General features: G+C 46.0%; 2 protein-coding genes across 3 annotated transcripts; one reads left to right on the plus strand and one right to left on the minus strand.

The window, feature by feature from the left end:
* The first annotated feature begins 19,025 nt into the window (after positions 1-19,025).
* On the plus strand, positions 19,026-19,788 carry POMC (proopiomelanocortin). Its single transcript, XM_066589146.1, has one exon. It carries the CDS (start codon positions 19,044-19,046, stop codon positions 19,632-19,634), a length of 591 nt encoding a protein of 196 aa, XP_066445243.1. The 5' UTR covers positions 19,026-19,043; the 3' UTR covers positions 19,635-19,788.
* Positions 19,789-48,155: 28,367 nt separating this feature from the next.
* Positions 48,156-185,898, minus strand: EFR3B (EFR3 homolog B). Of its 2 annotated transcripts, XR_010791111.1 has the most exons (24): positions 185,859-185,898; positions 117,052-117,128; positions 108,320-108,447; positions 98,244-98,394; positions 95,048-95,169; positions 91,786-91,935; positions 85,975-86,109; positions 85,610-85,688; positions 83,948-84,083; positions 83,541-83,702; positions 75,704-75,815; positions 74,035-74,086; positions 71,981-72,153; positions 69,610-69,685; positions 68,563-68,724; positions 67,245-67,376; positions 65,455-65,522; positions 59,092-59,219; positions 57,529-57,620; positions 53,823-53,871; positions 53,063-53,169; positions 52,431-52,480; positions 49,120-50,336; positions 48,156-49,089 (listed from the first exon to the last, which is right to left on the minus strand). XR_010791111.1 is itself a non-coding variant. In XM_066594749.1 (23 exons), exons 1-23 carry the CDS (start codon positions 185,863-185,865, stop codon positions 50,231-50,233), a joined length of 2,454 nt encoding a protein of 817 aa, XP_066450846.1. In that variant the 5' UTR covers positions 185,866-185,898; the 3' UTR covers positions 48,156-50,230. The 2 variants fall into 2 exon arrangements, 1 of the variants encoding a protein (XP_066450846.1); XM_066594749.1 differs by having other exon boundaries at positions 48,156-50,336.
* Between the last annotated feature and the right edge of the window lie 82,902 nt (positions 185,899-268,800).

A 268,800-nucleotide genomic window follows, 5' to 3' on the forward strand; every position in this document is an offset into this window, starting at 1 on the left:
TACAAGAATATAACTACTAGAATACTGCCTCCTATGTACAAGAATATAACTACTATAATTCTGCCCCTTATGTGCAAGAATATAACTACTATAATACTCCCTCCTACGTACAAGAATATAGATACTATAATACTGCCCCCTATGTACAAGAATATAACTACTATAATACTGCCCCTATGTACAAAAATATAACTACTATAATACTGCCCCCTATGTACAGGAATATAACTACTATAACATTGCTCCCTATGTACAAGAATATAAGTACTATTAATACTGCACCCTATGTACAAGAATATAACTACTATAATACTGCACCCTATGTACAAGAATATAAGTATTATAATACTGCCCCCTATGTGCAAGAATATAACTATTATAATATTGACCCTATGTACTGGAATATAACTACTATAATACTGCCCCCTATGTACAAGAATATAACTACTATAATACTGCCCCCTATGTACAGGAATATAACTACTATAACATTGCTCCCTATGTACAAGAATATAAGTACTATTAATACTGCACCCTATGTACAAGAATATAACTACTATAATACTGCACCCTATGTACAAGAATATAAGTATTATAATACTGCCCCCTATGTACAAGAATATAACTACTATAATACTGCACCCTATGTACAAGAATATAACTACTATAATACTGCACCCTATGTACAAAAATATAACTACTATAATACTGACCCCTATGTACAAGAATATAACTACTATAATACTGCACCCTATGTACAAGAATATAACTACTATAATACTGCTCCCTATGTACAAGAATATAACTACTATAATACTGCCCCCTATGTACAAGAATATAACTACTATAATACTGCCCCCTATGTATAAGAATATAACTACTATAATACTGTCCCTATGTACAAGAATATAACTACTATAATACTGACCCCTATGTACAAGAATATAACTACTATAATACTGCACCCTATGTACAAGAATATAACTACTGTAATACTGCACCCTATGTACAAGAATATAACTACTATAATACTGCACCCTATGTACAAGAATACAACTACTATAATACTGCTCCCTATGTACAAGAATATAACTCCTATAATACTGCCTCCCATGTACTAAAATATAACTACTATAATATTGCCTCCTGCGTACAAGAATATAACTACTCTAATACTGCCCCCTATGTCCAAGAATATAAATACTATAATACTGCCTCCCATGTACTAAAATATAACTACTATAATACTGCCTCCTATGTACAAGAATATTACTACTATAATACTGCTCCCTATGTACAAGAATATAACTACTATAATACTGCCTCCTATGTACAAGACTATAACTATTATTATACTGCCCCCTATGTACAAGAATATAACTACTATAATACAGCTCCTATATATAAGAATATAACTACTATAATACTACTATGTACAAGAATGTAACTACGATAATACTGCCTCCTATGTACAAGAATATAACTACTATAATACTGCTCCTATGTACAAGAATATAACTATTATAATACTGCTCCTATGTACAAGAATATAACTACTATAATACCGCCCCCTATGTACAAGAATATAACTACTATAATACTGCCCCTATGTACAAGAATATAACTACTATAATACCGCCCCCTATGTACAAGAATATAACTACTATAATACTGCCCCCTATGTTCAAGAATATAACTACTATAATACTGCACCTTATGTACAAGTATATAACTATTATAATACTGCCCCCTATGTACAAGAATATAACTACTATAATACTGCACCCTATGTATAAGAATATTACTACTGTAATACTGCTCCCTATGTACAAGAATATAACTATTATAATACTGCCCTCTATGTACAAGAATATAACTACTAGAATACTGCCTCCTATGTACAAGAATATAACTACTATAATTCTGCCCCTTATGTGCAAGAATATAACTACTATAATACTCCCTCCTACGTACAAGAATATAGATACTATAATACTGCCCCCTATGTACAAGAATATAACTACTATAATACTGCCCCTATGTACAAAAATATAACTACTATAATACTGCCCCCTATGTTCAAGAATATAACTATTATAATATTGACCCTATGTACTGGAATATAACTACTATAATACTGCCCCCTATGTACAAGAATATAACTACTATAATACTGCCCCCTATGTACAGGAATATAACTACTATAACATTGCTCCCTATGTACAAGAATATAAGTACTATTAATACTGCACCCTATGTACAAGAATATAACTACTATAATACTGCACACTATGTACAAGAATATAAGTATTATAATACTGCCCCCTATGTACAAGAATATAACTACTATAATACTGCACCCTATGTACAAGAATATAACTACTATAATACTGCACCCTATGTACAAAAATATAACTACTATAATACTGACCCCTATGTACAAAAATATAACTACTATAATACTGCACCCTATGTACAAGAATATAACTACTATAATACTGCTCCCTATGTACAAGAATATAACTACTATAATACTGCCCCCTATGTACAAGAATATAACTACTATAATACTGCCCCCTATGTATAAGAATATAACTACTATAATACTGTCCCTATGTACAAGAATATAACTACTATAATACTGACCCCTATGTACAAGAATATAACTACTATAATACTGCACCCTATGTACAAGAATATAACTACTGTAATACTGCACCCTATGTACAAGAATATAACTACTATATTACTGCACCCTATGTACAAGAATACAACTACTATAATACTGCTCCCTATGTACAAGAATATAACTCCTATAATACTGCCTCCCATGTACTAAAATATAACTACTATAATACTGCCTCCTGCGTACAAGAATATAACTACTCTAATACTGCCCCCTATGTCCAAGAATATAAATACTATAATACTGCCTCCCATGTACTAAAATATAACTACTATAATACTGCCTCCTATGTACAAGAATATTACTACTATAATACTGCTCCCTATGTACAAGAATATAACTACTATAATACTGCCTCCTATGTACAAGACTATAACTATTATTATACTGCCCCCTATGTACAAGAATATAACTACTATAATACAGCTCCTATATATAAGAATATAACTACTATAATACTACTATGTACAAGAATGTAACTACGATAATACTGCCTCCTATGCACAAGAATATAACTACTATAATACTGCTCCTATGTACAAGAATATAACTATTATAATACTGCTCCTATGTACAAGAATATAACTACTATAATACCGCCCCCATGTACAAGAATATAACTACTATAATACTGCCCCTATGTACAAGAATATAACTACTATAATACCGCCCCCTATGTACAAGAATAGAACTACTATAATACTGCTCCCTATGTACAAGAATATAACTACTATAATACTGCTCCTATGTACAAGAATATAACTACTATAATACTGCCTCCTATGTAGAAGAATATAACTACTATAATACTGCCCCCTATGTACAAGAATATAACTACTATAATACTGCCCCTATGTACAAGAATATAACTACTATAATACTGCCTCCTATGTACAAGAATATAACTACTATAATACTGCCCCCTATGTACAAGAATATAACTACTATAATACTGCCCCTATGTACAAGAATATAACTACTATAATACTGCCCCCTATGTACAAGAATATAACTACTATAATACTGCCCCCTATGTACAAGAATATAACTACTATAATACTGCCCCCTATGTACAAGAATATAACTACTGTAATAGTGCTCCTATGTACAAGAATATAACTACTATAATACTGCCCCCTATGTACAAGAATATAACTACTATAATACTGCCTCCTATGTACAAGAATATAACTACTATAATACTGCCCCCTATGTACACGAATATAACTACTATAATACTGCTCCTATGTACAAGAATATAACTACTATAATACTGCTCCTATGTACAAGAATATAACTACTATAATACTGCCCCCTATGTACAAGAATATAACTACTATAATACTGCTCCTATGTACAAGAATATAACTATTATAATACTGCTCCTATGTACAAGAATATAACTACTATAATACTGCCCCTATGTACAAGAATATAACTACTATAATACTGCCCCCTATGTACAAGAATATAACTGCTATAATACTGCCCCCTATGTACAAGAATATAACTACTATAATACTGCCCCCTATGTACAAGAATATAACTATTATAATACTGCCCCCTATGTACAAGAATATAACTACTATAATACTGCCCCCTAGGTCCAAGAATAGAACTGCTATAATAATGTCCCCTAAAGTGCTATCCCTGTTTCTATGGATACCCAGTTGGTATATTTAGTCATGAACCGTTTGCCTTACCCTTCTTCCCTGAATGCTAATGATGATGGTTTGGCTCTTGACATCTATCTTTTTCTTCACGTATGAATTTCAGTCCCAGAAACCCAATAATAACAGAGTGTTTCTATATATTTTCGCTCTAGTGCAGTTAATATAATCTGCTCTCCACTCATTATGCTCTTAATAGTCTAATACTACTAATTACTGGGACATTCTGAGGACATCGGTAAATAGTGTTTATCATTCCAACATGTCTAGGACATGGTGATCTCTCTTATGTGTCTTCTGTAATCTTTCGGCACAGATCCGGCACAGAGGCATGTATGAGCCGTCTTTCAGTCTGATCCCCGATGCTATACTGCAGGATAGGTCCAGTGGGAAGAAGCAGACAAGAAAGTGCGCACCAAAGGTTCCAGGGACTGCAGTAACCACCACAGCACTCAGTTCTCAAGCAATGTATGACCAAGATGGCAGCCGCAAAGGAGACCACAATGCCCCAAAGGGTCTAACCAGCGCAGCTCATGACCCTCTGATCTATGAGAGACTCTTCTCCTTCCGAACCTCTCAGGCCACGTAAAATAACATGTTCTCCATTCACCACTGAGACCTCTGATATCAGTCCAACTCACTCTATCTTTAGCACCTCTCCAATGCATGGCTGTCTCCAACTCTGCACTCCGGTACTAGTCCTAGAATGCTTATGAGGAATTTCTATTTCTGGACTGTTCCATTGAAAACTGTGGCTTTCACAGGTAGGGCATTGTAAATGCCCTTCCTGTCTGGACTGAAGCTCCTCCGGGGTCACGTGATCAGGGATCGGGTGCCCCTAATGTGAGGTATAAATGCACACGAGCTAGGAACTACAGCCATGCCTCTCTCTGTTTAAGGATTAGGGTCTTGGGCTCTCCAGAGACAGAAATGTAGCTGCTCTCTGCCCTGACTACACAATCAAGGATAAGGGATCCTGTGCTTAGAGCTTGGAACCCCCGCTATGACCCAGATTGGAGAATTGCTCAATAAGAGTAGTTCCCGTCGTAGCAAACTTTGTGCCAGCCTGTTTTTACTGGACAGCCATTCTGTAATCCTACATTTCTAGAAATACATTATGTTGACAGAATTATTGAGACACACATAGAAAGTGATGAAATTTAATTTTATTCACATTTTTCAGTCCGGTGTTGGGCTACCTTTGGCCTCAGTGACTGTAGTAGCCCTTCTATGCGGTTTTCCACCAAATTCTGATAGATGTATGGAGGAATTTGACTCCATTCCTCAAGGAGAGCTTCAGATAGTGATGCAGGGATGATGGATATGTTGGGCGAACGGATAGTTTGTTTGTCCCAAAGATGTTCGATGGGATTGAGATCCAGACTTTGGGCCAGCCAATAAAGTTTGCAGATGCTCGGCTAGTCAAACCAAGCCTCAACACTGCATGCTGTAGGACATGGTGCTTGGTCATGTTAGTAGAGACACAGAGCTGTACCCAATACTGTCATAGGGTAGGTGATGCCACATTGTCCAGAATGTCTCTGTACCCATTGATATTGAAGATGGACTTCACTATAACCAATGGCCCTAGTCCTTCCCAGCAGCACCACCCCACACCATAACAGAACCTCCTACAAACCTCACTGTTGGGATGATGCAGTCATGTAGAAACCGCTTTCCAGACAACTGCTACATGCAAGTGTGACCATCTGATCGGAAGATGGTGTACGGTGATGTACCTGTCTACAATGCTGGCTTCCATTCACTTACAGCCCAGCGCTTCAAGCTGTGATGTTGTGTGCAGCCACTTATCCATGGTAACCCTTCACATGCCATTCTCTAAGGATGGGTCTGGTGCTAATGGCTGTTCCAATGTCCTGTGAGACCTCCTGAGCGAGTGTTTTCATAGATAATGTGTGTGATGCCTTCACAGCTTGTGCAACGGTTCGTTGTTCATGTCTGTCAGTTTATGAGGTCCCCCTGAATGTGGCCGCACCGCACACACGGGATGGTTTCCATTTCCAAATAACATTGCCACAAGTGGAGTGGACTTTGTAAGGACCAAAAGCACTGTGATGTCCCGTACTGATTGGTTCCTCAGATGATATCCCACCACCAGACCCCATTGTAAGCTCTACCCCTTTTGGCATCTGATGCTTTCTGTACAAGGATATGATGCGTGATCCTCTCCTTTATACCTAATGCTCACACATCCGATTTTCATATCATCCTCACCTGACATAACAGGATTGGTGGGTGGGGGGCCAATACTTTTGTCAACATAGTGTACTTGGACCGTCGCTACTTTATCCAGCAAAATCAGCTGATTGCTGGAGGTGCCGAAAACAGGACCTGGGGTGGTCAGCTGTTCAACCTGAAGCCCACATTCAGGGAGGGGTTGTAGATGTTGGCACAACCCTCTTTAAAATGGGTATTTAAAAATGGCTTTCATATGTTAGAGAACCCTTTGAAATCACCTATTGACTGATGAGGTCACTGGGTCATGCAACCAAACGTAAATGGACATAAGATTGGAGACCATCTTCGGAGTCTGGAGTCTAATATTCTATCCCATGAAATCATCAGGTACATAGTTCACAGCTGTTGGACCAAAAGAGGGGCCATGACTGACTAGTTTTGGAAAGTAGAGGAACAAGTAGAAATCACTACTGAGCTCAGGAGACTTGCTAGATTGGTTACATAATCTTCATTCCTCCTCTAGACATCAAGAAATGACTCTTCAGGTTTCTGATGGACGCGATTGTATCTCATATTGCTACCTGGTAATAGTTCAATAAAGGAATCATTCTAGGATCAATATGAAATGAAAATGGAAATTTCAGGGACCTAAATGCTGAAAACAAGTAAGTTCTCCACTGTTGTAGAACCTGACAGGTTTGCCCTTTGCTTCTGCATGTTAATTATATAGACTGGAAAACTGGAACAAGTGACAAATAGGTTAAAAGTCAAGATAAAGAACGTAAAATAGCAAAATGATGAAAAGTCCGTTCAGAGATTTTAATCAATGAACACAACGCTGGGGGGGGGGCTGTTCACTCTCCATTGAAGGTGCCACAGTCATCGGGATGAGTCATCAGTTTTTTGTCTGCTTTCGCGTCCATTATTATTTTCCATAATCCAATGTACCTGAAAATCCAAAAGGAGAATCTTGTTTCTCCAGAGTATCTCGTCTTCTGTTTGGGTGCCTCAAGTTATATTGTCATCCCCTTCTTCTTTTCCCTCCAGCTCTTCTGAATGTAAATGTTTTGCTCATGGTTTCCTCATAATATACCCTGGATAGGAAAATCCTTGCCATTTTTGCTTCAAGTAGAATGTCTGGGTTGATTTGGTCAATATCGAAGAACAAGGTTCTGAACCATTAGGACTTTGCTTTTTCTTATCCCTTCATCTTGTATAGTCCCTTGTATGCCCTATTAGCAAAGGTGTAGCTATAGGAAGTCACTGTGGTCCAAAATGCGATCAGACCTTTAAGACAAAGCATCCCAGAGGCTCCCCTCACCACGCTAAGGTTGACTGCACTGTTACTTCTTTTATAACTTTCCTACCTCCTTCTTGTGACATCTGTAAGCTTATGGTGTATCTTGATGAACTCTCCTCCTTGGCCCTGTATCCTGCTATCTGATGTTCTGACTAACCATAGTAGAGGAAACCAAGACACACGACATGTGGATGAAGTAGGCAACTCTTGAAACAAGTAATAGTGCAGCCAGAGAGGATCGTGGGTCGGCAGGAATGGGATACCATTTCCTTTTTTGAGTGCATGAATGAGGCACAATAACTTTATGAAGAGCATAAAGGCGGTACTGTTCCTTGTGGGGGTACTAAGTGGGCATTATTATTTTTTGTAGCACACAAAAAAGCACTATTACCTAAACAGGCAGCATTATTACTTTGTGGGGGACACAAGGTGGGCACTATTTCCTTGTGGGGCATTATTAGTTTGTGGGGGCATAAATGAGGCACTATTATTTTGTGGGGCTCTAATGAGGCATAATTTATGAAGGGTACAAAAGTGGCAATATTACCTTGTATGAGCACTAAGTGGGCACTATTACCTTGTGGGGTACCAATAATTTTTGACGGGCACTATTACCTTGTAGGGTTACAAATAAGGCACTGTCACCATGTGAGCACTATGAGTGAATTATGTGTGTGGACACAAAGGGGGCACTATTACCTTATGGGGCACTAAGGTGGCACTATTACTTTGTGGGAGGTACTATTACTGTTATAAAATTGTATAACTATATTATATACAATATTCAAGTTGCCATCTTATGAGAAGATATTTTTATGTTCATCACAGTTATAAATAATTTCCTGGTGATAGGATCCCCTATAAATGTCCAAACTCATTACAGGAAATCCTGTTATCAGAACATTGAATACTAACCTGAAACTGGACAAACAACCATAGACTTCATATGACCCTGGTGACTCATTCTGTTCTCCAGAGTCAGATAAGTACGCTCCGTGCCCCTTTAACTGACAGATCTTGGGTCAAAAATGAAAATCAATTTGTCATCTCAAAAGCCAAAATGGAGAATTCTGGAGGAACATTTTGTATTAAGAGCCTTGAGGGTTGAAGCCTTCTCTGCCTCCAAATTGGCCATCGTACTTATTTTCTGTCCTTGCCATGTTTGTTATTGGAAGGGGGGAGTAAAATAATTGAGCTCTGTTGGGTGATCTATATGGAAAATCAAGTGATTTGTAAGTATTCAGCTATAAGTGTATAATCTCATAAAGTGGACAATTACTCAGACAAATGCTAAGATAAGAAACCCTTTCAACCACATGAAATACCGACATTAATATTACAGGAAACGTTCTAGCATTCTCTAATCTTAGTGGTAAATTGAATGCTCCATAGCAGGTCCCTTGGGGTCAGTGGTACACTCAACATCATGAGCTTAGCAGTAAATCGAGCATCCAACACTGGGTTTTGAGTGGTCTGTGGGGAATCAACACCCTGGTAGTCAGTGGTACATTTAATACCCTTGTTGGGAAAGTTAACATTAGCACTGGGTCCCTGTTGGTCAGTGGTGCACCGGGCACCAGCTGGCTTTTGGTACAATCAACACCTTGAGTAAATCAAGCTTTCATCACTGAAAGCCTGGTGATCAGTGGAACAGTCAACATCATGAGATTGGTGAACATTCGGCACCGGGTTTCACCGACAGTCAGAGGAATAATTTCCTTCTGTACAGTCTAGTGTGTGGGTTGGTAGCCCCAAGGTTCCAGGTGAGCATTTGAATTAGTTGATGTGATTTTTTGGGAAGTGAGAAAATTAGATTCCGTACGTACAATTTGGACGCTAATTCTTTTGCGCTTAGAATTGAATAATCGAGTTGGGACCCATTAACTTTTCCTATTTTTGACATAATCAATGCTCGTGCCAAATTTCAAGTTTCTATGACATTGGGAAGTGAGAAAGTTAGATTCCGTACGTAAAATTTGCACGCTAATTCTTTGGCGCTTAGTATTGAATAATTGAGTTGGGACTGATTACCTTTTCCTATTTATGACATAATCAATGCTCATGCCAAATTTCATGTTTCTACGACATTGGAAAGTGAGAGAATTAGATTCCGTACGTAAAATTTGGATGCTAATTCTTTTGCGCATAGAATTGAATAATGGAGTTGGGACCCATTAGCGTTTCCTATTTATGACATATTCAATGCCCGTGCCAAATTTCAAGTTTCTATGTGAGAAAATTACATTCCGTACGCAAAATTTGGACGCTAATTCTTTTGCGCATAGAATTGAATAATCGAGTTGGGACCCATTAGCTTTTCCTATTTATGACATAAACAATGCTCGTGCCAAATTTCACGTTTCTATGACACCGGAAAGTGAGAAAATTACATTCCGTACGTAAAATTTGGACGCTAATTCTTTTGCGCATAGAATTGAATACAGGAGTTGGGACCCATTAGCGTTTCCTATTTATGACATAATCAATGCTCATGCCAAATTTCACGTTTCTATGACATTGGGAAGCAAGAAAATTAGATTCCGTACGTAAAATTTGGACGCTAATTCTTTGGCGCTTAGAATTGAATAATCGAGTTGGGATTCATTAGCTTTTCCTATTTATGACATAATCAATGCTCGTGCCAAATTTCATGTTTCTACAACATTGGGAAGTGAGAGAATTAGTGGCAATGATGGAAATCGAACGATCTACAGGGGGGGGTCGTAACCGTCGACGACGCACGCACGTGCGCCATTTATCGTAGCATAAATGTACTATGCCTATAATCTTCCCAGGAGTGTACTCAACAACTTCCCAAAGTTTCATGGCGATCGGATGAATGGTGTAGTAGCGCATAAAGGACAAACAGACAGACACACAGACAGACACACAGACAGACAGACATTCAATTTTATATATATAGATTTATTATTTTTTGATGAGACAACTAGGAAAATGGGCGTGGCGTTAAAACATTTGCGACTATTTATTTTTTTTAATATTTAATTTTTAAAAAAGTTAAACTTTTTTTTACATTTTTTAATCCCTAGAGGGGACTTGAACTTGTGATTGTTTGACTGTATCCTGAAAGGAAGTCTAGCAAGACATGTTGCAGGCTTGCCTTGATAGGCATTCATTGACGGTATCCCTGGGGCCTTCAGTAGGTCCCAGACTTCCATAACAACTGAACCGCCCTACAACCTGATCGCACTGCAGGGGGGCCATTCAGTGCCCCCAAATGTTGATTGGGGCATTCAAATGCTGCTATCGGTATTGACATTGGCACTTAAAGGTTTAACAGCCACGATCAGAGGGTGTCGGCCCTCAAAGATGGCAGACAGTGTTTCTCTAGCAGGCTTGACTCTAAAGACTGCTCCATACACAGATGCTTAGCGTGTGCCATACATGTATAGTACATATTGGGAAGGGGATAATGAACACTAGCTCTAGTTGTGGCGCTAGGCAGGGGATTTGGAGCTCTGTATTATAAAAATGGAGCATATTTGGTGCAGAATGATATTAGATATTAACACTTGCATGCCACAATCTTACCCGACCTTTTAATTTAAGGGTCGGACTGACGTAAGAAGATGAAATAAACATGTGATGAAACATTGAATTGACACCTGCTCTGGGAGTGACTCATACAGTCTAAAATCCATACCTAGATTAAGGGGTGACAACCGATTGGTTCAACCTAATTGGAAACCGGTCATTGGGGTGGTCATATGTCATCTGCTATTTGACACTTAATTCCCACTGAAAAGGCGCTAATTCTCCGTTAACCAGAACGATGGAAATTGGAAAAAAAAATGCCATGGAAAAGGCAAAAGGCTAATCCTCGCGTTTCAGGGGGATATCAAATACATAGAAGCTGCTAATTATTTGTTGGGTTCTTCTATGCAACTTTATACCTTGACTGATTCCCTCCAGAAAACGTCACTTGTTAATGAGTCCACCTCTAGACTGGGAGGTATAAAAAGACCTGTTGTAGTGGCAGCTCAGCCAGAAGAAGCAAGAAGTACCAAGAGGTTGGACAAAAACACGGAAGCAGCAACAGGTAAGAAAGCAAACAACATCTGCTCTGTCTGGGTCTGAGGTATTGACTTCCCTGCGTATTGCATGAGTCGGATTTAGCTTTCCCCATTATATTGTATCTAAGCTTCTTATTTACTCTATGACATCATATTATATTGCATTATATCATGACCTTCTGTTCTTATATCATCAGTAGATTACATCCTGGTTGTATATGTATATTCTGTTACATTATACAATTATTATCTTCTGCTATATTATATTATGTTATATTACGTTTAGGTGATTTTAATTGTAAACGCAAAACAAAAATAAAGAAAATATATTATTATTATTTAGGGATTTTTAACTTTTGTTTGTTTTTTGGTTTATTTTTCTTTAAACTTTGGAGTGCTTCTATCGTAAAAAAAAAAAAACAGATCTTTGGGTAATTTACATTTAAAGGAACTTACATATTTGTTATTCTATATTCTGTTAGGCTCTGATGCTACTTTTTAAAATTTTTAATTCATATTACTATTTGATCTTTTTCTTGTTTCTTTTTTTATTTTGGTTACAGGATGCTTTTATATTATTATACTTTTGCACAGTGAACTTTAGAATAAAATAGACATATTTCTGAGTTTAAAAAAAAATATATATATAGTGTATATGGCTGCACTTGGGGAACAGATAGAGAGATAGATATGGGAGAGATATATATGAGATAGATAGATATTAGATAGATAGAAAGATAGCTAGATATGAGATAGATAGATAGATAGATAGATAGATAGATAGATAGGGGATAGATAGATAGATGTGAGATAGATAGATAGATAGGTAGATAGATAGATAGATAGATAGATAGATAGATAGATAGATAGATAGATAGATAGATAGATAGATAGACAGATATGGGATAGATTGATAGTTAGATAGATGATAGATAAAATATAGCTATAGATATAGATAGAAATATATAGGACAGATAGATAGATAGATAGATAGATAGATAGATAGATAGATAGATAGATAGATAGATAGATAGAGACAGATAGATATGAGATAGATAGATAGATATGAGATAGATATGAGATAGATAGATAGCTAGATACATAGATAGATGTGAGATAGATAGGTAGATAGATAAATAGATAGACATGAGATACATGGATAGACAGATATGAGATAGATATGAGATGGATAGATAGATAGATAGATAGATAGATAGATAGATAGATAGATAGATAGATAGATATGAGATAGATAGATAGATAGATAGATAGATAGAATTTAGCTATAGACAGATAGATAGATAGATAGATATGAGCTACATGGATAGATAGATATGAGATACATAGATAGATATGAGATAGATAGATAAGTATGAGATAGATATGAGATACATAGATAGATATGAGATAGATAGATAAATATGAGATAGATATGAGACAGATGGATAGATAGAAATGAGACAGATAGATAAAGAGATAGATATGAGATACATGGATAGATAGATAGATAGATATGAGATAGATAGATAGATAGATAGATAGATAGATAGATAGATAGATATGAGATAGATAGATAGATAGATAGATAGATAGATATGAGATAGATAGATAGATATGAGATAGACAGATAGATAGAGAGATAGATATGAGATAGATATGAGACAGATAGATAGAGAGACAGATAGATATGAGATACATGGATAGATAGATAGATAGATAGATATGAGACAGATAGATATGGGATAGATAGATAGATAGATAGATAGATACATAGATATGAGACAGATAGATAGATAGATATGAGATAGATAGATTAATAGATAGATATGAAATAGCTATAGATAGATATGAGATAGATAGATTGATTTGAAGACAGACAGATTACTAGATATGAGATAGATAAATAGATAGATAGATGATTGATAGATAGATATATATGAGACAGATAGATAGAGAGAAAGACAAATAGATAGATATAGATAGATATGAGATAGATATGAGACAGATAGATAGAAAGACAGATAGATATGAGATACATAGATAGATAGATAGATAGATATGAGATAGATAGATATTAGATATATATTGGATAGATAGATAGATATTAGATATAGATAGATAGATAGATATGAGATACATGGATAGATAGATATGAGACAGATAGATAGAGAGAAAGACACATAGATAGATATAGATAGATATGAGATAGATATGAGACAGATAGATAGAAAGACAGATAGATATGAGATACATGGATAGATAGATAGATAGATAGATAGATAGATAGATAGATAGATAGATAGATAGATATGAGATAGATAGATAGATAGATAGATAGATAGATAGATAGGAGATAGATAGATAGATAGATATGAGATACATGGATACATAGATAGATAGAGAGATAGAGAGATATGAGATACATAGATAGATATGATATAGATAGATAGATATGATATAGATAGATAGATAGATATGATATGACATAAATAGATAGATAGATAGATAGATAGATAGATAGATAGATAGATAGATATGATATGATATAAATAGATAGTGCATTATAACATAGTATGGTTTGAAATAGACCTTTGCCCACCAAGCTCAGTGAGGGGATGGGAGAGGCTGCAGAAGAAGGCGTAAGGATAAATTTTAGAACTATATTATTTTTAGATATAAAGGCAAGATGAATACTTAGTTCCTAAAGTCTGCATGTAACACACTGATTTTAATGTGGATTTCCCCTCGTTATATTAAGAGTTGAAATCTGCACTTAAAATTCTCAGCATAAGGGTGTATTCACACGAGCGTGTGCTGTACAGAGGTGCACACAAAACCGCGCACCCATGTGCACAAACATGCGTGAATGCAGGTCCATGCCTCATTGAACGCAATAGGATGCCGGCAACCTCTGCAGTGATTTTCAGTAAAGGGCTTGAAATATAAGCCCTCCCCTGAAAAACAGCCATGGTTTGCGCAAAAAATAAATTAAGAAAAAAAATTATATATATATATATATATATACACACTCACCTCTCCGCTGCTGTTGTGTAAATATACTGTAGGGAGTCCCCTTGCACTAAACACTGTGACAGCTGTGGCAGAGGATTTCTTCATCCCTGCGGGATTAAATTCTTTGAATGGCCAAGCATTGCCTGCGATTGGCTGAGTGCTGTGGCCAATCACAGGCTGCACTCTGCTGTCCTTCAATGAATGGCTGAGTGCTGCCTGTGATTGGCTGAGTGCTCAGCCAATCAGATACAGCCCTTTCAACCCCTTTAAATCGCCATCTGCTGAAACAGAGTCAGAGCAGTGCAGGGAGAAGACAGGCTGGATGCGCCTGAGCCCCGGCAGCTGAGCAGAGGTGAGTATATATTTTTTTAAATTTTTAACACATTCTAGGAATTATTTTCAGGAAAGAGCTTATATTTAAAGGCCTTCCCTGAAAATCCCTGCAGGGCTTGCCGACAGCCCATTGCTTTCAATGGGACTGCAGAAGCGCCGGTCCCATTGAAAGCAATGGGAGAACATCACGATCCTCTGCCACAGCTGTGGCAGGGGATTCTTTACAGTGCTGTCACAGTGTTCAGTGTCAAGGGTCTCCCCGCCGGGAATATTTACACGCACCATGCACACAGGTCCTATATTTTACAGGTATGTGCATTTGCACACCTATAAAACACAGACATGTGAACACACCATAGGGAACCAATGGTTCTAATAGACGCGCGGTTTTGTGCGCACAATTGTGAATTCACGCGCTCGTCTGAGTTCACCCTAAATCCTCAATGAAATCTGCACAACAAAACCTGCATTTTCCATGTGGATTCTGACAAGGAGGTCGGTGCCGAAATCTACAGTTGATTTGCATCGAAATCTCACAAAAGTGTTCCATGCCGATTTTGGTACAAATTTTGACTCAGATTTCACCCCATCATTGGAAAGGGTAAAATCTGCGCTGACAGACCTCAGTATAAATCCATTCAAAATCCCAACCAAAATCCTCAATAGATTTGCATCAAAATTACTAAAATCTGCATGAATTTTGGTGAAGATCCATATCCGCCCCAACTCCAATGTGTGCGAAGGTAGCCTAAAAGTTAATAAGTATTTGACCATAAAAAAAATTCGGAATGAAATAAAAGCATCAAATCGTATGATTGTTGAGGGATATTAATGCAGTTCTCGAACTAAAAGCTACTCAGTAGTCACTCCCCGTCTCAGTAGTCACTGCCCGTCAATGCCGTCTACTGTAGGTATGAACTTTTGGTGTGGGTAGACTTTTGACTTTCTCACTGTCATCCCTCTACTTCTCATCAGTGGACCCCACAGCAGAATTAAAATTGGCCACATACAAAACAGGTCATACACATTAGAGTGGTAGGTTGAACGGATATCACACACGATATATTGGCTGGCTGGCTTACATCAGTAGGACGGGACAGTTATCTAAGGTACATGTGGCTGGGTCAATTGGGAGGAATATGTGTAAGCAGAATAGGTTTTTGGGGACCAGATATCTAAAGTGCAGGGCAGCTTTATGGTATAAGGGAGTTACCACCCAGGACAGAAGGGTCTGGTGTTTGTTTTTCCCTCCACACCCTTTCCATGACCCTTGATCCAATTGCTCAAGGGTCATTGAGGTTCCTCTGGATAGGGGAATCTTTCACAGGTTCTCATCATCCAAAAGCAAAAGGAATGGGCGGAACAAGGGTTGGGCATAGGTCACCGCCTTTCTCACCAAAAAATATCCTTATGTCCTCTGTATCAGTAAGCTGATTAATTGCACTGAAACTATGTAATGCTTCATTTCTCCTGTAGAGGCGCTGCAGGAAAATTGAACCCCACAGGTTCCAGCTGATTAAATGGGGTCTTGGCAGTGCAATCAGCTTGTTTGGATCCATTTGACCAGGAGGTTTGTCCAAAGTGGAGATCCTCGTTAAGGAGGTTTTACTTGTGAATGAATCTTATATAGGAAGTAAAACATAAGCAACAGGAGTTATTTTTCTAACTTCTTTTGTAAGATTGAAATGTTCCAAACATGGCTACTTGTCCTGCATATAAAGACCTTTGTCTCATGATTGACTTGTGCTGATCCCAGTCCAACCTGCTGGTCTAGTCCTTCACTTGTCCCAGGCATTTACTGAGCTTAGTAAAATTTAACTTTTTGTTATCATTCACAATATGACCATCTTTAGGCAGGGTTCACACAAGGCGGATTCCCGTCGGAAATCTTGCGGTTTGGCCGCAGCAAAAACCGCGAGATTTCCGCCGTGAGAACCGCCGCGGCGGCTTTGAAGCGGCCCGGCCGCTTGCTTTTCCGTTGCGGCCGGCGTTCCCATAGAGGAGAGCGCGGCCGCGACGTAAATAAACAAAAAAACAAAAGTTAACAGACATGCTGCTTCTTTTGAAACCGCGGCTGCGGCAGCCACAGCCGCGGTTTCAAGCGGATTTACCGCAACGGATTAGCCGTCCCGTGTGGACGAGGTTTCTGAGAAACCTCGTCCACATGGCTGGCTAATCCCGAGATTAGCAGCTGCGGGTGGTTTTGCCGCGGGCGGATCTGCTGCGGCAAAACCACGGCAAATTCGCCCTGTGTGAACCCAGCCTTATGTTTCACAGATTTTCTCCATCTTCAACTTAAAGAGTGTTGTATCAAGACTCAAAGCTAGCCCCTAATAGAGGTAACTGTATGATCAGTGTGGATCCGACCCCTGGAATCCCCACCAATCCCAAGCATCGGCATCCCAACAGTTATGGCACCATTCATTTTAATGACAACACTGGAAATTGCTGAGAACTTGAAATTGGCAATTTCCAGCACTGTTATTGATATGAATGAAGTGGTGCCACACCTATATGACCTCCTCTCCTTTATGTGGGAACCTGAGGACCCTGTGCTCAGGATTGCTGTGGATCCCAGCAGTCGGACATGCTCGATCTTAAAGTTATCCCCTATCGTGTAAGTAGGGAATAACTTTAAATCTTGGTACAACCCCTTTAATTCAAGAAACCATGAGAGATTAGGGCCTTCCAACATAAAAGTCTGGAAAGAGCTATGGTCTACAAAAGTGGATCTAAGTTGAACAAAAGTTGAACTTTAGACCCTAACACCATCTTGATAGTTATTCAAACCCTAGATATTACTTTACCGTGTTTTATGTCCCATCAAAACCATGGTTCTTATCTAAAACTCAACCACAATGACCCCATAATCAACCTTCTTTCTAATCGTAATTCTATGATAGTGACCTCATTGACTATAAGCCACCTACTCTGTAACTCCCAACCCAACACGTTAGTTGAGTATTCAAAAAGAGCTCCCTTCTACCCAAGGGTTCTGATACAAGATAATCTTATATTTGACCAAGTAAGCACTTATATCATTGTCATAGAGGTTCCAATTTCTATTTAATGGAATAACCATGAGAAGATCAGAAGTCGTGATCTGTTTTATGTAAGGAAATCTAAAGTTTTCATTTCTTGACTTTGCTTTTAGGTTTTGAGAGGTCATGAAAGATCTCATTATTTGCTCTTCATAGGTAGCAGTTTTTAATTGTGCCGTGTTTTACATTGCTTCATTCCAGCAATCCTGCCTGATAATGTTGCGGCCAGGCTGGAGCCGTATCCTGACAATACTTGGGATGTTTATATTTTATGTCGGTGAGGTCCAGAGTCAGTGCTGGGAGAGCAATAAATGTACAGATCTGAACAGTGAGGAAGGAATACTGGTAAGAACCATCTACAGACCATGGTCCAAAGAATCATCGTAATCTACTGATATATATCCCATCATCTATCATCCATCATTACCTATATAAATCCCCTCAATCAGAGACAAACCAAGACGTGGGCAAATAAGCCAACTCCACTGGACACACATGGGGCATAGGGGGCAAATTTGATTATGTTTTTGGCTCCTTCAAGACTTTCAACTATCTTTACCGGAAGGGGGTGGTCAAACACATTTATAGTATTCCAACATGGAGATCACTAAGATGTTTGAACCTTCATCTCAACTTTATAGTCACACTCAGAGGTTCCATCAGTTTTCCTATAATCATGTTAATGCTCTTTGTTTTCAACAGGAATGTATTAAAGCCTGTAAGATGGACTTGTCTGCAGAGTCACCAGTGTTTCCCGGGAATGGGCACATGCAACCACTCTCTGAAAACGTCAGGAAGTACGTCATGAGTCATTTCCGCTGGGATAGGTTTGGCAGACGGAATAGTACTGGTAGTGATAGCAACAATGCAGGTTACAAACGGGAAGATATAGCCAACTATCCCATATTTAACTTGTTTCCCACTAGTGACAACGAAAACGCACAAGATGTCAATTTGGAAGAAGCTTTGGACAGGCAAGACAACAAGCGGGCATATTCGATGGAACACTTCCGATGGGGCAAACCAGTTGGTAAGAAAAGGCGACCTGTCAAGGTTTTCCAAAGTGATGTTGATAATGCTGAGGAAGAGTCATCAGAAAACTACCCAGAGGACAGAAGAGAGGTGTCTGTAGAGTTTGACTACCCTGATATCAACTCTGAAGAAGACATGGATGACAGCGAGATGATGGAGCACCCAGTTAAAAGAAACCGGAAGTATAAAATGCATCATTTTCGATGGGAAGGTCCACCCAAAGACAAAAGATATGGAGGATTCATGACCCCCGAGCGCAGTCAGACACCCCTAATGACTCTATTTAGAAATGCCATTATTAAAAATGCCCACAAAAAAGGTCAATAGGATCGAAGAGTTTCCACATAAAACGTCCTTCAGGTGAAACCAGCATGTCTTTTCTAGGGTCCAATATCCACCCTATGATCAACTTCTATGAGTCTATTTTGTAGTTAGCCGCATATCCCACCCCTTTAATTTATGTTCTGTCACTTTTTGTTTTTTAATGTTCTGCACAAAGTTAGCAAAGTCTGAGATGAGAGACCTGCAGCAGCATTGTACATAAGGAAATGGTACAGCAGATATTTCTATCGGTGAATCTCTAGTTTACCGTTTGCTAAATTATTTTCATATCTGACCAAAATGTACAATAATGTAAATGAATGGGAGAATAAACATTTACAATCTTACTGGCTACCAGTCTATTCTTTCTGTTCCTCATCACATTATACCTCTACCTCTTAAAGTGACCAATAGAGATGAGCGAGCCTACTCGGCCACGCCCCTTTTTTGCCCGAGTGCCATGATTTTCGAGTACTTCCGTACTCGGGCAAAAAGATTCGGGGGGCGCCGTGGGTGAGTGGGGGGTTGCAGCAAGGAGTGGGGGGGGAGAGGGAGAGAGAGAGGGCTCCCCCCTGTTCCCCGCTGCTCGCCCAACACCAGCCCTGAGCAACGTGTATAATGCTCCCTAAGAGGAATAGGATCCCTGTTTAATACTCTCAGAGACAGGGTATACAGCTTTAATGGCTCTTAGACTGCATTATACACCAGTTTTAAGGGTTTTGGTGAACTTGTAGTTCGGTTCTAACTAATTTGGACCAAAGCAAACTTTTTGCAAGTTTACTAATCCCTACTTCCAGTGCTAAAACATGTGTGACAATATTTTTGTGCACATAACTAGGCATTTTCTCTAACCGGGAAGACAAATTTCCCCCAATGTTGTCAAATTTAAAGAGGTTGCCTAGTTGAAAACTATTGATGACCTATCCACAGGATAGGCCACTAGTAGTAGATTGGTGGAGGTCCACCGTCCAAGACCTCCTCTGATCAGCTGTTCACCATGCTGGTGTGCTTATGCACTGAACGGATTTCTGCAGGAAGCAGACAGCTCTATTTCAACTGCAGTGGACAGGCTTGGTATTCCATGCAAAGTTCAAATTCACTTCAATTGCAATATTATCTGTAGTATTAAGCCTGTCCACTGCAGTGGGAATGGAGCTGTCTGCTTCCTAAAAAAATAAGCTTAATCCACAAGCACACAGGACTGGTGAGCAGCTGGTAGGTGGGGTCCCAGGCAGCAGACCATTGAAGATCTACCATTGATGGCCTATCCTGTGGATAGTTCATTGATAGTTTCCAACTGGACAACCCTTTAATGTAGATTTAACCAGTTACACCTCACAGTCTTTACCTGTGTATCGCTCTGGAGGAGTCCATTTTCTCTGACCCTCCTTCTCCTCTTCCAGTGATAAGCATGTTTGACAATAATTCTGGGTGAAGAAGGATGGTTAGCAACTTCTTCTCGAAGGGCAACTTCTCCCAGTCCTCGCTCTTTAGTGTAGACTTGATTGGCTACACTTCACAATCTTTACCGAAGCCCCAACCTTTCAACCAATCCATATCCAAATTAAAGTCATCTATATATCCCCTTGAGGAGCCCATTTTCCCTCATCCACCATCCCCTTGCTCTGCTAAAGCATGTGTTACAATAATTTTGTGAAAAGGAGAAAAGACTCAAATGTGATGTGAAATGAGCCAAACAAACACGTCCAGAGATGAACAAATTCTTAAAACACAGTAGTAAGAGCACCTAGAAATATACTACTGGCCCCTAAGCTATTGGGTTATCTTATGTATATACCTTGCTAACATGAGATAGGTATGAGATTATAAGGGGTTCATTTATTTGCACTCAATCAACCTGCCCCTCATCTTCTAAGCTGGCTTCAGATTAAGGATAGATTGCTTCAGAGGCGTAACTTGAAGCTCCCGGGCCCCAATGCAAAACCTGGAACGGGGCCCCCAACTATAATGCTTTATTCATAGTACTGGGCTTCCTATATGGAGAAGAGAGGCCTTATGGGCCCCTTAAGACTCCTGGGTCGGGGTGCAACTGCATCCTCTATAGTTACGCCCCTGGATTGCTTCAACAAGGCTACACACTGAGACACACAACTTGCTGCCTTGTACAACTGAGCTATGGGCCGTACGCTACAGTCAATGCTTTCCAGCAGTCAGAGAGGCAACAGAAAGGCTCTTATAGGTATAAGGAAAAAAAAGAAGGGGAAGTTATACAAAGTTTATGCAAGCAAAAAAATGCTTGGACACTTTTCTATAAGTCGTTAGAGTCTCTTCTACTTCCTTAGGGGGCAAGAAGTAACATGGGTTGCACTTAAGCCTGAGATCTAACCTTCGAAATGTGAACACTTCTCATCGTCTAAGTCCTTAAGGTACCTTTACACGGGGCAATTATTGAAAACAGCAAATTCAGGCTATAGATGTCCCATGTATAAGCAACCAACGACAGAGAAATTGCTGACTTGTCATCAAGGGCTGGCTAGAACATTTTAGCCTGAGGGGCAAACACCCAGCACTGGCACATAGGTAGCAGCCCACCCCAATGGTGGAAATATGCGGTGCAGCTGGCCACAGCCAGCAAAACCATGGCCACATACATTATTGGCAAAATTGTCAATGGGTGCCACTATATTGACATATCTCCAGCGTGTTCAGTACTGTAATGTAGGTGAAGCATCTTTGGATGTCTGTTGGGGGGACCCCGATTCACAGAGCTGCAGGAGGAGGTGAATCCTTTGTCACAGTCTCTCTAGCTGTAGTCCCTGCAGTTTTGTTTTCTCAGTGACGTCGGTTCTGGCACATTATGGAGCTGCCTCCTTTCTTTTACCGCTGTCCCTCTCTAACAAAAACAGATTCTCCAGGACACGTCTCACATCGCTCCCCAAGCCGACCCCTCACTCCTTTGTCCGCTCTCTCCCCCAGCAATACAGTCTCTCTTAGGGCTCAGTACTACTGGAATTGCTCTCCAGCTTGCAGCTCTCTATGATCTCAAGTTCTCCAGATTTCCCCCCTGACCTCTGCAGCCAATGGGAAGTCACATATAACACTCCAAAGAGGAATACACAAACTGCAGTAATGTATGACACCAGCAGAGGTCACCCTTATACCATCCAGATTACATAACTATAAGAACCATAACAGAGCTTATTACAGCACAAACCCGAACCTGGGCTCCCTCCTTACAAAAAGTTACCATTAGTCTTTAGATCTAACCCTTAGTCCCTGGGTCTGATTTCCAGAGCTGCCATTAGGTCATGAGATTAGGTTTTCCATGAATGGACAACAAGATGATAAAAAGGAGGAGGGTTATGATTATTAGCTGATTGTCCTTTACTTTACCCTCCATGATTCTTTAGTCGGAAGGAGGAGATGTCCATTTGTTCATCTTTTGAAGTTCATGCAGACCAAACTTAGGAGCTAGAGGTGACTATATTTTGCTTCAAGATCACTCCCAGGCTCCAACTCCATAACACTGGTTTTGTTGTGTTACTAATTGTTATGGATTGGGAATGTGGACCCACCGGGCTAACCATCCAGCCTGGCTTTTGGACTGGACTGGGTGACTGGTAGCTAATCACAGCAGAAGTAGTACCTACAGATGAGTAACAGGCCCTGTGGTAAGCAGGCAGATGGAAGGGGCCCTGCCTACAAGCAGGGTAATCGCCCTGAAAAGGACGGCCGCATGCTGGAACCTTGGGACTGACTAGCCCTGACCGAGAACAGGGATGAGGTACTGAAACACAGAAATGAAGACACTGCACAGAACTAACTTACTACAGAGATGAGAATGAAGCACAGACAAAAAGGAAATGGACACACATTCAGAGCACAAGGCAAAGGTACAAGCGGAATAAGCAAATAAAGGTCAAAATAGACTTGAACAGTCAACAGACAGAAGACCTAGCAGTGGAGTGACACAGAGGAAAACACACCACTGCTAGGTATGTTGTCTGTTGACTGTTCAAGTCTATTTTGACCTTTATCTGCTTATCCCATTTGTTCCTTTGCCTTTGCATTATTGTCAGAATGCTCACCCTGCTTACAGGCAGGGCTTTTCTCCTAGCCCATTTCAGTTTAGGATGAGCCCCCCATCTCCCATAGCCTGTCAGAAGACATCAGTCTTTACCTATACTTGCTATTCCTTGTACCTCTCCTGCTCACGGATCGGACGGACTCGCAGCATCGTGCTCCAACACCTCTGTCCACCAGGATCAGCAGCTAACCTCACCATTCCAGGATGATGGCCCAGAAGGTAAATTAGCACAGTGGGTCCACACCCGTCAGCTGTAACACTAATCTTGGTGTGGTACGGAAATATCTATTTTCATCTCCCCAACCCTGTGAATTCAATGAACGCAATTTGGCATTGTTGAAAGGAAACAACACTTTCTGAGTTTCTGCATTGGGTTGAGTTAAGAGCCTGGGCATCTCGGGATAAAATAACAATAAATAAAGCTCATTATTTGTACAGATCCAACTTATTCCACAGCGCTTTCAGGTAATTTATTTACTACCTACTAAGTCATTTTACTGACCTCAGAAGGATGAACGGCTGAGTCAACCTTAAGCCGGCTACCTGAGACATGCAGGGATGGAATTCCCAACCTTAGGACTCGCATTTCTGCTGCCTTAGCACTCTGCACCACATGAGGTTCTGTGGATCCAGGCGATGACAGATGGAGACAAAGGCAACATATTCTTTTTCTATAAAAATATAACCTTACTGAACTTAGTTGAAGCCCCTTTGGCAGTGAGTTCAGCCTCCACTCTTCTTGGGTATGACGCAACAAGGTTTGCACACCTGGATTTGGGTGTTTTCTGCCATTCATCTCTGCAGATCCTCTCAGGTTGTCAAGTTAGATGGGGGCCGTCTGTGGACAGCCATTCTTAGGTCCCTGCAGAGATGTTCGATGGGGTTCAAGTCAGGGCTTTGGCTGGACCACTCAAGGACATTCACAGAGTTGTCCCTAAGCCACACTGTGTTGTCTTGGCTGTGTGCTTAGGGTCAGTATCTTGTTGGAAGTTAAACCTTCTGTCCAGTCTGAGGTTCCTTGTGCTCTGGGTCAGGCTTTCATTAAGGATATCTCTGTACTTCATTCCATTCAGCTTTCCATCAGCCCTAACCATTCTCCCTCTCCCACAGCATGATGCTGCCACCACCAGGCCTCACTGTATGGATGGTATTGGGCAGGTGATGAGCAGCGCCTGGTTTCCTCCAGACGTATCACTTAGAATTGATGCAAAAAAATGACATCTTGGGTTTATCAGACCAGACTTTACATACTTTTTGGTAACTCCTGGTGACTCTCATGTGTCTCACTGAGGAGAGGCTTCTTTCTGGCGCTTTAAGCCTCCTGCTTCTGCAATCAATTAGAGGCAGGAAGGGTTATTAGCTGTTAGTGACAGCTGATAACCCGGAGGAGAAGGCAGGAGGGGTTTTTAACTCTTCCTGCCCTTTTCTTCACCGAGTACACAGCACTGTACTAGAAAGTGAAAGTACAGTGTAACTTTCACTACGGGAGCCTGGGGGGTCATGTGACTGCCAGGGTTACCTGCAACAGCAGAGCTGGAGGGTCATACTAGACCCTGGCCAGCTTTGCCAGTGACTAATGTCACAACAGGGGTTGCTTTCCCCTGTAACTGGGGCTCCTATGGATGCGGCTCCTATGGATGCCCCAGCTACAGTGGGAAAGTGTCAAATTTTAAAAAAAATGTCACCCAGAGATCTTATGTGACGTCATGCGGGACACAGATAGTAAGAACATGATTACATACATCAGTAAAACAAAATAACAGAATAAAACAACAATATTTACATAAAAAAGAAAACACAAAACAGACGCCAACCAAAAACGTCGCTATAAGCGCCCTATAAACCAAAACCATACATACTATATATCAAAATGTCTGAAACAAATAGAGGAACCCATTCCCATACTTTATTTTAGTGTAAATAGACCAAAAAGAAAATAACTCTAAATGTTAAAAAAAATCATTTATTTAGCATTTTACCCCCAATAAAACAAAAAAATGGGGAAAAAAAGTCAGTAAAAAAAGATATTTAAAGAATCGCCCTATATGTCATGGGTAAAAAAAAAAGCTGTAAAAATAATTTTGGTAGCTAAAGGAAACAAAATAGGGCAGTAAAACCGCCACATGGGTAAAATCCCTAAAAAGTGTCTGGTCCTTAAGGCAAAAAGCAGCCTGGTCCTTAAGGGGTTAATATTATCAAGAAATTTTAAAAAAAATTAGATTGTTTTCTAAAACCTCATTTAGGCCATTAGGTGTCAGAGTTTGCAGACGAAAGAGCCAGAACATCTCCTTGCGGCGGAGGTCGGTTATAGAATTGAAGGGCACAAGATCAAGAGGGGTTACCTTTAATCTGATAGTTACAGTTGTGTTCTTCACCCAAATGCCTGGATACACAATGATGCAGAAGCTTCTTTTTTTATATGAAGCCTACGCCCATTAATGCGAGTTTGTTTTCAGTCCTGCCGACCCATCTTTTTCCACATGGACATTCAGTGAGATATATGACCCTCTCTGCGTCACATGTGATACGTTGTTGTATGTAAACAAAACCCTTCAGAACATCCCAGCCCCTCCAACCCCACAAATTATAATAAATTACAAATACTAAGAATGGGTCAAAACAATACAGCCTACAACTGTGGGAAGAAGAAATGTATCTGCTGCCCGTTCATCACGCATGAAAGATACAAAGTAGAACAGAGAGGCGAAATTATTTACCTGCAACAACGTATCACATGTGAAAAAGAGAGGGTCATATATCTCACTGAATGTCCATGTGGGAACAGATACATAGGCAGCAGGGGCATAACTAAAGGCTCAGGGGCCCTGATGCAAAAGGTGAGCTGGGGCCCCCCCTCTATCTGTATCTGTACCCGTACCCATACCTAAACCATGCTGCACAGAGGCATAACTTCTCCCAATGCAAAACCTGTAACAGGGCCCCCCCCAGCTATAATGCTTTATTCATAGTACTAGGCTCCCTATATGGAGAAGAGAGGCTTTATGGGCCCCCTAAGGCTCCTGGGCCCGGGTGCAACCGCATCCCCCTGCATCCTCTATAGTTACACCCCTGATAGGCAGGACTAAAAGCAAAGTCTGGACTCGCATTAGTAGGCATAGGCCTAATATAAAATAGAAGCTTCTGCAACATTGTGTATCTAGGTGTTTTGGTGAAGAACACAACTGTAACTATCCAGAATTAAAGGTAACCCCTCTTACTTCTATAACTTTAATGTATTATTCAATGTACCTCTGTAACGTATATCCTCTACGCCCGATAAGTAGCCCCCCCATGCAAGGGCGTAACTATAGAGGATGCGGTTGCACCCGGGGCCAAGGAGCCTTAGGGGGCCCATAAGGCCTCTCTTCTCCATATAGGAAGCCCAGTACTATGAATAAAGCATTATAGTTGGGGGCCCTGTTACAGGTTTTGCATTGGGGCCCAGGAGCTTCAAGTTACGCCTCTGCCCCCATGTATATAGCTTTATTGTCATTTTTTATATTTTATTTACACTTCTCTCTATTCTTAACCTTTATTTACACATAGATGATTCTTTAGTAATTCTTTATTGATTCTTATCATTAATAATCTGTAGTCTGGAGGCTTCCATCTATTTATTAGTTTGAACTATTAATTGATTTTATTAACGAGTATCCATTGCTGTCTGTGCTCTGTGCTCACAATGATGCTAGTTATAATACAGATAGGAATCTTGGCAGATGGTATAATAGGTGCTCCTTGTTCTTCCGTTTGAATCTACAAACTGTTCTAATGACATAGTGGGATAAGGTGTATTCAGAATATGGAGCGCAGCGTGCGTCCCGTTGGACAAGTACTCACATGGGGATTCCCCTCCCCACTGAGGACGTCAGGCAGAGACACACGGCGTCCTCTGCTGGTAGATACATGAATAGGTTAGTATATATATACTTGTGTTGTGCACTGGGACTCTTTATGTTAAAGCTTGAAAAAGACATATTGCGTTTTGCTGAAACGCGTTGCTTTTAGGATTACTTATCATAAAATGGTTACAGAACCCAGAGGTACTTTTTAAATGGAACGATACTCATTTCCACAAGAGCGAGGAGTCTTTTACTTTCTTTTCCTGCGGCCTTCCAATAGGTGGCGCTGCAGATGTATTGTCCCATCTTCCTAATCTTAAAGGAACAGTAAACCTGGAAATGAAGAGTAAAAGTAAAGGGAAAAGACTCAGATTGCTCCATTTTCAGTGTATCCGGCTTTGCCAAACTTCCGTAGCCTGCTCTTTTACTACAGACAGAGTGGGGAAGGGCTCCTGCTGCAGCCAGTTGCCTTACAGTAGGATTTGATCTGCAGTTTAGGAGAAGATGTAGGGATAGATGGCTGCTGTAATACAGCATGCATGGATTTTTCCTCTCTGTGGGACAGTATGGGCTGATAGCTGACGATGAGTGCCACATTAAGGATCCATCATAAGATGATCTGTAATACAGCGATGTGCATGAGGCGTTATCCTAGACCTTTAGGGCTCATGCACACGGTAGAGCCCAGTCTTTAGAACTTGCACATCAGTGCCTGGACGCTGCACAGCAACATCGGGCACCACATGTACAGAGATAATTCTCCCCTGAAGGCAGTCATATGGAATCCAACAAAAACAAAACCTCTTAATGCTTCCATCTGAAATCGTAGGCATTGAGAGGTATTGTAGAAGCCCCTATGTGCCTCTATGGAAGCTCTACTATGACTCTGTGCCAACCTGTGATATGGCCATGTACTGTATATGAGCCCTTATACTACACTATATCCTTATTCTTAACCATTCTTGAGTCCCACTGTGGCATATTAAACTGAAAGTACCAGGGTGGTGTCATCAATGCTGGCGGACCATGTCGCTCCTATAGGGCTTGTGGGCAGGGCAGCCAATGGTTGAATTGTTCTGTCCCCATTCTACAATGACTCGCTGGATGCCCTTACCCCACAGTACTACTAGATGCCATGCTGCTTCATGCGGCATACAGCCCAGCCTCCCATTTCTGACACTTTACTGTATTAAGAGGAGGAATAATTGGGCCATGTACTGCGTTGAGCCATGTGGCTCTGGCAGTGCTGTCAGTTGGTCAGTTCAGCTGCTTTTGGCTGGAGACGAGAAAGGCAGCACAGTGGAGGGCACTATAATTTTAAGGGGTCAAAGAGGGGAACACTATAACTTTGATGGGGCTAAAGAGGGGGGTATTATAACTTGAGACGTGGAGGGGACACTATAACTTTGAAGGGAACAGAAGGGGGCACTATAGGTTTGAGGGGTGAAGAGGGGGCACTAATAATTTGTGGAGTCACAGAGGGAGAACTAGAACTATGAGTATACTTAAAGGGGGCACACTATTACTGTTACGGCACTCTGCCCCCCAGAGCGCCAGGTGGGGTGCCCTGATCTTCCTGCACCCCACTGTCCCTGCCTACTTGCCTCGGTCCTGGCTAACCCCAGGCGGACAACTGGGCGGCGGTCCCTGCGCTGGCTAGGGACCTGGCGACTACCTAGATGGAACTACTAACAGGGGACAGAGTGCCGACAGAAGAGGCAGGTGGAACAAACCAACAAAACTTACAAGCAGAGTAAGTCTGGAGATGGAGCTCACAGGTAAACAGACAGGCTACTGACGAGCAACTAGCACAGACTGGGACAGACCTGACTAGAGGCTAGCAGAACCAATAACTGGCAGTGAGCTCAGGTCACTGCCAGTCTTTTAACTAAAAGCCTCCGCCCAGGGGCGGAGAGTGGGAGGAGCCGACTCCCACTGTTGCATAAGGAAGGTGGAGGAGAGCGGGCGGCACCCTACGGGCGGACACGCCCACGCCGCTGCACGCTGGCTGCTCCACGCCGCTGCACGCTGGCTGCTCCACGCCGCCGGGAGAGCCCCGACAGCAGAGCTCTGGGACGCCGGAGCCGACATCGGAGCGCCGCGCGCCGGCCGTGGGAACCAGCACCGCCCTGCATGGTAACATTACCCCCCCTCTGACGGGGGACCTCCGGGCCCCCGGAAACTCGACCAGGCTTATACGGAAAACGACGGTGGAACCGCCGTACCAACACGGGAGCGTGAACATCACGTGCGGCCACCCAGGAGTGATCTTCTGGTCGAAACCCCTTCCAGGCCACCAAATATTGTAGGGTTCCTCGACACCGACGAGAATCCAGTATCTCCTGGACCTCGTATTCAACTTCATCCCGGACCAGGGTGGGCGGAGGGGGACCGGAGGTGGGCATCACCGAAGGGACAAAAGGTTTCAATAGCGACTTATGGAATACCCTGTGAACCCTCCATGTGGGTGGCAGCCCCAGCTCATAGGCGAGAGGGTTCACCACACGTGTGATGGCAAACGGCCCTACGTAACGTGGCGCCAGCTTCAAGGACGGAACCCGCAATTTGAGATTTTTAGAAGACAGGTATACCTTCTGTCCCACCCTGTAAGGTTCAGACACAGACAGACTCTTCCCACTACGCAACTGCATACGGGCCCCCGCTGCCTCCAAGTTCCTCTGTACCTCTTTCCATACCCCCTGAAGCGTATCTGTGGCGACATCCGCTGCAGGACAGACCGACGGGGTAGGGACTGCTGTAAGGAATCGAGGATGCTGACCGTATACACAAAAAAATGGAGACACCCCAGTGGAAGAACAAAGGCGGTTGTTTAGTGCGAACTCTGCCAAGGGCAGGAACTCTGCCCACTGATGAGCCTTTTCGCTAGCAAACAACCGTAAATATTGCACTAAATCTTGGTTCTTCCGCTCAGTCTGACCATTAGTCTGCGGGTGGAACGCTGAAGAGAAGGAAAGCGACGTTCCCAGGTTTCTGCAGAAGGCACGCCAAAACTGTGACACAAACTGAACCCCGCGATCAGATACAATATTTTGGGGAACCCCATGTAGGCGAATTATTTCCTTTACAAAAATCGTGGCGAATTCTTTTGCCGAGGGTAGCTTTTTTAACGCCACAAAATGTGCCTTCTTGGAGAACCGGTCGACCACCACTAAGATAGTGGCGCACTTCTGGGATTCTGGAAGGTCAGTGATGAAATCTACTGATAGGTGCGACCATGGGGTGGAAGGAACCGGTAGCGGTCTCAGAGGACCCTCCGGAGGACGCCGCCGACTCTTATTGCGAGCACAGACCGAGCAACCCCTCACAAAGTTGCGGATCTCCTGAGACATGCCTGGCCACCAGAAGTGTCTGGAACAAAGCTCCAGGGTCCCCTGGAACCCTGGATGCCCGGCGAGAACCGACGAGTGAGACTCATCCATGACTCTAGGGCGTAGGGTCTCAGGCACAAACCATCTGCCCTCCGGCACCCCCGAAGGAGCGTCCTGCTGAGCATCCTGTAGTTGAGGGATGAAGTTAGACTCCACAACTGCCACCACCACGCCGGGGGCTAAGATATTCTCGGGAGTCATGGTCTCACTATCCGGTACCCCGAAACTCCGTGACAGGGCGTCCGCCTTCACGTTCTTCTCTCCTGGGATATATGTCACGACGAAATTAAACCTGGCGAAGAACAGCGCCCACCTGGCTTGACGAGCTGTGAGTCTTTTAGCATTGGCGAGATATACCAGATTCTTGTGATCAGTATATACGGTAATTGGGTGTCTAGCACCCTCAAGATGGTGTCGCCACTCTTCCAGGGCCCATTTGATAGCCAATAGTTCGCGGTTACCCACGTCGTAGTTGCGCTCTGCTGAATTGAACTTCCGTGAAAAGAACGCACATGGGCTATACCCAGACCTCCCACTGACTTCCTGCGACAATACTGCTCCTGTCCCCACTTCAGACGCGTCTACCTCAATAAAAAAGGGTAGTTGTGCGTCCGGCTGTATTAGCACCGGGGCAGTCGTGAATGCCTTTTTTAGACGGCTAAAGGCCTCAAGGGCTGCAGGCGACCACTTACCCAAGTTGGCCCCCTTCTTAGTCAGGTCGGTCAGAGGTTGAGCAATAACTGAGTAATTCCTAATGAATTTGCGGTAAAAATTTGCAAAACCTAAGAACCGCTGAAGAGCCTTGAGGTTGTCGGGTCTGACCCATTGGGAGATTGCTGCTACTTTATCAGACTCCATCTGAATCTCTGTGGGTGAGATTACATAACCAAGGAAGGATATTTGTTTAGAACCAAACGTACATTTCTCTAACTTGACGAAAAGTTGATACTCGCGCAAACGGGTCAGGACCAACCTCAGGTGCCGCACATGTGAGTCCCAGTCAGGCGAGTACACCAGAATGTCGTCAAGATAGATGACCAGAAATACCCCCAGAAAGTCGTGGAAGACCGCGTTCATAAAACCCTGAAACACAGCGGGGGCATTACAAAGTCCAAAAGGCATGACCAGACATTCAAAATGTCCTAACGGGGTGTTGAACGCGGTCTTCCATTCATCTCCCTCTCTAATGCGAATTAAATTGTAAGCCCCCCGCAAGTCCAGTTTGGAGAACCAGTGGGCCCCTACCACCTGATTCAACAAGTCAGGAATTAGGGGCAAGGAGCACTGGTTCTTCACAGTGATTTTATTCAGGGCCCGATAATCCACACAAGGCCTTAGTGTCCCGTCCTTCTTCTCTACAAAGAAGAGACCCGCCCCGGCAGGGGACCTGGACGGCCGGATATGCCGGTTGGCCAGAGCCTCCGAGACATAGGACTTGAGGGCTTCATGCTCACGGCCTGACAAATTGAAAATGGCTCCCTTAGGGATGGGGCTGTCGGGAATCAGATCAATACCACAGTCCCACTCCCTATGAGGAGGCAGAGCCTTAGACAGTTTTTTGGAGAATACATCCTGAAAGTCTGACAAATACTCCGGAATGAGCACCGTATCTGCGGAGCACACAGCTATGGTAGACAGGTGGTCATGACAGGATGATCCCCAATGAGTCAATTCCCGGGTGGACCAATCAAATTGGGGATTGTGCAGTGCCAACCAGGGCATACCAAGCACCACATCAACCGACATTTTCTCCATAACCAGGAAGGACAGTTCTTCCGAGTGGAGGATCCCCACCGTGAACTGTAATCTTGGGGTCCTCCATCGTACCAGGCCTGTAGAGAGGGGGGTAGCATCAATACTGGTAAAATGAATTGGCGTCTTCAGCGCCACAAATTCCGCCATCAGAGTACGGACAAAACACAGACTTATCAAGTTGGCGGCTGCTCCAGAATCAATAAACGCCCGCCCTGATCGGGAAAAATCCCGGAATTTAACATGACACGGTACCAAAAGTTTAGGAAGTACCTGAAGTCCTAGGCGATCCTCCCTGCAATCGCCTAGGACTCGGAGTTTTCCGCCGGTTCCGGCTGCGAGCGTTGAGCCCTCAGTGGGCAGGTTATCACCCGGTGTCCAGCTTTCCCGCAGTAGAGGCAGAGACGGTGCAACAAACGGATCCGGCGTCGCTCTTTGGGGTCCAGCGGATCCACCTCCATCGGCTCGGACACAGGGACTGGTAAGGAGGAAGAGGGACCGGGATAACCGACCTCCCTGACTCTACGGGTTTGCCTGTCCTGCTTCCTAGACCTGAGCCTCCTGTCTGCCTTCACTGCTAGCTCCATAGCCTCCCTTAAGGACCCGGGAACGGGATGGGAAATTAACAGGTCTTTAACTGCGTCCGAGAGGCCCTGCAGAAAAACGTCTTTCAGCGCGCTATCGTTCCATGCCGTATCCCCCGCATAGCGTCTGAAGTTGGAGCAATAATCCTCCACACAAGCCGACCCCTGCCGCAGCGCCAACAACCGCGAAACCGCCAACCCCACTCGGTCCGGTTCATCGAAGATACCCCCGAGTTCCTGAAAAAAGGAGTCCACAGACTGCAGGCAGGGGGAACCCTCGGGGATGGAAAAGGCCCATGTCTGGGCAGAGCCCCGCAGCAGGGACATTATCAGCCCGACCCTCTGAGCCTCTGACCCGGAAGAACGGGGACGCATCCGAAAAAACAGGCGGCACGCCTGTCGGAAAACAAAAAACTTGTTCCTCTCCCCAGAAAACGCCTCGGGAAGAGGGCACTTGGGTTCGGGGCTGGTTGCGGCGTCCGATCCCTGCAACACCCCCCGCTGCTCCTGGGCCACCATGCGGGCAGATAAATCCTGGATCACAGGCACCAGGGCCTGCAGCTGGTTTGTGAGGGAACTGATCGCCTCCATGACAAACGGTTTTTAAGGGCCAGTTATTATGTTACGGCACTCTGCCCCCCAGAGCGCCAGGTGGGGTGCCCTGATCTTCCCGCACCCCACTGTCCCTGCCTACTTGCCTCGGTCCTGGCTAACCCCAGGCGGACAACTGGGCGGCGGTCCCTGCGCTGGCTAGGGACCTGGCGACTACCTAGATGGAACTACTAACAGGGGACAGAGTGCCGACAGAAGAGGCAGGTGGAACAAACCAACAAAACTTACAAGCAGAGTAAGTCTGGAGATGGAGCTCACAGGTAAACAGACAGGCTACTGACGAGCAACTAGCACAGACTGGGACAGACCTGACTAGAGGCTAGCAGAACCAATAACTGGCAGTGAGCTCAGGTCACTGCCAGTCTTTTAACTAGAAGCCTCCGCCCAGGGGCGGAGAGTGGGAGAAGCCGACTCCCACTGTTGCATAAGGAAGGTGGAGGAGAGCGGGCGGCACCCTACGGGCGGACACGCCCACGCCGCTGCACGCTGGCTGCTCCACGCCGCTGCACGCTGGCTGCTCCACGCCGCCGGGAGAGCCCCGACAGCAGAGCTCTGGGACGCCGGAGCCGACATCGGAGCGCCGCGCGCCGGCCGTGGGAACCAGCGCCGCCCTGCATGGTAACAATTACTTTGTGGGGCTACAGAGGGGGCACTATGGGACAGTAAAGAGAATGGCACTGGGGGTAGCAGCAGAATGAGGAAGAGTGCAGAGACAAATAATTATGGCTAAAAGAATTCTTCATGGCGGTCTGCCAGATAGAGAAAAAAAGACAAAAAATAGACATCAGCAATCAGAGAAGGCGTCACCTGTAATCAGTATCACTGTGTAGGGCTGCTATTAAATGTGACTGTATAGTTTAGAGGTATACTAGAGCTGAGCTGCTGTGTCGGAGCCCATCGCATTCTAAAAGTTGTTTATAGATATACTGTCTCCTATATATATCATTTTTTAGGGTGGGGGGGGGGGGGGGGGGGCAGGCGCAATTGTGACTCTTGCTATCCAGCCCACCGCTAATCCACCGCCACTTAGTTGTGGCTATTCATGACATCGTCGGGGGATGCAATTTCTCAGAAATTGATACAAATTGTTTGAGTTGTACTTGGAGGGGTCTGTAATTGCTCATAAAAAGAATTCGGGCTGAGCGTTACGGCGGAGATAAATACTTCCATCCTCTTACTCCGCGAGTGCCTCCGGCTCAAGTACAAGATGACAGCAAGAAAACCAGATACGTCATGATTGCAGAGAACGATGTAATGAGGGGAGTCTGGGAATTCTGGATGTAAGAGTGTCCTCCAACATTCTGCACAGTCCTCCAGCGAGAGGATATTTGGGCGGCGCTATCAGAGCTCCATACTTGTGTTTTTCAGGTTATTTATGGATCTGTTCATAAAACACTCCAAAAAGTTTACTCAAAGAGGAGAATTAGAAGATTAAAGGGGTTTTCTGGGACTAAAAAAAACAAATTAGCCACTGGGAACGGTGGTAGGAGGGCATATGCATGTAGAACAGCGGCCGCAGCGCACATCAGAGAGCACATGGGCTCCAGTCATGTGTGGGCTGGTCGGCATGGACAGTGCGCACTGCATGTCCCATTCTTGTCTTTTTTCGGACATGTTTTTCATAAAAACCATTGATCCGTGTGCAAAACCGCCAGTGTATATAGTTTCAAAGGCAATAACGGATCCATATGCTATTCGCGGAATAGACGGACAGCACGAAAATTCACCAGTCTGAATGAGGCCTAACAGAAATAAGTCATGCTCAGCTCCTTAAATGAGCCCATTTTCAGTACGGGCGCCCCAGTCTGCCCTGCTCTGATCCCGGAAGTAGCCGCAGCGCCATTCATTATGCAGGTGACTGCTCAGCCAATTACAGGCGTTAGGGGTGATTGTACCATGTAAGGCATTTGACTGTTGAAGCCTGTGATTGGTTGAATGATCATGGGCACAATGAATGACACATGACTGCTGCAGTTTCTTCCGGAATTGGAGTCGCGACTCCTATACTGAAAGGGGAGACACTTAAGGAGGTAAGTATACAATGTTTTCTTATTTTACGCCATTTCCTGCCCCAAATATTTTTTTCAGTCACTCAATATCCTTTTTTTGGTGGCCATTCCCATATCGCACATATAATAAGCAGTGAATAGAACCCATTAATTTCAAAGGGTTCTTTCACACTTGCGTATGCTTTTCATGTGATGTTCAAAAAATACGTAGCATTTTCCATTTTGGCGCCTTGCAATGGGCCATTGAAGTGAACGGCCTGCGCAAATACACAGGAGACCTGCATATTCAATGTGTATTTGCTCAGCAAATCAATGGGATATTCTGCATTCTTTTTTGCATGTGCAAATACTCAGTGTATGTACATGGACAAAAAAACAGCCGGAGCGGGCGACATACAGATGTGATTGTCGGTCATATTTACGCATACTCCCATGTGAGCGAGCCCTAAGCTTGGGCTGCCCCCAACAGAAATTGGTTATGTGGCCACGAAGGAAGTGCTAGCTGATTACAGCCATAGGCTCACTCACACGGGCGGTGAGCCCCATGGTTGGCACTGCTTGTTGCACACATTTTTCACGTGCGTAATATGTAATGCTAATAGCCCATTGATTTCTATTGGGCCATGCACATAAAAACGTACCATGTCCTATTTTGGTGTGTAATACGCATTTATATAGACTATGGGTGATTTTATCTACTCAGCGATACTGTTGCAGCAGTGCTAAGATCGCTGCCGGATTGACTAAGTCCAGTGCGGGTTTTAGACATGTTTCTGCACCTTCTAGCTCAGTAGGTTTGACACAATGTAGTCATATCTGTGGGTATTTAGCCGGGTATTTACCTGGGCTGATACTGAGCTAAGGTGCTGTGAATTACCAGTTGATCGCTGTCTGAGCTGGTAGTAAGTGGCTCCCGTGGACAGCGTGGTCTCCACTGTGACATGAACAGAAGACGGCTCCATGTGTTGCAGCTTCACCACCAGGTAAGTGTGGCGTTTCATTTGAGTTTCCTTTTGGGGTATGCCTTGTCCTTTATTTTGTTGGCCAAGTAGGGTTACTTAAGGTCCCAGGAACAAGTGCAGGCCCGCATCTATCGAAGCGATCAGTCTGCCGTGCTAGGCAGGGCCCTCTCCCTCATTGTCACGTAATTAAGGAAAGACTTCCCGTTTATTTTGCATTGTTTATTTCAGTTGCTGCACTTTGGGCTATTATTGAGCATAATTGCAGGTGCTGGTGCAGCACGTCATTTGCAGATGTAACAGATACCAAGACAGACACTGGAATTATACCCAGGTACGTGTTTATGCCATTTGGGGGTGTTCTGTGGCCTGCACTTATATGAGTTTAGATGCCAAGCTCCAGCGGAGCAGTTTCCCATTGGCGCCTGCGGCACTATGCAGCCAAGCGGGTTATGATTCACTATGGTGAAATTCCGCCCATAGAGGTATGGCTGCAGCTTCTGAAGAGCCCACATGATAGCTAAGCACTCTTTTTCTATGGTGCCACCTCTCTGGGCAGAAGCTTGCGGCTCAGATATAGCACCGAGTGCTGCTCCCCGCCAGAGTTTACTTGACATAAGACAGCACCCAGTCCATATGTGCTCGCGTCGGTCTGCACTACAAGCCTCTTGGTGAAGTCTGGTGCCTGCAGAGCCGAAGAGTGGGACAGAGAAGCCAATGGGGCTGCAAAGGAACATTCACAATTTGTGGTCCAGTACACTATCTAAGGCAATTTTTCTTGGTCAGGTCAGTGAGAAGCTTGGTTTTGGGGGTAGGCCATGGCAGGATGGCATCCACCTTCTCGGGCTCTGGCTTTAGCATTCCCCCTCCTACTCGGTGCCCTAGGTACTGCATCTTGTGCATGCCAATCTGGCACTTTCTAGGCTTCATGGTCAGCCCTGGATCTGCCTGAGCACCCCTGCTAGGTGATCTAAGTGTTCCTCTTAAGTGGGACTGAAGATTCCAATATCATCCAAGTATACAATCGTACACTCTCCAAGCCCCTCAAGCAGCTGATCCACCAAGCATTGAGTGATGAAAGCAGACCTCTCCTGTGCTTCTGTGGTCACGGGTATCTGCCCATACCCGTGACTCAGATCCATAATGGTAATGTACTAGGCCCTGGCCAGCTTGTCCAATAACTCATCAATGCAGGGCATCAGATAAGCATTGGACACCGTGGTGGCGTTCGACCTCCTGTAGTCGACACAGAACTGGGTTGTTCGGTCCTTCTTTGGTACCAGGACTACAGGGGAGGCCCATGCACTCTGGGATTTCTGGATGATGCCCAGATGCAACATCTCCTCAATCTCCCAATTCATATTCACCTGCACCTCCAGGGAAACTCGGTAGGCAGGCTGCCTAACATGGGGTGGTTTCCAGTGTTCGTTCACATGGTGAATGGTCAAATGGGTCCTCCCTAGTTTACCAGTGAAGGTGGGTAGAAAGGGGAGCAGGAGCTCCTGCAGTTGGGACTTCTGGTCCCTAGAGAGATGCGGGTTGAAATCTGTGCCCTCAATGGATCCGCCTGCCTGAGCTGTGGCTAGCAGATCAACTTGGATCTCTGCTTCACCTCCTTCAGAAACGCTGCACGAGGGCAAGGCACATGCCCCCAGTTAATGATGAGCCTTCATCATATTTACATGGAAGACACTATGCTTCTTCCAAGCGTGACCAATAGTGAACACGTAGTTCACCTCATTAAGTCGCTGGTGTACGAGTTTTGTGCCTTTCCAAGCAGCCTGGAGCTTTTTTTTAGGTTAGTGTGACTAAGACCCACACCTTCTGGCCCACCTCCTAAGCTCTTTCTCTAGCGTTCCAATTGTACCACTGTTTTTGGCTGGCTTGGGCCTGCTCCATGTTCTCGTACACCAGCTGGGTTAAGAAATGCATTTTGTCACAGAGCTGCGTGACATAGTCAATGACTGACACTTCAGAGGTGACCAGTTCTCCTTCCCAGGATTCTCTTACCAGAGCCAGGGGTCCCTGTACCCACCTTCCATACAAGAGCTCAAAGGGGGAGAACCCTGTTGAGGCCTGAGGTACCTCTCTGTTAGCAAATAGCAGGCTTAGGAGATATTGTTGGGACTCAATCAACATCTTGAGCATTTGTTTCAGGGTGCCATTGAACTACCGTAGTCACACAGACCATTAGGCTGTGGTTCATGCGGGATGGCTACCAGATATTGCACCTGCATCTTCTTACAGAGGCACTGCATTAGGCTGGGCATAAACTGGGGCCCCTGATCGATAAGCATCACCCTGGGAAATCCTACACGAGAGAATATGGCTTTCAGGGTGTCTTCCACCTTCTCAGTCCACATGGAAGACAGGGCCATGGCCTCAAGGTACCGCATGGCATAGTCAACTATAGTCAGGATGTAGAGTTTCTCAGAGCTGTTGGGAATAGCCAGAGGCTCAATGACGTCCACATCAACACTTTGGAAAGGCTCCCCAATAATTGGCAAAGAAACCGAGGAGGCCTTTGGGGTGGGCCACAATTTCCTTATCCTTTGTAACGTCATACATAACCGGCCACGGTTGGCTATGTCAGTCCCCATCTTAGGCCAGTAGAAGTGGTGGGCTAGCCGGTCTTTGGTTATAGCAACCCCCGAGTGTCAGCGGAATGTCATGGGAGACTCGGAGCAACTCTCCCTAAACTACAAGTTGTGTTTCTCTCAGCCAGTCCTGCTGGGGTTTACATAGGATGGTTTCCCCCCGTATAGCCTCCCTTGGTCCCAGAAGACACTCTCCTTGTCAGACTTGGAGGAAGTCTTCATCCCTTAATGCCCCCAGGCTGTCATCTGTATGTACAGCAGCCTGAAATTGCTGGCTAGATGCAGCCAGAAGGAATCTTAAGGCTAGGTCCCTGCTGGGATTTTCCAGGGCAGGGTCTGGGCTATCATCAGTACCACTTGCCCCCCTAGATGAGGGGGGAAAGTGTCCGGAAGGCATAGGGGTCCCTGCGTTCTGGGCCCTCTGGCTGTGAGCAACAGCAAGTATGCCAGCTGGATTCTGGGGAGATACCACCTTTCCCCATTCAGTCGGGCCTACTTCTGGTTCAGTGTTGCTTACCAGTCGGACTTCACCTGTCGCATCACACCATGCAATGGTATATACAGGCTCTGGTACAGCTCACATTGCTACCATATCTTGCACCACTGTCCATACTTCTTACCAGAGGTATAGGGGGATCCTCAGTGACATCACATATGGGTGTGACATCACTGAGTTTTGCTGTGTCACAGGATACCTCAACATCATAACGCTGCACCAGTTCAGTGAGCTCAAGAGTAGCGCACACTACATTCTTGTTATTCTCATTACACCCCTCTAGAGCATCACTGACCTCTGCAGGGTCTCCCCGCACCCCAATCCAAGTAGACCCAGGCTATGGGCATAATGGGGATGTCACCCCCACTCCTTTAATGATCTGAGTTTTCCTAGGGATGATATCTTTGGGGAAAATGAGTTCAGGGCGGATGAGAGTCATGCAGCCCCACAATCATAGTCTTTCCCACAGTGACTGTTTGCAGGTTGTCCATGTCCTTTCTACCATCCCAAGCTACTAGTAGAATACCTGCGGTAGGCCCAAGGGGCTTGAAGAAGGGAGCCTTCTTCCTGTCAGGGCAGGTGATGCTGACATGGGCCACTATGGGTATCCATACTTGGCCTAGAGGTGGGAGAGGAAGCAGACCCTCCTGAGGATCTAGGGACAAGGTGGAGGGTTTGGTCAGCTTACCCCCTCTCCAGCTCATTCTGGATTTCCGCAGATTCGCATGTGATGCTACAAAATCACACGACCTTGTAGCATCTGCTACTGTCAAAGTTGCATCGCATCGCATGCAAACCGTGCGATGCGATGCAACAGAGAGGAAGGCTCCATAGGGAAACATGGGCTACAAAACCTCGCGTGTCGCGGGCATATCGCCGGACCCGCGAGGGTTGTGTGTCGTTTTGTAGCATGCTACAAAACATCTCATGTGTGAAGGAACCAATAGGAAACCATGGGCTTCTCATACATGCGATTTGTAGCATCGTAGCAAAGCTACAAAATCGTGTGACTTTGTCGCCCGTGTGAAGGAGGCCTTTATCTTCTGCAGCCTCTCTTGGTTAAGCTGTTTCTAAAGTGAATTCTTTGTGCCCGAGAACATTATAGAGAACAATTTTTTCCGCGCCAAGAAAAGACCAAGCGATGGAAATATCACAAGAAGGGAGAAGAAGGAAGCGGCAGCAAAAGACAAAGGAGACTGAGGATAAATAGTCTCCATAGGAGAAAAACACCAGGAAGATGGAAGACAATCAGCGGACATGAATAATCTAACCATGGCGAGAATGGCGCAGCGTCTGTCTCACCCAACATTGTTTATTACGTATACACTATATCAAGCCGCAGGTGACAAGAGTAACATTTATAGTGAAAAGGGCACGAAGAGGCAAAACCATTAATAAGAAAACAAAACATTGCAGAAAACCAAGGGTCCGCGTCTTCAGGATGTAATCCGACTCACAGAAGGGCGTCCGGAAATAGGAATAAAGTGCGCAGACGAACGTCAAAGACAACGAAGAATAACGTAACAGCTTTATCAAATGTGTATACTGAGATAATGCAAAAGGGTTTATTTCTATAGAGTTGTTTGGTCGGGATAGATAAATGAGACAGAGATAGAGAGAGAGAAAGAAATAGATGAGATATATATATAGAGAGAGAAATAAATAGATATGAGACAGATAGATAGAGAAATAGATGATTAATATATATATATATATTAGAGAGAGAGAGAGACAGAAATTGATGATTATATATATATAGAGAGAGAGAGAGATATAGAGATATATATATATATACACTACCGTTCAAAAGTTTGGGGTCACCCAAACAATTTTGTGTTTTCCATGAAAAGTCACACTTATTCACCACCATGCGTTGTGAAATGAATAGAAAATAGAGCCAAGACATTGACAAGGTTAGAAATAATGATTTGTATTTGAAATAACATTGTTTTTACATCAAACTTTGCTTTCGTCAAAGAATCCTCCTTTTGCAGCAATTACAGCATTGCACACCTTTGACATTCTAGCTGTTAATTTGTTGAGGTAAGCTTGTGAAATTGCACCCCACGCTTCTAGAAGCATCTCCCACAAGTTGGATTGGTTGGATGGGCACTTCTGGCGTACCATACGGTCAAGCTGCTCCCACAACAGCTCAATGGGGTTCAGATCTGGTGACTGCGCTGGCCACTCCATTACCGATAGAATACCAGCTGCCTGCTTCTGCTGTAAATAGTTCTTGCACAATTTGGAGGTGTGTTTAGGGTCATTGTCCTGTTGTAGGATGAAATTGGTTCCAATCAAGCGCTGTCCACTGGGTATGGCATGGCGTTGCAAAATGGAGTGATAGCCTTCCTTATTCAGAATCCCTTTTACCCTGTACAAATCTCCCACCTTACCAGCACCAAAGCAACCCCAGACCATCACATTACCTCCACCATGCTTAACAGATGGCGTCAGGCATTCTTCCAGCATCTTTTCATTTGTTCTGCGTCTCACAAACGTTCTTCTTTGTGATCCAAACACCTCAAACTTGGATTCATCCGTCCACAACACTTTTTTCCAGTCTTCCTCTGTCCAATGTCTGTGTTCTTTTGCCCATCTTAATCTTTTTCTTTTATTGGCCAGTCTCAGATATGGCTTTTTCTTTGCCACTCTGCCCTGAAGCCCAAAATCCCACAGCTGCCTCTTCACTGTAGATGTTGACACTGGTGTTTTGCGGGTACTATTTAATGAAGATGCCAGTTGGGTACCTGTGAGGCGTCTGTTTCTCAAACTAGAGACTCTAATGTGCTTATCTTCTTGCTTAGTTGTGCAACGCGGCCTCCCACTTCTTTTTCTACTCTGGTTAGAGCCTGTTTGTGCTGTCCTCTGAAGGGAGTAGTACACACCGTTGTAGGAAATCTTCAATTTCTTAGCAATTTCTCGCATGGAATAGCCTTCATTTCTAAGAACAAGAATAGACTGTCGAGTTTCAGATGAAAGTTCTCTTTTTCTGGCCATTTTGAGCGTTTAATTGACCCCACAAATGTGATGCTCCAGAAACTCAATCTGCTCACAGAAAGGTCAGTTTTGTAGCTTCTGTAACGAGCTAGACTGTTTTCAGATGTGTGAACATGATTGCACAAGGGTTTTCTAATCATCAATTAGCCTTCTGAGCCAATGAGCAAACACATTGTACCATTAGAACACTGGAGTGATAGTTGCTGGAAATGGGCCTCTATTCACCTTTGTAGATTTTGCACAAAAAACCAGGCATTTGCAGCTAGAATAGTCATTTACCACATTAGCAATGTATAGAGTGCATTTGTTTAAAGTTAGGACTAGTTTAAAGTTATCTTCATTGAAAAGTACAGTGCTTTTCCTTCAAAATTAAGGACATTTTAATGTGACCCCAAACTTTTGAACGGTAGTGTATATATATATATATATATATATATATATATATATATATAGAGAGAGAGAGAGAGAGAGAGAGAGAGAGAGAGAGAGAGAGAGAGAGAGAGAGAGAGAGAGAGAGAGAGAAATAAATAGATATGAGACAGATAGATAGATAAGTGATCGGTAGATAGATAGAGATAGATATAGAAGATAGATTAGATAGATACATAGATAAATGATCGGTAGATAGATGGATGATCGATACATAAATAGGAGTAAGGTATGAGAGAAAGATAGATAGATGGATAGATAGAGATAAGATAGATGGATATTAGATAGATAGATGTGAGACAGATTGATACGTAGATAGATAAATAGATATGTAGATAGATAAATGAGATAGATAGATAGAAAGATATGAGAGAGAGAGATAGATAGGTGATAGATATGAAAGATAGATATGAGATACATAGATAGAAAGATATAAGAGAGATAGGTAATAGATAGATGTGAGATAGATATGAGATAGATAGATAGATATGATAGATATGAGATAGATAGATGGATGGATAGATAGATAAATAGATATGTAGATAGATAAATGAGATAGATAGATAGAAAGATATGAGAGAGAGAGATAGATAGGTGATAGATATGAAAGATAGATATGAGATAGATAGATAGAAAGATATAAGAGAGATAGGTAATAGATAGATGTGAGATAGATATGAGATAGATAGATATGAGATAGATAGATGGATGGATAGATAGATATGAGGTAGATAGATATGTGATAGATATGAGATAGATAGATATGTGATAGATATGAGATAGATAGAGATGCGATAGATAGAAATGAGGTAGATAGATATGCGATAGATATGAGATAGATGGATGGATAGATAGATATGAGGTCGATAGATAGATATGAGATAGATAGATATGAGATAGATAGATATGCGATAGATAGATATGAGATAGATAGATATGAGATAGATATGAGATAGATATGAGGTAGATAGATATGCGATAGATGGATAAATAGATAGATATGAGATAGATAGATATGTGATAGATATGAGCTAGATACATATGTGATAGATATGAGATAGATAATAATAATAATAATCTTTATTTGTATAGCGCCAACATATTCCGCAGCGCTTCGATAGATAGATATGAGGTAGATAGATATGCAATAGATATGAGATAGATATGCGATAGATATGAGATAGATAGATATTGAGATAGATATGAGGTAGATAGATATGCGATAGATAGATAGATATGAGGCAGATAGATAGATATGAGATAGATAATAATATAATAATCTTTATTTGTATAGCGCCAACATATTCCGCAGCGCTTAGATAGATAGATATGAGGTAGATAGATATGCGATAGATATGAGATAGACAGATATGCGATAGATGAGATAGATAGATAGATATTGAGATAGATAGATAGATGAGGTAGATAGATATGCGATAGATAGATAGATAGATATGAGGTAGATAGATATGCAATAGATAAATAGATAGATATGAGATAGATAGATATATAGATATGAGATAGATAGATATGAGGTAGATAGACAGGATATAAATATATAGATATGAGATAGATATGAGGTAGATAGATATGCGATAGATAGCTAGAAAGATAGATAGATATATAGATATGAGATAGATAGATATGAGATAGATATGAGGTAGATAGATAGATAGATAGGAGATAGATATATAGATATGAGATAGATATGAGGTAGATAGATATGTGATAGATATGCGATAGATAGATATGCGATAGATAGATATGAGATAGATAGATAGATATGAGATAGATAGATATGCGATAGATGATAGATAGATATAAGCTGACTTCCTTTCAGCACAAGGTTTTTTTCCCAGTTAGATGAAACGACAGTCGTCCACACAACCGCACGAGCTGTGCCGTCACCGCTAGGTTGCTGATGCTCATGGAGAGCATTTAGGCAGGCAGATCCCCGCTGGCTTCACTCTCAGTGCTTCATTCTATGTGAAACGCTGAGTGTTTACACTTAGAGAGAAGTCAACGATGGTTTTCATGCTTTTTGAAATCCAGTGCTCAGTGCCCGATGGCTGCGTACTTCAACAAGACAGTTATCGCACAAATTTGTTCATTCTGTGTAAATGGCCCTTTTGTCAGAGCACATTAGCATCATCCGCACCCAGTGTGACGATCTCATGGATTAGTCGTTTGTAGTAATCATGCAGTTGCCGTTAGGTTCTACTTAAAGGGGTTTACCAAGATTACAAGTTATCCACTATCCCGTGTAACTTGCTGATCAGTGGGGGTCTCACCACTGAGGCCAATCTTGAGAAGGGTCCCATGTCCCTTGTCCTCCTCACTGTGGGCTTACTGGACCTCTCACAGTGAGGAGAAGACTGAATGGAGTGCTGGTCGTGCACGCTGGTCGAGACTGCAGAGATAGCCGAGCAGCAAGCCTCGGGGGCTTCCATCGGCCCCATTGAAATGCACGTCCGGCACCTTCATGCTGACATCACTGCGTTTGGAGAAGCGACTCTGCAGTGACAGGCAGAGGATGACACGGAACCCCTGTTCTTGAGATCAGCAGGGGTCTCAGCGGTGAGATAGGATGTAAGTTGAAATTTTTGTACAACCCCTTTACTTACACTAAAGGTGACCATATGCATTTAATTATCAGATGAAGCTTTCCAATTTTGGGAGTACCAGCTGCCCAATTAATGTCATGTTGGTATTCTGACATCTCTGGCAGCTGCTTATCTGCCGTAAGAAGAAAGGATTGGGCATGTTGAAATCAGCATGCCTGATCCTTTCTCTCCTGACAACAGATGTCGGAGATTAGAAGGATCTGCCAGTTCAATAGCACATAATCTATATGGTTAGAGACAAAGATGTGTCGATCATCTACAATCGGGATCTAGATAAAGATTCTGCACAAGCCCACATTTTCCTTAGAAGCCCAACACAAAACTTTATTGATCACAAGATACAAACAATGTACAGTGGTCATGAGTCAGCCTACACGTCATCTACAAATGGAGCAGCAGTTATTAACAATGACCGATATCTACAAGGTAAAACACATGGGTGACACCCGGGGCGGGGGGGAAGGGGTCCACAACGGATGAGGCCGGACAATTATCACGTAGGTGGTGACACATCCTTGCGGCAGGCACATTTTATCTTGTGTCATGTGGCTTTAGACACTACAGGGTAGATACATTTAACAGCTGCCATGAACACCCTGAAAAAATTAAAGGGGAACTTAAAGAGACAGCACCCCCTTTTTCAACATAACTGTGACTGTGCTAGCTACTCTGTGATCTGGGGACTTTAGTCCTTTATTGTGCCACGTAGATGCAAGGTGCAAGTTGCATGCTAACAGCCAAGGGTAGTCTGGCATCCACGAAAAGTAGTGGGTAGTGTTGCGATAATGAGGACCTGCGGAGGTGCCGGGCCACATCCATAATGAGTGGCCATCGTTCAAATCAAATGGCAGTGGCCATCCTGCGCAAATAGTGTAGCGGTGCCTGGCGGTCTATGCTAAAAATGTAGCGCACCAGCCTTCAACTGTATGGCAGAGAGTAGCCCCTCAAAGTAGTACAAGTGAAAGCTGGAAGTTACTTTGGCATAACCCAATTTAGTGGAACCTGTGGTGTATCTGGAGGTTCCAGGCTCCAGTGTTAGGGCTGCTCTGGAACGGTAGGTAGAGGGGCCATAGCTATGTCCACATATACTGTATAGTATATATGCTTTTTAGACATTAAAGGGGAGAGGCAAACTGAAATACCTGAGAGCCAAGAAGGGACAAGCAGACTCACAATCACTACTACCCATCTCCTACCATAGTAGTTCATTTCTGGTCTACAATGGCGACACATCTAGTAAAAGTGACTTCAAGGGGACATCCACCCAGCTTCTATGGAATATCCACCCAACATCAAAGGGATGTCCACCCAACTTCAAAGGAATTTCTAGCCAACTTCAATAGGATGTCCAACCAACTTCAAAAGGGATGTCCACTCAACTTCAAGGAGATGTCCACCCAACTTTAACGCTAAGCTTCAAGTGGATGTCCACATAGCTTCAAGTGGATGTCAACCCAGCTTCAAGGGGATGTACACATAGCTTAAAAGGGATGTCAACTTAGCTGAAGACATCTTGAGGTTATTGAGCAATAGTCCTCTAAATCACAACAAGTTCCTTAACATGGGTATAAAGGGGATTGTAATCTCTTCATTCTATCACCATGTGTTGTTTTCTTCTGATGTCAGTCAGTTTAGCCTAACCTTTTCTCCCAAACACCTAACATCCAGCATTCATGTTTTAGAAGCTATCATTGAGTCACAGAGTCACTCAGGCATCAGAGAAATGCGCGGCCTCCATTTGCTCCTTACAGATTAATGTCTGCTCTATGGTCGCCTAGGAAAGAAAAGCTAAAAACAATCAGGTATGTCACAGACAACCTACCTAATATGGGAGCTACTGATGATTGCTGCTCAGCCTCCCAAGACTGCCAGCAAACTTCCATACGCTCAACAGGGCATAAAAGTAGGGCTTGTCTGATGGAACGTATGATGTTAATAGGATTTCAAGTCCTATGGGGCCATTGTAACAGCACAGCGAAGAGACAGTTGCCTTTCCCAGTACTTAAATAGGGACACCGGATCCATTACTTGGAGTTGGCAGCTTTATACATACATATGTATTTATTGAGTTACATCCTGTATTATACTCCAGAGCTGCACTCACTATTCTGCTGGTGGAGTCACTGTGTACATACATTACTTATCCTGTACTGATCCTGAGTTACATCCTGTATTATACTCCAGAGCTGCACTCACTAGTCTGACTCCAGTAGCAAAATAGTGAGTACAGCTCTGGAGTATAATACCGGATGTAACTCAGGATCAGTACAGGATAAGTAATGTATGTACACAGTGACTCTACCAGCAGAAGAGTGAGTGCAGCTCTGGAGTATAATACAAGATGTGACTCAGGATCAGTACAGGATAAGTGACTCCACCAGCAGAATAGTGAGTGCAGCTCTGGAGTATAATACAGGATGTAACCAGGATCAGTACAGGATAAGTAATGTATTTACACAGTGACTCCACCAGCAGATTAGTGAGTGGAGATCTGGAGTATAATACAGGATGTAACTCAGGATCAGTATAGGATAAGTAATGTATGTACACAGTGACTCCACCAGCAGAATAGTGAGTGCAGCTCTGGAGTATAATACAGGATGTAACTCAGGATCAGTACAGGATAAGTAATGTATGTACACAGTGACTCTACCAGCAGAATAGTGAGTGCAGCTCTGGAGTATAATACAGGATGTAACTCAGGATCAGAACAGGATAAGTAATGTATGTACACAGTAACTCCACCAGCAGAATAGTGAGTGCAGCTCTGGAGTATAATACAGGATAAGGAACTATACAAATATTTATAAAGTGGCTATGAATATGTAATACATATATTGTAATGTGACAACTACCTAGCCAGTCCTCCCACTTTCTGAAATGTATCATACATATAGCTGTTCAGGAAAGGCTTTTAGAAGATCCCCCAATGGGCACAGGTCTGACACAATAATGAGCCCCAAAGGTTCAGCAGAAGAGAAACCCATTTGGAGGGGACTTTGAATCTAATTACTTTCTACTAGGGTCAACGTCTTATGGCATGATTCAGAGTAAGGTCAACTAATCTATCACTTGGTGCAATGATAACAAGAAAGGGAACGTTGGGCTCTTAATCATCTCCTTTGGTGGGCCCAAGAAGCTGAAGTCCACCACTGGGTTAAGACCAAGAAGCTGAAGTCCACCACTGGGTGAAGACCAAGAAGCTGAAGTCCACCACTGGGTGAAGACCAAGAAGCTGAAGTCCACCACTGGGTGAAGACCAAGAAGCTGAAGTCCACCACTGGGTGAAGACCAAGAAGCTGAAGTCCACCACTGGGTGAAGACCAAGAAGCTGAAGTCCACCACTGGGTGAAGACCATAGTAATTTCTGAACTCATTTTCTGTTGACGATGGTCATGGTGGAAATGTACTGTACATTAGCTATGGGGCCTTACTTTCTTCCCTATATCTACGTTTGTCAACCTTGGGCAAGATGGACCTCCAATTCTCGACCCCCCTCCCAATTTGTTTCTCATAAGAACCCCAATAAATTTCACTAATCATTTAATAGCGGCAACATAATGTTAGGAGGTGGGCATAATGACAACTTCAAAACTTTCTGACTCCGTATCTCCAAGGCCAGTAGAGCCTTCCATCTATTAGACTCTGCTGCCATGAACATGCCGCCAAGGTTCCCGGTAAACCTTCCCACTCATCGCCGTCTTTTAAGCTCCAGAATCCTGGATGAAGACGCACCTCTGGTTTATGCTAATAAAACAACAAACTAAAGCAACTCCAAAAAGCTGGAAGTCTCAATCTCACAGAGACGTTCTTCAGACTCCACAATCCATGCGGTCTACCGAGCCTTGGTTCAGCTGAGCACCCAGCTTGCTTAGACACGTCCTATGGTGGTACTTCCATACATACATAGGGAATAGGACATGACTCACTAGCCTTCATGCAGGACCATGATGAGGGTGGTGGAGCACTGCTTTGGGCTAATGGTTTGGAGGAATATTTAAGGGATTTCTCATGATGATAAACTTAAATCGCTCTGGCTGTACAGGAAGTCATACAGGAACGATGCAGCATAACGCATGGAGAGGACATCCACGGGGTTTAGTGCAAACAGAACATTATATCCGGGCATGATCTTGCACAAGGTGCGGCTGGAAGAAGAGGGTAACCCCGGTGCAGGGTCTCAGTACTACAGGTCTCTCGGAGAGAGAGGAATATGCTGTAGAGCGGGACACGTCGCAGGTGGCGATTGGTCGGTGGGAGATCAGTAGACGCACAGATCAGGAAATTTCATCTCATACACGGGGATGGAGTGGTTCTGGGACTGGCCGTATGCAGCCGTGATGGTGCCAGAGGGACTCGGTGGAGGACTAAAAAAAGAGAAAGAGCAGGAAATATGTCAAATATTGTGGTAACTACAAAAGTTTTAAAGGAAGGGGCTTTAAAGGCCCAGTCTGGTCAAAACACATTTGTCCATCCCAGCCCCCCTCACCTGTTTGTCTGTCACACTTTGGAAGTCCCCTCTATGTATTCCAGTTACTTCCCTGCAGTGCAGCCCCCTGTCAGAACCTTATCAGACAGCATCCTAATGATGCATCAGCCCAGTTTTATTTGAGAATGCAGGGAGGGACAATTTAATTATTATTAAATCATTATCTTCCACATTCACCTAAATAAGTTACAGCCCACTAATATACAGTCCGAAGGATGAGCTGTGATCTCCTCTATTATGCCTGCGTGACAGGAGCTGTGTTATCATCAGCAGTAACTGTGAAAGTAGTGCCTGTGTCCACCTCTAAGCAGTTCCAGTGTCAGATCCATGTAAAAGCATCCCACAGACTGAGAAACTGACTAGAAAACAAGTCCTTAACCCCAAGAAGATCTAAGCTGCTCAAAACGGAGATCACATGACCATCTGAGCAGAAGGAGGCTGGGAGATTTAGACAGACAGTGATAACTAAGCAAGATAACACTAGCTCACTTATATACTATGGGGGAAATAATGAATGAAAAAAAATCACTGAAATGGCCCTTTAAGAATAAGGGAAGGCACAAAAAGGGCTGGAAGGGGATCCGAGGCTGTTGGGGTGAAGCTTTTGGTGTATCAATAGTGATTCCAAATGATACTTTATAGAAAAAAATGGGGACTTGATGGATAAAGTTACTTTAGTGGTCAGAGTATTTGGTTGCGCCTAGACATGACCCAACCAACAGCTCCTCTATGTGTCTGGACTGATCTGCCTCCCTGACTGTTTTTCCCGTTCTGGCATTGCAGTGAAAACTAGAGGGAAAGCGATGCCAGAACTGACCCCCTGGCATACCATGGCGGTTCATGGCATACCATGCAGCAGTTCAAATGCCTGCATGCAGCGCTTCTCCTTCCGGTCTTCTGAGCTGGATCTGCGACGGGACCTGCGGCCGGAGGTTCTGACGCACATGTGAAACCGGCCTAAGATAGACTTTTGAAAAGACTCCGGCCCCTTTCACATGGACGGCAGCTGTGTTTCTGCGATTTCTGTGCAATTTAGCTTTATTTTCTCATGGGGATATCACGAGATTTTTTTTGGGGGGGAAAGCTTGAAATATAAGCCCTACCCCGATAATAAGTCCTGGCTGCATGTAAAAACAACCAAAACAATACATTACCTAATGGATGCTGTCTGCTCCACCGCACTTCTCCCAAAGCTCTTGTTTGCAGTCTTCAGCCGCCACTTCCGGGTCCGGGCGTTCATAAATCCCGACTTCAGGAAGCACTGGCTCTGATTGGTTCTCGAGCGCCACGGCTCAGCCAATCTATGCAGTGCTCGATAAATCAAACACAGCTAATCAACGCAGCGCTCGATGAACTAATCAAAGCCATTTAATGCAGCGCTCCATGAACCAATCACAGCCATTCAATGCAGCGTTCGATGAACCAATCACAGCCATTCAATGCAGCGCTCCATGAACCAATCACAGCCATTCAATGCAGCGCTCCATGAACCAATCGCAGCCAAACAATGCAGCGCTCGATGAACCAATCATAGCTCTCGCATTGAATGTCTGTGATTGCTTCACCAAGAGCTGCATTGATTGGTTCTCGAGTGCTGCAGCTCAGCCAATCAGAGTCAGTGCTTCCTGGAGGCGGGATTTATGAACCCTCTAACCAGGAAGCAGCGGCTGAAGACTGCAAACAAGTGTGTCGGAGCTTGGGGAGGAGACGTGCGGTGGAGCGGACAGCGCCTGTTAGGTGATGTATTGTTTTCTTTTTTTTTATGCAGTTAGGGCTTATTTTAGGGGAAACCGAAGGACTTCCTACTGTTAAAGTAGCATCGCAACGCATGAAAGCAACGATTTCATGTGATGCAACACAAAGGAAGGCTAGCTGTCACATCGCAAGAAAATTGCGCGATTTTGTCACTTGTGTGAAAGTGGCCTCATTCTAGGGCGATATATGGGGAATCTCGTTACACACAGTCACTCACCGTATGGTCAGCTCAAAGATTTGGTTCAGTTTGCTCTGCAGCAGAGATGCCTTGAAAAGAAGAGATCACAGGTGAGAGGTGAGCGGACGTGAGCGCCATTCACTGACATGTAATATTGCATAACCTCCAGTGCTATCACAGGAGAGAGGTGAGTGGACTTGAGCACCATTCACTGACATGTAACATTACATAACCTTCAGTTGTATCACAGGATGGTGGATATGTAATCACAGCTGGTGCTGAACTTGGCAGATACCCCATATGTGAGATATTGGCCACCACTGTATATCCTCCCCTCCCCAACAACACTTTAAATACTGTATTGTATATTATGACGTCATATAATATCCTCTGGTCACATCCAAAGCAGCATTCACCATTCTGCAACTTACCTTATATCCCATAATGCACTACCAAAACCCTCCATGACAGATTTAACCCTATAGAGACACTGAACAGGTAGGGAGTGACAGGAACATTCAGGCCTGTGCACACTGAGCACTGACAATAAACTTAAGGAATGTTTGAGTGCAGCTTTGGATGTGACCAGAGAAGAATACAGTATATTATATAAATACTAACACTTTCTGGACCGTATGTGACATTATGCAGAAATCTATGAAATATCTTACCCTGGCTCCACAATGTGCAGCGATCTCTTCAAATGGAGCCTTCTGGAACTTCTCCACCACCTGCCTCCGCCGCTCCCGCTCCTGTTCCTCCACCGCTACACTATCCACTGTACAGGGTTGAACGCAGAGAAGTGTTAGTTTAGACGGGTTAATTGGTAGCTGGCAACGAGTGTTCACATTTCCCGCAGCGCCCCCAGAGGTGAAATAGAGCATTACATAATACACACAAGTTAAAATGTATGTTTTGCAGAGGAATACTACACAGAGCAGTTCAGGAGAACTGCCGGCTGGACGCAGCTGAACTCCGTCTGTAGGGAAAAGGTGATTATACTTTTTTTTTATTATTATTATTATTTTTTTTTACACATTTTAGGATGGTTTTCAGGGAAGGGCTTATATTTTTACGCCCTTCCCGAAAATTCATCCCGCGTTCGCCGGCAGCCCATTGCTTTCAATGGAGCCGGCTGTATTGCCGGCTCCATTGAATTCAATGGGCGAACATCGTTCTCCTCTGCCACAGCTGTGGCAGTGGATAGCGGGCAGTCCGGGGCGGTTTCACTGAAAACGCTGCTAGGTGCAGCTTTTTCAGCGAATCGTTGGCCCTGGTCACGCGATTTGCGGATGCGCATGCGTTATCTCACACAATATAGTACAACAGACGTGTAAAGCAGTTTTCTTAGTAGACTTTGCGTTTTAATTCCTTGTCAGTGAATGGAGACATCCTTGCTTACATCCTCAGGCTGCAGGGACTTACTCTTACCTATGGCTTTTTTCAGAGTTTCGAATGTTATTTCTTCTGCTGGAGCTTTCTGAAAAGAGAGAATATGAGAACTGTTACTAAGGCAGCCCGTGACAGCAGCACAGAGTACTTAAGGGCCATAGTCTGCTGATCTAGGAGTTCACACACTGCGGGTTGGGCAGGCTCCACAGCAGCCCAGAGTATTGTAAGAGAGGAGTGGGCTGGTCCTGTGAGGGGTTACAGACTGAGGGTAGGCTGCTCTCACATCTGCGCTAGGAGAAAGAGGGGGGAATCTCCTGGCCCAACAGATCTGTCTTATGGCGGAACCGAACAACGCCAACAGTATCTATGGTATGTGGTTGGTTGTGGTACAGTATTCACTGAGCTATCCTGGTGCTATATTTATGGCATGAGCTTGGTCCTGGTGCTGTATTTATGATATGAGCTTGGTTCTAGTATAGTATTCACTGAGCTGTTCTGGTGCTGTATTTATGGTATGGCCTTGGTTCTCGTATAGTTTTCACTGAGCTGTTTAATGCTGTATTTATATGAGCTTGGTTTTGCTACAGTATTCACTATGCTGTTCTGGGGCTGTATTTATGGTATGGGCTTGGTTCTGGTGCTGTATTTATGCATTAAGATCGGTTCTGGTACAATATTCACTGAGCTGTTCTGGTGTGGGTATCCTGTTATCTTGCTGCTTTCAGCAGAATACAGACAGACTGTCTATCAGTATATATCTTTTTCTTCTTATGACTGGGGTGTGGAGGGGGCAAAAGAAAAAACACACACACAGAGCCATATAAGGCAGCAACAAGAATCATAGAATGGTAGAGTTGGAAGGGACCTCCAGGGTCATCAGGTCCGAATCCCTGCTCAGTGCAGGATTCACTAAATCATCCCAGACAGATGTCTGTCCAGCCTTTGCTTAAACCCTTCCATTGAAGGAGAACTCCCCACCTCCTGTGGTAACCTGTTCCACTCATTGATCCTCCCACTGTCTAATATCTAATTTGTGTCTCCTCCCTTTCAGTTTCATCTCATTGCTTCTAGTCTTTCCTTGTACAGATGAGAATAGGGCTGATCCCTCTGCACTGTGAGAGCCCTTCAGATATTTGTAGACAGCTATTAAGTCTCCTCTCAGACTTCTTTTTTGTAAGCTAAACATTCCCCGATCCTTTAACCGTTCCTCATAGGACATGATTTGCAGACCGCTCACCATCTTGATAACTCTTCTCTGAACTTGCTCCAGTTTGTCTGTCTTTTTTAAAGTGGGGTGCCCAGAACTGGACACAGTATTCCAGATGAGGTCTGACTAATGAAGAGTAGAGGGAGATAATGACCTCACGTGATCTAGGCTCTATGCTTCTCTTAATACATCCCAGAATTGTGTTTGCCTTTTTGGCTGCTGCATCACATTGTTGACTCATGTTCAGTCTGTGATCTATTAGTATACCCAAGTCTTTTTCACATGTGCTGCTGCTTAGCCCAATTCCTCCCATTCTGTATGTGTTTTTTTTTCATTTTTCTTGCCCAGATGTAGGACTTTGCATTTCTCCTTGTTAAATATCATTCTGTTAGTCGCCGCCCACTGTTCAAGCGTTTCTAGATCTTTTTGAATACTCTCTCTTTTCTAGTGTTAGCTATCCCTCCTAGCTATCCCTCCTTGGCAAATTTGATCAGTTTCCCATCAATTCCCTCCTCCAGATCAATGTTGAACAACACTGGGCCTAGGACAGAGCCTTGTGGTTCCCCACTTGATACATTCTTCCACTTGGATGTGCAGCTATTTACGACCACTCTTTGAGTACGATCACTCAGCCAGCTGTGAATCCACCTAACAGTTGTCTTGTCAATCCCATATTTGGTCATTTTCAATAAGTATGGTATGAGATACTTTGTCAATTGCTTTACTAAAGTCAAGATGTACTATATCCACCGCATTTCACTGATCAACCTAGTTGGTGATTCTGTGGTAGAAGGAAATTATAGATTCATCTGGCATGACTTCTTTGTTACAAACCCATGCTGGCTTTGGTTAATTACTCCATTTTATCCCAGTACTTGCATACATGCTGTTTAATAATTTGTTCAAAGATCTTTCCCAGTATAGAAGTCAGGCTCACAGGCCTGTAGTTTCCGGGATCCACCTTCTTCTCTTTTTTGAAGATAGGAACAACATTTGGCGAGTGGTTCAGCAATTAACTCTGCTGCTTCCTTTAGTATCCTAGGATGTAATTCATCTGGACCTTGAAACTTCAATTCATTTAAGTTAGCTAAGCGTTCCCTCACCATCTCTCTGCTTATAGATATAGCCTGCATTTGTTTATTCCCCCAATAGCACAGGGAAGATCAGTTGATGTTCCATCTACTTTCTGAGAGAAAACAGATACAAAATAGGAATTTAAAAGTTCATCATTCTTAACCAATTCACCATTTTCATCTTGTAAGCATCCAATAGCATCTTTGACTTTTCTTTTGCTTTTGACCCCCCAAAATCCTTTTTTATTGCTTTTGGCCTCTGTTGCAAGCCTCACTTCATTATTGGCTTTAGCTTTTCTGACACTTGCCCTACAGTTTCTGCAGACCGCATTATATTCTTCTTTAGATATTCCCCCTCTCTTTCCATTTGATAAACATATTTTTCTTCGTTTTTAACATGCGTCCAAGTTCTGTGTTCATCCATCCTGGTCTCTTTAAATGCTTCCCATTCTTCCTTCTTTTAGAGATTGTTAACGATTGTGCTTTGAGAATCTCATTTCACAATATTTCCCAACCTTCTTGGACATTTCTGTCCTTAAGAACATCCAGCCATTGGATTCTTCCTATCCTCTTTCTGAGTTCATTAAAATCTGCCTTTCTGAATTTCAATCCCTTTTTAACCAAAATTCCAGTATAGCATGACCACTGCCTCCTAAGGACTCAGCCACCCTTACCTCCTCAACCATTCCCTCCCTGTTGGTAAGCATTAGGTCCAAGATAGCAGATTCCCTTGTTTTCTCTTCTACATTTTGGAAGATAAAGTTGTCAGCAAGAGCGGATAAGAATTTGTTGGATCCATTACTTTTACCTGGGATAGATTCCCAACAAATGTCTGGATCGGTAAAATCTCCCATAATCACTATGTTGTGCTTTTTTGAGATCTTAGCCATCTGATGTAGAAAGACTTCATCACTATCTTCTGCTTGTCCAGGCGGCCTATAGTAAATGCCTACAATGGTGTCCTTTCTGTTGTTCTCTTCTTGTATTCTCACCCAAACAGTTTCTACAGAACTCCCAGCTCTAAAGCTTGAATCTCTGTGGAGATGAATGTTTTTCTAACATACAACACAACACCTCCCCCCTTTTTAGGTTTGTTTCTTATAAATAAGTTGTATCCCTCAAGCCTTGTATTCCAATCATGTGTATCATTCTACCAAGTTTCCGTGATGCCTATGACATCATATCTCCCTTCCTGTGTTAGGAGCTCCAATTCTCCTTGTTTTTTTCCCATGCTCTGTGCATTTGTGCAGAAACATTTTAGTTTGTGATCGGTGTCTCTTGCTCCTCTACTTTCCTTCTGAAAGTAACTTCAAGAAAATACTTGAAGTTACTTGTGTACAATGGTGCTTCCTCATTGCTATGAGCGGACTGATGTACTCTCCGGTAGCACTTCACCATTATCTCTCCTCATCCATGGACATGTATTGCTATGCTCTATGTCAATAGCTCAGTGAAAGCACCTCACCTCCTCCTTCTCTGGGCTGTTCCTGGACTCTACTTCCACTTGCAGAGACATTGTCTCCCCAATGCTCTTCCTTTTAGACAAGCGGTCTTCATCTACAAGACAATGGGAGATGTCTTAAGTGTCCTTGTTGGAAGAAAATGAAGGAACGCTAATGTAAAGTAATGGGCATTCAATGACAAGGATTAATGGATGGTCAAAACAAACAGGGGCAGAAGATGAAGGATGAAGAAACAAAAAAGAAAAGAACATTTAAGAAAAAGTCCATTCTCTTAGTAAGATAATAAAAAAGGACAGTGCTGTGGATGTAGATATCAGATCCGCAGTCCATATACTAGTCAACATATAAGGCACCTCCATATTAAAAGTTGCATTTTCTTCCCACAATTCTTTGCACAGCGCAGGTAACCACCTCTGTTCCACAAAAGGATGTATGTTAGGTGTCACTTTCTAGACTACCTCCAGAGGGAGGAAGGGGATAGACTTGTCATCTCCTCACTTTTCATATGCAAATTAGTCAGGGGGAGATACTGGCTCTCCTTGAAGAGACTCCATGGTTCAGTGCTCCATGGGAAAAATGTATGCAAATTAGCTTATGTCACTTGGAACCACAGACTCCTGCAAAAGGAAGAGCAACCATCTGTAGGTAGACTGTTTGGGGTTCCTGCGTCTCATCCGTACAGAGCAGGGTACTGCTTGGCTGGATTAGATGCCTTAAGTCCTATTCACACAGTTTTTCTGCCATGAACCCGTCCTGCAATCCACGTCTATGTAAACTCCCACTGAGTTCACACCGCGCAAAAAATGGGCTATACTGGGCTATTCCGTATCATTTCATAGCATGTGAATGGGGGCTTAAAGGGGTTGTGTCAAGTTATAAAGCTATCCCTTAGCCACAGGATGAAGAATATCTTTATGATCGGTGGGGGTTTGATTTTTAGGACCCCCACGGATCTTGAATACAGTTGAGGACGCGCAGGCACACTGCTATTCCATTTATTTCAATGACAGTGCCCGAGATTGCCGAAGCGCTTGAACTAAGTCATCTCCACCGATATTGCTGAAATGAATGGACTGTTGGCGTGCCTGCAGGACCTCTGCTCCACTCACTGTGATTGGTGGGGGTCCCAGTGGTCAGATCCCCACGATCATAATTTTTCCCCTGTCCCGTAGATAGGAGATAACTTTATAACTTAGAACAACAACTTTAAGGTCACTTTTTCCTTTGGAGGAGTCTCTGCTTTGGTTGGCATGAGCCAAATTGCATACATTTTTCCCATGAATCATTGCACTCGACCACGGAGTCTCTTCAATGAGAGCCAGTACCTCCCCTGAGTAATTCCTCATACAAAGACAAGCATCGAAGTGAACTAGAAATGCAGTGGGCATTATAGGAAAAGTTTTAGCCAAACTTTCAAGAGGCCCCGGCAGGAAGGGCCTTAGGGAGGAAACTAAAACTTTAATTTGCGGCAGCATTGGCCTTCGATGGCCTTCTGCAAGGTGAAGGCCATCATTCTCAGGTAATATCTTCTGCAGTCACCCGAGTCATGGCAGGAGAGGACTTACCTGTCAGCTGTGGAACATAGGGAGTACTCAGCCGATCCGAATTATAGCCACTTCCTCCCAGCACTTCACTGACTTTACTCTGCAGGAAGAGCAGCTCAGTCTCAATGTGATCCGCGCTCTTCGACCACCTGAAGAACAGTTTTCGAGGCATGTTAGTTTATATGTATGTGTGTGTGTGTGTATACACACACACACACACACACACACATCTATATGTATAAAGACGAAAGCCCTGACTGACTGACTGACTCACTCACTCACTGACTCACTCACTCGCCACTAATTCTCCAACTTCCCAATGTCATAGAAACATGAAATTTGGCACAAGCATAGATTATGTCCAAAATAGAAAAAGCTAATGGGTCCCAATTCGATTATTCAATTCTAACGCAAAAGAATTAGCGTCCAAATTTTACGTGCGGAATCTAATTCTCTCACTTCCCGATGCAACATATAATTACACAAATTTTTACTGCACAAATGTGAAATTTGCCATGACCATTCTTTGCGTACTAAATATTGGAAATTTAAAGGGTTGGAACTTGATTATTCAATCCTATGCCTAAAAGTAAGTGACCCCCTATGTAATGTAACTAATAACACACATTTGTACTGCACAAACTTGAAATTTGGCATGAGCATTCCTATGTTATGTAACTAATAACATATCTGTACCCCGTAATATATGAGACAGTTATCCTCTCGGCAAAACAAAACGCATTTATCTAAAGTAACCACGACTTCATAAGATTTTCCGTGTGAACACCGGATAAACGCCAGTACCAAATTAACTCGGGCGAAGCCGGGTATATCAGCTAGTTATATATATATGGTGGAAGCCCTCACTGATTGACTCGCCACTACTTCTCTAACTTCCCGATGTCGTACAAACATGAAATTTGGCAGGAGCATTCTTTAGGTCCTAAATAGGAAAAATAAAGGGGTCACAACTCGAAAATTCAATACTAATTGCAAAAGTATTGGCGCCCCTGAGTCATGTACCAAATCTAATTCTCTAACTGCCTAATGTGGTATAAACATGAAATTCGTCCATTCTTATATATAGATAGAGGATCAGTCTCTGGTAGACACACAATATATTGGGGCACTCTCTTGCTGATGCTATATTTAGGGGACTCTCTCTTGCTGACGCTATGTTTAGGGGGGCACTCTCTTGCTGACACTATGTTTAGGGGTGCACTCTTTTGCTGACACTATATTTAGGGCAGCACTCTCTTGCTGACACTATATTTAGGGCAGCACTCTCTTGCTGACACTATGTTTACGTCGGCATTCTCTTGCTGACACTATGTTAAGGGCGGCACTCTCTTGCTGACACTATGTTAGGGCGGCACTCTCTTGCTGACACTATATTTAGGGGACACTCTCTTGCTGACACTATATTTAGGGGACACTCTCTTGCTGACACTGTAATTAGGGGACACTCTCTTGCTGACACTGTAATTAGGGGACACTCTCCTGCTAACACTATATTTAGGGGACACTCTCCTGCTGACACTATGTTTAGGGCGGCACTCTCTTGCTGACACTATATTTAGGGCGGCACTCTCTTGCTGACACTATGTATAGGGGGGCACTCTCTTGCTGACACTATATTTAGGGGACACTCTCTTGCTGACACTATGTTTAGGGCGGCACTTTCTTGCTGACACTATGTTTAGGACGGCACTCTCTTGCTGACACTGTTTAGGGTGGCACTCTCTTGCTGACACTGTATTTAGGGGACACTCTCTTGATGAAACTATATTTAGGGGACACTCTCCTGCTGACACTGTATTTAGGGGACACTCTCCTGCTGACACTGTATTTAGGGGACACTCTCCTGCTGACGCTATGCTTAGGGGACACTCTCTTGCTGACACTATGTTTAGGGGACACTCTTGCTGACACTATGTTTAGGGTGGCACTTTCTTGCTGACGCTATCTTAAGGGGACACTCTCTTGCTGACACTATGTTTAGGGGACACTCTTGCTGACACTATGTTTAGGGCGGCACTCTCTTGCTGACGCTATCTTAAGGGGACACTCTCTTGCTGACACTATGTTTAGGGGACACTCTTGCTGACACTATGTTTAGGGGACACTCTTGCTGACGCTATCTTAAGGGGACACTCTCTTGCTGACGCTATGTTTAGGGGGGCACTCTCTTGCTGACACTATGTTCAGGGCGGCACTCTCTTGCTGACACTGTTCAGGGCGGCACTCTCTTGCTGACACTGTTCAGGGCGGCACTCTCTTGCTGACACTATGTTTAGGGCGGCACTCTCTTGCTGACACTATATTTAGGGGACACAGTATATGCAGGAACTCTGGAAGATACGGTATATGCAGGCATTCTAGAAGACACACTTTATGTAGCACTCTAGAAGACACAGTATATGCAGCACTCTAGAAGACATAGTATATGCAGGCACTCTGGAATACATGGTATAGACAGGCACTCTAGAAGACAAAGTATATGCAGGCACTCTAGACCAGTGTTCCCCAACTCCAGTCCTCAGGGACCCCCAACAGGTCAGGTCTTCAGGATTTCCTCAGTGTTGCACAGGTGATGTAATTATTGTCGGTGCCTCAGACATTACCACAGGTGTTCTTACCATAGGATATCCTGAAAACATGACCTGTTGGTGGTCCCTGAGGACTGAAGTTGGGGACCCCTGATCTAGAAGACAGGGTATATGCAGGCACACCAGAAGACACGGTATAGGCAGGCATTCTAGAAGACACACTTTATGCAGCACTCTAGAAGACACGGTATATGCAGGCACTCTAGAAGACACGGTATATGCAGGCACTCTAGAAGACACGGTATAGGCAGGCACTCTAGAAGACACGGTATAGGCAGGCACTCTAGAAGACACGGTATAGGCAGGCACTCTAGAAGACAGGGTATATGCAGGCACACCAGAAGACACGGTATAGGCAGGCACTCTATAATGCACGGCATATGCAGCACTCTAGAAGGCACAGATTATGCAGGCATTCTAGAAGTCACAGTAAATGCAAGCACTGTAAAGGACAGTATATGCAGGCACTCTAGAAGACACAGTATATGCTGCTCTCTAGAAGGCACGGTATACGCAACACTCTAGAAGACACGATATATGCAGGCACTCTAGAAGACATGGTATATGCAGGCACTCTAGAAGACACGGTATATGCAGGCACTCTAGAAGACACGGTATATGCAGGCACACCAGAAGACACGGTATAGGCAGGCATTCTAGAAGTCAGGGTACATGCAAGCACTGTAAAAGACACAGTATATGCAGGCACTCTAGAAGATACACTTTATGCAGGCACTCTAGAAGACACGGTATATACAGGCACTCTAGAACATACGGTATATGCAGGCACTCTATATGCAGGTACTCTAGAAGTCACGGTATATGCAGGCACTCTCAGGTCAGATCTATGTATGTAGGCACTCTTGAGCAGACACGGTGCATAACTAGTACTATCTGCAGGCACAATATCGGGGGCTCTCTAGCAGACATTGTGTGTGTTTGCAGGCACTGTAATTGGGCATTTTGGGTAGTTGTGGTACACACTGGGCATATATGGGATCTCTGGCAGGCACTACATATGCAGGCTCTCTCTAGCAGACCCTGATGCGGTTTTGCTTCCGATTCGCCACAGATTTTACCTTCTCATTTAAAAGGGTGAAACCCACGGCGAATATCTGCAGCATATATTGACTTGTGTGGATGTAAAATCACCATCACAGGTCATTGTACGCTGCAAATAAGGAAGAAGGAACAATACCTCTGCAGCGCCCCCTACTGGATGGCAGCATTCCTTCACATCAATGTCAGACCCTTTATACAGATCTTTAGAACAATGATTGGGAATTGAAAACCAAAAGCCAGAACCCATACACAGACAGCTGTTACGGGGAGTTTGCCCCTCATCAGTGTGCAGTAGGTTTCTGGCCGGTGAGAGGCCAATGACACAAGTGGGGAGGGTATCCTCTCTGAAACCCCATCCGTGCTGCTCTACTGTATGATGCTGCAGACCCTCCACAGCCAGCTGAGCCGTGGAATATTCCCATCTCCGCAGTACATGAACTTATCCTGACAAGCAGGAACACAACGCTACGCTGGCTGCGAGAACGGGGGGATTAGCTATTAAATTTGTGGGCATCTTCTGGAAGACACTTGTACCCCACTCTACTGCTGCAAGGGGGCACTCTAGCACTGTGTATAGAGGCAGGAGCACTCTGACTAGCACTGTGTATAGAGGCAGGAGCACTCTGACTAGCACTGTGTATAGAGGCAGGAGCACTCTGACTAGCACTGTGTATAGAGGCAGGAGCACTCTGACTAGCACTGTGTATAGAGGCAGGAGCACTCTGACTAGCACTGTGTATAGAGGTACTCTATAGGGGTGCACATTAGCACTCTATCACTGTGTATAAAGGCACTCTCTAGGGGTGTACATTAGCACTTTATCACTTTGTATAGTGGTACTCGGTAGGGGTGCACATTAGCACTCTATCACTGTCTATTGAGGTACTCTCTAGGGTTGTACATTAGACATGTGACACATGCATGTAGCAGAGCTGTGCGTGTGACGTGCATGTAGCAGAGCTGTGTATTTGTGACGTGCATGTAGCAGAGCTGTGTATTTGTGACGTGCATGTAGCAGAGCTGTGTATTTGTGACGTGCATGTAGCAGAGCTGTGTGTGACGTGCATGTAGCAGAGCTGTGTGTGACGTGCATGTAGCAGAGCTCTGTGTGACGTGCATGTAGCAGAGCTCTGTGTGACGTGCATGTAGCAGAGCTCTGTGTGTGTGACGTGCATGTAGTAGAGCTCTGTGTGTGTGACGTGCATGTAGTAGAGCTCTGTGTGTGTGACGTACATGTAGTAGAGTTCTGTGTGTGACACATGCATGTAGCAGAGTTCTGTGTGTGACGCGTGCATGTAGCAGATCTGTGTGTGTCTGACGTGTATGTAGCAGAGCTGTGTGTGTGACGTGTATGTAGCAGAGCTGTGTGTGTGACGTGTATGTAGCAGAGTTGTGTGTTTGTGGCGTGCATGTAGTAGAGCTCTGTGTATGGCACGTGCATGTAGCAGATCTGTGTGTGAGTGACATGCATGTAGCAGAGCTGTGTGGTGCACTGCGCTACCAGAAAAACTGGCACTATAATTTCCTAATAATTACTAGTAGATACTGTATATTGAGAGCTCTCTGGCTGACATTGTTTATGGTGAGGTGCCCCCTGATATATCTGACTCCAGGATGCCTCCCATACGCAGCACAGTGTGTACTGGGGTCATGCAACATGCGTTATGCGGCTAGGATGCCAAGGCACCTCGTCCTGCTCCTGATCTGACCTGACTGATGGACTTCACAGATCAACCATGTGACAGCTGGCAGCCTATAGCTGCCATTAATGGCATCAGCCTAAAAGCTATATAAAAAATTATAGCAAATTATTCTTAAAAACAATTTAAATCCACTAAACAAAAGAACTTACGCCCTCTCTTTATACCCCTTTTGAGTTATTTAAGTCATCTTTTTTTGTTCTTCAGTCACATCCAAAATACTACTGTTTGCCTGCGGTCAGTCATGTGACACAAGGCTCCCGCTCTTTTACTGCCAACTCCCACAATGCACTGCTCTCTGATAGCAGGAAACTAACAGAAACCTGATTCTAGCTTTGGAAGTGAACAGAGAAGAAAATACAGCAAAGTATTTTCCAAGTCTCTTCCCATTTCCTGCTGACTTCTGCCGCCCGCTGAGCCGCCCTATAAGTATGACTTGCAGGTCGCGGTGGACGCGGGACGACATTGTGATGCAGCCTCCGTCCTGCCGCACTTAGCGCCGACTCTCCATAAGGAATACACATGAAATGGCATCTGAAGATGGAGACTAATAGAGATAAGGCACAAGGATGACCCATTAGAGGAGGCGAGGGGCAAAGGCTGTTCTTAAGAGCTTAAAAGCTAAGTGGCACAACGGCCGCCAAAGTGGATGAGTGGGAAGTAGCCATTAATAGACATTACGGCTCTCGGGGACCAGAAGTGGACGGAGGATGAGTCAATGTTTATAAGTTGCAGTGACAATCGGCCGTTTGTGTTCCTTCTGCCAGAAGAGACTATTGCTGTGATGTCATGGCTGCCTATTAACGACGCTCAGGCGGCAATGGCGGTAAAGGGACAACGTGTTCCAACCCTGAGAATACAAGCTACTCCATCCAGTCATTAGGAGCCATGTTTACGCTAATCTAAGTGACAACCCCTTGTGGGGCTGTAATGGCGGCCATATCGGTTGACAGTTGACAGAACAGTAAATTATCTTTCGGGGGGGGTTCTTGATTTGGTCATTATTGAGTCACCTGGGTTTCTCCACGAAGATGTCTTCCGGTAGTAGATAGGAGCCATCTTTTTGTCGCATTTCTATCACCTAGGATGTGAGAAATGAGGAGATATCAGTAATGGTTCCTACTAACAGACTTACCGTTTTACTATTCTAGCACAGCTCCATGCATTGCTCCTAGGGATATTAGCGGGATGGCAGCCGACGGAGCTTGTACTGCAGCCCATGGAGGTTGTGCGGCACCAATTAGTGAGTCGTACAGGCTTGGTGCTGCCCATATACATGTGTTGAATAGTCCGACTATCTCATGTGTTTTTAGGTCTTGGCACTCTCCCCTGACTGCAGATGTCGGGGAAAAGAAGGATCGGACATATTGGATTTCAAGACAGTCTACTGTGTGTCCACGTAGGAGGGATGAACGGCAGCAGCTTACCCCCCTCTGCCCGTTGACATGACACGCACGCTCAGCCAAGGGGATGTGCTGCAGACAACCATGAGAATGTATCTTGAGATGGACGATCCTTCGTCCCACATACAGTCTGAATTGGCTTGTTATGGAGACCATTTAAATAAAGATCATGGGAGAGGTCATGACCCCGAGTGTCATCTTGTTGATCGGCGCTCATCATCTAGATCAGATTGAGCCATGTAAAAGTGCATTAACCCTTTGGCGATTGTATGGAGCGGGCTAGGCTCCTTACACAGCGGCTGTCAGCTTTGGCACGGGAGTCGCAATCATAAGTAACTCCAATCCTGGTTGCTGACCATTTAAATGCCACGACCAATTCTGGCAGCAGCATTTAAATGTCTAACCATTTGGGTGCTATGCCAACCTGGGGCTTCCTGCAAAAATACTGAAATACTGAAGTATTGCAGTATATTGTATAAGCAATCCCAAGTGAAAAGTGGGCAGTTGTCCAAGAACCCTATTTACTAAAGGTGCCTTAGGAATGGAACCACAGGAACGCATTTCATTTGGGCACCGTGTGGTGGCACTATGTGAGCTCTACATTGCTGACTGTGTCTAAAATGCCATACTGAGGGCCTTACCTTGCTTGTTGCAGTATAAGCTGGCCCAGCTACGACCTTAAAGGTAGAATATATTTAGCCATCCTTACAGCGACCCTCTGGTTTCAGGACAAAATTCTGACTGAGGACGGGAGGGAATTATATTACCTGCAGCTGTTCTTCTCTGCCATCCCTCTGATCCACCTCTTATGGGTCCCGTTTTGGGCCATCCAAGATGGCCAATGCAATCTTCAGACTACCTAATCCCCACAGTGCACTGACTATCAGTGCACTGTATCTGATCTCTGATTGGCCAGAGCTGGTCAAGTGATCAGTATCGGCTAATCAGAGAGCAATGCATTAGGTAGTTAGAAAATTGCTGTTGCCACCTTGGATGGCCAAAAATGGGGCCTGGAGTGCGCAGATTGGAGGGACGGCAGAGAAGAACAACTGCAGGTAATCCACTGACCCTCCTGTCCTGGAGCAGAGTTTTGGCCCAAAATCGGAGGGTCGCTTTAAAGATGATCTGTCAGCATCACGGACATGTCTGTTTTAGTAAATGCCTGTAGTCTCAATTAAACAACACTTCCTGAGCCCATTTTCTCTTAGATGTCACATCCCTCTGTTGTTCCTCCTGAAAATGTATTACTGTTTCCATAGACAAAGCAGTGTGCCCATGCCCAGTCTGACACTGCCAGCACTGATGGGGCAGATGTTCTTGCCACACAAGTACTTTTACGTTCTCACCCCTGAGGTGGGAGGTAGAGCATAATCTACACCCTGTATCATCCAGTGTCTGACCTCGTGGATGTGCTGGCAGAAGGCGGGTACTGTGGTGAGTTGGCTGATGAGGTTCAGATAGGCGGCACACAGGGCATGCAGGGCGCAGCGATTGTATGCAGGAAGATTGTCGTCGTTACTCAGAGCCAGGTCCTGGGAAGAAATGAATCATCACAATCATTTAACAAAAAACGAAAATCGAGAATTTACAACTTTTCGTAAACTTTTTGAAAACTAAATATGAATTAAGCCACATTGATATCGAATTGTATGTGAAGGGAAACAAGGTCGCTGGCTTGTAGGAGGAGCTTGAAACAAGAATCTATGGGGCGTCACGTCTCATCAGTGTGACTGCGTGGGCACTCCGGTACCAGCGGACATGTACAACCCTCCTGCTAGAATTACAACAGTGATGGCCCAGTAAAGCCAGGTTGTGTGTCGGAACCCCAATGCCAAATTAATATAAAGGCCCCCAAATCCTCATTAAAGCGCAGTCTTCGTGCCTCTAGGACACCAGGGATGGCCACTCTGCCTTTTCTCCGGTCAAGTTATTGGGACTTCAACAATCCTGACATTTATGGACAAGCTATAAACTGTGATGGGTGTGAAGAACAGATATCCTACGGCCATATACTTAGTACTGCATTCAAAGGACCCCCAAATTGGTTTGTGCTGTATTTATATTATTATCTTGCTTCAGCTGTTGTGTATATGTATTGACCTTGGTTTTGGTACTGTATATATGTACAGACCTTCATTCTGGTGATAAATTTATGTTATGAGCTTTGTTCTAGTGCTGTATATATGGACGGAACTTTATTCTGGTTGCTGAATTTATGTTATGAGCTTGATTCTGGTTATGTATTTATATGTTCAGTTTAGTTCTGGTGCTGTATTTATGTTATGAGCTTTGTTCCAGTGCTGTATTTATGGTATGAGCTTGGTTCTGGTCTTGTACTGTACTGACCTTCATTTTGGTGCTGAATTTATATTATGAGCTTGGTTCTGGTGCTGTATTTATGCTACGAGCTTGGTTCCAGTGCTGTATTTATGTTATGAGCTTGATTCCAGTGCTGTATTTGTGTTATGAGCTTGGTTTTGGTCTTGTACTGTACTGACCTTCATTTTGGTGCTGAATTTATATTATGAGGTTGGCTCTGGTGCCGTATTTATGTTATGAGCTTGATTCTGGTGTGTGTATTCCGCTATCTTGCTGCTTTTTGAACAAGTGCAGTGTGTGTGTATATGTATATCTACTAATGGGGAAGGGGGTGAATTGCACACACTGTGCCATCAAACCTAGGGCTGGCACTGTTGATACATCACACAAGGTTCCTACCTGCACTGCTAAGACTAGGCGGATGAGATCCACGACCACCTCTTCATTGGCCAGTTCGATGCTGATCATCACCAACAGAGCGTACAAAGCCTCGTAGTGCGTCTGGACATTGCAAGGGTCATTGCAGCTCAGGTAGATGTGCCGATACAACTGCTGAGAATGCTGGAGAACAAAAGCAAAGCATTATGGGAAGAGATTAGAGGTTTTATAAAGAGAAATCGGGGATGTTTAAGAGATACTGTACTGTAGGGGATATAGTATTAATACACCAGAAGACTGTGGAGCATGTATCAAACCACAAGCTATTAGGCTGGGTACCCCGAGAGCTAACTGGAAAGCTGAATGCTGCTTTTGGTGTGACTAGAGCATAACAAATCATGCAACTGAAGCAGGGTGTCTGCGAAGAAAGGGGCCGAGTATGTGTAAGATGCACATAAGGAGATGCAATGTGGACAAAGAGCACTTACTGCATTCCCCCACACTATTATAGTCTGAAATCTACCTCCTGTTTTATTTAATACGCGAATCCACTATGCTTTACACTGCAGCTCTGTTTGTTTAGATTAAATGTTGTGTCTAAGTGTCTAAGGTATGCGGCTCAGGTGAGCACCACAGGCACTACTCAGACCTGTGACTTTATGTTCAACGGTCACATGCCCTAGGAGCAGCTTAGTCCCATTCAAGGTCAAGGGATTGAGCTGCTATACCAGGCACAGCCTGAGAGCCACAGCCACTTCAATTAGCTGACCAGCGAGGGTCCTGAGTAGTGGAACCCCACAAATCAGGACCCTTGCTGATAGGCCATCAATAGATTAGTCCCAGAAAACCCCTCTAAAAAAGTTTTCCAGGGTTAGGAAAACATGGACACTTTCTTTCAAAATTGGTGCCACGACTGTTCAAAGGTTGTGTCTGGTATTCCAGTTACATTAAATAGAGCTGAGCTGCAATACCAGACACAACCTGTAGACAGTTGCGGGGCTGTTTTTGGAAGAAAGCAGTCATATTTTCTATTCCTCCTCTTTAATGATGTAGTAAAGCACAGCATACCTTCTTCATGAAGAGTGTGTCTTGTCTGGAACACTTGTCCACTTTGAGCTTCAATACAGCGATGTCAGGAACAGTGCTAGAGCCGAATCAACAGCAAACGTCAGTAAACCAAATGGCACTAATACGGCTATAAAATATTATTCATAGACTTGTAGTTTTTCTATCCACACAACAGACTTCTACACCCTAAACTTGAATGGGAACTTTGCCTGTAATACCAAGCATGACCACTGCAGTGGGAACAGAGCTGTCTGCTTCCTGCAGAAATCAACTCAGTGCACAAGCGCATTGGCCCAACAAACAGCTGATTGGCAGGGATCCCAGAGAGTTGCACGTCCACCAATCTACTACTGATGGCCTTTCCTGAGAATAGGCCAGCACTAGTTTACAACTGGACAATCCCTTTAAATAGGGCATTCCATTAGAGCAACCACTGCTCATATATGCAATTAGAGTATATATGTGTCATAATGGGGCTTCCCCACGTTTACGAGTCTCTGATAAGTAGCAGCCACTCCGGATCTGACAGACTCGATTTGTCCATGTATCACATTCATTCCACTGTAATTCTGGCATCTTTTTTTAAGCTTCTGTCCCATGAGGGGGCTTGAACTTGCAATCCTTTGATCACTTACATAATACACTTCAGTACTTCTGTATTGCAGGGTATTATGTCTGTGAGTGTTGCACTGATAGGTAACATTTTCAGCAGGGCAAAGAGGCTCTTACATAAGGCAGACCTCTGGCCCTCGGTAAGACCTCCATGGCATAGCAACTCATCAGCATCCCTCAATTGCCTCACAAGAGCAGTGTTGTCTTCCGGCTCATTCACATGGGTTTAGGTCCATGTATAAAGAACTGTTTCACTGCCTGGTTTTGCACGCGTTTCCTGGTTTTATGCATTTTTGTTGTGTATGTGGGTTTTTTTTGCATCTGCGTTTTATCCGTTTTTGGGGTATTTCAAAAACCATAACTTTTTTATTTGTCCGTCCTCATGGTCGTATGACAGCTTTTTTTGGCGCGGTGAGCTGTAGTTTGTATTGGTACCACTCTGGGGGACACATAATGTATTGGAAAACTTGTATTATTTTTTTTGGAGGTGCAGGGAGAGAAAACGCATCAATTCTGACATTGTTTGTTTTTTTTGACAGTGTTAATTATGCAGCATAAACGGCATGACTCATTTTCTCTGCAGTTATGACAATTCCAAAATTAATATTTTTTTAGGTTTTTTTCACTTTTGCACAATAAAAACCCTTTTTTTACATATTCGAATTCAAAGTCCCATACCTTCTTTATTTTCCCATAGATGGAGCTATTTGAGGGCTTTTTTTTCTGTGACGAGCGGTAGTTTTTATTGCTACCATTTTGGGGTACATAAATCTTTTTTATCCCATTTATTGCGTTTTTTGGCAAAATGAAGATCATGAGTGTTTTTTAGGGTTTTTTTTTTTTTTTACAATTTTTGCCAAGCAGGATAAATGGTGTGTTCAATATATTGTACAGGTTGTTACGGATACAATGATATCAAACGGGTGTTTTTCTTTTTACATTTTTTTAATACAAAGGAACATAACTAGGGATGAGCGAGTATACTTGCTAAGGCACTACTCACTCGAGTAATGACGAGTATCTCCCTGCTCATCCCTGAAGATTCGGGGGCTGGCGCGGGGCGGGGAGCTGCGGGGGAGAGCGGGGAGGAACGGAGGGGAGATCTCTCTCTCCCTCTCTCCCGCCCGCTCTCCCCTGCTCCCCGCCGCAACTCACCTGTCAGCTCCCGAATCTTCAGGGACGAGCGGGGAGATACTCGGCTAAGGCACATTACTCGAGCGAGTAGTGCTTTAGCGAGTATGCTCACTCATCCCTAAACATAACCAAAAAGGGTCTTTTTTGTCACATTTTTTAAAAACGGTTTTGATTTTCTTACATTTTTTTACGTCCCCACATGGGACTTGAACCATAAATGCTCTGATCACTATGATAATGTATTGCAGTACTTCTGGGCAGCAATGCTATATCACTCACAATAGCAATCACGGGCCGTGGCAGACACATAGAGTTGGCAGGGACCTTCAGAGTCGTCTGGTCCCTACACCAGTGCATCACGGCCGCTTGTCATGGCAGCCCATAGCACACTCCCGCTGTGAACCCCTTACATGCTGCGATGTACATCGATTGCATCATGTTAGGAGTTAAGAGCGGGAATCGATGTTCTATCAGTCACAGCCAGCTCCCGCTGTGGGATGTACTCCCCAGCCAAGCGGTAAACTTACGTCCTGTGGCATTAAGGGGTTAAAGTAATATACGGAGCCACATACGTGGATATCATATTCATGAACATGAGGTTGCCATAGACCCGCCCCCGAGGTACCTGATGGATGAAAACTTGTGTCTGCTATCATGGCGATCAATCAAGGATACGAGAATCTCCAAGACGAAGAGTCTTAACTCTGCATCTTCCATCAGGGTGGGGGAAAGCAGCGGGTCCAGGAAGGAGCTGGGTAAGGCGGTCAGCATATTGCTGCACTGGAATCCCAAGGACACCTTGTAATGTCACAAAGAGAAAAGTTGTCAGAGCTCCGCCCCTTTTACAAGACGTCTGCACACAATCATTAGTAGTAAGACTACCATTATAGATTACAGGACTCTACAGGTGACCGACTGTAGATGTAGCAGAGCTGAATGTGTTATTTCTGTTGTGCGCTGGGTTAATGTAATGCAGTCGGTTTATCTGTGGGAATCTACAGAATGTCATATCGCCTATAGTCGTTCCAAATGGCAAACTCAGCTCTGCTACAGCTACAGAAAAGTAATCCAATGCCGTTTGAAGCTGGCCTAAGGCTAAGTACACGCTTGCATATAAACAACATCCGTGTTACGTCTGTACGAAACAGACGTTTTTTTTCATATGAGTGCAGCTCTGCGTGGCCCCTGTATTCGCTCTGTGGGTTTTTTCCTAAACTGAAACAAGCCCAATTCTTTTTTTCTGCGTCTTTAACCCTTCACGGCCAAGGACGTACCGGTACGTTCTGCGGCCACGGGGTATGTATGAAAAGAGGTTGCAATGCAACCTCTCTTCATACAGTGCGGGCGTCAGCTGTTTATAACAGCTGACACCCGCGGGCAATAGGTGGCTTGATAGACTGCCTGTCAAAAAGCAGTATGACGTAATGCTATAGCATTACGTCATACTGCAGGAGCGATCAAAGCATCGCATGTTAAAGTCCCCCAGGGGGACTTCAAAGTAAAGTTAAAAAAAATCAATAAAGTTTTTTTTAATTGAAAAAAATAAAAAAAGTTGTAAAAGTTTAAATCACCCCCCTTTTGCCATATTAAAAAATCTAAATCAGAAAATAAAAATATGTATTTGGTATCGCCGCGTCCGTAAAAGTCCGAACTATCAAAGTAGTGCATTATTTTTCCCGCACGGTGAACGTCGTCCAAAAAAAAATAAAGAACGCCAGAAATGCACTTTTTTAGTTACCCTGTCTCCCAGAAAAAACGCAATAAAAAGCGATCAAAAAGTCATATGTATTCCAAAATGGTGCTATCAGAAACTACAGGACATCCTGCAAAAAATGAGCCCTCGCTGAACTACGTCGACAGAAAAATAAAAACGTTATCACGCGCACAAAATGACCGCAGAAAATAATTGAAAAAAATGTAATGTCTTTGAAAACAAAAAAGAGTAGTATAGTTAAAAAAAAAACTATACAAGTTTGGTATTGTAGTAATCGTACCGACCCATAGAATAAAGTTATGTCGTTTTTGTTGCCGTTTGTGTGCCGTAGAAGCAAGATGCACTAAAAGATGGCAAAATGATGTTTTGGTTTTTTTTTCATTTTACTCCACTTAGAATTTTTTAAAAGTTTTTCCGTACATTATATGGTACTTTAAATAGCCCCAATGAAAACTACAACTCGTCCCGCAAAAAACAAGCCCTCATACAGCGACGGCGATGGAGAAATAAAGGAGTTACGATTTTTTTAAAGGGGGGAGGAAAAAAGGAGAATGGAAAAAGAAAAATGGCCGCGTCATTAAGGGGTTAAAGAAAAGACAAAAAAACAAGGCTCAGCACATGGACTCTTTCCCCTTCTTCTTTTTCCTTTTTTCACAAGAAGGAAAAAAAGAAGGAGGAAAAAGAATTTTAGCAAGTTAGGTAGAGACTAAACGCTCAAGGTTCGGGTTCACGCCAAACCAAACTTTCAGCAAAGACCGACCTGAAACAGTGTTCGCTCAACACAAACTAGCCCCACACAGTGCCCACAGTGTGCCAACCAGTGCCAACAAAGCACCAGCAACAGGTGACTGCGAGGTTTTGGTGACGACTGAAGATTCAGAAGACAGTATGATAGAAGACTCCCTCATTCTGAACCCTACAGCGATGGTGGATCCTCTATGGCTAAATAGTCGTGACGTAAGTACCTGCAGGAGAGACTTGAGCAGCATGATCTGGATCAGACGGTTCCTGCTTTCCCTGAGTAGTAAATAAGAAGAATCGGGTTAGTCTGCAACAAACAACCACAGTGCATCCCCCCAAATGTACTAATACAGAGGGGGCGGAACTGGAGTCACGGGAAGCACCGGGTACCCCTTTCTTGCCTTTGCCAATCACAGACTGACTCAAGTTAAGAGACCTGACGGGATGAGGGAAGCTCTGAAGGCGTTCATCACTTGCAGCCATTCACACTAGGGCCTTATTTCCACAGGCGGATCGGATTCCGCATGCGGGTGCCCGCAGCGGAATGCGACCCTGCCTGCGGCTGAGGACACTGCGGGTCTTCTACTTACCGGTCTATTTCCTTCACTGCAGATGTGTGCGGAATCACTGGCTGCTGCACCGCCGCACATGTGCAGTGGAGGATTTTTTTTTAATAAACTCCTGCTTTCCCATGGAATCCGCGGCCTGTCTGCAATTCAATTGCGGACGGGCTGCGGATCAGACGGCTTCCATTGGCTTCAATGGAAGCCATCCATGCGGGATCTGCACTGAAATGGAGCATGCTGCGATTTTTTTTCCGTACTAAAAGGTCCAAAATCAATTCCGCATGCTTTAGTTCTTTTGCGGACGCCCATGTTTCCCTACCTGCGGCTTGATTGTCGATTCTTCTGCGCAGGTGACCGGCGCGGATTTCGTTAATGAAATCCGACCATGGACATTGGGTCTAAAGCTTTAGGGTTACTGGAGCGATGTGGTAGGCACTATTATGTGGAAACTAGGGCAGGAAATATTACAAGTGCCTTGCGGATGTCACTATCATGTGGGAACTGGGGGAAGCTTTATTGTAAGAGCTCTGTGACTGGCACTATTATGGGGGAACTCTGGCAAGCACCGTTATAAAAGTGCAGTATGATGTAATACAAAAGTATTACATCATACCGCGATTTCACAGGCAATCAGGCCATGCCACAGGCAATCTGCAATGGCACCCCGCAATCTCATCGATTGGGGTATTTAAAAGGTTAACAGCTGCGATTAGCAGTGGTGTTGATCAGAGCTGTTTCGGGTGGGTGTTGACTGTAAGAAACAGCCGGCATCCGCAGGATTGAGCCCTGGAACCACCTCCATACAAACCCCGAACCACCATGACGAAAATGTCGATTCTGGGAGCAGAGTTTAAATGTCCTGATCTATCAAAATTTACATGGCACCCCTCCACGATGAGATTGCAGGCTGTCATGGCTTCTGGAGGCCCCCTGTGCTGCCATGATTATTTGCCTATTAAGATGTTCCTGTGGCACGTCTTATCAGGATGCCTTTCAAAACACAGTCTAATGCAATACGGTAGTTTCTAGTAAAAAAAAAAACACTTTCTCAGTTGTTACATAACAAAAAAAAATTGTATTTCTTAAAATGTTGCATTATTTATCTTGAATGGTGCATGCTATCAGAGAAAAAAATATGCAATGCCAGAACTTCAGATTTTTTAAAAGTGGAGATGCCAGAAGGGCAGAATGTGACCTGAACGCAGGAGCATCCATGGTTACTGCTCATGAAAGGGCTAAACACCTCATTCCTCATGCCAGTCCTCTCTGCCAATCACCTGTGGGTATGAAGGTTCACCACTGGCACACGCTAGAGGGCATCTCTTACCCTGCTTTTCCATGCTCCATCGGATGATGCATTGAAGGAAGCGGCACTTTTCCCATTATGAATAGCATGACCTCCGACCTCTGGTACGCAGGCAGGGTGCTGGCAAATGATCCTGCAAAACATCACATCAGACATCCCATAATTAACTTTATGTAACAAAAAGCCACATCATGAAAGTCATATTGATGGTCCGACAGCATAGATGCCGGCTGCATGTAGAAATACATTGGGTCCAAGTCACCACCCAGTCCTCGGTTTCAAGAAAACGTTGTCATTGCATGAGCAATCACTATTGAAAGGAAGGAATGGGAAATGTACTAGTCAGAGCGCTCATTTGGGACATATGTGTATTTGGTGCCCCCTGCTGGAGGTTCTTTTTTATAAACAAGTCAATCTTTCCATAGTACAGTATACCGCAATCCAGTAATGCAGATCCTCCATGTACACAGACTTGGGAGTTATGACACCTACTGACTGCTTCAGTATTACCACTTGTACTCCAGAACATCACCGGCTGTCTGTCCGCTGTCTCTGACACCATGTCCTCTCTCTACCTAAAACTAAACCTCTCTAAAACTGACTTACTGGTATTTCCACCCTCCACTAACCGACCTCCTCCTGACATCTCCATCTCAGTGTGTGGTGCCACCATAACTCCTAGACAACACGCCTGCTGCCTTGGGGTCATATTTGATGCTGATCTCTCTTTTACCCCCTACATCCAATCTCTGGCCCGAACATGTCAGCTGCACCTCAAGAACATCGCAAGAATCCGCTCTTTTCTCACTATAGATGCGTTAAAAACGCTTATTGTCGCCCTCATCCACTCCCGGCTCAATTATTGCAACTCGTTGCTGATCGGCCTCCCCTGCACCAGACTCTACCCCCTCCAATCCATCCTGAATACGGCAGCCAGGCTCATCTTCCTGTCCAGCCGGTACTCGGATGCCTCTGCCCTGTGCCAGTCACTGCACTGGCTGCCCGTTAAATACAAAATTCAGTTTAAACTCGCTACCTTCATCCACAAAGCCCCCCACAGTGCAGCGCCCCCCTATATCGCCTCCCTCATCTCAATCCATCAACCAGCCCGGGCTCTCCGCTCTGCTAATGAAACCAGACTGAGCGCCCCTTTAATTCGAACTTCTCATTCCCTCCTCCAAGACTTCTCCAGAGCAGCACCGGTCCTCTGGAACGCACTACCAAAGGCTACCCGGGCAATCCAGGGCTCGCAGAACTTCAGGCGTGCTACCCTAAACAAACCCCTCTGTACTCCGCCTGATAACATGCTCCCTGACCTACTGACTCCTGCAGTCATACCGATTCTGCCATCACATGGCTAAATGTCTGACCATTGTCTATGTGTATATCATCCCTCACTGTCCACCTCGCCATACCGCGCACATCTCCAGCCCCTTTACCTTCTGTATCACCCCATTACTCGTAGTATGTAAGCTCGTTGGAGAAGGACCCGCACCCCTACTGTTTCCATCAATTGATTACTATGTAACCGTGGTTTTGTAATGTTTGTATCGTCTTTCTGTATCCCCCCCCCTCTATGTAAGCGCTGCGGAATATGTTGGCGCTATACAAATAAAGTTTATTATTATTATTGTATTCAGTATTATCAATATTGTCCATGGAAGAAGTTGTACTTTGGCGCATACTTGATTAATTTGTTTGGTGGCACGTAGGGGGTGCTGTGGTTTGGACTCTGCTAAAGGCACATTACTGGAGGAAGAATCTGCATATCATGCCTGTCTTCATTTTGCTGAGTTGTAACTATTCTTCACTTTTTAATGTTTGAGCATGTTAATATTAAACTCAGTCACATGATATACAGACAGACTAGAGGTCAGTCACATGATATACAGATAGACTAGAGGTCAGTCACATGAAGTACAGATAGACTAGAGGTCAGTCACATGAAGTACAGGTAGACTAGAGGTCAGTCACATGAAGTACAGGTAGACTAGAGGTCAGTCACATGAAGTACAGGTAGACTAGAGGTCAGTCACATGAAGTACAGGTAGACTAGAGGTCAGTCACATGAAGTACAGGTAGACTAGAGGTCAGTCACATGAAGTACAGGTAGACTAGAGGTCAGTCACATGAAGTACAGGTAGACTAGAGGTCAGTCACATGAAGTACAGGTAGACTAGAGGTCAGTCACATGACTTACAGATAGACTAGAGGTCAGTCACATGACTTACAGATAGACTAGAGGTCAGTCACATGACTTACAGATAGACTAGAGGTCAGTCACATGACTTACAGATAGACTAGAGGTCAGTCACATGACTTACAGATAGACTAGAGGTCAGTCACCCAAAGTACAGGTAGACTAGAGGTCAGTCACATGACTTACAGATAGACTAGAGGTCAGTCACCCAAAGTACAGGAAGACTAGAGGTCAGTCACATGACTTACAGATAGACTAGAGGTCAGTCACATGACTTACAGATAGACTAGAGGTCAGTCACCCGAAGTACAGTTAGGCTAGAGGTCAGTCACCCGAAGCATAGGTAGAATAGAGGTCAGTCACATGACTTACAGATAGACTAGAGGTCAATCACATGACTTACAGATAGACTAGAGGTCAATCACATGACTTACAGATAGACTAGAGGTCAGTCACCCGAAGTACAGGTAGACTAGAGGTCAGTCACATGAAGTACAGGTAGACTAGAGGTCAGTCACATGAAGTACAGGTAGACTAGAGGTCAGTCACATGACTTACAGATAGACTAGAGGTCAATCACATGACTTACAGATAGACTAGAGGTCAATCACATGACTTACAGATAGACTAGAGGTCAGTCACCCGAAGTACAGGTAGACTAGAGGTCAGTCACATGAAGTACAGGTAGACTAGAGGTCAGTCACATGAAGAACAGGTAGACTAGAGGTCAGTCACATGACTTACAGATAGACTAGAGGTCAGTCACCCGAAGTACAGGTAGACTAAAGGTCAGTCACATGAAGTACAGGTAGACTAGAGGTCAGTCACATGAAGTACAGGTAGACTAGAGGTCAGTCACATGACTTACAGATAGACTAGAGGTCAGTCACATGACTTACAGATAGACTAGAGGTCAGTCACCCGAAGTACAGTTAGGCTAGAGGTCAGTCACCCGAAGCATAGGTAGAATAGAGGTCAGTCACATGACTTACAGATAGACTAGAGGTCAATCACATGACTTACAGATAGACTAGAGGTCAATCACATGACTTACAGATAGACTAGAGGTCAGTCACCCGAAGTACAGGTAGACTAGAGGTCAGTCACATGAAGTACAGGTAGACTAGAGGTCAGTCACATGAAGTACAGGTAGACTAGAGGTCAGTCACATGACTTACAGATAGACTAGAGGTCAATCACATGACTTACAGATAGACTAGAGGTCAATCACATGACTTACAGATAGACTAGAGGTCAGTCACCCGAAGTACAGGTAGACTAGAGGTCAGTCACATGAAGTACAGGTAGACTAGAGGTCAGTCACATGAAGAACAGGTAGACTAGAGGTCAGTCACATGACTTACAGATAGACTAGAGGTCAGTCACCCGAAGTACAGGTAGACTAAAGGTCAGTCACATGAAGTACAGATAGACTAGAGGTCAGTCACATGAAGTACAGGTAGACTAGAGGTCAGTCACATGAAGTACAGGTAGACTAGAGGTCAGTCACATGAAGTACAGGTAGACTAGAGGTCAGTCACATGAAGTACAGGTAGACTAGAGGTCAGTCACATGAAGTACAGGTAGACTAGAGGTCAGTCACATGAAGTACAGGTAGACTAGAGGTCAGTCACATGAAGTACAGGTAGACTAGAGGTCAGTCACATGAAGTACAGGTAGACTAGAGGTCAGTCACATGACTTACAGATAGACTAGAGGTCAGTCACATGACTTACAGATAGACTAGAGGTCAGTCACATGACTTACAGATAGACTAGAGGTCAGTCACATGACTTACAGATAGACTAGAGGTCAGTCACATGACTTACAGATAGACTAGAGGTCAGTCACATGACTTACAGATAGACTAGAGGTCAGTCACCCAAAGTACAGGTAGACTAGAGGTCAGTCACATGACTTACAGATAGACTAGAGGTCAGTCACCCAAAGTACAGGAAGACTAGAGGTCAGTCACATGACTTACAGATAGACTAGAGGTCAGTCACATGACTTACAGATAGACTAGAGGTCAGTCACCCGAAGTACAGTTAGGCTAGAGGTCAGTCACCCGAAGCATAGGTAGAATAGAGGTCAGTCACATGACTTACAGATAGACTAGAGGTCAATCACATGACTTACAGATAGACTAGAGGTCAATCACATGACTTACAGATAGACTAGAGGTCAGTCACCCGAAGTACAGGTAGACTAGAGGTCAGTCACATGAAGTACAGGTAGACTAGAGGTCAGTCACATGAAGTACAGGTAGACTAGAGGTCAGTCACATGACTTACAGATAGACTAGAGGTCAATCACATGACTTACAGATAGACTAGAGGTCAATCACATGACTTACAGATAGACTAGAGGTCAGTCACCCGAAGTACAGGTAGACTAGAGGTCAGTCACATGAAGTACAGGTAGACTAGAGGTCAGTCACATGAAGAACAGGTAGACTAGAGGTCAGTCACATGACTTACAGATAGACTAGAGGTCAGTCACCCGAAGTACAGGTAGACTAAAGGTCAGTCACATGAAGTACAGGTAGACTAGAGGTCAGTCACATGAAGTACAGGTAGACTAGAGGTCAGTCACATGACTTACAGATAGACTAGAGGTCAGTCACATGACTTACAGATAGACTAGAGGTCAGTCACCCGAAGTACAGTTAGGCTAGAGGTCAGTCACCCGAAGCATAGGTAGAATAGAGGTCAGTCACATGACTTACAGATAGACTAGAGGTCAATCACATGACTTACAGATAGACTAGAGGTCAATCACATGACTTACAGATAGACTAGAGGTCAGTCACCCGAAGTACAGGTAGACTAGAGGTCAGTCACATGAAGTACAGGTAGACTAGAGGTCAGTCACATGAAGAACAGGTAGACTAGAGGTCAGTCACATGACTTACAGATAGACTAGAGGTCAGTCACCCGAAGTACAGGTAGACTAAAGGTCAGTCACATGAAGTACAGGTAGACTAGAGGTCAGTCACATGAAGTACAGGTAGACTAGAGGTCAGTCACATGACTTACAGATAGACTAGAGGTCAGTCACATGACTTACAGATAGACTAGAGGTCAATCACATGACTTACAGATAGACTAGAGGTCAGTCACCCGAAGTACAGGTAGACTAGAGGTCAGTCACATGAAGTACAGGTAGACTAGAGGTCAGTCACATGAAGTACAGGTAGACTAGAGGTCAGTCACATGACTTACAGATAGACTAGAGGTCAATCACATGACTTACAGATAGACTAGAGGTCAGTCACATGAAGTACAGGTAGACTAGAGGTCAGTCACATGACTTACAGATAGACTAGAGGTCAGTCACCCGAAGTACAGGTAGACTAGAGGTCAGTCACATGAAGTACAGGTAGACTAGAGGTCAGTCACATGAAGTACAGGTAGACTAGAGGTCAGTCACCCGAAGTACAGGTAGACTAGAGGTCAGTCACCCGAAGTACAGGTAGACTAGAGGTCAGTCACATGAAGTACAGGTAGACTAGAGGTCAGTCACATGAAGTACTGTTAGGCTAGTGGTCAGTCACCCTAAGTACAAGTACAGATAGTCCCCTACTTGCGAACATTCGACTTACGAATTTCGCTAGATACAAACTATCTGTCCTGCACGGTATGATGTAATGCTATGGCATTACATCATACTGTGCAGGGACCGGGCAGGCTTCTATCAAGCCTGATAGAACCCAGTCCGGTCACATCGCGGGACACTGTGCGGTTGCTAGGCAGCCGGGGGCCTTCTGAAAGGCCCTAGGGCTGTCTATGCAGAGCGCGTATCAAGCTGTGCGCTCTCATCGTGGGACGCTGTACGGGCCCCCTGAACGTCGGGTGCAGGCTGTTTCTTACAGCGGGCACCCGGCGGCAGCAGTTCCGACGAACCGCGCCGCTCGTCAGAACTGTTAACACTCTAAATACCGCTGTCAGAGCGGTATTTAAAGTGTTAACAGTTCTGACGAGCGGCGCGGCTTGTCGGTACTCCTGCCGCCGGGTGCCCGCTGTAAGAACAGCCGGCACCCGACGTTGTATGGAGCGGGATCCACCCGCGATCCCGCTCCATACAAACATTTGTTCGGACTTGCAAACAAATCGACTTGCGAACAGGCTCCTGGAACGGAACCTGTTCGCAAGTCAGGGACTATCTGTAGACTAGAGGTCAGTCACACAATGTACAGGTAGACAAAAGATCAGTCACATGACTTACAGATAGACTAGAGGTCAGTCACACTATGTACAGGTAGACAAAAGATCAGTCACATGAAGTACAGTTAGGCTAGAGGCCAGTCACCATAAGTACAAGTAGACTAGAGGTCACTCATGTGATGTACAAATAGACTAGAGGTCAGTCACATGAAGTACAGTTAGGCTAGAGGTCAGTCACATGACTTACAGATAGACTAGAGGTCAGTCACATGACTTACAGATAGACTTGAGGTCAGTCATGTGATGTACAAATAGACTAGAGGTCAGTCACATGACTTACAGATAGACTAGAGGTCAGTCACCAGAAGTACAGGTAGACTAGAGGTCAGTCACATGACTTACAGATAGACTAGAGGTCAGTCACCAGAAGTACAGGTAGACTAGAAGTCAGTCACATGACTTACAGATAGACTAGAGGTTAGTCACCCGAAGTACAGGTAGACTAGAGGTCAGTCACCCGAAGTACAGGTAGACTAGAGGTCAGTCACATGAAGTACAGGTAGACTAGAGGTCAGTCACATGAAGTACTGTTAGGCTAGTGGTCAGTCACCCTAAGTACAAGTAGACTAGAGGTCAGTCACCCTAAGTACAGGTAGACAAAAGATCAGTCACATGAAGTACAGTTAGGCTAGAGGCCAGTCACCCTAAATACAAGTAGACTAGAGGCCAGTCATGTGATGTACAAATAGACTAGAGGTCAGTCACATGAAGTATCGATAGACTGCAGGTCAGTCACTTGAAATACAGGTACACTACAGGTCAGCCACAAGATGTCAGGCACATGAAGTATGGACAGACTATGGGTCTTCCATGCAAAGTCCCGGTATACTAGGTGTCAATCTCATGAAGTACAGCTAGACTAGAGGTCAGCCACAGGATGTACAGACAGACTACAGGTCAGCCACATTATGATCTGGTATGTGGCTGTACAGGTAGACTAGAAATAAATCATATGAAGTACAGGTAGGCTAGAGGTCCATCACATGATGTACAGGTAGACTAGAGATCAGTCATGTGATGTACAGGTAGACTAGAGGTCAGTCATGTGATGTACAGGTAGACTAGGGGTAGAGGTACATGTAGGCTAGAGGTCAGTCACATGATGTACAGTTAGGCTAGAGGTCAGTCACATGAAGTGCAGGCAGGCTAAAGGTCAGTCACACGATGTACAGGTAGACAAGAGGTCAGTCACATGAAGTGCAGGCAGACTAGAGGTCAGTCATATGATGTACAGGCAGGCTAGAGGTTAGTCACATGAAGTGCAGGCAGATTACAGGTCAGTCACATGATGTACTTGTAGACTAGAGGTCAGTCACATGATGTACAGGTAGACAAGAGGTCATGTATAGTACAGGTAGACCAGAAGGTAGTCACATAATGGTACAGGTAGATTAGAGGTCGTCACATGATGTGTTGTATTACCGCCATATACCTATGGTTTTGATGACGGCCTCCTGGAACATCCTCTCCTCGTGCTCCTTGATTATCTTGGTCCCGATGTTGACCGCTGAGTCGTAGCTGCCAGTCAGCTCATAGTCAATACTTAGCCGTAGCTGTCTGAGCAGCGTGTTAAACACTTCCAGCACTGTGGGACCTGCAGACGGCACAGACACGGACATGTAATCTACATTACTGCACCACACCAGGGAGGGAGAACCTGGAAGGCTGTATGTAGCAGTGCTCAACCTGTCCATGAAGAAGGGATGAGCCTGCATATAGCAACTTACATAGTGCTGTCAATGGTTTCCAGTTCACTGTCTACACTACACCACTAGATGATCAACAGAACTCAGCTACATCCGTAAACATACTGAAGTAGTCATACACTGAGATACATACCCACTGATCCAGTGGCTGCAATCACAGCGGCTTCAGACAGCACCTCCACAATGCCAGCCCGGACAGTGGCGGCACTTTTACTGTTGGCATCTAGGTGGCTCAGTAGTTGCTGTATCACCAGGTGAGAATGCTGCGGCTGGAAAGTGACAAGTTTTTGGTGCATCAGTTTTAGCGTGAATTCACATTAGAATTGGGAAAATTGAGTGAGCGGAGATATGGATACCGTCAAAAGGGTCTCCATTCATAACACTGAAATCATTAATTACATTTAAAACGGTTGCCCAATTGTAAACTGTTTATGGCCTATCAGCAGGATGGGTCATCAATAGTAGATTGACAGTGGTACATTGCCAGGGCCCCACACAAATCAGCTGTTCACTGGGCTTTGTGCACTGAGCTGTTTCCTGCAGGAAGCAGACAGCTCTGTTCTCAGTGCAGTGGCCAGGCTTGGTATTGCAGCCCCAGCTCACATTGAAGAGAAAGGGAACTTGGTCTGCAATACCAAGCCTGGCCACTGCAGTGGTAACAGACCCATCTACTTCCTGTAGAAATCAGTTCACTGCATGAACACACTGACCAGCAAACAGTCTAAAGGCCCATTTACACGCAACTGTTATCTATCAAAATTCATTCAAATGATGGTATATGAGCGAGAATCATTGCGTGTAAAAGTTGTCATCATTCACTCTTCGGCTGAACAAGGATTTTAAAGTGAGCCTAAAATCCATCCTTCAGCCCGAGAGAGCTAACAAGGACCGCACGCTGTGTTCTCCACGGGAGTCGGAGATAACATTGTATTCTGCCGACAGCTCGTGCCAGAACAATGGAGCTGTGTGCAGAGCTCAGACCACATGCTGTGCTCTGCAAACAGCTCCTGGAGACCCTTTTACATGCAAATGAGGATTATAAAGTGTTAATGGACATTTGTGTCTATTAACACTTTATCCAAAACGATTGCTAAAACTGTCAATCTTTCAATCGTTTGAAAGATTGTTTTTGCGTGTAAATGGACCTTAATATTGATGGCCTTTCCTGCTGATACTGTGTTTCCCTGAAAATAAGACCTACTCCAAAAATAAGTCCAACCCTGTTTTCAGGGGACGCTTGAAATATAAGCGCCCTCCAAAAATAAGACCTAGCTACACTAGGTAAAAAAAACACACAATACTCACCTCATGGCCGGCGTCTGTGTCCCCAGCTATGGTCTCCGGCTGTGATTGGATTGAACGCCAGCCAATCACAGCCAGCGCTTGATAAACCAATCAAAGCCATTCAGTGATGTCATTCACTGAATGGCTGTGAATGATCGAGCTCCAGCTGGGATTGGCTGGTGCTCGATCCAATCACAGCGCTTACTTCCTGGAGTTGGGAGAATTCAAAGCCCTGTTTACCAGAGAGAGATGACAGTGGGGGGCATTACAGAGCAGCCCGCCGCACCGCCGGGGAAACCATCGCTGGGAACACAGGCGCCGGCTGCGAGGTGAGTATGCGCCCCCTACCCTCGAAAATAAGACACTGTGCCTCTTTTGAGGTAAAATTTAATATAAGACAGAGTCTTATTTTAGGGGGAAACACGGTAGTAGCTGTAGTAGTTAACTCCTTTGACCCCTCTAATCTTGAGCTTATCTCATTACTAGTGATTACCGTATGTTCGGTTCTTACCTGTATTGAGTACATGATGATCTTAAAACATCTTATGGCAAAGACCTTGGGCTCCCACAGGGAATGGTTATCAAGGTGCCTGAAGAAATGCAAATTAAAGAGTCAGTCCCACATGTGGCCAGGAGGGGGCATTTATATGACATCAGATTACTATATGTAACACTTTAGAAACTTCTTGTATGTGGAAGGAATTCTGTACAGCAGCTGAACATCCATATAACTGATACATTGGATGATAAGGAAATGATACATCAGATGACAGGTCGGCCCCTCCCCCTTTTAAAGGGACAACATAAATCAGTCACATCTCTCCATCTTGGGGGGAAATGGCCCACATGCTGATGAATGAGTGGCGGTATGCTCACATGAGTACAGGTTTGATGGCGTTCTTGATGTTCCCGTAGGCCGCCCTCCCCAGCAGCTCCCTCAGGCAGCGCTCGGCCAGTTCTGCTGGGATTTCCTTCTCTTTCTCTGTGTTCTGCAGCGGTGATGGTGACCGACTGAAAGTATGAAAAGAACCATTATGACCACAAGGTGTCACTGTTTACTCACAATAATCCAGTGTGAGGAGTTTTCTATAGAGTTTTTTTTTTTGTTTTTTGCTTTTTTTTATAGATGGTTGGCACAATGCAGCATATGTTGGCATAAATGCACAAATGGATTCAAAGGGCAATTCCACCCGTGCATGACTGCAGCATAAAAGAGGGATGCTTTGGGCAAGGTCCAGATTGGGACCTCAGTCTGGCACCGTTAATTTTGAGGCGCTGTCCCCATTAGATGACCCTTTCCATATGGCGATAACACAATAGCCATGCAGAAGGGTGATGCAAAAAGTAGCACTTGCTTTGGAGTACTACATGATGTTTTTACTGTGGATCCCCCACTGATAACAGCTGATCATAGGGGGGTCTCATTCGCTGCAGTGCCAATAAGTAAGACCCTCTGTGATCAGATAGTCAGGGCTGACTCGAATACACAACCGTAGGGCTAAGAGCTGTAATTCTAGGGGGGATTTAGAAGCACTTTTAGCGACCCCAACATGGGTTGACAGCCCCGTTCCCATACTGTTATCCATGGGGTATTCATTCGCTGTCCCTCATTTCCCCTCCTCCAGCTTACGGTGCAGATCATGCACTTTGAATTTCAACAGAGGTCGGAATTGCACTTTAATTTTTCATGCAGCCAATTACAGACTCTGCGGGGGCTCAAGATACATAACTGCAACCTGCAGAGCCGGTAATTAAGTTTAGACACGATGATGGTTGACAACCTGGTTCTCATGCTTTGATGCAGGAAAGGAGGACAGCTGCAAATGGGGTAACCACCTCTGGGGCCGCGCAGCAGCGACAGACCCCAGGTAGGCGAATTCTAGCTAAGACTGAACCATTGGGTTATTCGTGTAAAATCTCCAATGTCCTCGTCCTCTTTGGGCAAGTTGCTCAAAAATTCTAAGCTGGTGACCAATATGGCCGCCATCGTCACCCAGCTTTCTCTTAAACCATGAACTAGAATTTTAAGAACTTGTCTGAAGAGGACGGCTCTGCGTGTGACTTCTTTGGAAAGCTCTACAAATAGAAAGAAAATGGAATAAAACAAAGACGGAAGCTTTGAAGGTCTTTTTGAACAAAAATATGTCAGTAAGAAGTGGAAGGAGATTTAGTGAAGAAGATGGCAAGAGGTAGGGAAGGCAAGAGGGACACCAAACAGTCATCCGGAGCAGAAGGTGGCTAATCATAAACTGTCCATACACATAGGTAGAAGTCGTATGGATAATTGGCCATGAGATCTTTTTGTGGATAGCAACCCTAAAAATATTCCCAACATCATGGACCCTTATAGTCCCAGTCATGCCATGACAGTCCCCTTTAGAAGACACAGGGTTGTCTTCTACTTCGTGAGGCCTCTTTGCACAGTGTTTGGGATAACCTGGGGTTATTGCTCCATATGCCACCTGCTTCTTACTCTACATGGGTTGAGCATGATATAATCAGCATTGACTTGTCTTGTGCTCTGTTGGGCCAAATCCCAGAGCTAAGAGGACGCCCCTAAATCTTGTCTGCTGAGGCCAAATGAGTTGGGTTGAGTTGAGGCACCAGTACAGTAGACCAGACTGAGAACCTTCTATTTTTGGTGGAGGGGGTTTGGATCATAAATTTATATTTCTTTTTTCCATCTTGTGCACCTTCACATGTAGGTTTACCAACAGAGAGATGCATTGAAGGAAACGTTCTTGATCTATCATGGGTTAAGCATCTTACATATAAGATCTCCTACCAATAGTTGGCTCGAAAAATTCATCATCTTGAACTCATAAACATATTATGGCTCCTTATAGTCATGGCATTGGCAAATCTCTTATAGCAGTCCTTCAAGACATAGGACTGTCCTCTTTGCATGGTGCTTGGGATGGACTTAGAGTTATTTGGCCATGTGTGACCGACATCTTGCTCTAGGGATGTTGAACACGACACAGTCACCTTTGGCTTGTCCTGAGCTCTATCAGAAGTGATACTGGGTGAAACCCAATGATCAAGAGTACTCCACCTATACCTTCTCAAATGGGCTGCCAAGGTGGTGAAACAGTTGTGTTTCCAGTCTTGTCTACTTTAGTAAAACCTCCAATCAATCCAAGAACCATCCATCTTTTCTGGGAGGGGGAGGGAGGGGTTGTCGGATCATTGATTGATTTTTTCCCCCCATTTTGTGAACCTTCACATGTACGTTGGCCACCATAGAGACACATGGAAGGAAATGTTCTTGAGCATCTAATGTGTGTAAGATCTCCTAACACTGCCCTCTTCAAGACACAGGACTGTCCTCTTCTTCATGTGGCCTCTTTGCATGGTGCTTGAGGCAGACTTAATAGTTATTGTGCCATCTATCACCCTCGCTTTTGCTCTAGGAGACTGGGCACAACACAACCAACTTCAGCTTGTCTCAAGCTCTTTGGAAAGAAGAATTTGCTCAAACCTCATGGCCAAGAGGACATCCCTAAATCTTTCCAAATGGGCCATAGAAGCCAGTAAAGAGTGGGTCTGAGTGGAGCTCCACTACACTAGACAAGACTGAGGAACACAAGAACATCCATTTTTTTAGGAGATCTGGATCATAGATTTATTTTTTTTCCCCATCTTGTGCACCTTCACATGTAGGTTTGCCAACAGGGAGTTGTATAGAAGGGAATGTTGTTAATCTATCATGGGTTCAACATCTTGCATATAAGATCTCTTACTAGAAGTTGGCCGAAATGTTCAAATTGGGCACTGTGGCTGACTTCTATCTTGAGCGTATGGGCAGCTTAAGACATTCAAAACCAAGGAAGGGTCCACATCAGAATCAGGGACATATAACCGGAGAAAATGGACAATCAGAAAGTACAAGCAGTGATGGCCTACATGATGGAGACAAACACAAGACCGTCCTGAGGACCTGAGGACGTACCTCAAGGCTCTTCCACCTAGGACAGCCCCTTTTCCCTTCAGGATAATCCCTCCAGTACTCTGTGGCTGCCAGGTCTTAGCTTCACCCAGGACAATGGTGAAGGATGAGACGGGTAAGGCACACAGGTTCATATACAGAGGAGAACCGACAGAGCTACGGATGCAAGAAATAAACAAGTACAGAAGAAGAAAAAGAAGAAGAGTGGCTGAACAAGCACAAGCAAAAAAAGACAAGAATGAGTGCAAAGAGTGCAGAAAAGGAGCAGAAGGCAGAATATAAGGACTAGTTAGTACCTGAGCAGCTGAGACCAGGGTCAGGTCAAAACAAAATAGCAGATAGTATTAGTAATGGTGGTCTCTTGGTGGAGCTCCATGTCCGAGTGTCAGTCTAAAAGTGTCCAGTACATGCAGTGATTTTCCATAGGTTTCTAGTGGCACGTGGCCTAACAGAATGAGAAGACCAGATGGCGGCCGGTAATCAGCGGAGAACCGCTGGAAGTTCGAGCGCCCTAATATGATGCTGAGTAACTCTGCATATCGTCTGCTTCACTTATCTTGTCCAGATCTTGAGTTATTATGTCTTATACATCAGTCATATCCAGAGCTGCATGCACAATTCTGCTGCTTTACATAGTAGCGTGACAACTGCTTATCTCTCTATAGACCCCTGCTTGTTCAGTGTCTGCAAAAAGCATTCACTAAGAGCTCATACACATGACTGTATTACAGACCCATACAGAACTACAATATGGCGCTAATAGCTTGCTTTGGGCACATACTGAACCTCCATGTCCGATGCTCCGCATGCATAATACTCCATCGCATGCCGAACAAATGGGCATCACTTCAAGGGGAGAATATGGTGCCTCACAAAAGCACTATATGGCGGAGTGTCGCATGCCTATGGATCTGCACAGGGTATTGGTGTGTGCATGGGTTTTTAAGTGGTGTATTGTGGTTGCCTGCAGGATTTCACATCTCCCATTTTAGTATCCTGCTGGTTCAGTGTCTGCACAGAACTTACTTCAGTGATATTTATTGTGGGGTGTGCATGGTTTCTCATGCCCTGCAGGAGTCTGCAGGTTCAGTGTCTACACAAAGCACATTCTGACATGGTTCACCAGAAGAACTGCAGGATTTTAATTTTCTTTCTAGTCCCGTTAGTTCAGTGTCTACACAAAGCATAATATTATAATGTGGGTCCTTGTGGAAAGTGCAGTATCTTACCTCTCTTTATAGTTCCCTGCTGGTTCAGTGTCTGTACAAAGCATAGTGTAATGAGGTTGACTGTGGAAGCAGCCTGATTTAACATACCCTACAGTTATCTGCTAGTTCTGTGGCTGCACAAAGTATACCCTATGTGGTTTATCATATAAACAGTAGGTTTTTACATTTTCTCTAATTCCCTGCTGGTTCAGTGTCTGCACAAGACTTACCTCTCTTTATAGTTCCCTGCTGGTTCAGTGTCTAAACAAAGCATAGTGTAATGAGGTCGACTGTGGAAACTGCTGTATATCACATACTCCACAAAGCAAACCCTGATGTGGTTCTTCATATAAACAGCACGATTTTACATTTTCTCTAATTCTCTTCTGGTTCAGTGTCTGCACAAGGCCCACTCTAATAAGGTTCATTGCAGAAACTGCAGTATTTCACATATTCTACAGCTGTCTGCTGGCTCATTGTCTGCACAAGCTATACTATGAAGTTCTTCATCAGAGGAACAGCAGGACTTTACTTCTCCCTATCATTCCCTGCTAGTTCAGTGTCTGCACAATGCATACTATAACATAGTCCATGGTAAGGAATATAAAATTTAAAGGGGTTGTCCGAGTTATGAAAGGGTTGCCTAAGGGGTCCTCATGGTGTAAAATAAAAAAAGCTGATACTCACCTCTCTCCGCTCCTCACTCATTCCCTGCTGGCAGCTCCAGACTCTGCTATGTTGTTAGTTTACAGGCTTCGGTCAGCCTGTGGTATGCAGTAAACCCGCCACTGCCAATGACAGAGTTCAGTGACAATTGCTTTGTAGCGCAGGATGACGTCAGCAGGGAAATCGGAGCCGACGGCGGGGGACGAGTGGGGAAGTGGAGAGTTGTATCAACTGGTTTGTTATTTTACACTATGGGGGACCCCTTAGGCTGCCCTTTCATAATTCAGATACCCCCTTTAAGGTGTCTTATAGCTGTCTGCTGCTTCAGTGTCTGCAAAAAAGTACACTCTGATTGGTTCATTTTTGCAGCATTGTCTCCTTGATGTATAAAAAATATCTTGATGTATTAAAAATATCTTCCATAGCGTATTACTAAACATCATATGTTGTCAGATAATCTGTGAGGGATGTGCCTGTTAGCATTGACTCCAAGTAGCAGCCACCAAAAAGATGTGGATGTAAATGGTGAAAAGACATGGTGTGACCATAATCATTACAAGATAAGTACAGCAACACAGGAAAATGTATGTAGATTCTGAAACAATGAGTAAGGATGACAAGAACTGATCTGTTTAAAAGTAGAGCTCAGCGCCAGTCAGGAGCCACATAAAGCCATCCAGAGATAACTATAGGCTAGGTGGAAGGCAATTAAAGGTAGAGGCCCTCGGTTTGTAAGCTTGCTTATACCACCATATCAATAGAAATACCATATGGAACCAGAACTATACCGGTGAGGCCAGGAGTCTTAAGGTGTGGCCGAACTATGGCGACTAATCTACTTCCCCCGCTGGTGTAATGCATCACCTTTCTGTTTCTTCCACCTGCTGGAGGTTATAAAGTAATGATGGCACAATCTTATCCATGTGTTGGGGATCCCAGATGTTGGCCTGAAGTTCGTCATTAACGGTTTTCCTGACGACTCCCTGAAGGCCTTTAATTCCTGCCATTCGGATCCTTGAAACAACAAGAATACAAGAGAGATTAATACGAAGATCTAAGACATAAAATAGAACTGTCAGGCGGATCAAATAATATAAAGAAGAAATAGATAGATAGATAGATAGGAGATAGATAGATAGATAGATATGAGATAGATAGATAGATAGATAGGAGATAGATAGATAGATAGATAGATAGATAGATAGATAGATAGATAGATAGATAGATAGATATGAGATAGATATGAGATAGATAGATAGATAGATAGATAGATAGATAGATAGATAGATAGATAGATATGAGATAGATAGATAGATAGATATGAGATAGATAGATAGATAGATAGATAGATAGATAGATAGATAGATAGATAGATAGATAGATAGATAGATAAATAGATATGAGAGAGATAGATAGATAGATATGAGATAGATATGAGATAGATATGAGATAGATAGACAGATAGATAGACAGATAGATAGATAGATAGATAGATAGATAGATAGATAGATAGATAGATAGATAGATAGATAGATAGATAGATAGATAGATAGATATGAGATAGATAGATAGATAGATAGATAGGAGATAGATAGATAGATAGATAGATAGATAGATAGATAGATAGATAGATAGATAGATAGATAGATAGATAGATAGATATGAGATAGATATGAGATAGATAGATAGATAGATAGATAGATAGATAGATAGATAGATAGATAGATAGATAGATAGATAGATATGAGATAGATAGATAGATAGATATGAGATAGATAGATAGATAGATAGATAGATAGATAGATAAATAGATATGAGAGAGATAGATAGATAGATAGATAGATAGATAGATAGATAGATATGAGATAGATATGAGATAGATATGAGATAGATAGACAGATAGATAGACAGATAGATAGATAGATAGATAGATAGATAGATAGATAGATAGATAGATAGATAGATAGATATGAGATAGATAGATATGAGAGAGATAGATAGATAGATAGATAGATATGAGATAGATATGAGATAGATAGAAAGATAGATAGATAGATATGAGATAGATAGATGTGAGATAGATAGATAGATAGATAGATAGATAGATAGATAGATAGATAGATAGATAGGAGATAGATAGATAGATAGATAGATAGATAGATAGATAGATAGATAGATAGATAGATAGATATGAGATAGATAGACAGACAGACGGAGAATATGAGTATGATATGCCATTGACTTCTATACTCTTTACTTCTGATGTGTGTTTATCCCCCAAACTCTCGGCCTTTAACCCTCAATAATGTTCATTGCCGGCCGGAAGAAGTGCAACCCATGTGGTTACACAGGGTGCCGATCACCAGCTTGTAGGGGAGCGCACCAGGCAGATGTAAGCTAGGGCCGATCTTCCTCTTTAAGTCTGCCTACCCTCCGTGTGGCAGTGTCCTGTGTCCTGTGGATCTACATAAATCGTCCCCTTGGATCTATCTCCTCCCCTCTTGTATTCTGAGGCGCTGCTGTCAGTCCATCAGCGCCCCAAAGATAATCACTTAGTTCTGCACTTGTATTTATGTACTGAGTTTCGTTTTGGTATTGTGTCTATGTACTAAGGTTACTATTACTGATCTAAATTCAGGTACAATACAGTATTTATAACATGACCTTGGTTCTGGTGCTGTATTTATGTTATGGGCTTAGTTTGGGTGCTGTATTTATGTTATGGGCTTGGTTCGAGTGCTGTATTTATGTTATGGGCTTGGTTCGGGTGCTGTATTTATGTTATGGGCTTGGTTCGGGTGCTGTATTTATGTTATGGGCTTGGTTCGGGTGCTGTATTTATGTTATGGGCTTCGTCCGGGTGCTGTATTTATGTTATGGGCTTGGTTCGGGTGCTGTATTTATGTTATGGGCTTGGTTCGGGTGCTGTATTTATGTTATGCGCTTGGTTCGGGTGCTGTATTTATGTTATGCGCTTGGTTCGGGTGCTGTATTTATGTTATGCGCTTGGTTCGGGTGCTGTATTTATGTTATGCGCTTGGTCCGGGTGCTGTATTTATGTTATGGGCTGGTTCGGGTGCTGTATTTATGTTATGGGCTTGGTTCGGGTGCTGTATTTATGTTATGGGCTTGGTTCGGGTGCTGTATTTATGTTATGGGCTTGGTTCAGGTGCTGTATTTATGTTATGGTCTTGGTTCGGGTGCTGTATTTATGTACTGAGCTGTTTTGATGCGGGTATGCTGCTATCTGGCGGCTTTCTGCATGAGCAGAATACAGGTAGATTGTCTATCAGTGTAATATGTATTTTTTCTTACAATGTTTATGTGGCTCTGCCAATAAAGCTTCTTGGACTTTGATATGAGAAGACAGACAGGCAGACCAACTAACTGACCTCACGATTAGGTGGCACAATGTCCTGGGTATATCAAACTCCTTTTTGCCAGAAAAATATACCCTATGCAAGCATTGTTACGGTCATGAAAAATAGGTCATTTAAAACTACCAGAAGCCGGAACTCCAACCTGCTGGCCCCCGGGGATTGTATCATTAAATGACTTTACCTACTGAGACCCAAAGCAATAAACTTCAGGGACCAGGACACTTAACTATTGGACCACACAAAATAAGACTGAAAACCAGCTGACCCCAAGACCTGTGAAGCTGAATACCTCAATTAGAAACTGAGTTACCAGTCCACCAGGCACCAGGGAATATGGCCTTAAACTGCATGACGTCTGGGAATGTGACACTAAACCACTGGATGCCAAGGAATCAGATTATTCCGGACAAACAAGACTAAATCAGTGGACACCAGGGACCGGGTCAGCAAGATCCGGAACACTGAGCTCCATTAAACCACTCAACATCTAACCAATGGGTGCAAACCTGGGAATCCAGGAGGACACCAAGAACTGTGAAACTAAACCCCTGCAAGTTAGAGACTGTGCACCAATCCACTAGACACCAGGGCCGCTGCCACCAAACCACTCCATACCAGGGAGTAGGACACTTAACTCCTGGACAAACTGGACTGTAAGGCTTATAACTCCGGGACTGGGGCACTGACTGATGGTTGCACCAGGGGCACTAAACCTCAAGGCCAGGATAAGACATCTTAGGATTTACTTTGTCCTTATCTCCATATCCTCATAGCTGGAGTGACACATCTCACTGAAGCGGGACACAAAGAAATCGTAGCTGCGGTGGTAGGACGGGGTGTCCTCTTCAATGTTGGCAAACTTGACAAACTGGAGGGCGAAACAACAAGATCAGATTACTGTGATTATACTAAATACACGGCGTCATACATGCGGCAGCGCTACAAAGATCCTGGGGAATGGTTTTACATTTCTGCATCGATGTAGCAGTAAGTGGGGGATATTCATCAAAGGATGGAGGGGGAAGGTAAAGAGAAAGGGAAAGAGAAGGAAAGAAATGGAAGGGAAAAAGAAGGAAGCAAAGGGAAGTGGATAGAACCGTGAAGAGGACAGAAGCCGAATGCAATAAGAAGGAAGGAAATAGAAATGTAAAGAGAAGAAATGGGGAAGGGGAAAAGAAGAAAAAAAGGAAAGGAACACAGAAGGGAAAAAGAAGGAAGTAAAGGGAAGGGGATAGAACGGTGAAGAGGACAGAGGCCGAATGCAATAAGAAGGAAGGAAATAGAAATGTAAAGAAAAGAAATGGGGAAGGGGAAAAGAAGAAAAAAAGGAAAGGAACACAAAAGGGAAAAAGAAGGAAGTAAAGGGAAGGGGATAGAACAGTGAAGAGGACAGAGGCCGAATGCAATAAGAAGGAAGGAAATAGAAATGTAAAGAAAAGAAATGGGGAAGGGGAAAAAAAGAAAGAAAGGAAAGGAACACAGAAGGGAAGAAGAAGGAAGTAAATGGAAGGGGTAGGGAACAGAAAGGTAAAAGGAAGAGAAGGGGTAGGGAACAGAAAGGTAAAAGGAAGAGAAGGGGTAGGGAACAGAAAGGTAAAAGGAAGAGAAGGGGTAGGGAACAGAAAGGTAAAAGGAAGAGAAGGGGTAGGGAACAGAAAGGTAAAAGGAAGAGAAGGGGTAGGGAACAGAAAGGTAAAAGGAAGAGAAGGGGTAGGGAACAGAAAGGTAAAAGGAAGAGAAGGGGTAGGGAACAGAAAGGTAAAAGGAAGAGAAGGGGTAGGGAACAGAAAGGTAAAAGGAAGGGAATAGAGATGAGCGAGCACCAAAATGCTTGGGTGCTCGTTACTCGAGTCGAACTTTCAGTGATGCTCGAGAGTTCGTTTCGAGTAACGAACCCCATTGAAGTCAATGGGCAACTCGAGCATTTTTGTATATCGCCAATACCCGCTAAGGTTTTCATTGGTGAAAATCTTAGCAAATCACCAAAGTCATGTAAAAAACACAGAAATGGATAGGGCAGGCGAGGAGCAACATGCAGGGCTGCATTTCGGGATCCGAGGTCTCACTATTAAGCCACAATAGTGGCAAGAGTGAGGACCCCCCCCCCCCCCCCCCCGCACTGTCAGCATAAAGATCGTTCTCCTCTGCCACAGCTGTAACAGCTGTGGCAGAGAAGAACGATGTTAGCCCATTGAATTCAAGAATGGGTGAGTGCTGCCTCTGTCATTCAGCTGAGAGCTGCCCCTGATTGGTCCCTGCACTGAGCCCATCAGAGACAGCACTCACTTACCCATTCATGAATTCATGAATGGGTGTGAGTGAGAGCTGCCTCTGATTGGTGAGGCTGTGACGAATCAGAGGCAGCTCATTCAGCAGGCAGGGCTTTTAAATCCCCGGCTGCTGAATACTACTCACAGCAGTTCAGGAGAACTGCCGGCCAGACGCGGCTGAACTCCGGCTGCAGCGGAAAGGTGAGTATACATTTTTGTTTTATTTTTACACATTTTAGGATGATTTTCAGGTAAGGGCTTATATTTTTAAGCCCTTCCCGAAAATTCATCCCGAACTCACCGGCAGCCCATTGCTTTCAATGGAGCCGGCTGTATTGCCGGCTCCATTGAATTCAATGGTCAGTGCTCGTTTAATCGAGACGAGTACCGCGTGGTGCTCGTCTCGAGTAACGAGCATCTCGAGCACCCTAATACTCGAACGAGCATCAAGCTCGGACGAGTATGCTCGCTCATCTCTAGTAGGGAACAGAAAAGTAAAAGGAAGAGAAGGGGTAGGGAACAGAAAGGTAAAAGGAAGAGAAGGGGTAGGGAACAGAAAGGTAAAAGGAAGAGAAGGGGAAGGGAAAAAGGAAAGGGAATAAAAAGGGATTGGAAAAGTAAAGAGAGGAAGGAAGGAAGGAAGGAAGGAAGGAGAAAAAAGGAAAGGGAATCCTCAGTTCACAATTCCCTAATCGCAAAACAGCCGTTAGTCCTCCATATGAATCTATCACACAACTGTCACTTTATAGGAACACATTGCAGCCTATTGACATGTTTAGAAACACAATGTGCAGGTAGCGCCCCCTGCTGGCAGTCAAACTATTAAGGCCCATTTACACAGAGTGATAATCGCTCAAAAATTGCTCAAAAGCCATCTTTTGAGCGATAAGTGTTGCATCTAAAAGCGCGACCATCGTGCACTGCCTAGTGATCGTTACATTCAAGCCAGCCTAAAAATCATCACAGGGTCTTATCAGGACCGCAGGCTGAGTTCTCCACGGGAAGTGCTGATAGCATTCTTTCAGCTATTTAATCCCTGTGAGAACAAAGGAGCTGAATGGAGATAAGAGCCCTGGGGCTATTAACTGCTTTCAGCTGAAGGCTTCATTTACATGCTAATAAGCTACTAAGTAGCTACTTAATAATTTAAGTAAAATGATCCCTCGCAGCTGTCACTCAATCTGCCGTTTGAGCGATCATCGCTCCGTGTAAATGTGCCTTTACATAATACAATGTACTAAGAGCCTGGGACCAAAGGACTTCTTGTTAAATGTTTCCTCTTATCCAGTTATCACTTCACACACAGGACCAATTTCTAGATGACTCTTAAATCTCATACAGTATCAGCCCCCCACACAGCAGCAGAGAGAAGCGGCGCCACTGATCTCTACGGAAATGTAAAATACATGTCAATGGAAAAATGATCAGCAACTCCAGCTTGCTCCATTCCCTAGCGATGTGTATGGTATTAGGAGATCCATCACCTGTCTCACCAGGGGGAACCGGCTGCTTCTATATCCCTCCCCCATACTTTACACTGCAGCTCTGCATGTTCAGATTGGCTGCGGTACTAAAGCACCAGCTCAGCAGGAAGTTAGTACATGGAAATCTGCGTTCTGCAACTGTAAGGGAAGCGGTGATCCATCAGCCATTCATCTGCACCAGTACTCACAGAATTAGTCCCCAGGATCTGGAGGTTTGGCTTCTCGGACTCCAGGAGTTTGGCCACCATCTTCAGAAAACTCTCCACGAACAAGTTAATACTTTGGCAATGACAAGCCATCAGGAGCTGGTCGAGCGCCTCCATGGCGATGCAGACATAGCTAGGAGAGAGGGAGATGATGGTGAGAAACGTAGGGACCACTCACAGGCGTACTGGCACTTATACCTGAATACGCTTATACCTGAATGAGCCCTGAGAGGAGGAACGAACAAACATGGCGCCCGCACTACGTCAAACCCTTATTCATGGGTGCTGTGAGCCTGCCCAGAGTCCATGACATCAGCCAAAAGGAAGGGTGGTCTACACGGGACCATGAAGGGAAAACACTCCAAGGGTCAGGGGGCGGACGGGGCATCACAGGTTTCGTCATCCAAAGCTGCATTCACAGTTCTGCTGTCCCCCACCTGTGATCGGCGCCCTCTACTGTTAGTTAGACACAGTACAGCCTGGTGTCTTACAGGTAACATAGTAACATGGTATGTAAGGCCGAATGAAGACAATGTCCATCTAGTTCAGCCTGTTTATCCTCCTGTGTTGTTGATCCAGAGGAAGGCAAAAAAAACCCCAAGAGGCAGGAGCCAATTGGCCCAAACAGCAGAAATGTAAATGCAGCTTTGAATGTGACTAGAGTACATCACAATGAAATTCCAGATTAGTACAAGATAGTTAAAAGCTAAATTATTAAACATTACATATATGAACATTTACCCCCTTCAGAGGTTCTGCAGCAGCTGAGGGGTGCATTACAGTGCCAGCCTCTGTGTAACTTCTATGCCCCTTCCATGTCAACCACATTTCTCACTAGTGTCAATCACCAAAAGTGCTAACCACAGCCCATCTATTGCCAATGACCAGCCACAAAGCCACCTTAGTGCTAGCCACAGCCCCTCGAATGCCAAGGAAAATGCCCCCAATAGTGGAAGCAACATCTCTCCACTGCCAGTCAGAAGTCACCCCCAATATGCCACCTGGCGACTTAAATACTTGCCCATGTGCCTACCAACTCAATGTTACCGCCTCTAATCTCATCAGCTCCACAGAAAGACATGCAATAGATGACTTAAGAGAGAAGAGCGGCGCCTGTGTGCCACTGATCACCTCTGCATAGTCCATGCTATCTGTAACCAACTGCAGGACATCTCCGGCTGCCAGCAGTCACTACGGGTCAGCCATATACTGCTGGGAAATAGATCTCATGGTCCCCCCTCCATCGCTGGCGCTGCCAGGCTGCCCTCGTAAATCCCAGGCCGGCCTTGGCATGGAGTGTGGCAGATCATAGAGATTATTATAAATTCTGCTCTGGAGAAGAGACATTATCACATGACCGCTGATATGATGTCTCTGGATAAGGCAAGCGGCGCCAGAGAGCAGCAGTGATGAGAGTTATGGGGGTCATTCAGCGCAAATCATGAAGTTTTCAACCCGACCGTCTCAGATTTTCCTGAAATTTGGTCGGATGGTGGAGGGCATGAAGTGACTGACAGATGTAACATTGCCGCCTGCAGTGAGGCGCGGTGGTCATACAGCAGGGTGCAAGCGGGGGGAAATGGGGACATTTACGCTTATCGGGTCAACACAAAAAGTTCAGAACTTTGCTTCTAATTGCGGAGGACTTTCGTGCTGCGCTCGTTGTGACACGGATGCGGCGAACGCTTCGTGAAGTAAAACACATGACATTCTTCATGTCAAGGTCAGATGGCGAGAACTCCGACCCCGAAGATATAGAACAGTGGGGAAATAAAGTACCTGACAGAGGGAAATACAATCTCTGCTTGGGGCAAGCTACATTTTGGGAAGATGAAAAAAAAAATGTACCCCCTCCCGATGCAGCACTTTTTTGTTTTCTATTTTTTTTTCATTTATCTGTGGGGTTACATAGGACTGCAGGTAATATCTACTACTTTATCTGTCCAAAGAGACTTATCATGGTGTTGTCTGTGGGGTTACATAGGACTTCCGGTCACATCTACTACATTATCTGTACTCAGAGAGGTATAACTATGTTATCTGTGGGGTTACATAGGACTGCAGGGAACGTCTACTGCATTATCTGTACTCAGAGAGTTATCACTGTGTTATCTGTGGGGTTACATGGGATTGCAGGGAACATCTACTATATTATCTGTACTCAGATAGTTATCACTATGTTATCTGTGGGGTTACATAGGACTGCAGGAAACATCTACTATATTATCTGTACTCAGGCAATTATCACTGTGTTATCTGTGGGGTTACATAGGACTGCAGGGAACATCTACTATATCATCTGCACTCAGGCAGTTATGACTATGTTATCTGTGGGGTTACATAGGACTGCAGGTCATATCTACTACATTACCATAAAGTTATCACAACCAACTACTACAGTCAGTAAACACCGGTAACAGTATCACATCACAGTGAAGTATTTACCATAACCTGACCTAGTGGAGCCCAGAGAGTTAAATAACATATTCAGCTCTGCTACATCCCTGCAAATAACTAGCGATAACTGTCCAGCATCCGGTATCACACCCTGTATCCCAGCGCCCGTCTCTTGCCAGAACCTCCCCCCAAACTTTTAGCAAATTCCATCAATATTCAAACACCTGGCACAGGCCGGGCGCTGCCAGCGGGCATCAGAGAGGCCGAATCAGCAGCTCCCGGCTCTGCAATGCAGGATATCTGCCAATGACCTACAAGACGCATGAGGGACGGTGTAGTGCGAGCGAGTACCTGCACCAGCAACTCATCTTCATGGATTGTGCGTAGGTCCGGGCACAGAGAACGGAGAGGCGGGCACCTCCAATGCTCAGAGCATCTGCAGGAGAGGACGGCAGCGGGCAGGATGTGCTGCTGAACAGATGTGTGCCGGGAGCCCAGGATTCCTGCACTAATCCACAATCTGAGGGCATTAGGACGGCCGGCTGATGGGTGGCCATTTATTAAGTAGAAAGCATTAAATCTCAGGATAGAAGAATGACCGGCGGGCGCAAACAGAGGCGCAGCCCCCCAATCACTGCGACCTTCCTGGGGATTACCAACACAATGTACACAGATTATCACACCACGATGAAGGGCATGGGATGGGCAAGAGGGATAGAGGGCAAGAGGGGTAGAGGGGTACGAGGGAAAGAGGGGTGGAGGAGCAAGAGGGGTGGAGGAGCAAGAGGGGTGGAGGAGCAAGAGGGGTGGAGGAGCAAGAGGGGTGGAGGAGCAAGAGGGGTAGAGGGGCACGAGGGAAAGAGGGGTAGAGGGCAAGAGGGGTGGAGGAGCAAGAGGGGTAGAGGGGCACAAGGGAAAGAGGGGTAGAGGGCAAGAGGGGTAGAGGGGTAAGAGGGGCACTAGGGACAGAGGGGCAGAGGGGCAAGAGGGGTAGAGGGGCACTAGGGAAAGAGGAGTAGAGGGGCAAGAGGGGTAGAGGGGCAAGATGGGTAAAGAGGCTCTCCTGATGGGAGGTGCAGCGTATGTTCTGACCCAGAATCCGCATGGAATCTACGGAGATTCTGCATTAAATCCGCATCAGAGATGCCCGTTACTCCCAATACAATTTTTTTCATATGTGGATTTCAAATCCAGGTGCAGAAAAAATATTGACATCACTTTTCATGCGGATTCCGTGTCAGAAATTCCGCACGTAGATTTGCCCAAAAGGGCTTTTACCCACTAGCGGTTTTTTCTATGTGTTTTTCAAACACACGTGCGATTTTTGTAAGATGTGATTTTAACATTAGCAAGTCCCATTGGAAAAAACACAGCGATATCGCTGCGTTAAAAAAAACCGCTAACGGGTGTCAGCCCTGAGGGTAACATCCGCATGTACAGGGGCAAAACCTCAGCAGAAATACGCAGCTTAGGCGTCCTTCACACGAACATAAGCACATTTGTGCACACATCAGCGCAATTTGTACGCGCACCTTGCGTGGGTATTTTACTCTACATTTTCTACATTGCATGGCCCGTTCATTTGCGCGCGGCAAACAAAGACGCAGCGATTGGCTAATTAGTCTAATGATTCCAGATGTGTTCCAGTCTAATGATTGCAGAGTGGTCCCATCTTCTAGCGTATTTTCTGCACTTTTGCGCACCCACAATTGATTTCTATAGGAACATTTGGTGCACAAATGCGCAAAAAAGTAAGTTCGACCTCACACGGGCATATTTACTAACGCTTCATTCTTACTTTCACTTTTGCGCATGCATCACGCGCGCACAAAAAAACCCAAAATGAGACAAGCTCTATTATGGTGCACGTTTGCACACCAAAGGCACCATCGGTGTGTGCCAGTGCGCACCCCATACCCGCGTAATTGTGCAATTGCGCCGATGTGAACGGACCCTGGCTGCACAAAAAGTACATTAAAATGCGCAAATATGTGCAACCCTTACTGAGCTAAAGGTCGCGCCTGCATGTGCGTTTTTAAGCTTCTGCTTGTGTAGGCCACCCTAAAGCACGCTGCGGTTTTTTTTGCACGATCACGATGCACACGCAAAAAAACAAAAAAAAACCATGAATGAACCCCTGGATATCAAATGGTTCTGCACTGTTCGTATCGCGGTTATGTAAATTTTCTGCGTGCGAATACGTCTGTGTGAATCTGTGTGAATGTTCTATTTTATCGTGGAATCTGTGACATAAAGCCCATTGTGCTCCGTGGTCGCGGATATACCGCAGCTCATACGCAACTACATTGTATACGGATTGCGGGCACCCGCGTCATCGCTAAGCGACAGTGCGGGAAATATAAACAAAAAAAAAAAACTGTACTGCGCCTGCGCAAGTACGTGATCATACGCAGTACATTTCGCGCCCGTACGCAGGGTCACAGCTGGAGTCAGTTGGCGGCCTCCACAAGCGGATTCCGCAGACGGCCGTGTGAGCCCGGCCTAACATTGGTCCACATAAAAACCGCATGTTACATGTTGATCTTTACGTGAATATTGGTGCGGAGGCGCGCTAAAATACGCCTCGTGTGAAAATAGTCCTAATGGGCTAGCAGGGTTACCATTTACAGGGGATTACGCCATTTTTATTTCCACTATTTCTATATTTTGAGGCACCGCCCCATTATTAGTGATCCCCCAGACAGTGTCATGGCAGCTGCTGGCGCTTCTCATGTATCTGCACTGTACTGATGGCGGGTTATACCCTCATCATGTGCCAGGCAATATACTCTAGCCAGCAGCATGGACGGCACCCCATTGCCTCATGATATTTAGCTGCCAGATCGTGTCATGAAGTCTGAGTTATGTCATGCCTTCTACTCTAGTCACAGCCAAAGCTGTATTCTGCTGCCTGCAGGAACCGCCACCCTCCTATAACCATACAAGCCTCATTTATCGTAGCGGTCTACAGGGACATGTCCTTGTTGCCCCTAGCAACCAATCACAGCGCAGCTTTCACTGCTCATACTGCTGAGGTAAAATGTAAGCTGTGCTCTGATTGGTTGCTATGGGCAACAGACAGCTGTGGTAACTGAGGCCTACTGTGTTTACAGGGGAACCACTACAATGGAAACTCCTTACATCTCCCACAATGCACTGCAAAAAACGCCACGGCTCACGCACCTTAACCCCTTAGTGACCACGCCTTAACGACCAACTCATTTTTCAGGTTTTTTCATCGCTGCGTTCCTAGACCCATAACGTGTTAATTCCTCCGTTGACGCGGCCGTACGAGGGCTGGTTTTTGTGGGACACGTTGTATTTATTAGTGGCATCATTTTTGCGGTAAACATTTATATATAACTTGTATACATTTTTTTAGGGAGATCGGGAGTAAAAAATAAATTCTGCCATTTGTTTTTTTTTTTGGGGGGGGGGGGATTTCTTTTTTGCGTCGTTCAGTGCGTAAAATAAGCGATGTGATGTCATTATTCTCCGGTCGGCACAATGTCCGCGATACGAGGTTTATATCGTTTTTTTATATGTATTGACTTTTTTTTGTACACAAAAAACACTTATTTTTAAAAAAAGATTTGCTTTTCTGTCGCCGCATTCCAAGAGCCGCAGCATTCTTACCGCTGCATCCGCGGAGCTCTATGGGGACTTGTTTTTTTTTGCAGGATTAACCCCTTGAGTGGCACGCCCGGAAAAGTTCCGGGACGAGCTCCACTGCCCATAGTGATATACCCCGGAAGATTTCCGGGCTATGTATGACTATGGGAGCTGCAGAGCACAATGCCACAAGCTGTGACAGTGTGCTCTGCCTGCACAGACCCACAGAGAACAAAGCAAGGGCTTTGAAAAACCAGCAGAAGACATTGCCGACATGTCGGCAATGTCCTGCTTTGTTTACAGGTTGCCATAGAGACCATCGGCTTGTCAGAAGCAAGCCGATGGTCTCTGTGGCAGGGAGAGCTGGTTGTTAGCTGTCAGAGGACAGCTAGGTACTAGCTCTTACAGCAGAGATCAGAGGAAACCTCCGATCTCTGCTGTGTTAACCCTTTACATGCTGCAGTCTATGTAACTGCAGCATGTAAAGGGCTGTCACTGCAGCATGTAAAGGGCTGTCACCATCGGACCCCTGGAATGTGATCAGGGGTCCTGATGGGTCCCTGTGGAAGTCCCCTAAAGGGACAAAAAAAAATTAAGAAAAAAAAAAAAGGAAAAAAATTATTAAAAAAATTAAAAAAACACTTGTCTCCCTTTACTTTGTAAAAAATCAATAATACAATCACACATGTGGTATCCGTGCATCGTAATGACCCAGAGAAGGAAGTTAATGCATTATTTAACCCCTTAATGACATGGCCCCTTTTTTTCTTTTTTCCCCATTTCTTTTTTTCCTCCCCCCTGTTTAAAAAATCACAACTTGCCCCGCAAAAAACAAGCCCTTATAATGCCATGTCAATGGAAAAATGAAAAAGTTATGGCTCTTGAGACGCAACTGCAAAACTAGTTGAAATTCAATGATTAGACCATTTTAAAAAACCTGCCCTGGTGGACACGACAGGGTGGTAGGAAACCCGCCACTCAAGGGGTTAACTCTTTATTTATCCAATTTTGGGAACATAAAACTTTTTGATTGCTTTTTATTCCATTTTTTTCTGGAGGCGAGATTAACAAAATCCGCAATTCTGGCCCGTTTTATTTTACGCGGTGTATAAATAATGTGTTCCAACGATTCTGCCGCTCGGTACAATTACTTCAATATATGTTTTTGGAATCTATATTTTTTTTCTTTATCGCTGCATTCAAAGACCTCTAAGATCCTTCTTTGTCGCCAGCGGCGCTGTGTGGGGGGCTTTTCAAAATTATTTTTACACGGCAACGGTGGGGGGGGGTTGACATTTTTATCACTTTTTTTTTTACTATTTTTTTAAAACGTTAACTTTTTATTTTTGTCCCACTGGGGGACTTGAATATCATCACATTTCATCATCCTTCTAATACACGGCTATACCTCAGTAAAGCAGTGTATAACAAAGCCTATGAAGCTTAGTCAGAGGCTGCGCCTCATAGGCCACCGAGGCCGGTAGACCCAGAGTCCATATTTAAGCCTCCAGGTGCCACAGCAATCCAGCGGGAGTGGCCTCCCTTTGTCAGCCTTTTACATGCTGCAGTCTGACCAGAGCGGTCCAGCTGTGTTCTTCATCCCCCGCTCGGAGCACTCAGCTGTATAACAGCGGGGTGCTCCAAGCGGGGAACAGCTGGATGCAGAAGACAAGTGGGGCCACCGCGCTTGTCTTCTGCATCCTCTGCTCGGAGCGCTTGGTTGTATAACAGCCAGGCGCTCATAGCGGGGAACAGCTGGATGCAGAAGACAAGCGGCCTCGCGTAAGGCGATCGCTCAACGTTTGAGCAATCACCTTGCGCTGTAAAAGCACACAACAATTATAATAATATAATTATATAAAATTCTATAATCTTTATGCCTAAACCGAGGCTTTAGTTTTCTCCTACATCAAATTACTGTATGCTATCTAATAAAATGTCTGCACTTCAGCACAGCAAGATCTCAGCTGACACTGAACAAGCAGAGAATGCTGGGAAATTTCAGCTCTGACGTGCAAATCTGTAGGGAGTGATCCGCAGTCTGGATGTAAGATATGACTTTATATGACCTGGTAGATAATGCAGTAGATGTGACCTGCAGTCCCATGTAATACCATAGACAGTACAGTGATAACTCTCCGAGTACAGATAATATAGTAGATGTGACTTGCAGTCCCATGTAATATCATAGACTGTACAGTGATAACTCTCTGAGTACAGATAATATAGTAGATGTGACCTGAAGTCCCATGTCATACCATAGACAGTACACAGTGATAACTTTCTGAGTACAGATAATATAGTAGATGTGACCTGCAGTCCCATGTAATACCATAGACAGTACACAGTGATAATTCTCAGAGTACAGATAATATAGTAGATGTGACCTGCAGTCCCATGTAATACCATAGACAGTACACAGTCATAACTCTCTGAGTACAGATCATATAGTAGATGTGATCCACAGTCTGGATGTAAAATACGACTTTATATGACCAGGCAGATAATGCAGTAGATGTGACATGCAGTCCCATGTAATACCATAGACAGTACACAGTGATAACTCTCTGAGTACAGATAATATAGTAGATGTGACCTGAAGTCCCATGTCATACCATAGACAGTACACAGTGATAACTTTCTGAGTACAGATAATATAGTAGATGTGACCTGCAGTCCCATGTAATACCATAGACAGTACACAGTGATAATTCTCAGAGTACAGATAATATAGTAGATGTGACCTGCAGTCCCATGTAATACCATAGACAGTACACAGTCATAACTCTCTGAGTACAGATCATATAGTAGATGTGATCCACAGTCTGGATGTAAAATACGACTTTATATGACCAGGCAGATAATGCAGTAGATGTGACATGCAGTCCCATGTAATACCATAGACAGTACACAGTGATAACTCTCTGAGTACAGATAATATAGTAGATGTGACCTGAAGTCCCATGTCATACCATAGACAGTACACAGTGATAACTTTCTGAGTACAGATAATATAGTAGATGTGACCTGCAGTCCCATGTAATACCATAGACAGTACACAGTGATAATTCTCAGAGTACAGATAATATAGTAGATGTGACCTGCAGTCCCATGTAATACCATAGACAGTACACAGTCATAACTCTCTGAGTACAGATCATATAGTAGATGTGATCCGCAGTCTGGATGTAAAATACGACTTTATATGACCAGGCAGATAATGCAGTAGATGTGACATGCAGTCCCATGTAATACCATAGACAGTACACAGTGATAACTCTCTGAGTACAGATCATATAGTAGATGTGACCTGAAGTCCCATGTAATACCATAGACAGCACAGTGATAACTCTGAGTACAGATAATATAGTAGATGTGACCTGCAGTCCCATGTAATACCACAGACAGTACACAGTGATAACTCTCTGAGTACAGATAATATAGTAGATGTGATCCGCGGTCTGGATGTAAAATATGACTTTATATGACCTGGCAGATAATGCAGTAGATGTGACCTGCAGTCCCATGTAATACCATAGACAGTACACAGTGATAATTTGCTGCTGCTCGCAGGACTAATTTTGATGAATTCCAGAACGGTGTGGCACTAGAGACACCTTATATAATAATATCCTTGGTGTAATTACTGCTTTGCTAACCTATAAAGAGAATAAGAGGGGCACCTCCTCCTCCTCCTCCTCCTCCTCCGCTGCTACTTGCACCCTGTGTTATAATTGCAGAAAGCTTTTATCTGTTCTTATACATCATCGCAGCTCCGATCTCCTTGATGTTCCGCAGGATAATCCCACGAGAAAGTCTGAATATTTAGATTTGTTTAATCTATGGAAGCTAGACTCTATTGCTAAGTGGTTCACTTCTACTGAAGTAATAGTTGAGCCTGCGCTGGGCCCTTCACTCCAAGGGCCCCATAACATCCAGATGGGCTGCCCCTATGACACATATATCCTTGGGTCAGCTGGAATCATAAAGCTATAGTCACCATGTGATCCTGAATTTACAGTGAGTGATATAAGGGGTGGTGTTTGTACCCATAGCGGTGCCTGGACACATCTCTGCTGAGTCGCTCCGAGAGGTAGGCACCAATGCGGTCCAGTTTTTCTGGGGCTGAAAGTGCATAGAAGGTCAGCTTCTCCATGTTCGCTTTGACCAGGCCATCCTGCAAACGACACAAGGTAGACAATCACAAACTAATACAACAGGATACAAAACTGTAGCTTAGAGATGCCGATATTGTCTTCTCCATTCTGCCTTAAGATAACAGAAGCCTGTTAGTTCCTCCTTCCCAGACAGCAGTGAATTGTGGGAGCTCAGATGACAGGGAAACACTTAGAGCTCATTTGTCATATATCTGCCAGCATGGCAGTGCTAAACAGCTATCCAAGGGCCACCCCGACAGAATCTGAAGGGGTTTTGCAGGCAGTGCTGGCTGTCGCAACCAGGATACACCGGGGTCGGAGCTGCGCCTGCAATTATGAACGCCAGCCGCCACACAGGGGTCTGAGCAGCGGCTTCTGCACCGACCCCGATGTATCGCAGCACTGACAGCTGGCCCTGCTTAGAAAACCCCTTTAAATGCAGTTTTGGATGTGACCAGGGAGGAAGAAACTTGTACTTTCCTTTTTCGGTACCCTTTATGTTAAGTTACTAAACTTTAACCCCTTCATGATGCGGCTCTTTTGGGCCTAAAGGACACTCTGATTTTCTGTTGTTGTATATTATAACAATCCGAAAGCCATAACTTTGTTTTTCCGCTGACGCGGTCATATGGGACTGGTTTGTTTGTTCTTTGTGTAATGAGATGTAACTTTCTATGCCACTATTTTTGGTTCCCTACAAATTATTTTGACTTTTATTAACTCCTTCTGGGAGAATTGAGAGAAAAAAAAGGAATTTTGTCTTTTTTTAGCATTTTGCGCACTGTGAAGCATAACTAACGGGGGTCAGTACAACACAGCGATACCAAATGTATACGGTTTTTTTAGTTTTACTACTTTGCACAGTAAGAACAATGCAAAAATAATCTTAGTTTTTTTGTGGGACTCTAATCTGTGCGCCAGAACATCGTGATTTTTCTGTAAGGAAGCTGCTTGTGTGGGCTGAGCATTCATCTGTATTTGTTACCATACGGCGGTACATACAACTCTCTCTCTATGCGTGTGGTGGAATATAATGTAAAATAGGGTAAAAGTACAATAGAATATACTGTAATAGAATAAAATCCAGTATAATATGATGTAATATAATATTATGTAGTGTATAGTGTGGTGTAATATAATATTCAGTATAATGTGCTATAATAAAGTATGTGATATAATATATAATACAGTATAATGTGCTATAATACAGCATGTGATATAATATATAATACAGTATAATGTGGTATAATATCATCTAAAATATGATAAAAGTACAATATAATATACTGTAATAGAATACTATCCAGTATAATATGATGTAATATAATATTATGTAGTGTATAATGTGGTGTAATATAATATTATGTAGTGTATAATGTGGTGTAATATAATATTCAGAATAATATGGTGTAATATAAGATAATGTCATATAATCCTGTGAAATACAATCCAGTCTAATGTGGTGCAGTATCATGTGGTGTGATATAATGTAAAATATGATTAAAGTACAATAGAATAAACTGTAATAGAATACCATCCAGTATAATATTATGTAGTGTATAACGTGGTGTAATATAATAGTCAGTATAATGTGGTGTAATAATATACCCTGTTTCCCTGAAAATAAGACATACCCTGAAAATAAGACACAGCATGATTTTCCAGAATTTTTGAGGATGCAAAATAATTTTTCAGGCTTTTTGAGGATGCTTGAAATATAAGCCCTACTCCAAAATTAAGCCCTGCTAACAGTTAATTGAAAAAGTCAATTTAAATACCGGTAGTGTCCAAGCAGCTATACATGTAAAAAAGTTAAACCTTTTTGAACAAAAATTAATATAAGACACTGTCTTATTTTCGGGGAAACACGGTAGTAATAATAGACAATGACAGCTGAGCGGTATGTTCAGGGCATCCTGCGGCCACATATATATAGTCCTTCTAGGGGAGGGATTAGTCTGACAGTGAGTGTGTAATACAGTATACTGTGGTACAATATAGCGTACAGTATATAATAGCTGCAGGCATGATGACTGGATCCCCCCCTCCCTTCCTCTATCACATTGTCCCTTCCGAGGACTGCTTCTTCCCCTGTGGCCCGGAGATCACTCAGCAGATTTGTGCTTTGCTCCTGACAGTAATGATGTGACAGTTTCCTCCTCCGACCTTCCAATGTCACCAGTGAAAACCGCCATCTACAGCGACTTGTGTGCAGATCCAAAGTCTCCCCTCACACAGATAACTCTAGCAGAAGATGCGCTCATCCCGTCCTACACAGTGCCCAGCGACTCACCGAGGGGGCGGCAGAGTAACGCCACAGGGGGAAAATGTGATGACTGTGCTACCATATCTCGCAGCATAGCAGCGCAGCATACTGTACATATACAGCAGCACAGGATAGTGTACATATACAGCACAGTGCAGGGTACTGTACATACACAGCAGCAGCGCAGGATACTGTACATATACACCACAGTGCAGGGTACTGTACATATACAGCAGCACAGGATAGTGTACATATACAGCACAGTGCAGGGTACTGTACATATACAGCAGCAGTGCGGGATACTGGACATACACAGCAGCAGCGTGGGATAATGCACATAAACAGCAGCAGCGCAGGATACTGTGCATATACTGCAGTAGCGTGGGATATTGTACATATACAGCAGCAGCGTGGGATACTGTACATAAAAAACAGCAGTGCAGGATACTGGACATATACAGCAGCAGCAGCACAAGATACTGTACATATACAGCAGCACAGGATAGTGTACATATACAGCACAGTGCAGGATACTGTACATATACAGCAGTAGCGTGGGATACTGTACATATACAGCAGCAGCGTGGGATACTGTACATAAACAGCAGCAGTGCAGGATACTGGACATATACAGCAGCAGCAGCACAAGATACTGTACATATACAGCAGCACAGGATAGTGTACATATACAGCACAGTGCAGGATACTGTACATATACAGCAGTAGCGTGGGATACTGTACATATACAGCAGCAGCGTGGGATACTGTACATAAACAGCAGCAGTGCAGGATACTGGACATATACAGCAGCAGCACAGGATACTGGACATATACAGCACAGTGCAGGATACTGTACATATACAGCAGCAGCGCAGGATACTGAACATATACAGCAGCAGTGCAGGATATTGTACATATACAGCAGCAGCGCAGGGTACTGGACATATACAACAACAGTGCAGGATACTTAACATATACAGCAGCAGTGCAGGATTCTGGACATATACAACAGCACAGGATACTGTACATATTATTATAATAATGATAATCTTTATTTGTATAGCGCCACAGCGCTTCAAAGCATATAAAGCAGCAGAGCAGGATACTGTATATATACAGCAGCAGCGCAGGATATTGTACATATACAGCACATTGCAGGATACTGTACATATACAGCAACAGCGCAGGATACTGTACATATACCAATAGCAGAGGATATTGTACTTCTACAGCACAGTGCAGGATACTGTACATATACAGCAGCAGCGCAGAATAGTATACATATACAGCAGCAGTGTAGGGTACTGTACATATACAGCAGCAGCACAGGATACTGTACATATAAAGCAGCAGCGCAGGATACTGTACATATAGAGCAGCAGCGCAGAATAGTGTACATATTCAGCAGCTGCGCAGGATACTGTACATATACAGCAGCGCAGGATACTGGACATGTACAACAGCACAGGATACTGTACATATAATAATAATAATCTTTATTTGTATAGCGCCAACTTATTTCGCAGCGCTTTAAAGCATATAAAGCAGCAGCGCATGATACTGTACATATACAGCAGCAGTACAGGATAGTGTACATATACAGCAGCAGTGTAGGGTACTGTACATATTCAGCAGCTGCGCAGGATACTGTACATATACAGCAGCAGCGCAGGATACTGGACATATACAGCAGCAGTGCAGGATACTGGACATATTCAGCAGCTACGCAGAATACTGTACATATACAGCAGCAGTGCAGAATATTGTACATATACAGCAGCAGCGCAGGATACTGTAAATATACAACAGCACAGGATATTTTACATATAATAATAATAATAATTTTTTTTTGTATAGCGCCAACGTATTCCGCACGCTTTAAAGCACATAAAGCAGCAGCGCAGGATACTGTACATATACAGCAACAGCGCAGGATACTGGACATATACAGCAGCAGCGCAGAATAGTATACATATACAGCAGCAGTGTAGGGTACTGTACATATACAGCAGCACAGGATACTGTACATATAGAGCAGCAGCGCAGAATAGTGTACATATTCAGCAGCTGCGCAGGATACTGTACATATACAGCAGCGCAGGATACTGGACATGTACAACAGCACAGGATACTGTACATATAATAATAATAATCTTTATTTGTATAGCGCCAACTTATTTCGCAGCGCTTTAAAGCATATAAAGCAGCAGCGCATGATACTGTACATATACAGCAGCAGTACAGGATAGTGTACATATACAGCAGCAGTGTAGGGTACTGTACATATTCAGCAGCTGCGCAGGATACTGTACATATACAGCAGCAGCGCAGGATACTGGACATATACAGCAGCAGTGCAGGATACTGGACATATTCAGCAGCTACGCAGAATACTGTACATATACAGCAGCAGTGCAGAATATTGTACATATACAGCAGCAGCGCAGGATACTGTAAATATACAACAGCACAGGATATTTTACATATAATAATAATAATAATTTTTTTTTGTATAGCGCCAATGTATTCCGCACGCTTTAAAGCACATAAAGCAGCAGCGCAGGATACTGTACATATACAGCAACAGCGCAGGATACTGTACATATACATCAGCAGCGCAGGGTACGCTACATACACCGCAACATAGCACAGGATACCCATGCACAGCAGGACAGGATATACACACACACAGCAGATCTGTCAGGAGCTCCTGCACTCCAGGCGGCAGCTCTACCTGCTGAGCCATTCAGCCGTTGGACAGTTCCCCTGCCTGACTTTAGCCTTGTTTCCAGCTCCTGCTAGCCAGTACCTGTTTTAGCTCCGCCCTGTTCCAGATTGGATATGCTATAAAAACCTGGCCTTGTCGTTCCTTCCTTTGCATGTTTATTGACCCCTTAGCCTTTAACCCCTTAAGGACCAAGCTGTTTTGTACCTTAAGGACCAGACACTTTTTAGGGATTTTACCCATGTGGCGGTTTTACTGCTCTATTTTTTTTCCTTTAGCTATCAAAATTATTTTTGCTGCATGTTTTTTTCCATGACATATAGGAATATTTTTTTATATCTTTTTCATTAACTTTTTTTCCCGCTTTTTAGTTTTATTGGGGGTAAAAAGCTAAAAAAATAATTTTTTTAAATATTTATAATTTTTTTTAAAATTATTTTTATATTTACACTAAAATAACGTATGGGAATTCGTTCCTCTATTTGTTTCGGACGTTTTGATATATAGTATGTATGGTTTTGGTTTACAGGGCGCATACGGCGACGGTTTTTGTTGGCGTCTGCTTTGTGTTATTCTCTTTCTTATGTATGTATTGTTTTATTCTGTTGTTCTGTTTTACTTATGTATGTAATTGTGTTTTTTACTATCTATGTCCCCCATGACGTCATATAAGACCTCTGGGGGACATTCACATATTTTTCTTCTTTGACACTTTCCCACTGTAGCTGGGGCGTCCATAGGAGCCCTAGTTATAGGGGAAAGCAACCCCTGTGGTGACATTTGTCACCTGCAGAGCTGCCAGGGTCTAGTCTGACCCTCCAGCTCTGCAGTAGCAGGGAATCCCAGGAGGTCACATGACCCCCCGAGGCTCCCGTAGTGAAAGTACATCTTACTTTACCTTTCCCCATACAGTGCTCATTGAGCACTGTATATCGGGGAAGCACAAGGCAGGAAGGGTTAAAAACCCCTCCTGCCTTCTGCTCCGGGTTATCAGCTGTCACTAACAGCTGATAACCCGTTCCTGCCTCTGACTGATTGCAGAGGCAGGAGACTTAGAGCACCGCCATAATTTTACTATCAGCGGTGCTCTAAGCCCAGGACCAGCCGCCGTAAATTTACGGTGGCTGGTCCTAAACGGGTTAAACCAGCTGCTTCCTATACCTGCTCCCTCTAAAGACGACTATTCTTCATGTACCGACCACTGGCTTGTTTCCTAACTACGCCTCTGCTGAAATCCTCTGTTTTGCATCGCCCTCTCCGTGTACGAACCCCCAACTTCCTGACCACGTTGCCCTCCCTTGCTGGCTACAACCTGGGACTCCAATCTAATGCCAGAATGTGACAAAATAGGATATGCACACTCAGCAGCGCAGGATATGCACACTCCGCAATGCAGGGTATGCACACACAGCACCACAGGATATGCACACTCCGCAATGCAGGGTATGCACACACAGCACCACAGGATATGCACACTCCGCAATGCAGGGTATGCACACACAGCACCACAGGATATGCACACTCCGCAATGCAGGGTATGCACACACAGCACCACAGGATATGCACACTCCGCAATGCAGGGTATGCACACACAGCACCACAGGATATGCACACTCCGCAATGCAGGGTATGCACACACAGCACCACAGGATATGCACACTCCGCAATGCAGGGTATGCACACACAGCACCACAGGATATGCACACTCCGCAATGCAGGGTATGCACACACAGCACCACAGGATATGCTCACACAGCAGCGCAGGATATGCACACACAAGAAAGCAGGATATGCATGCACAGCAGCGCAGGATATGCGCCCACAGCAGGATTTGCACATAGCACTGGATATGCACGCACAACAGCATAGGATACACTCATAGAATCATAGAATGGTAGAGTTGGAAGGGACCTGCAGGGTCATCGGGTCCGACCCCCTGCTCAGTGCAGAATTCACTAAATCATCCCAGACAGATGTATGTCCAGCCTTTGTTTGAACACTTCCATTGAATGAGAACTCCCCACCTCCTGTGGTAACCTGTTCCACTCATTGATCCCCCTCACTGTCTAATACCTAATCTGTGTCTCCTCCCTTTCAGTTTCATCCCATTGCTTCTAGTCTTTCCTTGTACAAATGAGAATAGGGCTGATCCCTCTGCACTGTGACAGCCCTTCAGATATTTGTAGACAGCTATTAAGTCTCCTCTCAGCCTTCTCTTCTGCAAGCTAAACATTCCCAGATCCTTTAACCGTTCCTCATAGGACATGGTTTGCAGACCGCTCACCATCTTGGTAACTCTTCTCTGAACTTACTCTAGTTTGTCTATGTCTTTTTTAAAGTGGGGTGCCCAGAACTGGACACAGTATTCCAGATGAGGTCTGACTAAGGGCCCATTTAGACACAACGATTATCGCTCAAAATTCGCTCAAAAGCCATCTTTTGAGCGATAATCTTGGCATGTAAATTTGCCCATCTTTCACTCTTCTGTCGAACAATGAATTTCAGTTCTGCATGAAATCCATCGTTTGGCAGAACAACGGATAAGACGGACCGCACGCTGTGCTCTGCCCAGGGAGTGCTGATAACAGCTGATTACATTGTCTCAGCTGTCAGACCCGCGGCAGAACAAAGAGAATGTATTCAGGGAACAGCGGCTGGTCTGTTCCCTGAATACAGCTGCTGGCGGCTTACACGCTGCTAATTGGTACTAATAGGCATTTAGTGGTGTGCTTCAGTCTATGATCTATTAGTATACCCAAGTCTTTTTCACATGTGCTGCTGCTTAGCCCAATTTCTCCCATTCTGTATGTGCTTTTTTCATTTTCCTTGCCCAGATGTAGGACTTTGCATTTCTCCTTGTTAAATACCATTCTGTTAGTCGCCGCCCACTGTTCAAGCTTCTCTAGATCTTTTTGAATACTCTCTGTGTAGCTATCCCTCCTAGCTTTGTGTCATTGGCAAATTTGATCAGTTTCCCATCAATTCCCTCCTACAGATCATTTATAAAGATGTTGACCAACACTGGGCCTAGGACAGAGCCTTGTGGTATCCCACTTGATACATTCTTCCCCTTGGATGTGCAGCCATTTATGACCACTCTTTGAGTACGATCACTGAATGTTGTGAACCCACCTAACAGTTGTCTTGTCAATCCCATATTTGGTCATTTCCAATAAGTATGGTATGAGATACTTTGTCAAATGCTTTATTAAAGTCAAGATATACTATATCCACCACATTTACCTGATCAACCCAGTCAGTGATTCTGTCATAGAAGGAAATTAGATTCATCTGGCATCACTGAAGCACATCATACACATAGTAGAGCCAGATATGCGCTGCATCTATAGGGGACACGATGCCGTGCAGCAGCCTGGATTTTTCACTAATAAACCGAAGAAATGAAAGGGAGTCTCCTTTTTTCACTTTTTAAAAAACGACACCGCTCTTATCCTCAGGCGGTAGTTAGTACTGCAGCTCAGTTGCAATTAAGTGGATCCAGCTGCAATACCACATACAGCCTATAGATAAGAGTGGCGCTGTTTCTTGAAAATAAGAAAAAACTGACTGCACATGTCATCTATGCAAATTATAGTAGGATAGGAGGAATCCCCAGATAACCGCCCCGCTCACCTCTGAATCCTCCGGGAAGATATTGTCCACGAGTCGTTTGTAGCGAGGACGCAGCGCTCCACAGCAGCCACACACGCCTGCAGGAAGAACACAGCCATTAATATGGAGGACATGAGGAGAAATCTGGATTAGAGGAATAACCTGTGAGGGGAGCTTGAGTTCTACTACTATGACCACAGAGAAAAAGTCTAAAACAAGTAATAGCCAAAGGTCAGTGATAATAATTACAACCCTTGTTCCACTCTTCTACCGTGTGTCAGTCATGACTGCAGTTCTGGCATTCTATTCATGACTTGAAGCTCTTCCAAGCATATTTATTGGAAGGTGTTTTGTTTTTTAGGGTTGAAATAACCAGATTTTCTGTTGTGAATAGAAGCAGAGAGAACATGATGACACAGAACTCGGCAACACTGAACAGCTATGTAAAGGTAGGAACATTAGGGGTACTTAACGCTTATGGGAGCTTCTGTGACGGATACATTGTTATGGGAGCTTCTGTGGATAATACATTATTATGGGAGCTTCTGTGGATAATACATTATTATGGAAGGTTCTGTGGCGGATACATTATTATGGAAGGTTCTGCGGCGGATACATTGTTATTGAAGGTTCTGCGGCGGATACATTGTTATGGAAGGTTCTGTGGAGGATACTTTATTATGGAAGGTTCTGAGGCGGATACATTGTTATCGAAGGTTTTGGGGCAGATACATTGTTATCGAAGGTTCTGCGGCAGATACATTGTTATGGAAGGTTCTGTGGCGGATACTTTATTATGGAAGGTTCTGAGGCGGATACATTGTTATCGAAGGTTCTGTGGAGAATACATTGTTATGGAAGGTTCTGTGGTGGATACTTTATTATGGAAGTTTCTGGGGCGGATACATTGTTATGGAATGTTCTGGGGCAGATATATTATTATGAAAGGTTCTGGGGTGGATACATTGTTATGGAAGGTTCTGCAGCGGATACATCGTTATGGAAGGTTCTGCGGCAGATACATTGTTATCAAAGGTTCTGTGGCAGATACAGTGTTATGGAAGGTTCTGCGGCGGATACATTGTTATGAAAGGTTCTGCGGCGGATACATTGTTATGAAAGGTTCTGCGGCGGATACATTGTTATGGAAGGTTCTGCGGCAGATACATTATTATGGAAGGTTCTGCGGCAGATACATTGTTATGGAAGGTTCTGTGGAGGATACTTTATGGAAGGTTCTGAGGCGGATACATTGTTATGGAAGGTTCTGAGGTGGATACATTGTTATGGAAGGTTCTGTGGCGGATACATTGTTATCAAAGGTTCTGTGGAGGATACATTGTTATGGTAGGTTCTGTGGTGGATACTTTATTATGGAAGGTTCTGGGGCGGATATATTATTATGGAAGGTTCTGTGGCGGATACATTGTTATGGAAGGTTCTGAGGCAGATACATTGTTATGGAGGGTTCTGCGGCGGATACATTGTTATGGAGGGTTCTGTGGCGGATACATTGTTATGGAAGGTTCTGAGGCGGATACATTGTTATGGAAGGTTCTGAGGCGGATACATTGTTATCAAAGGTTCTGCGGCGGATACAGTGTTATGGAAGGTTCTGCGGCGGATACATTGTTATGGAAGGTTCTGCGGCGGATACATTGTTATCAAAGGTTCTGTGGCGGACACAGTGTTATGGAAGGTTCTGCGGCGGATACATTGTTATGGAAGGTTCTGCGGCGGATACATTGTTATGGAAGGTTCTGTGGAGGATACTTTATTATGGAAGGTTCTGCAGCAGATACATTGTTATGGAAGGTTCTGCGGCGGATACATTGTTATGGAAGGTTCTGTGGAGGATACTTTATTATGGAAGGTTCTGCGGCGGATACATTGTTATGGAAGGTTCTGCGGTGGATACTTTATTATGGAAGGTTCTGGGGCGGATACATTGTTATCAAAGGTTCTGCGGCAGATACAGTGTTATTGAAGGTTCTGCGGCAGATACATTGTTATGGAAGGTCTGCGGCGGATACATTGTTATGGAAGGTTCTGTGGAGGATACTTTATTATGGAAGGTTCTGAGGCGGATACATTGTTATCGAAGGTTCTGCGGAGGATACATTGTTATGGAAGGTTCTGTGGTCGATACTTTATTATGGAAGGTTCTGGGGCGGATACATTGTTATGGAATGTTCTGGGGCGGATATATTATTATGGAAGGTTCTGGGGCGGATACATTGTTATGGAAGGCTCTGAGGCGGATACATTGTTATCAAAGGTTCTGCGGCGGATACATTGTTATGGAAGGTTCTGCGGCGGATACATTGTTATGGAAGGTTCTGCGGCAGATTCATTATTATGGAAGGTTCTGCGGCGGATACATTGTTATGGAAGGTTCTGTGGAGGATACTTTATTATGGAAGGTTCTGAGGCGGATACATTATTATGGAAGGTTCTGAGGCGGATATATTGTTATGGAAGGTTCTGTGGCGGATACATTGTTATGGAAGGTTCTGTGGAGGATACATTGTTATGGAAGGTTCTGTGGAGGATACATTGTTATGGAAGGTTCTGTGGTGGATACTTTATTATGGAAGGTTCTGGGGCGGATACATTGTTATGGAATGCTCTGGGGCGGATATATTATTATGGAAGGTTCTGTGGCGGATACATTGTTATGGAAGGTTCTGAGGCAGATACATTGTTATGGAAGGTTCTGAGGCGGATACATTGTTATCAAAGGTTCTACGGCGGATACAGTGTTATGGAAGGTTCTGCGGCGGATACATTGTTATGGAAGGTTCTGCGGCGGATACATTATTATGGAAGGTTCTGCGGCGGATACATTATTATAGAAGGTTCTGCGGCGGATACATTGTTATGGAAGGTTCTGCGGCAGATACATTATTATGGAAGGTTCTGCGGCGGATATATTGTTATGGAAGGTTCTGTAGCGGATACATTATTATAGAAGGTTCTGCGGTGGATACATTGTTCTGGAAGGTTCTGTGGCGGATATATTATGGAAGGTTCTGTGGCGGATACATTGTTCTGGAAGGTTCTGTGGCGGATATATTATTATGGAAGGTTCTGTGGCGGATACATTGTTCTGGAAGGTTCTGTGGCGGATACATTGTTATGGAAGGTTCTGCGGCGGATACATTGTTCTGGAAGGTTCTGTGGCGGATACATTGTTATGGAATGTTCTGTGGTGGATACCATGAATATTGATAAAGGTCCTACCTCTATACCGCAGCGCATGGCATTCTGAGTAGACACAGGGGTGGTGATTGCCACAAGTACTTAGGATACTCCTGTGATTCTCAACACTGGGTGCTGCTGTGAGGCGGGTATAGTGTGCATGAAGCCTTCACCCCCTGTATTATCTCCAGCACTCAGTGCCACACACTGCCAGCTATGAGTCACAGCGAGGTGATAACTCCCACATCACAATCTACTGAAGAATCCAAAGAGACCACCTTCACCATAAGGGTGAGGATTTAACCCACGACTGGCTATAGCATAACCTACAACCACCTGAAAATATATCCCCCAGCACCTGAAAACCTCATACTTCTTACAGCAGAGGATTTGCTACAATTGTTTCCAGTGTTGACAATCCTCCTGGCTGCAGACTGATACATTGTAACAACCTATCAGGAAAGAGATTTGTGTTGCTGATGTGTTCAGTATAACTGCATAAAGCCTCGGCTGGGTAAAGTATTGGCTCAGTCCATGTTCACATTTACTGACAGCAAGCAGAGATCTTGAAAGTGATAGGAACTGAAACAGTATGTTAGAAAGTTGCAGTGGGTATTAAAGGGCCCTGTGTTTGCTCTCCCTCCACCGCTTGGTACTAGATGTTTACTTGTGGCATTCCCCTTTAAAAAAACCTCCCGTGATATTCCTTCTATCGGTCAGCATCGTCCTATATCTGTTCTCCGTAGCGGTGAGCGGCGCGGACGAGCCATTAATCTACGGCAGACGCTGCCTGCACAGGGCAGGGATATAAAACATGGAATGATGCATTAGTCTCAGCGCCCGCTGCTGTATTCATTCACGCCAGATTAATGCTTCTAGATGGGCAAGCGGAAAAAAAAGTCGCATGACCTGAAAATTACAGAAAGTCGCAATCATTCATCCGCTACGTATATTATCCTGGGGCGACCATTGCGACCATGACACAGCCCGTAAATGCCGCAGGATGAACGCACTCCTATCCATAAATACTCTGTGCTGCTGGGGACTCGGCTCTCTTCTACGCAGGTCTCAGTCTTCATTCTTTTCCTGCGAATGCGACGCCCGTCCATGCGATTTTAAAGCGTGTCTTCAACGCGCATGAAAATCGCATTTACCAATGAGTACAATACGATTTCTTTTGCTCCTGCAGAAAATAATGGGCGGTATCTCCCAAAAGATACGCCACGCGGCGACAGAAAGATCGATTACGTAAATAGAGCCAGAAGAAAAATCGTATTGCATTCGCAAAGCAAATATCAGAAGATAACGGGTGAGATCGCGCCGAAAAACAGAGAGAAAAATCCAAAAATGTAAAGACAGCCGCCGCAAAGAATGGCTTTGGCGCGTCTCGGAACGCACGAAACCTCGCGTGAGAATGATGTCCGTGTAAATACGGCCTCAGGGTGGATTCGTGCGGGCGAGCTTCATGCGCAATGTTTGACTGGTAAGAAGATGGTTAGAAATGGCGCGTCTAGGTGACCAACGGATTTACAGGATTTCATTCGCATTCGCATATTTTATTGGACAGAGTTGGAAAAAAAATCGTTATACGTTTTTTTTGGGCAATTTTGCTAAAAAGACAAATTTTATGCAAATGTGATGTGATAATTTTTAATATTGGATCATACAATTCGGACACACGTGAAAAACACGATTCAAAAATCGCATATTGTAAGGATGTGTTGTATCTAGACATGAGCGAGCGTACTCGGAAAAGCACTACTCGCTCGAGTAATGTGCTTTATCCGAGTATCGCTGTGCTCGTCCCTGAAGATTCGGGTGCCGGCACGGAGCGGGGAGCTGCAGGGGAGAGCGGGGAGGAACGGAGGGGAGATCTTTCTCTCCCGCCCGCTCTCCCCTGCTCCCCGCTGCGACTCACCTGTCAGCCGCAGCGGCACCCGAATCTTCAGACCCGAGCAGAGCGATACTCGGATAAAGCAAATTACTCGAGCGAGTAGTGCTTTTCCGAGTACGCTCACTCATGTCTAGTTGTATCCTTATTGCAAAACGCATCCCGCTCGCAGCAAAAAAAGCAGGAGTGCGCGTGCGACATCGGTCTGCGCTTCTTGGAGACACAATTCCCATGTGAATGCCTTGTCGGCGCTCCTTCACATGAGCGACGCGCATTTGTGCACGCCACGGCGCTACAGTTTTGCTGAGTGAACTACGCTTTTTGCAGGCATATCTTATTTTACCGTACTTCTCGGAATGGCTAATTAGTTTCAGTTCCAGCGAAATTAAGCGTATTACGCATCTCCTTTGCACATCACGCCGTTGACTTCTACGGGGACCTTTGCAGTGCGAATGCGCTTGAAAATAGAGCATGCGACTTACTATTCTTTGGCACAATGCAATTGGGCACAAAAATGCGCACTTGTGAACGAACCAACTGAGATCAAGGGGTGCTATTTTCCGGGTACACACTTTGCGTACAGTAATGCGCGCACCAATCCGCCCGTGTGAAGAAGCTCGCAGTCTATGGCCTCCCACTTGTTTGCATTTAGCCTTGATCGCAGGAGCGGACAGATCATCGCACTACTGGCCTTACAGCCCCCCAGCTCCGGTGGTACAACAACTTCCAGCATGCTGGTCGCAGCAGTTGGGGCTGCAGTGTAGCATCCTGGCACCTTACTAAGCAGCCGTTCTGCCATCTTGGGAGTCGGTGGCACTTGGCATTCTGGTGGCAGCGGCCCATGTGACTGAGATTTGCTCCTTTACATTATTTCGATGCTTTTAAACCGCTTACTCAGCAGATCCGCTCTCGCAGATTTAGGTCACTGTCAGAGCTGATGGAAAGCTCCCCGGCCCGGGGGAAGGGATATGATCTGGACCAGGGGACACAGTCAGTAGTTTATGGGCGTTCAGGGGTGACACCTCAAGTGCTGCCAGGGGTACAAGAAATGCTTGGGCACATAGGGGTTAAAATATATGCAAATCTATAAATGATGTCAGCTCAACTGAGGTGCAAAGGGAGGAGCAATAAAGATAGGGAGGGGGTTGACAATACATTACAATGTCTTGATTCTAAAGAGAAAACATTAAATTTGCCCCTACGGACCAAATATAGAAGTCACCAAATACTTGCGGGTGAGGCGGGGGGGGGGGGGGGGGGGGGGCATGCACCCAGTAAAACAAACATCACAACTGAAGGGCAAAAATGTTGTCCTCTGCCCATACATGGATCAACAGTCTGTATTATACTCCAGAGCTGCACTCTTAATTCTGCGAGAAACAGTAAGCAATCCTGTAGTCACCTCCACTTACATGAGCTCCAAGGGCAAATAAAGGGATTCTGTCCCAGGGTTCATGAGGTTTAAGCTGAGCTCCGAGTCCCGGAGGCGGGCCGCACTACCATCTCCACCTGCAGCATGCACAGTCACAGCATACACAAAAGGGGAGAGGCAGCTGTCAGTCTGCATGCTGCAGGCGGGGAGAAGCCACCACAGCCCACCTCTGTGACTCGGAGGTCAGCTCAGACTTCATAGACCCGGTAACAGATCCCTTCAATGTTTCTACATTGGACAGAAACTGCTGCTAAGATGGCACTTCACAGAATACAAACCACCAAAACTATTTCACTGCAGACACTGAGCAAGCATGGGATACTGGGAGAGTTCAGCTCTGAAGGTGCAAAATTCCTGGTGGTTATCAGTGGTACACGCATGAAAGCAGTATCTAAGGTATATTCCAAGGAACTAAGCAATGACATTACTTGAAGTTCAGGTTCTCTGTATACATAAAATTTGCAGTGGGAAGTGATTTTAGCTCTAGAACCTGCAGAGTTGTGAGTGCAGCTCTGGAGTATAATATAGGATGTAACTCAGGATCAGTACAGGATAAGTAATGTGTGTACACAGTGACTCCACCAGCAGAATAGTGAGTGCAGCTCTGGAGTATAATACAGGATGTAACTCAGGATCAGTACAGGATAAGTAATGTATGTACACAGTGACTCCACCAGCAGAATAGTGAGTGCAGCTCTGGAGTATAATATAGGATGTAACTCAGGATCAGTACAGGATAAGTAATATATGTACACAGTGACTCCAGCAGCAGAATAGTGAGTGCAGCTCTGTAGTATAATACAGGATGTAACTCAGGGTCAGTACAGGATAAGTAATGTATGTACACAGTGACTCCACCAGCAGAATAGTGAGTGCAGCTCTGGAGTATAATACAGGATGTAACTCAGGGTCAGTACAGGATAAGTAATATATGTACACAGTGACCACCAGCGGAATAGTGAGGGCAGCTCTGGAGTATAATACAGGATGGAACTCAGGATCAGTACAGGATAAGTAATGTATGTACACCGTAACTCCACTAGCAAAATAGTGAGTGCAGCTCTGTAGTATAATACAGGATGTAACTCAGGGTCAGTACAGGATAAGTAATGTATGTACACAGTGACTCCACCAGCAGAATAGTGAGTGCAGCTCTGGAGTATAATACAGGATGTAACTCAGGGTCAGTACAGGATAAGTAATATATGTACACAGTGACCACCAGCGGAATAGTGAGGGCAGCTCTGGAGTATAATACAGGATGGAACTCAGGATCAGTACAGGATAAGTAATGTATGTACACAGTGACTCCACCAGCAGAATAGTGAGTGCAGCTCTGGAGTATAATATAGGATGTAACTCAGGAGCAGTACAGGATAAGTAATGTATGTACACAGTGACTCCACCAGCAGAATAGTGAGTGCAGCTCTGGAGTATAATACAGGATGTAACTCAGGATCAGTACAGGATAAGTAATGTATGTACACAGTGACTCCACCAGCAGAATAGTGAGTGCAGCTCTGGAGTATAATACAGGATGGAACTCAGGATCAGTACAGGATAAGTAATGTATGTACACAGTGACTCCACCAGCAGAATAGTGAGTGCAGCTCTGGACTATAATACAGGATGGAACTCAGGATCAGTACAGGATAAGTAATGTATGTACACGGTGACTCCACCAGCAGAATAGTGAGTGCAGCTCTGGAGTATAATACAGGATATAAGTCAGTAGGACATACTGTGGGTGAATTGCATTCCAAGTCTTGAATTGTCTGACAGCGGTGCAGTGAGATGGAATTGCAATCAATTAGAATCCAAAGTCACATGGCCCAAAGTCGCCAACTGATTTTGAAGCACATTTTCAACTTTTGCTTAAATACCAGCAAGTACAGCCCCACTGTGACTAACTAGACGAACAATGGCCCATCTGTCTGCTCCCAACAACAAAGCCTCTCTGCGTTAATGCGAATAATTGCAAATTCAGTGCAAGAAAGTGATGGATTAGCAAAAAAAAATAAATGCCAGCACGTGCGGCGGAGGAGGAGGAAGCGTCTGGCGTATTCAGCCGCAAAACCGTAAACGTCAGCTGATCTAAACAAGCTCTCAGGGGTCCGGAACAGCTCAGCAGCAACTCAGCAGGGTCCGAGCTGGCACAGGCTGCTGATCACAACACAAGGCCTCTACAAGCTGCAGTGACTGGCATCAGAGGAGGTGGCGGTGGCACTCCAAACCCCCCACCCGCAGAGTAGCACAGCTGTGTGCATGGAACAGGCGCCCCAGATATCATCATCAACTTCAACCTTAATTAACTATCAGGAGAATTTTATGTGCAGCTTAATTATAAGAAAGATCTGATTAGATGACTCAGAAACTGGACCGAGGAAGAAAAAGAAACATCAGAGGAAGCAGAAGAGACAGGAATTATATTCACATGCTGCACATCCTGACACTTGAGAATATACACATTATGTACAAGACTATAACTATTATAATACTGCCTCTATGTACAAGACTATAACTATTATAATACTGCCTCTATGCACAAGAATATAACTACTATAATACTGCCCCCTATGTACAAGAATATAACCACTATAATACTGCCCCCTATGTACAAGAATATAACTACTATAATACTGCCCCCTATGTACAAGAATATAACTACTATAATACTGCCCCTATGTACAATAATATAACTACTATAATACTGCCCCTATGTACAATAATATAACTACTATAATACTGCCCCCTATGTACAAGAATATAACTACTATAATACTGCCCCCTATGTACAAGACTATAACTATTATAATACTGCCTCTATGTACAAGAATACAACTACCATAATACTGCCCCCTATGTTCAAGAATATAACTACTATAATACTGCCCCCTATGTACAAGACTATAACTATTATAATACTGCCTCTATGTACAAGAATATAACTACTATAATACTGCCCCCCATGTACAAGACTATAACTATTATAATACTGCCTCTATGCACAAGAATATAACTACTATAATACTGCCCCCTATGTACAAGAATATAACTACTATAATACTGCCTCCTATGTACAAGAATATAACTACTATAATACTACCCCCTATGCACAAGAATATAACTACTATCATACTACCCCCTATGTACAAGAATATAACTACTATAATACTGCCCCCTATGTACAAGAATATAACTACTATAATACTGCTCCTATGTACAAGAATATAACTACTATAATACTGCCTCCTATGTACAAGAATATAACTACTATAATACTGCCCCCTATGTACAAGAATATAACTACTATAAAACTGTCCCCTATGTACAAGAATATAACTACTATAATACTGCCCCCTATGTACAAGAATATGACTAGTATAATACTGCCCCCTATGTACAAGAATATAACTACTATAATACTGCCCCCTATGTACAAGAATATAACTATAATACTGCCTCCTGTGTACAAGAATATAACTACTATAATACTGCCCCTATGTACAAGAATATAACTACTATAATACTGCCCCTATGTACAAGAATATAACTACTATAATACTGCCCCCTATGTACAAGAATATAACTATAATACTGCCTCCCGTGTACAAGAATATAACTACTATAATACTGCCCCCTATATACAAGAATATAACTACTATAATACTGCCCTCTATGTACAAGAATATAACTATAATATTGCCCCTGTGTACAAGAATATAACTACTATAATACTGCCCCCTATGTACAAGAATATAACTACTATAATACTGCTCCAATGTACGAGAATATAACTACTATAATACTGTCCCCTATGTACAAGAATATAACTACTATAATACTGCCCCCTATGTACAAGAATATAACTACTATAATACTGCCCCCTATGTACAAGAATATAACTACTATAATACTGCCCCCTATGTACAAGAATATAACTACTATAATAGTATCCCCTATGTACAAGAATATAACTACTATAATACTGCCCCCTATGTACAAGAATATAACTACTATAATACTGCCCCCTATGTACAAGAATATAACTACTATAATACTGCCCCCTATGTACAATAATATAACTACTATAATACTGCCCCTATGTACAATAATATAACTACTATAATACTGCCCCTATGTACAATAATATAACTACTATAATACTGCCCCCTATGTACAAGAATATAACTACTATAATACTGCCCCCTATGTACAAGACTATAACTATTATAATACTGCCTCTATGTACAAGAATACAACTACTATAATACTGCCCCCTATGTTCAAGAATATAACTACTATAATACTGCCCCCTATGCACAAGACTATAACTATTATAATACTGCCTCTATGTACAAGAATATAACTACTATAATACTGCCCCCCATGTACAAGACTATAACTATTATATTCTTGTGCATAGAGGCAGTATTATAACTACTATAATACTGCCCCCTATGTACAAGAATATAACTACTATAATACTGCCTCCTATGTACAAGAATATAACTACTATAATACTGCCCCCTATGTACAAGAATATAACTACTATAATACTACCCCCTATGTACAAGAATATAACTACTATCATACTGCCCCCTATGTACAAGAATATAACTACTATAATACTGCCACCTATGTACAAGAATATAACTACTATCATACTGCTCCTATGTACAAGAATATAACTACTATAATACTGCCCCTATGTACAAGAATATAACTACTATAATACTGTCCCCTATGTACAAGAATATAACTACTATAATACTGCCCCCTATGTACAAGAATATGACTAGAATAATACTGCCCCCTATGTACAAGAATATAACTACTATAATACTGCCCCCTATGTACAAGAATATAACTATAATACTGCGTCCTGTGTACAAAAATATAACTACTATAATACTGCCCCTATGTACAAGAATATAACTACTATAATACTGCCTCCTATGTACAAGAATATAACTACTATAATACTGCCCCCTATATACAAGAATATAACTACTATAATACTGCCCCCTATGTACAAGAATATAACTATAATATTGCCCCTGTGTACAAGAATATAACTACTATAATACTGCCCCCTATGTACAAGAATATAACTACTATAATACTGCTCCAATGTACAAGAATATAACTACTATAATACTGTCCCCTATGTACAAGAATATAACTACTATAATACTGCCCCCTATGTACAAGAATATAACTACTATAATACTGTCCCCTATGTACAAGAATATAACTACTATAATAGTATCCCCTATGTACAAGAATATAACTACTATAATACTGCCTCCTATGTACAAGAATATAACTACTATAATACTGCCTCCTATGTACAAGAATATAACTACTATAATACTGCCCCCTATGTACAAGAATATAACTATTATAATACTGCCCCCTATGTACAAGAATATAACTACTATAATACTGCCCCCCTATGTAGAAGAATATAACTACTATAATACTGCCCCCTATGTACAAGAATATAACTACTATAATACTGTCTGCTATGTACAAGAATATAACTACTATAATACTGCCCGCTATGTACGAGAATATAACTACTATAATACTGCCCGCTATGTACGAGAATATAACTACTATAATACTGCCTCCTGTGTACAAGAATATAACTACTATAATACTGCCTCCTGTGTACAAGAATATAACTACTATAATACTGCCCCCTATGTACAAGAATATAACTACTATAATACTGCCCCCTATGTACAAGAATATGACTAGTATAATACTGCCCCCTATGTACAAGAATATAACTACTATAATACTGCCCCCTATGTACAAGAATATAACTATAATACTGCCTCCTGTGTACAAGAATATAACTACTATAATACTGCCCCTATGTACAAGAATATAACTACTATAATACTGCCCCTATGTACAAGAATATAACTACTATAATACTGCCCCCTATGTACAAGAATATAACTATAATACTGCCTCCCGTGTACAAGAATATAACTACTATAATACTGCCTCCTATGTACAAGACTATAACTACTATAATACTGCCCCTTATATACAAGAATATAACTACTATAATACTGCCCCCTATGTACAAGAATATAACTATAATATTGCCCCTGTGTACAAGAATATAACTACTATAATACTGCCCCCTATGTACAAGAATATAACTACTATAATACTGCTCCAATGTACAAGAATATAACTACTATAATACTGTCCCCTATGTACAAGAATATAACTACTATAATACTGCCCCCTATGTACAAGAATATAACTACTATAATACTGTCCCCTATGTACAAGAATATAACTGCTATAATACTGCCCCCTATGTACAAGAATATAACTACTATAATACGGCCCTATGTACAAGAATATAACTACTATAATAGTATCCCCTATGTACAAGAATATAACTACTATAATACTGCCCCCTATGTACAAGAATATAACTACTATAATACTGCCCCCTATGTACAAGAATATAACTACTATAATACTGCCCCCTATGTACAATAATATAACTACTATAATACTGCCCCTATGTACAATAATATAACTACTATAATACTGCCCCCGTGTACAATAATATAACTACTATAATACTGCCCCCTATGTACAAGAATATAACTACTATAATACTGCCCCCTATGTACAAGACTATAACTACTATAATACTGCCCCCTATGTACAAGACTATAACTATTATAATACTGCCTCTATGTACAAGAATATAACTACTATAATACTGCCCCCCATGTACAAGACTATAACTATTATAATACTGCCTCTATGCACAAGAATATAACTACTATAATACTGCCCCCTATGTACAAGAATATAACTACTATAATACTGCCTCCTATGTACAAGGATATAACTACTATAATACTGCCCCCTATGTACAAGAATATAACTACTATAATACTACCCCCTATGTACAAGAATATAACTACTATCATACTGCCCCCTATGTACAAGAATATAACTACTATAATACTGCCACCTATGTACAAGAATATAACTACTATCATACTGCTCCTATGTACAAGAATATAACTACTATAATACTGCCCCTATGTACAAGAATATAACTACTATAATACTGTCCCCTATGTACAAGAATATAACTACTATAATACTGCCTCCTATGTACAAGAATATGACTAGAATAATACTGCCCCCTATGTACAAGAATATAACTACTATAATACTGCCACCTATGTACAAGAATATAACTATAATACTGCCTCCTGTGTACAAGAATATAACTACTATAATACTGCCCCCTATGTACAAGAATATAACTATAATACTGCCTCCCGTGTACAAGAATATAACTACTATAATACTGCCTCCTATGTAAAAGAATATAACTACTATAATACTGCCCCTATATACAAGAATATAACTACTATAATATTGCCCCCTATGTACAAGAATATAACTATAATATTGCCCCTGTGTACAAGAATATAACTACTATAATACTGCCCCCTATGTACAAGAATATAACTACTATAATACTGCTCCAATGTACAAGAATATAACTACTATAATACTGTCCCCTATGTACAAGAATATAACTACTATAATACTGCCCCCTATGTACAAGAATATAACTACTATAATACTGTCCCCTATGTACAAGAATATAACTGCTATAATACTGCCCCCTATGTACAAGAATATAACTACTATAATACGGCCCTATGTACAAGAATATAACTACTATAATAGTATCCCCTATGTACAAGAATATAACTACTATAATACTGCCTCCTATGTACAAGAATATAACTACTATAATACTGCCTCCTATGTACAAGAATATAACTACTATAATACTGCCCCCTATGTACAAGAATATAACTACTATAATACTGCCCCCTATGTACAAGAATATAACTACTATAATACTGCCCCCCTATGTAGAAGAATATAACTACTATAATACTGCCCCCTATGTACAAGAATATAACTACTATAATACTGCCCGCTATGTACGAGAATATAACTACTATAATACTGCCCGCTATGTACGAGAATATAACTACTATAATACTGCCTCCTGTGTACAAGAATATAACTACTATAATACTGCCTCCTGTGTACAAGAATATAACTACTATAATACTACCCCCTATGTACAAGAATATAACTACTATAATACTGCCTCCTATGTACAAGAATATAACTACTATAATACTGCTCCTATGTACAAGAATATATCTACTATAATACTGCCCCCTATGTACAAGAATATAACTACTATAATACTGCCCCCTATGTACAAGAATATAACTACTATAATACTGTCCCCTATGTACAAGAATATAACTACTATAATACTGCCTCCTATGTACGAGAATATAACTATTATAATGCTGCCTCCTATGTACAAGAATATAACTACTATTCTGGTACATAGAGGCAGTATTATAGTAGTTATATTCTTGTACATTGGGAGCAGTATTATAGTAGTTATATTCTTGTACATAGGGGGCAGTATTATAGTAGTTATATTCTTGCACATAGGGGGCAGTATTATAGTAGTTATATACTTGTACATAGGAGACAGTATTATAGTAGTTATATTCTTGTACATAGGGGGCAGTATTATAGTAGTTATATTCTTGTACATAGGGAGCAGTATTATAGTAGTTATATTCTTGTACATAGGGGGCAGTATTATAGTAGTTATATTCTTGTACATAGGGGGCAGTATTATAGTAGTTATATTCTTGTACATAGGGGGCAGTATTATAGTAGTTATATACTTGTACATAGGAGACAGTATTATAGTAGTTATATTCTTGTACATAGGGGGCAGTATTATAGTAGTTATATTCTTGTACATAGGGAGCAGTATTATAGTAGTTATATTCTTGTACATAGGGTGCAGTATTATAGTAGTTATATTCTTGTACATAGGGAGCAGTATTAGAGTAGTTATATTCTTGTACATAGGGGGCAGTATTATAGTAGTTATATTCTTGTACATAGGAGACTTTATTATAGTAGTTATATTCTTGTACATAGCAGACAGTATTATAGTAGTTATATTCTTGTACATAGGGGGCAGTATTATAGTAGTTATATTCTTGTACATAGGGGGCAGTATTATAGTAGTTATATTCTTGTACATAGGGAGCAGTATTATAGTAGTTATATTCTTGTACATAGGGGGCAGTATTATAGTAATTATATTCTTGTACATAGGGGGCAGTATTATAGTAGTTATATTCTTGTACATAGGGGGGAGTATTATAGTAGTTATATTCTTGTGCATAGGGGGCAGTATTATAGAAGTTATATTCTTGTACATATGGAGCAGTATTATAGTACTTATATTCTTGTACATAGGGGGCAGTATTGTAGTAGTTATATTCTTGTACATAGGGGGCAGTATTATAGTAGTTATATTCTTGTACATATGGAGCAGTATTATAGTAGTTATATTCTTGTACATAGGGGGCAGTATTGTAGTAGTTATATTCTTGTACATACCAGCAGTATTATAGTAGTTATATTCTTGTACATAGGGGCAGTATTATAGTAGTTATATTCTTGTACATAGGGGCAGTATTACAGTAGTTATATTCTTGTACATAGGGGGCAGTATTATAGTAGTTATATTCTTGTACATATGGAGCAGTATTATAGTAGTTATATTCTTGTACATAGGGGGCAGTATTGTAGTAGTTATATTCTTGTACATACGATCAGTATTATAGTAGTTATATTCTTGTACATAGGGGCAGTATTATAGTAGTTATATTCTTGTACATAGGGGCAGTATTATAGTAGTTATATTCTTGTACATAGGGGCAGTATTATAGTAGTTATATTCTTGTACATAGGAGCAGTATTATAGTAGTGATATTCTTGTACATTGGGGGCAGGATTGTAGTAGTTATATTGTTGTTCATAGGGGGCAGTATTATAGTAGTTATATTCTTGTACATAGGGGGCAGTATTATAGTAGTTATATTCTTGTACATAGGGGGCAGTATTATAGTAGTTATATTCTTGTACATAGGGAGCAGTATTATGGTAGTTATATTCTTGTACATAGGGGTCAGTATTATAGTAGTTATATTCTTGTGCATAGGGGGCAGTATTATAGTAGTTATATTCTTGTACATAGGGGGCAGTATTATAGTAGTTATATTCTTGTACATAGGAGGCAGTATTATAGTAGTTATATTCTTGTACATAGAGGACAGTATTATAGTAGTTATATTCTTGTGCATAGGGGGCAGTATTATAGTAGTTATAGTCTTGTACATAGGGGGCAGTATTATAGTAGTTATATTCTTGTGCATAGGGGGCAGTATTATAGTAGTTATATTCTTGTACATAGAGAGCAGTATTATAGTAGTTATATTCTTGTACACAGGGGCAGTATTATAACAGGTATATTCTTGTACATAGGGGGCAGTATTATAGTAGTTATATTCTTGTACATAGGAGCAGTATTATAGTAGTTATATTCTTGTACATAGGGGGCCGTATTATAGTAGTTATATTCTTGTACATAGGAGCAGTATTATAGTAGTTATATCCTTGTACAAAGGGAGCAGTATTACATTAGTTACATTGTTGTACATAGGGGGTTGTATTATAGTAATTATATTCTTGTACATAGGGGGCAGTATTATAGTAGTTATATTCTTGTACATAGGGGGCAGTATTATAGTAGTTATATCCTTGTACATAGGGGGCAGTATTACATTAGTTACATTGTTGTACATAGGGGGCAGTATTATAGTTGTATATCAGACGGTATATGAGGAGTTAGCAGTTAACATGGAGAAGTCACAGTGTGAATATCGGACCAGTAGTATAATATAACATTACACCTGTCTGTCCTCATGTAGCCACTATTACCAGGAACTGGTGTAAGGATACATAACGCGGTATGACACAAGCTTGTGTAATGGAGACAGCTACATCTCAAGTCACCAATTTCTTCTTGATCAAGAGCCAGGTTTCAAATCTAAAGAGGAAATGATGTGAGCTGTAAACAGGAAATATTAGAGGTCCGCTCGCCTCGCGCCCCACATGCGTCAGGTGACCGGCGTGGATGGAATTCATAAGTACACCGGCCACGCACTTCTAGGAAGTGTGAGGATTTATCAGAGAACGGCACATAGTATCCTCCGCCCTGAATGCTATAGTGACAGTTAGCAACCTCAGGGGTAAACATGCAAACCATCTTCACCGTGACCCTAGTCTACGGTATTATTTCCTGGCAGCGGCAGTATGGCGTACGCGGTAGTCTGTGATGCTACACTGTACTTCACACAATATAAAGTAGCAGATCAAGGAAACAGTCAGCTAAACGAGCGGCACAGGAATTAAAGGGGCGGTATCACTGTGCGGGGGTTTAATCCATCCCCTCCCCCACGCCTCATTATGGACTGAAGTTTTTTTCATGACTGGTAGCATGCGGATAGTAGTGGCTGCTGCAGATCTGTCAGCAGCAATGTGCTGATGGTTTCCAGGGAGGACTTTTTTACTATCCCCCACAAATAGTGTAAAATTCTAACAAGTACAGGGTCTACTCGTCCACTTGACTGCTTGTTGACGGTTTCCAGGCGGTAGCAGCTTTATTTATTGCACAATTGAAAAAAAACTAAAGCCAAGAAAGCTAATCTGCTTGTTGACGGTTTCCATTATTCAAATGAGATATTTGACCTGATGCGGAGTAAGACCGCCTGCACACGAACAGGTTGGATTCTACATGCGGGATCCCACAGCGGGATCCGACCCTGTGCCCGGCCGGTGACGCTGCGTACCTGTGCGGAATCTTCTCAATGACGCGGATCCGGTCACCTTTTCACAATGATGATTGTGGGAGGACCGCGGGTCGGACGGCTTACAATGACTTTAATGGACGCCGTCCGCACGGACTGCGCCTATGAACAGAGCACACTGCGATATTTCCCTCACGAGCGGAAAATAGCAATATTATTTCCACTCGTGTGCGTGAAGAATCGCGTTTCCGTAGCATGCCATGGGCGGTATTTGCTGCGGAGTCCAGAGGTGGGCGCCCGCCCCGAATCACGCAATGCAAATCCGGCCGCGTGCAGCCGGCCTATAACAGAGAAGGAAAGTCATAAAGATATTATGCTGCTGAGCAGATGTATCTAATCTTACCTTGTGTGATACTGCCTGCTGAGCTGTGTATCTAATCTTACCTTGTGTGATACTGTCTGCTGAGCTGTGTATCTAATCTTATCATGTATGATAGTCTGCTGAGCTGTGTATCTAATCTTACCTTGTGTGATACTGTCTGCTGAGCTGTGTATCTAATCTTATCATGTATGATAGTCTGCTGAGCTGTGTATCTAATCTTACCTTGTGTGATACTGTCTGCTGAGCTGTGTATCTAATCTTATCATGTATGATAGTCTGCTGAGCTGTGTATCTAATCTTACCTTGTGTGATACTGCCTGTGGAGGTGCTGTATCCAATCTTATCACGGTGCTACTGAGCTAATATATCTAAGCCTGCCCAGTGTGGCGTCAGCTGCTGTATCTAATCCTGCCATGCGTGATACTGTCTGCTGAACCATGTATCTAATCTTATCATGTGTGACACTGTCTGCTGAACCATGTATCTAATCCTATCATGTGTGATACTGTCTGCTGAACCATGTATCTAATCTTATCATGTGTGATACTGTTTGTTGAGCTGTGTATCTAATCTTATCATGTGTGATACTGTCTGCTGAGCTGTGTATCTAATCTTATCATGTGTGATACTGTCTGCTGAGCTGCACAGTTAATTTTATTGTGTTATACTGCCTGTTTAGCCACTGTATCTAATCCTATTATATGTGATACTGTCTACTGAGCTGTGTATCTAATCCTATCATCTTTGACACTATTGACTAAACAATGCTTCTAAACCCATCATGTGTGATACTCTTCGCTGATATGATCTTCTGAGCAGTGTATCTCAGCCTACCATGTGTAATATCATCTTGTGAGCAGTGTATCTCATCCTACCATGTGTGATACCATCTTCTGAGCAGTGTATCTCATCCTACCATGTATGATACCATCTTCTGAGCAGTGTATCTCAGCCTACCATGTGTGATACCATCTTCTGAGCAGTGTATCTCAGCCTACCATGTGTGATACTATCTTCTGAGCAGTGTATCTCAGCCTGCATGTGTGATACCATCTTCTGAGCAGTGTATCTCAGCCTGCATGTGTGATACCATCTTCTGAGCAGTGTATCTCATCCTACCATATGTGACACCATCTTCCGAGCAGTGTATCTCAGCCTACCATGTGTGATACTATCTTCTGAGCAGTGTATCCCATCCCACCATGTGTGATACCATCTTCTGAGCAGTGTATCTCAGCCTACCATGTGTGATACCATCTTCTGAGCAGTGTATCTCAGCCTACCATGTGTGATACAATCTTCTGAGCAGTGTATCTCATCCTACCATGTGTGATACCATCTTCTGAGCAGTGTATCTCAGCCTACCATGTGTGATACAATCTTCTGAGCAGTGTATCTCAGCCTACATGTGTGATACCATCTTCTGAGCAGTGTATCTCAGCCTACATGTGTGATACCATCTTCTGAGCAGTGTATCTCAGCCTACATGTGTGATACCATCTACTGAGCAGTGTATCTCATCTAACATACATCAGGGTGATGCTGGGATAGTTTAGCCCCTGATAACGAGTTCTTCCTTTGGTCACAACCTGCAGGATGTGATAACTGCGCTGTGGTGAGATGATAATCCATATGAGCCGCGCTCCACTCACAGGGAAGATGCTGCGTATTAAATTACCCTCAGAGCTGCGCTCGGGTCTGGAGCGTGTAAATTAAATCAAAGGCTGCTCATCAATGAGTAAAGCCCAGCCGTTAAGCACTAACGGTAATTACAGTTTTCATCTTAGTACAGTGACGCTGGGAGCATGTTAGAACACATCAGCGCGGACGCTGAATGCAGCTCTGGATGTGACTAGAGACTCGTTATACTCCAGTCACATTCAAAGCTGCATTCAAAATCCTACTATGCAAGTACAGTAAAGTATTTAAAAAGCCTAACCAGCAGATACAAAGTTGGATATGGCAGACAGTTAAAACAGATTTTGAAGCTCCTCCCCCTTATTGAGGCTCCTCCTCCCAATATATCTGCTGCAGTTTCCGGATAATCTTCCTTTGCTCGTTTCATGGCAGGGGATTCCTTCATCCCCGCGGGGAGTCCCCTCATCACTGACCAGAGACAGTGCTGTCACAGTGTTCAGTGACGAGGAGACCTTCGTGGAGCAGCTGCTCCAGTGAACGGGCAAAGTTCCATGCACTGCGCATATGAATCTGTGCCCATCCATGGGTTTTCCGCTCATCTGTGTAGCACTTTTTTTTTTCGCGCACGTAAGCGCGCAAAAACCCATGCCCGTCTGACCTCGCCCTTAGAGACAATACCTCCAATTTGGAGTGCCTGGTTATAGGTGGGGCCCCATGGAGAAGAGCTGCAGTGTAAAGTATGGGAGCAGAGCAGCTGTTTGAGCTTCTGAGACGTTACATAAATTTCAAACTACATCACAGTCCAATAGAAAAAGCAAAAAAGCTGGATTCGGTGATGTGATGAAATAAAACTGGTAGACTGTCACACACCTTTGGGTGTTCATCTGCCACCTTTCTGGTCTGGGAAAAGTTGAGTGGATTTAGGCAGATGGTTAAGTGTATTGCCTGCCAAGCAAAACTAATCCATATTCACTCAGCTACTTGTACCAGCGGGGCCTTTCATCCCATCTGTTACTTTTGGGTCCAGCAAGGAAGCTATTTGCAGGAGACCCCATTGTCTCCCGACCCCTCCAATACGCATTCTCTAGACTTGCTGACTGCGATTTCCCACCACTGAGATGGGACAAGGAAAACAATAATGGGGATTATTGGGTATTCCAAATACCAGCTCAACAGCAGGTATATTTTCAAAACCGTGAGTGTATCACGGACGCAGTGCATTCAGTCCCGTCGCTGTGCAACTTCCGGAAACCCACAAAATCGCGTACCTGCGAAGCTAATCGTCTGTCGCGTGTCATGTTGGGTATCCACATGTAGGAACATTCATGATATAAAAAATAGCAGCCACAGCTTCCCTATTGGAGGGCCTCCTGGGGAAACATGGTCGAAAAACTACTCAGCCAGCCGGCATCATAAGAGGACGCAGAGAGAGGAGCTGCAGTGTAAAGCACAGAGCGCATAGAGCAGAGCTAAGAGCAGCTGACACAGAATAATACAGAATTAAAGGGGTTGTCCAGAATTAGAAAAACATGGCTGCTTTCTTCCAAACACAGCGCCACCCTTGTCCGTGGGTTGTGACTGGTTATTGCAGCTCAGCTCCCATTCACTTCAATAAAGCTGAGCTGTAATACCACACACAACCCTATGGACACAGGTGGCGCTGTGCTTGTAAGAAAGTAGCCATGTTTTTCAACCCCTTTAAGGTAAAATGTTTGGATCTTCACCGAAATCTACTCAAAAGTGCAGCTCCTCCGCATCTTCCATCCTTCACTGGGAAAGGAGTTCTATAAGCGTCGCGCTGCGGAGCGCGGAGCCTGTCAGAGCGTCACCTGTAATCTGCAGATTACACACTGTCCTGACTCACTCCTCTCTGCTCTATCACGACTGCCATGCAAAACCCCCGTTTGCATACATTAACCTGCTCACTGCCAGGCTTCATGAGTCGCTGACCCCTTCCTGTCAGCCGGTCAGAACAGGTCAGCACCGCCATCTAATCTGCAGCGACTACAAGAAGCTTCCTGTCCGCAGGGGCCGATAATCCTGCAGAACAGTATGATCACCGTACCAGCTTCATATATACGCTGTGCTGTGTGCATGAGAATTATTAACCCACTAGACACCAGGGATATCAGTAACCACAAGACTCGGGGGATCTTACTAGCTCACTAAAACCAGGGATCAACCTACTAGATGCCGGGGATATTATTTATTAATCCTTCATGCACCAAACAGGTAATTACACAACACAATATTAGTGATTTCATTAGAACCACCGGACCAACAGGGATAATATAAAACCACTGGCCCACCAGGAATGGTTACTGGAACACCAGGCACATTACTAACCCACTGGACCACCAGGAATGGTTACTGGGTCGTAAGAGATAGTATTACACCACTAGACCACCAAGGCTCATTACTAGACCACCAAGAAAATGGTACTGGACCACCAGGGATATTATTACAGAACTGGACAATCAGGAATGTTTAAGGAACAACCAAGAATACTATTACACTATTAGGCTACCAGAGATGGTCATTGGACCACCAGAGATATTAATATACAAACAGACCACAAAGGATGGTTACTGGAACACCAGTGATATTATTACACCACTATACCCCCCAGGATAGTTACTGGACCACCACCTGGTAGTTCAGTAAACATCCCAAGGCATATATTATTATTACACCACTAGACCACAAGTGATGGCTACTGATATTATTATACCACTAAACCACCAAGGATATTTATTAGACCATCAGGGATATTATTACACCACTAGAACACTAGGGATGGCTACTGGACCACTAGGGACATTATTACACCACCAGGGATGATTATTAGACCATCAAGGATATTATTACACCACTGGGATTAGTATTTTATGCAGCAAATAATTAAACAAATAGAGTATTAGTGATTTTAATTAAAACCACCAAACGATCGGGGATATTATTACACCACTAGACCACCAGAGATGGTTACTGGACCCATAAGGATATTATTACACCACTAGACTACCAGGAATACTTACTGGACCACCAGGGATATTATTGCACCACTAGACCACCAGGGATGGCTACTGGACAACTAGGAACATTATTACACCACCAGGAATGCTTATTGGACCATCAAGGATATTATTACATCACTAGACCACCAGGGATGGTTACTGAACCACTAGAAATATTATTACACCACTGGACTAGCAGGAATTATTAACCCACTAGATGCCAGGGATATTTTTATTAGTCTTTTATGCAGCAAACATAATTAAAGCAATAGAATATTAGTAATTTTAATTAAAAGAACCAAACAATCAGGGATATTATTACACCACTAGACCACCAGAGATGGTTACTAAACCCACAGGGGGATTATTACACCACAAGACCACCAAGGATAGTTACTGGACCACTAGGGATATTATTACACTACTGAACCATCAGGGATAGTTACTGGACTGCCAGAGAAAGGGTACTAAACCACCAAGGATATTATTACACCACTGGTCCACAAGGAGAGGTTACTGAAGCACCAGGAATATTATTATACCACTAGGCCACCAGGGATGTTTACTGGAGCACTAAGGATATTATTACACTACTGAACCATCAGGGATACATGGATAGTTACTGGACTGCCATAGAAAGGGTACTGGACCACCAAGGAATAATTATTACACCACTGGTCCACAAGGAGTGGTTACTGAAGCACTAGAGATGATATTATACCACTAGGCCACCAGGGATGTTTACTGGACCACCAGGGATATTATTACACTACTGAACCATCAGGGATACAGGGATAGTTACTGGATTGCCATAATATCCTTGGGTACTGAACCACCAAGGATATTATTACATCACTGGTCCACAAGGAGTGGTTACTGAAGCACCAGAGATATTATTATACCACTAGACCACCAGGGATGTTTACTGGACCACCAGGAATATTATTACACCACTGGACAACCAGGAATGGTTACTCCACCACCATGAATGTTTAGTGGACCACTAGGAATGGTTACAAAACCACCAGGGATATTATTGCACCACTGCACCACCAGGAATGGCTACTGAACAACCAGGGATCTTATTACCCCACTGCACCACTATAGCATGCATGGCCTTATCCTTGGGCTGTGTTCACATATTGAGGTTTTATCGCGATATTATTGCATCTTTGCTGAGAACATTGGAAACTACAAGAAACGGTAATAAAGCGCAACGTTAGACAAGTCAGCGACATTAAAGAAACAGTCCCAGGAGTGCGAATACCTTTCCTAAGGCAATATATTACCTGCACTTTGCATTATGGGTTATGTCTTCCTTGATTTTTTGTCTTGTGTCATGGGAAGATGTTGGTACTGACTGAAGGTTATCCCCCTGATCCTCCCATATCTGCTCTTGGCCTTCTGCTCCATGGACACTTTCAGTCCTCGGCTTACTGTCTATAGGACAGCTCTTAAATACTGGTACCTTTGGCCGTTGTAGTACTGCAAGTCTCAGACTTCTCTACCAGCTGAGTGGCTCGTAGCAGTGGCTCTTTATGACTAATGTATTTGGACCTATAGGGGATTGTGCTCACCAGGCCAACCGACTCACTCATCATATCACAGCGGTGGCCGCCGCTCAATAAGAACACTTTAACCCCTTGTCGAACGCTCCTCATGGCAACAAAAGTGGATCAGTTTGCACATTATGCACTTGTGAGACCCTCTATAAACTTCCCCGGGGTTGGAAAATCTATTATCTTATGTCTGGTGCCTGCAGCAAGCACAAACATGGTACAAGCAGCGCATAATAACAGTGCATTAAGCCTCATCCATCTGGAGCGCCGCCAGGACATGAGCGGCAGGATCCCCGAGCCTTTCACTCTTGGAGATCTTCCAGCAATGCCATTCATGCTCCACCTGTCATCCATTAATAAACTGCTCCATGTTCCAGAACACTATATACAGTATATACCGCATGCTCCTACTGCCGGGGGGCTTACCTTCTGAAACTGCGGTTCTAGTCTTATGGAAATGAAGCCTAATCATCGGATAATGAAAAGTTCTGTAACTTTCTAATAGACTTTGCATTTCCATTCCTCGTCATTTTTAGGATCACTGCTTGTTGTCTGTGAACGGCAATCCTTCATCGAACGCTTCTCATAGTTGAGGATTTACAACAGTTGGAATCAATCAAGGCAAAACACATCAGCAGCACAGATTGCATTGCTGTTCTCATAGTTTGTTACAATGTATCACTGCAGGTGAAATGTATCAGAGTGATGCCCAGGCTGTCTATATAGGATGCAATTGTAGCAAACCCTCTACTGTGAGAAGTGCTGGGTAAGGATGGGTTTTCAGCTTCTGGATATGGATAGGAATGTTGTCCTGTCCCTGCAGACCCAGCAGCTTACGTTTTATAATCCGGAGCTTTAGACCTTTGGCTCATCACCCCAATTGTTTTGTATTCCATGTGATGGGATCCGGAGTTCTCCCCTAGAGATAGATATCATTCTTGGGGATTCAGTGGGTTAATAATAATCCTGGGGGTCCAGTGGTTTAATAATATTCCCGATGGTGCAGTAGTTTTTAACAATTTTCGATGTGGTCCAGTAACCATTTCTGGTGGTCTAGTGATTTAATAATATTTCTAATGCTCCAATAGCCATTGCTGGAGGTCCAGTGGGTTAGTAATATTATTCCCTGGTTGTCCAGTAACTATTCCTAGTAGTCCCCTGAGGGTGGTCCTGGTGGTCTAGTGATTCAATAATATTTCTGATGGTCCAATAGCCACACCTGGAGGTCCAATGGGTTGGTAATATTATTCACTAGTTGAGCAGTAATTATTCATAGTAGCCAACTGAGGGTGGTCCTGGTGGTCTAGTGATTTAATAATATTTCTAATGGTCCAATAGCCATTGCTGGAGGTCCAGTGGGTTAGTAATATTATTCCCTGGTTGTCCAGTAACTATTCCTAGTAGTCCCCTGAGGGTGGTCCTGGTGGTCTAGTGATTTAATAATATTTCTAATGGTCCAATAGCCATTGCTGGAGGTCCAGTGGGTTAGTAATATTATTCCCTGGTTGTCCAGTAACTATTCCTAGTAGTCCCCTGAGGGTGGTCCTGGTGGTCTAGTGATTTAATAATATTTCTAATGGTCCAATAGCCATTGCTGGAGGTCCAGTGGGTTAGTAATATTATTCCCTGGTTGTCCAGTAACTATTCCTAGTAGTCCCCTGAGGGTGGTCCTGGTGGTCTAGTGATTTAATAATATTTCTAATGGTCCAATAGCCATACCTGGAGGTCCAATGGGTTGGTAATATTATTCCCTAGTTGAGCAGTAACTATTCCTAGAAGTCCACTGAGGGTGGTCCTTGTGGTCCAGTTATTTAATAATATCCCTGGTGGTCCAGTGGTTCTAATAAAATCCCTGATATTCTATGGACTTAATTATATGTTTTGTGCATTATGGATTCATAAATAAAATCCTTGGCATCCAGTGGGTTAATAATTCTTCTGGTTCCTATCCCTGGTATTTACTGGGTTAAGCCATACAATTGGGCCTTCTGACATCCCTGGTGTCTAGTGGTATAGTAATTAATAATCTGGTCCAGATTATTTAAAGGGACACCAATTCTGTAATTCATCATCTGCTTATTTGCTGTGCAATTGAATGCAATCTATTGTTCCCTGTTATCAGCCACTGAGGCTTGGAGGAATACTGGCTGTAGTGTTCACTAACAATCCCTACCCCTGAATGAGTAATACAGTAATGAAGCAGCTGCAAAATGTCCAGGAAAATCAAAAGTGCGGGGATGTTTTAACAGAGCGCAGGATTAAAACCCTGGTGTTACTCCATAATCTCACAAATCAAAGCAAATCACTCCAAATTAAGCTTCTTACTGTCTAATCCGGCAGAAGCTGCTATCTGGTAATGACAGCTGTAATCTCGTACCATAGCACAATCTACATATGTTTCATTCAGAAAGGGAAATGATGCCAGCCGGTGGCAGCCATAGGATATTCCATATAAAGAAATCCCAAATAGCAAATGACGCAAGTGAGCGATAAACTCCAGCTGATAATGATTAATAGAGATAATTAGCAAGTGACAGTTATGGAGCATTATATCTCTGTGCCTGACATAGCATGCTTTACTAAATGATGTGTGCCATCTTCATACACAAACTATCGTTTATATCAACTGAAGTGGCAAGGATGACAGCAGATAATAAGCAAGTGACTGTAATGTCACCTCCGAGGCACCAGCTTAGTACCGCTTGTCTGACAACCTGGAGGTGCATTTTACTTTACTTAATACTGTTTAGAGACATTAGACTTATACAAAATCATTAGTGGCACTGATAATTAGCAAGTGACAGAATGATCATCTCCAAGATACCTCCAGCACTGCAGGGCTATTAATGATAACTCACCTCCAATGTAACAAATAATACATAAGGGTGCAGAATATCATTCTAATCATAGAGGTCAAGGTGGTCAAACTGTAATAATGATAATAAGCAAGTGACAGTAATGTCACCTCCTAGATATACGCTCAGTAGAACGTATGACAACCTGCAGGTTTAGTTTACACAGGACTTTATCCCGTTTGCATAGAGAAATGAGATCTATATCTAATAATCATCAGCGGAATTGGTAATTAGCAAGTGACAGAAAAGTCATTTCATAGATACTATGTTCTAGAAATTACAACCATGTCTAATGTAACACATAATACATAAGGATGCATAATAGCTTTATAATCAGAGAGATCAGGGTTGTCATTAATAATGATAATAAGCAAGTGACAGTGATGTCATCCCCCAGATACAAGCTCAGTACCAGAGGCCGTGCGATCTCCATAGAGGTCCCAGATACAAGCTCAGTACCAGAGGCCGTGCGATCTCCATAGAGGTCCCAGATACAAGCTGAGTACCGGAGGCCGTGCGATCTCCATAGAGGTCCCAGATACAAGCTCAGTACCAGAGGCCGTGCGATCTCCATAGAGGTCCCAGATACAAGCTCAGTACCGGAGGCCGTGCGATCTCCATAGAGGTCCCAGATACAAGCTCAGTACCAGAGGCCGTACTATCTCCATAGAGGTCCCAGATACAAGCTCAGTACCAGAGGCCATGCGATCTCCATAGAGGTCCCAGATACAAGCTCAGTACCAGAGGCCGTGCGATCTCCATAGAGGTCCCAGATACAAGCTCAGTACCAGAGGCCGTACTATCTCCATAGAGGTCCCAGATACAAGCTCAGTACCAGAGGGCGTGCAATCTCCATAGAGGTCCCAGATACAAGCTCAGTACCGGAGGCCGTGCGATCTCCATAGAGGTCCCAGATACAAGCTCAGTACCGGAGGCCGTGCGATCTCCATAGAGGTCCCAGATACAAGCTCAGTACCAGAGGCCGTGCGATCTCCATAGAGGTCCCAGATACAAGCTCAGTACCGGAGGCCGTGCGATCTCCATAGAGGTCCCAGATACAAGCTCAGTACCGGAGGCCGTGCGATCTCCATAGAGGTCCCAGATACAAGCTCAGTACCAGAGGCCGTGCAATCTCCATAGAGGTCCCAGATACAAGCTCAGTACCAGAGGCCGTGCAATCTCCATAGAGGTCCCAGATACAAGCTCAGTACCGGAGGCCGTGCGATCTCCATAGAGGTCCCAGATACAAGCTCAGTACCAGAGGCCGTGCGATCTCCATAGAGGTCCCAGATACAAGCTCAGTACCGGAGGCCGTGCGATCTCCATAGAGGTCCCAGATACAAGCTCAGTACCGGAGGCCGTGCGATCTCCATAGAGGTCCCAGATACAAGCTCAGTACCAGAGGCCGTGCAATCTCCATAGAGGTCCCAGATACAAGCTCAGTACCAGAGGCCGTGCAATCTCCATAGAGGTCCCAGATACAAGCTCAGTACCGGAGGCCGTGCTATCTTCATAGAGGTCCCAGATACAAGCTCAGTACCGGAGGCCGTGCGATCTCCATAGAGGTCCCAGATACAAGCTCAGTACCGGAGGCCGTGCGATCTCCATAGAGGTCCCAGATACATAATCAGCAAAGGCAATGATTGCTGGAGATAATAAGCAAGCGACAGTAACGGGGTATCACGTCTCTACGCTGCAGAAGGGACAGCATGTTTAGCTTTAGAAATCTTCACAGAGAACCTCCGTTTATATAAGGAGATGTGACAAGGATGACGACTGATGGTAAAGATAATAAGCAAGTGACAGTAATGTAAAGGGACCGGCTCCGTACCACGTATCATAAACCACGAAGACGCAGCCCGCTGAATACAGAGGTACAAAAACCACAAAAGCTTTATTACACAACCGGAAGACACAGCTGAAGTTTACAGCTACCTGCCAATATACTAAACAATATGCAGATGGCGCCACGGGCACTGCCTGAACATGGGCAAGAGTCTATATTAATTCAGGTCCCCGTGCAGACAGGTGCCAGGTATAGGGTCAGAGTGCGACGACCCGGAATGACACAGATTTGTACGCCAATTCAGATCAAGATAAAGAATTGCTCAAAGTCACAATATGCCCGACGGCTCCTTCAGCCGAACGTATTTTAGCGAGGAGAATAGAACCCAATGATTGCAATGGGTTTATTCTCATTTTTGTTTTTTTGCGCACACGGATCTTGCGGGTGCAAAAAAAATGGGGCCTCCTCTATTCGCACATCAAACAGGCCCATAGAAGTCTATGGGCGTACAACAGTGCATATACCCGCGAACACCGGTACCTTTAAAAAGCCCTTTAAATCAGGGCAGGGTGATTACTCTGCACCACTCATAAGCTTGCAGCGGTCTCACAGAGAAGGTGCTCAACAAGCTGCTCCTAGAGGTGCAGGAAGGCGAGCGTTCCCGGGGCTTCTGGTAAATTACATAGGCATTACAGGTAGCGGTCTAATAAGGCCGGGCGCACACAGCCGTATGTGGAATCTGCTTGCGGAGGCCCGCAGCGGATCTGAGCTGTGAGCCCGGACGTGGCCCCGTGTAATGTAATGCGCATAACTGCGGACTCACACAGGCGTCATGCGCAGAACAGCTTTGTTTGCTTCCATTTCCCGCGCCGTCGCTTAGCAATGACACGGGTATCCGCAGCCGGTATACAATGTAGTCACGCATGGGCTGCGGGTATATCCGTGGCCATAGAGAACAATGGGCTCTATGTCAAAGATACCCACAGCAAACTAGAACCTGCTGCGTTCTGTTTTCTGCGAGTGGATTACGTAATTCCGACCGCTAATGTGAGTGTAATTGTGTAATCCGTGCATTTGATTGATCCACACAGAACTGTAGATCAAACGCATGAAAAATCCGCAATTTCTATCCACTCGTGTGAGACCGGCCTAAAGTAGATCGCTACCTTTTTATGCTATTGGATAATGGCAATCATGTGACCGGGGACCGCTCAGCGGGGCCTCCAGTCACTGCTCCAGGCTCTCTGGTAGCCAGAAGCAAGGAGATTTTAAATTTCTCAGGCCCTCCCCAGCTTCTGCACTTGCATCTGCCATTCTGCTGATTGGCACATATGCAGAAGGCGGGGGAAGGTCTGTGGATAATGATCCCCTCGGAGGACAAATCCGGGGGCCTTAGGTAAGCAGTTTCATCTAAGTTATAAAAAAGTTAAAAAGTTTCATCTCCTATCACAGACCCGATCTGTAAGGGGGGGGGATAAACCAACTTTAACATTTTCTTTTTTTTACTTTGACATTTACCCCTCGGACACCTTGATGGCGCTACAAGCGGGGCAACGGGGCCTGGAATTTACTCAGTTGTGCCCTAAAAGCCAAAGGGTGTTCCCTTTATGCAGGCCTAGCCATGTGTACAGTAAGTAGATTAGGGCCACAATGGGTATGTCTCTGAACACGGGACAAACAGGGGGATCCATTTTGGGGTGTAAATCCTCATTTTCATGTGCTCTATAGGGGGAAAAAAAACTGTCTTTAAAATAAAGTGTTCCTCAAAATTGTAATGTTAAATTTGTACGTCTCCTAAATGGTCAAAAAAAAACTTACGTTTTTCAAATGTGCGTCCAGAATAAAGTAAACAGATGTAAATATATATCTTATCAAAAAGTTGTACAGCATGTTTGCACATATTTGAGATATTGCAGTTGAAATGTGAAAAAAATGACAATTTTCTTTAACATTTTCCCAATTTTGGTGCTTTTAATAAATATACACAATTTCTATCGGTCTATTTTCACCACCTAAATGAAGCACAACACGGGGACGAAAAAACAAGGTCAGAATCACTGGGATATGCAAAACCTTTACGGAGTTATGACATGTTAAAGGGACATGTCAGATTTCCAAAATGTGGCCTGGTCACTAAGGGGTTAACAAAGTATTCTTGTTTTCTATCCGGTTTGGGGTTCACTTTCAGAGCCGTCGCTGTAAGGCCTCATGTCCACGGCATAAAATGATTTATAAAACCCATGCCCACAGGGAATCATTGGGCAACGGCAGGTAATTAAATACCTCCGCATGTCATTTTTCCCCGACGTGTGGATCGCACGCGCAGGAAAACAACCGCAGCATGCTCCGTTTTTATACGGTTTTCCCACACGGACGGCTTCCACGGTTTGCATTGAAGCCAATGGAAACCATCCAATCCGAGTTACAGCTGCGGATGACACTGTGGCTGTGTCGCGGATCCGCGGGAAAGCAGAGCCGCGATGGAGGAGAGCCCCGCAGCGTCCGGACGGGTGAGTAAAATGTATTTTTGGCCCCATGTCTGGGGACCGAGTGGAATCCACTGGAATAACCACGTAAAAACGCTGATGTGAAACCAGCCATGATATCCTACTGCGTGTGAGGATACCGCATGGATGTGCACTTGGCAAATCCTCATACATGTGTGTGATGGCGTATACGCCAACAACTGGCTGATGTATGCCGCGGTACAGGCACGAAGCGACGGGCATCGGCCATAGGAAAATCGCGTAATTGTTCCTGATGGAATGAATAGCCTGTTGGGTTATGGAGGGTCTCTATAAGCCCTGTGAGACCCCTGATATAACCCGAGTCACGCGGCCCTCTACTGGCACCGCCCTTCCCTCCCGTCGGTAATCCTCCTGCTACAGTAACGGATTTGGTGGCCGAATTGATTAATTCTCTCGATCAGAGATGTAATTCACTCTCACAGCTTAAGTCCCCGCGTAATGAAGGAGGCTTAAATGGGGATCCGGCCTCCTGGAGGAGATCTTACTGTGGGGGCTGCAGGGGGGATGATAATATAAAGATTGTCACCTCATATTCACTGACTGCGAGGTAAATAGTCAAGGAAATGCGAATCAAACAAAAACCTATCAAAGAGGAGAGGAAGCATCTTTACTCTCTGCTTTACTTTCTTACTTCCTGCTTTACTCTTTTACTTCCTGCTTTACTCTCTTACTCTCTGCTATACTCTCTGCTATACTCTCTGCTACACTCTTTGCTTTACTCTCTTACTTCCTGCTTTACTCTCTTACTCTCTGCTATACTCTCTGCTATACTCTCTGCTATACTCTCTGCTATACTCTCTTACTCTCTGCTACACTCTTTGCTTTACTCTCTTACTTCCTGCTTTACTCTTACTCTCTGCTATACTCTCTTACTCTCTGCTTTACTCTCTTACTCTCTGCTACACTCTCTGCTATACTCTCTTACTCTCTGCTTTACTCTCTTACTTCCTGCTTTACTCTCTTACTCTCTGCTTTATTCTCCGTTTTAGGCCTCATATCCACTGGCGTGCACAGATTCTGCAGGGGGAGTCCCGCATGGAATCCGCCCGTGCCCAGCAACCCTGCCTACCTGTCCGTGTCTTGAAGTTCTGTACCGCGGATGTGTGCGCATTGTTTGAGCGGCGCACATGTGCAGTACAGATTAAATCTCCTGCTCTTCCCGTGGAATCCGCTGCCCGTTTTCAGTGTCAGCTGTGGACGGGCCCCAGATCGGAAGGCTTCCATTGACTTCAATGGAAACCATCCATGCGTGAACCGCAGTAAAATGGAGCCCGCCGCGATTTTTCATCCGCTTGTGCGCATGAAAAGTCATTTTTCCATAGCGTCCTGTGGAGGGCTTCTGCTGCGGAATCGGGAGTGGAACGCCCGCTGCGAATTCTGCCAGTGGACATGAGACCTAACTCTGTTATACGAACAATAGTCTATGGAGCCGTCCAGGCTCCGCCCATTGCAGCGTGCCGCATTGGTCCGTATTTACACACTAAAATCACCTATAAGGAAACGACCTGAGCGTAAAACCCGCCGGGAGAACAGACGTTACATGTTGTAAGCAGGCTGCAAGGAGCTTTGGGAAAAAAACGTGACATCCACCGGGCCTTTTTGCATTTTTTGGCGCGCAAGGAAGACCGCAGTAAACACGGATGTAATAAATATGTAAAATAGTGGGAATACACAGCGCAGACCACCGACACGTGCAGTGAAAACCGCATCCTCCTGCGTGAACGAGGCCTCATAATGTATCAGCGCAGCGCGTATATCAGTCCATGAGCTCGCAGAAGGCTGTCGAGACGGGATGCAATTGTAACAAAACCTCATCTGTGAGGAATACTACCGCAGGGTTAGTTTTCACTGACAGCAAGCAAAGATCTTGAAACAATTCCAATTACCCATTACAAGTAATGGCGCCCGGGTCTTACGCAGATTCCAAGACAAATCTGAGGTAAAAGTAAACCACAGCGGCCTTGCTCATCAGTCTGTTGCCCCTAGCAACCAATCAGAGCTCAGCTGTCATTTCTTATCCTGCTGAGGTGAAATGCAAGCTGCGCTCTGATTGGTTGCTAGGGGCAACAGAGACAATTTGATAGCCCTGCCCCACGGTGACCATGGTCTAAGACCTGGGGGTCGCTCTAATGTGACAGCTGTACATTATAAGAGTATTACGTCCTGCAGCAGGGAGAGTCATGTAAATCGGGGTTTGGTAGTTTTACATGGGACTGCAGGTTTGGAATACAAAGTATATCCCACACTTACAGCTAGGAGGCGCCATCTACCACCCCGGAGCAGTAATGACCGAGTAATTATAAATCCAGGGCAGAGGACAATTACAGCGATTCTGTCCGCACGCGCCAAAGAGGGATAATCAGACGCCGCAGCCAAAGCATCAGCGGCGGGACTAGGGTCATGGGATGTCAAAAGTCACGGGGCCCCTACAGTGTACGGGAAAGGGGCCCCAGAGAAGAGAGGATGACCGGGAGGGGATTCTGCTAGCTCTGAGGATAGTATCACACATGATGGGATTAGATACAACGGCTCAGCAGACAGTATCACACATGATGGGATTAGATATACAGCTCAGCAGACAGTATCACACATGATGGGATTAGATATACAGCTCAGCAGACAGTATCACACATGATGGGATTAGATACATGGCTCAGGAGACAGTATCACACATGATGGGATTAGATACAACGGCTCAGCAGAAAGTATCACATATGATGGGATTAGATACACGCCTCAGTAGACAGTATCACATATAAAGGGATAAGACACAGCGGCTCAGCAGACAGTATCACATATGATGGGATTAGATACACATCTCCGCAGACAGTATCACATATGATGGGATTAGATACACGCCTCAGCAGACAGTATCACATATGATAGTATCACACATGATAGGATAAGATACACAGCTCAGCAGACAATATCACATATGACAGCATTAGATACACCTCTCAGTAGACAGTATCACATATTATGGGATTAGATACACACCTCCGCAGACAGTATCACATATGATGGGATTAGATACACGCCTCAGCAGACAGTATCACATATGATAGTATCACACATGATAGGATAAGATACACAGCTCAGCAGACAATATCACATATGACAGCATTAGATACACCTCTCAGTAGACAGTATCACATATTATGGGATTAGATACACAGCTCAGCAGACAGTATCACATATGATGGGATTGGATACACACCTCCGCAGACAGTATCACATATGATGGGATTAGATACATGCCTCAGCAGACAGTATCACATATGATAGTATCACACATGATAGGATTAGATACACAGCTCAGCAGACAATATCACATATGACAGCATTAGATACACCTCTCAGTAGACAGTATCACATATTATGGGATTAGATACACGGCTCAGCAGACAGTATCATACATTATGGGATTAGATACACGGCTCAGCGGACAGTATCACACAGGATAGGATTAGATACACGGCTCAGCGGACAGTATTACATATGATGGGATTAGATACACAGCTCAGCAGACAGTATCACATAGGATAGGATTAGATACACGGCTCAGCAGACAGTATCACATAAAATGGGATTAGATACACGGCTCAGCAGACAATATCACATAAAATGGGATTAGATACACAGCTCAGTGGATAGTATCATATATGATAGGATTAGATACACGGCTCAGCAGACAGTATCACATAAAATGGGATTAGATACACGGCTCAGCAGACAATATCACATAAAATGGGATTAGATACACAGCTCAGTGGATAGTATCATATATGATGGGATAAGATACAGCGCTCAGCAGACAGTATCACACGTGACAGGATTAGATACAAAGCCCCGCAGACAGTATCACACAGGATAGGATTAGATACACGGCTCAGCAGACAGTATCACACAGGATAGCATTAGATACACGGCTCAGCAGATAGTATCACATATGATGGGATTAGATACACGGCTCATCAGACAGTATCACATATGACAGCATTAGATACACAGCTCAGCAGACAGTATCACATATGATGGGATTAGATACACAGCTCAGTAGACAGTATCACATATGATGGGATTAGAAACGCAGCTCAGCAGACAGTATCACATATGATGGGATTAGATACATGGCTCAGCAGACAGTATCACATATGATGGGATTAGATACACGGCTCAGCAGACAGTATCACATATGATGGGATTAGATACACGGCTCAGCAGACAGTATCACATATGATGGGATTAGATACACGGCTCAGCAGACAGTATCACATATGATGGGATTAGATACACGGCTCAGCAGACAGTATCACATATGATGGGATTAGATACAACGGTTTAGCAAACAGAATCACACAGGATGAGATTAGAAACAGCGGCTCTGCAGACAGTATTACACATGATAGGATTAGCTACACCGCTAAACTGACAGTATCACATAGGATAGGATTAGATACACGGCTCAGCAGACAGTATCATACATTATGGGATTAGATACATGGCTCAGCAGACAGTATCACACAGGATAGGATTAGATACACGGCTCAGCAGACAGTATCCCATAGGATAGGATTAGATACACGGCTCAGCAGACAGTATCATACATTATGGGATTAGATACACGGCTCAGCAGACAGTATCACATAGGATAGGATTAGATACACGGCTCAGCAGACAGCATCACGTAGGATAGGATTAGATACACGGCCAGGCAGACAGTATCATACATTATGGGATTAAATACACGGCTCAGCAGACAATATCACATAAAATGGGATTAGATACACAGCTCAGTGGATAGTATCATATATGATGGGATAAGATACAGCGCTCAGCAGACAGTATCACACGTGACAGGATTAGATACAAAGCTCCGCAGACAGTATCACACAGGATAGGATTAGATACACGGCTCAGCAGACATTATCACACAGGATAGGATTAGATACACCGCTCAGCAGACAGTATCACATATGATGGGATTAGATACACGGCTCAGCAGACAGTATCACATATGACAGCATTAGATACAGAGCTCAGCAGACAGTATCACATATGATGGGATTAGATACACAGCTCAGCAGACAGTAACACACAAAATTGGATTAGATACACAGCTAAGCAGACCTTATCACATATGATGAGATTAGATACACAGCCAAGCAGACAGTATCACATATGATGGGATTAGATACACAGCTCAGCAGAGAGTATCATACAGGATAGGATTAGATACACAGCTCAGCAGACAGTATCACACAGGATAGGATTAGATACACAGCTCAGCAGACAGTATCACACAGGATAGTATTAGATACACAACTCAGCAGGCAGTATCACATGGGATAGGATTAGATACACAGCTCAGCAGACAGTATCACACATGATAGGCTTGGGTACAGTACTCAGCGTCCTGCTGTCGCTGGCAGCCATACCCTCAGTGGCAGGCCGGGCAGCCCACACACTCTCTACAACAGGCGGCCAAGTACAAGCGCTTTAATAACACTAGGAATCAATTAAAAGAGCACAAAATAAATATTCAAAGCCAAGTCAGAGCAGCACAGCCGCGGATAGCAGGACACTCTGGGACTTGTAGTTCCACAGTCTGCTTTCACTGTATCATCTGATGAGACTCTGCAGCAGAAAGAACCGCCAGCATGTCGGCTCCAGATAATCTCATCCTGATCTATGGGATGTGGAGACGCTTTATCACTCCATCAATACACTGCGGGTGTCGGGTCCGCCACCGGCGCACCACACTCACCTGACAGCTCTGATTCATGGCTGCCCCCAAGGATTGACAGACGGAACATTACACCTATACTGTACAGAGGAGATGGATGGAAGGATAGATAGATAGATATGAGATAGATATGAGATAGATAGATAGATATGAGATAGATAGATAGATATGAGATAGATAGATAGATATGAGATAGATAGATAGATATGAGATAGATAGATAGATATGAGATAGATAGATAGATATGAGATAGATAGATAGATATGAGATAGATAGATAGATATGAGATAGATAGATAGATATGAGATAGATAGATAGATAGATATGAGATAGATAGATAGATAGATATGAGATAGATAGATAGATATGAGATAGATAGATAGATATGAGATAGATAGATAGATAGATAGATAGATAGATAGATAGATAGATAGATAGATAGATAGATAGATAGATAGATAGATATGAGATAGATAGATAGATAGATAGATAGATAGACATGAGATCGATAGATATGAGATAGATAGATAGATAGATATAAGATAGATAGACATGAGATCGATAGATATGAGATAGATAGATAGATAGATAGATAGATAGATAAATAGATAGATATGAGATAGATAGACATGAGATAGATAGATAGACATGAGATAGATAGGTATGAGATAGATAGATAGATAGATAGATAGATAGATAGATAGATAGATAGATAGATAGATAGATAGATATGAGATAGATAGATAGATAGATAGATATGAGATAGATAGATATGAGATAGATAGATAGATAGATGGATAGATATGACATAGATAGATAGGAGATAGATAGACATGAGATCGATAGATATGAGATTGATAGATATGAGATAGATGGATGGATAGATAGATATGAGATAGATGGATAGATAGATAGGTGATAGATAGATAGATATGAGATAGATAGATAGATAGATATGAGATAGATAGATAGATCTGAGATAGATAGATAGATAGATCTGAGATAGATAGATAGATAGATCTGAGATAGATAGATAGATCTGAGATAGATAGATAGATCTGAGATAGATAGATAGATAGATAGATAGATAGATAGATAGATAGATAGATAGATAGATAGATAGATAGATATGGGATTGATAGATGGATCTGAGATAGATATTACATAGATTAATAGATATATATTAGATAGATACTGTAGATAAACAGCACATATTAAACTAATAACGTACTGCAATTGCCCATTGAAATGAATCGGAGCATATTTGCATGTTTTCCTGCAAGCGCAAAAATTACAGTAAAACACACGCAGTCGCATGCAAAAACACGTCTACTGTGCAAATATGTGTGTAAACCTGCATGACGTCGGTCTATTAATTGATAGTAATATTTCCCATTGAGCTGGACATTCCTGAGTGCTGACTGATAAGGGGGCTCCCTGGTACCAGACGTATCACTGGGGTATAAGGTCCTTTTAGATAAGTAGCGGAGCCCGCTAGGAGCGGTCCAAGTGATATACAACACACGGCTTCACCGATCCCATCTGCTCACTAAATACAATACTTGTTTGTTTTTCCTTGTTATGCTATTTGCATATCTTCTGCATGGTCTTCGTTTTTTTGTCTTGCATGTATAATATCGTGATATGCCATGGACTCTATACCCCTACATGATATACCATGGACTCTATACCCTCTACATGATATATCATGGACCTCTATACCCCCTACATGATATGCCATGGACTCTATATACCCTACATGATATGCCATGGACTCTATATACCCTACATGATATACCATGGACTCTATATACCCTACATGATATACCATGGACTCTACATAATATATACCATGGAACTCTGTACCCTCTACATGATATACCATGGACCTCTATACCCCCTACATGATATGCCATGGACCTCTATACCCCCTACATGATATGCCATGGACTCTATATACCCTACATGATATGCCATGGACTCTATACCCTCTACATGATATGCCGTGGACCTCTATACCCTCTACATGATATGCCGTGGACCTCTATACCCTCTACATGACATGCCATGGACCTCTATACCCCCTACATGACATGCCATGGACCTCTATACCCCCTACATGATATGCCATGGACCTCTATATACCCTACATGATATGCCATGGCCATTATACCCCCTACGTGACATGCCATGGACCTCTATACCCCCTACATGATATGCAATGGACCTCTATATACCCTACATGATATGTCATGGACCTCTATACCCCCTACAAGATATGCCATGGCCTATATACTCCCTACAAGATATGCCATAGACTCTTATACCCCCTAAATGATATGAAATGGACCTCTATACCCCCTACATGATATGAAATGGACCTCTATACCCCCTACATGATATGCCATGGACCTCTATACCCCCTACATGATATGCCATGGACTCTATACCCCCTACATGAAATGCCATGGACTCTATACCCCCTACACGATATGCCATAGACTCTATTCCCCCTACATGATATGCCATGGACTCTATACCGCCTACATGATATGCCATGAACTCTATACCCCCTACATGATATGCCATGGTCTATATACCCCCTACAAGATATGCCATGGCCTATATACTCCCTACAAGATATGCCATAGACTCTTATACCCCCTAAATGATATGAAATGGACCTCTATACCCCCAACATGATATGCCATGGACCTCTATACCCCCTACATGATGTCATGGACCTCTATACCCCCTACATGATATGCCGTGGACTCCATACCCTTTATATGATATGCCATGGACTCTATACCCCCTACACGATATTCCGTAGACTCTATACCCCCTACAGGATATGCCGTGGACTCTATACCCCGTACACGATATGCCATAGACTCTATACCCCCTACATGATATGCCATGGACTCTATACCCCCTACATGATATGCCATGGACTCTATACCCCCTACATGATATGCCATGGACCTCTATACCCCCTACATGATATGCCATGGACCTCTATACCCCCTACATGATATGCCATGGACCTCTATACACCCTACATGATAGGCCATGGACCTCTATACACCCTACATGATAGGCCATGGACCTCTATACCCCCTACATGATAGGCCATGGACTCTATACCCCCTACATGATAGGCCATGGACTCTATACCCCCTACATGATAGGCCATGGACTCTATACCCCCTACATGATAGGCCATGGACTCTATACCCCCTACATGATATGCCATGGACTCTATACCCCCTACATGATATGCCATGGACTCTATACCCCCTACATGATATGCCATGGACTCTATACCCCCTACATGATATGCCATGGACTCTATACCCCCTACATGATATGCCATGGACTCTATACCCCCTACATGATATGCCATGGACTCTATACCCCCTACATGATATGCCATGGACTCTATACCCCCTACATGATATGCCATGGACTCTATACCCCCTACATGATATGCCATGGACTCTATACCCCCTACATGATATGCCATGGACTCTATACCCCCTACATGATATGCCATGGACTCTATACCCCCTACATGATATGCCATGGACTCTATACCCCCTACATGATATGCCATGGACTCTATACCCCCTACATGATATGCCATGGACTCTATACCCCCTACATGATATGCCATGGACTCTATAACCCCTACATGATATGCCATGGACTCTATACCCCCTATGTGATATACCATGGACCTCTATACCCCCTACATGATATGCCATGGACTCTATACCCCCTACACGATAGGCCATAGACTCTATACCCCCCTACATGATAAGCCATAGACTTTTTACCCCCTACATGATATGCCATGGACTCTATACCCCCTACATGATATGCCATGGACCTCTATATACCCTACATGATATGCCATGGACTCTATAACCCCTACATGATATGCCATGGACTCTATAACCCCTACATGATATGCCATGGACTCTATACCCCCTATGTGATATACCATGGACCTCTATACCCCCTACATGATATGCCATGGACTCTATACCTCCTATATGATATGAAATGGACCTCTATACCCCCTACACGATATGCCATAGACTCTATATACCCTACATGATATGTCATAGACTCTATACCCCCCTACATGATATGCCATGGACTCTATACCCCCTACACGATATGCCATAGACTCTATACCCCCTACATGATATGCCATAGACTGTAAAATTCAGGGCAACTGAGCGGAAACTGAACTGACCTACGGGGACTATTCGGTTCTATCACAGAACAAAGCAGTTCAGTTGCGGATTCTCCTTTCCTGCTCCCCAAATGGAGCAGGTAGACGGAGCCCCCACCACAGATGTGAACGCAGCCGCAACCTTTTCAGGTTTTTGTTTTTTTTTCTTTTTTCGCCCTCGCCTCTAAGTGCCATTACTGTTATATTTCCATCCCCGCAGCTGTTCTTGCTTTCTGCATCATTTAATGTACTGGAAAACAATCTAAGATTTTTAAGTGGAGTGAAATGGAAAAAAATGACACAATTGGACATTTTAGGGAGTTTTAATGTTTACGGTGTTCGTGGTGCAGTGACTAAGTGACTATGTGTTCCCTTTATCCTGCGGGTCAGTAAGATCACGGCAATACCAGATATAGAGGCTTTAAAAAAACTGAAAAAGTTTAAAAATTGGGTGGTCAAGAAAAGCAACTCTGACGCCGTGCCTCCTATGTCTCGCGGCGCTCTCTGCGCCTCCTATGTCTCGCGGCGCTCTCTGCGCCTCCTATGTCTCGCGGCGCTCTCTGCGCCTCCTATGTCTCGCGGCGCTCTCTGCGCCTCCTATGTCTCGCGGCGCTCTCTGCGCCTCCTATGTCTCGCGGCGCTCTCTGCGCCTCCTATGTCTCGCGGCGCTCTCTGCGCCTCCTATGTCTCGCGGCGCTCTCTGCGCCTCCTATGTCTCGCGGCGCTCTCTGCGCCTCCTATGTCTCGCAGCGCTCTCTGCGCCTCCTATGTCTCGCAGCGCTCTCTGCGCCTCCTATGTCTCGCAGCGCTCTCTGCGCCTCCTATGTCTCGCAGCGCTCTCTGCGCCTCCTATGTCTCGCAGCGCTCTCTGCGCCTCCTATGTCTCGCAGCGCTCTCTGCGCCTCCTATGTCTCGCAGCGCTCTCTGCGCCTCCTATGTCTCGCAGCGCTCTCTGCGCCTCCTATGTCTCGCAGCGCTCTCTGCGCCTCCTATGTCTCGCAGCGCTCTCTGCGCCTCCTATGTCTCGCAGCGCTCTCTGCGCCTCCTATGTCTCGCAGCGCTCTCTGCGCCTCCTATGTCTCGCAGCGCTCTCTGCGCCTCCTATGTCTCGCAGCGCTCTCTGCGCCTCCTATGTCTCGCAGCGCTCTCTGCGCCTCCTATGTCTCGCAGCGCTCTCTGCGCCTCCTATGTCTCGCAGCGCTCTCTGCGCCTCCTATGTCTCGCAGCGCTCTCTGCGCCTCCTATGTCTCGCAGCGCTCTCTGCGCCTCCTATGTCTCGCAGCGCTCTCTGCGCCTCCTATGTCTCGCAGCGCTCTCTGCGCCTCCTATGTCTCGCAGCGCTCTCTGCGCCTCCTATGTCTCACAGCGCTCTCTGCGCCTCCTATGTCTCACAGCGCTCTCTGCGCCTCCTATGTCTCACAGCGCTCTCTGCGCCTCCTATGTCTCACAGCGCTCTCTGCGCCTCCTATGTCTCACAGCGCTCTCTGCGCCTCCTATGTCTCACAGCGCTCTCTGCGCCTCCTATGTCTCACAGCGCTCTCTGCGCCTCCTATGTCTCACAGCGCTCTCTGCGCCTCCTATGTCTCACAGCGCTCTCTGCGCCTCCTATGTCTCACAGCGCTCTCTGCGCCTCCTATGTCTCACAGCGCTCTCTGCGCCTCCTATGTCTCACAGCGCTCTCTGCGCCTCCTATGTCTCACAGCGCTCTCTGCGCCTCCTATGTCTCACAGCGCTCTCTGCGCCTCCTATGTCTCACAGCGCTCTCTGCGCCTCCTATGTCTCACAGCGCTCTCTGCGCCTCCTATGTCTCACAGCGCTCTCTGCGCCTCCTATGTCTCACAGCGCTCTCTGCGCCTCCTATGTCTCACAGCGCTCTCTGCGCCTCCTATGTCTCACAGCGCTCTCTGCGCCTCCTATGTCTCACAGCGCTCTCTGCGCCTCCTATGTCTCACAGCGCTCTCTGCGCCTCCTATGTCTCACAGCGCTCTCTGCGCCTCCTATGTCTCACAGCGCTCTCTGCTCCTCCTATGTCTCACAGCGCTCTCTGCGCCTCCTATGTCTCACAGCGCTCTCTGCGCCTCCTATGTCTCACAGCGCTCTCTGCGCCTCCTATGTCTCACAGCGCTCTCTGCGCCTCCTATGTCTCACAGCGCTCTCTGCGCCTCCTATGTCTCACAGCGCTCTCTGCGCCTCCTATATCTCACAGCGCTCTCTGCGCCTCCTATGTCTCACAGCGCTCTCACAATACTGTCTTTTCCATTGTTGACATTTTTATCAGCGGGTTTTGGGGTTTCTTTGAACTTTTAACAATTAATAAAAATGTTAATCCTCCTCTTTTTACTTCTTTTTGCCCCCATAGAGGACTTGGAACTTGCAAGCACCTGATCACTCGTACCATATGCTGCAATACTTCAGTATTGCAGTTCGCAGTACCTTTTTTTTGTTTACTATTAAGCGGACTACCAAAATCAACGTTTAGAGAAAAGACGTATCAGTATGGCTATGATGTATGGCGGTATAACAAGGCAGCTGTGCCCTTCAGGATTGTGCAAGGGCCGAGGAACACCCCTGCGAGATCTCTACCCACAGTCATTATGGAGGCTTGTGGGTCACAATGCCCACAGAGCGGTAATATGTCAGCGCCTACATTAATGTATAACCCCGCTGATGGCGGCTGGTGAATAATTACTAGAAGAAATCCAGGTTCTGCTTTATGTAATGTGGGATGTGTGGAAGGTTCTGCGCAACCTGATCATTAGCAAAGTAAACACAAGAGGATGCACTGCGCTCCGAATATTAACCCCTTCACTGCAAGCTTTTACATCAGATGGTCAGGAAATCCCCATCTCAACCCACTTTATATATAGAATGGAATAATCTGAAAACATCACATTACTGATCCTGAGTTATATCCTTTATTATATCCCAGAGCTGCACTCACTATTCTGCTGGCGGGGTCACTGTGTACATGCATTACTTATCCTGTACTGATCCTGAGTTACATGCTGTATTATACTCCAGAGCTGCACTCACTATTCTGCTGGTGGAGTTACTGTGTACATACATTACTTATCCTGTACTGATCCTGAGTTACATCCTGTATTATACTCCAGAGCTGCACTCACTATTCTGCTGGTGGAGTCACTGTGTACATACATTACTTATCCTGTACTGATCCTGAGTTACATCCTTTATTATATCCCAGAGCTGCACTCACTATTCTGCTGGTGGAGTCACTGTGTACATACATTACTTATCCTGTACTGATCCTGAGTTACATCCTGTGTTATACTCCAGAGCTGCACTCACTATTCTGCTGGTGGAGTCACTGTGTACATACATTACTTAACCTGTACTGGTTCTGAGTTACATCCTGTATTATACTGCAGAGCTGCACTCACTATTCTGCTGGTGGAGTCACTGTGTACATACATTACTTATCCTGTACTGATCCTGAGTTATATCCTGTATTATACTGCAGAGCTGCACTCACTATTCTGCTGGTGGAGTCACTGTGTACATACATTACTTATCCTACACTGATCCTGAGTTACATCCAGTATTATACTCCAGAGCTGCACTCACTATTCTGCTGGTGGAGTCACTGTGTACATACATTACTTATCCTGTACTGATCCTGAGTTACATGCTGTATTATACTCCAGAGCTGCACTCACTCTTCTGCTGGTGGAGTCACTCTGTACATGCATTACTTATCCTGTACTGATCCTGAGTTACATGCTGTATTATACTCCAGAGCTGCACTCACTCTTCTGCTGGTGGAGTCACTGTGTACATACATTACTTATCCTGTACTGATCCTGAGTTACATGCTGTATTATACTCCAGAGCTGCACTCACTATTCTGCTGGTGGAGTCACTGTGAACATACATTACTTATCCTGTACTGATCCTGAGTTACATCCTGTATTATACTCCAGAGCTGCACTCATTATACTGCTGGTGGAGTCAATGTGTACATACATTACTTATCCTGTACTGCTCCTGAGTTATATCCTGTATTATACTGCAGAGCTGCACTCACTATTCTGCTGGTGGAGTCACTGTGTACATACATTACTTATCCTGTACTGATCCTGAGTTACATGCTGTATTATACTCCAGAGCTGCACTCACTATTCTGCTGGTGGAGTCACTGTGTACATGCATTACTTATCCTGTACTGATCCTGAGTTACATGCTGTATTATACTCCAGAGCTGCACTCACTCTTCTGCTGGTGGAGTCACTGTGTACATACATTACTCATCCTGTACTGATCCTGAGTTACATGCTGTATTATACTCCAGAGCTGCACTCACTACTCTGCTGGTGGAGTCACTGTGTACATTACATTACTTATCCTGTACTGATCCTGAGTTAAATCCTGTATTATACTCCAGAGCTGCACTCACTATTCTGCTGGTGGAGTCACTGTGTACATACATTACTTATCCTGTACTGATCCTGAGTTACATGCTGTATTATACTCCAGAGCTGCACTCACTATTCTGCTGGTGGAGTCACTGTGTACATGCATTACTTATCCTGTACTGATCCTGAGTTACATGCTGTATTATACTCCAGAGCTGCACTCACTCTTCTGCTGGTGGAGTCACTGTGTACATACATTACTCATCCTGTACTGATCCTGAGTTACATGCTGTATTATACTCCAGAGCTGCACTCACTACTCTGCTGGTGGAGTCACTGTGTACATTACATTACTTATCCTGTACTGATCCTGAGTTAAATCCTGTATTATACTCCAGAGCTGCACTCACTATTCTGCTGGTGGAGTCACTGTGTACATACATTACTTATCCTGTACTGATCCTGAGTTACATCCAGTATTATACTCCAGAGCTGCACTCACTATTCTGCTGGTGGAGTCACTGTGTACATACATTACTTATCCTGTACTGCTCCTGAGTTACATCCTGTATTATACTCCAGAGCTGCACTCACTATTCTGCTGGTGGAGTCACTGTGTACATACAATACTTATCCTGTACTGATCCTGAGTTACATCCAGTATTATACTCCAGAGCCGCACTCACTATTCTGCTGGTGGAGTCACTGTGTACATACATTACTTATCCTGTACTGCTCCTGAGTTACATCCTGTATTATACTCCAGAGCTGCACTCACTATTCTGCTGGTGGAGTCACTGTGTACATGCATTACTTATCCTGTACTGATCCTGAGTTACATGCTGTATTATACTCCAGAGCTGCACTCACTCTTCTGCTGGTGGAGTCACTGTGTACATACATTACTTATCCTGTACTGATCCTGAGTTACATGCTGTATTATACTCCAGAGCTGCACTCACTCTTCTGCTGGTGGAGTCACTGTGTACATACATTACTCATCCTGTACTGATCCTGAGTTACATGCTGTATTATACTCCAGAGCTGCACTCACTACTCTGCTGGTGGAGTCACTGTGTACATTACATTACTTATCCTGTACTGATCCTGAGTTAAATCCTGTATTATACTCCAGAGCTGCACTCACTATTCTGCTGGTGGAGTCACTGTGTACATACATTACTTATCCTGTACTGATCCTGAGTTACATCCAGTATTATACTCCAGAGCTGCACTCACTATTCTGCTGGTGGAGTCACTGTGTACATACATTACTTATCCTGTACTGCTCCTGAGTTACATCCTGTAGATCTTTTATTATAAAAGTATGAAACATAACAATAAAAGCAAACTGTAACAATAGTAAATAATAATAATACAACCGTATACAGAGATAAGGCCCTTCACCCAGAGTCCATGGTCCACAAACAAAAGAAACCCCATGTCTGGACTCCCCTCCCCCCTGCCGCACCCTCGCACACACACTCAAAACAAAACACAATATACCTAAAAGAAGAGCATCCAGCTATCCAGAAGAGAAAACTAAAACTAAAACTCCAGGTCCAGCCGTACCGCACTGAAACCCCATCATAAACAAAATTAGGCAATAACGTAAACATAACATATATATATACCAATAATTAACTAAATATGAAAATAAAGACCAAGCCGACCGGCATACAAAAATAACTAAAGAAATAGTTTTTCAAAAATTTTTTTTTTTTTTTTTTTTTTTTTTTTTGGGTCCCCAGTGCAGCTCGGGGGCCATGCCTGCTCCATCAGTCCGTGCCCAGAGTTCTAAAGTTCAGGACGTGCCAAGCCACACCAGGGTTTTTGTTTTTTTTTAATATATATAAACTGTACAACACTCTGCCTGCCGCAGCCTGGGGGCCATGCCCGCTCCACCAGTCCGTGCCCAGAGTTCAATGTTCGGGACGTGCCAGGCTACGGCTCAAGGCGTGAAACCACTCCCCCCCAACCCCCCACCCAACCTAACTACCACCCAGAACGTGAATATATACATATAAAACATACAATAACCAATATACATAACATACACGATATATATTAACATAACCCGAAAGCCTAAGGTCGGCTCACCTGCAGCCCTACTTCACTCCATTTTGCCCAAATCAAAACAAAAAGCTTTATGGTGCACTCACAGCCCGCCACCGGGATTGGAGGTGATAAGCCGGGCACAGATATCTTAATGTACTATCCCTTGCATTTTCTCCCTATTCTTTCCCTAATTTGCCCTAGACTGTCCTTAGTCTGCCCCTCAGCCTGACCCTTCATGGAAAACTGTCCCTGCCCTATCCCTCCTCTCTCCCTATCCTGTCCCTATTCTCTCCCTACTCTGCCCCTAGAAAATTAAGAAAAACAAACTGTCCCTAACGAAATACAAGCCCTCTCCATAGGAGAGAAGCTTTAGATGTGCCCAGCCTCTCATACTCCAAAGAACGCACCTTCACCAGGTCACCCAGGATGTTCCTACATACCGTATCCACGGGGAGGACTTTCAGCTCCGTCGAGATTAAACACCGTGCACTCCAGATGTGGAACCTGACCACTAGGCTAACTAGAAATAAAGTGCAGCGGTCCCTGCCACCAAGGCCTCTGAACGCTCCATAAGCCCACTCCGCATAGGAGAGGTGTGCCAGCTGAGGCCAGCCTATGGAGACCCCTACCCGTTGGTATACCTCTGTATTAAAGGGGCACTGAAGCAGGAAATGCTCCATGCTTTCCAGCACGTCGCTGCACTCCTGACGGGGGCAACCCCTGTCAATCAGAGGCCTGCTCTTCAAGTTACCCCTTACATACAGTCTCCCGTGAAAGCAGCGCCAAGCCAAGTCCCAAAACTTCAAGGGGACCCGGGTTGAATTCAGTAAACGTAACCCTCCCTCCAGGTCCCGACTTGGGCAGTCCTTGAGCGCCAGGGGCTTCTGGAAATGGGTCAACAGGACTCTTTCGTCGAGGAGCCTCCTCGTCAGAGTCCTGATCTCCCACATCCCCAGACCCCACCGGCGTATCACCTTCAGAACCAAGGTAGCGTAAGCCGGGAGATGTCCGTGCTGCGTGCGAAGGTCCTTCACTCGCCCTCCTGTCTCCCATTCCTGGAAGAAGGGCCGAAACCATCCCCTGCAGGAGTAGACCCACGGAGGAGCCCTCTCTTGCCAGAGGTTGCCTATGTTGATCTTAAAAAAAGTGTTTACAAGAAACACCACGGGGTTGACCATAGACAACCCCCCTAGTCTCCTCGTGCGGTATGTAACATCTCTCCTGATCAGGTTCAACCTGTTCCCCCACAACATTAGGAAGAACAGGTTGTAGACCCGAGTCCAGAGAGGTTCTGGCAAAATGCATACGCTGCCCAGGTAGATGAATAACGGGAGCAGGTATGTTTTGATCAGGCTAATTCTTTCCCGAAGGGTCAAAGACCAACCCTTCCACTGATTTACCTTGTGAGTTGCACCATCCAGCCTGTCCACCCAATTTTGCATGGGGTAATCCCCCTGGCCGAATTTGATGCCAAGTACTTTTGCTGAAGTTTGGGGCACCGGAAGGGTGTCCGGGAGATCAAACGTAGGATCCCCCCTTCCTAACCAGAGACTTTCACACTTATCCCAGTTGACCATAGACCCGGAAGCTTCCGAGTAGCGGTCCACCTCCGACACCACAAACTCCGCCTCCTCTCTCGAGGACACGAAGAGCGTGACATCATCGGCGTATGCCACTGCCCTCAGGGTAGCCTCCGGCACCGCCCGGTCCATCCCGACCCCTGCTATAGGTCCACAATCAACCCTCCTAAGGAAGGGATCTATCGCAAACGCATACAACAGGGGACTTAGAGGACAGCCCTGACGGACGCCGGACCCCACCTCAAAAGGGCGGCCGGGCCAACCGTTCACCAGCGGGAAAGTCTCAGCCCCTGCATACAATGTTCGCAGCCAATCAACAAACCCCACTGGCAGGCCGTATCTCAGAAGGACGGACCAGAGGTACTCGTGATTAACCCGATCAAACGCTTTGGCCTGATCCAAGGACAGCAGGTACCCCTCCCAGTGACCAGCCCTACCCTGCTCCACTGCCTCCCGGACACCGAGAACAGCGCTAAAGGTGCTACGGCCTGGAACAGAGCAATGCTGCGCCCCCGAGAGGAGCCGGGGTGCAAACTTGACCAGCCGATTAAACAGCACTTTTGCCAGAACCTTCCTGTCCGTATTGAGAAGCGCTATGGGACGCCAGTTCTCAATACGGCTCGAGTCTTTACCTTTTGACAGAATGATCAAGGCCGACCTCCTCATTGACTTTGGCAGAGTGCCCGAGGAAAGACACTCATTTAATACCTCCGTCAAGAGGGGACTCAAGAGGTCCCTGAAGGTCTTATAATACTCGGATGTTAATCCATCCGGACCTGGCGACTTTTTGGGCCGGAGCCCATCAATCGCCAGTCTAACTTCCTCTTCTCTGATCTTTTCTGTCAAAACGCCAAGAGAGGTGTCTACCCCTGGCCCAGGGACAGCTTCAGCCAGGAAAGCCGACATCACTTCCGAATCTAGATCCCTCTTTCCCAAGAGTTGCGAATAGTAGGATCTGACGACCTCCAGAATCCCTGATCTGGATCGATTCAGGGACCCCGTACTGTCAATCAGTCCAGTGACCACTTTACTATTCACTGACATCCTACAGTTTCTGTAAGGGTCGGGCGAGCGGTACTTCCCGAAATCCCTCTCAAAAACCAAGGATGCGTGTCTGTCATACTGGCACGTCTTGAGTAAAGATTTCACTCTGGAGATCTCCTCGCGGCTACCTCCAGTCGAAACGAGATGTTCGAGTTTCCTCCTCAGGCCGTTGTACAGGCGGTACCTGTCCAGGCATCTGAGGTTGGAGAGCTCACGGAAGAACCTCGCCGCCCTCCTCTTGAACATCTCCCACCACTCTGACTTACTGCTACAGAGATCCAGTAATGGTACCTGGCTCTGCAGAAAATCCTCAAAGGACTGTCTTATCTCTGCTTCCTCCAGGAGTGATGAATTCAGTCTCCACAAACCTCTACCCATCCGGGGGGTCTCTGCAACATTCAGAGAAAACAATATTAGACAGTGATCGGAGAATTCCACCTCAACAACAGAAACTGGTGAAGAGATGGCTTCCTCCTTCAAATAAAACCTGTCTATTCTAGACCTGCTCTGACCCCTATAAAAGGTGAATCCCTCGTGGCCTGGGGTGTGCCGGATGTGGACATCCACCAGGCGAGCCTCGCTAGCTATGCTATTAAGTGCGACGCTGTCAAAAGTCAACCGCCTGTCTCCAGAGCCTCCCCTATCGCGGGCTCTTGTGACTGCATTAAAGTCACCTCCAAAGACAACTTGGCGGCTGGTAAAAAGGTAGGGCTTGATCCTCATAAAGAGACTCTTCCTGTCCTTTTTTGACTGGGGACCGTAGATGTTTACAAGTCTCAATTCTTGTCCCTTCATGAGGACATCTAAGATCAGGCACCTTCCCATTTCTAATTCAATAACTCGTCGGCATTCGACCGCTGCGGTAAAAAGGACCGCCACTCCGCTATACGGCTCGGCCGCAAGAGACCAGTAGGAAGGGCCTGACCTCCACTCCCTTTTTGCCTTATGTATGGCTGCCAAATCGGACAGCCTGGTCTCCTGCAAGAATAAAATGTCGGCTTCAACGCGGCCGAGAAAATCAAAGGCCGCAAATCTAGCCGTATCCGACTTAATGCTGGCAACGTTAATTGATGCCAGAGTCAGCGGAGTGGGTGCCGCTATCATGAGTGATTAAATTAGATGGCTTTCTTCCTCACACCCGCTTCTTCGGGGTCAGAGGAAAGCCCCTTGCTTCTTTTTTTGGACACAGATGTGTCCATAGCAGGGGATCCCCCGACCCCATCGTCCTTGTTTCCAGGCTCCAGAGTAGCCCCCTCCCCGGAAGGAACTATGCCTCCACGAGTAGGAGACTCAGCGCCCCCTGTTGACCCTTTCTTTGCCCCAGGCACCTTGCCCTTCGCTTCCCCCTCAGAGGAGGAAGAGATGTCTTGAAGGGCCCGGTACCTGTTGGAGAGTCCAACTGGAGGCGAGCTGGCTTCTCCTTCCAGTACTTTGCCAGGGGTGGGAGAAGATCTTGAATCCCCCCTTCGCTTTCTCCTAGTGGCACCTAGCTTACGCCGTTTCTCTAACCACCTCTTTCCTTCCTCATCCACACTCTCATAGTGGGAGGAATCTGAAGAGTTGGTATTTCTCTCCTCCCTCTGGATCCTCCTGTCCTCTTCATCCACTTCGCTGTCCCTCAAGGCCTCAGCCGCACAATTTGCTTCAGGAACAGGGGCCACCATTGACTCACCTGCTGTGGGCGCTCCTGTCAGCTCCCTGCTCCGTCTGCGTTTGTCCTGACGCCTCTGCTCAGCAGGCGTCTTTTGCCGGTTCTTCCCTGGCTCCTGAGCTCCTCCACCTCTGCTAGTCCCCTCACCCCCAGAGGCCGCACCGTGGCCCCCATCCGTAGGTGCTGAGACCGCATTGGCAAAGGAGCGTGGATAGCGACTGAATGGGTGACCAAGGTCACCACACAGGTTACACCTAATCTCTGCACAGGAGGCGGCTAGATGACCCACACCCCCACACAGAGCGCACTTCAAGGTCTTACAAGCGGCGCTCAAGTGTGAGGGGTCGCCGCACCTGTGGCAGAGCTTCGGCTGCCCCTGGTAAAAGGCCAAGATACGATCCCTGCCGAGGAAGGCTGCAGAAGGTATGTGTGCCACTGAGTTTCCTGAACGCTTCAGCTTGACCAAGAATGTCCAGGCCCCGGACCAGATGCCGTGCTCATCCCGGTTCTTTCTGGGCATGTCTGTCACCTCTCCGTATCGACCGAGCCACGTCATAATATCAAAACAAGAAAGCGACTCGTTACGAGTCAAAACGGTCACCTTCTTGACTTCGTTCTGGCGAGACACCACCTGGACGGCAAAGTCTCGCCAGCCGGGCTCGCTTTTCATCAGCTCGTAATTCCCCCAGAAGAGTTCTAGCCCCTCTGGGCGAACGAAGCTGATGTCAAACTCAGACGTGCCGAAGGGATGGATCAGGGCAAAGATGTCAACCGCCCTGAAGCCCATCTTCAGTAGAAGCTCCACTACTCTCGCCCTCGGGGGGCATGTATCATTGCCCCTCCAACGAAGACGGACCACATTCCTACGACCTGCGTCCTGCCCGGGTGTTGGTAGGGACCATACGGTCTCCCCCCTTTGCTCTCGGAAGGCTCCTAAGCCGTGTCTCTCTGTCCAAAGAGATAGGTTCACCTCTCTTCCTCCAACTGTGATTGAACTCTCCCCCTTCCGTAGAGCCCCCAGGAGGCGCTGTTGCAATACGCCCTCTCTAGAGCCTGGAGACAAGGAGGACCCCTCCCCTCCAGCGGCGACACTGGCATAACTCCTACCAGCTGTGGTCGCCACCGGAGGGGCGACTGGAACCTGTGATGTGCCCTGACCATCCCTAGAACCTGTGCCTATATTTACAGTAGGTGCCCCTGTGCCGGGAACAGTAGCTGCAGCCCGTGCCTCCGAGTGCATCGGAGCATCAGACACGCTGGCCGCACCAGACATATCCACACCTTTCATACCAAGACCTTTCATACCAAGACCCTCTGGACCAGACTTTGGGTTGGAAGCAGCTTTTTTATTTTGGGCCTTGGTAGACCTTGGGGGTGGCACTGCTGCCCCATCTTGCGCAGCTGCAACCACCGTAATGACCCCCCCATGGTCGGCACTCTGCATTCCAGCACTTTTAGTATTTTTATTTTTGCTTTTTTCCTTACTTTTGCCAGCAGCCTCCACATCACTGGGTGCCTGGGACCTAGACTGGGACCTAGACTGAGGGACCCCTGCAGACCGACCTGTCGCACGGGGGACCCCCGATCCCGACCCCGCAGCACCCTCTGCATCACTGGCCTTACTGGTGCTGGCAGTTCCGCCACTGCCAAATTCTTTTGCCACCTTGCCTTGTCCTGTGCTGGCCGCCCTGCTGGCTGTTTCTATCACTGCACTAACTGAAACAGGGACAGAGGACCCGGCCAGTTTAACTCCTTTATCCCTGTTCCCATGTTCAAAACCCACTGCAGAGTCAGAAACCGGGGTTCTCAGGGTGGGGGTGCCCTGATCCGACTTTGCAGCCAAACCAGCGCCCCCCGTCACATACACAAATTTCTCCTGCACCAAATTCTTTTTTTTCCCTTTTTTTGTCTTGATTTTCACATCCTCTTCTGGTAAATCATCACCAAACTTAAGGCCGCTCATATTGGGGGGGGATTCCAACAGCCTTATCTGCTGCATTATTAAAGCGCCCCCATCGCTTTTATCTTCCTCTGGATCTGAATCCCCGGAGGTTAGAGGCAGCGCAACTTGCTCCGGCCGGAGGCTGCTGGTGGTTGTAGTGCCACTCTGGGTCTGCTCTCCTGAGCAGACAGGCTGTTCCCTCAGGCTATCCTCAAAGGCATCCTCGTCAGTACAGTCACCACCGCTGTCTCCATCGCTGGAGTGATCAGCCTTCTTGTGACCACTGTATCCTGATGCCATTTTGGAAAATCTATCACCGTTAAGTAACTTTTCCCTAAAGGGACCACTTTGCTCTAGAATCCTGTCCCTCTCTTCCTTGCAGCTCTGTATGCAATCTTTACAGTCCTGTATAGTCTTGCTTATTACATCTTTCTTGCCTTTAGCAGCGGTCTGGTCCTTTAGCGACCTGGCCGACCGCAGCTTCTCCTTCTGCAGGAGGATTTCTCTCCCCGCACGCTCATAGTCCGCCATGCTGGTGGCCAGACGGGAGGCCAGCTCTACCACCGACTCCCCTTTCCTGCGATCACTCCACTGCGGCTTACCTCCTTTGCTGAGCGTTTGGCTGCGAGTTTGACTGCGGGTCATCATTTCGCTTCCGGCGCTGTCAGATGCAGCTGCACCAACCTGCTGGGCCATGTCACTGCGCCTGCGACCCGGACCCTCTCTCTTCGCAGCTTTACTAGCTGCTCCGGCTTTCCTGGTTGTTGCTGCTGAAACCACGTATGCCGCCAGCGCCGCTGATGGTGTTGTCGCTGCCTTCTCAGCATTCCCCCCCTCCGACCGAAGCCGGGGGGGGGGAATTGCGTGGCTCCATAGAACAAGAAGCCTAGATGAGTGCACTGATCCTGGGCTCCAAAACAGGCTTCCAGCTGGGACTGCAACCACACCCTGGTTCTCTGAGGAGCTCCAACAAACCACACCTTACTCCAGAGATGCACTCACTATTCTGCTGGTGGAGTCACTGTGTACATGCATTACTTATCCTGTACTGATCCTGAGTTACATGCTGTATTATACTCCAGAGCTGCACTCACTCTTCTGCTGGTGGAGTCACTGTGTACATACATTACTTATCCTGTACTGATCCTGAGTTACATGCTGTATTATACTCCAGAGCTGCACTCACTCTTCTGCTGGTGGAGTCACTGTGTACATACATTACTCATCCTGTACTGATCCTGAGTTACATGCTGTATTATACTCCAGAGCTGCACTCACTACTCTGCTGGTGGAGTCACTGTGTACATTACATTACTTATCCTGTACTGATCCTGAGTTAAATCCTGTATTATACTCCAGAGCTGCACTCACTATTCTGCTGGTGGAGTCACTGTGTACATATATTACTTATCCTGTACTGATCCTGAGTTACATCCAGTATTATACTCCAGAGCTGCACTCACTATTCTGCTGGTGGAGTCACTGTGTACATACATTACTTATCCTGTACTGCTCCTGAGTTACATCCTGTATTATACTCCAGAGCTGCACTCACTATTCTGCTGGTGGAGTCACTGTGTACATACAATACTTATCCTGTACTGATCCTGAGTTACATCCAGTATTATACTCCAGAGCCGCACTCACTATTCTGCTGGTGGAGTCACTGTGTACATACATTACTTATCCTGTACTGCTCCTGAGTTACATCCTGTATTATACTCCAGAGCTGCACTCACTATTCTGCTGGTGGAGTTACTGTGTACATACATTACTTATCCTGTACTAATCCTGTACTGATCCTGGGTTACATTTGGTATTATACTCCAGAGCTGCACTCACTATTCTGCTGGTGGAGTCACTGTGTACATACATTACTTATCCTGTACTGATCCTGAGTTATATCCTGTATTATACTGCAGAGCTGCACTCACTGTTCTGCTGGTGGAGTCACTGTGTACATACATTACTTATCCTGTACTGATCCTGAGTTACATCCTGTATTATACTCCAGAGCTGCACTCACTATTCTGCTGGTGGAGCCACTGTGTACATACATTACTTCTCCTGTACTGACCTGAACAATTGAAATCATGTTCCTGATTTTACCGCAGATCCCGCAGCTCTGGATTTCGCGGTCTAGCTTGTACCGTCCGTGGTAGTATGAGCAGTTTGTTACACAGTATCGCAGGTAGGAATGACTGAAGGCTCCGGTTCGGCGCGTCTTCTAATAGGGTCTATCATTTACTAATGACTTTGCCTCCTACCCTGATTGGCCAAGAGGCACAGCCGGATTGTGACTCCTTTTAGCAGACCAAGTCCTGTGAGCGCCCCCATGTGGCTGAGGGTCACCCCAGAATCAGCATACATTGCATACTCTCAACGTCACAAACCTGATTCTTGTCCCAATGTGAATGAATGTCAATCGATGGTCCTTTGATTTTGTTTCCAGGCCAATAGTCGCAGCTCTGTAGATGAAGGATTGCTAATTGGAAACAGCAAATTCGGGCGATAAATGCCCCGTCTACACACGAATGCCCACAGGGGACTGAGCGACAAATCACTCACTTGTCAGATTCACGCACATGCCATATTTGCTCCAAAATTTGCAATTTCTACCTTTTATTCTGAAAAGTGATGCGGATAGGGGGCGGGGTTAGTGGGGGCGGGGTTAGTGGGGCGGGGTTAGTGGGGGCGTGGCCTTCCACAGTCCCTCAGATTGCGAAGCATTGGTGTAAATTTACAGTTCATAGCTGGCGCAGATCTCAGCTTCAGGCCCACAAAGGTCAGAGATGTGCCCACATGATTACGGGTGTGCGGCTCTTTATGAATTGGTCACATTCATGGAAAGTTTGATTCGGACAGTTCGCCGAATTTGGCAAAAAGTTTGGTTAATTCCAAATTAGTCTGAACTGAACTTGAACTTCACCAAACCCCTAAAACTGGTGTATGACACTAAGAGCCCCATACAACACTCTTAGGGCTCATTCAGATGACCGTATATCAGCCGGATATTCACGCCAGCCGATATACCGCATCCCTCTCTGCAGGGGGAGGAAGCTGGAAGAGCTGGGAGCAGTGCTCTGAGCTCCCGCCCCTTCTCTGCCTTCTCTCTACCCCCTCTCCGCTCCTTTGCACTATTTGCAATGAGGGGTGGCAGGATGGGGGCGGAGCTAATTCACAGAACTTAGTCCCGCCTCCTCTCATTGCAAATAGTGCAGAGGGGCGGAGAGGAGGCAAAGACGGGGCGAGAGCTCACAGCACTGCCCCCCGGCTCTTCCATCCTCCTCCCCCTGCAGAGAGGGACAGCGTATATCGGCTGGCGAATACCCGGTCGTCTGCATAAGCCCTTAGGCCGCTCTCACACTTAGCAGCAGCAGTTTTTCGACCGCCGTTTTCAGATACAGATCACTGCGTCGAGCAGTGGTTTTTAGTGCACCCGACCATTGTGATGGGTGAGGAGGAGCATTAACCCATTTAGGACCAGCCACTGTATATATACGGCGGCTGGTCCTGGGCTTAGAGCACCGCCGATAGTAAAAATACAGCGGTGCTCTAAGTCTCCTGCTCTGCAATCAGTCAGAGACAGGAACAGGTTATCAGCTGTTAGTGACAGCTGATAACCCGGAGCAGATGGCAGGAGGGGTTTTTAACCCTTCCTGCCTTCTGCTTTCCCGATATGAGCACTGTATGGGGAAGGTGAAAGTAAGAAGTACTTTCACTACGGGAGCCTCGGAGAGGGGGGGGGGGTCATGTGACCTCCCGGGATTCCCTGCTACTGCAGAGCTGGAGGGTCAGACTTAGACCCTGGCAGCTCTGCAGGTGACTAATGTCACCACAGGGGTTGCTTTCCCCTATAACTAGGGTTACTATGGACGCCCCAGCTACAGTGGGAAAGTGTCAAATAAAGTAAAAAAAAAATAAATATGTGAATGTCCCCCAGAGGTCTTCTATGACGTCATGGGGGACATAGATAGTAAAAAACACAATTACATAAATAAGTAAAACAAAATAACAGAATAAAACAACAATACATACAAAAGGAGAATAACACAAACAACGCCAACAAAAACCGTCGCCGTATGGGCCCTGTAAACCAAAACCATACATACTATATATCAAAACGTCCAAAACAAATAGAGGAACCCATTCCCATACTTTATTTTAGTGTAAATATAAAAATAATTTTTTATAAAAATTATAAATGTTAAAAAAAATCATTTTTTTTAGCATTTTACCCCCAATAAAACTAAAAAATGGGAAAAAAAAGTCAGTGAAAAAAATATTAAAAAAATAGTCCTATATGGCACGGGAAAAAAAACACAGCAAAAATAATTTTGGTAGCTAAAGGAAAAAAAATGGAGCAGTAAAACCACCACATAGGTAAAATCCCTAAAAAGTGTCTGGTCCTTAAGGTACAAAACAACCTGGTCCTTAAGGGGTTAAAAAGCGCAAAAACGTGGCAAAATAGAGCAGACAGCACTCAAAAATCAATGGGAGCGTTCTACCTGCCGCAGTAATCGCGGCTCAACGCGCTTGTGTGAGAATGGGTCACCTTGGAGGGAATCTCAGTACTGGACAGCTGTTTGTAATGTTAACGAAGGAAAGAAGTAAAAAGAAGAGGAGGGAAAAGGGTGAAGAAGGAAAAATAAGAAGGAGGAAAGGAGGAAAAGAAAAAAGAAGGAAAAGGAAAATAAGAAGGAGGAAAAAGAAATTTAAAAACAGATAAAATAGAATGAAAAAGACAAAAGAGAAGGAAAAAGAAGAAAAAGGAGAAAGAAGGAAGAAGTAGGAGGAGGGGAAAAGAAAGAAAAAAAGGTAAAGCAAAAATGAAGAAGAAGGAAAATAGAAGGACAACGAAGAAAAAGGAAAAAGAAGAAAGAAAAAGAAGGAAAAATATTTCTTTTTTTTTCCTTCTCCCTTCTTCCTTAGGGTTGGCGAAGACAAACCGCCGATGCTCACTCACTGGCCGAACCAAACAGAATTGCAGTCAACAGCTCAACAGCCCAGACTGCAGACTGATACACTGTACAGAGTTAGTCCTGCTCTCAGTTGTAGACAATGCTCTGTGAGCTCAGCACATCAGCTGCACAAATCTGGTGGTTTGCTACAATGTATCAGTCAGGACTCCAGCCTGTTGAGCTTATGTAGACAGACACAATTGTATCCATTTGCACAATGTGCTCTGGGTAATGAGGTCCTGCGGGTGAAGGAACCCGGATGAGTCATGGAAACCATGTAACAATGACTGACAGTGTAGAAGAACCTCACAGCCAAAATGCAGCTGCTGGCGCGGAGTGGTCATGTGATCGCATATCATCTCAGGTTTTAAGATATCTGCTTGTTGTCAGTAAATAGAGTAAATGGGAGAACATTTTGTCCTACTGCGCTTATTTATTAATCTTCAGTGATACAATGTAACAAACTGTCAGAGGACCAGATTAGAGATACTAGACACACATTCTTATCTTGCACTGGCCTGTTTGTGTCAGTCTTCACTGTTCTCCTGGCATTCTATTCATGAATTAGAGACATGGCTCCAGACAGAAAACCCCGTCTGCACCCTCAGTAATGCCATATCTGTGGCCACGATTTCCAGAACCTGCTGGAACGTCCCTCATGTGGAGTCTGCATTACTTCCCCATAATCCCCAATTACAAAACATCACAGTTCCTGTTCCTCTGCTGCGGCCACACAGCCTGTCATTGTTCACAGGACCCCTGCAGAGTTCTCACAGAGCACCGGACACACTGGCAGGATCCAAAGGTCCCTGTCACCGGTACAGATCACTGGCTGGAATAATGTGCCCAGAGTGGCAGCAGACAGGCGGGCACAGCTTGTACCCGTCATCCTCAATGCTGAAATATATTCCATAGACCTGAATAATTTCCTCACCATCCAGACAGCAGGGGGCGGGGGAGTGATGAGTATTTAAAGGGCCAGTCCTACTAGTATACAAAAAATATACACTGAATAGTTACTACACTGCAGCAACGAGCAATACGGCCGTCATGTTGACTCCGACAGCGGTTGTCATCCAACTTAAACAGGTTCTCATACAGCATGTATATTTACATCACTGAGAACAGTTCCCTTTAGCTCCATTTTTTCAACTGATGTCAGTCTTTACTGCAGATCTAGCATTCTATTCATGAACCAGGAAGCTCAAAACTACAGGTTGCTCCATGGTCCTATAGTCGTGGCCCTCTTGTTCCTTGGTCATGTGTTCTACTATTCAGTAACTAAAAATTAGATTGTACGCTCCTCGGGGGAGGGACAAACGACAGTCTCACCTTGTATGGAGTGCAGTAGAAGGAAGCCCTCTTTTATTTTTTGCTATAGTGACCCTTCTCTTTAAATTCCCCATATCATGTGCTCTGCGTATAACTAAAAACTAGATCAGAAGCTCCAAGGGTCATAGAAGCTTGATCATTAGAGGAGGACAAACAGGGGCCCTCATTTCTCAAGAAAGGGGTTAAGTCTGTGGGAACTTGAAAAAGGTCTCATTTTGAATTTACCCCTTTGACTACTTGTATACCCCTGGTCATCAACTAAAACCTAAGACAGTAAGCTCCTTTATTCAAAACATTTTGCTCCTTGGGGGCGGAGCAAACATAAGCCAGTCTTCTCTGGTATGGGGTAGAGGTGTTAATTAAGATGCAGCAAAAAGGGGCCCTGTTTTTGCCATGGTGCCCCCTCTTTGTCTTTACCTGGTTATGTGACCTGCGTCTGAGTAACTAAAAATTGGATGGTTAGCTCTGCGGGGCAAGAAAACTTTCCCCTAGGGAGGCCAACAAACAAGCATAGGGTCTCCTGACTCAAGAAGGAGGTTAAGTTTGTGTGAACCTGGAAGGAGCCCCTTTTTTTAATTTGTCATATTGCCCCCTTTACTCCATGTAAAACCCTAGTCACTAACTAATAATTAGATTGTAAGCTTCTTGGTTCAAGACAATGTGTTCCTAGGGGGTGGAATAAACAATAGTCAGTTTCTCCTGGCACAGAGTGCTGCAGGAGGGGGCTCCTGCTTAATTTTTGCCGTGGTGCCCCTCGTCTCATATAATCCCCTGGTTATGGGTCTGCATATGGGGTACTACAAATTAGACTGTAAACTTTGTGGGATAAGTACATTTGCTCCTTGGGGGCGGGGCAAACAAACAGAGCCACCCTGTCTTAGTAAAGTGCTAAAGTTAGTGTGACCTTGGAAGGGGCCTCATTTTGAATTTTGTCATGGTGCCCCCTTTACTGCATGTATATCTCTAGTCACTAACTAAAAATTAGATTGTAAGCTCTTTGGTTTAAAAAATGTGCTCCTAGGGGGCGGGACAAACAATAGTCAGTCTATTTTGGTATGGGCTGCAGGTGTGGGTTAGGCAGCATCAGGGGGCCCAGTTTCGCCAAGGTGCCCCTCCTCTAGTTGTATTACCCTGGTCATGTTGTGTGCTTATATGTAACTAAAATTAGATTGTAAGCTCTGTTGATCAAGTAAATCACGCAGTATGTGGGAGCAGCAGTACAGAACAGATGTAGCACAGCTGAGTTTGTCATTTAGCTTCTTCTTAACCCTTTTCTCCAACTTCAAGGGAAACCGTGGGAACATCCCTTGTAGATTCCAGCACCAATATGTTAGAATCTCTGCTTGCTGACAGCAAACATAACCTGCTAGACTGCTGGCTGCCATTATATAGCAACCAGGGAAACAAAGATGGTGGCCAGGATTTATGACGCATCATCGTATAATATTGCTGGGGGGTCCTGGTGGGTTGGGAGGGTTAAACCTTCTCACACCCCCTGATGGGGTTCTTAATAATGCAACGGGTATGACTCAGCTCTGCTACATCTGCACATCAGTAAGAAAAGGCAAGTGTCAAAATGACTGGGAAATTGGCTGTTCCGTCAGTCACTGTCGCAGTAATTAGGCATCTCAATCCCAATCCTGATGCCTGATCCCCCCGACACTACATCAGACCCCAACAGTGTGTGGCGTTACTTCAGTAAGGGGATACTGTACCCCATACAGATGCTCAGAGACGCTGGACGCACATTCACCCTTCACACCAGCATTCACTTGCACTGGTGTCAGTCTTCACTGTTGTCCTGGCATTCTATTCATGAACCAAAAAGCTGAGTGAGAACATGGCTCCAGACAGAAAACCCCGTCAGCACCCTCAGTAATGCCATATCTGTGGCCACGATTTCCAGAACCTGCTGGAACGTCCCTCATGTGGAGTCTGCATTACTTCCCCATAATCCCCAATTACAAAACATCACAGTTCCTGTTCCTCTGCTGCGGCCGCACAGCCTGTCATTGTTCACAGGACCCCTGCAGAGTTCTCACAGAGCACCGGACACACTGGCAGGATTCAAAGGTCCCTGTCACCGGTACAGATCACTGGCTGGAATAATGTGCCCAGAGTGGCAGCAGACATGCGGGCACAGCTTGTACCCGTCATCCTCAATGCTGAAATATATTCCATAGACCTGAGTAATTCTCTCACCAACCAGACAGCATGGGGAGGAGGAGGGGGGAGAGATTTTAAAGGGCCAGGCCTACTAATATATAAAAAATAGACACTGAACAGTTAGTATACTGCAATGACAAGCAATATGGCCGCCAGTTTGACTCCGTCAGCGGTTGTCATCCAAGTTAAAGAGGCTCTCATACAGCATGTATATTTACATTTCTAAACGTTACAGTTCCCTTCAGCTTCATTGTTCTACTGTCAGTCTTTACTGCAGATGTAGCATTCTATTCATGAACCAGGAAGCTCAAAACTACAGGTTGCTCCATGGTCCTATAGTCGTGGCCCTCTTGTTCCTTGGTCATGTGTTCTACTCTTCAGTAACTAAAAATTAGATTGTAAGTTCTTTGTTTCAAGAATATGTGCTCCTCGGGGGAGGGACAAACAACAGTCTCTCAGGAAAGAGGTTAAGTCCTGTGAGCCAGAACAGAGCCTCATTTTGAATTTTGCAATGGTGCCACCTTTTTTCCATTGCATACCCCTAATCACTAACTAAAAATTAGATTGTAAGCTCCTTGGTTCAAATCAATCAGTTCCTTGGGGGCGGAGCGTACCATAGCCAATCAGCTCTAGGATGGGATGGTGGTTTGGATTAAGACGCATCAGAGAGGGGCCCTGTTTTACCATGGTGCCTCCTCTTCTCTTTATTTTCCCCTAGTCATGTGGTCTGTGCCCGTGTTACTAAAAATTAGACGGTGATAGACTTGGAGGAAGGGGGGGGGGGTGACAAATAAACATAGGGTCCTCCTGACTCAAGCAGAAAGTTAAGTTTGTGTGAACCTGGAACCTGCTGTGATGCTTCCTTTACTCCATGTATAACCCTAGTCACTTACTAAAAATTAGATTGTAAGCTCCTTGTTTCAAACCAATTTGCTCCTAGGGGGCGGGACAAATAATCAGTTTCTCCTGATATGGAGTGCTGCAGGGGGGGCCATGTTTAAATGTTTGCCATGGTGCCCTCTGTACTCATATAGTCCCCTGCTCATTTGGTCTGCATGACTTACTCCACGTTAGACTGTAAGCTTTGAGGGTCAAGCAAATTTGGTCCTTGGGGGCGGTACTAAAAACATGGCACCATCCTGTCTCTGGAAGGTGGTTAAGTTTGTGTGAACTTGAAAGGGGCCTAATTTTGAATTTCGCCCCTTTACTGCATGTATCCCCCTAGTCACCAAGTACAAATTAGATTACAAGCTCTGTTAGTCAAGGAATTTTAGTCCAATAAGAATCAAGTAGATTGTCAGCTCTTCAGACAACACGGGGTAATACCAGAATTCAGATTACTTTGCATCATCAACATATCAAGTGCGCACAGTAAACCACAAGCTACACCTAGTATGCGAGAGCAGCAGTACAGAACAGATGTAGCAGAGCTCAGTTTGTCATTTAACTCTTTCTTAACCTTTTCTCCAAATTCCATGGATACTGCGGTAAAATCCCTTAGAAATTGGGGCGGTCATTATATAGTCGCCAGAGAAACAAAGATGGTGGCCAGGATTTAGGACGCATCATCGTATAATATTGCTGGGGGGTCCTGGTGGGTTGGGAGGGTTAAACCTTCTCGCACTCCCCTGTGGAGTTCTTAATAATGCAGCGGGTATGACTCAGCTCTGCTACATCTACACATCAGTAAGAAAAGACAAGTGTCAAAAAGACGGGGAAATTGGCTGTTCCATCAGTCACTGTCGCAGTAATTAGGCATCTCAATCCCAATCCTGATGCAGTACAGGACAGCCTGATTCGCACCGACACATCAGACCCCAACACTGTCGTGTATAAGGATGCAGCGGGAGATACGGCGTATACAAAGGAGGAGGATGAGGGTGATAATACAGTCATGACATAATACACGCTCTCAGCCAATGAGACGAAGGATTCCCCTGTAAATCCAATTCTCCCTCATTACAGTGTGGTGACACCAGTGAGGGCCAGTCACTGACCAGCTGGGTGTCCCCTGTCCCACTGATCCCTAGGGGCCCCCAAACCCAACATGATCGAGTGTGCTAGGAGTGACCCACAAGATGTGAGATGTCCGTGTGAAGGTAGAAGTGACAGGTCACACACTTCTGTCCAGTGAAGGGTGTTTTGCAGTGCGGTGGGGTCTGCACTGCAGAGGTCTATGTAATGTAGGGGTGTTACTGTAGAAGAAGGCTTGAATAGTTGGGTTGTCTTATGTGTTTTGCGGTATAGAGGTAACATGCAGTATGGAAATGTCTACAGGAGTGCAGTGCTGACATACGTCATGGGGGGGTTTTGCAGTGGTCTCAGTGTATGGGGATGTCTTGTAGTAGGGGATGTATTAATTAGGGTTTTTTCAGCAGAGGAAGGTGCAAATGAGTTGTGTGCACTGCGTGGGGATGCCGTAATGCAGGCGGTTGCAGTGTAATGCAGAGGTGACAGTGGGGGAGATGTTACAGTGCAGAGGAGTCCTGCTATAGACGTCACAAAGTGCTGGGGTGACTTGTAATAGAGTGCAATATAGGAGTGACATACCATGTAGGGGGTCACATGCACTGCTAGGAGGTTTTGCAGCAAAGGTGCCTTGTAATGTACAGGCGACATGCAGTGTAGGGCTGTGTTCTAATGTAGGGGCGCAGTGTTCACACAGTGTTTTGCAGAACAGAGGTGATACGGTATTCAGTGTGGGGGTGACATGCGGAACAGCGACATTTGGTCCTGCTTTGCAGGTGACATGCAGTGCAGTAATGGGTTATGAAGTAGGGGGTTGACATGCAGTGCAGGGCTGTGTCTTAGTGTAGAGGGTAGCGGTATACAGTGTTTTGCAAAGGTGACATACAATGCAGTGATGTTTGGCAGCGTTGATGTATTGTACACTGTACAGGTGAAATCCAGTGAGGAGATGTGCTGTAGGGTACTAGATTGCAGTGTACAGTATTTTGCAGAGATGACGTGAAATGAAGTGGTATCTGGCAGCATTGGGAGTGACATGATACAGTAGTGTTTAGCAGTGTGGGGTGCCTTGTACTTTACAGGTGACATACAGTGCATGTCTATATTGTACTGTAGGGTAGTGATGTGTACTGGTTTATAGTAATCTAGGAATGCACTGTACTATACAGGTGACATCAGGGATGACATGCAGTGCAGTGGTATCTTGTACTGTACAGGTGACATACATTGTTGGAGTATTTACAGTACAGGCTGTGGGAACCTTGCAGTGTAAAGGTGTCTTGTACTGTACAGGTGACATGCAGTGCAGAGCTGTGTTGTAGCGTATATGATTGCAGTGCCCAGTGTGACATGCAGCATAGTAATGTCTTGCAGTGTTGTGGGTGACATGCAGTGAAGATGTGTTTTGCAATGTAGGGGTGCATTGTAGTATACAGGTGATATGCAGTGCAGAGATGTGTAGTACTATAGGGGCTTGCAGTATACTGTGTGTTGCAAGATGACATACAGTGCAGTGTATCTGTACCTGTCAAATGTACCTTTCACTGTATTGTTGACAGGTAGTGTAGTAATGTCTGGCAGTGTAGGAGGTGACACGCAGTGCATAGCTGGTTTTCAGTGTACAGTGTTTTGCAGAGAAAAGGTGACATGCAGTGTAGTGATGCCCTGTACTGTACAGGAGAAATAAATTGTTGGGGTGTTTGCAGTGAAGGGGGGCCTTGCAGTGTAGATGTGTCTTGTACTGCACAGGTCACATACATTGTTGAGGTGCTTGTAGTTGAGAAGGACCTTGCAGAGTAGAGGTGTCTTTTACTGTACAGGTGACATGCACACCAGATCTGTGTTGTAGTGTGGGGGGTTGCAGTATACAGTGTGTTGCAGAGGGGATATGCAGTGTCTGGCAGTGTAGAGGTGTCTTGTACTGAACAGGTGACAGACAGTGTAGTAATGTTTAGCAGAGTAGGGGGTGGCATGCAGTGCATAGATGTGTTGTGGTCCAGATGTTTGCAGTGCACAGCGTTTTGAAGAGAGAAGGTGACATGCAGTGCATGGCTGTGCTGTAGTGCAGATGTTTGCAGTGCACAATGTTTTGCAGAGAAGAGGTGCCCTAAACTGTACAGCTGATATACATTGTTGGGGTGTTTGCAGTGGACAGAGACCTTACAGTGTAGAGGTGTCTTGTACTTGACGGGTGACATGCAGTGTGGTTATTTGTGATAGTATGTGGGGTGACATACAGTGGAGAGCTGTGTTATAGTATGGGGGGAGGGGGTAGATTACAGTGTGTTGCAGAGGTGCCTTGTACTGTACAGGTGACATGCAGCGTAGTAATGTCTGACAGTATATGGGGTGACATGCAGTGCAGAGTTGTGTTGTAGTGTGCGAGTTGTAGGATACAGTGTGTTGCAAAGGTGACATGCAGTGCAGGAGTGCCTTGTACTGAACAGGTAACATGCAGTGTAGTAATATCTGACAGTATATGGGATGACATGCAGTGTCTGGCAGTGCAGGGTTGCCTTGTACTGTACAGGTGACAAAGTGTAGGGGGTGCCTTGTACTGTACAGGTGACAAAGTGTAGGGGGTGCCTTGTACTGTACAGGGGACATGCAGTGTAGTAATGTCTGTTAGTGTAGGGGGCTGCATGCAGTGCAGAGCTGTGTTGTAGTGTGGGGGTTGTAGGATACAGTGTGTTGCAGAGGTGACATGTAGTGCAGGGGTGCCTTGTACTGTACAGGTGACATGCAGTGTAGTAGTGTCTGGCAGTATATGGGATGACATGCAGTGTCTGGCAGTGTACGGTTGCCTTGTACTGTACAGGTGACATGCAGTGTAGCGGGTGCCTTGTACTGTACAGGTGACATGCAGTGTAGCGGGTGCCTTGTACTGTACAGATGACATGCAGTGTAGGGGGTGACTTGTACTGTACAGATGACATGCAGTGTAGGGGGTGCCTTGTACTGTACAGGTGACATGCAGTGTAGTGATGTCTGGCAGTGTAGGGATGCCTTGTACTGTACAGGTGATATGCAGTGTAGTAATGTCTGGTAGTGCAGAGCTGTGTTGTAGTGTGGGGGTTGTAGGATACAGTGTGTTGCAGAGGTCACATGCAGTGCAGGGGTGCATTGTACTGTACAGGTGACATGCAGTGTAGTAGTGTCTGGCAGTGCAGGGGTGCCTTGTTCTGTACAGGTGACATGCAGTGTAGTAATGTCTGGCAATGTAGGGTGCCTTGTACTGTACAGGTGACATGCAGTGTAGTGATGTCTGGCAGTGTAGGGGTGCCTTGTACTGTACAGGTGACATGCAGTGTAGTAGTGTCTGGCAGTGTAGGGGTGCCTTGTACTGTACAGGTGACATGCAGTGCAGTAGTGTCTGGCAGTGTAAGGGTGCCTTGTACTGTACAGGTGACATGCAGTGTAGTAGTGTCTGGCAGTGTAAGGGTGCCTTGTACTGTACAGGTGACATGCAGTGTAGTAATGTCTGGCAGTGCAGGGGTGCCTTGTTCTGTACAGGTGACATGCAGTGTAGTAATGTCTGGCAGTGTAGGGGTGCCTTGTTCTGTACAGGTGATATGCAGTGCAGTAGTGTCTGGCAATGTATGAGGCTGCATGCAGTGCAGAGCTGTGTTGCAGTGTGCAGCTGTCTTCCATCCGAGGGGCCCCTCAGTGATGCTGCAGTGCCCAGCGCCCGCTCTTACCATACATCGCTGCTCCCGGCCGCCGCTGCTCTGTGTCGGTGTCTCCTCCTCGGCTCCAGCATCAGGGAGGGGGCAGGGAATGAATGGAGGGAGGAGGGGCAGAAAGGCCATTCAGCTCCCTTCCCCAGAGAGGGGGCGGTGCTATGTAAATATCTCCCCTCCCATCGTGCATCGGCCTGCTGCTTCCCTTCGCTGGCTGTGCAGAGGAGGCGTGAGGTCCGGAGAGCCTCAGTATAACGTACAGCAGGAGAGGGGCTACACAGGGGAATCAGACCTCACAAGCAGGGGGCGCTACTGCACCTCATACCTCATCATACACAGACCTCACTCCACCCACAGGGGGCGCTACTGCACCTCATACCTCCTCAATACAGACCTCACTCCACCCACAGGGGGCGCTACTGCACCTCATACCTCCTCAATACAGACCTCACAAGCAGGGGGTGCTACTGCACCTCATACCTCCTCATATACAGACCTCACTCCAACAACAGGGGGCGCTACTGCACCTCATACCTCCTCATGTACAGACCTCACTCCACCAATAGGGGGCTCTACTGCACCTCATACCTCCTCATATACAGACCTCACTCCATCAATAGGGGGCGCAACTGCACCTCATACCTCCTCATGTACAGACCTCACTCCACCCATAGGGGGCTCTACTGCACCGTATACCTCCTCATGTACAGACCTCACTCCACCCATAGGGGGCTCTACTGCACCGTATACCTCCTCATATACAGACCTCACTCCACCCACAGGGGGCGCTACTACACCTCATACCTCCTCATGTACAGACCTCACTCCACCCATAGGGGGCTCTACTACACCTCATACCACCTCATGTACAGACCTCACTCCACCCACAGGGGGCACTACTGCAAATCATACCTCCTCATATACAGACCTCACTCCACCCACAGGGGGCGCAACTGCACCTCATACCTCCTCATGTACAGACCTCACTCCACCCATAGGGGGCTCTACTGCACCGTATACCTCCTCATGTACAGACCTCACTCCACCCATAGGGGGCTCTACTGCACCGTATACCTCCTCATATACAGACCTCACTCCACCCACAGGAGCCACTACTACACCTCATACCTCCTCATGTACAGACCTCACTCCACCCATAGGGGGCGCTACTGCACCTCATACCTCATCATGTACAGACCTCACTCCACCAATAGGGAGCGCAACTGCACCTCATACCTCCTCATACACAGACCTCACTCCAACAACAGGAGGTTCTACAGTACCTCATACCACCTCATGTACAGACCTCACTCCAACAACAGGGGGCGCTACTGCACCTCATACCTTCCCATATACAAACCTCACTCCACCAATAGGGGGCGCTACTGCACCTCATACCTCATCATGTACAGACCTCACTCCACCAATAGGGAGCGCAACTGCACCTCATACCTCCTCATGTACAGACCTCACTCCCCCCACAGGTGCCTCTACTGCACCGTATACCTCCTCATATACAGACCTCACTCCACCCACAGGAGCCACTACTGCACCTCATACCTCCTCATGTACAGACCTCACTCCAACAACAGGAGGTTCTACAGTACCTCATACCACCTCATGTACAGACCTCACTCCACCCACAGGGGGCACTACTACACCTCATACCTCCTCATGTACAGACCTCACTCCACCCACAGGGGCCACTACTGCAAATCATACCTCCTCATACACAGACCTCACTCCAACAACAGGAGGTCCTTCTGCACATCATACCTCCTCATGTGCAGACCTCACTCCACCCACAGGGGCCACTACTGCAAATCATACCTCCTCATACACAGACCTCACTCCAACAACAGGAGGTCCTTCTGCACCTCATACCTCCTCATGTACAGACCTCACTCCACCCACAGGGGGCACTACTGCACCTCATACCTCCTCATGTACAGAACTCACTCCACCCACAGGGGGCACTACTGCACCTCATACCTCCTCATGTACAGACCTCACTCCACCCACAGGGGGCACTACTGCACCTCATACCTCCTCATGTACAGACCTCACTCCAACAACAGGAGGCTCTACTGCACCTCATACCTCCTGATGTACAGACCTCACTCCAACCACAAGGAGATGTACTGCACTTGAAAACTGATCATATACAGACCTCACTCTATCTACAGGGGTTCTTCTGAATGTCATACGGTACTTTATGTACATACCTCAGCCACAGACGGTAATGTTGCACCTCATACCTCATTATATACAGCCTTCATTCCATCCTAAGGAGGTACCACTGCAATTAATTCATGTGCGTCTCTCACTCCACTAAAAGGGGTTTTATTGCACCCTATACAACCCTCACTTCACCCGCAGGAGGTTCTCCTGCACCCCATACCTCATGTGCAGCCCCCCCCTGGGGAACATTGTAATGACAACTAGATAGTGGCATTATTTTTGATAATTTGTACAGTATAGCTGCATTACTTCTGTGCACTGTGTGTTGGCACTATTGTCACATTATTTGTATCTACTGTAAGGTGGAACTATGGCCATATTATTTATGTGCACTATGTTGGAACATTAGTTTATGTGACGTATAGCAGCGCTATTTATGTATACTGTGTAATGGCATTATTTTACCAGAATAGCAGCATTATTTGTGCACTGTGTGGTGGCGGTATGTATTTGTAGAATATAGTGACATTATGTGCACTGTGGTATAGCGTTAGTTATTTGTACAGTATAGCATTATCTATTTGCACTGTGTGGCGGCACTATTTATTTGTACACTACATCAACATTATTGGTGTGTACTGTGTTGTGGCATTAGTTATTTGTACAGTATGGCAGCATTATTTATGTGTACTATGTGGTGCCATTACTTATTCATACAGTATAGTGTCATATAGTGTACTGAATCACTGTAGCATCATTTATTGGTACAGCATAGCTGCATTATTTATATGTATTGGTCACACTCTTCATTTGTACAGTATAGTGACATTAGTTATGTGTACTGTGTGGCGGCACTATTTGTACACTATAGACTTAGAGGCATTGTATGTGTGTACTGTGTTGTAGTGTTAGTCACTTGTACAGTATAGAAGCATAATTTATGTGTATCATGTGGTGCCATTTCTTATTCATACGCTATAGCGACATTTCTGGCTCTCTCACACGGACAGATTTGCACGTGTTCTTGCGTGCGTGCAATTTACGCGCAGAATAGAACCCATTGAATTCTAATTTTTTGTGCATTTCTCGCGTGTGCAAGAAAATAGGACCTGCTTTATTTTCATGTTCACTGCAGGTTTGTAATAGACTTTGTGTTTCAATTCTTCATCGTTTTGTAAGATCTCTTCTTGCAGTCAGTGAATACCGACATTCTTCTTAATATGCAGGGCTGAAAACCAATCCGGACCCACACTGCTGAGAGATGCCACATGACTTCATACAGCGGTCCAGGCAATCCTCTGTGGGCTGATACATTGTAACAGACAATGGAGAGGATTTTGTGCTGCTGATGTGTTTAGCTCACTGAGGATTCAAATGTACCAAACCCTCAGCTGTGAGAAGTATTAGTCCTTGTCAGTTTTTTAATTTCTGGCAGGGTCGCCCCAAGCTTTTATGCTGCCTGAGGCTAGGTGTGACATGGCACCTCAATGGAAAAACACCACTCAGTTTACAGGCATTGAGAGCTCCAATACATGAGATTCCCAATACATATTTTAACCTTTGAGACTGGTCTGAAGTGACAGAGTAATAGTGCCCCTAGTAGTGGCCCCCGTAGTAATAGTGCCCCTAGTAGTGGCCCCAGTAGTAATAGTGCCCCTAGTAGTGGCCCCCATAGTAATAGTGCCCCTAGTAGTGGCCCCCGTAGTAATAGTGCCCCTAGTAGTGGCCCCAGTAGTAATAGTGCCACTAGTAGTGGCCCCAGTAGTAATAGTGCCCCTAGTAGTGGCCCCCATAGTAATAGTGCCCCTAGTAGTGGCCCCCGTAGTAATAGTGCCCCTAGTAGTGGCCCCAGTAGTAATAGTGCCCCTAGTAGTGGCCCCCATAGTAATAGTGCCCCTAGTAGTGGCCTCCGTAGTAATAGTGCCCCTAGTAGTGGCCCCCATAGTAATTGTGCCCCTAGTAGTGGCCCCCATAGTAATAGTGCACCTAGTAGTGTCCCCAGTAGTAATAGTGCCCCTAGTAGTGGCCCCCGTAGTAATAGTGTCCCTAGTAGTGGCTCCCATAGTAATAGTGACCCTAGTAGTGGCCCCAGTAGTAATAGTGCCCCCCATAGTAATAGTGCCCCTAGTAGTGGCCCCAGTAGTAATAGTGCCCCTAGTAGTGGCCCCAGTAGTAATAGTAACCCCGTTAGTGGAATCAGTAGTAATAGTGAACCTATAGTGGCCTCAGTTCTAAAAGTGCACCCCCTAGTAGTGGCCCCAGTAGTAATAGTGCCCCTAGTAGTGGCCTCCGTAGTAATAGTGCCCCTAGTAGTGGCCCCCATAGTAATAGTGCCCCTAGTAGTGGCCCCCATAGTAATAGTGCCCCTAGTAGTGGCCCCAGTAGTAATAGTGCCCCTAGTAGTGGCCTCCGTAGTAATAGTGCCCCTAGTAGTGGCCCCCGTAGTAATAGTGTCCCTAGTAGTGGCTCCCATAGTAATAGTGCCCCTAGTAGTGGCCCCAGTAGTAATAGTGCCCATAGTAGTGGCCCCAGTAGTAATAGTAACCCTGTTAGTAGTCTCAGTAGTAATAGTGAACCTATAGCGGCCTCAGTACTAAAAGTGCACCCCCTTAGTGGCCCCAGTAGTAACAACGACCCCCATAGCAGCCCTAGTAGTAAGTGTCCCCCATAATGGACCCTGTAGTAATAGTGACCCCGCCCCCCACATATTGGCCCTAGCAGTAAGTGGCCCCTATAGTGGCCCCAGCAGTAATATTGACCCCCCCATAGTGGCCCCAGTCGTAATAGTGACCCACATATTGGCCACAGTAGTAAGTGTTCCCCATAGTGGCCCAGTAATAATACTGACCCCAGTAATAGTAACCCCCATAGTGTCCCCAATAGTAATAGTGATCCCTGACAGTTGCCCCAGTAGTAATAGTGACCCCCAAAGTGGATCCAGTAAGAGTGACACCCATAGTGGCCCCAGTGGCTATAGTGACCCCCATAGTGACCCGAGTAGTAATAGTGTCCTCCATAGGAGCTGCCAGGGCTGCTAAATAGTCTATCCATTATAATATTAGAGCGGGCGGATGACTGAACAACCCCACTCAATGCATTGAGCGGCAGCTTTCAGCGCTGACACTAGGGAAATGACAGGGAGGTAAGTATAAAACCTACATTCCCAGACTCCACGGGTCACTTACTTTCAGTGCAACAGCTTAGTTTATAGGGCTAATAGTAGGTGGCAGATTCCCTTTCGTAGTGACCCCATGGTGGTCCCAGTATTAATACTGCCCAGCTGGAGGTCACCACAGTTCCTGTCCGCTGGCAACAGCCAGTGTGACTCTTGGGCTCTCCGCCCGGCAGGCCAGCATCTGCGTGCAGGAACACAGACACCAGGGGTTATACTATTATTACACTGGAGCTGCCTGAGGCGGAAGTCTCAGCACACCGCATGGTAGTAGGGGTAAGATAAATGTGGATGAACCCTTCAGTGCTTGCAGTGTCGCCGATTGCGGGAACCTGCAAGAATACGTAATCTTGCCGTAAATGATGGATTCTTTGCACTTGGGCTGATACTCGCAGCACGCCCGTAGAGCGCGCCGTGCGTCCGCCATACCTCCGTACGACAAGGTGCAGCAGACATGATCATCACCGAGTTATCACGAAGAAAAGCCTGTCAGCGATCGCTGCGGCGAGCCGTTTCTATGGAAATGATCGGCAGTGGAAATATAAAGAACACAAATATTTGTACACCGTTATTACACCCTGCGGAATACACAAAAATACAAATATTTTGCGCACGCAGCAAGAGTGACGCGACCGCCATCATCGATGCGAGCCTAAGAGAATTATCAGCTACGTGTGCCGATGCAGCAGAGCTGAATTGGTTTCTCACACTTCTATATCTTTCTATTAGCAGGCCTATTAGTTGCAGTCCTATGTAAAACACATAACACATGCTGATACCGCCTCGGCTCTGCTACATCTGCTGAACAACAGCCAATTATATACAGATTATTAGTTTAGTGACTTCTCAGGAGATTCACTAATGATTGTCTTGAACAGAACAAGCTGCGGGGAAGAGCTGAAACTGCCGTGAACCCGGAGGATAGATGTGGCCCCCGCGCAGTGATGTCGCAGTAGACGCAGGCGGCACAGGAATCGGGGTACCATGAGGCACCAGGCTTACAAAAATATATGTGCTTTATACTCACAACTAAACTTAGAGATGAAGCCTCTGTTAATAGATAAGTAATATAATCTATTTACCACTATATACTGGAGAGATGTACACATAGAATAATATACAGGAGATCCCCAGGTTATACCAGCATGCTCCATATCACTATATACAGGAGATGTATGACTTATACCAGCTGTACATATATAATTATATACAGAAGACACCCAGGTTATACCAGCATGCTCCATATCACTATATACAGGGAGATGTATAACTTATACCTGCTGCACATACATAATTATATACATAAGATACCCAGGTTATACCAGCATGCTCCATATCACTATATACAGGATGTATACCTTATACTAGCTGTACATATATAATTATATACTGGAGATGCCCAGGTTATACCAGTATGCTCCATATCACTATATACAGGAGATGTATGACTTATACCAGCTGTACATATATAATTATATACAGGAGATACCCAGGTTATACCAGCATGCTCCATATCACTATATACAGGAGATGTATGACTTATACCAGCTGTACATATATAATTATATACAGAAGACACCCAGGTTATACCAGCATGCTCCATATCACTATATACAGGGAGATGTATAACTTATACCTGCTGCACATACATAATTATATACATAAGATACCCAGGTTATACCAGCATGCTCCATATCACTATATACAGGATGTATACCTTATACTAGCTGTACATATATAATTATATACTGGAGATGCCCAGGTTATACCAGTATGCTCCATATCACTATATACAGGATGTATAACTTATACCAGCTGTACATATATAATTATATACAGGAGATACCCGGGTTATACCAGCATGCTCCATATCACTATATACAGGAGATGTATAACCTATACAGGCTGTACATATATAATTATATACAGAAGATACCCAGGTTATACCAGCATGCTCCATATCACTATATACAGGGAGATGTATAACTTATACCAGCTGTACATATATAATTATATACAGGAGATACCCAGGTTATACCAGCATGCTCCATATCACTATATACAGGGAGATGTATAACTTATACCAGCTGTACATATAAAATTATATACAGGAGATACCCAGGTTATACCAGCATGCTCCATATCACTATATACAGGAGATGTATACCTTATACGAGCTGTACATATATAATTATATACAGTTTATACCCAGGTTATACCAGCATGCTCCATATCACTATATACAGGAGATGTATAACTTATACCAGCTGTACATATATAATTATATACAGGAGATACCCAGGTTATACCAGCATGCTCCATATCACTATGTATATCGTATACCAGCTGTACATATATAACTATATACAGGATATACCCAGGTTATACCAGCATGCTTCATATCACTATATACAGGAGATGTATAACTTATACCAGCTGTACATATATAATTATATACAGGAGATACCCAGGTTATACCAGCATGCTCCATATCACTATATACAGGAGATGTATACCTTATACCAGCTGTACATATATAATTATATGCAGGAGATACCCAGGTTATACCAGCATGCCCCATATCACTACATACAGGGAGTTGTATAACTTATACCAGCTGTACATATATAATTATATACAGTATATACCCAGGTTATACCAGTATGGTCCATATCACTATATACAGGAGATGTATAACCTATACCAGCTGTACATATATAATTATATACAGGGGGTACCCAGGTTATACCAGCATGCTCAATATCACTATATACAGGAGATGTATAACTTATACCATCTGTACACATATAATTATATACAGGAGATACCCAGGTTATACCAGCATGCACCATACAACTATATGCAGGAGATGTATAACTTATACCAGCTGTACACATATAATTATATACAGTATATACCCAGGTTATATCAGCATGCTCCATACAACTATATGCAGGAGATGTATAACTTATACCAGCTGTACACATATAATTATATACAGGAGATACCCAGGTTATACCAGCATGCACCATACAACTATATGCAGGAGATGTATAACTTATACCAGTTGTACACATATAATTATATACAGGAGATACCCAGGTTATACCAGCATGCTCCATATCCCTATATACAGGGAGATGTATAACTTATACCAGCTGTACATATATAATTATATACTGTATATACCCAGGTTATACCAGCATGCTCCATATCACTATATACAGGAGATGTATAACTTATACCAACTATACATATATAATTATATACTGTATATACCCAGGTTATACCAGCATGCTCCATATCAATATATACAGGATGATATAACCAGATAGTGCCTCACGATCATCAATCAGTGGAAAACGACACAATCCTGATCCTCCAAAAAAAAGGGGGAGAGCTGCGAAAATAGTTGGGGTCTCTCATATGAGAGTAATCCCAAAGACATGGGATACAGAATAGCTATTAGCAAAATAAAACAAAATTTTCTGCGCTCAATGAATTGTGCGTTTCCACAAATAGTAGTTAGTCAAGAACACATAGGAGTTACACTTACTGGGAAGGAGAGGGGTATGATGACCATGAGCCCCCTCCTTGAAGTGATGTCTCCTTTTTCTCCAAATAGATGTTTCCACACGTCAGGGATGAAGTAATAACACTTTTATTCCAGTATTCGCTAAAAGACGGGCAACGCGTTTCCGTGCTCACAGGCAACTTTCTCAAGCCATAGCTACACAATATAATCATTACATATATATCACAAGAAGATATAACCAGATACCACCTCAGGACCGTCAATACAGGATGTATAACTTATACCAGCTGTACATATATAATTATATACAGAAGATACCCAGGTTATACCAGCATGCTCCATATCACTATATACAGGAGATGTATAACTTATACCAGCTGTACATATATCATTATATACAGTATATACCCAGGTTATACCAGCATGGTCCATATCACTATATACAGGAGATGTATAACTTATACCAGCTGTATATATATAATTATATACAGGAGATACCCAGGTTATACCAGCATGCTCCATATCACTATATACAGGGAGATGTATAACTTATACCAGCTGCACATATATAATTATATACTGGAGATACCCAGGTTATACCAGCATGCTCCATATCACTATATACAGGAGATGTATAACTTATACCAGCTGTACATATATCATTATATACAGTATATACCCAGGTTATACCAGCATGGTCCATATCACTATATACAGGAGATGTATAACTTATACCAGCTGTATATATATAATTATATACAGGAGATACCCAGGTTATACCAGCATGCTCCATATCACTATATACAGGAGATGTATAATTTATACCATCTGTACATATATAATTATATATAGGAGATACCCAGGTTATACCAGCATGGTCCATATCACTATATACAGGAGATGTATAACTTATACCAGCTGTACATATATAATTATATACAGAAAGTACCCAGGTTATACCAGCATGCCCCATACCACTATATACAGGAGATGTATAACTTCTACCAGCTGTACATATATAATTATATACAGGAGATACCCAGGTTATACCAGCATGGTCCATATTACTATATACAGGAGATGTATAACTTATACCAGCTGCACATATATAATTATATACAGGAGATACCCAGGTTATACCAGCATGCTCCATATCACTATATACAGGAGATGTATAACTTATACCAGATGTACATATATAACTATATACTACAGATACCCAGGTTATACCAGCATGCTCCATACCACTATATACAGGAGATGTATAACCTCTACCAGCTGTACATATATAATTATATACAGGAGATACCCAGGTTAAACCAACATGTTGAAATGGAAAAAAACCACCATATATGTACAGTATAAGCCTCTGTGAGTCAGGATGTTGCTGATCGTGTATGAGAGGACGCGCTGGTGGAGTCAGAGACGTCTCTGCTCATTATTTGTGGCGCAGGGTGATTGTGTCAGGTGAGGTCACTTGTCACATCTCTGCACTGTTGTCACACCAGCCTCAGACATGGCTCAAATAGGAGCCATTCACTTGGCCATATACGTCTCTCTGTCCAGCGGTGGCGCCTGAAGTTCGGGCTCAGTCCGACGGGCTTTTTTTTTGCTGTGCATGTTTTTGCACAGAACGCAAACGCACAAAAATTCACTTGACCGAAGCGGGTGTCACACTGAAAAAACGCACTTGACTGCGTTTATGACGTGCACTGCCCAATATCGGCTGCTGTGGCTGTGGCAGCTGCAGCAGGGGATTCCTTGGATGTGAAACCGCTGGATGCTGTCATATCCAGGGGTTTCACCTGTCGTCAATGGTCAATGGGTCGGCAGCAGCAGCGTCAGCCCCATTGACATACAGAGAACATCGCAATTCTCTGCTACAGCTGTAACAGCTGTGGCAGAGGACCGCAATGCTATCCCATTGAATTCAATGAATGGCTGAGCGCTGCCTCTGATTGGCTGAGTGCAGGGACCAATCACAGACAGCGCTCAGCTATCATTCAATGGCTGAGTGCTGCCTCTGATCGGTCACAGTGCTCAGCCAATCAGAGGCAGCCCTTTCAGCAGGCAAGGTTTTTAAATCCCTGCCTGCTGAATGCACTTCAGAGCAGCGCAGGGAGAAGACCCGGCTGGATGCACCTGAGCCCTGGCAGCTGCCGAGAGGTGAGTATAGGTTTTTTACACATTCTAGGGATGTTTTCAGGGAAGGGCTTATATTTAACCCTGTCCAATCCACTGTCTGACCTCTAAAGACATTCTGATTGAAGGCTGTACAGCTCCGATGTCAGAAGGCGTCCGACAGGGTACTCTTACTGTAGATTACTGGCGGCTCTGTTGTCGGGGGCCTTTCCAGTATGTCACATACTGCAGTACTGGCTCTAGCCAGCAGATGGCGCCATTGGATAATGGCAGAAAGAGAAAAACCCCTAGGAAACCCTAAATCCAAAATTGGATTGCAAAGGGTTAAAACTAGAGATGAGCGAGCACCAAAATGCTTGGGTGCTTGTTACTCCGGACGAAATTTTCGCGATGCTCGAGGGTTCGTTTCGAGTAACGAACCCCATTGAAGTCAATGGGCAACCCGAGCATTTTTGTATATCGCCGATGCTCGCTAAGGTTTCCATTTGTAAAAATCTGGGCAATTCAAGAAAGTGATGGGAACGACACAGAAACGGATAGGGCAGGCGAGGGGCTACATGTTGGGCTGCATCTCAAGTTCCCAGGTCCCACTATTAAGCCACAATAGCGGCAAGAGTGCCCCCCCCCCCCCAACAATTTTTACTTCTGAAAAACCCTCATTAGCAATGGATACCTTAGCTAAGCACCACACTACCTCCAACAAAGCACAATCACTGCCTGCATGACACTCCACTGCCACTTCTCCTGGGTTACATGCTGCCCAACCGACAGCATGGGTGGGTGCCAGGAAGCCACCGGCAGTACATAAATATATCCCATTGCATTGCCCATCACAGCTGAGGTAATGTCATGTTTAATGCAGGTGGGCTTCGGCCCACACTGCATGCCCCAGTCAGACTGGGGTTCTTTAGAAGTGGACACATGCAGTTACAACTCCGTGTGGACCGACAGCATGGGTGGGTGCCAGGAAGCCACCGGCGGTACATAAATATATCCCATTGCATTGCCCAACACAGCTGATGTAACGTCAGCTGTAATGCAGGTGGGCAAAACATTTATTGGATTACACTGTAGGCGAGGGCCCACAAAAATTGGTGTACCAACAGTACTAATGTACCTGAGAAAAATTGCCTATGCCCAACCAAGAGGGCAGGTGAAACCCATTAATCGCTTTGGTTAATGTGGCTTAATTTGTAACTAGGCCTGGAGGCAGCCCAGTTAAAATAAAAATTGGTTCAGGTGCAAGTTTCAACGCTTTAATGAGCATTGAAACGTATAAAAATTGTTTACAAAAATTATATGACTTGGCCTTGTGGGCCTAAGAAAAATTGCCCGTTCGGCGTGATTATGTGAGGTTTCAGGAGGAGGAGCAGGAGGAGGAGGAGGAATATTATACACAGATTGATGAAGCAGAAATGTCCCCGTTTTTGATGGTGATAGAGAACGTAGCTTCCATCCGCGGGTGCAGCCTACGTATTGCTTAGGTATCGCTGCTGTCCGCTGGTGGAGAAGAGAAGTCTGGGGAAATCCAGGCTTTGTTCATCTTGATGAGTGTAAGCCTGTCGGCACTGTCGGTTGACAGGTGGGTACGCTTATCCGTGATGATTCCCCCAGCCGCACTAAACACCCTCTCTGACAAGACGCTAGCCGCAGGACAAGCAAGCACCTCCAGGGCATACAGCGCTAGTTCAGGCCACGTGTCTAGCTTCGACACCCAGTAGTTGTAGGGGGCAGAGGCGTCACCGAGGATGGTCGTGCGATCGGCTACGTACTCCCTCACCATCCTTTTACAGTGCTCCCGCCGACTCAGCCTTGACTGGGGAGCGGTGACACAGTCTTGCTGGGGAGCCAGAAAGCTGCAAAGGCCTTAGAGAGTGTTCCCCTGCCTGTGCTGTACATGCTGCCTGATCTCCGCGCCTCCCCTGCTACCTGGCCCTCGGAACTGCGCCTTCGGCCACTAGCGCTGTCAGATGGGAATTTTACCATCAGTTTGTACGCCAGGGTCCTGTGGTATAGCATCACTCTCGAACCCCTTTCCTCTTCGGGTATGAGAGTGGAAAGGTTCTCCTTATACCGTGGGTCGAGCAGTGTGTACACCCAGTAATCCGTAGTGGCCAGAATGCGTGTAACACGAGGGTCACAAGAAAAGCATCCTAACATGAAGTCAGCCATGTGTGCCAGGGTACCTGTACGCAACACATGGCTGTCCTCACTAGGAAGCTCACTTTCAAGATCCTCCTCCTCCTCAGGCCATACACGCTGAAAGGATGACAGGCAAGCAGCATGGGTACCCTCAGCAGTGGGCCAAGCTGTCTCTTCCCCCTCCTCCTCATCCTCCTCATGCTCCTCCTCCTCCTCAACGCGCTGAGATATAGACAGGAGGGTGCTCTGACTATCCAGCGACATACTGTCTTCCCCCGCCTCTGTTTCCGAGCGCAAAGCGTCTGCCTTTATGCTTTGCAGGGAACTTCTCAAGATGCATAGCAGAGGAATGGTGACGCTAATGATTGCAGCATCGCTGCTCACCATCTGGGTAGACTCCTCAAAGTTTCCAAGGACCTGGCAGATGTCTGCCAACCAGGCCCACTCTTCTGTAAAGAATTGAGGAGGCTGACTCCCACTGCGCCGCCCATGTTGGAGTTGGTATTCCACTATAGCTCTATGCTGCTCATAGAGCCTGGCCAACATGTGGAGCGTAGAGTTCCATCATGTGGGCACGTCGCACAGCAGTCGGTGCACTGGCAGATGAAACCGATGTTGCAGGGTGTGCAGGGTGGCAGTGTCCGTGTGGGACTTGCGGAAATGTGAGCAGAGCCGGCGCACCTTTCCGAGCAGGTCTGACAAGCGTGGCTAGCTTTTCAGAAAGTGCTGAACCACCAAATTAAAGACATGGGCCAGGCATGGCACGTGCGTGAGGCTGCCGAGCTGCAGAGCCGCCACCAGGTTACGGCCGTTGTCACACACGACCATGCCCGGTTGGAGGCTCAGCGGCGCAAGCCAGCGGTCGGTCTGCTCTGTCAGACCCTGCAGCAGTTCATGGGCCGTGTGCCTCTTCTCTCCTAAGCTGAGTAGTTTCAGCACGGCCTGCTGACGCTTGCCCACCTCTGTGCTGCCACGCCGCGCGACATCGACTGCTGGCGACGTGCTGCTGCTGACACATCTTGATTGTGAGACAGAGGTTGCGTAGGAGGAGGAGGAGGAGGGTGGTTTAGAGGAGGAAGCATACACCACCGCAGATACCACCACCGAGCTGGGGCACGCAATTCTGGGGGTGGGTAGGACGTGAGCGGTCCCAGGCTCCGACTCTGTCCCAGCCTCCACTAAATTCACCCAATGTGCCGTCAGGGAGATATAGTGGCCCTGCCCGCCTGTGCTTGTCCACGTGTCCGTTGTTAAGTGGACCTTGGCAGTAACCGCATTGGTGAGGGCGCGTACAATGTTGCGGGAGACGTGGTCGTGCAGGGCTGGGACGGCACATCGGGAAAAGTAGTGGCGACTGGGAACCGAGTAGCGCGGGGCCGCCGCCGCCATCATACCTTTGAAAGCCTCCGTTTCCACAACCCTATACGGCAGCATCTCCAGGCTGATAAATTTGGCTATGTGCACGTTTAACGCTTGAGCGTGCGGGTGCGTGGTGGCGTACTTGCGCTTGCGCTCCAACACTTGCGCTAGCAACGGCTGGACGGTGCGCTGAGAGACATTGGTGGATGGGGCCGAGGACAGCGGAGGTGAGGGTGTGGGTGCAGGCCAGGAGACGGTAGTGCCTGTGTCCTGAGAGGGGGGTAGGATCTCAGTGGCAGGTTGGGGCACAGGGGGAGAGGCAGCGGTGCAAACCGGAGGCGGTGAACGGCCTTCGTCCCACCTTGTGGGGTGCTTGGCCATCATATGTCTGCGCATGCTGGTGGTGGTGAGGCTGGTGGTGGTGGCTCCCCGGCTGATCTTGGCGCGACAAAGGTTGCACACCACTGTTCGTCGGTCGTCTGCACTCTCAGTGAAAAACTGCCAGACCTTTGAGCACCTCGGCTTCTGCAGGGTGGCATGGCGCGAGGGGGCGCTTTGGGAAACAGTTGGTGGATTATTCGGTCTGGCCCTGCCTCTACCCCTGGCCACCGCAATGCCTCTTCCAACCTGCCCTGCTGCTACACTTGCCTCCCCCTCTGAAGACCTGTCCTCAGTAGGCGTAGCAAACCAGGTGGGGTCAGTCACCTCATCGTCCTGCTGCTCTTCCTCCGAATCCTCTGTGCGCTCCTCCCTCGGACTTACTCCAATTACTACTACCTGAGTGATAGACAACTGTGTCTCATCGTCATCGTCCTCCTCACCCACTGAAAGCTCTTGAGACAGTTGCCGGAAGTCCCCAGCCTCATCCCCCGGACCCCGGGAACTTTCCAAAGGTTGGGCATCGGTCACGACAAACTCCTCCGGTGGGAGAGGAACCATTGCTGGCCATTCTGGAACAGTTCCTGGGAGTCTGCCTGCTCCTCAGAATGTGTCATTGTAATGGAGTGAGGAGGCTGGGAGGAAGGAGGAGCAGCAGCCAGAGGATTCAGAGTTGCAGCAGTGGACGGCGCAGAACTCTGGGTGGTCGATAGATTGCTGGATGCACTTTCTGCCATCCACGACAGGACCTGCTCACGCTGCTCATTTTCTAATAAAGGTCTACCGTGTGGACCCATTAATTGTGATATGAATGTGGGGACGCCAGAAACGTGCCTCTCTCCTAATCCCGCAGCAGTTGGCTGCGATACACCTGGATCAGGAGCTCGGCCTGTGCCCACACCCTGACTTGGGCCTCCGCGTCCTCGTCCGCGTCCACGTCCTCTAGGCCTACCCCTACCCCTCAGCATGCTGTATTCCCAGTAATGCAGAAACAGAATGCTGTAATTAAATGTGCTGCTTATTGGCCTGTGGTTGGAGGCTGACTTCGCTTACGGAACACACAGCAGAGCCAGGAAAGAGTTTTGCGCAAGCCTGTAGTGAGACGTAGGTGTGTATGACTCAGCTAGTGGAATTCACAGCGCAGAAGCAGTCAAGTGGCCAAAGGCCAGTAGTAGGCCTTAAGTATTTTGCTTCTATCTTTTTAAAATGCTGAGCTGATACAGCAGACAGATACTGTAGGCAGCGTATAATATTATGTATACTGTTTCCCTCTGGCGGGATGACGGCGCTGATGTAACAGAGACAGCAGATCCAGGAAACAATTTTGCGCCAGCCTGCTGTAACGCTTAGCTGCGTATTAATTAGGACTACTACCCCCAGCAGACAGATACTGTAGGCAGCGTATAATATTATGTATCCTACCCTCTCCAGTCCATCCTGAATGCGGCAGCCAGGCTCATCTTCCTGTCCAGCCGCTACTCAGACGCCTCTGCCCTGTGCCGGTCACTGCACTGGCTGCCCGTTAAATACAGAATTCAATTCAAACTCGCTACCTTCATCCACAAAGCCCTCCACAGTACAGCGCCCCCCTATATTGCCTCCCTCATCTCAATCCATCACCCAGCCCGGGCTCTCCGCTCTGCTAATGAAACCAGACTGAGTGCCCCTTTCATTCGAACTTCTCATTCCCGCCTCCAAGACTTCTCCAGAGCAGCACCGGTCCTCTGGAACGCACTACCAAAGGCTATCCGGGGCAATCCAGGACTCGCAGAACTTCAGGCGTGCTCTAAAAACGCACCTCTACAGGGAGGCATAGCGCATTCCCTAAACAAACCCCTCTGTACTCCCCTGATAACATGCTCCCTGACCTACTGACTGCAATCCCTGCTAGCCATCATAAACCGATCCTGCAGTCACACCGTTTCTGCCGTCACACGGCTAAATGTCTGACCATTGTCTATGTGTATAGCATCGCTCACTCTCCATCTCGCCATACTGTGCACATCTCCAGCCCCTTTACCCTCTGTATCACCCCATTACTTGTAGTATGTAAGCTCGTTGGAGCAGGACCCGCACCCCTATTGTTTCCATCAACTGATTACTATGTAACCATGGTTCTGTAATGTTTGTATTTTGTCTTTCTGTATTCCCCCCTCTCTATGTAAGCGCTGCGGAATATGTTGGCGCTATACAAATAAAGATTACTATACAAATAAAGATTATTATTATGTATACTGTTTCCCTCTGGCGGGATGACGGCGCTGATGTAACAGAGACAGCAGATCCAGGAAACAATTTTGCGCCAGCCTGCTGTAACGCTTAGCTGCGTATTAATTAGGACTACTACCCCCAGCAGATAGATACTGTAGGCAGCGTATAATATTATGTATACTGTTTCCCTCTGGCGGGATGACGGCGCTGATGTAACAGAGACAGCAGATCCAGGAAACAATTTTGCGCCAGCCTGCTGTAACGCTTAGCTGCATATTAATTAGGACTACTACCCCCAGCAGACACGCAGTAAACTGAAAACGGTCACAGGCAGCCCAAATATAGTATTTTTCCCCAATTTTTTGGAAAAAGCCCACTGCCTATATAGCCTGAATATCTCTTTCCCTGCCTCACCAGTACTGGCCCTATACTCTGTACAATGACTTCAGACTGAGGACGCAATGCTCTGCACGCCCGATATACAAAAAAAAAAAAAAAATGTGCAACACTGCAAAAAGCAGCCTCCACAGTACTGCACACGGTCAGATGTGGCCCTAAGAAGGACCGTTGGGGTTCTTGAAGCCTAAAATAACTCCTAACGCTCTCCCTATAGCAGCTCCGGCATCAGCAGCACTTTCCCTCCTCTATGTCAGAACGCATCTGTGGCGAGCCGCGGGATGGGCCGATTTATATACTCGGGTGACACCTGATCTCGCCAGCCACTCACTGCAGGGGGGTGGTATAGGGCTTGAACGTCGCAGGGGGAAGTTGTAATGCCTTCCCTGTCTTTCTATTGGCCAGAAAAGCGCGCTAACGTCTCAGAGATGAAAGTGAAAGTAACTCGAACATCGCGTGGTACTCGTCTCGAGTAATGAGCATCTCGAACACCCTAATACTCGAACGAGTATCAAGCTCGGACGAGTACGTTCGCTCATCTCTAGTTAAAACCCTTCCCCAAAAATCACTGCAGGGCTTGCCGGCAGCCCATGCTTTCAATGGAGCCGGCTGTAGCACCAGTTCCATTGAATTCAATAGGAGAACATCGCGCTCCTGTGCCACAGATGTGCCAGAGGATCGCGATCTTCACTGTATGCTCTCAATAGGGTTGGCGCTGCTGCTGCCAGCCCCATTGATCACATCCAAAAAATCCAGAATGCCGCAGTTACTTGTGTTTTTAAATCTGCTGCCCCACATTCATCGCTGCGCATTTTTGTGCGCGGGTAAATATCGGGCATCTGACTGCTGCCATTGAAAAGCATTGGTTCTAATAGATGCAGATCACAAACGCAGGTAACATGCGCAGTAAAAAACGCCCATCTGACTGAGCCCTCAGAAAGTACTTTACTGCACTGCTGCAAAATACATTGCACAGTGAACCCTACGTACCCACCCAGTATAATATAGCTGTAGCACCGTCTCACAAGAGATATTCCGGTATCAGCAAATAAACCTTCTTCATAGTATGACGAGAAGCTGTACGATTTTGTCATATTCTTTCTGTTTCCTCTCCCAACGATTTGCATTTAAAGATTGGTTCTGCTTCTGTAACTCTGTATTAAGCTTGGTTCTGGTGCTGTATGTATGTTATGAGCTTGGTACTAGAGCTTGGTTCTGATAACGTACTTATGTTATGAACTTCGTTCTGGTAATGTAGTTATGTACTAAGTTTGGTTCTGGTGGTATAATTATGTACTTGGTTTGGTTTTAGTGCCGTATTTAGATACTGGGCTTTATTCTGGTGTTATATCTGTGTACTGTGGTTGACTCATATCGTAATTATGTTATAAGCATGGTTCTGGTGCTGTATTTTTATTATCCGCTTGGTTCTGGTGCTGTATTTATGTCGTGTGATTGGTTCTGATGGTGCATCTATGTACATATTTTGGTTCTGGTACTGTATTTATGTTGTGAGCTTGGTTCTGGTACTGTATTTGTGTTATGAGCTTGGTTCTGGTCCTGTGTTTAGGTTTTGAGCTTGGTTCTGGTACAGTATTTATTCACTGAGCTGTTCTGGAATCTTCTGCACAAACAGGATACACACAGCCTGCCTATCAGTGCAATATATATATAATTTTTTCCCATGATGATGGGTCAGGGTACCATCTAATTGTGAGGCTGTCACTGGTAATGAATATAGCGGGCCTGTCCTGCTGATGAATTCCCTTTAAGAAGCCTTTTTGTATAGAGCACATTGCCGGTCGGATTACAGCTCTGGGAACAGACTGCACAATGTGCTGCGAATACTGAGCGCTGCTGGTGAGGAACGGATAAAGACGAGATGAGGTCGGCCATTGTGTGCAGAATGAATGTCGTATTGTTCAGGGTGAGAGGTGCAGCATTCCTGGCAGGCTCCTCCACTGAGAGACAACAGCCGCTTACAGCAAAGGATTGTGGGGGATCATCGGACATTATAGGCTGATAACTGGGAAAAATAACAGATTATACTGTTGGCAAATATATTGGGGCGCATTCATTATGCATCAGAATTCTGGCACCAAAAAGTTGCAACTTTAAAGCAAGTGCCAAAACTCATTTGTGTTTGTGACTGTTTATGCAGGCAACTTTTTCAAAAAGGTGGGTGGAGCCTAACGATAAAGGGAGTTAGTGTTGAACAGCGCTGGCCAATCAGGGAGCAGGTATAAGTGCAACGGCCATGTAAGACACTACCAGTGACCATTGTGCAGCAAAGGGCCGCCTTCATACTGACTGACAGCCGACATCTCGCTGCGACAACTAACTGACAGCCGACATCTCGCTGCCACAACTGACTGACAGGCGACATCTCGCTACGACTACTAACTGACAGCTGACATCTCGCTGCTACAACTGACTGACAGGCGACATCTCGCTACAACTACTAACTGACAGCTGACATCTCGCTGCTACAACTGACTGACAGGCGACATCTCGCTACAACTACTAACTGTCAGCCGACATCTCGCTACGACTACTAACTGACAGCTGACATCTCGCTGCTACAACTGACTGACAGCCGACATCTCGCTACGAAAAGTTACTGACAGCTCACATCTCGCTGCCACAACTGACTGACAGGCGACATCTCGCTACGACTACTAACTGACAGCTGACATCTCGCTGCTACAACTGACTGACAGCCGACATCTCGCTGCCACAACTGACTGACAGGCGACATCTCGCTACAACTACTAACTGTCAGCCGACATCTCGCTGCGACTACTAACTCCAGCCGACATCTCGCTGCCACAACTGACTGACAGCCAACATCTCGCTGCCACAACTGACTGACAGGCGACATCTCGCTGCCACAACTGACTGACAGGCGACATCTCGCTGCGACAACTGACTGACTGGCGACATCTCGCTACGAAAAGTTACTGACAGCTCACATCTCGCTGCCACAACTGACTGACAGGCGACATCTCGCTACGACTACTAACTGACAGCTGACATCTCGCTGCTACAACTGACTGACAGCCGACATCTCGCTGCCACAACTGACTGACAGGCGACATCTCGCTACAACTACTAACTGTCAGCCGACATCTCGCTGCGACTACTAACTCCAGCCGACATCTCGCTGCCACAACTGACTGACAGCCAACATCTCGCTGCGATAACTGACTGACAGCCGACATCTCGCTGCCACAACTGACTGACAGGCGACATCTCGCTGCGACAACTGACTGACTGGCGACATCTCGCTGCGACAACTGACTGACAGCTGACATCTCGCTGCTACAACTGACTGACAGCCGACATCTCGCTGCCACAACTGACTGACAGGCGACATCTCGCTACAACTACTAACTGACAGCTGACATCTCGCTGCTACAACTGACTGACAGCCGACATCTCGCTGCCACAACTGACTGACAGGCGACATCTCGCTACGACTACTAACTGACAGCTGACATCTCGCTGCTACAACTGACTGACAGGCGACATCTCGCTACAACTACTAACTGACAGCTGACATCTCGCTGCTACAACTGACTGACAGGCGACATCTCGCTACAACTACTAACTGTCAGCCGACATCTCGCTACGACTACTAACTGACAGCTGACATCTCGCTGCTACAACTGACTGACAGCCGACATCTCGCTACGAAAAGTTACTGACAGCTCACATCTCGCTGCCACAACTGACTGACAGGCGACATCTCGCTACGACTACTAACTGACAGCTGACATCTCGCTGCTACAACTGACTGACAGCCGACATCTCGCTGCCACAACTGACTGACAGGCGACATCTCGCTACAACTACTAACTGTCAGCCGACATCTCGCTGCGACTACTAACTCCAGCCGACATCTCGCTGCCACAACTGACTGACAGCCAACATCTCGCTGCCACAACTGACTGACAGGCGACATCTCGCTGCCACAACTGACTGACAGGCGACATCTCGCTGCGACAACTGACTGACTGGCGACATCTCGCTACGAAAAGTTACTGACAGCTCACATCTCGCTGCCACAACTGACTGACAGGCGACATCTCGCTACGACTACTAACTGACAGCTGACATCTCGCTGCTACAACTGACTGACAGCCGACATCTCGCTGCCACAACTGACTGACAGGCGACATCTCGCTACAACTACTAACTGTCAGCCGACATCTCGCTGCGACTACTAACTCCAGCCGACATCTCGCTGCCACAACTGACTGACAGCCAACATCTCGCTGCGATAACTGACTGACAGCCGACATCTCGCTGCCACAACTGACTGACAGGCGACATCTCGCTGCGACAACTGACTGACTGGCGACATCTCGCTGCGACAACTGACTGACAGCCGACAGCTCGCTGCCACAACTGACTGACAGGCGACATCTCGCTGCGACAACTGACTGACTGGCGACATCTCGCTGCGACAACTGACTGACAGCTGACATCTCGCTGCCACAACTGACTGACAGGCGACATCTCGCTGCGACAACTGACTGACTGGCGACATCTCGCTGCGACAACTGACTGACAGCCGACAGCTCACTGCGACAACTGACTGACAGCCGACAGCTCGCTGCCACAACTGACTGACAGCCGACATCTCGCTACGACTACTAACTGACAGCCGACATCTCGCTGCCACAACTGACTGACAGGCGACATCTCACTACAACTACTAACTGTCAGCCGACATCTCGCTGCTACAACTGACTGACAGCCGACATCTCGCTGCCACAACTGACTGACAGCCGACATCTCGCTACGAAAAGTGACTGACAGGCGACATCTCGCTGCGACTAAAACTCCAGCCGACATCTCGCTGCCACAACTGACTGACAGCCGACATCTCGCTGCCACAACTGACTGACAGCCGACATCTCGCTGCGAAAAGTGACTGACGGCGACATCTCGCTGCCACAACTGACTGACAGCCGACATCTCGCTGCCACAACTGACTGACAGGCGACATCTCGCTGCGACAACTGACTGACAGCCGACAGCTCGCTGCGACAACTGACTGACAGCCGACATCTCGCTACGACTACTAACTGACAGCCGACATCTCGCTGCCACAACTGACTGACAGCCGACATCTCGCTACGACTACTAACTGACAGCCGACATCTCGCTGCCACAACTGACTGACAGCCGACATCTCGCTGTGAAAACTGACTGACAGCCGACATCTCACTGCAACAACTAACTGACAGCCGACATCTCGCTGCCACAACTGACTGACAGCCGACACCTCGCTGCCACAACTGACTGACAGCCGACACCTCGCTGCCACAACTGACCGACAGCCGACATCTCGTTGCGACAACTCGGTTCAGAGAGAGCCTCATTACTGGGTAGTTAACCCATGAGATGCTGCACCTAACAGGCAGGGGCCTCCCTTTGACAGTTCGCAGTGCTGATGGGTGGCTATGGCTTATTGGGGCCTAAAATGGTTCCCCAGCCCACTATCCCCAGAAGACCCCGCCACTATTTATCTTGGCACTGTATGCACCACATGTCTCTGCACTGTATGGCATTTTCTGGGCACAGCTCAAAACTATTTTCTGGGTATTGTATAGCACTAGATATCTCGTCACTCTAGGAATCTCGTTATCTTGGTGCTGTGCGGCACTATTTATCTGCACTCTGTAGCTCTGTTTATTTTGGCACAGTATGGCATTATTTTTCTGCGTACTGTATGGCACTATTTATGTTGGCACTTTTTATCTGGACACAGCATGGCATTATTTATCTGGACACTGCATGGCATTATTTATCTGGACACTGTATGGCATTATTTATCTGGGCACTGCATGGCATTATTTATCTCGGCACTGCATGGCATTATTTATCTGGACACTGTATGGCATTATTTATCTGGGCACTGCATGGCATTATTTATCTCGGCACTGCATGGCATTATTTATCTGGACACTGTATGGCATTATTTATCTGGGCACTGCATGGCATTATTTATCTGGACACTGCATGGCATTATTTATCTGGACACTGCATGGCATTATTTATCTCGGCACTGCATGGCATTATTTATCTGGGCACTCTGTGGCTTTATCTGAGCTAGAATGACAATATATATCGGGGCACTGTAAGGCATTAGTAATCTGTGTACACTATGGCACTATTGATCTGGGCACTGTATGGCACTGTTTATCTGGGCACTGTATGGCACTACTGGTTTGGGCACTGTATGGCACTGTTTATCTGGGCACTGTATGGCACTACTGATTTGGGCACTGTATGGCACTGTTTATCTGGGCACTGTATGGCACTATTGATTTGGGCACTGTATGGCACTGTTTATCTGGGCACTGTATGGCACTACTGATTTGGGCACTGTATGGCACTGTTTATCTGGGCACTGTATGGCACTATTGATTTGGGCACTGTATGGCACTGTTTATCCGGGCACTGTATGGCACTATTGATCTGGGCACTGTATGGCACTATTGATCTGGGCACTGTGTGACACTGTTTATCCGGGCACTGTATGGCACTATTAATCTGGGCACTGAATGGCACTATTGATCTGGGCACTGTGTGGCACTATTTATCCGGGCACTGTATGGCACTATTGATGTAGATAATGCATGTCCCTATTGATCTGGGCAATGTATGGCACTATTGATCCGGGCACTGTGTGGTCCTATTGATCTGGGCACTGCATGGCACTATTGATCTGGGCACTGTATGGTCCTATTGATCTGGGCACTGTATGGCACTATTGATATGGACACTGTGTGGCACTGTGTATCCGGGCCCTGTATGGCACTATTGATCTGTGTACTGTATGGCACTATTGGTCTATATAATGCATGGCCCTATTGATCTGGGCAATGTATGTCACTATTGATCTGGGCACTGTATGGCCCTATTGATCTGGGCACTGTATGGCACTATTGATCTGGGCACTGTATGGCCCTATTGATCTGGCCACTGTATGGCCCTATTGATCTGGGCACTGTATGGCACTATTGATCTGGGCACTGTATGGCCCTATTGATCTGGGCACTGTATGGCACTATTGATCTAGATAATGCATGGCCCTATTGATCTGGGCACTGTATGGCACTATTGATCTGGGCACTGTATGGCACTATTGATCTGGGCACTGTATGGCCCTATTGATCTGGGCACTGTATGGCACTATTGATCTGGGCACTGTGTGGCACTGTTAATCTGGGCACTGTATGGCACTATTGATCTAGATAATGGATGGCCCTATTGATCTGGGCAATGTATGGCCCTATTGATCTGGGCACTGTATGGCCCTATTGATCTGGATACTGTATGGCACTGTTTATGCAGAGTAACTCTATGAACACCTCGCTGCAGGCGTCCCTACAGATTGTGTATCGGGGGCTCATGGCTAGATCACAGGTCTGGGCAGATGGACAGAAGAAAGATGACAATACACTGAGCGCCTTCCGCATACAGAGATGACACTAAGTGACTTAATAATATCCTCATGATTTGTGGCCATAACATAGGGATAAGTTATGGAGTGCGGTGAATACAGCGGAGCAAAGCAGATCTACAGGCCAGATGGTTATTCAGCCAAGCTTGTGAAAACAGCCACAGAGCAGAAGGAGAAGTAATACTTCTATCTCTATACATATCTATCCCCTATCTATCTATCCCCTATCTATCTATCTATCTATCTCATATCTATCTATCTCATATCTATCTATCTATCTCATATCTATCTCCTATCTATCTATCTATCTATCTATCTATCTATCCCCTATCTATCTCATATCTATCTATCTCCTATCTATCTATCTATCTATCTATCTCATATCTATCTATCTCATATCTATCTCCTATCTATCTATCTATCTATCTATCTATCTCATATCTATCTATCTATCTCCTATCTATCTATCTATCTCATATCTATCTATCTATCTATCTATCTCCTATCTATCTATCTCCTATCTATCTATCTCCTATCTATCTCCTATCTATCTCATATCTATCTCCTATCTATCTATCTATCTATCTATCTATCTATCTATCTATCTATCTATCTCCTATCTATCTATCCCCTATCTATCTATCTATCTATCTATCTATCTATCTATCTATCTATCTCATATCTATCTATCTCATATCTATCTATCTCATATCTATCTATCTATCTATCTATCCCCTATCTATCTATCTATCTCCTATCTATCTATCTCCTATCTATCTATCTCATATCTATCTATCTCATATCTATCTATCTATCTATCTATCTCATCTCTATCTCTCTCATATCTATCTATCTCTCTCATATCTATCTATCTATCTATCTCTCTCATATCTATCTATCTCATATCTATCTATCTCATATCTATCTCATATCTATCTATCTATCTATCTATCTATCTCCTATCTATCTATCTATCTATCTATCTATCTATCTATCTATCTATCTATCCCATATCTATCTATCTCATATCTATCTCTCTATCTATCTATCTCATATCTATCTATGTCATATCTATCTATCTATCTATCTCATATCTATCTATCTATCTCCTATCTATCTCCTATCTATATATCTCACATCTATTCATCTATCTATCTATCTCCTATCTATCTATCTATCTATCTATCTATCTATCTATCTATCTATCTATCTATCTATCTATCTATCTATCTCCTATCTATCTATCTATCTATCTCATATCTATCTATGTATCTCATATCTATGTATCTCATATCTATCTATCTATCCCATATCTATATATCTATCTATCTATCTACCTACATATCTTTCTATCTATGTATCTATTTATCTATCTCATATCTACATATCTATCTATCCCATATCTATCTATCTATCTATCTATCTATCTATCTATCTAATGTCTATCTATCCCATATCTATCTATCTAGATGGCTGTCTATCTATGTATCTATCTATCTATCTATCTATCTATCTATCTATCTACATATGTATCTCCTATCAATCCATCTATCTATCTCTCTCATATCTATCTATCTCCTATCTATCTTTCTATCTATCTCCTATCTATCCATCTATCTATCTATATATCTCATATCTATCTATCTCCTATCTATCTATCTCATATCTATCTATCTCATATCTATCTATCTATCTATCTATCTATCTCTATCTCTCTCTCATATCTATCTCATTATCTATCTATCTATCTATCTCCTATCTATCTATCTCATATCTATCTCCTATCTATCTATCTATCTATCTATCTATCTATCTATCTCATATCTATCTATCTATCTATCTATCTATCTATCTATCTATCTATCTATCTATCTATCTCATATCTATCTATCTATCTATCTATCTATCTCATATCTATCTATCTATCTATCTATCTATCTATCTCATATCTATCTCTCTCTCTCTCCACAAATGTATTATAAGATAAAATGTAATTAGATGATATTATTCAATCCTGTTTCTTGGCTTCTGGCTATAGTAAGTAGTCATCATATAACTTGTATCAAGTCAGAGAAGGCTGGAAAATATGTAAAGTTCTATTTGTAGCTTTTCTGTTTCTTCCTCTGGCAAATGCTTCCGCTGCGCTGACTAATCACACGAGTCTCAATTAATTAGGAGAGGAAGCCACATGTCATATAAACGATGTCAGATACATTATATGCTGAGCACGATGTAAGTTGTATTATTGTTCCCGGCTTTACGCTGTGTTTTATATACATATTATTACAGTGTTTTATAACTGGAAAGAAGGAGAATTTAAAGGGAAACTTCGTTCTCTAAACAAACCTTTATATTTCACTTATTAATCGCTGGTTCTCTTTATCCCCAGAATTGAGGCAAAGGGCTCCTTAAGACAGAAAGGGTAAAGGTAGGTAAGTGGTATGTGGCGCTAGAGCCATCATGACTATTGTACCCTGTGTGATCTACTACCCTACAGTGAGGATGCATGTAGCTGCTGTACCCGCAGGTTACAGTCCATGTTGGCGCCCCATAGCCTACGGAAACAGGAGTTTATATACTGAATCATGATACCTCATCCTACAGAATTGATCAATGTTTGCCTAAAATATACAACATTTGGCCACATACCCAGAGAGGTGTGAATGAGGTGGAAGACAGAAGAAACTATGAAAGCATAGAGAGCTCTGATATATCATACAGCCCTATATTTGTTGGTATACGGTATTCCAGTTGTAGGTACAGAAAGTCTGTGGCCAGATGGCTCCTCGGGGGTGGAGCTAGTTTTCAATTCACCCACCCATTAATGGGCTGACTAATAAAAGTGTTTTGTGTCATTTGCCCACAGATGCAGAAGAGTCCTTCAAACTTAATGTTGACTGTGCATTGTACTGGTGTGGACAATTCTTGTGGCAGCTTCTGTGCGCATCTCATTTAGTACATGTCAAGCTTTCTATCAGAAGAGGCTTGGTAGTGGCCATGATAAGTACCCATGGAGATGCCACTCTCCGTTCTCATATTCACAAAAGAAAGGGTAGAGAATATGTATAATTTTATTATTGGCATGGAAGGATCCACAGTCACTCATGATCCCCTGTTGGGTCCCACTAGATTTAGGCAGAGCCTGCAGATTAAAGGATGGAACTTTGACCATCACCATTAATAATGTACACTGCTAGTCAAAAGAATCGTGCCCCTAGAAGTTGTTGTTTTGCTGAAAATATTAGCATGTAGTTACATCTTGGATCCAACCTAGAGGCGGTACAACGGGGCAGTAGAGCCTCCATTCCTGCTCATATCACTGCTTGTATCCAAGTAAGGAGAATAGCAGAGACAGCGCCTTGGGATTCGGATGAGGGTGATGAAAAACCATGAGGTAACCAAACCACCTGTAATCCACAATTAGTGGAGAGCTGCAATTGTAAAGAATAAACCCCCCACCAAGAAAATGGCGGGGGTCATGCAAGCAGAGTAAAGAATATCCTACTGCGCTCGTGCATAGATGGATGGGAATATAGTCACTCGGGAGAGGGGAGAAAACCAACCCAGCGGTCCCAGGGTAGATATCTCCCCCCTCTAAATCCAGGAAAGCTTTGTATAGATATCCTGTGTCAGGTCCGTAGATATCCACAATTACTCCATATATCTACGGACCTGACACAGGACGTTGGACTCTGCACCATATCTATACAAAGCTTTCCTGGATTTAGAGAGGGCAGATATCTACCCGGGGACCGCTGGGTTGGTTTTTTCCCATCTCCCGAGTGAGTATATTTCCATCCATCTATGCAGGAGCGCAATAGGATATTCCTTACTCTGACATCTTGTATCCAAGCTAGAGGCGGTACAACAGGGTACTGGAGCCTCCATGCCCGCTCCATATCACATCTTGTATCCAAGCCAGAGGTGGTACAACAGGGTACTAGAGCCTCCATGCCCCCTGTATCACATCTTGTATCCAAGCCAGAGGTGGTACAATGGGGTAGTAGAGCCGCCATTCCCCCCATATCACATCTTGTATCCAAGCTAGAGGCAGTACAACAGGGTAATAGAGCCTCTATGCCCGCCCGCATCACATCTTGTAACCAAGCTGTAGATGGTACAACAGGGTACTAGAGCATACATGCCCGTCCGTATCACATCTTGTTTACAAGCTAAAGGTGGTACAGAAAGGTACTAGAGTCCCCATGCCCCCCGTATCACATCTTGTATCCAAGCTAGAGGTGTTACAGCAGGGTACTAGAGCCTCCATGCCCGCCTGTATCACATCTTGTATCCAAGCTAGAGGCGGTACAACAGGGTACTAGAGCTTCCATGCCCCTCGTATCACATCTTGTATCCAAGCCAGAGGCGGTACAACAGGGTACTAGAGCCTCCATGCCTGCCTGTATCACATCTTGTATCCAAGCCAGAGGTAGTACAACAGGGTACTAGAGCCTCCATGCCTGCCTGTATCACATCTTGTATCCAAGCCAGAGGCAGTACAACAGGGTACTAGAGCCTCCATGCCTGCCTGTATCACATCTTGTATCCAAGCCAGAGGCAGTACAACAGGGTACTAGCGTCTCCATCCGCCACCTTTCAGGGGAGGGAGGTTACTGACAATGAGTGGTCCCCCCCCCCCCCCCTCCACACACAATTACATTTTAGAAAGGTTTTTCACCATTTGTGGCAGATCAGACAATGCCTCCCAGTTCTCCGCTTAGATTTTGTCCATTGTTAATATGTAATTACTGCTAGTTCCCCTCCGCGCCGCCCCAGCGCCCCTCGCAGCACCCGCTGTCATCACTTACAGGTCATTGTTTGCTCACATTTGTTATTCTTAGTAACAAGATCTTTCCTGCCAGTTTCCTGAAGTGTCCCCTAAGTGTAACTTGTAGCTCCTGCGCCCCCAATGTGTAACCTGCAACAGCCCCCTCCCCACCCACCCGGCACATTCCTGGTGTCTTGTTATGTGGCAGCAGGGGTTTACACCTCCTCGGTCACCAGGGCTCAGGTACATCTGTTACCTCTGCACCCCTTATAGTGCTCCCCCTTGAGGCATCTGTGTGCAGCAGTGTATATGCACCAAGCTGGCATCTCAGATATAGTTTCTGTTTGGCCACACCCCCTAACGTGAAGTTTTGTCCACTTTTTGAGAAAGTGTTGAGGTGTGGCATAAAACTCGAAAAAGTTGTAATTAAGTTGTGATTTTTGTACACCTGGTATACACGACAAAATAGAGCATGCTGCGTTGGCCTGTGCACCTTTTTGTGATTACAGCTGCTCTGGCCCAGCTGGACCAATAGTGGAGGACATAGAGGAAAGTTGGCCCCACAACAAGAGCAAAATGGGTCCCTCTACTGGTGGTGTTTCATATCACCATGCCATCCTGATAACAGGACAACTTGCCGATTCTCTTACCCCTATCTTGCAGAACAGAAGAGTCTTCTCTGGTCCTTGGCCCTTGTAGACAATGCACCCAACCACAGTAGGACACCACAACAGCATAAGACCCCCGTGCTCTCTAACAGTCATAGAGGACCCCCTCATGGCTCCGCAGTTAATTACATTCCGGTGTGGCTTGTTGTCAGTTTTTTTTTTTTTCATAGTTTGTGCCAAACTAGGAATTCACTCGTTGGGTTGGTGGCAGGCCCATTTATTTGCAGGGCCCTTGTGTACCCTTATATGTGACAGGACCCATGAATCTGCAGTCTTCAGTTGAGAGTTTCCGCTTAGGTTTGCTACAAGAACTTGGTGTACACAACCCATATAATACAGTTATGGGTAACTAGTGGCCCCTGGTGCTTAGCCTGTGGCCCCTGTCTTCCTTCTCCCATAAGTACACAGCTCCATGCATACACAGACGGCTCCACATCAGACACACAATGTGGGTTCCTTGTCCTGTTTCTAGAAATTACAGGAAATACTGGAAACAACTGAACACACAAACTGTGGAAATCGGACAATGTACACTAATGAGCGGGACTGTATGTGCGGACCCTGTAATGTGTGAGGTTAAGCTATATATACACAGCCGGACAAAGGAACAATGCTGTATTTGGCCAAACACAGATTACAGGTGGAGTGGTCTTTAGTTCACATTCTTATAGTTTACGTATGGCTATTACTGATACATGACTGGCCTATTCATGGTGCGTACTGCATATACCCAATAGTGTAACAGTAAGGACCCAGTAATGTCTCCGGTCTACCCATACATGACTGGTACCTAGTGTTTATACTGCTTGCAAATTATAGGGTTCTCCTAGCAAAGTTCAACTTGTGGCTGAAACAAAGTGTGGGAAAATACAATGACACACTGCTTGGGCACAACTTGTGCTTAGGCTACCTTCCAATTCTTGATTCTTATGACCAGTATTGGACTGAGTTAACCAGATAATAAACCTAAAACCAAGTCATTTGGATCGGCACAAGCAAGGGTGTCCTTTACCGCTGAGTGCTGTGCTGTTGGGGCCGAGCTTGATACTATCAGAGCCCAAGCCCACAAGGATGCTCAATGGATGGGTCCAACAATAAGGGTCTCGGTCTTCTACAATACACCCAAACCTCCTCGAAAGTACCCTCCTGCAATTCTCTGACCCTGCACTAAAGTTATCTCCTGCAATACTCTGTACTTCCACTGAACTGTCCTCCTGAAGTCTTCTGCACCCCTTCTACAATGTCGTCCTACAATCCTCTCTATGTCCCCTAAAAGTGTCCTCCTCCAATCCTCTGTTATTTCCCTAAAAGCATCTTCCTGCAATCCTCTGCACCCTTCCTACAGTGTCCTCCTGCAATCCTCTGTACCTTCCCTAAAGTGTCCTCCTGCAATCCTCTGTACCCCTCCTAAAAGCGTCCTCCTGCAATCCTCTCACCCCTCCTACAGTGTCCTCCTGCAATCCTCTGTACCTTCCCTAAAGTGTCCTCCTGCAATCCTCTGTACCCCTCCTAAAAGCGTCCTCCTGCAATCCTCTGCATCCCTTCTACAGTGCCCTCCTGCAATCCTCTGCATCCCTTCTACAGTGTCCTCCTGCAATGCTCTGCATCCCTTCTACAGTGTCCTCCTGCAATTCTCTGAATTCCTCCTACACTGTCCTTCTGCAATCCTCTGTACCCCTCCTAAAAGCGTCCTCCTGCAATCCTCTGCATCCCTTCTACAGTGTCCTCCTGCAATTCTCTGAATTCCTCCTACACTGTCCTTCTGCAATCCTCTGCACCCCTCCTACAGTGCCCTCCTGCAATCCTCTGCACCCTTCCTACTGTGTCCTCCTGCAATCCTCTCACCCCTCCTACAGTGTCCTCCTGCAATCCTCTGTACTTTCCCTAAAGTGTCCTCCTGCAATCCTCTGCACCCCTCCTACAGTGTCCTCCTGCAATCCTCTGCACCCTTCCTACAGTGTCCTCCTGCAATCCTCTCACCCCTCCTACAGTGCCCTCCTGCAATCCTCTGCACCCTTCCTACAGTGTCCTCCTGCAATCCTCTCACCCCTCCTACAGTGCCCTCCTGCAATCCTCTGCACCCTTCCTACAGTGTCCTTCTGCAATCCTCTGTACTTTCCCTAAAGTGTCCTCCTGCAATCCTCTGTACTTCTCCTAAAAGCGTCCTCCTGCAATCCTCTCCACCCCTCCTACAGTGTCCTCCTGCAATCCTGTGCACCGCTTCTACAGGATCCTCCTGCAGTCCTCTGTACTTCCCCTAAAGTGTCCTACTGCAGTCTTCTGCACCTCTGCTACAGTATCCTCCTGCAGTCCTCTGCACCTTAAAGTGTCCTTCTGCAATCCTCTGCACATTCCCTAAAGAACCCTTCTGCAGCCCTCTGCTACAGTGTCCTCCTTGTCACGGAAACCAAATCGGTTCCTCTGATTGCACTGTCTGTTCCAAATTGGTTATTACAGAAAACGTGCATGGGAAGAAAGTTGACGATGAGACAGTGCTGCACTAAAGCCAATGTGCTTCTGGTCTATATTGAAAGTAACATAGATTGTTCACAGACAAAGGATTACATCACAAAATAGGAGTGTATAGAAAAGCAATGTGTTCACACCAGATTGGTTACATACATACACAAAATAATGTAACAGTAGACATACATACCCTTAAAGTCATAAGAACTCAGGATAGGTTTTAATTTCTTAGGTTTAACATATATTAATTCCTTAAGGTGTGTAGTACTAATAAAACACATCATTTCTACGAAACAAGAAGAAATGAAATACATATTGTGATAATTAGCCGGAAAATGCAAAGGTGGGTGCGAGCAGCTTCTCTTATCAGTGGAGGGAACCCGAAATTACTCACAGGCCGTATTTTTCCCTGAAAACAATGCATAGGAGAGAATACAAGAACCTTCCCCACACAACTGTAAACTATTAACAGTAGGGATGAGCAAGCATACTCGATAAGGCAAACTACTCGGGTGAGTAGTGCCTTATTCAAGTACCTGCCCGCTCGTCTCTAAATATTCGGGTGCCGGCGGGGAGGAATGGAGGGGAGATCTCTCTCTCCCTCTCTTCCCCCCGCTCCCCCTTGCTCACCGCCGCAACTCACCTGTCACCCGCGTCGGCACCCGAATCTTTAGAGACGAGCAGGCAGGTACTCAAATAAGGCACTACTCGCTCGACTAGTTTGCCTTATCGAGTATGCTCGCTCATCTCTAATTAACAGCTTAACCATCTGCCTGCTGCTTGTACTCTTGTACTAACAAGAGGACATACCTATATATATATATATATATATATATATATATATATATATATATATATACACACACATGTGGTCATGTTTGCATAGGCTAATGTGAGGAACACAGAAATTGCATAGAGAGCTGGAGATCTCTGCACCTCTCCTGCACTGTCCTCCTGTAATTCTCTGCACCTCTCCTACAGTGTCCTCCTGCAATCCTCTGTACTTCCCCTAAAGTGTCCTCCTGCAATCCTCTGCATCCCTTCTACAGTGTCCTCCTGCAATCCTCTGCATCCCTCCTACACTGTCCTCCTGCAATCCTCTGCACCCCTCCTACAGTGCCCTCCTGCAATCCTCTGCACCCCTCCTACACTGTCCTCCAGCAATCCTCTGCACCCCTCTTACACTGTCCTCCTGCAATCCTCTGCACCCCTCCTACACTGTCCTCCAGCAATCCTCTGCACCCCTCCTACACTGTCCTCCTGCAATCCTCTGCACCCCTCCTACACTGTCCTCCTGCAATCCTCTGCACCCCTCCTACAGTGTCCTCCTGCAATCCTCTGCACCCCTCTTACACTGTCCTCCTGCAATCCTCTGCACCCCTCCTACACTGTCCTCCAGCAATCCTCTGCACCCCTCCTACAGTGTCCTCCTGCAATCCTCTGCACCCCTCCTACACTGTCCTCCAGCAATCCTCTGCACCCCTCCTACACTGTCCTCCTGCAATCCTCTGCACCCCTCCTACACTGTCCTCCTGCAATCCTCTGCACCCCTCCTACAGTGTCCTCCTGCAATCCTCTGCACCCCTCCTACAGTGTCCTCCTGCAATCCTCTGCACCCCTCCTACAGTGTCCTCCAGCAATCCTCTGCACCCCCCCTACACTGTCCTCCTGCAATCCTCTGCACCCCTCCTACACTGTCCTCCAGCAATCCTCTGCACCCCTCCTACACTGTCCTCCAGCAATCCTCTGCACCCTCCTACACTGTCCTCCTGCAATCCTCTGCACCCCTCCTACACTGTCCTCCTGCAATCCTCTGCACCCCTCCTACAGTGTCCTCCTGCAATCCTCTGCACCCCTCTTACACTGTCCTCCTGCAATCCTCTGCACCCCTCCTACACTGTCCTCCAGCAATCCTCTGCACCCCTCCTACAGTGTCCTCCTGCAATCCTCTGCACCCCTCCTACACTGTCCTCCAGCAATCCTCTGCACCCCTCCTACACTGTCCTCCTGCAATCCTCTGCACCCCTCCTACACTGTCCTCCTGCAATCCTCTGCACCCCTCCTACAGTGTCCTCCTGCAATCCTCTGCACCCCTCCTACAGTGTCCTCCTGCAATCCTCTGCACCCCTCCTACAGTGTCCTCCTGCAATCCTCTGCACCCCTCCTACACTGTCCTCCAGCGATCCTTTGCACCCCTCCTACACTTTCCTCCAGCAATCCTCTGCACCCCTCCTACACTGTCCTCCAGCAATCCTCTGCACCCCTCCTACACTGTCCTCCTGCAATCCTCTGCACCCCTCCTACACTGTCCTCCTGCAATCCTCTGCACCCCTCCTACACTGTCCTCCTGCAATCCTCTGCACCCCTCCTACACTGTCCTCCAGCAATCCTCTGCACCCCTCCTACACTGTCCTCCTGCAATCCTCTGCACCCCTCCTACACTGTCCTCCTGCAATCCTCTGCACCCCTCCTACAGTGTCCTCCTGCAATCCTCTGCACCCCTCCTACAGTGTCCTCCTGCAATCCTCTGCACCCCTCCTACAGTGTCCTCCTGCAATCCTCTGCACCCCTCCTACACTGTCCTCCAGCGATCCTTTGCACCCCTCCTACACTTTCCTCCAGCAATCCTCTGCACCCCTCCTACACTGTCCTCCAGCAATCCTCTGCACCCCTCCTACACTGTCCTCCTGCAATCCTCTGCACCCCTCCTACACTGTCCTCCTGCAATCCTCTGCACCCCTCCTACACTGTCCTCCTGCAATCCTCTGCACCCCTCCTACACTGTCCTCCAGCAATCCTCTGCACCCCTCCTACACTGTCCTCCTGCAATCCTCTGCACCCCTCCTACACTGTCCTCCTGCAATCCTCTGCACCCCTCCTACAGTGTCCTCCTGCAATCCTCTGCACCCCTCCTACAGTGTCCTCCTGCAATCCTCTGCACCCCTCCTACAGTGTCCTCCAGCAATCCTCTGCACCCCCCCTACACTGTCCTCCTGCAATCCTCTGCACCCCTCCTACACTGTCCTCCAGCAATCCTCTGCACCCCCCCTACACTGTCCTCCAGCAATCCTCTGCACCCCTCCTACACTGTCCTCCTGCAATCTTCACCACCTGCCATTTCTTGCACAGGTTCTCTCAGTGATGAAGGTATCTTCTGACTTGCGATCACGATATCGCATGCAAGTTTGTGCTTTGCGATTTTTGTACGATGCGTTTTAACATTAACAAGTCTTATTGGCATTTGCGTTAAATAAGGCCTCGATACGGCGATCGCCAGCGTGAGGGCACAAGGCGCCAACAACCCAACTAGTTCCAGTATCTTAGCATCGCTGCACAGATTCCTCTCCTGAGAAGACGTCATCTGGAATATCACAGAGCGCTGAAGTATTAGATAAGCAGTGGCGGCCGAGGTGTTACTGCTATATACCAGGTGGTACAAAATTAACCCTGTAACTACCAGCCACGTTTCTGTTTTTGTCCTCACCTTTGAAGAGCCATAACTTTTTTATGCTTCCAGTGACATTGCACCGTGAGGGTTTGTGGTTTGCGGATGAGTAGCATTTTTTAATGATACCATTTAATATGGTAATGAAAAAACCCCAATTACGCCACTTTTTGGCGGTTTTGATTTTATGGCGTTGACGGTGATGTAACAATGATATGTTATCTTTATTCTATGGGTCAGCAGCATTATGACGCGACTCTGTTTTGTAGATTTTTTTAATGTTTTACTTCTTTCAAAAAATAAAAAACCCTTTTTTCCATTAAAAAAACCCTGCTTTTTGTCGCCATATTCCAACCCCCTTACGTTTTTTTTATTTGTACATAGATGGCAATGTGTTTGTGCTTGCTGCAAGCCAAACTGTAGGTATTGTTGCTGCCTTTTGGGGTACATACGACATTTTGAACACTTTTTATTTAATTTTTGGGTGGTAGACGGGGCGACAAAAAAATATTTCAGACTTCTATGGACACAATGTCAATAATGTTTTTTTTTATTGTTAAGGTTTTTTGTCGAAAACATGGGAAAATGATGTTCTTTTAATCTTTTTCTTTAACTTTTTAATTTTTAAAAATGTTAATTAACTTAATTTCACCTTCGTTTACTCCTGTTAGCTTACATGAACTGAATTTGCTATGACTTGATCGCTTCTACAATGTACTGCAATACTTCAGTACTTAATGTTTCGGGCACAGGCCACACGAGACTCAGCTGAGCGGCTCCTGTGGCCTGTCTACGGAACCCTATTTTGACATTCGCCAAAAGTTAGGGGACTTTTGTGGCCAATCAGAGGCTGCAGCATCACCATCCAGAACTCCTGGCATAATGGCGCCCAGGATGTGAATGCTGATGCCAGGAGATTGGATGGTAACGCTACAGCCTCTGATAAGCCGCAGTAGTCATCTGTCTTGTGGCGGGCATCTGCACTCCTCTGTCTCCTGTGGAACTGAAGCCTGGTGAGTATGCTGACTTTTTGTTTTATCCCATGTCCAGCTGGTAAAAATGTTTTAATTGTAATGACAGAACTGCTTTAACCCTTTGCAATCCAATTTTAGATTCAGGGTTTCCTAGGGGGGTTTCTCTTTCTGCCATTATACAATAGCACCATCTGCTGGCTAGAGCTAGAACTGCGGTATGGGACATGCTGAACAGGCTACAGACAACAGAGAGGCCAGTAATATACAGTAAGAATACCCTGCCGGACGTCTTCTGACATCAGAGCTGTACAGCTTTCAATTAGAATGTCTGAAGACGTCAGACAGTGGATTGGAAAGGGTTAATGTTTGCCTATTAAGTCTTGCCACAGATAAGCCAATGAAATAGTGATGGGGCAGCAACTGGGAGAATGTGGTGATCTGTGCTGAAGGCCTGTGTAGTAAATAGGCTAGAACCTGGTCGCCAATAGTCAAACTCATCCCCTGTGAAGAGGCGAGCGAGGCCATGGCTGTGGAGGTAATGAATCGGTGGAGGTCATAAGACATGACGCGGACAGATAAAGTCATTGCCTGTAGGGATCAAGTACTTAGAGGGAAGCGATTCGGCCGCTTTGCCAAGAGGAGTGGACAGTTAGTTAGTAAGGTGACCAGTAGTGGCCACTAGTGGTCCAAGGCTGATACACTTGGGCCTTGTAGAGAGTGGAGGGAATTAATTGGCTGTTACTAGAATCAAGTACCGCCATGCTGGGAGAGGGGCTCAGCTTTCATAGGCCCAGGGGCCAGTTTAGAGTAACGTTTCATGTTCTGCATTGCTAGAACCCCTCGGCGGCCCCTGAGCTTTGGGCCCAAACATCATTGCATGTATAGCCGCTCCAATCTTGGACAAAGATGTGGTCCTGGATTTATCCCGACTCCTCCCCACCCCGCCAGGTCCTACGTATTTGATACCAGACTCTTAGAAGGAGTCCAGGGGGCCGGAAAGCCTGATATGTCTTATATTCCAGACCCCCAGATAGGAGTGGGATAGATTGACTCGTGCTGCTTCCATGGGGCATCTAATGATGAAGACATTGCAGAGACAACCTATACCACATTTACTAATTCTCCAGAGACTTCTTAGCGCAATTAGAGCAAACGCAGCCATTTCTTATTTACTTCCATCATCAGTCATATATTATTCATCACACACAAGACCACGATGAACATTCGACCTTCAGAAGGCTTCCAGAAATATCCACCATGATAGACCTCATTACATGTCTGCTGGATGAACGCAGGCGGCTCTGCTTAATAAGAAGGCAGACAGCAGCAGGAATGGCGTCTGAGGTTCTCCGCACGTCTGCTGTAAACAGGGGAATATCCTCAGATGTTATGGAAATAAGGATAGATAGACAGGAGATGGATGGATGGATAGATATGAGATAGATAGATAGATAGGAGATGGATAGATAGATAGATAGATAGATGGATAGATATGAGATAGATAGATAGATAGATATGAGATAGATAGATAGATAGATAGATAGATAGATAGATAGATAGATAGATAGATAGATAGATAGATAGATAGGAGATAGATAGATAGGAGATAGATAGATAGGAGATAGATAGATAGGAGATAGATAGATAGATAGATAGATAGATATGAGATAGATAGATAGATAGATAGATAGATAGATAGATAGATAGATAGATAGGAGATAGATACATATGAGATAGATAGATAGATAGATAGATAGATAGATAGATTGATATGAGATAGATAGATATGAGACAGACAGGTAGATAGATATTCAATATATATCTCTTATCTATCTATCTATCTAATATCTATTTATCTATATATCTCCTATCTATCTATATCTCTCATATCTATCTATCATCTCCTATCCATCTATCTATCTACCACCCTTCCCTGAAAATAAGACCCTGTCTTATATTAATCTTTGCACCAAAAGAGGCGCTAGGTATTATTTTCAGGGGATTGTCCTATTATACTTACCTAGCAGGCTCGGTCTGGGTCCCTACTGCTGCTCCGCCGGAGCTCCAACGCACTGAGCCACGGCATTGATTGGCCTATTCATAAATCCCGCCACCACAACATGTTGGCTGTAATTGGTTCTTCAAGTGCTGCTCAGCCACTCAATGCAGCACTCAATGAACCAATCACAGCCGTCGTGTTGGTTCATCGCGCACTGCATTGATTGACTAAGCAGCACTTAAGAACCAATCAAAGCCATCGCTTCCTGGAGGTGGGATGTATGTATTCCGTAACCTGGAAGTGATCTGTGGGCGGCCGAGGACTGCAAGAAGCGCACTGAAGCACCGTAGAGCAGCAGGAGGGACCTGGACCGTACCTGCTAGGTAACTTATTCCTTTTTTTTCCTTATGTAATGCAACTAAGGTTTATTTTCGGGGTAGGGCTTATATTTCAAGTCTCCCCGAAAAATCAAGGTAGGTCTTATTTTTGGGGAAACCGGGTATCTATCTCACATCTATCTATCTGGGTCCTGATTTTGGTGGTTTATAATTTTCTCTCTTGATTTCAGTCTTTATAGATTTTGTTGCCGTCCAGGAATGAAATGCGTACAATAAACGGCAGCCTAAGGGTTAAAAACTGTAAACTGCGGTCATTGCTGGGAGATTAAACAGGAAGCGCTGCTCTTCTATTATGTGCTGGTTAGCAGAGGTTTCCCCCAGAGATCAGTTCTTTCCTATCGCACTTTGGTTTCCCCGCCAGCGGATCCTGCGGTTTCCATCCTGTAGAGCGCCAATCGCACTTTTTATTAATAGTTCCTATAACCTTTCTTCCTGGCCCTGCAGGAATCCCGCGTCGCCTTGTAGAGGACACCCGACGCGCTTCCCTGTCACCTGCTGCTGATTTATCCTGACATCTAAGAAAATCTGACTGCTTCCTCCAAAGCTGAAAAATAAAAAATGGCGCAAAATTTATAAGACGTTGGCCTGATGCATAAAACGGTCACACAGATGTCGGAGAATCTCGGGCAAAGACAAGGAAAAAAAAGACTTTGGTGCAATCTGTATCAAATATATTCGGATAGCGCCTGCTGCGTAATACATCTGATGCGAGATACATGTTGCTTCCATACGAGACCTGATGGCGCGTTACGTGGACGCCAATGACTTGGTGACGATGCTTTGGTGTGGCCATAGCAAGATCTTACTGATCAAGGGCGTAAGTGGAAGCTCATGGGCCCCCAGAAACAGGGTATCACCAGTATTAAAGGGGTATTGGCACAATGTCGGGCGGTGACCCCCTTTAAATTAGGAATCTACAATCTGCACTCATACAGACAAGCCAGGGGGCGCACAGGCACCAATTAATTAACCATCTCAGCTCTAAAGGCTCAAGGAGATAGGATATGGAATACACTGACGTGCCAAAAGTCCTGGGACAGCAGAATGTAAATTGATGATGAAGTGGCGTTACCTCCGGGACACTTGGGAACGGTCACACCTGTAGATGTTCTAAGTGCGGTTGAACACTGGCCAGTGGCTCGTGGTAAGACGATGTGAATTATCGTAGATGGAGCGAGGCGTGATAGCGGGTGCCAGACGGAGGAGAGGTTCCATTTCCGCAGTTGTGTGGTATTTATCATTCCTCGATCCGCAGTGTCACATGTGTAGCGGGTAATGTCATAGAGGGTATTACCACCCACAGTGGGCAGCGCAGTGACCGCCAACAGGGGCTTAATGATCGCGACCGGTGCTAGAAATGTCCGTACGAACAGACAAGCGACGCCCGCAGAAATCACATCCACATTTAGTACAGGAGCCCCCCATGTATATCCTGCAGGTCAGCGCAGCGTTCTTCAGCTGCCAGGGAATGTGGGAGCAGAAGACCCTCCAGATGCCTCTGTTACCACCCCAACACTGGGCACACCGCCTCACCTGGGCTCATGAGGTTGTTAACTTGGTTGTGGTCTGATTAGTCACGGTACCAATTGGCTGATGGGTTCATGTGTAGCATTGACACCATGAAGCCATGGAACCAGTTGTCTACAAGGCATTGTGCAGGCTGGTGATTCGCTCCATACTGGTGTGGGGTGTACACATGGCATGGGTTGGGTCCATTGGTTCACCTAAACACATCGTTGACTGGTGCCTACTACATTTCACTGCTTGGTGACCATTTGCAGCCCTTCATGGACTTCATGAACCCCGACAATGATGGGATATACCAGCAGATAATGCTTCATGCCATCAGGTCCAAATTGTCCAGAATTAGTTGGAGGAGCCTTCTGGAGAGTTCCTATGAATGGGGTGCCCTGCACCTTCACCTGACATGAGCCCAATCCAGCATTTATGGGATGTGGTGGAGAGGTCCATGCACCCCTGAGATCCCACACCTACAATTACAACGGAGCTATGGGGGCATCCAGACGTCTTTGTCCACTTGTGGAGTTGATGCCATGTTGAGTTGCTACACTTCACCAGGCTAGGTGTGGGGGGGGGGGGGGGGGGGGGTCCTAAATGATATTAGTTTCTGTCCCATGACTTTTGTCATATCAGTGTATTTGCTTATAGCACTCTCTAGATTTTGTCCTACCCAATCAGATCTCATGGCGCCTCACTCCTGGGCCACACAGCAGTCATTTGCAGTTGAGGTGTATTTTGCATTGTATATTCAACCATCTCAAATTCACCCTTATCACAAGCTCAGGTTTCTGATTTTCCAAACTTTATACTGCAGCTCTGCTCCCTCAGAACACATATGATTAGTGATTTCAGCTTAGTTGCATTGTCTACTGTAGACTAAGGTACAATGTAACCTAAAATCTTTATTTCATCTAATCACAAGCTCAATTTCTTGTTTTGTTTGTTCCCCATGCTTTACACTGCAGCTATGTTTGTTCAGATTGTTATACTATACATATAGTGAGAGGAATGAGGCCCGGAGTGGAGGGTTGGTGTCCTGGACATCTGGTTTAACTCTGTGTTGCATTTATGGTGCATTTTGCATTAAATCATTCCTGTTTCCACTCCTCCACCCAGTTAATGAATACATGGCCTAAAGCACAGACAAATAAAGCTATTCAAATTCAATTATGATGCAGCCAGCCCAGAACGCTTGTATCTGATATGCACCGTCATATAATAAGCTGGCAAACACAGAGGAGCGTACTGGAGATGGATCAGTGCTGCCATGTGCAGCAGGGTGGATTACAGGCCGCGCAGCATCTATATATCATGGAACATTTACTGCTCTGGGAAAGATGGGTGACCCTACAATAATGAATGGCGGCAGTATTGCCTGTCACTCAGCTTTCCCCAATACAGATGTTACTATGAAATGCTTGAATAGATGTTGTATCAGACAGAGAAACGACTCAAAGACTCGCACAACGCAGGGATGAGGTGGTCATGTGAACACCTGGATATGAGGATACCGAGTTTTCAAAGCATCTTTGGAGGTCTAGTGTGAATGGCTTAACATCAGCATCCCTGATGGGCTAGGGCAGCAAAGTTTTAATGTCAGTTTCCCTGGTGGTCTAGTGTGGCAAAGGGAGTTAATGTCAGCATCCCTGGTAGTATCAAAGTACTGCTGACATTATCCCTGGTGGTCTAGTGTGGTGAAGGAAGTTAATGGCAGCATCCCCGGTTGCCGCAAAGTGTTAATGTCAGTATCCCTGGTGGTCTAGTATGGTGAAGGGAGTTAATGCCAGCATCCCTGGTAGCAGCAAAGTTTTAATGTCAGTATCCTTGGTGGTCTAGTGTGGTGAAGGGAGTTAATGCCAGCATCCCTGGTAGCAGCAAAGTGTTAATGTCAGTATCCTTGGTGGTCTAGTGTGGTGAAGGGAGTTAATGCCAGCATCCCTGGTAGCAGCAAAGTGTTAATGTCAGTATCCTTGGTGGTCTAGTGTGGTGAAGGGAGTTAATGCCAGCATCTCTGGTGGCAGTGAAGTGTTAATGTCAGTATCCCTGGTAGTCTAGTGTCGAGAAATAAATTAATGCCTGCATCTCTGGTGGCAGTGAAGTGTTAATGTCAGTATCCCTGGTAGTTTAGTGTGTTGAAGAGAGTTAATATCAGCATCCCTGATAGTATACAGCAGATACATAAATCTCCCTCCACTTTGAGGTTACCGCCTTGGTAATGGGGTTGAGTCCAAGACTTCCACCACAGCTTTTGGAATCACAAGGGAATAAATCCCAGGATTATTGTATCTTGTTTTCTGCACCGATCCAAGTAAACTATGAGCTGATGTCAGCGAGACAAAGGTGATGAGAAGCACAAGCGCCATAACTCATTTGTGGCATCTGGCGGCACAAGCTGGCGGAGGTTTCAGATATATTTATAATGTACACCAGTTTCTGCTGTAGTTTATAGTAAATCTGCAGGGCTAAATATGGTCCCACCCTCTAAAGCTAGGCCCCTCCCACTTTTTGCTAACACGGTGGACTCTAGCATAAAAGCCCTAAAAGACATAATTTTGGTGTGTACACAAAAACAGAGTATTTTGTATGCTGGTGTACAAACAGTAATAGTTATGCCCCATCAGATTTGCAGCCTGTGTACACAGAGACCCTGTATTAAGGTGAGCCGCGGCCCCCTTGGTATCTAGATGGTATATAGTGCCACTGATTAAAAGGAATCTAGTTCTCAGTGCTTAGATGGTACCTAGTGTCGCTGCTCAGATTGTTTCTAGTTCTTGATGCTTAGATGGTATCACGTTCCACTGATTAGATGGTTCATAGAATGGTAGAGCTCCATCGGGTCCAACCCCCTGCTCAGTGCAGGATTCCCTAAATCATCCCTGACAGATATTTGTCCAGCCTTTGTTTGAAAACTTCCATTGAAGGAGAACTCCCCACCTCCTATGGTAACCTGTTCCACTCATTGATCACCCTCACTGTCTAATATCTAATCTGTGTCTCCTCCCTTTCAGTTTCATCCCATTGCTTCTAGTCTTTCCTTGTACAGATGAGAATAGGGCTGATCCCTCTGCACTGTGACAGCCCTTCAGATATTTGTAGACAGCTATTAAGTCTCCTCTCAGCCTTCTCTTCTGCAAGCTAAACATTCCCAGATCCGTTAACCGTTCCTCATAGGACATGATTTTCAGACCACCTACCATACTGGTAACTCTTCTCTGAACTTGCTTCAGTTTGTCTATGTCTTTCTTAAAGTGGGGTGCCCAGAACTGGACACAGTATTCCAGATGAGGTCTGACTAAGAAAGAGTAGAGGGGGATAATGACGTCACATGATCTGGACTCTATGCTTCTCTTAAAGGGGTTGTCCCGCGCCGAAACGGTTTTTTTTTTTTTTCAACCCCCCCCCCGTTCGGCGCGAGACAACCCCGATGCAGGGACGTACAGACAGCTTACCGGAGCGCTTACCTTGATCCCCGCGCTCCGGTGACTTCTATACTTACCTGTGAAGATGGCCGCCGGGAACCTCTTGCTCCGTGGACCGCAGCTCTTCTGTGCGGTCCACTGCCGATTCCAGCCTCCTGATTGGCTGGAATCAGCACGTGACGGGGCGGAGCTACACGGAGCCGCTCTCTGGCACGAGCGGCTCCATAGAAGACAGCAAGAAGACCCGGACTGCGCAAGCGCGGCTAATTTGGCCATCGGAGGCCAAAAATTAGTCGGCACCATGGAGACGAGGACGCTAACAACGGAGCAGGTAAGTAAAAAACTTTTTATAACTTCTGTATGGCTCATAATTAATGCACAATGTATATTACAAAGTGCATTATTATGGCCATACAGAAGTGTATAGACCCACTTGCTGCCTCGGGACAACCCCTTTAATACATCCCAGAATTGTGTTTGCCTTTTGGGCTGCTGCATCACATTGTTGACTCATGTTCAGTCTATGATCTATTAGTATACCCAAGTCTTTTTCACATGTGCTGTAGAGATGAGCGAGCACCAAAATGCTCGGGTGCTCGTTACTCGGGACGAAATTATCGCGATGCTCGAGGGTTCGTTTCGAGTAACGAACCCCATTGAAGTCAATGGGCGACCTGAGCATTTTTGTATATCGCCGATGCTCGCTAAGGTTTTCATTTGTGAAAATCTGGGCAATTCAAGAAAGTGATGGGAACGACACAGCAACGGATAGGGCAGGCGAGGGGCTACATGTTGGGCTGCATCTCAAGTTCCCAGGTCCCACTATTAAGCCACAATAGCGGCAAGAGTGCCCCCCCCCCCCCCTCCCAACAACTTTTACTTCTGAAAAGCCCTAATTAGCAATGCATAACATAGCTAAGCACCACACTACCTCCAACAAAGCACAATCACTGCCTGCATGACACTCCGCTGCCACTTCTCCTGGGTTACATGCTGCCCAACCCCCCCGCACGACCCAGTGTCCACAGCGCACACGAAAGTGTCCCTGCGCAGCCTTCAGCTGCCCTCATGCCACACCACCCTCATGTCTATTTATAAGTGCGTCTGCCATGACGAGGAACCGCAGGCACACACTGCAGAGGGTTGGCACGGCTAGGCAGCGACCCTCTTTAAAAGGGGCGGGGCGATAGCCCACAATGCTGTACAGAAGCAATGAGAAATATAATCCTGTGCCACCGCCATCAGGAGCTGCACACGTGGGCATAGCAATGGGGAACCTATGTGCCACACACTATTCACTCTGTCAAGGTGTCTGCATGCCCCAGTCAGACCGCGGTTTTTTATAAATAGTCACAGGCAGGTACAACTCCGCAATGGGAATTCCGTGTGCACCCACAGCATGGGTGGCTCCCTGGAACCCACCGGCTGTACATAAATGTATCCCATTGCATTGCCCAACACAGCTGAGGTAACGTCCGATTAAATGCAGGTGGGCTTCGGCCCACACTGCATGCCCCAACCTGACCGGGGTTTTTAATTCATAGACACAGGCAGGTACAACTCCCTGTGGACCCACAGCATGGGTGGGTTCCAGGAAGCCACCGGCGGTACATAAATATATCCCATTGCATTGCCCATCACAGCTGAGGTAATGTCATGTTTAATGCAGGTGGGCTTCAGCCCACACTGCATGCCCCAGTCAGACTGGGGTTCTTTAGAAGTAGACACATGCAGTTACAACTCCCTGTGGACCGACAGCATGGGTGGCTCCCTGGAACCCACCGGCGGTACATAAATATATCCCATTGAAGTGCCCATCACAGCTGATGTAACGTCAGCTTTAATGCAGGTGGGCAAAAAATTAATTAGATTACACTGTAGGCGAGGGCCCCAAAAAATTGGTGTACCAACAGTACTAATGTACCTGAGAAAAATTGCCCATGCCCAACCAAGAGGGCAGGTGAAACCCATTAATCGCTTTGGTTAATGTGGCTTAATTGGTAACTAGGCCTGGAGGCAGCCCAGTTAAAATAAAAATTGGTTCAGGTGAAAGTTTCAACGCTTTAATGAGAATTGAAACGTATAAAAATTGTTTAGAAAAATTATATGACTGAGCCTTGTGGGCCTAAGAAAAATTGCCCGTTCGGCGTGATTATGGGAGGTTTCAGGAGGAGGAGCAGGAGGAGGAGGATGAATATTATACACAGATTGATGAAGCTAAAAGGTCCACGTTTTTGATGGTGATAGAGAACGATGCTTCCATCCGCGGGTGCAGCCTACGTATTGCTTAGGTATCGCTGCTGTCCGCTGGTGAAGAAGAGAAGTCTGGGGAAATCCAGGCTTTGTTCATCTTGATGAGTGTAAGCCTGTCGGCACTGTCGGTTGACAGGCGGGTACGCTTATCTGTGATGATTCCCCCAGCCACACTAAACACCCTCTCTGACAAGACGCTAGCCGCAGGACAAGCAAGCACCTCCAGGGCATACAGCGCGAGTTCAGGCCACGTGTCCAGCTTCGACACCCAGTAGTTGTAGGGGACAGAGGCGTCACGGAGGACGGTCGTGCGATCGGCTACGCACTCCCTCACCATTCTTTTACAGTGCTCCCGCCGACTCAGCCTTGACTGGGGAGCGGTGACACAGTCTTGCTGGGGAGCCAGAAAGCTGTCAAAGGCCTTAGAGAGTGTTCCCCTGCCTGTGCTGTACATGCTGCCTGATCTCTGCACCTCCCCTGCTACCTGGCCCTCGGTACTGCGCCTTCTGCCACTAGCGCTGTCGGATGGGAATTTTACCATCAGCTTGTCCGCCAGGGTCCTGTGGTATAGCATCACTCTCGAACCCCTTTCCTCTTCGGGTATGAGAGTGGAAAGGTTCTCCTTATACCGTGGGTTGAGCAGTGTGTACACCCAGTACTCCGTAGTGGCCAGAATGCGTGTAACGCGAGGGTCACGAGAAAGGCATCCTAACATGCAGTCAGCCATGTGTGCCAGGGTACCTGTACGCAACACATGGCTGTCCGCACTAGGAAGATCACTTTCAGGATCCTCCTCCTCCTCCTCCTCAGGCCATACACGCTGAAAGGATGACAGGCAAGCAGCATGGGTACCCTCAGCATTGGGCCAAGCTGTCTCTTCCCCCTCCTCCTCATCCTCCTCATGCTCCTCCTCCTCCTCCTCAACGCGCTGAGATATAGACAGGAGGGTGCTCTGACTATCCAGCGACATACTGTCTTCCCCCGCCTCTGTTTCCGAGCGCAAAGCGTCTGCCTTTATGCTTTGCAGGGAACTTCTCAAGAGGCATAGCAGAGGAATGGTGACGCTAATGATTGCAGCATTGCCGCTCACTATCTGGGTAGACTCCTCAAAGTTTCCAAGGACCTGGCAGATGTCTGCCAACGAGGCCCACTCTTCTGTAAAGAATTGAGGAGGCTGACTCCCACTGCGCCGCCCATGTTGGAGTTGGTATTCCACTATAGCCCTACGCTGCTCATAGAGCCTGGCCAACATGTGGAGCGTAGAGTTCCACCGTGTGGGCACGATGCACAGCAGTCGGTGCACTGGCAGATGAAACCGATGTTGCAGGATGCGCAGGGTGGCAGCTTCAGTGTGGGACTTGCGGAAATGTGCGCAGAGTCGGCGCACCTTTCCGAGCAGGTCTGACAAGCGTGGGTAGCTTTTCAGAAAGCGCTGAACCACCAAATTAAAGACGTGGGCCAGGCATGGCACGTGCGTGAGGCTGCCAAGCTGCAGAGCCGCCACCAGGTTACGGCCGTTGTCACACACGACCATGCCCGGTTGGAGGCTCAGCGGCACAAGCCAGCGGTCGGTCTGCTCTGTCAGACCCTGCAGCAGTTCGTGGGCCGTGTGCCTCTTCTCTCCTAAGCTGAGTAGTTTCAGCACGGCCTGCTGACGCTTGCCCACCGCTGTGCTGCCACGCCGCGCGACACCCACTGCTGGCGACGTGCTGCTGCTGACACATCTTGAATGCGAGACAGAGGTTGCGTAGGAGGAGGAGGGTGGTTTAGTGGAGGAAGCATACACCGCCGCAGATACCACCACCGAGCTGGGGCCCGCAATTCTGGGGGTGGGTAGGACGTGAGTGGTCCCAGGCTCTGACTCTGTCCCAGCCTCCACCCAATGTGCCGTCAGGGAGATATAGTGGCCCTGCCCGCCTGTGCTTGTCCACGTGTCCGTTGTTAAGTGGACCTTGGCAGTAACCGCGTTGGTGAGGGCGCGTACAATGTTGCGGGAGACGTGGTCGTGCAGGGCTGGGACGGCACATCGGGAAAAGTAGTGGCGACTGGGAACTGAGTAGCGCGGGGCCGCCGCCATCATACCTTTGAAAGCCTCCGTTTCCACAACCCTGTACGGCAGCATCTCCAGGCTGATAAATTTGGCTATGTGCACGTTTAATGCTTGATCGTGCGGGTGCGTGGCGGCGTACTTGCGCTTGCGCTCCAACACTTGCGCTAGCGACGGCTGGATGGTGCGCTGAGAGACATTGGTGGATGGGGCCGAGCACAGCGGAGGCCAGGAGACGGTAGTGCCTGTGTCCTGAGAGGGGGGTTGGATCTCAGTGGCAGGTTGGGGCACAGGGGGAGAGGCAGCGGTGCAAACTGGAGGCGGTGAACGGCCTTCGTCCCACCTTGTGGGGTGCTTGGCCATCATATGTCTGCGCATGCTGGTGGTGGTGAGGCTGGTGGTGGTGGCTCCCCGGCTGATCTTGGCGCGACAAAGGTTGCACACCACTGTTCGTCGGTCGTCTGCACTCTCAGTGAAAAACTGCCAGACCTTTGAGCACCTCGGCCTCTGCAGGGTGGCATGGCGCGAGGGGGCGCTTTGGGAAACAGTTGGTGGATTATTCGGTGTGGCCCTGCCTCTACCCCTGGCCACCGCACTGCCTCTTCCAACCTGCCCTGCTGCTGCACTTGCCTCCCCCTCGGAAGACCTGTCCTCAGTAGGCGTAGCAAACCAGGTGGGGTCAGTCACATCATCGTCGTGCTGCTCTTCCTCCGAATCCTCTGTGCGCTCCTCCCTCGGACTTACTCCAATTACTACTACCTGAGTGATAGACAACTGTGTCTCATCGTCATCGTCCTCCTCACCCACTGAAAGCTCTTGAGACAGTTGCCGGAAGTCCCCAGCCTCATCCCCCGGACCCCGGGAACTTTCCAAAGGTTGGGCATCGGTCACGACAAACTCCTCCGGTGGGAGAGGAACCATTGCTGGCCATTCTGGGCAGGGGCCCGGGAACAGTTGCTGGGAGACTGCCTGCTACTCAGAATGTGTCATTGTAATGGAGTGAGGAGGCTGGGAGGAAGGAGGAGCAGCAGCCAGAGGATTCAGAGTTGCAGCAGTGGACGGCGCAGAACTCTGGGTGGTCGATAGATTGCTGGATGCACTTTCTGCCATCCACGACAGGACCTGCTCACACTGCTCATCTTCTAATAAAGGTCTACCGCGTGGACGCATTAATTGTGAGATGAATGTGGGGACGCCAGAAACGTGCCTCTCTCCTAATCCCGCAGCAGTTGGCTGCGATACACCTGGATCAGGAGCTCGGCCTGTGCCCACACCCTGACTTGGGCCTCCGTGTCCTCGCCCGCGTCCTCTAGGCCTACCCCTACCCCTCAGCATGGTGTATTACCAGTAGTGCAGAAACAGAACGCTGTAATTAAATGTGCCGCTTATTGGCCTTTGGTTGGAGGCTGACTTCGCTTACGGAACGCACAGCAGAGGCAGGAAAGAATTTTGCGCAAGCCTGCTGTAACACTTAGCTGGCTGCGTATGAATTAGGACAACTACCCCCAGCAGAGACCCAGTACACAGAGGACGGTCACAGGCAGCCCAAATAGATTTTTTTCCCCAAATGTTTTTGGAAAGGCCCACTGCCTATATACACTAAATATGTCTTCTGTCCCTGCCTCACCACTACTGGCTCTGGACAATGTAAAATTACTGCAGACTGTTTCACTGTGGACAGGAATACAGCGGTGATGTAAGAGGCAACACAGAGCAGGAAAGAATTTTGCACAAGCCTGCTGTAACACTTAGCTGGCTGCGTATGAATTAGGACAACTACCCCCAGCAGAGACCCAGTACACTTGTGGACAGGAATACAGCGGTGATGTAAGAGGCAACACAGAGGCAGGAAAGAATTTTGCGCAAGCCTGCTGTAACACTTAGCTGGCTGCGTATGAATTAGGACAACTACCCCCAGCAGAGACCCAGTACACTGAGGACGGTCACAGGCAGCCCAAATAGATTTTTTTCCCCAAATGTTTTTGGAAAGGCCCACTGCCTATATACACTAAATATGTCTTCTGTCCCTGCCTCACCACTACTGGCCCTGGAGTATGTAAAATTACTGCAGGACGCAATGCTCTGCACGGCCGATATACAAAAGAAAAATGTGCAACACTGCAAAAAGCAGCCTCCACAGTACTGCACACGGTTAGATGTGGCCCTAAGAAGGACCATTGGGGTTCTTGAAGCCTAAAATCACTCCTAACGCTCTCCCTATAGCAGCTCCGGCACCAGCAGCACTTTCCCTCCTCTATGTCAGAACGCATCTGTGGCGAGCCGCGGGAGGGGCCGATTTATATACTCGGGTGACATCTGATCGCCCCAGCCACTCACAGCAGGGGGGTGGTATAGGGCTGGAACGTCACAGGGGGAAGTTGTAATGCCTTCCCTGTCTTTCTATTGGCCAGAAAAGCGCGCTAACGTCTCAGAGATGAAAGTGAAAGTAACCCGAACACCGCGTGGTACTCGTCACGAGTAACGAGCATCTCGAACACGCTAATACTCGAACGAGTATCAAGCTCGGACGAGTACGTTCGCTCATCTCTAATGTGCTGCTGCTTAGCCCAATTCCTCCCATTCTGCATGTGCTTTTTTCATTTCTCTTGCCCAGATGTAGGACTTTGCATTTCTTTTTGTTAAATACCATTCTGTTAGTCGCTCCCCACTGTTCAAGCTTGGAATCTAGTGCCGCTGTTTAGATGGGATCTAGTGCTGCTGCTTAGATTGTTTCTAGTTTTCGGTGCTTAGCCATTGCTTAGATTATATCTACTACTGCTGTTTAGATTGTTCCTAGTTCTTAGTACCAAGATGATATCTAGTGCTCAGTGCTTAGATGGTATCTAATTCTCAATGGTTTGATGGTATCTAGTGCTATTGCTTAGTTGATATCTAGTACTGCTGCTTAGATGGTATTGTTCAGTGCTACTGATTAGATGGTACCGTGTTTCCCCGAAAGTAAGACAGTGTCTTACTTTCTTTTTATCCCCAAAAGCCCCACTATGTCTTACTTTCGGGTATGTCTTATATTGGAAAAAAATAGGAAAAAACTTCTGTATGGCCATATTAAAGGGGTTGTCCCGCGGCAGCAAGTGGGTCTATACACTTCTGTATGGCCATATTAATGCACTTTGTAATGTACATTGTGCATTAATTATGAGCCATACAGAAGTTATAAAAAGTTTTTCACTTACCTGCTCCGCTGCTGGCGTCCTCGTCTCCATGGTTGCCGTCTAATTTTCGCCGTCTAAAATGGCCTAATGGCCAAATTAGACGCGCTTGCGCAGTCCGGGTCTTCTTCTGTTCTCAATGGGGCTCCGTGTAGCTCCGCCCCGTCACGTGCCGATTCCAGCCAATCAGGAGGCTGGAATCGGCAATGGACCGCACAGAAGAGCTGCGGTCCACGGAGGTAGAGGATCCCGGCGGCCATCTTCAACCGGTAAGTATAGAAGTCACCGGAGCGCGGGGATTCAGGTAAGCGCTGTGCTGTTCTTTTTTTCAGTCCCTGCATCGGGGTTGTCTCGCGCCGAACGGGGGGGTTGAAAAAAAAAAAAACCCGTTTCGGCGCGGGACAACCCCTTTAATGCACTTTGTAATGTACATTGTGCATTAATTATGAGCCATACAGAAGTTATAAGAAGTTTTTCACTTACCTGCTCCGTTGCTAGCGTCCTCGTTTCCATGGCGCCGTCTAATTTTCGGCGTCTAATGGCGAAATTAGACGCGCTTGCGCAGTCCGGGTCTTCTGCTTTCTTCAATGGGGCCGCTCGTGCTGGATGCCGGCTCCGTGTAGCTCCGCCCCGTCACGTGCCGATTCCAGCCAATCAGGAGGCTGGAATCGGCAATGGACCGCACAGAAGAGCTGCGGTCCACGGAGGGAGAAGATCCCGGCGGCCATCTTCAGCAGGTGAGTATGAAGACGCCGGACCGCCGGGATTCGGGTAAGTACTAACCGACGTATGGAGAGGGGGACGGTGCGGACGTGGGCAGGAGGCGGCGCGCAGCTAGATGAGAGGGAGGCGGCAATACCCCCGTGTTTCCCCGAAAGTAAGACATATGTCTTACTTTCGGGGTACGGCTTATATTAGCCGACCCCCCTGAAACCCCCGATACGTCTTACAATCGGGGGTGTCTTACTATCGGGGAAACACGGTATCTAGTTCTCAGTGCTTAGATTGTATCTAGTACAGCTGATTAGATGGTATCCAGTTCTTAATGCTTGGTTGGTATCTAGTTCTCAGTGCTTAGATGGTATCTAATTCTCAATGGTTAGATGGTATCTAGTGCCATTGCTTAGATGATATCTACTACTGCTGTTTAGATTGTTCCTAGTTCTCGGTGCTTAGATGGTATCTAGTGCTTAGTGCTTGGATGGTATCTAATTCTTGATGCTTTGATGGTACCTAGTGCCGCTGCTTGGATTGTTTCTAGTTTTCAGTGCTTAGATGGTATTAAGTGCTACTGATTAGATGGTATCTAGTTCTCAGTGCTTAGATGGTATCTAATTCTCAATGGTTAGATGGTATCTAGTGTCATTGCTTAGATGATATCTACTACTGCTGTTTAGATTGTTCCTAGTTCTCGGAGCGTAGATGGTATCTAGTGCTCAGTGCTTGGATGGTATCTAATTCTTGATGCTTTGATGGTACCTAGTGCCGCTGCTTGGATTGTTTCTAGTTTTCAGTGCTTAGATGGTATTAAGTGCTGCTGATTAGATGGTATCTAGTGCTGTTACTTAGATGTTATCTAGTTCTCGGTGCTGAGATGGTACCTAGTTCCGTTGCTTAGAGTGTTTCTAGTTCTCAGTGCTTACATGGTATCTAGTGCCGCTACTTACATTTTTCTAGTTCTTGATGCATAGATGGTATCTAGTGTGGCTGATCAGTTTGTTTCCAGTTCTCAGTGCTTTGATGGTATCTAGTGCCGCTGCTTGGATTGTTTCCAGTTCTCAGTGCTTTGATGGTATTCGGTGTTTAGGTGGCATCTAGTGCTGCTACTAAAGGGCCATCTACACGGGGCGATTATCACTCAACATTTGTTCATAGGTTGTTAAGCTTAAAAACCATCACTGGATCGCAGCTTTGTTGTTTTGTCTAAACGCTCCCGACTCCCCATTTATCCGACTGTTGGCCCATGTAAAAGGGCGATTAGATTGTAATGCTTACATAGTATCTAGAGCCACTACTTTCTAGTTCTTAATGCTTGAACTGTATCTAGTTTTCAGTGCTTATATGGTATCTATTGCTGCTGCTTAGATCCCTGGGGGCCCAGGAGCCAGACCTGCTAAAACCAATAGTATCTAGTGCCGCTGCTTAGCTCCCCAGGGGTCCAGGAGCCAGACCTGCTACAATCACTGGTATCTAGTGCCGCTGCTTAGCTCCCTAGGGGCCCAGGAGCCAGACCTGCTACAATCACTGGTATCTAGTACCACTGCTTAGATCACCGGGGGCCCAGGAGCCAGACCTGCTAAAATCACTGGTATCTAGTGCCGCTGCTTAAATCACCGGGGCCCAGGAGCCAGACCTGCTACGATCAATGGTATCCAGTGCCGCTGCTTAGCTCCCCAGGGGCCCAGGAGCCAGACCTGCTACAACCAATGGTATCTAGTGCCGCTGCTTAGATCCTCGGGGGCCCAGGAGCCAGACCTGCTACAATCACTGGTATCTAGTGCCTCTGCTTAGATCCCCGGGGGCCCAGGAGCCAGACCTGCTACAATCACTGGTATCTAGTGCCTCTGCTTAGATCACCGGGGTCTAGGAGCCAGACCTGCTACAATCACTGGTATCTAGTGCCGCTGCTTAGATCACCGGGGGCCCAGGAGCCAGACCTGCTACAATCACTGGTATCTAGTGCCGCTGCTTAGATCCCAGGGGGACCAGGAGCCAGACCTGCTACAATCACTGGTATCTAGTGCCTCTGCTTAGATCACCGGGGTCCAGGAGTCAGACCTGCTACATTCACTGGTATCTATTGCCGCTGCTTAGATCACCGAGGTCCAGGAGCCAGACCTGCTACAATCACTGGTATCTAGTGCCGCTGCTTAGATCCCCAGGGGCCCAGGAGCCAGACCTGCTACAATCACTGGTATCTAGTGCCACTGCTTAGATCACCGGGGGTCCAGGAGCCAGACCTGCTACAATCAATGGTATCTATTGCCGCTGCTTAGATCACCGGGGGCTCAGGAGCGAGACCTGCTACAATCACTTATATCTAGTGCCGCTGCTTAGATCACCGGGGTCCAGGAGCCAGACCTGCTCCAATCACTGATATCTAGTGCCGTTGCTTGGATCACTGGGGCCCAGGAGCCAGACCTGCTACAATCACTGGTATCTAGTGCCGCTGCTTAGATCACCAGGGCCCAAGGAGCCAGACCTGCTACAATCACTGGTATCTAGTGCCGCTGCTTAGATCACCGGGGCCGAAGGAGCCAGACCTGCTACAATCACTGGTATCTAGTGCCTCTGCTTAGATCACCGGGGCCCAAGGAGCCAGACCTGCTACAAATCACTGGTATCTAGTGCCGCTGCTTAGATCACCGGGGCCCAAGGAGCCAGACCTGCTACAAATCACTGGTATCTAGTGCCGCTGCTTAGCTCCCCAGGGATCCAGGAGCCAGACCTGCTACAATCACTGGTATCCAGTGCCACTGCTTAGATCACCGGGGTCCAGGAGTCAGACCTGCTACAATCACTGGTATCTAGTGCTGCTGCTTAGATCACCGGGGCCCAGGAGCCAGACCTGCTACAATCACTGGTATCCAGTGCCACTGCTTAGATCACCGGGGTCCAGGAGCCAGACCTGCTACAATCAATGATATCCAGTGCCGCTGCTTAGATCACCAGGGGTCCAGGAGCCAGACCTGCTACAATCAATGGTATCTAGTGCCGCTGCTTAGATCACCGGGGGTCCAGGAGCCAGACCTGCTACAACCAATGGTATCCAGTGCCACTGCTTAGATCACCAGGGGTCCAGGAGCCAGACCTGCTACAATCACTGGTATCCAGTGCCGCTGCTTAGATCACCGGGGGTCCAGGAGCCAGACCAGCTACAATCAATGGTATTTAGTGCCGCTGCTTAGATCACCGGGGGCCCAGGAGCCAGACCTGCTATAACCAATGGTATCTAGTGCCACTGCTTAGATCACCGGGGGCCCAGGAGCGAGACCTGCTACAATCACTGGTATCTAGTGCCAGTGCTTAGATCACCGGGGGCCCAGGAGCGAGACCTGCTACAATCAATGGTATCCAGTGCTGGTGCTTTGATCACCGGGGTTCAGGAGCCAGACCTGTTCCAATCACTGGTATCTAGTGCCGCTGCCTAGATATCTGGTGCCTATTGCTTGGATGGTCTCTGCTTGCATGGTATCTGGTGGCAGTGGCATTGGTTAGGAGGTATCTAGTTGCTGTTTAGGTCACTGAGGGTCTCAGTAGCCACACTTGTGAGATCAGATAGTATCTAGTGTCATGGCCTCTATGGTATCTAGTGCTACTTACATGGTATGTAGTGCTGCTACTTGCATCACTGGAGGTTTCAGGCGTCAGACCTGCTGCGATCAGATGGCATCTCGTGCTCACTGACCGGATGGTGCCAAGTTCCGCTGCTTAGACGGCATCTAGTGACAATTTTAGATGTTACCTAGCGCTGCGGATTAGATAGTATGGAGTGCTGTTGCTCTCTGGTGTTTAGTGGCGATGGATAGGTCACTAAGGGAGCTGCTGCGATCAGATGGTACCTGGTGCCACCTGTAGATGTTAACTAGCGCCACTGCTTATATCACTGGGGGCTTCAGATGGTACTTAGTGCCACTCTTTAGATGTGTCCAGCCCTAGGAGCCCGACCTGCTGCGATCAGCTGATCACTAGGGAGCACTTCCTTTTACCAAGGGGAGGTCTTGTTGAACAGATCTGACCATTTTCTTTGTATGCCGCAAAATGAATAATGAGGCGGCGTGGGACTGGGGGCAAGGGATGGGGGGGGGGTTAACAGCGATCTTAGGTAGGGAGGGGGTGGAGCTAGTGCAGGAAGTGAGGTAGCTGAGAGCGGGAAGAGCAGAAACGGCAAGACGAGGAAGAAGAAGGACGCAGTGGAGAAGACGGACGGAGAACAACTAGCAAACAAGAGCAGGAGCAAGGAAGATAGAACAGCGGGAGATCGGGTGGAAGAAGGAGCCGGTGGAGAGAAGAAAAAGGCGAAAGAATTCGGGTGGAAGATGTGCAGCCAGCGGAAGAGAGGAGAACGAAGATGGAGGACTTACATCTGCAGATCCAAGCGGCAGTCAAGCAGGACGGCACCGGATGGCTGGAGGAGCTGCTGGCAAGCTGCAGGACGGCAGCGGAAGCAACGGAGCCGGTGGGACGGGAGGAACAACAGCCAGAACCTGGTGAAGACGCCGCCAGTGGTATTGAAGCATCGCGGGGACGGCCGCGCCGAAGAAAACAGCCCCCAGCAAGCCTGTGTCCGAGCCCGGTGGTAAAACGTGGAGGGAGGAGAAGCAGCCACATCAGCGCAGGCCCGAAAGGGGCCGGAAGTTCCAGGGACAAGATGGCGCCAGGACCTAGGTGTACAGCGGGAAATCGAGTAGCGCAGGTGCCGCGGTCACCACCAACTGGTTGTCCGGAAGTAAGGGGTCAGTGCCCGGCAGCCTCACCAGGCTCCGAGTCCCAGCAGCGGCGCGCGGTTAGGCACAGGACGTCCACGGCGGTTATAGGTGAGCAGAGGCACAGCAGCGGAGAGGGGCAGGGGAGCGCGGTCAGGCCGCACGTCCTTACAGCATGGCGGCGCGGCCCGCAGTAGAGCGCAAACACCTGAAGGGGCACCATCCGGAGGAATCCTGCGCGAGGATAGAGAGGGAGGAAGGAAGAGCGAGAGCGCGAGGGGTAGGTTGGCCCATAGGGCCCCCCCACAACCCCCCGCCCTACAGCCCAGGGGTCCAGTAGCAGTAGGGGGAGGGGCGGCGGCATGAAATCTACACAGTCAGTGTCTCTAAGCTCAGGGGCAGAACATCGCGCGGAGGGATACCAACTGGGCAGCAGGCAGGGGAACACAAAATATGACGCAACAGAGATACTCCGCCGTTTTTAAATTAACCCCCGCTACATAGCCCCCACAGCAGAAAGCGCATATGATTCCCCTCAACGAAGTCAGTCACATCGCAGCGGCTCTAACCGACAAGGGCAGGGTGCTAGACGCAGGCAGAAAGAGCGAGCTAGGCGAGAGAGGCAAGACCGCGAGTGGCGCAGACAGTGGGAGCAGCCGGGGATAGTGCGCGGCAGTAGCAGCTATAGGGCGCGCGAGTCAAGTGGGGAGGAGGGGAGTAGTGACCAAGAACGAATTTACCAACTGGAACAACAGCCATGGCGGCCGGACCCGCAGTTATCCCTTCATCATAAGGACCGGGAACGCCGCAGGTGGCAGGATCAGGCGCAGGATTGCCCAGGGCTGGAGCAGCCAGGCATATCGCAGGCAGAACGGGCAAGGAGGGCTACGTAGATGGTCGGTCGGCAGCCCGAGCACGAGCGAAACAGGAGCCGCGGGAGCGGTACAGCGAGAATACCACCCTTGGCAACGCCGGAGGTCGGTCCAGCTGGTGAGTCCGCGTTTTATGAAGCTTTAAAAAATGTTACGGATCCCGCAAAGGTTGCGGAGAAAGGTGATTTGGTTGCGGTTCTGAGGTCGCTGTTGAGCAAGATTGATCCAAAAGTAGGGCTTTCAGTGTCCTGTGTGGCTCCAGGGGGTGCAGGCCCGCCTGTGGGTAATAGCGGCTCAACAGCGAGTGCAGAAGGTGATCCAACTGATTGTTTGCAATATGCGGATTCGTTGTTTTGTGGTGTAGCCCCTTTGGGGGTTGGTTTGGCCGACGATGTGGTCGAAAAAATTAAGAGTGGTGTTTATATTGATATATGGTCCTTGCTATCGGCGGACGACGTGATGGTGGACAAGGAGCGGATGACGGAGCGCGGTGCTGATAAAAAACCTAAGATCGCGAAAACCTTCGGGAATTGGTTAAGACTTTAGGCGTCGGGTATCAGGTATGCTTCACATGAGTTGGGCCTCTAAGGCCACTGATGTGTGGATACAGCTAATTTTGGCGCAACGTCCCGCTAGAACTCCTTTTCCTGGGGGAGCCGCGGGGGGCACCTCTCAGCTGCCCGCGGCCTCCCCAAGACCAAACGGCTCCTGTTGGCTATACAACGAGGGCCACTGCAGATTTTATGCCACTTGTAAGTTCAGGCATGAATACTCGGTGTGCGGCGGGCAGCACGTGGCGGTGCGCTGTTTCCTTAAACAAAGAACGGTGTCGGCAGTGGGCAGCGCCAGCGGGGCTGAGAACCCCAGTGAGAAGCCGCTACCTGGATCCGTGGTTAGACAAGTACCACAGGAAACAGGAGGCAAAAATCCTTAAGTCTGGTTTCTCGGAGGGCTTTAGAATTCTGTTCGTTTATCAACCGACGACCACGCTATCCCCTAACTTAAAATCGGCAAGAGACAATATTGAGTTGGTGAAAGAGAAAATTATGAAAGAAGTGGAATTGGGCCGCATGGCTGGCTCGTTTGACGATCCACCTTTTGAGAACTTACGGGTGTCCCCGCTGGGCCTGGTTCCCAAGAAGGAAACTGGTAAGTTCCGTCTGATCCATCATTTGTCGTTCCCAAGCGGGGGATCGGTAAATAATGGCATCTCAAAAGAACAAGCAGCAGTAGCCTATACCTCGTTCGATTGTGCAGTGCGTTTGGTCAGGTCAGCGGGCAGGTTTGCCCAGCAGGCAAAAACAGACATAGAATCGGCTTTCCGCCTGCTGCCGGTCCACCCAGAGTGCTTCCACTTGTTGGGATGTAGAATTGCACATATGGAAAGTGTTTCTTCATTCATTCAACGGGCAGGTGGTATGCCCGAGGCAAGATGTGGAAGGCACTGACATCAGCTTGTTCGCGGACGCGGCCGGGTCAGGCGGTTTTGGAGTAATTTTTAACAACCCTTGGTGCAGAGAACCCTGGCCAAGGTCATGGAAAGAGAGGAATTGGACAAAAAACATCACGTTGCTGGAATTTTTCCCGGTAGTGGTGGCGATTGAAGTATGGGGATCGGAGTTACGGGATCGCAGGATCTGTTTTTGGTCGGATAACGCAGCGGTGGTGCAAACCATAAATGAACAGTCTTCGGCGTCCCCGCCGGTATTGGCTTTGTTGAGGCACGTGATGTTAAGATGTTTGCAAGGTAATATGTATTTACGTGCAAAACATGTCCCAGGTTGTGACAACGGAGCAGCTGACGCACTCTCTCGTTCGCAGATGGAGCTGTTCAGGGAGCGGCACCCACAGGCGGATGCCGAGGGGGTATGCTGCCCGCCTTCTTTATGGAGTCTGGCAGAGGAGAGTTGCTGAAGCTGGTGGAGGCATCGGTGGCGGTTACAACGTGGAAAACTTATAATACAGTCTGGTCCGCGTGGTTAAAATTTGCTGGTGGAAGGGTGGTAGGAGGCGATAGAGCTAAGTCGGCAACGCTGGACATGTTGACGGAGCTGCGTGTGAGACGGCTGTCGGTGGGAGTAGCTAAAAAACATTTAGCGGGAGTGGCTTTTCTGTTGAAGTTGCACGGGGGGCAAGACGTTACAAAGGATTTTGTGTTCCAACAGATAGTGCGTGGTTGGAAGAAAGAAAAAGTTCAAACGGATACGCGGCGACCCATTACATTTTCCTTGTTAATCAGTTTATTGGAAGTCTTAGAGGCGACATGTTCGGACGAGTTTGAGACGTTGTTGTTTAGGACGGCCTTTTTGCTGGCGTTTTTCGCCGCTTTGCGTATTGGAGAGATGATTCCGGCAAGTAAAGTGAAGCCCGGGGGTTTACGGTCTAATGATGTAATTGCCACGGAAGTGTCCATCCGGATATGCGTAAGGAAATCAAAGACGGATGTTTATGGGAGAGGTGATTGGCTAACCATTAATCGATTGGGGGCAAAATGGTGCCCAGTGGAAGTGGTTGGTCAGTATAAAGCAAGGCGCTATCTTAGTGTTCAGTTCTTAGTCCATGCGTCCGGGTCACCGCTCACGCGTTTTCAATTTTCGGCGGTTTTGCGGTCGGCTTTAAAAAAAGTTGGGTTTGGACCCGGCGGAGTTTGGAACCCATTCCTTCAGAATTGGGTCTGCCACGAGAGCGGAAGCGCACGGCATGACGGAAGAGGGTTTAAAGCGGTTGGGGAGATGGAAATCACAAGCGTATAAATCGTACGTTAGGCCAGATCGAGTCGTGAAGGGATTCGCAGTTGCGGAGTGATAGATCGTTTTTTCCGTTGGTACTCGGTTCCTTTATATATGTTTAGGATTTCGTTGGGGGTTCTTTCGGCAATATGGGGGTTTTTCTATGTTTAATTTTTATTTCAGCCCCTGAGCCGTGGCACGTGTGGATTGTTGGCCATTCGTTCATTTATTGGGCAGAACAAAGAGCGGCCACTCGACCCATTGGAAGGAATTTAGGCTTGAGCGGTGCACTCGTTAATTGGATCGGTATACGAGGGCTGCAATGGCCCAGGATGTTACAACTCGTACTGAGAATAAGCAGGTGGACCCCCCCGGAAAGTTATATTGGTCGTTCACGCCGGGGGGGAACGACCTCGGAAAAACAAAGATGAGTGAACTACTAGTCCTCATGAAGCAAGATATGCTTCGGTTCCGGGACTGCTTTCATGAGTGCATTTTGGTATGGTCGGACATCGTTGCCAGAAGGTGCTGGAGAGGGGCCAGAGACTCGGACGCGATAGAACGTGTGAGGAGATTGGTAAACCTACGGATTTCCAGGTTTGTGCAGTCGTTGGGAGGAGTGGCAGTCCGCCACTGGGAGCTGGAGGACAAGGAGAGAGGAGCATTAAGAGACGATGGTGTGCACCTCAATGAGGTGGAACTGGATACCTTTTTGTCTGGACTGCAAGATGGAGTAGAGATGGCGTTAGCTCGGGTTGGCTGGGTGGGGCGGGATGTGCCGTAGGTATACGGCCCATACCGCGTGGCCGGGAGCTTCCCATGCGGGCTAAGGCTTAGAGGAAGGTTTTCAGGCCCAAGGAAGATCAGGGGCTTACGAACGTCCTGTGGGCCGTTGCGGTTTTAAGGTTCAGCAGTTTACAGCATGGGAAGGTGTTAGTCAGAAGAAAGTGAAATTAAGTTAAATTGAAGGTTAATATATGTTTTAAAATATGTTACTAAAGCTGTGGCCAACCCACGTTTCTACAGCAAGAAATGTGTAAGTATATATTTGTAATAGGTAAGTGAGCTGCAGTGTTAGTTTTGTTGCCCCCAGTCCGTTCTTTATGAGTAGATGGTATATCGCAGTGTTATTGACATGAGCGCTCGTTACTGGTTGTAGTCATAGTCCAGGTCAGAGAGGTCCGTAAGAGGTGAAGACGGGCTGACGGGGCGGCGGCAGCTCCTCACCGACCCCATATACAGATCTGATTGCCTATACATGATTATGGGGGTGGCCACCTTACTGCTCTGTTAACAGCATTCAGAGATTTGCTTTACGGTAGCCACATGGACATAGGAAACTGCGATGTAGTCTGCAGATGCCTCATTGACTTGTATCGGTGTATGTTGTGGGCATGCGGTATACCCTGTGCAGGGAGGAGAGGAGGTGAGCTGTGACTATCACCTACACACTTCTGTAGGAGAGTGTTGTGCACATGCTTTGTAATTTGTGCAGGGAGGGAAGGAGGTGAGCTGTGGCTATCCCCTATTCTGAATGGTGGATCCCGTGTTATGTATTAAATAGGTGTCACTTTTCATCAAAGATGTTCCCACCTCTGAGTGGCCTATGGATTATAATAATGCAGTGCAGTCATAAAATGTACATCCTGACAATTCCCTACAAACAACCCACAAATTCCCCTTGTAAACCCAAAATTGTGGGATATAATTAATGGACAATCCCTTTTTGCTTGAAAGTTCTCCTAATAGTGAGTTGACCCCAGGGAGTTCTGCTGCTGGGAACCCCAGTGATCAGCTGTCATCTCTGGTGTTCAGTTTCCCTGCAGCGCCCCCACAGGCGAAATGAAGCGTTCCACAGTACTCATTAGAATCAATAGGACTTGCATGTAATGTAAGGACATACGGGGTCCTCTGGAGTGAGAAATAATACATGGGGTCCTGAAAGGGGACACCCCTGCCCCCCGCCCCACACTAGTAATTAGAAATGGGTATTCTAAAGCCAGACGACCCCCTTAGAGAATTCCAACAGCTCTAACTAATCATGCAGCCCCTAATACCCCAGTTGCCCCTGCAGACCCCCCCGAGCTCCACCATACAGTTACATAGCCGGGATCATGTCTTACCGTTGCACACGTGGTGATCGAACATCAGCATGCAGTCCATGACAGCGGCGCTCCGGTCCCCGCTCAGACGTTGTATATTCCTCCCGTGTGCCTCCAGGCGAGCATCGCTGCCGCTGACTCAGGCGGATAATTATATCCTCCGCTGTTTGGCTCTTTTTTAACGATAATTGTTTGGGGGTCTTCTTCCCGCATTCTGTTGTCCCATTTCCCAGCCGCTCGTCCTTGCTGAGAAGGACAATTCTGTTCCCGCAGGATTACAGCCTATTGTTTGCCTACTAAATATATTAGACGTTTGGAGTAACGATCCCCCATCCCCCTTCGCTGCGTGAAATCGATCCCACAGCCCCGCGCCCGCCGCGGCATGAATGAACTGCTCACCTGATTGGCTGTCAATACTTCCTATGGGGTGATTGGTGGAAGGGCACACAAACGGATGGGACGGCGTATCCTACGGGCCGAGGAGCCTCGCTGCTGCTGTATACAGTCCTCCACTCGTCCTCTTCCTACAAAGTGTTACATTTAGTTAAGAGGATGGAGTTTTTATCTGTTTCTGGGAAAGCTGAGTGACAACCAGTATGGCCACTGTCACGGACTAATCCTAGGAGGGTATATCAGCCATATTATGTCACGATACATGAGGACAGGGCGTTGCGTATCTGCATAAGGAGGCAGCGATGCCTATCAGGGTTCTAGGAAAGTTGGGTGACAACGGCTGTATCTACAAATATATTGTTATATGTACAGTGACTCCACCAGCAGAATAGTGAGCGCAGCTCTGGGGTATAATACAGGATGTAACTCAGGGTCAGTACAGGATAAGTAATGTATGTACACAGTGACTCCACCAGCAGAATAAAGAGTGCAGCTCTGGAGTATAATACAGGATGTAACTCAGGATCAGTACAGGATAAGTAATGTATGTACACAGTGACTCCACCAGCAGAATAGTGAGTGCAGCTCTGGAGTATAATACAGGATGTAACTCAGGATCAGTACAGGATAAGTAATGTATGTACACAGTGACTCCACCTGCAGAATAGTGAGTGCAGCTCTGGAGTATAATACAGGATGTAACTCAGGAGCAGTACAGGATAAGTAATGTATGTACACAGTGACTCCACCAGCAGAATAATGAGTGCAGCTCTGGAGTATAATACAGGATGTAACTCAGGATCAGTACAGGATAAGTAATGTATGTACACAGTGACTCCACCAGCAGAATAGTGAGCGCAGCTCTGGAGTATAATACAGGATGTAACTCAGGATCAGTACAGGATAAGTAATGTATGTACACAGTGACTCCACCAGCAGAATAGTGAGTGCGGCTCTGGAGTATATAATACAGACTGTAACTCAGGAGCAGCACAGGATAAGTAATGTATGTACACAGTGACTCCACCAGCAGAATAGTGAGCGCAGCTCTGGAGTATAATACAGGATGTAACTCATCATCGGTACAGGATTAGTAATGTATGTACACAGTGACTCCACTAGCAGAATAGTGAGTGCAGCTCTGGAGTATAATACGGGATGTAACTCAGGATCAGTACAGGATAAGTAATGTATGTATACAGTGACCCCACCAGCAGAATAGTGAGTGCAGCTCTGGAGTATAATACAGACTGTAACTCAGGATCAGTACAGGATAAGTAATGTATGTACACAGTGACTCCACCAGCAGAATAGTGAGTGCAGCTCTGCAGTATAATACAGGATATAACTAAGGATCAGTACAGGATAAGTAATGTATGTACACAGTGACTCCACCAGCAGAATAGTGAGTGCAGCTCTGGAGTATAATACAAGATGTAACTCAGGATCAGTACAGGATAAGTAATGTATGTACACAGTGACTCCACCAGCAGAATAGTGAGTGCAGCTCTGGAGCATAATACAGGATGTAACTCAGGATCAGTACAGGATAAGTAATGTATGTACACAGTGACTCCACCAGCAGAATGGTGAGCGCAGCTCTGCAGTATAATACAGGATATAACTCAGGATCCGCACAGGACAGGTTATGTAACATATTGACATGTTTAATAGCTGCCTCAACTAATCTAATAACAGTAATAACAATTATAAAGAATCACAAATAGTAATTAAACGACGGTGGACAATAATCTCAGCACATGAAGCGTTTGTCCTCCCCGTTTCTGCGTTGTGCGCGTCAGCGGGGCCTCTGGCAGCGTGTAAAAAGTAATTATTGTCCTGGGGCTGACATAATCCAAAAACAATCACAATGTAATTTCCTAGTTAAGATGAAATATAACACCAGACGAGCAGCGAAGGCAATTACAGCGGTGAGAACACTGCGCAACGTATCCGATTAATGTTCCTCCCACACCTGGATGTATAAATAGCGCGGCTCCGGGCGGAAAACTGCAAAAATTAGTTCATGAGCAGTAATAATAATAATAATTATGCGCAGTAAAGTTGTGGCACGAAAGGGGGGGGCATCCACACGTGAGGATGTGGCCACTGGATTACTTCATGTCACATGACCTCACAAGGTAGCCATAGACTGGTCTGACCTGAGCTGTGCAAGGCGCCCAATGTGGGTGGGTACTGTGCCACCCTTACCCCTCCCCCACAGTAAAGATTGCGGACTGTAGATATTTAGGGTATTTGCTGCTAGTCTATATCAGGGCATATTCTGTCTTTTACTGACTACAATAAGATCACAATCACACAGATGTAATGTTGGTGCAACATCTGGAGTGGATCCCAAAAACACAAGTGAGCACAAAAAAAAAATGTTTCAACCTAAAAGTTTTTAATAAAAAAAGTTCCCCTATAAACAGCATCATACAGAGTTCTAGTTCCTATATAACCACCGCATACCAGAATGTCCCCTATAGAATGTCCACTGTTAATCATATCCCCTAAACAGCATGTGATGGCTGCTGGCCACAGCTAGCAGAGACTCCTCTCTATCACTGGTTGCTGGCATCCCACCTTCCTTTTTGTCATGTGGCTGACGCCCTATCATCCCTCCTGCCATTGCCCGGACCCCTAGGGTGCACATGTGCTACGCCCGCTTCTTAAAAGACCAATCCATGCACCCAGCTTTCCCATCCCCAGCCTGTCCTGGCCTTTACTGGGTAAAGAAATCACCTAGATCCTGGTGGTGAAACTAACTGCAAAGAAAAGTGTTGGCTGTGCAGTGAGAGAAACAGTGTGATATTGGTATAGCGACTATGGGACCCGGGATTGGCTGAAACGTACAGCGAGAGCAATATAGAGGGATCAAAATCTTGCAGCCGCAGAGGCCAAAGTGAGAGCTGCTGCCTGAAGAAAATCTGCCAGGAGAACAATTGGAGAAAAGGCTCTAGAACGTAGCAAGGACTCTTGGAAATCATTGGTAGTGGAATGCCTCAACTTTGGAGTAGTCTGAGCCAGTCGCATTCAGTACTCCTGCGCCACATATGTAAGTGAGGCCGGCCTCAAATTGACTGTAGGTGTGCACAGCATTAGAGAGGCAGACAAATTAACAGGACCGTCATGTAGGATCTGTACTGTTCAAATGCTTGAGCCTAAGAACTGTGATAGGGCTTCAAGAACATCAGCTGCTTCAGTAGTGAATAATGTTCAGGGTTTGGAACGCTGAATTTCAAGTGGACTGTTTTATTAGCCTTAAAAGGGGGTTTTTGGGCAAAAAATATTGATGACCCATCCTGAAGTTTTTTGATTTCTTGCTATTTGATATTACCCATTTTCATTTCTATTTGCCACGCATCCGTGCAACGCATGCTTAATACACGGTCGTAGACATGAGCCCTAAAGTACTGGTTCACGGTAACCCCTTCTTCAGTGCCATCATCCACCATACACGCTATACAACCAGTGCAAACCAGCATTGTTCTTATATACCAAGCCAATCTGTGTCCTCTGCCAGTGTCTGCCAACGGTCACCTATACCCGATGGTGGATAGAGTTCTCCTATAAAACACATGACGAGCCGCACAACATGACCTGGAATGTCACAGATGACAATCCCGGAAGGAAGGGGTTAATAGAATGACGTTAGGTCCCCTTTAAGCGTGAAAATAAATGCTGTTTACCCTCTGTGCATGAGCAGAATATTTCAACGACCGCAGTGACATTGAAGGGAGCTGTAAGAACCTTGCTGCGGGCAGCGCTCTATGTGCCAGGCACCAGACTGTGCCATGTGGGGCTGTGACAGCAGGCACTGTGTGTCAGGGGATGTTAGCGGACAGTCACATCACACAAAGCTGCAAGCTGCACCCTGCGCTCTCCAGGAACCAGAGATGCACATTATTACAGTCAGTGCTGAGCTACGGCACGGGGATACATGACCGGGCGATGGCACTGGTGCCCGTCCCCTTAACTGAGACTCTTAGGAACCTCCAGACACATCCAGTTACCAACAAAAGGGCAGCTTAAAGGGTCATGGGCAAAGTGTCTGACAGTGATCATAGGGGGCAACGCGGCTGAACTGATCATAGGGGGCAACGTTGCTGACGCTGATTATAGAGGGGGCAATGCTGGCTGACGCTGATCATAGGGGGCCAACACTGCTGACACTGACTATAGGGGGGCAATGCTGGCTGACGCTGATTATAGGGGGCAAGGCTGTCTGACAGCGATTTTTTTTTTAGTGTTGACTGCCATTATTTCTAGAGGTAGCATCTAATCTGTTTTGAGTTAAAGGGGTCGTTCTTGATTGATGGTGGTCTGACTACTGGGACCCCCACCAATTCCTAGAACAGGGGTCCTGCATGTCCCATATGCAGAGATAGCTGAGTCCAAGTGCTTGGCCATTCCCAGCAGGCCCAAGAAAGTGAGCAGCGACATGTATGTGCGACTGCCACAGTCCACACTTCAGGATGAGCTAGGACATGCTGCGATGTGTATTGCACGCGTATTTCACGCAGTACATGTCATCGGCAGCATGGGAGCCTATGGCAGATTGGTATAACATATTCCACGCGAAGATCCGATGGCAGAATACGCTGTACCAACACGGTCGTGTGAAGGAGCCTTTACTTGTACTCTTATAGCCAAGTCTTCACATACAATAAGGCAACAAAAGATAAAGAATACTAAACCGCATCTGAATCTGCGCATGTACTGCAGCGTGACTCCCACTGGGCTGCTAACGCGGCGGAAATTCTGACATGGACGTTAGAATCTGCATGCCAAAAACCCAGTGTGTGCGGCGTGCGGGGTATGTTCACATGCAGACCAGCGATGTGGATGAGCGCTCAGGAAACGTTATTCGCTCGCTACGGAAAAAATTGCAATGTAAATTGACCTGCGGTTGGATGATAAGTCCGCAGTGGGTCAACTCATCCTGCGGATTCTCAAAGTGGATTTCACCTCTCTTACACCGCGCCATAGCGATACTGGCTAAAAACAGAGAAAATGCAGTCCCCAATACTAGTTTCTGATGAAAGCCGGTCTAACGGTAATAATGTATCGAAATTCGATACTGACGTGGTTTTGCCCCAAATTGATACTATATGTCCTGTTCCCTTTCGTCTTCCCGGGGCTCCTGGTTTCCCGGATGTTTGAGGCTACACTCTATTCTCTGGTTGTCTTCTTCCTGCTGGCTTCTATTTCCCCACATGAAGCTACACGGTCTGCACTCCGCCTGCATTATTTATTGGTTTTCCCTTTCTTTCTCCTGGTCTATGTTTTTGTTTCATGCTTGGCTGACGGCACTTGTCTCCACCGGATATATGGGGTCTGCGCTGTCTTTTTTTAGTCATTTATGAAAAGTTCTAAATTGCAATTAAACCGACTTTTAATATGAAACTGTTCTTGAAACTTTACCAGTATCAGGACTTTCAGGTGATGTTTCAGAATATGCTGCCATATGGGTGCTGACTATATTGGGCCATTATATGACTTCCTGCATTCACAACCAGTTTTTCCATTAAGCAGATGGATGTGATTTAGTCCCGTTATGCGGCCATGATAATCACGGCTGCATAGCGGGATGAAACAAAACCATTGATTTCGATGGCTTCGTTTTCACTAGCTCTTCTTTCGGGTGTGAATACTACGCCAGAGAAAAGATAAGACTTGCCCTAACTTTTTTGCACATAGTTAATACTCCCTGCGGGAAGGATAGGGCAGGACCTTTCTTCCTGCTGTTTTTTTTCCAACTCGGGCGCAATAGCGCGGTTTAAATACTCAAAAAAAAAACCCATGATCTCAATCTTCTCCGTTCTGATGGGTGTAAAATATATGATGTCATAGACTGGTAGAGTTGGAAGCGACCTCCTTAGTCATCGGGTCCAACCCTCTGCTCAGTGCAGGATTCACTAAATCATCCCAGATAGATATTTGTCCAGCCTTTGTTTGAACACTTCCATTGAAGAAGAACTCACCACCTCCCGTGGTTACCGGTTCCACTCATTCATCTCCCTCACTGTCTAATATCTAATCTGTGTCTCCTCCCTCTCAGTTTCATCCCATTGCTTCTAGTCTTTCCTCGTGCAGATGAGAATAGGGCTGATCCCTCTGCACTGTGACAGCCCTTCAGATATTTGTAGATAGCTATTAAGTCTCCTCTCAGCCTTCTTTTTTGCAAGCTAAACATTCCCGGATCCTTTAACCGTTCCTCATAGGACATGATTTCAGGCCACTCACCATCTTGGTAACTCTTCTCTGAACTTGCTCCAGTTTGTCTATGTCTTTTTTAAAGTGGGGTTCCCAGAACTGGACACAGTATTTCAGATGAGGCCTGAATAAGGAGGAGTAGAGGGGGATAATGACCTCACGTGATCTAGACTCTATGCTTCTCCTAATACATCCCAGAATTGTTTTTGCCTTTTTGGCTGCTGCCTCACATTGTTGACTCATGTTCAGTCTGTGATCTATTAGTATACCCAAGTCTTTTTCACATGTGCTGCTGCCTAACCCAATTCCTCCCATTCTGTATGTGCTTTCTTCATTTTTTTCTTCTTGCCCAGATGTAGGACTTTGCATTTCTCCCTGTTAAATACCATTCTGTTAGTCGCCGCCCACTCTTCAAGGTTGTCTAGATCTTTTTGAATCCTCTCTCTCTTTCTTCTCTGGTGTTAGCTCTCCCTCCTAGCTTTGTGTCATCAGCACATTTGATCAGTTTCCCCTCAATTCTCTCATCGAGATCATTTATAAAGATATTGACCAACACTGGGCCTAGGACAGAACCTTGTGGTTCCCCACTTGATACATATTTCCACTTGGATGTGCAGCCACTTATGGCTTACTCTTTTTATCACATAAACATAAGTTGTCTTAAAGTGTGGAGACCATTTAAGGATCAGACTTTATGATCTGAAATATCAATAGCTGTAGGATGGTCACATGCACAGGAGAAGCACGGGCTGCTACTGTTGAGGGATGTTAGATGGCCCTGTTTATAGGAGGTGCAAAGTTTTGATCCGGACCAAACTGGGCTGGTGCATCCATTTACTCCTCACTGCTTATACAGCAGAATATCAGAATCTGATCACATAGATTCTATGAGAGTGCTGCAGTTGACTTACACTGTTTATAGAAGGAACACTAATGGACACTGTTTATAGAGAGAACACAGGTTGGTACTGTTCATAGGAAGGATGCTGGCTGCTACTGTTTATAAGGGGGTGCTGGCTGGTACTGTTTATAGGGGGGGGGTACTAGCTGCTGCTGTTTATAGGGGGGTGCTGGCTGCTACTGTTAATAGGGAGGATGCTGGCTGCTACTGTTAATAGGGAGGATGCTGGCTGCTACTATTTATAGGGGGGTGATGGCTGCTACTGTTTATAGGGGGGGTGCTGGCTGCTACTGTTTATAGGGGGGATGCTGGCTGCTACTGTTTATAGGGGGGATGCTGGCTGGTACTGTTTATAGGGGGGGTACTAGCTGCTGCTGTTTAAAGGGGGGTGCTGGCTGCTACTGTTAATAGGGAGGGTGCTGGCTGCTGCTATTTATAGGGGGGTGATGGCAGGTACTGTTTATAGGAGGGGTGATGGCTGGTACTGTTTATAGGTGGGGATGCAGGCTGGTACTGTTTATACGGGGGTGGGGGGTGCTGGCTGCTACTGTTTATAGGGGAGTGATGGCTGGTACTGTTTATAGGTGGGGATGCAGGCTGGTACTGTTTATAGGTGGGGATGCAGGCTGGTACTGTTTATACGGGGGTGGGGGGTGCTGGCTGCTACTGTTTATAGGGGAGTGATGGCTGGTACTGTTTATAGGGGGGGTGCTGGCTGGTACTGTTTATAGGGGGGATGGAGGCTGGTACTGTTTATAGGGGGGATGCTGGCTGCTACTGTTTATAGGGGGGATGCAGGTTGGTACTGTTTATAGGGGGTGATGGCTGGTACTGTTTATAGGGGGTGATGGCGGGTAATGTTTATAGGGGGATGCTAGCTGGTACTGTTTATAGGGGGATGCTAGCTGGTACTGTTTATAGGGGGGATGGAGGCTGGTACTGTTTATAAGGGGAATGCAGGCTGGTACTGTTTATAGGGGATGCTAGCTGGTACTGTTTATAGGGGGGATGCTAGTTGCTACTGTTTATAGGGGGATGCAGGCTGGTACTGTTTATAGGGGGATGCAGGCTGGTACTGTTTATAGGGGGGGCGGCTGGCTGAACCTTTAAAACTTTGTTCCCTGCAGCCATTACGGATCTCGGCAGGATTGCTTCACCCAAATAACAGGAACAGAGCTGATAGTTGCTAGATGCAGAAAGTAAACAGCTGAATGTTGTTTTTTCATACCGCCAATGTAATCCCCCCAGTACCCGCCGGTGGCATTGGATCATCTGTGTTATTAATATGAAGAGCTCCCCTGAGGTCCGTCGCCCATCTGGAGATCCCGTCCTCAGGGTTCGGCAGCTCTTTAGAGGTTAAGCAGCAATATTTTCTCAATTAAAGCATATTAAAGTGCTGCCTATTATTGCGCCGTCTGTTCACTTTGATTAAAATCTTGGACGTGAGACATTATAGGAGGTACACAGCGCTGGAGTCATGGCTCTATATGTCAGCCAAGACAACAGCTGTATGTAGGACAATGGTGTGATGGTTGCTTTTATGTTAGTGTAGTTTCCTTCTACCAGAGACCCTGCTGGCAGCTGGCACCACGGGCACGTGCCATGGCTCCTCTTATCAGGTGTCCCTGGCAGCAGTGATCATTCTGTCCTCTCTCTCGAGCAGTGCCCTAAATATCTACAGAGTCTAGCAGCACCCTGTAAGCTACCCCACACAGCGATTCATCACTCTGAACAAAGTAGTTGTCTCCCTATTGCTGTTCAACCCTTATAACAGGAGAGAGGGAAGAGAGCGAAACAGAGGGAGAGCAGGAGAAAGTGAGATGGTTAGGGGGAGAGAAAAAAAAAAGTGGAGGGAGAGAGAGGAGGTTAGGGAGAGAGGGGGAGGTTGGGGGGGAAGAGGGAGAAGAAAGCAAAAGGGGGTCAGTGGGAGAAAGTGAGATGGTTAAGGGGAAAGAGAGAGGAGAGTGGAGGGAAAGGGGAGGTTGGGGAGAGAGAGCGGGGAGGTTGGTGGGGGAGGGAGAAAAGAGCAAAAGGAGGGTGAGCGGGAGAAAGTGAGATTGTAAGGGGAGAGAGAGAAGCGAGGGTGGGGGGGAGAGAGAAGCGAGGGTGAGGGGGGGGGGAGAGAGAAGCGAGGGTGAGGGGGGGGGGAGAGAGAAGCGAGGGTGAGGGGGGGGGGAGAGAGAAGCGAGGGTGAGGGGGGGGGGAGAGAGAAGCGAGGGTGAGGGGGGGGGAGAGAGAAGCGAGGGTGAGGGGGGGGGGGGAGAGAGAAGCGAGGGTGAGGGGGGGGAGAGAGAAGCGAGGGTGAGGGGGGGGGAGAGAGAGAAGCGAGGGTGGGGGGGGGGAGAGAGAGAAGCGAGGGTGAGGGGGGGGGAGAGAGAAGCGAGGGTGAGGGGGGGGGAGAGAGAGAAGCGAGGGTGAGGGGGGGGAGAGAGAGAAGCGAGGGTGAGGGGGGGGGGGAGAGAGAGAAGCGAGGGTGAGGGGGGGGGGAGAGAGAAGCGAGGGTGAGGGGGGGGAGAGAGAGAAGCGAGGGTGAGGGGGGGGAGAGAGAGAAGCGAGGGTGAGGGGGGGGAGAGAGAGAAGCGAGGGTGAGGGGGGGGGGGGGAGAGAGAGAAGCGAGGGTGAGGGGGGGGGAGAGAGAGAAGCGAGGGGGGGAGAGAGAGAGAAGCGAGGGTGAGGGAGAGAGAGAAGCGAGGGTGAGGGAGAGAGAGAAGCGAGGGTGAGGGGGGGGGGAGAGAGAGAAGCGAGGGTGAGGGGGGGAGAGAGAAGCGAGGGTGAGGGGGGGGAGAGAGAGAAGCGAGGGTGAGGGGGGGGGAGAGAGAGAAGCGAGGGTGAGGGGGGGGGAGAGAGAGAAGCGAGGGTGAGGGGGGGGAGAGAGAGAAGCGAGGGTGAGGGGGGGGGGAGAGAGAAGCGAGGGTGAGGGGGGGGGGAGAGAGAGAAGCGAGGGTGAGGGGGGGAGAGAGAGAAGCGAGGGGGGGAGAGAGAGAAGCGAGGGTGAGGGAGAGAGAGAAGCGAGGGTGAGGGAGAGAGAGAAGCGAGGGTGGGGGGGGGGGAGAGAAGCGAGGGTGAGGGGGGGGGGAGAGAGAAGCGAGGGTGAGGGGGGGGAGAGAGAAGCGAGGGTGAGGGGGGGGGAGAGAGAAGCGAGGGTGAGGGGGGGGGAGAGAGAGAAGCGAGGGTGAGGGGGGGGGAGAGAGAGAAGCGAGGGTGAGGGGGGGGAGAGAGAGAAGCGAGGGGTGAGGGGGGGGAGAGAGAGAAGCGAGGGTGAGGGGGGGGGAGAGAGAGAAGCGAGGGGGGGAGAGAGAGAAGCGAGGGTGAGGGAGAGAGAGAAGCGAGGGTGAGGGAGAGAGAGAAGCGAGGGTGAGGGAGAGAGAGAAGCGAGGGTGAGGGAGAGAGAGAAGCGAGGGTGAGGGAGAGAGAGAAGCGAGGGTGAGGGAGAGAGAGAAGCGAGGGTGAGGGAGAGAGAGAAGCGAGGGTGAGGGAGAGAGAGAAGCGAGGGTGGGGGGAGAGAGAGAAGCGAGGGTGGGGGGAGAGAGAGAAGCGAGGGTGGGGGGAGAGAGAGAAGCGAGGGTGGGGGGAGAGAGAGAAGCGAGGGTGGGGGGAGAGAGAGAAGCGAGGGTGGGGGGAGAGAGAGAAGCGAGGGTGGGGGGAGAGAGAGAAGCGAGGGTGGGGGGGAGAGAGAGAAGCGAGGGTGGGGGGAGAGAGAGAAGCGAGGGTGGGGGGAGAGAGAGAAGCGAGGGTGGGGGGGGAGAGAGAGAAGCGAGGGTGGGGGGGAGAGAGAGAAGCGAGGGTGGGGGGAGAGAGAGAAGCGAGGGGGGGGAGAGAGAGCGAGGGGGGGAGAGAGAGAAGCGAGGGTGGGGGGAGAGAGAGAAGCGAGGGTGGGGGGAGAGAGAGAAGCGAGGTGGGGGGAGAGAGAAGCGAGGGTTGGGGGAGAGAGAGAAGCGAGGGTTGGGGGAGAGAGAGAAGCGAGGGTTGGGGGAGAGAGAGAAGCGAGGGTGGGGGGAGAGGAGGGGGAGAAGCGATAGGGGGGACAGAGAATTGAAAGGGGGCAGACGAGAGAGAAGCGAGGAGGGGGAGGAGAGAGAGAAGCGAGGAGGGGGAGGAGAGAGAGAAGCGAGGAGGGGGAGGAGAGAGAGAAGCGAGGAGGGGAGGGAGGAGAGAGAGAAGCGAGGAGGGGGAGGAGAGAGAGAAGCGAGGAGGGGGAGGAGAGAGAGAAGCGAGATGGGGAGGAGAGAGGAGGGGGAAGGAGAGAGAGAAGCAAGGGGGGGAGAGGAGGGGAGGAGAGAAAGAAGCGAGGAGGGGCAGGAGAGAGTGAAGCAATGAGGCGGAGAAGTGAGGAGGCAGAGGAGAGAGGGACACGAGGCGGGGGAAGGAGAGCGAGAAGCGAGGCGGGGGGAAGGAGAGCGAGAAGCGAGGCGGGGGAAGGAGAGCGAGAAGCGAGGCGGGGGAAGGAGAGCGAGAAGCGAGGCGGGGGAAGGAGAGCGAGAAGCGAGGAGGGGGAAGGAGAGCGAGAAGCGAGGAGGGGGAAGGAGAGAGAGAAGCGAGGAGGGGGAAGGAGAGAGAGAAGCGAGGAGGGGGAAGGAGAGAGAGAAGCGAGGAGGCGGAAGGAGAGAGAGAAGCGAGGAGGCGGAAGGAGAGAGAGAAGCGAGGAGGGGGAAGGAGAGAGAGAAGCGAGGAGGGGGAAGGAGAGAGAGAAGCGAGGAGGGGGAAGGAGAGAGAGAAGCGAGGAGGGGGAAGGAGAAGGAGAGAGAGAAGCGAGGAGGGGGAAGGAGAGAGAGAAGCGAGGAGGGGGAAGGAGAGAGAGAAGCGAGGAGGGGGAAGGAGAGAGAGAAGCGAGGAGGGGGAAGGAGAGAGAGAAGCGAGGAGGGGGAAGGAGAGAGAGAAGCGAGGAGGGGGAAGGAGAGAGAGAAGCGAGGAGGGGGAAGGAGAGAGAGAAGCGAGGAGGGGGAAGGAGAGAGAGAAGCGAGGAGGGGGAAGGAGAGAGAGAAGCGAGGAGGGGAGGAGAGAAGCGAGGAGGGAAGGAGAGAAGCGAGGAGGGGGAAGGAGAGAAGCGAGGAGGGGGGAGGAGAGAGAGAAGTGAGTGGAGGGGGTGGAGAGAGGGGAGGAGGAGGAGAGAGAAGCGAGGGGGGTGACAAGCGAGGAGGGGGAGAAAGGAAGGAAGTGAGGAGGCGGAGGAGAGAGAAGCGAGGAAAGAGAGAGAGAAGCCAGTGGGGGGAGGAGAAAGAGAAGCGAGGGGGAGGGAGAGAAGCGAGGGAGGGAGGAAAGAGAATGGAGGGGGGAGAGAGAGAAGCCAGTGGGGGAGGACATGCGAGGGAGGGTGGAGAAGCGAGGGGGGGGGGTTACCATTAGGCCGGTCAGGGACCCCGGGCGGAGGTGGCACGGTTCGCCGTGGCATTCTGGGATGGCGTTGCGCCTACGTTCGGGTCCGCGAGCGGCGGCACCGTGCTTCGTTGTGCAGGCGCGGCATGTGGCACGCGCGTGCCTGCTAAGAGAGGCGCGCGTGCTCTATCTCTGTGAGATATAGTGGCTGGCCAGGAGCTTCGGTAAGCCGATTCGATTGGTCTCTGCCCAGGGGGCGGAGACTCCTGAATATAGTCTGGCAGCTGCGGATAGCAGTTGCCAGTTATTGGTTCCATTCCCTGTGTGTTTGACTTCGGTTCTGCTCTAGTGGAAGTCTTGATCCAGCTCTGCCTGTGTTCTGTGGTTTTCCTGTCGTGTTGGTTTATTCCATCTACCTAGCCTGTCAGTACTAGTAAGTTATTATCTGCACAGGTACGGCAGTTCCTTCCTGTCCTGCCACTAGGCAGAGTAGGGTCAATGTTGGCGGCCTGGACCTGTCCACCTTTGGGGCTACCTGTGCGTACCTGAGCACACTACTAGTACTGTAACATAATAACTGCCCCAAAAAATATTTTCCTGCGGTTTTTTTGTGGTGGGATTCACGGTGTGAATGGAGTCCTACAATACAATTACTGGTCAGATCCGTCACTTTGCCTGGATGGTTCAGGACCTGTCGGGGCATCTCAGCCCTCATGAGCAGCAGTTGGTTGTGCCCGCTGATCCAGTACCTGAACCTAAATGCCCATTACCTGAGGTGTTTCGGGGGACCGCAAGAAATTCTTTGTCTTCCGGGAGGCTTGTAAGTTGTATTTTTTGCTTGCGGCCTCGTTCCTCTGGGTCCGAGCCCCAACGGATGGGAATTGTTATGTCTTTGCTCAGAGAAGGGCTTCAGTCATGGGCCTATTCTTTACCGGCTGAGCCCGCTTGTCTGCAGTTGGTAGACTCTTTTTTCATTGAGCTCGGGAATATTTTTGATGAACCCGATTGTGCAGGTTATGCAGTCAGCAAGTTGATGGCCCTACGCCAGGGGCGCCAGTCGGCAGAAGAATATTGCTGTAGTTTCAGACAGTATTCAGGTGAATCTGCATTGAACTGTGCGCTCAAAGATTTATTTTTGGTAGGCCTGTCTGACGCAGTAAAAGATCTATTGCTGTCCCATCCATCACCCTCTACTTTCAATCAGGCTATGGAATTGGCAGTCAGAGCTGATCGTAGACTCAGGTCTAGAAGTGAAGCTAAGCTAGAGTACCGTCAAGAACGTGGTGCTAAGTCTCTGGCGACTTCTACAGCCTGTACCCCATTGTCAACCCCCAGAACTGATGGTATGGAAGTGGACCGGTTGAGTCCTGGTGAGCGGAGGCGGTTCCAAGTTTTTTAAACAACTGTGTTTCTACTGCGGCAAGGCTGGGCATTGCATCGCGTCCTGCCAGGAAAGGCAGCTACGGAAGCAGCAGGAAAACTTCAGCTCCTAGGTGACTGTCGGGAAGGTCATCTAGGAGGTTAGGTACTCCCTAAATACTGATACCTTGTAGTGTGTCTTTTCACAGGGTAGGACAGGCATTTATTGATTCTGGGTCGGCAGCGAACCTTATCCATTTGCAGTTCATAAGACCACTGTTATCAAGTTTTACCACGTTAGGTTTGCCGATCCACTTTACCAGTATCGATGCAACCCCTCTGTCCTCAGGGGTGGTGCGGTGGAGGACACCAGAACGTCGGTCATGGTGGGCGCATTACATTCGGGGGTTATTTCATTTCTGGTCATGGAGAAGATGTCCGTGGATATCGTTCTGGGATTGCCGTGGCTAAGGACGCACAATCCTCAGTTCGATTGGACTACTCTGGAGCTAGTTCGGTGGGGAGGGTCCTGTCAGGATCATCTATTGCCTGTTACATTGTACTCCACCGATACTATTAGTATTCCGGACTATTTACAGGATTTTCAAGATGTGTTCTCTAAGAAGCTTTCTGAGGTATTGCCCCCACACCGCGAATGGGATTATAGGATTGATCTTGTCCAGGATAGTTCCAGCCCTAAGGTGGCCATATTTAATCTGTCAGGTTGGGAGCATGAGGCTCTTAAATCCTATATTTCAGAGGCTTTAGCCAAGGAACATATCAGATCATCAAAGTCACCAGCTGGAGCAGGCCTATTTTTTGTTGAAAAGAAAGATGGGTCTTTGCGGCCTTGTGTTGACTTTCAGGCTTTAAACAAGATCACCATAAAGAATCAGTGCTCTTTGATCCCTGATCTGTTGAATCAGGTGGTGGGAGCATGCTGGTTCTCTAAGCTTGACCTTCAGGGGGCTTACAATCTTATACGTATTAAGTATGGTGACCAGTGGAAGACCGCATTTAACACCCCGTTGGGGCACTTCGAGTGTCTGGTTATGCCCTTTGGGTTATGCAACACCACTGCGTTTTTTCAGGGATTTATGAACACGGTCTTCTACGATTATCTAGGGGTTTTTATGGTTGTCTTTTCGGACAACATTTTGGTGTACTCGTCGTATTGGGAGACGCATGTCAGACATCTCCATTTAGTGCTAGATCGGCTATGGGAGTACCAATTGTATGTTAAATTGGAGAAGTGCTCATTTGGGATCAAACGCGTGTCATTCCTTGGGTATATCATTACTCCAACTGATGTGCATATAGAGTCAGACAAGGTTGCAGCAATCACACAATGGACTAAACCAGATAATTTGAAGGCTCTTCAGCACTTTCTTGGGTTTGGCAACTTTTACAGAAAATTTATCAGAAATTTTTCAGTGATTGTACAACCACTGACTGATCTCACTAAAAAGGAGCGGACGTGACGTTGTGGTCTCTGGAAGCGTCAGAGGCGTTTGAGCAACTTAAGAGTGCTTTTTCCACCGCACCGGTGCTTGCTCAGCTGGACCCTCAGAAGCCTTTTTTTTTTGTAGAGGCAGACGCTGCTAAGGTTGGGGTGGGTGCAGTCCTCTCCAGGAATCGGTGGGCCGTTCTGGGTATAGTCCGTGTGCCTTCTTTTCCCGTAAGTTCAGTAGCGCTTGAGCGCAACTACGATGTTGGGAACAGGGGATTGTTGGCAATAAAATGGGCATTTGAGGAATGGCGTCATCTTCTGGGATGGGGCTCGACACCAGGTGGCAGTCTTTACCGATCACAAGAACTTAGTGTATCTTGAGAATGGTAAGCGTCTCAATGCGCGGCAAGCCAGGTGGGCGCTTTTCTTCTCGAGATTCAATTTTACAGTCACGTACCTGCCGAGAGATAAAAATGTGAAAGCCGACGCCCTCTCCCACAGTTACGGGACTCCAGAGGTTATGGACTCTTCTCCGGAAGGCATCCTCCCGCCCGGTGTCGTGGTGCAGCCAGACTAGACACGAGGAAGCTTCCAGCTCAGCTTCAGGAATACCAACAAGAAGCTCCCAAGGGGGTTCCGGCAGGGAAGTTATTTGTACCGACATCTCTGCAGTTGTTGGCTCTGGAGGATTCTCATTCCCCGTTTTTGCAGTGCATCCAGGGTTCCAGGGGACTCTTGAGCTTTGTTTCCGATTCTACTGGTGGCCCGGCATGACACGGGAGGTCCAGGAGTTCGTAAATCGGTGTTCAGCTTGTGCACATGGTAAGAGACGCCGTAAGAGCCCTGAGGGAGGTTAATGCCGTTGTCAGTACCTGGTAGTCCATGGTCGCACGTGTCCATGGACTTTGTTACTGACCAGCCCCTGTCACAAGGTTGTTCCACTATTTAGGTAGTTGTTGAAAGATTCTCGAAAATGGCCCATTTCATTGCTTTGGAAAAATTACCGTCTGCCACTGAATTAACGAAGATTTTCATTAGAGAGATTATAAGATTGAACGGAATACCAGTCAATATAGTCTCGGATCGGGGGGTGCAATTCATGGCCCAATTTTGGAGGGCCTTCTATAAAAACTTAGGAACATCTTTGTCCTTCTCATCAGCGTTTCACCCGCAGACAAATGGGCAAACAGAACGAAAAAATCAAGACCTAGTACAATACTTGCGTCTTTTTGTGGGCGAGAGGGTCAGTCGGTGGGTAGCGTTTTTACCTTCGGCTGAATTTGCCATAAATAATCATATCTGTTCTTTGACGGGGTGTCACCTTTCTTCTGTGTGTTCGGTCGGCATCCCCATTTCCTAACTTCCATTCCAGTACCTACAGTTTGAGCTCCGGTTAGCCGCCTTAATTAGTCTCCGCCCAAGGGGTGGAGACTCCTGAATATGGTCTGGCAGCTGTGGATAGCAGTTGCCAGTTATTGGTTCCGTTCCCTGTGTGTTTGACTTCGGTTTTGCTCCAGTGGAAGTTACCTTGTCTCGATCCAGCTCTGCCTGTGTTCTGTGGTTTTCCAGTCGTGTTGGTTTATTCCATCTGCCTAGCCTGTCAGTACTAGTAAGTTATCATCTGCATAGATACGGTGGTTTCTTCCTGTCCTGCCACTAGGCAGCATAGGGTCAGTGTTTGGCAGCCTGGAACTGTCCACCTTTAGGGCTACCTCCAGGAAGGGACATTGGCGTGGGTGAGTGTCAGGAAGCTGTCAGGAAGTGTCAGGTACCTGTGCACACAACTAGTACTGTAACAGGGGAAAGAAAGAGAGGGGAGGGAGAGGAGAGAGAAGCCAGTGGGCGGGAGGAGAAAGAGAAGCCAGTGAAGGGGGGGGGGGAGGAGAAAGAGAAGCCAGTGGGGGGGGGGGCGGGAGGAGAAAGAGAAGACAGTGGGGGGGGGGGGGCGGGAGGAGAAAGAGAAGACAGTGGGGGGGGGGGGGCGGGAGGAGAAAGAGAAGACGGGGGGGGGGGGGGCGGGAGGAGAAAGAGAAGACAGTGGGGGGGGGGGGCGGGAGGAGAAAGAGAAGACAGTGGGGGGGGGGCGGGAGGAGAAAGAAGACAGTGGGGGGGGGCGGGAGGAGAAAGAGAAGACAGTGGGGGGGGGGCGGGAGGAGAAAGAGAAGACAGTGGGGGGGGGGCGGGAGGAGAAAGAGAAGACAGTGGGGGGGGGCGGGAGGAGAAAGAGAAGACAGTGGGGGGGGGGGCGGGAGGAGAAAGAGAAGACAGTGGGGGGGGGGCGGGAGGAGAAAGAGAAGACAGTGGGGGGGGGGCGGGAGGAGAAAGAAGACAGTGGGGGGGGGGCGGGAGGAGAAAGAGAAGACAGTGGGGGGGCGGGAGGAGAAAGAGAAGACAGTGGGGGGGCGGCGGGAGGAGAAAGAGAAGACAGTGGGGGGGCGGGAGGAGAAAGAGAAGACAGTGGGGGGGGGCGGAAGAAGAAAGAGAAGACAGTGGGGGGGGGCGGAAGGAGAAAGAGAAGACAGTGGGGGGGGGCGGGAGGAGAAAGAGAAGACAGTGGGGGGGCGGGAGGAGAGAGAGAAGACAGTGGGGGGGGGGGCGGGAGGAGAGAGAGAAGACAGTGGGGGGGGGGGCGGGAGGAGAGAGAGAAGACAGTGGGGGGGGGGCGGGAGGAGAGAGAGAAGACAGTGGGGGGGGGCGGGGGGAGAGAGAGAAGCCAGTGGGGGGGGGCGGGAGGAGAGAGAGAAGCCAGTGGGGGGGGCGGGAGGAGAGAGAGAAGCCAGTGGAGGGGGGGGAGGAGAGAGAGAAGCCAGTGGAGGGGGGGAGGAGGAGAGAGAAGCCAGTGGAGGGGGGGGGAGGAGAGAGAGAAGCCAGTGGGGGGGGGGGGGAGGAGAGAGAGAAGCCAGTGGGGGGGGGGGGCGGGAGGAGAGAGAAGCCAGTGGGGGGGGGAGGAGAGAGAGAAGCCAGTGGGGGGGGGGAGGAGGAGAGAGAGACGCCAGTGGGGGGGGGGGAGGAGGAGAGAGAGACGCCAGTGGGGGGGGGGAGGAGGAGAGAGAGAAGCCAGTGGGGGGGGGGGGGAGGAGGAGAGAGAGAAGCCAGTGGGGGGGGGAGAGGAGAGAGAGAAGCGAGGGGGGAGGAGAGAGAAGCGAGGGGGGAGGAGAGAGAAGCGAGGGGGGAGGAGAGAGAAGCGAGGGGGGAGGAGAGAGAAGCGAGGGGGGAGGAGAGAGAAGCGAGGGGGGAGGAGAGAGAAGCGAGGGGGGAGGAGAGAGAAGCGAGGGGGGAGGAGAGAGAAGCGAGGGGGGAGGAGAGAGAAGCGAGGGGGGAGGAGAGAGAAGCGAGGGGGGAGGAGAGAGAGAGAGAATCGAGGGGGGAGGGGAGAGAGAGAGAATCGAGGGGGGAGGGGAGAGAGAGAATCGAGGGGGGAGGGGAGAGAGAGAGAATCGAGGGGGGAGGGGAGAGAGAGAGAATCGAGGGGGGAGGGGAGAGAGAGAGAATCGAGGGGGGAGGGGAGAGAGAGAGAATCGAGGGGGGAGGGGAGAGAGAGAGAATCGAGGGGGGAGGGGAGAGAGAGAGAATCGAGGGGGGAGGGGAGAGAGAGAGAATCGAGGGGGGAGGGGAGAGAGAGAATCGAGGGGAGAGGGGAGAGAGAGAATCGAGGGGAGAGGGGAGAGAGAGAATCGAGGGGAGAGGGGAGAGAGAGAATCGAGGGGAGAGGGGAGAGAGAGAGAATCGAGGGGAGAGGGGAGAGAGAGAGAATCGAGGGGAGAGGGGAGAGAGAGAGAATCGAGGGGAGAGGGGAGAGAGAGAGAATCGAGGGGAGAGGGGAGAGAGAGAGAATCGAGGGGAGAGGGGAGAGAGAATCGAGGGGAGAGGGGAGAGAGAGAATCGAGGGGAGAGGGGAGAGAGAGAGAATCGAGGGGAGAGGGGAGAGAGAGAGAATCGAGGGGGGAGGAGAGAGAGAGAGAGAATCGAGGGGGGAGGAGAGAGAGAGAGAGAATCGAGGGGGGAGGAGAGAGAGAGAGAGAGAATCGAGGGGGGAGGAGAGAGAGAGAGAGAGAATCGAGGGGGGAGGAGA

The sequence above is a fragment of the Eleutherodactylus coqui genome, chromosome 1 (assembly GCF_035609145.1).
Source record: "Eleutherodactylus coqui strain aEleCoq1 chromosome 1, aEleCoq1.hap1, whole genome shotgun sequence".
NCBI classification, from domain to species: Eukaryota; Metazoa; Chordata; class Amphibia; order Anura; family Eleutherodactylidae; genus Eleutherodactylus; species Eleutherodactylus coqui.

Bases quoted from the DNA above. Each gene is read 5' to 3' on its own strand.
- POMC (XM_066589146.1), top strand. From the start codon at position 19,044: ATGCAACCACTCTCTGAAAACGTCAGGAAGTACGTCATGAGTCATTTC.
- EFR3B (XM_066594749.1), bottom strand. The intron at 95,170-98,243 runs GTGAGTACTGGT...TTCGCCCTCCAG, and splicing joins AGATCCTGGGGACTAATTCT to TTTGTCAAGTTTGCCAACAT. The intron at 72,154-74,034 runs GTACTTACGTCA...TGACATTACAAG, and splicing joins TGCTCAAGTCTCTCCTGCAG to GTGTCCTTGGGATTCCAGTG.